This window comes from Balearica regulorum, chromosome 15, assembly GCF_011004875.1.
Source record: "Balearica regulorum gibbericeps isolate bBalReg1 chromosome 15, bBalReg1.pri, whole genome shotgun sequence".
Lineage (NCBI taxonomy): Eukaryota > Metazoa > Chordata > Aves > Gruiformes > Gruidae > Balearica > Balearica regulorum.
The window spans coordinates 1,997,426-2,225,842 of NC_046198.1; the positions used below are offsets into that span (position 1 = coordinate 1,997,426).

Genomic DNA, 228,417 nt, shown 5'->3' on the forward strand with positions numbered 1-228,417 from the left:
GAGGGGAAAAAAAAACCCAACCCCAAACCCCTGTCTGATCAGGCTGGCGATCGGTTCTGCAGAGGGAAAGCTCGTGGCTGCACCCACTGCCCTCCCCGGGCGACATCCGCCCAAACCGTCCCCTCCAAAATCCCCTCGGCATTGTAAATCAATGCCCCAGCTTCCAGACAGCTAAAGCAACTGGGTTTCCTGCCCGCACTCGCTCCAGCCCGGGCTGATAACACGTGCCACGCGCTGCCAAACGCCGGGCGAGCGCAGCGGCAGTCTGGCAGGGCCGGTTTCCGTCAAGGCACGGGCCGGTCCGGGGGCTCGGGCTGTTCAAAGCCATCCCGTGAACCCAGGCCTGGGGAAAAGCTCCTGGGAAAGCTGGAACGCAGCAACAGCCGGCAGAAAGCCGGGCAGAGCTGAAGGGCAGAAAGCACCCGGAGGTGCTGGGGGTGCGGAGTGGCAGGTGGGGACGGTAGGGATGACACGAGGATTTCCGTAACGCACCACCAGCAGACGTAGCAGGAGGTCCTGCGGGGCCACGCGCTCCAAACAAGGGCCACAGCCCGGGGCTTTGCGCCCGGCCATCACGCAGGCTCAGCCCAGAGCGAGGGTTTGGGAACCAGCCCGTCTGGGCGCCCTTCAGGGCACGGAGCGGGGGATTTACCTCCTGGTCACTTTGGATCCTCTTTGGGTCACACTCCCCCGCTGCGAAGCGCCTCCGAGTGCAGAGCCGGAGGGGCGAGCCTGGCATGGTGAGCTGCCGCTCTGCGTCCCTCGATGGGTTTCTGCAGCTCTGGGGCAAGGTGGAGGCTGGGCTCAGAGCTTCCTTCCTTCCTTCCTTCCTTCCTTCCTTCCTTCCTTCCCTCCCTGGCACTGGAAGGGCACGGCCAGGCTGCCACCCTGCAGTGTCCCCCCCCTCCCTCGGTGGCCACGGAGCCAGGACAGCCCCGAGCCCCCGCGCAGGAGCTCTCCCTGCTCGTCACCCCCAGCCTCGCCCACCGCAGAGGTTTCCACGCACCAGCGGGCAACGCAGGCAGCTCTGCCTGGCTCTACCTTCGCCGTATGGGGCGGCACCCGCGCCAGCCACGCCAGGAGCCCGGCTCAGCACCGAGCCCAGAGCAGCACCGGCTCCTACGCCACCTTCCTCTGTGCATCACTTCTTGCCGCGGGCAGGGGGGAGCCTCGGCGTGCTCCCCGCGGGCACAGGGCTCTCCCTCCACCTCTGCCCTGCGTCACCCCAGCCTGAGCTCAGCACGGCACAGAGAGCAGAGGACTGCAGCTGGGCAGCGAGGACCAACAAACATCACACACGTACCTTCTCCAGGAGAAAACACACGTGCTCTTATCTGGAAGGAGGATATCGTGGCCGGAGGGAAATCCTAGGAGAGACCTGGGCAAAGGACGATGCCGGATCCCAGTCCACGCACATCCCCATCCGCTCTGAAGGGGTCGGTGCGTCTCTCCCACCGCGTCCATCAGCGCCTCCCCATCACCGCTGCCGAGGGACCCAACGTCTGCTGGAACTGTCTCCCCGGAGCCGACTGGGGCCCAGGAGGTGGCGGGTCCCCGAGCACCGTGGGTCTGGGCTGCCAAGGACTGGGGCCACACGGCCCGTCCCACTCAGGGGCTGAGGGTGAGGTCAACTTTTTAATTCTCTGCCCAGTAATCAGAGTAACGATGATTACTTTAGAGGTTCAAACTAATCATAAATTTACTTAAAACTCAGTGGAACTACAAAAGATAGAGGCTTGGCAAAAGTCGTAATAATACTCAAAACTTAGCAGAACTATGAAAGGTAAGGGTTTGGCAAAACATGTGACGATACTACCCTATTGTGCTGAAAAGTAAGTTAGAGACAAAGAGAGTGACAGAGAGGAAAAGAGAGAAAGAAAAGAGAGAGGGAGAGAGAAAAGAAAAGATACCACCACCCTCGGATCCAGCGACGTTCTCTGCTCGTAGTTGTAGTCTTCAGGTGGTGGGCACGCACCGAAAACTCGTTTTCCCTTTTTATAACCCGATGTGCCCGCCCCATGGGCGGGGGTCTGTCATCACTGAGCAGGCGGTATGTGCTCAGGAACGTTCAGAAACGTTCCAGAAATGAGTTGGTGGGTTGTGGGGGTCCTGGGGGTCTCATTGCCCCCCCCGTCAGGGCTGACCAAGCCAGTGGTGATCTGTCACAGGCACATGGTGCACAGGGCACAGATGGTCACCGTTTCCGTGTTTCAGGACTAGAGGAGTGGTCTCACCAGACGTTATCCTGCCTCCACAGGCTCCGTCCTTCTTCAACACTCCCTGGTCATCATCAGCCCATCCCTGTCCATGTCAAGACGGGTGTTTGCGACATTCCCTTGTTATCAGGGCCTTACACCACACAAGGCTCTGCTAAAACAGTGGGTTTAGCCCAACTCAGACCAAAGACATGACTTGGTTTCCTAGAGCTCATCACCGCTGGCGCACAAGAGGAAAAGGAGCACAAGCAAACCCTCCCGAGCCCCCAGCAGTCAGAGGCTGCAGGATCAACCCCCTGCACAGAGGAACAGATGAGAAGTGTCGCAGCTCAGGGTGGAAGTTCTTTATTCGTGGCCTGGAGGAAGGAGCAAAACCTGGCAAATCTACAATCAAGTAGGAAATGCAATCACGTAGGAAAACAAGCTTCACGGAATTCAAGATAAGCTTAGAAATTGCCGTCAGCAGCAGGAGGCAGCTGTGTGTGCCCCCGAGGCGCTGGCACCGGGGACGCGTTTGGCTCCAGCAGCCCGAGGCAGAGCTGGTGCGGCCCCCGCAGCTTGTCAGCTCAGCGCCCTGCTCGGAAAGGACTGAATTTCAGCGAGCCCCTGATTTACCCTCAGCTGTAGTGTATGTACGAAGAAAGGAAATGGCATGAGACTGGCATGACAGGCAGATGGGGGAGCGGACAGACAACCGGATGTCTCAGGCTCCCAACAGACACAGTGCTACGGTCCACGGCAGCACAGAGCCAGCTCTGGTGGGCTCTGACCTCTCACCACCTCTGCTCCTGGGAGAGGGACATCCTCCTCACGCCGCAGGGGACTGCTGCCCCATCCGGGAGCTCCTGGAGGGGACAGGGCCACCTCCCCCTGTCAGGGACCAGCTTGGTCCTTGGTTTCCACCCCCCAAGGAGCTGCCAGCTCCCGTTGCCAAGTCAGATCCCAAAGGCTGATCTCAACCCCAGAAGGGCTGAACTACTCCCCCCCTCCTAAAAAGGAGGAGCTGCTGCTGGGGGGCTTGGGCAGCGCTCAGGCTGAGACAGGGGAGAGGGGAGGAAGAGGACGGATATCCGTGGGCGGCACTGCCCGGGACTTGGGAAAAGCCAGGAGAGCAGCTCAGAGGAGACAGGAACAGACAGTGATCACCACAGCCCGCACCGTCCCTGTGCTCTCAGCCGTGTCAGCTCAGAAGAAAGGGTGGGCACGGAAAGAGGGTGGGCTTGCTGCCCACCCAGCACCCCGGTGCTCCCTCCCCCAGGCAGAGGCAGGACGGGCAGGGTCACCACCACCACTCGCTGATCAGAGGCAGCAGCTCTCGGCTCCACCTCTGGGAGACGTCACCCCGAGATGTCCCAGAGCAGCAGCAGCAGCATTCAGTCAACGTTTCTGTCCATCGGTCAATCTCAGGCTGTCCATCATTGATTTTTGTTTGCTCCTGCAGCCCAGAAATCTGCAAGACAGCAGGGAGGTGGGTACACAGTCCTGCCTGGACCTGCCCTGCTCACGGAGGCTGCCAGGCAGGACACAGGCAGGGGGAGAGGGGAGGAAAGGAAACCCCTCTCCCAGAAAGCGCCAGGCCCCAATAACCGGGCACCAGCTCCCTTCCCACCTCTGCAGACGTAGGCAGCCAGAGTGAGTCCTGCGTGCAGTCCAGCTGCAACACAAGACGCGCTGCAGTAACTCACGCAAGGAAGAAAGGGGAGGCAGAGGCTGTCAGGACAATCTGTGCCCAGTCCTGCTGGTGCGGCACAGAAGAGGGGCATACCGTTGCTTCATGGGACACTCAGAGGTGTCCAGCCAAGCATCCTCCAGCAGGAATGACAAGAAATAACCTTGTCAACTGCAGGCGCATAGGAAAAACCCAGCAAGTTCTCCTGCCCTTCCCAAGTCATCCCTAGGACTGCCCACAAGGACTCAGAGCTGTTCCCCACATCGCTCCGTGCCTGCTCTGACGACAGTGCGGTGTACGACCCTGCTCTGCCTTCCCAAAAGTGGAGGAAGGCTTGAAAAAAAACCACTGCCAAGTCAAGACCTGGGCTGGCTGCCTTCACCCAGAGACCCTGCCCCCTCTCCCCCAGCACAGCGTGCGCCCCGCAGCCGCCACAGGAGGGGCAGAGCCTGGCGCTGCTACAAGGAGGTAATGCCATGCCCCTATACCATGGGGTAACAGGGTTTCTCACACGAGCTCTACTCTAATCCCACGGAGGGGGGAAATGCACGTCACCTAGAGTTTAGCAGAGGATGAAGCAATACCCAGCAAGGCGGGGAAATTGTTGGCAGAGGTCAGCCAGCTCCCGCCGTCCACGACCAGGGTGGTGCCCGTCACGTAGGAGGAGAGAGGGCTCGCCAGGTACAGCGTGCTGTGGGCGATCTCTGTCTTGTTTCCTGCGCGGTGGAGGGGGATTGTGTCGAACTGGCTTGCTTCCTCGGCAAATTTCCCACCTAGGAGTGGTAGAAGAGTCAGCTAGGACTGCGGGACCACCTGCCCACGGCCACTGCCTGCCGGACACTGCAGCACCGCTCGCACGGGGCTTGCTGAGAGCCCCAGGGAACCGAGATGAGATCCTGGGGACAGTCCAGGAACAAAGGCCTGAGAAGAGAGTTAAATGAGGGGAGCTCAAGCTCAGCAGCAGGAGAGTTCAAGACAGGACCTCAGAGAGCTTTCCTGGCTTTCAGGGCTGCAAGAGCTACACCATCAGGCAAAGCAACCGGCCAGGCTGAGCTTTGCGGGAGCACGCTACATCACAGCATCAGAGAGCACAAAAAGGAGTCACTTGACAGAAAAATCGGTCCCTGCGAGGTACTGAGGACACAGGAAGGGCTGCTCCCCCAGTGAGACCTGCCAGCCGAGTCACAGGACAGCCGTGCCCAGCAGCAACGGCCCCGGCCGCATCACACCCCCCGCGAGCTGCACGGCACGGGTGGTCCGTCACGGTCCCCTCCCAGATGGACGTGAGCAAGCCACCGCTGAGGCAGACAGGAGCCCCAGGTTGCCTTACCCAACCGCCGGTAGCCCTCGGTGCCTGTAATGGGGCCCGGAGCCAAGCTGTTCACTCGGATGTTGTTGGGTCCCCACTCCACAGCGAGGTGACGGGTCATGGCATCTGGGAAGGGATTACAACAGGACTGAGATATGGAGAGCAGAGCCATTCCAGTAACTTTTGGGAAGGGGGGGAGGAGGGGCAAAAGCCACAGGAGACTCTGGCTAAGAGCAAAGGTCCCTGGGGGAGAGAAAAGCCTCATCCCAGACCCAGGCACATAGTAACCACACTGATTCGTATTCACCTTTCCCATGGACATCTTCCCAGCCCAGTATCTGGGAAGATCCAGCTTCCTTACTGGCCCCACACAGCTTGCAGAGCCCCAGCAAGGAGTGTTAGGTACCTATGGCAGCCTTCGCAGTACCAGCATGCACCTGGAGGGCCTGCCCTCGGTAGCTCAGGGTTGCCGTGATGTTAACGATGACCCCGCCGTGGTCCTGGGGAAGGAAAGGAGACGTGGCATCAGGTGGGGAGCAGAACAGGGGGTCACGTCGGAGAGCGGTGGATAAGAGCTGGGCTAGGAGGGACAGTCACATGTGGACAAAGCCACCTCTGTGCGGATAACCCATTGCAGGGGCAGCACTGCCCACCCGGCCTCACTGAGCCAGGGCAGCCAGCGGGGCCCTTCCAGAGAGGCGGGAGATGCAGGGGACAAGCAAAGGCCAAGGGAAAAGAGAGGAGCTGGAAAAGGAGCAGCAGATCACAGCTTCTTCCCAGGCAGGTGGCAAAGCACGGGAAGGTGCCACGACAAACCCCCAGGGCTAGAGAATATCTCAGGACCAAAGCCAGGTTTGTTTGACACTAACCCCCTGCCTACCAAGAGCCTTTCCAGCAAGTGCCCCAGCTCTGGTTCCACTTACCCGGAAATATTTCTCAAAGAGGACTTTGGAGGTGTTGAAGGTGCCAATGGTGTCGATATCTATCACGGTCTTGAAGGCGTTGAAGGACAAGGCGCTGGCTGGGCACAGAAAGTTTCCTGCAGCACCTGAAGAACAAGCAGCCGGGGGCACAGTCAGGACAAGGCCAGAGATCAGGCAGGTTCAGGGCACTTCTGCGAGAGGGATGGTGAGTGGTTCCCTTTGGGTAGACTGGAGAACACGTGGAAACAGCCCTAATAAGCAATAAACAGGTTGTGGCTCTGGGTGCCCAGCAGCACAGCCAGCCTGAGGGCAGGAAGGTGCTACGCAGTGAGAGCAGGGACGATCGGACAGTCTCACATTAAGAAGAGGACTTTGCTTCCTCTGACACCATCCCCTTTGCGCTCTCGGGGGCTGCCCAGATGCTCCCAGGCCAAAGCGGCATAAGCCAGCCACTAGTCAAGCACAACCTCCACGCAGGAAAATGCCTTTCCCAGCAGTGAGTCTGCACCAAATCTTCCCCTTGCCCGCTCCAGCAGCTCACCGTTCACGAGGATGTCAATCCGCTTGAACTCTTTCAGTGCCTCATCCACCGCTGACACAATGGTTTGGGGCTGCCTGACATCTACGGACAGAGGCAGGCACTGCTGGCCTGTGGCTGCCGCCAGCTTTTTAGAGGCCTACGCACACACAGAAAAAAAACAAACAGAGGGGTGAGATTCTTTCCGAGACTCTCTCCTTCAGCAAGGCTTAGACCTCATGACAGGCGAGCAAGAAGTCAGGCAGGAGCCACATCCCTGTCAGCACACAGCAAACACTGTGGGCAGGAGAGAGACCTGCCCAAACACGGCCACCTTCAGCCCGCAGCACCCTGCGACTAAAGCTCCTGCACCTCGTGTCCCAGCTGAACTGCCAGGCTCGCCCCGAGGCTGCAACTTGCTAAGCCCAGTTACCTCCGAGGCCCGTCACCGACACAGCACATCCCGAGCAACATCTCTGCAGGGCAAGTACAAAGGTTGGACCCCAACAAGGCATGTTTGGCACGAGCTCAGACATAATTAACCTTTGGATCTAAAAACGTCAGTAGGCAAAAGGGCAAATGCAGACCAGCGGTTGCCAGGGTCTCTACCTGCAGCTCTGCGGCTCAGCACCTGCCACAAATCACCCCCTAGGGCGCTCGTTAAGAACATGACTCTCCCCAACAAATTAAGCACAGGGGACGTGCAAACTCAGCAGCAGCCCTGCACAACACCCAGCAACGCTCTGCGTTCTTGCTTGGGCTCGTCGGGCCCTTCCCTCAGCAGCTTTGAGCCCCGACTAGCACACACGTACGCCGAGCATCAAGAGCCTGGGAAAGCAATCTCTGTGTACTCAGAAGACCCCCAGCCCCTGAGGACTAAAAAGCTGCTGAGCTTTGCAACTTGTTTTCTAGCATGTGAGCATGAGGGAACGTGAAATGACAGCACTAACCTCCTCCAGGAGGCAGCCGGGCCGTGCCAGCTCACTCCCAAGCACTGATTTTGATTACATTTCAGTGAACTCCACACGCAGCTACCGCAAAACTCTCTCCCACTTGCTTTCAGCCCGGAGACCACAGCACAAGCCATGGTGAGGAACAGGAACTGTGATCAGCCAACCTCCAGCCTGGGGTCAGACACGCAGGGGCGGGTGTTTGTTCTGCCCAGCCGCCCACAGGGTAGCTACAGTCCAATACAGCTTCTCCAGTCACTGCTTTCCAGACCTGCATCCTCCCCTCCACCTCCAGATGCAATATAACTGAGCTTTTGGGGCTCAGTGCACCCACCTCAACCCACGTAACCCTTGGACAAGGGGGTCTTGCCCTGCTCGAGGCTGAGATTTCAGTTTCACCTTGGGCACTGCCACTTCCCTGCCAACAAACCTTCACCACGGTTTGCTTCTTTCTGTCTCATCAACAAAAAGGCGATGCGATATCTGGAACAGACGCTCCCAAAGCTGGCGTGGGAAGGTAGCGAGTTTCAGGATTAACTGAGCTCTACTGTGAGGTGCGGCGGGTGCAGCCCACCCCAAACGCACGCCTGTCCCGCCCATCACCGCTGCCTGCTGGTGCGGAAGCGCTGAGAGCCGGGAGAAGACAGGGCAGCACTGATAAGCCATTTCTCCCGTTGCACTACTCCCACGGCTCCCAGTTCCACCCAGGGGAGAGGGGGAAAAGGATTTTCAGGCCTTCACAGCTCTCCCCTCTGTCTGTCTGTCCCGCTGGAGCGTACAGACTCACCTCCGACACTCGCTGCAGGTTCCGGCTTGCAATGACCGTCCGGCAGCCGTGCCTGCAAAGAAAGGGCCGGTGAGAAGGACCACGCAGCGCCGGCTCCTCAGGCTCACCTCGGAGCTCTGGGGATCCCCAGTTCGGTCCCTGGACAGACCGCTGCTCCTCCAAGCCCGCGGGACTCAAAACGGGGCAGAGTGACGGGGCACCGGAGACCCACCCGGGCCCTGTGGCAGGGCCAGCCCCCGCCTCCCGCACCCCCACGAGCCTGCAGCAGGCAGGGCTGCCCGCACCTCCTGCCCGCAGCTCTCACGAGCACCCCGCTGCCCCCGGCCCACCTCCTCCAGGCCCCGTTACCAAGGCTGCCTGAAGGGAAGGGGGAAGGGGGAAGGAAAAGGGAAAAGGGGAACGGGAAAAAGGGAGAAAGGGAAAAAGGGAAAAAGGGAAACGGGAAAAGGGAAAAGGGAAAAGGGGAAAAGGGAAAAGGGGAAAAGGGAAAAGGGGAAAAGGGAAAAGGGGAAAAGGGAAAAGGGGAAAAGGGAAAAGGGGAAAGGGGAAAAGGGAAAAGGGGAAAAGGGAAAAGGGGAAAAGGGAAAAGGGGAAAAGGGAAAAGGGGAAGAGGGAAAAAGGGAAAAAGGGAAAAAGGGAAAAAGGGAAAGGGAAAAGGGAAAAAGGGAAAAAGGGAAAAAGGGAAAAAGGGAAAAAGGGAAAAAGGGAGAAAGGGAAAAAGGGAGAAAGGGAAACGGGAAAAGGGAAAAGGGAAAAGGGGAAAAGGGAAAAGGGGAAAAGGGAAAAGGGGAAGAGGGAAAAAGGGAAAAAGGGAAAAAGGGAAAAAGGGAAAAAGGGAAAAAGGGAAAAAGGGAAAAAGAAAAAGGGAAAGGGAAAAAAGGGAAAAAGGGAAAGGGAAAAAGGGAAAGGGAAAAAGGGAAAAAGGGAAAAAGGGAAAAAGGGAAAGGGAAAAAAGGGAAAAAGGGAAAGGGAAAAAGGGAGAAAGGGAAAAAGGGAAAAAGGGAAAAAGGGAAAAAGGGAAAAAGGGAAACGGGAAAAAGGGAAACGGGAAGGGAAGCCTTTCGCTCCCCGGGCACTGCCACCACCCCGCAGTCCCGCACCTCATGAAGATCTCGGCGATGCGGAAGCCGATGCCCGAGCCGCCGCCGGTGATAAACGCCACTTGGCCCCTGGGGGAACAAAGGGACAGTCCGAGCCAAGCGCCAGGCACAGCCCCCGGTCCAGGCGGCCCCGATCGGCGCGCAGGCCGCGGGCGGCACAGGCCACGTTCCCCCAGGCCGCGGCCCTTCGCCCGGCGCCCCGAGCTGAGGCCCCGCGGCGGGGCAGCCCCTGCAGCCCACTCACGCCAGGATGTCGGGGCTGAAGAGGTGGCGGTACTCGCGGAGGCAGTCGTCCGTGTCCAGGTCCGGCGGCGGCCGGGAGGCTGCTGGGGGCTCCGCCATGGCGGCGCCACCTCCGGCCGGCAGCGGGAGGCGCTCGGGGCGCGGCGCGGAGCATGCCGGGAGAGGGAGTCCGCGCAGGGACCGCGCCCGCTCTGCGCATGCGCGGGGCGTCGGCAGGCGTCGCCTAGCAACGGCGCGGGGGCCGCAGCGGCGTCCCACAGTGCCGCCCAGTGTCCCCAGTGAGGCACTGGTGACATCCCGGTGACATCCCGGTGACACCCCCCGTCCCTCCCAGTGATATCCCGGTGTGCCCCCGGAGCATCCCCCTCGCCAGCCCAGGCCCCCTGCAGAGCCTCCTGCTGCGCCCAGGGACATCCCAGTGTCCCCCAGGGACATCCCAGTGCCTCCCAGGGACATCCCAGTGCCTCCCGGGGACATCCCAGTGTCCCCCATAGACATCCCAATGTCCCCCAGGGACATCCCAGTGCCTCCTACGGACATCCCAGTGCCTCCCGGGGACATCCCAGTGTCCCCCAGTGACATCCCAATGTCCCCCAGGGACATCCCAGTGCCTCCCGGGGACATCCCAGTGTCCCCCAGGGACATCCCAGTGCCTCCCAGTGACATCCCAGTGTCCCCCATAGACATCCCAGTGTCCCCCAGGGACATCCCAGTGCCTCCTACAGACATCCCAGTGCCTCCCAGGGACATCCCAGTGTCCCCCAGTGACATCCCAGTGTCCCCCATGGACATCCCAGTGCCTCCCAGGGACATCCCAGTGTCCCCCATAGACATCCCAGTGTCCCCCAGGGACATCCCAGTGCCTCCTACGGACATCCCAGTGTCCCCCATGGACATCCCAGTGCTTCCCGGGGACATCCCAGTGCCTCCCAGAGCTGCCCAGTACCACACCGGTGTCCCCCATGGACATCCCAGCACCTCCCAGAGATTCCCAGTATCACACCAGTGCCCCACAAAGCCACCCCAGCACTTCACAGTGACGTCCCAGCGCTTCCCAGAGCTGCCCAGTAGCATCCCAGTGCTCCCCGGGGACACCCCAGTGCCCTCCCGAGCCCCCCAGCGTTCCCTGGAGGCAGCCGAGGGAGCGGGCCGGAGCCACGGCTGGCGGCGCTGGGGTTTATTGTGGGGCTGGGGGGTCCTGCCGGGGGCCGCCCTAGGGCCCGTAGGTGTAGTCCCGGTCTCCGCTCTCCCAGGCCACCAGCTCGTCCCGCTGGAACCAGAAGCCGATCTCCCTCTGCGCCGTCTCCACCGAGTCACTGGCGTGGACCACGTTCCTGCGCGGGGACGAGGACGGTGCCGTGGCCGTGGGGTCCCGCCGCCGGCCCCGCCGCCCGCCCTGCGCCCCCCTACCTGCTGACGTGCATGCTGAAGTCCCCCCGGATGGTGCCCGCCGCCGCCGCCGCCGAGTCGGTGTCCCCCACCATGGCCCGCGTGGACCTGACCACGTTGTAACCCTCCCACACCTGCGGGACAGGGGACGCCTGAGCCCCCCGCACTCCCCCAGGACCCCCGTCCCGTCCCGTCCCCTCACCATGGCCACCAGCGGCCCTGAGGTCATGTAGGCGAGGAGCGCGGGGTAGAAGGGCTTCTGCCGCAGCTGCTGGTAGTGCTTGTCCAGGAGACCCTGGTCCGCCTGACGGCAGCGTGGGGTGACGGCGGGGACACCCGGCCGGTGCCCCCCGCTGCCCCCCCTCTCCCGGCACCCCCCTGAGCCAGCTGCGGGGCGTGGGGAGCAGGGTGCACCGGGGGGACGGGTGGCAGCTGGGAGGGGATGGGTACCTGCAGCAGCTTCATGGCCACCAGCTTGAAGCCACGCCGCTCGAAGCGCTGGATGACGTTCCCCACCAGCCGCCGCTGCACCGCGTCCGGCTTCACCAGCACCAGCGTCTTCTCCTGCAGCTCTGGGGGGGCTGTGAGGGGACGGAGGGGTCGCCACCAGACATGGGACACGGGCACGGGTTGCGGCAGCAGGACCCCGAGCTGCTCACGGAGCACCACAGGTTGCTTCTCGGTGCCAGCGGGGTGACCCCGTCCCCACCCCAGGCCGTGTCCCCCTGGCCAAGCTGTGCCTTGCAGGCTGGGAGGGTCCCGGCAGGGACCCAAGAAACGCGCTGCAAAGCCCTGACAGCTGCTGGGGACACGTCCATGGCTGGGAAATACCCTTTAACCCAGCGTGGGACGGGCTGGCTCTGGTTTCAGATACTGCCGTGTCCTGGCGGGGGGCTGCAGGTGCCACCCGTGTGCCATCGCTCCTGCCTGGCTTTGGGTGCTTCCCCCTGCCCGGAGGCATCTGGGCACCAGCCCTGGCACAAAGCGGGTGCCCGGTCACAGCCCTCCACTGGTGCAGAGCAAAATCGAGCACTGTGGGACGGCAGGGTCCGGCATCACCGTCACCTGTGGCACCGTGGCACAGCAGGGTCCGGCATCACCGTCACCCGTGGCACCGTGGGACAGCGGGGTCTGGCATCGCTGCCACCCATGGCACGGCAGGGTCCGGCATCGCGGCCACCCCGCTCGGCCCTGCCGCTGGCCCTGCCGGAGCCGTGCTGGCAGGAGGGGACAGAAGTCCCCCAAGGGACAGCGCGTCCCATCCGCTGGAGGAACGGGACAGGAAGGAGAGGGAGGGAGAGGGGGACAGGAGGCCAAGGCGGGGTGCTTTGCTGCCAGCCCCAGGTTTCGGGGTCCTGCCCACGGCTGCGAGGCCGGACCAGCCCCAGTGCCGGTGGGGGCAGACCCCAGGGTTTCCCCCGCTTTTTTGGGTGTTGCTTCGCGTGGCTCCCACCCTGGGGATGGCGCAGGGGTTGTCACATCCCGGCCCTGGGGACACCAGACCCCTCGGGACCCACGGGACGGTGCCGGGGAGCCACCAGCTCCAGCCTCTGCCCCATCCCGACATGTGGGCTGAGCCCCCGGCACTGACCCGCACCACAAAGAAGCGAAGGAGCCCAGGAGCCGGACACCCTGCCTGGGGTGCTGTGCCCGGGGAGGAGGGACGGGGGGCACTGGGAGGGGATGGGGCAGTGGCCACCACGGGGACAGGAGCCCCGAGGGGCAGGATGGGCAGGACGGGATGGGGACAGGGACAGGACGGGATGGGGACAGGATGGGATGGGGACAGGATGGGATGGGGACAGGACGGGATGGGGATGGGGTGCCCAGGAGCAGGACAGGGATCGGGCCTGGGTCCCCAGGGGCAGGGTAAGGAAGGGGCTGGGGGCAGCGGAGGGATGGGGACAGGGTCCCAGGGACAGGACGGGGATGGGGCCGGGGGCGGGACGGAGCCGTGTCTCACCGGAGCCGTAGCAGCGGGGCCCGGGGGGGCGGCTCAGACCCGGCTGCCCCCGCAGCAGGCTCCGGGCCAGGCAGCGCCCCAGGGAGCCCATGGCGGGGCCGGAGGGTCGGACCTGGCCGCGGCGGGGTTCCGCCGGCCCGCGGAGGCTTTAAGGGCCCGGCCGAGCCCGGGGACGGGTCAGGATTCCGTCCCTCCCCTTAAAGCAGCCGCCCGGACCGGGCAGCCGCCGCGCCTGCACGGAGCATCCCGGTACGGGACAGCCCGGGTATGGAGCATCCCGGTACGGGACAGCCCGGTACGGGACAGCCCCGGTATGGAGCATCCCGGTACGGGACAGCCCGGTACGGGACAGCCCGGGTACGGGACAGCCCCGGTATGGAGCATCCCGGTACGGGACAGCCCCCGTATGGAGCATCCCGGTACGGGACACCCCCCGCTATGGAGCGTCCCCCAGGACAGAGTGACACCGTCCCTCGGCAGGGCCGAGCCCAAACCCTGCCCAGGTGGGAGCAGAGCCTGCACCCATCCCACGGGTGGCTCAAAAGCACGGGGGGGAGGGGAGGGGGCAGACCCTGCCAAAACCTAGATCCGCTTCGTGCTTTGCCCCGATGGTACCAGCCCAGGTGAGGAGAGACCCCGGCTGTTCCCATGCCAGCCTGAGCCGGGGTGCAAGGGAGCCCGGTGCTGTGGGGATCCCCCCACCCAGCCCCACACTGGCCCCCCAGCCCCCGGGAAGGGCTGCAGCAGGGAAGCACCCAAGCTGGGCCCTCCCCATGGGGGTGCCCTGGACCCAGAGCCCTTTCCCTGCTGGGAAAGGAAGGGGTGCAAGGCCGGGGGGAGGGGGGGGGGCAGAGGCTGCCCCGGGAAAGGGGGAGCCCCTCTGCATCACCCAAGGTGCCAAAGGAGGCAGAAAAGAGTGGGAGCACGTGGAGCAGCAATGGGGACAGCTCTCTGCGCAGGAGAGGGGGATGCTCCTCTTCACAGCATCGCTCCAGCTCAGCTTCGAGCTTTCCATAGGGTTGAATTAGGTTGAAGGTTGTTGAAATCACTCTTTATTGAGCTTCCCATACATCCCAAAGTCCTGAGACATGGGAGTTAGCCCAGCAGATTGATCACCAGCTTTTCCCAAATGAACTTTTGGTGGCCAGAAGCTGGTGACATCCACCAAAACAGGGGGCTTGAGGTGGCAACAGGCCCCTCGCCACTGTCTGCTGGGCCGGGGGGATGGTACAGAGGAAGGGGCTGCGTTAGGGAAGATTCGTGGGGCCTGAGGAACACAAACCAGCTGCCCTTCACTATGGATGCAGAAGGCCGGGGTGCTGCAGCCAGCCCCACGCTGTGGGTGATGGCTGGCAAAGGAGAAACAGGTTTTAGCAGAAGGGGGGGCAGCGTGCAGCCTGGGCTTTGGCCACTGTCCAGCTGCTGCCCTTGACCAGCTGCTCAGCAAGGGAAAAACATGAAAAACATGCACTTTCACCCCAAATATTTTGCAAGCAACAGGAGCAGCACCAGCCCCCAGAGCCATGCGGGGAGGGGAAGCTGTGCCAGTAGCAGATGAAACCACAGCCCCTGTCCCCCACCACTGTGAGTGAGCAGGGTGGCAGCTCAGGAGGAGGGGGATGTTCTTGGGGACAAGGTTTGGACCCTGCACCGCATTTTCATCTGCCAAATTACCACCATGAAGAACAAGGACTCCAAGTTTTGGAGTAACTCAGTGTTGCCACACTCCAGAGTTGGCTGCTCTGAACCAACACGTTCCTGGTACAGGTTCTGGCTTTGGTGCCAGATCGTCACCCACTTCACGCTGGTCTTCACCCACCCGTGCCCTCCGCAGTGGTTCACAGCCCAGGGTTGCAAGGACTGCGCTTGGTGAGGCACAGCCTCAGCACGCTGGGCGCTGGTTCACATGCAACTTCCAACTGGAGCTGCTCATTGTAGGAAGCCCAAACAAACTGGTCCTGGATGCAAGGCTCTGTCTGTACGTAGGTTATCCAAACAGCATACGTTATCTCCAAACAGCAAGCATGCACATCACAGGATATTGGGTTTTTTACAAAACTGTAACTAAAGGAACCGTGGAGCCAGCGCTCCCTACACTCCATCTCACCCCCAAAACCTCCCGGCTGTCCACATGCAGCCATCGTGCTTCAAATCCAACTCTGAGCGTGTGTGGGAGAACTCACACTACCCCGAACACCTCCTTCAGAGCGACAGGCCCTGCTCCCACCACGCAGCCCTTACTGCAGCTGCCCTTGTAGCCAGAGAAAATTAAAACCGATTTAATACTCTGTATGATGCACAAGGCCCACATCTGGTCGTGTCTGAACGGGGACTGGGATTTTAACCTTATGCTCAGATGCCAGTATCGGGTCTTCAGCTCAGGTCTCTGATGCAACACTGTGAATATCAGGCAGCTCTTGATAAATTCAGGCAGCACAAAATGCCTTTTGATCTAGCGGAATGGCTTGTGACAGACAGGTCTACAAGGAAACTGAAGTTACAAGTTATTTAAAACAACAAAGTAAGCACTTTATTTCCATTAAGCATGTTGTTTTAGTATCACAATGGAATGATGAGAAAAACGTTTAAAAAAACCCAAAAAGTCTCTAATCCCCACGAACAGCAGGGAGGTTTTCAAGGCAATTTAAAATCAAAGGGAGTGACAGAAGTGCCAGAACAGTCCCAACATCACGAGTCTCCTCCTCCAAGAGCTGGGCAGGGGCAGGAAGGTGGAATGACACGAAGGTACGAATGTCTGAAGTAGTCTTTGGCGCTTCTGCCTCATGTTTGATACGTACATGATCTCTCAAGACAACTCCACAGAAAATCTCCGGACGCAACAAAGTGCTACGTTAGTAGGACAAAACCCCAGCGAGAGGACTTTCCGTACAGCCGAGATGCCCTGCCGTCGGGCGTTAAGACACATCCTGCAGACAGTGCCGACTCCAGCTGGAGGCCTTTGGGTTGGGAGAAGAGGGGAAAAAAAAAAAAGGAAGCGTGGTGCGTGAATCCAAGAAGATGTGCCCATGTGCAAGACACCGCGTCCTGCAGTACTGACAAAACCAGGGAGGAGAGAAAGTGGTGGCAAAACGAAACATGGATCCGTTCCCAACAGTGATCAAAACACGAGTCCAGTGCAGTAACTATAGTTTCACAGTTCCAGGGGGCAAACTGTCATTGCAGAGTCTGTAGTAACGCAGGTCATTCACCAGTCTGTGCACATTCTGGGTAAACGATGGCAGATCCTGGAAAAGATCAAACAACACATTGTACCGCAAACAGACCACCACCACAAGCACCGTCTTACAGCCGGGAACAGAAAGGTTCGAATCCCCTCCATCTCCCACGGGAGAGGAAGCTCTTGATGGACAAGCAGGCTTCAGCAGATAGAAACCACGACCTGCTGCACTGCCATGATGTTCCACAGGGAGGTTACAGACCCCTCATTTGCTCCACACTCATACGAGGAGATCGAAAGAACTGAGAGCCATGGCAGCTACTCTGCTGCTGTCTTCAATGTAACCCTCAAACATCTGGCCAGCAGCTGGAGCGAGATTTTGGCAAGGATCTCTGTGTCCCCCTCTAGAAAGCGTCGGTCTACCCCTATGAAAGCTTCCTCCAGGAAGCATATTCCTTAATTCCCACAGCATTCAGCCATCCGAGAGATGAGATGGCAGTTCTACCTACAGCGAAAATCCTTGGTTAGGCACTGCTGAGTACAGGGTACTGCCTCAAAACACTGCCCTGAGCAGCTCAGGGCTGTCTGCCAGCACCTCCTTGGAGGAAAAAACCCCACTGTGTATCCTGAGAACACTTGCACTTTGCTGCAGCGTTTCCCCTCCTTACCCTGTCCATTTTGAAATTCCTTCCCAGCACGTTTTTCTGGTTCGAGTCTACACCATCACAACTGGCCAGGAACTCGGGGAGAAAGGCTGAGTAGAAGCCATCGAAGTCCACCGAGGCCATATTGTAGGTGGCAATGCCGATCTCCTCCTGCAACAGGTCATGCGACTTGTGGACAAGCACCTGAAGTAGGACATTCACAAACTGGAACAGCATGGTTGTCCGGAAGATCTTCTGCAGAGTGAGAGAACACCACAGTTGTTTTAAACATTGGCATTTAAGCAAACGGCATCAAGCCTCATTCAAAGTCCAGCCGGTGTTAGCCCTGCACAGCGCTCCCGAAAGCCAGGGAATCTGGCTAGCTGCCTGAAAGTCTGCAACAGGCAGCTGCTAACATGACGGGCTGTCCTTCAGCTGTGACCACGGATGCGAACCTGAAACCTCGGCTTTCCCAGACTAACCAGAAGGGCAAGACCCTGGATTCCAGCTCTAATCCTTTGTGACAGCAGCTAACGGGTCCAAATTAGAGGGTCTATGAGGGTGGGTCGGTCCTACGTGACAGCAATGGGGACAGCCACCTGGCAGTGACTGACTGAACACCAGATAGCCTGCTGCTGACCCAGATGAGAACGATGGAGGGACTGCCACTCTCCCACTGACAACGATCCCAGTTTCTACTTCCTCAGACAAATCACATCGTCACTGTGTGCTTTCTTTGCTGTCCCTCGTTGTCACAGGGGGGAGCACATCGAAGCTTTGCTTTGACTGACTAGAGCTGGGATCCCTCCTCTATCTGCTGCGGCTCCCACAGTAGGGAGGTGGTAATGCCGCTCTGATCAGCAACGTATCCATCGGGATCACAGCAACCAACGAAGGCTGTGGTATAAAAGCCCCCAAGTCCTGACCTTCAGTTTCTGAGTGGTTTAAAACAAGTCTCAGAATGGCAACCACGTACCACAATGCACAGAGCGTGCACTGCTCAACTAGGACCCACCTTGTGATACAGCTTCTGCTTGGTGTTCAGTGTCTCCAAGTAGAAGAGATTCTGCTTGAACAGGTGAATATCAGGCTGCAGGAAGGACTGGCCAAATGCCTACAAAGCAGAAGTGAAGGAAGGAATGATTCTGATCACAGAACCCCAGACTGGTGGGGGCTGGCAGGGACCTCTGGAGATCATCTAGTCCAAGCCCCTGCCAGAGCAGGATCACCCAGAGCAGGTTGCACAGGATGGTGCCCAGGCGGGTTTGGAATCTCTCCAGAGAAGGAGACTCCACAACCTCTCTGGGCAGCCTGTCCCAGTGCTCGGTCACCCTCAGAGGGAAGAAGTCTTTCCTCATGTTCAGATGCAAGTTCCTCTGTTCCAGTTTGTGCCCGTTGCCCCTTGTCCTGTCACTGGGCACCACTGAGAAGGGTCTGGCCCCTTCCTCTAGACACCCACCCTTTAGATATTGATAAGTGTTGATCAGATCCCCTCTCAGTCTTCTCTTCTCCAGGCCAACCAGCCCCAGCTCTCTCAGCCTTTCCTCATACCAGAGATGCTCCAGTCCCCACATCATCCTCGCAGCCCTCCGCTGGACTCTCCCCAGTAGTTCCCTGTCTGTCTTGAACTGGGGAGCCCAGAACTGGGCACAGCACTCCAGATGTGCCCCTCACCAGGGCAGAGCAGAGGGGGAGGAGAACCTCCCTTGACCTGCTGGCCACATTCTTCTCAATATCCCCCAAGTACCACTGGCCTTCTTGGCCATGAGGGCACACTGCTGGTCATGGAGAGCTTGTTGTCCACCAGGATTCCCAGGTCCTTCTCCACAGTGCTGCTTCCCAGCAGATCAACCCCCAACCTGTACTGGTGTCTGGGGTTGTTCTTCCCCAGGTGCAGGACCCTACACTTGCCCTTGTTGAATTTCATTTGATTCCTCTCCACCCAACTCTCTATTCTGTCCAGGTCTTGCTGAATGGCAGCGCAGTCTTCTGGTGTGTCAGCTGCTCCTCCCAGTTTGGTATCATAAGCAAACTTGCTGACGGTACACTCTGTCCCCTCGTCCAGTTCACTGATGAAGACAACCGGACCAGGCACTGACCCTTGGGGCACACCACTGGCTATAGGCCTCCAACTAGACTCTGCGCCACTTATCCCAACCCTCTGGGCTCTGCCGTTCAGCCAGCTCTCAATCCACCTCACTGTCCACTCATCCAACCCACGCTTCCTAAGCTTGCTAACGAGTATGTCAGGAGAGACGGTGTCAAAAGCCTTGCTGAAGTCAAGGTAGACAACATCCGCTGCTCTCCCATCATCCACCCAGTCATGCCATCACAGAAGGCTATCGGACTGGTCAGGCACAACTTCCCCTTGGTGAGTCCATGTTGACTGCTCACGATAACCTTTTCCTCCACATGCTTATTGATGATTCCCAGAACGAGCTGTTCATATTAAAAAGAGTATCAGACCTGCCACAAGTAGCATATGCTCCTTTGCAGAAAAGGTTCTGGACAACCGCGGGAGTTACCTGCATAATGGCACTGAATTGTGCTTCATTCTCCATCTGTTCTTCCGCTACTCCTCTTTGGACACTAGCCAACACATTAGATTTGAAGAAGTACCGCCAATTATGGTGGAGGACCCGGAAAAGCAGCTCGAACAGCTCTGCTTTCACATCAGGAGATGAGCGCTAGGAGGAGAGGAGGACAAACAACTCAAAAGCTGGCTCCTGTGCCGGAATCCCACCCATCCCCTGGATCCCACTCCAGCAGCACCCTGTCAGGTGGCCACCCAAGGCAGTGCTTGGAGCCAAGGTACCAGAGCATCAAAGTATTTCCTTCTAACGAAGGCACCAAACTCAGCAGCTGTTGGATCATGCTAAGAACACATCATCAAGTTTTGAATTTTACCTCCTGCTTTGGAGCACATCTGTCATTTTAGCCTCTCTTGACAATTCCTGACAAAATCCTCCACCCACGCTGCTTCCAATTCCCACTGCCTAGTCACCTAGTTTTCCCTGCGCAGGGACTGACATTTACAGCTCTTGGAAAACAAAAAAGCTTCCCTGCTCCCACACCCCCAGCAATTCCTTCCCTTCCCGTCTCCCCCTTCCCTCACCTCGTGTGAGAACAGTCCTACCTCTGCAATGATGGGGTAGACCTGATCCATGCACAGTGAGATGACACTGGGTAGAAAAGGCTTGAATACTTGGCCTGGCTCTTGTACCACCACTTGCAGTATTTTCAGAAACTTCTCCACCACCCGACAGCCAGTGCTGCCCTCGTGGAGGATGCTCTCTGCCAACTGCTCTCTAGGAGAGAAAACAAAGTGATTGCATAGGAACACTCCCAGAGATCTACATGTTTAAAGGAAAGCAAGCAGTGCCTCTAAACTTGCTCAACTAATACAGACCAAGTGCATTAAGCCACAGACTGAGACTTGATAGACCCCTCTCCCCAACAAAAGCTTGAGTGGCAGTTGGGGCACCCTCAGATCATGGGTAGGAGCCAAGAGACAACACGAGAGTCCGCTTCAACGTCACACGCTTCCAGAAAGTGCGTTGGAGAGCTGAAATTGTGCAATGGCATGTATGATTGATGTGCATGGGCTGGGTCACTTTAGATTTGGAAGTGTTTTCCTTAAATTTAGTCCTCCGACACGATGAAAATCTGGACACAAAGGGGTTGGAAACACTACACGCTTTAGGGGCAGGGACCTGTTGTGTGAGGAGCTTACTAGGATAAATCATCCCAAGGGATAAGAAAGAAGTGACTGACATGGGACAATACCTGGTGAACATGTTTAGGAAGGTCTGTATGATCTGCTCTGTGAAAGGCACTCCCATCTGCACCCTCAGTCCTTGAAACAGAGTGAGGAAGAAGCTCAGCATCTCATCCGTCACATCTAAGGTAAGAACAGGACAGCAAGAAGAACATGTTAAGGTAACATTCGAGTGTACCAATAAGTCTTTTATGTGAGATTTGCTCCCCCTGTACAGGGAACCCCATTTACTCTTGGAAATTTAGCAGCAGGGTTGTCACTATAAACTGAAACCAGCAGCCAGTACTACAGGACTTAAAGACTGTTCATCCATTTCTGAAAATCGCCAGGGATGACAAGTACAGCCAGCAGCAAACAACTCAGAACAAACACGCTATTATCAGCAAGGCCCTTAGTCTGGTCTGAGAGTTGCTCACTGCTCATGCAGGGTTAACAGGAAATACAAGGAAATCCAAAACAGCTACCCAGAGAGGCTAGGAGACAGAACCCAGCTTCCTTTTTTTTTTTTTTGGCAGGAACTGAAGAGACCCTTCTGACTTCAGAAGTAATTTTCAGCACATGGTTGTGCAGTTAGCCCATCAGCACCGCAGCTAATTCTTCATCAGTCCCAACACATTTTATTGAATAACAACAGTAAGCTGAAGCTGCTCAAGCCCTCCTTCATACAGCCTTTTCCAGCCAAGAAACAGCAATTGCATGAGGCTGCTATAGCCTGTTCTGAAAACAATGGTTCACTGGAGTCACAGCATCAGCTTGCTGTCTTGGATCTTCTCTGCATTTCAACTTTGCTTTGTCTCCCCCACACCTGCTTCACTGAGAAAAATCCCACCTAGCTCCAAAAGTTTTCCTGGAACAACTTGCTCATCACAAGAGAAACTGCTGTAGTCCTGGGCATTCGAGCTACCCTGATGTGACACAGAAGGTAAGTCGCTGGCCACAAGATTGCCAAGCAACAGTCCTGGTTACATCTCAGGAGCCTTTCCTTTACAGGAGAAAACCACCTCACATCATTTGACCTAATCTGATGAGATCTACTCTTCTTTGTCTTCAAGATTCTGGAGTGAATGTAAACGGCAAACATAGCCAGACAGGGTATTTTAAAGCTCTTTTTTGTGTGCTCAGGATCAGCTCCATTCTCATTTCACTGCTGAACACAAGGCATCTCCATCTCCTGGAAGCGTGACAAACCTTCATGCCTGTACCCTAGACGGCAGAGATGATCTCCCTTTCCTGTTCTGATTCAGCCCAGCCCACCCAGAAGTACAGACTCACATCGCACTTCGCAAGCCCACGCACTTCACATGAACACCGTGATTCTATGCTGATGGACTTTAGATGTTATCAGTAGGTCATAAAGTTACTCACAGCATTAAAGCCTGTCCTATGGTTATACCTGACTGATGAATGAAAGCTGGGAAGAGGGCTAGTGAGACCTGCACGGATTCTTGCAGCGACTGATAACAGATCTGTCGAGACTTGGTGGATTCTCCAGAGATACTTTCTACAATATCTTCTAAAACGCCGAGCGTCTGATGGATGATCACTTTGGCTGCAAAATAAGAGAGGTGATTCTTCCTGCATGTGTCAAAACTACTCAGAAGCAAGATATCAAGAGAAGTCAAGTTCACACACAGAGTAACTAAAACAACCTACAAGGCAGCATTACATCAAACATTTGGAGTAAGAGTTCCCAAGTTTGTGTTTTAAACATTTAAACAGGTTCAATTAGGTTGCTGTTGCTACTTGCTTTCTTAAATTATACAGGTTTGCTGCCCTACAGATGCATGCACTGCTCACCTACTAAGGTGCAGAGACTGAGGGGAGCTGTGAACAACATTATCTGCAACACCCTAATGCTAAAGAACCACTAGCCAAGGAAAGAGCAGCACATTACGGCAGCAAAATATACTGCAGATTTCTATTTCTGAAAGTAACAGCTGGAGTGATGCACACCCACTGTCTAAGCTAACCCAAACGTTGGGAGAACTTCACTGGCTCAGTTCCACCCATGTGAGCAGTCTGCTGATATTCTTCTTGTAAGGAGCAAACCACCCTCTCCCATGCTCCCTCCCAGCACCCAGTTGATCAGCATGTCAGGTTTGCCAGAAGCTGTGACACTGTATACTTCTAAACAATTCTTAAAGTGATTCTCAAAAAAACCCCAAACAACTAAAAACCCAAAGCAATCCCAAAACACGTACAGAAACTTCCAAAGCTCCCTGGACCCCATCAGTTCAGGGCTCTCCTCCTACATGTGTACACCTTCTACAGTACTTCCCAAATCTGAAAGAAATTCTTGTTTTCCCCTTAAGTTTTTATAACAATAATCCTCATTAACACTGCCTCCAGTCAGTGATTCCAATATTGTAGCGTGGTAGTCCCAGCATTAGGCTGTTAAGTATTCCTGATGCAATCAGTGCTATTCAAATTTTATAGAATCCCAGACTGGTTTGGATTGGAAGGGACCTCACAGCCCATCCAGTGCCACCCCCTGCCATGGGCAGGGACACCCTCCACTAGCCCAGGTTGCCCAAAGCCCCATCCAACCTGGCCTTGAACACTGCCAGGGAGCCAGGGGCAGCCACAGCTTCTCTGGGCAACCTGTGCCAGGGCCTCACCACCCTCACAGGGAAGGATTTCTGCCTCACATCTCATCTCCATCTCCCCTCCTGCAGCTTCAGGCCATTCCCCTTGGCCTGTCACTCCCTGCCCTTGTCACCAGCCCCTCTCCAGCTTTCCTGGAGCCCCTTTAGGTACCTCCTTTTACCACAAACTTGATCCCACCTCCCCTGCATGACTGAGGAACACAGTACTTTGATGGAAGAGTTTACAGGCAACCTGGGGTGAGGGTGTCCTTTACACACCCACAGAAAGGTTTTTTTTTTTTTTTTTTTTAAAGAAAAACATAAATTGCTCCTTTCCTGTCCTCCCCATACACTAAATACATTTTTCTCAGCCAACATAATTATTAGAAAACCACCTTAACAGCACCTCCCAAAAGTCTGCATTGCAACTGTCAGAAGACAGCACAGACTTACTGTCCTCCAGCTGTACTTTCCTCTGTGGCACGATAGCGTTGGATTTTAATTGGCGGTATTCTCTTGTGAGGGCAGAGATGAGGCTGGCGTGGTTGGTGGAGCGAACTGCCCACTGCTGTTCGCTCTCCGGAAGATTGGGCCAGGGCAGCAACAATACGTTCGACAGCGCTCTGCACACCAGCACCTGGGCCTGGAAACAACGAGACAAAGTTTTACCCCGTTTGCTATTCACTTTATACCAGAGCACAACCCTGGAGGGACATTTTACGGCTGTGCAAGACATCCAGCAGCGCTCCCTGTTTGAGGAAAGAGTTCAATAGCAGAAGTTGAGCCCAGGTGAAAACTAACAGCTCTGAAAGGGAAGAGAGAAGCAAAGCTTCATCACTTAAGGGTTGGAACCAGCTCCCAGCTATGTCAGCCCGTCCCTGCAACAGTAAGTCTCTGTTCTTTGTAAAACAAAGATGATACCGCTTTCATTACACACTAAGCTTTATGCTTGTACAGCATTTTATGCCTCCATGCCAGCACACAATACAACCATATCCCAACCTCCGCTGCAGCTTTTCAGTACTTCTGTAATATCAATACTAAGTTGGAGTGAGGGATGTGGAACACTAATGTTAAGTTTCACAGAAAACTCCTGTAGGCCAGAATCAACATGCCAGCACTATAAAGACAACACAGAGTCAGGCACTGTGTCAGCAAATAAGAAAGGAGTAAGATCTAAGAATTGCAATTGTGGTTTGTTTTTTTTTTTTTTCCTCCCTTATATTGTTCCTTGAAATAGATTACTGACAAACTATCACTGGGATTCCTGGATATCCACAGTACAGAGGTAACTGCTGCCCCACACTCCTTTTTTCTGTCTGAAGTTATACCTCATACAGCAAGAGCCAAAGCACAGCTTCCCGAGCACCTCATCTACATTCTTCGTGTTTCAGACAAATCACCTTATCAGGAAGCCGCTGAGCGGAGGTGTCCGTGATCCTGTTGAACACCTTCTGCACTGCTGGGATGCTGATCAGGAACACTGGTCGCACCGTGGTGGCCAAAGAGACTAGCAGGTGGCACGCAGACAGCAGCAGCTTCTCCTGCACCTGGAACAGAGGAGGCATGGGTCAGGCTGCCCAGCAACACCACCGCACAGAACCACACACTGCAACACCAGTGTCAGGCAGCACAGCAAGCTGCCGCTACCAGGTTTTTGCAAACAAGACAGCTTACAGTATTTATTTGCCAATCAGAGCACAGGTCAGTTCCCTTAATACTGTGGAAGAGAGAAACTTCCCCACTTTCAAGCCATTAGACTGAGTTTACACACCTTTAAGTTGCTTACTCTCATATCACCTTGCCCTACAGTGCTATTATTTAGAACTGCTCTTGGTCTCACCTTACACAAGACGTGCTGTGGCTCTGGAAGACAGAGATCCAGCTCCCACAGACTGGTTCACATCAGGAGCCACAGTGGGACCCAGAGCAGACTGTTAAACACCCCAACACAACAGCAGTCTCCTGCTGTTGGTGGAAGCCCAGCCTCAGCCCCCAGCCCAGCACGGACGAAGGTACCTTAGAGCTGATGAGGGGCGTGATTGCCTCCAGAGCGGTGGAGACGAGAGAGATGAACTGCTCTGGGTTCTGCCGGTGAACTTCGCTGTAGAACTGTGCGAGCCAGTGCGCGTAGGCTTGCAGAGCTGCCAGGGACTGAGCGTGGCTGCGGAGGAGCAGAGCAAGAGTAAGATATATACAGGACAATAGGTACACGAGCAGGATAGCTGCAGAAGGGCACAAGTCCCGAGCACGGTGGGTAGTTTCAACAGCACACTATGAAAGACATTACAGAAGATAGTTTTAAAGTTGTACTACACTAGCTTGGGAGGACTGTTGTGCCAGCGAGCATTAGTTAAAGACTAATGGCATCCTTAGTTCTTTTCAGAACTCTTTGACATCATATTTAAGCACCTGAAGAGGTCTGGGATCTCTGTTTAGACTTGAAGTTTTGGGCTGTTATTAAAGCTCTGCATAGCAGCATTCTGATTCTGCAGACTTCTCAGCTCTCTGCAGAAACAGGCAGAAAAATGGAAAGTAGTCCCAAATTCACACAGTTGGAAAGACTGCAGAATGGCAAGTGCCACAACAATCACTTCTAGTATTCCCTAGTCTTACAGCACAAGATCCATTTCACATGCTCACCTGATTACAGGCAAGGAGGGACAGCAGGCAATTACCTTATAGAAATCTTTTGGCACCTAGTCACACACAATTACAAGGATGCTACGTAACCAATCCCTATCTGCAGATTTTATTGAAAAAAGTAGTCTGTGAACACTCATATTTCCTCCAAAAATAAAGTTTCTCCCACATGCACGTCCCCACCATAGCGACTGCGTTTAAATTCTGTCGTCTACAGCAGGCAATTCCCAGTCTGCATCAATCACCTCCTGAACACCTCTGTTTCTGTCAGCAAGTCCCGTGCCTTTATGCACAGTGGGGAAAAATAAGGAAGTCCGTAAAAAAATAAATCTTACCTTTAACAGCAGGTTGAAGGGTTGGGTTTTTTAATCAACACTTTGCCTTAGCATCTTGTGTTCACCCTTCGTGTATTTATTGCCTAACCTCTATCCCACTCTTCCACTGACTGAGAACAGGTAAACTCCTTGTTATTATGTTAGCTGCATGGCCTAAAACCTTTTTCTTTGTCCTGGACCCTGTACGTTCAAGGCATATTTAAAGGTGGGCTGTAACTGGACTCATCTATTAAGCAACAGTATTAATTCAAAGGTATAAACTGATAAGGTCAATCTTTTAGTCAGCCTACCAGTTGATTACAATGTAATTACAATTTTGGCACAGCTCTCTATCAAGGATATTTTTGGGTCAGGATATTTCTTTGGGATCGCCCAGGCGGACACCCCCCGAAATGTTTGGCAGTGTACCTTTGCTAGGCTAGCATTAGAAAATGGATCACAAGTTTCTTCAGGGACATGGGACACAGAAAAGGATGAAAACGCCTCACTAACATATCATGGAAAAGTCCTGCATTAAGAACACTTCCAGTCTCTAAAAGGTTGTCACAGAGCGGTGTTCTATTACTATCAGCATGAAGATTTCACATTTAATGTCAACTTCTGGATCGAAGGCACTCATTTGTTTCAGAAATGGCTTGCCTAGCTGGAAGGCATACCTTTGTCTTGGAAGCCAAGGACTCAAAACCCTGTACTAGGAAAAACATCTTTTCCCTGAGCCATAGATCTGACTTCGGTAGCAAAAAATCCATAACCTAGAACTACACGCTGATAGCGCATCCATTCCTTAAAATACCACTACTGTAATGCTTATTTTACCATTTAATTACACCGCAAAAGAACTAAGCTTTTTCAGGCATTAGGACAGGGCAGAGTAACAGTTTGCTTTTACAGCTAATACAACTAGCATTTTTGCTTGTCATCACAATTTTATTTTTCTTTAATACCCTCAGTACATGGAAACTGAGGAAATTGAGGAAACAGTGGTCCAAAATGCTGGCAGCAGCCTTAACCTTCAACAGTTAAAAGAAAGTGCTCTCCTGGTTAGCCAGCAATCACTGGAGAGATGTGCTTTTCAGAACATTTGCCAAGTGGTTAGAGCACCAGATCTAGGAGATCGGATGCTTCCACCTCCCCACGCAGGTACGAAATCCCGATACAGCCATTTGCAGGGTTATCTCATACTCACACATCGATAAGGTCAGGTTTCAATACAGACGGTACTGCAGTTTCGATGTTGTACAGTTTAATCTGGGATCCGTATAATGTTACTTTTACCAACCTGGAAATGAATACGTATATGGTAATGTAAAGGGACCGTATGATGGATATACACACGTACAAATCCACTTAACATCTTATCTGAATACAGCTCTTGGCGAGTCTGTGTCAATATTTTGCTAATATGTAGACAAGATTTAGAGCATTTAGTTGAAAATAATTTAGAGCTTATTTTATTGGTTCTGATAAGATGGAACAAGTACCATGTTTCTGCATGGAAATGAAAAAACATAACCAAGGCAGCTGTGCAAAGCCCTGAAATTGCAACTATGTGCTAATTAAGTTTCTTGGAGGTGAAGAATCAAATGACATCTGCCCTTCAGTTTTCACAGAGCTTTTCATTTAAGAAAAGAGATTTTGGTGATTTATCTTTGAGAGCTACAACTCTGAAGTAATCAGACTCTACATCCCACTTCATTGCATCACAAACACAGATGCTGGAAAACAAGTACCTCAATCTTTTCAAGTGACTGATTTTATTTAATCCCTCCTATTAGTTATTTGTTTAGTTAAGGATTTAGAAAGCCATCTGTGAAACTTAGCACTGATGAATGTAACAATTAAGATTCTCTGTATCTCAATTCAATCCTAACGAGGAGAGGCAGAGAGAAACCTCGGTTTTCACGCTCACTGCAGTGGTGACAATTGCTCCTCGAGCTGGTGAAGGGACAGCAAGTCCCCCTCCCACACCTACCTCTCCACCACTGTAAGAGCATCATTGAACCTGGCAGCAAACACATCCCCAATGAAGTATTCTGCTAAACGACCAACGGCCTGCAGCAAGGAGCTCAGGTCCCTCAAGGAGCAGTGCAAACGCCGGCAGTCATTCTCTGCAGTGATGTTCAGCCTGTGACCTGAAATGACATTATGGTTCATTAGTAACGAAGCCAAAAGACCTAAGTGTAAATAACTACTTGTGCTAATAACCACTAAGAGCCTAGCAGTCTGAAAACACATACTTTAAAAACCTCGTGCAAGGAAAAAAACATAGACTTGTGACTAATAAATACAGCTCTTCCGGATGGGAAAATTAATTACATAGCTACAGGAAATGCAAAGTTTATTCTAATTACATTACAAGCATTCTTCTTAAATTAGCTCGGCAGTGGGTCACAGTTCAAATCAGAGCACTGTCCAAGTGACCAAAATACTCAAACTGAGTTAAGACAAGTTCAACTGCTTCAACTGCCACGCTTCAAATTCCTCTTAAAAGGCTGAAACAAGTGTTAACCACCTATTTCAGCCTTTTACACATTGATTTTCTTCTTAATAGGAATACCTGTATAAACAGGAGCCTTTTTGGTTACCCACTGACATCAAAAAGCAATCCCAGATCGCAGAGAGGGTCATTACTCACACTCCCTCTGCTGGCTACAGTGCAAGAAACATTCCAGCAGCGTATTTGAAAGAAGAACGTATTGGCTGCTGATGTGAAGCCTGATTATTTACTTTCATATTTCTCAGACACAAGAAAAAAAACGATAACTAGATTTGCCAGTCTTATTACCTATGCAGTTGTCCTACCACTCAGCTGCGTATACCTGGTCTCCAAACATTCCAGACCTTTTACTAAAAAAGCAAATATGTTCTGCAACATCACATTTCAAAGAAAATCTGTTTTTCTTTTCACTGCCTGTGTTTAATCTTGGATTAAGTTTTCAGCAACAAGCATGGCACTTTACACCAGTTCTGAACCCCAGCTGCATCTGATCCATCAGCTAAACAGCCAGCCCACACAACAGCTTCTAATACAGATTGTTGCTCCAGCACTAAAAACCTACACAGTGCTTATCCTAGGTCTGAAATGATCCCAATAGTGGAAATATTTTTCTCCTGAACTGTCTATATGACAATTGCCGTTCTGCCATATATAACAGTGTTGAAGATGTAACAGATCCCTTGAGTGGTCATACCAGAAAACTTTATATTTTAAGTTACCCTAGCTACAATCTTCTCTCATAACAGACCTCACTGCTACTACTTTCCTCATTTCTCAGGAAGGAGCAACAAAGCTATGCTCATGCTTTTTATTCAGGTGAGAGCACTGGTATCTTTGTAAACTATTTTATGTGTGAAAGCTCCTGAAATGCCAGCTAGATAAGTCTTCAGAAACTACTACTACTACATCCTGAATGCTTCATCTTCTCATTGACTCACAATGCTTTTGATTCAAGCCTAAATAAAAATGCTCCTACGGTTGACAACTTCACACCAAAGCAAACAGGAGCGCAACCTTTAAGTAAGTTTTAGCGGGAGGAAAAAAGTTAACCATTATCCCTCCATGTTACTGTAGTATTTGATGCTGCACACTTGTTCTTAACACATATGGTATCTTCATTTCAAGTACCAGAACAAGGAAAGCACCATATCATTAAATAAATTACATTATTAGATTTTTGTCTGCTCTTGGAGTTTGGCTACTGAGCTATTAGGCACCATACATGTGTTCAGATCCTCAACAGAACATGAGAAAAGTAACACCAAAGCAGGCCTGAAGTGGTTTTGCAATCAGCTGTTCAAAGAGCGAGGAGCGCAGTGCTGGACCTTGGTTATTACCTGTCCCTGAAGTGACCACGAACTGCTGGAGTCCCAGATACACTTCCAAATTATCCTGCAGAACCGGAAACTAGAAGAGACAAGAAATGAGTGTGATTTGGGGGCTTGGCAGACAGTTAACACCCAACTACTCCCAATTACTCTGTTAAGAGCACAGTTTTCTTATTTCTCTCTGATGCCTTCAAAAAGACATTTGGAGAAAAGGCAAGTCGCTAGGTTCTGGGCTGATCCTGCAGCGCCACAGCTTCTCACACTTGGATAGCTGTCATGAAAACAGAGATCACCAGCCTGAAGGCATTTCTCTGTGGAAAGCTCTCCTCTCCCCACAAACACCAGCAATGAGCCTAACAAGATAGCAGTCTGACAAATCTAAGCGACGGCACAGCATGCCACCAGTGTGAATACAAAGATGGATATACAACCCAGATCGAACAGAGCAGGGGAAAGGGAGAGCCTGGAGCAAAGGAAGCTCACCCTTAAGTATCAGCTTCTCAAAATGCAGCTATCAAAATATTATTCAACCAAAGAAGTTGCATTCAGTGCCTCTGTAACAGTACAGAAGCTGCCGGCTGCATCGGGAACAGCTGAAGCCCCACAGGGAAAACGGCCAAGGGAGCAAACACCGCAGTTGTCGTGCATCCTGGTCTGGGAACAGAGCGTTAGCCCAACTCCATCGATCAGGATCGACAGCAAACGTGCCCATCTTGGTGATGTTTCAGCTAAGGGATTACACTACCACAGGGGAGTATGTTACAAAGTGTGACCAGAACGCCTTCGAAACAGCATTTGGCCAGCCAAGGTACTTCGGTGGTATCTATTAGGGGGTTACTTGCCTTGTGCCTTAATGCATTTCTATACCTACAGGACAAAATTGCACGCTGACTTTTTCCTTGCAAATATCCCACATGAAAGAATATTTTCCAACCCTTTCAGTCTGGCATAGTTCTATTTAATTTCTATGGGCAAAGCCACCACATTTGAAGTGGCTAGTTTTATGAAAGTTCCCTCATCCATCAGCACAGGGAACTGCAGCCTCTCATTTTTCCAGCATGGGACAGAGTCGTGGCAGCTGCTGTACATCGTTCTCATTATTTTCTACCGATAGACAAGCCGCTGCGTTCAACAGCGCTGCAGGCTGCTGTGAAAAGCATGTGAAACTGCTTGAGCATCTCCCCGATTATCCAGTGTACAAAACCAAACTAACACAGGGCTCAAGGAAAGCACCCGCTATTAAGTTTCTAACAGGCTGTTCCTAATTAACAGTTGAGCACCTTTGTATAACTGCAGGAGGAGACCTATTCAAAAAACAACAGATAGCCTTCCTCACATTAATGTGTTGCTTTGAGGAAGCCACATGCTCTTCACCATATGACCCATATGCTGCTCCATCCGTCTGCCTCTTGTGACTCGTGCCGTGCCACCACACTGCAGAGGAACTTCTGCCTTTGTAGGACGACTGTTTTGCTCACTACCTCAAAGTTTCTAGTAACATGCTTCTAGCGTTTAGCTCAGCCATAATGTTTCTTAAATAAAAATATCAAAAGGAAGACCCGGGGAACTACAGGCCAGTCAGTCTCACCTCTGTGCCTGGCAAGATCACGGAGCAGATCATAAGGACGTGACTGGTGACAGCCAATGTGGCTTCACTAAGGGCAAATTGTCCCTGACAAATTTGGTGGCCTTCTATGACAAAGTTACAGCGATGGTGTGTAGGGAAGAGTGACTGGCATCATCTACTTGGACTCGTGAAAAGCATTTGACGCTGTCCTGCACAACAACCTTGTCTCTTCATTGGAGAGACACGGATTTGATGGATGGACCACTCAGTGGATAAGGAATTGGCTCAAAGAGTTGTGGTCAACGTCTCAATGTCCAAGTGCAGACCAGTGACGAGTGGTGTTCCTCAGGGTTCGGTACTGGGACCAGCAGTATTTAACATCTTTGTCGGCGACATGGACAGTGATATAGAGTGCACCCTCAGCAAGTTTGCCGACAACACCAAGCTGTGTGGTGTGGTCAACACGCTGGAGGGAAGGGACGCCATCCAGAGGGACCTGGACAGGCTGGAGAGGTGGGTCCATGTGAACCACATGAAGTTCAACAAGGCCAAATGCAAGGTCCTGCGCATGGGTCAGGGCAATCCCAAGCACAACTCCAGGCTGGGCAGAGAATGGATGGAGAGCAGTCCCAACGAGAAGGACTTGGGGGTGTTGGGGGACGAGAAGCTCGACATGACCCGGCAATGTGCGCTGGCAGCCCAGAAAGCCAACCGTGTCCTGGGCTGCGTGTCCAGCAGCATCACCAGCAGGTCGAGGGAGGGGATTCTGCTCCTCTACTCTGCTCTGGTGAGACCCCCCTGCAGTGCTGCATCCAGCTTGGGGGTCCCCAGCACAAGAAGGACATGGAGCTGTTGGAGAGAGTCCAGAGGAGGCCATGGAGGTCATCCAAGGGCTGGAGCACCTCTGCTATGGAGACAGGCTGAGAGAGTTGGGCTTGTTCAGCCTGGAGAAGAGAAGGCTCCGGGGAGACCTTAGAGCCCCTTCCAGTCCCTGCAGGGACTCCAGGAAAGCTGGAGAGGGGCTGGTGACAAGGGCAGGGAGTGACAGGCCAAGGGGAATGGCCTAAAGCTGGAGGAAGGGAGATGGAGATGAGACGTGAGGCAGAAATCCTTCCCTGTGAGAGTGCTGAGGCCCTGGCACAGGTTGCCCAGAGAGGCTGTGGCTGCCCCTGGCTCCCTGGCAGTGTTCAAGGCCAGGTTGGATGGGGCTTTGGGTAACCTGGGCTAGTGGAGGGTGGAACTGGATGGGCTTTGCGGTCCCTTCCAATCCAAACCAGTCTGTGACGTTCTATGATCAATTAAAAAAAGTTCAGGTCAGGCATCTTCTGCCTCTGCAGCAGCTCAATTTTCTTTGTTTCTTGGGCATGTGGTTCAGAGGTCTAGGTATGCAGTATCTCCAGCAGAATTAATAGACTTGCTTTGAGATCCCACTGCTATGCTTGCTGTTCTCACCCAGCAAAAAGTCACTGACTGCTCTGAATTTGGGACTCTACTGGCTCACAGTCTCCTCTTCCGAAATCATCATAAAGCTACACACCCAGACAACTTTTACACCACCGATTCTAGCAACAGCAGTGGCACTACCTGGAGAGAAGCACTAATCTGTGTTTATCAGATATAATTCCCAACTGTCCGAGGCACTCTTCTCAGCATTTGTATCTAGGCCTTCATTTAAGCAAAGATTTCACTCTCCTCAAAACCCTAATAATGACACTCATCTGCCCAATTCGCAGCGCTGCCTCCTAATATAAAGGCCAGGATAAACAGCAGTGAAGGACTGCTGCCAAACATTTATGCCTTGAGAGATGGGCATTTCTGAAGAGCTCAGTGTCCAGCAAGTAGGACTCAGATGCTCACTGAAGTACCTTCTTTAAAACACACCAAGAAATTTGAGAAAGCCAAAAACCCAAGCTGCTCCCTTCAACTTCTGGTCTCCCCCTTGCCAAGCTTTGCATCCAAAACTGTATCTCCCTACTTGTTTGGCACTGCGGCCTCTATCAAACAGCTTGTAACGAACTCCGGCAGTTGGTGCTCATTTCACATTGAACTTTTGGTCTGGATAACTACTTACTAGTGTGGAGAAAGCATGAGTTGGCAAGAGCTCCATGACTTTTGCAACCACTTCCAAGCTCTGGCGCAAGTACCGCTGCCACTCGGTCTGCTGCTATGGGAAGAAACGCCAAGGTAAGCACAGCACTTCCAGAGGGAAACACATGGGGCTTTGGAGACTAATGTATCTTAAGGTGACAGTGATAGGACTATCTAGCTCCTTCCCACTGCTCAGCTTTTGGAGACACACAGGTACTGATGAGATACCACTCTTACAATTCTCATATGGTGCCAGACACTTGATGGAGAATAATTTTGTCAACCCATGCTTTGGGCGTGCACGCAGGTTTCCCTGGAGAGAGAAGCCACAAGCGTTCACTCCTAAAGCACAGCTGACAAGCATCTGTTACGCAGCACAACCTGCCCTTCCAGCGCTCTAGCCTCATCTCTGTTGGCTGCCTACTCCACTTTTACATTTATCAGTATCGAGATGATGTTTATCAATACCGACTCAGGAGAAATAAGCTTAAATGGAAGCACCAACAATGTATACAGCTTAAAGCTTTTGTCTCAGAGATATTTCAGCATTTAAATTCCAAAGCAACCAGACATGGGCACCTAATGCCTCTAATAGAGTAGAAGTATCTGTATTTTTCCCCCCCATAAGAACCAAGTTAAAAACAAAAGGTCATATTCTTTCAGTGTGACTAAGTACATTTTTGTCAGAAGTATTTCATGCTGCTTTAAACCTCAAACCCCATGCAGAATGGAGTGAAGAAGCAGCTGTCCAGCTTGTACTCCAAGTGGGAAGGACATTCCAGGCTTAGTATCTGGACCTGGTCCTGGTTCAACCCTGCTCCTTACATCATCATCCAGCGTCTCATCATCCAGCTCCTCCAGCTGTGCCTGGTTATACCTGAACTGGATTCGATTCAATACCTCTGTCAGCAACAGAACCAAGGCGTCTTCGTACCTGTGACCATGGAGAAGACAGAGCAAGAGTTCGATCAAACAGTTCTGCAGAAATTGCTGCGCCCACGGCCTTTCTAGCAAAGGAGACATGTAAAACAGATGACAGTTTAGAGCGGGCCACTGCAAAGAGGCTGCAGTGTAACTCTACAGGTTTGTTGAAGAAACACCAAGCAGACCCTAGGATTAAGAATATCATGTCATTTCAGGTCACAAGTTACCTGCAAGGAAAGAGCCTTGGTAATATGCGATACCCCGCTAGCGCTGAAAGGAAAACTGTCAGTAACAGAAGCAGCCCAAGAGTTCAAAACAGGAAAGGTAGGAGTGGCTTGGCAGGAGTAACAGCAGATGTACATGAACAGGAGGCACCAGGAGCCTCTTGTTCTTTAAGCTGCTCCTCAGCAGCCTGGCTGGTGCTCAGCTTTTTGGGCAGTGAACAAGGAAGAGACAAAATGGGGCAGAGTTACTGCTGCCTGCCTCAAGAGGGGGCCTCCCCTGAGGCTATTTGTCCTGCCATCCTCTTTCCCTACACTGTTGGCCAAAGAATTCAAAGCCAGCATTTTCTCTATCTGTACTGTAACACTAAAGGCACATCACTGGAAGGTATCTTTTTCATCTCTCAGAGCTACGAGGCTGGTACAGAGCCAGAAGACCCTCCTTCTCGTTAACCACCTAATGCCAAGTTGCAAAATTAGCACAGAGCCACCTGAGCACGCAATCATTCCTGGTGACAGTGCCAAAGTTTGGTTTGTTTTTTAAAGAAACCCTTCTTTCCCAGAACATTTGGTCTGATGCAAGGACCTTTTCTAGGTGAGATCAAGCTAGAAAACTAGGCATTAACATCCACTAACAGAGATTCAGAGTGTGATGCAATCCAAGTGGCAGACTAATCAGCTGTGTCACTAGCTAAGCAGTGAAAGCTCTTGTGCAAGGCGGCGGAATTACCATCTTTTCCGTAATGTAAGAGATGACATAACTCTGGATTTAGCAATTTATCCAGTAGTAAAAGTTGTAATGTGTACCAAATGCAAAGTTTATAAACCACAGAACAGGAAACTTCATCTGTGCTCCTGCGGTGTAACCACTCCCAGACTGTCAAACTGCAGCATTTACACGTCTGACAGCACGCAGGAAGCTCAAGCAGTTGTCACTAAGGACAGGTAGTTCTGAGAAAACAGCAGCACAAGTTTCCACTACTTCTACACCTTTTTTGTTTTATAGTACAACATGTCTCCTAGAGACAGCTACTGTTTCTTTCAATTTTCTCTACAACAAACTATTTGACATGAAGATAACACTCATTACATGCCCATTAGCCAGATGAAGAGGAGCAGAACACCAAGGCAGAGTTCAACAGCACTGGGCAGAGAGCAGCAAATTAGGAACAAATTATAAGTTCAAATGCAAATACCTACTACTTGAGAAGTTAAAAACCCCACAGTTCCCATGCTGAAAGGAAGAGAGCTGTCTGGTGTAAGCTAGTTCCACGTTTGTTCTTTGTGGTTACAATGCCAGGCTGCCTTTCAACACCCACCACTCGTATTTAGTGTGCTTGAGGGAGAGGAGGTTCCTTCTGCACTTAGTGGAACGAATGATGGCACAAGCCATGGCACTTTTAAGCCTCCAAAACTTGAACTAGACACCAGTATATTCAGCAGATTTCTAAGGGACTTTTATCAAGAGAATGCCAAGAGCCACCTATTGCAGCAGACAGCATCTACGAAGGAAGAGCTGCCAACCACGGTTGCAATTAATACACACCACTAGCATCAGACATGAGCAAGGGGAACTTCTTATTTCCAAACACAGTCTCGTCAATATTTCTCAGAAACGCATCCTCACTTAAACAAGAATTTTAAAATCCTAATTAAATAAAAAATTCCTTATTCATTGTTTACTTGTATGAGCTGTGTGAACACTCACTAAGCAACTTAGTGGTCTCCTCCTCTAATATGTGCTAAAATGTGCTCTAAAATGTCTAACAGTTCTGTTTTAGACTGCAAAGCTTTCTTCCTCTGGCTGCTAGGTTCACACGCAACATAAGCGACACTTTTTTCCCCCCCCTAGTTTGCTCAGTTTGAATCCTTTTGAATGAATATGTGTGAAATACTGAAGTTGATACTTTTTAATAGTCTATTATTCTAGAGATTGAAAAGACTCAACTACACATAAAGTTGGAGTAGACAGTAACTTATTTCTCACAGTCCTTCCATGGTGACCATGAAGTTTCTTTGTAGCTGTCGCATCCAGACAGCTTCCCGGCTGCTTACCTATTGAGGACTGCTTCTTTGTCTGCCAGGCGACTTTTAATTTTGCTAGTCAGATAGTCCAAGAAGAGCGTCCAGATGTCCAAACAAGAAAAGTAACCTTCATGGGTAGGCTGTAATACACCAAAATTCACAATGAATATCATGAGCTATGGCAAGATTGATTTCGCACACTGAAAATACGAATTAGCATGCACTTCAATCCATGGGAAGAACTTATTTATTGAAAAATTTCTAGGAGGTCACTGGAGAGATTTGTAGGTGTCAAAAGGTGAGCAAGAGCTTATGTGCAAGGGTGGGAACCCGGGAATTACAAGGGTGGTCTCAGCATTAACCCATCTCATGGCCTGCTGCATTGGCTTCTAGCATTTTATAAATCTGCTTGCCATTATTCACATGGGGGTAAGTAGGGCTGAGATGCATTGTGACAACTTCTACAGCAAGGGAACGTGTACCAAAAGTCACAGGATTGGTTTTTCTGTTGTTACTAAACCTAAAAGTGACAAGGAAAGCCTCAGATACAGTAAAAGCAGCAGATACAGGAGAAAAAAGCATCCCCAAATACAAAACAAGCAAGCTAGAGAATTTTTTCTAGATAACATTCTCCATTCCAAGCACTGAAAAAAATAAAAGCGGGAGCAAAGTTAAACACCAGACAAGTTGTTCTTGCAAGGTAACTACATGTCTCCAACTAAATCCAAGGGCACATTAAGCCATTTATAAGTCCCCAGCACAACTGGGGAAGTGCCAGTAAGACAAGTTAATTACCTTTTTTTTTTTCCTGGGCTAACTTTAGGTATCAACTTCACTGGGGAAAACAAGCTATCCCTGCTGTACAAGACAACAGAACATAGAGAACAGACGGAGCGAAAAATAACGTTGCAGGGCTGTACCTGATGAAAAGTGTATTTGAACAACAGTGCCAGAAATTCAACCACGGGGAACTGGGAGTACGATTCAATTCGTCGTAGGTGGACACTCACAAAGAGCCGGAGAAAATCCGTAAACTTCTCAATGTAGCTACAATGGAAAGAAGAAAACACGACTGAGAAAAACATGAAGGACGCCACAAGGCAAAGCAATTTCATTGAAATAGTGATAAATTCACTCAAAATCCTTTCATTAAAAAGAAAGTTACAATTAATAGCCAGTAGAACAATTAAAATGTAAAGCCCTGCATCAATTACCTACAGGATGGGCAACCCTTCATTCCATTAATACCTGAAACAGCAGAAAAGACAGTCTAGTCAAAAGCAACTTTAATATTCAGATAAATAAAACTGAGTTCAATCAGGCCTGCAAATAAGCACAATCCCCCCACCCTAGAGAAATAAGTATTTAATAGCAAGGGTCATTTTACTAACATAGATAGGATTAGTGAAACAAACTGTACCACTGAGGAATTCAGCTGGAAGCAAGAAGTTAATGCAGGAATTAGCAATACATGTGTTAAATTTACACGTGGGAGAGCCATGGAGTTGGGAACTGGAAGGGATGGCTTCTTCTGCAGTGCAGATCAACTATCCAAAAGTATCTGAACTGAGCCCAGGCTTTTGTGACTGAATTAAAGATGAATCTTCCTCCAAAGTATGCGACTACTCAATGCTTGGGACCGTACAAAGTCCAAGTCCAAAAAGAAGCCTGCTACCAAAATTTCAGGGAGTCCAACAAGAGCACGACCTTGGCACAAACACTCAAGGTTCTTGTGTACGCGGCTGGGGAAAATTAGACCCCGCAGAGGGGTAAGCTGTTCTTGCAGAATATAAATATGCCCTGCACAATACGAGCTTTCAAGGTTAGAAATAGTTTTCACATCTATCTATGCAGAAAAGAGTTAAAATCTCCATCGGTACGCAGAACCAATGCATTGCAACATCGTACATGAACAGCGAGAGCTCTGCCGATCGAGCGTCAAGGCTGCGTGCAGGGAAGCCCACCCTTCCCATACAGCAAGAGCTCCAAAGTGCAGAGTACTTCAAGTTTTTCTTTTAAGTAAAAAGTTAGGCTTAGCAAAGTCTGACACGCTTGAACAGTCTGCTGTTTACCACGCTGCCTTGCTCTCCCCTTCTGCAAACTCTGTGGTGGGGTTTTTTTGGGGGGGAAACCCGCTCTTTCTAATGAGAACTCACTCAAGACCAGCAGCACTGCCAGTGAACAAGAGCTGCAGCACTGTTGGTTATCATGAGCCTACAAAAACACACAATACATTGAATATGCAAAAAGATTACACTTTATTTTTATCTGACACTCCCTTCTTGACAAGACATCACGAAACATATCTGATCACAGGTCAAATACTTCAAAAGCAAAGCTAGCAAAAAATAAAGAGTCCAGATCCAAACACCACCTTCATTCTTTTCGTTTTTTATTTTCTAAAGAGGTTCTGATCTAAAACCGGTGAAATTCTTACTTGGTCCCTAGCTCCACCAGCCCTAAAGTCCCCTCTTGCTTCTATCCTTACTAGCCATTTCCCGTATTTTGGGATCTTCAAGTTAAAGCCAACATAAATAAAGCAAAACAGAGTTTAAGCTTACTCTGTCTGGACTAGTTTGGCAGTACCATTTGAAAACACACCGACTTGGTAACAGAACAAAAATAACCAGCACCACAAAAGGAAAGGAAAGGACAGACCCAGGGCAGGCAGATTCTGAAAATACCAATCTCCTGAAGGTAGGTTCATCAGTGACGATTTTGTTTAGGACTTTGTTAGCCCAAGTCAAGAAGACACTTTCATGCAATAAGTTCTTTAGTTTTGGATGTAAAAGTAATAGCTATATGTCCTTCAGCGACAAAAGAAAAGTCTTCCATCTTTAAGGCAAAGCCATTTCCATGGAGAGAACAGAGTCAGCTCAGAGAAAGCTCCCGCAGAAACCAGCTCAATTTTTCCAGCCGCCAGAATACCTTAAGTCACATCCCCATTTCAGACTTTAGCAATGAATAAAAAGGGGTCTCAATTACAAATGCCAACACTCTCTGTGGATAACACAGCTAAGCAGCAGACCATAACGATACGGCAACACTATCTCTGCGAAGGCCAACGCAGCTACAGACAGACCTTCCCAGTGAAGACTGCTTGCCGATGTCTTCCCCGTAGAAGAAAAAACACGAGTTACACAGGAGTTTGTGGATTCCCAGGAGAGCTTTTGTGAAATCCAGAGTGTAACTCCTGGCTCTCTGTGCACATAGCCTGTACGCAAAGGTGGCAGATTTCTACCATACCAGAACGTGGCTCGGAAGGGAGCGATACTGAAGTTGAAGCAAGTTAGTCAAAAAATGAGCAAGTAGAATTCACTGTTAAACAGAAGTCACAACCCAGATTATCCCAAAGTTACAAGTGTATCTGAAGATACAGAAAAAAGGGAATTTTACAGAAGAAACATGCAAGTCATCTCTGCAAAAGGACACACAGTTTTTTTCCTACATTTGTTTGTCTTATGTGGATATAAAAAACCCACCAAAAAAATCCTCAAAAGCCTTGCTACTGCATCTGGGAATAGAAATATTTTATACAGCAGCACCAGAAATTTGTTTCCATCATCAAGTATCCATAGCAAGGTACTATTTGCCAATGTCGGCACCAGTCTGCCAGCCTTCCCATGGCACACTCGCACAGCGAGCCTGCGACGACAGGCAGCAGCAAGTCGTCACCTCTTCCACCGCCCTGCCAACACATGGCTTCAACCACTCAACACACCAGCAAAACAAATCTCACTTTCTCTCCTACAAGGAGGAATACGCGACATAAGAGTCAAGCTGTTTCAGGCAACAAGGATGGTAGTAACTTTCTGGGAAAAGACAATCGGCAGCCTCCCGAGATGCTGCCACTTCCCCTGCTGCCTCCCGTCAAGCACGCTAGACAGCCTCTGCAGTGGAGCCATTCACCGCTGCTGTGAACGGAGTTCCCCAAGCTGTCTTTCGGTGGTGTTTAAAAATAAAATAAAAAAAAGTAAAAATAAAAAAGCAAATCAGAAATCATCACATCTCAATGAAGGGTAGGAAACTACTTCTATTTTCTTTCAAGTCATGACTCGCAGAATATCTACCCACTCTTTGTACGTTTGAGTTTAGGCAGAGAAGGCAGATACCGACCAGGAAAGTGAATACTGCAATGCCTTTACCTCACTGAGCCTCTTCTGTTTTCTGTTACAACTGAATGAAGGGCAGGTTCAGCTCTTGTGCCACCTCAGACCTGCAGTCAAACAGTAACGAACGGGGGAAAGGGGAGGAAGAGGACAGGAAAGAATACAAACCTGTGCCACCACGGTCCCTTAGCAAACTCAGCCCCTGACCAGAACCTTACCTGTGGGCACCTACCTTTCTGCCCGTCTCCCCCAGCACAGTACTCTGAAAAAAAGGCGATTAGACACACCATGCATGACCACAAAATAATAAAGGCAGTCCTTTAGAAAACACGAGGCCCTAGCACAGCTCCTTGGCTGTTTGATTGCTCTTACCTTTCATCCAGTTCCTCTAGCCGGCTCTTCACCGTATGGGCATTGTTCTCCTTAGTAATCTTCTGCAGGAGGTAGAAAGTCTGCTGGAACATCCGTAGCAAATACTCTTCAAATTCCATAGGCACACAGTTCTTGGACATCAGTTCATTGATGCAAGACATAGCCAAGACGCCAAGTCGGCCACGCTCCTGTCCCAACACCGAGTTCTGGCTGCTGCCGTTGACAGAAGACATCTTCCGAACGCGGGTGTCGCAGCCAAAGCGAGCAAAGTGGAAAATGGTGGTGAGGAGTGACGGGGTGATACTGGTAGACAAAGGGATCCAGCTGAAGAGGTGTGCCAGGCACTCCAGTGCCAGGGAACATATATATTCACTTTCTGTATCAAGGATAGGGATTGGCTGGTTCAACAATTTGGCCGCACTGGGACTCTGCAACAGGCTACTTAAGAGGTCACCTAGGAAACAAAAAAACACACCTGCATTATAAATCAAGGCAACCACTTCCAAATCCTGCAACTGCCAGCCCTAGCTATGCAGCAAAAGCCACCAGAGCCTCTGGCACTCAGGAAGTCGGCATACAAAGATTTGTCCAAGACGAACTAGCAATTTTTGTATTCTGGAATTTTCTAAGTTTTTGTTCACATGATAACAGCAATGCCACAGGGTGTATTTTAGGAATTTATTATAAAATTTGCTCCCCTCGCAAGGTTGAAAATCCTTGATGTAAACTTGCACAAGTTGTCTGGCACATCCATGTTACACTGAACCTTGGCAGAGTTACTTCTGCTTGCAGATGACAGCTTGTAGATGATGTAAGAGCAGATGTACTGAGTCAGACCAGTAAGGCTACCTTTCCTCAGTGACCAAAAGCCCACCGCAGGCACAGATCACATTCCTCAGCCTCCAAAGGCTTCTTGAGCCAAGTGGGGTTTGAAAAAACTCTGTACAGCCTCAGGATTTATCTTTCATGAATTTATCCAGTCTCCAACTAAAGCCACATAAATTTAATATTTGCACCATCCCGTGACAGAATTCCACAGCTTAACTACACATTGCGTAAAGATGGATTTTGTTTGCGGTCTGCCAGCTGCTAGTTTCATTTCCTACCTCCTGTACCCCAAACAGGGAAAAGAAGTTATCTCTTTCCATTCAGCTTTTACGTGTCACTCAATAGCTTTCTATTGCAGCTCCTCGCTCTCAATTTCTTTGAGAGAATGAAGAGTACTACTTTTCTTATTACTGATATGGAAGCCATTCAATGCCCTCAATCATCTTTACTGCCTTTCTACAAAGCTTTCGTCTCGACTCTATGCCTACTGATACAGGCGGACCAGAACTGCAGCCGCTATTCAGGCACAGAGGAACCTTCATTCCATCCAGCACCATAGCAGTTACCTGGTTTTGACTGCTGCCAATCGAAATTATTGTAGCATGATCTGGGCTGACACTCAGAAGTTAATCCTGCACCCGGAAGGCGAGTTTGGAGCCCATGATTTGGCATGAGATGAGAACTGCTCTCCCTGCCCAAATGTAGGTTATACTTACCTGCATTGTGTTTCACCTCCTGTTTGCCCAGAGACATACGAGATCTTCCTGCAAGTCCTCCGTCATACCTCCTTCTCACTATTCGGGCCATCTTGGTGCTGTTGGCAAGCCTCCCTGACTCTTCACTGAGCCCTGTTCCCAGGTCTCTAACAAGTATGGCCATGAGCATGGCACTGCGGAGGTGACCTACACCTCATGGCAAGAGGGGGCCACTTCCACTTCCCTTTTACCGCCTACCTTCTAACCAATTTTTCAACAACGTAGAGACTCCCCTTATCCCTGGATGGCCTTCGCTTTCTCAAAAGCTTTTAGCAAGAAGCCCTCTTGAAAGCTTTACGGAAGTCCAAGCAGACACCGCCAGCTAGGCTGCCCTTCCCTGCATAAGCTGCCCACTGGCTTGCAGGCTTCCACGGACCACATGCTGAAAAACCTATTCACCTTCCCAGGTTATTCAATACACTTGAGTATCAATAATCTCTTTGGCTTTAGAAATTCACAAGTACTTGCTATGTTACAGAATTTGAAGTTCTCCCCAGAAAATCCGACTTTTTTTTTTTTTTTTTTTTGAAGTGAAATGACCCAACACTAGGAGTACGAAAACAACAGATATGATTTACTGAGCTATTTCCAAAGTACGCAGAAGCATGCATGATGAACGGATTCCTCTTAAGTTTCCATTTTTCATCAAGATCGATGTCTTACATCACTAAATTCATAACTCCCCGTCATATCTCAACATTGTTTCTTTCCCCTCCGCTCCAGGAATTTAAGGCACCGTGCTACTTCAGCTGAATTAGATAACCCAGCACTTAGTCTTATATTAAAGCAGCACCCGTGGTAACATTCACAACTATACAGATATATATATGCTGCAGTGCAAGAGCTGTCTGCATTCTGCTTTCACAGAAGAAGATGTGCTTCTTTCAAATGTCCAGTCCAAACTCCACCAAAAAAATAATCATCTTTTAAGCCATCAACACCAGAAATTGTAAATTAAGTCCCCATAACTCACAGCAGTTGGTCTGAGTACTTTGCACTCAGTTAAATTACTGAAGCTCAGACTTAAGGGATTTTAAGTTATATTTGGTGTCTTTGCAAACAGGTGAGAAATTTACAGGATGAACTGCCTTCATGCACAAGGAGAAAACCCTCAGGAGGGGCTGGGATCAGGCTAGCTCTGCAGAAGTTAAGCATCAGCAAACATTTCTGTTACTCATTTGTTTACCACACATGAGTGAGTATGTCTAAAGAAGGGATTCATCAAATAAAGAGCTATCAATCACGCAAAGACAACATTTGGAGACCGAGAGATTATTGCTGAGTAAATTCTATGCTGATGTAATAACTCAAATGTTTCCCAACAGGACATTATCAGAGTTCCTTTGCTTAAGTGGTATGAGAAATGAGTTTAACATTGTCTTCAAGTGCTATTTAAAAACTACGCAAGACTTGCAAGTAACCATTTCACCCTGCTTCCTTGTACAAAAAAAGGAAGCACAGGTTTTCCAAGTTCCTAAAGAGATTTTGGCTCTGATGGATGATATTAAACATTTATAGGGACTCTGAAGCTTATTTTGCCGTGTAGAACATCTTTAGTTTCACCTGAACGTAGAGAGAAAGAGGTGATGGCCTCATCTAAGCAACAAAGAAGTTTGTCACCAGTAAACAGGAAGACTTTGCTGCATGAATGAGACTCAAATATAACCATATGTGGGTAAAAAGATTTGGTCACCTTATGGATTTCATAAATTTTAAGGACAGAGAAACAATTAACACCTCCAGTGCAGAATATAATGGCAGGGTTTCACTAAACCCGTGTTTGTCCCGTAGTTCGCCTTCCAATCATGTGTGCATCTCTGCTTGTAAATAAAGGCCAGACGTGCAATGCCACGACTGCTGCTCACTGCTACCGCCTTTGCATCCGGCTTTAATCCCCATATGTTCTCCGTGTTAGTAACCCCATCAGTGCTCTTACTCCACCCGGTGACTCTTTTGACCAATTGTATCGCCAAATAGTGACCCAAGGGACCTTTGGTTACCAAAGTAAAGCAAAAGAAGAGACTCCTTCACAAATCACAGAAAGTGAGCAAGCCGTGGACAAGAGGGAAGCACTCGGTGCTCTTCCTTTTGGACTTCAAGAACTTGAAGCACAATCAGTTTCAACATGGAGAAAGTAGTTAAGGTAGAGCACAGGGCAAAAAAAAAAAAAAGAGAAAGTTTCAAATCAACAAGTTTGCACAGGCAGGACCCAATGAAATTAAGCCCGAACTTCTAAAGGAAGTGTCAGTGTAGCCTTAATTACTAGCAATATCTTGACAATTTGCTGTGTATGAAGTTTGTTTTCCTGGAAAGGGGGGAAAGGAAAGACCCAGAAGAGAAATGCAGCATACTTCCACTTTGAGAAATAGGATCTAAAGTCACAAGGTGAATGCACAGGTGGATAAAAGCTGCCTCAGCACAAGCACCATCCAGTGATTCACTGAGGAACTGAGAGGACATCTCCAACAGGGCTTCCACCAACAATCAGTCCAGAATTTCTTCTGCTGTGTGGTTTCTTTTTTTTTATTACAACTCCAGACAACAAAACAGATTTTCTGGGTTGCACCAGTTTAAGTTACTAGCACCTCTGGAACATGCTGTTCACGCAGCGGTACCTGCCCCTGCAGGCATGGTCATGGATGTGCCCGCATTAACCAGCATCTCCTAGCACGCACCTGGGCTCATGGAACAATTCAAACTGTTTTGTACAAATCCAGCATCATTATTAAGCCACTGAGGCACTTGCTACCAACAGTCGATACTAATATAAATCAGGTTTTTACCATGGAAGACCCCAATCTTACTCAACATCAAAGTACTGAGGCTCTTGCTGCCAGGGTGGGTGAAGCCAGCACTCCTGCCCTCTCCAAGCAGCACGCTCACTCTTGCCAAGTGACACGACAAGTTTTGTTCTTTTCTGTTAATATTAATTTCTTCAAAAACTTTTGCGAACTGCAGCAAAATTTCCCCCTAGGGAAATATTTCTTCCCATTTAAGTTTAATGTCTATAAACAAAACAGAAAGTGTCTTAAACTCTTCTACAGGAAAGAAGCACTTGAAATTCTGCTCCAAACCAAACTTAAACATGAAAGTTTTAACAAAAAATTAACAAAAACTTATCACAGGCAGCCGTCTCAAGCTGACTCATGCAATCTGGCCACAAGGAAGTGATCTGCAACACTCAATTTACTGTTTAAGGTTCCAAAGATAAGCGAGACAACACAATTATATCATGTACCTTTAACTCACAGAACACACTGAGCACAACTCTGTATCAGTGTGACCCTGGAGAAATAGCTATCAGACCCACGAGGGTTGCGTCTTCTCCCTATGCACAAGCGGTTTTTATACGTTTCCAGACCCTAAGCCCTTCTTTTTTCTTGTTAAAAGCAGACAGAGCTAAGATCAGAGCTTTTAAACAAAATATTGATTACACTGCATCGTGGTATTTCTTCTCACTTTGTTTTCCAAGCAGCAGGAACAAAAACACAACATGCTGCTGGACAACCTTGGGCAAGCTGAACATAACGACCCGTATTACATCAAAGCACAAGGAACACTGGTGGTCAAGGTCAGCTTTGTGTCTGGGAGGGCTCTCCACATCTGTCCCCTATTTAGCCTTAACAGGATAAGCAAAATGTGCTCCAAGTACAAGGACATAGAAATATATCCTCCCATTTGCAGGTTATAAGAAATAAGTATGTAAATGAGTTTAGATGAGATAAACGCCCACACAAAAGACTGACAGGAATAAGCAGAAAACAAACTTTCACTATATATGCACAAAGTCCTAGCCACTTTTTTTTTTTTAGTTAGGGCTTCAGTTTCGCTCCACTCTGGCTTTTGATGGGCTTACAGCTGAAATTCAGAGATGGCAATGCCAACTCACTGATGTCAGAGCATTTTGCATTGACACTTCAGAAAGCTTCTTGCCATCCGAGGACAAGAAGAACCTAAATGTGTACTCTTCAGTGAGGTGGCATTTTCAGCAAGGCATCCACTGCAGTGGAGATTGCTTCTTCATGTAAAGTTTGTCTTTCCAACTAGAAATTTGCTGGCCCATGAAAAGCTCTAGAAAAGGGTTATTACAAGAGGTTAGTGAAGGAAGTAGTCTATGCCTGATATTGCAAGTTTAAATACATGGAAATATCATCTTGTAGCTTTAGCCGCCCTTACCACTTTCTCCTGAAGTTGGGGATGGTGGTGGAGTGGCAGCAGTAACGCTGTGTTTGTCCCAGATGCTCTCCAAAATACCTGGCCAAAGAGATATTTTTCAGAACAGCCTGCTAAAAGACAGACCGATCTAACAAACATACTGGAGCCTGCAAGAGAACATTTTTAGTGCTTTGACAAGGAACATTGTCTTCTCTTAGCGACCCCAAAGAAATTACCAAGCACTTTTACACATGATCCCAATCCTTCTCCATAAAGAGAGGGACATATGTCGCTATACATCTGCTCTGCTACAGAAGCTTGTTTCATAGTAAGCTGATCCAAATGCCTGCGGGTAGAGTTGAGCATTCAAACTCCAGGAGCAGCCACTACATCGCTCACACGTCGCTTCACTGAACCCAGAATGTGCAAGCTCGTTAGCATCTCAAGGATGGTGAAAGCAGACCATTTGTTTCAAGGCTTCAAGTGCTGTAACGCGTACCTGTGAGGAGCCCAAGCACTGTTTGCACCTGGTCTAGGAGCAGCTTGCGTAGCTCTTCTTTCCGGGCTACGCTAAGATCTTCCCGCGGACATGCCAGTTCTTCCGAAGTAGTTTTCAACATGATCAGTCCCAGAGGGGTGGTCACAGGAGACTGAATTAACTGAGAGGAAAACACATGAATGCAACACATGATGACAACATTCTGCAAAGCTTTCGGCTGACAAACAGGGGTGTTAGTAATACCATTAGCAGTTTACAAGCGCTTGAAGACTGAGGGAGGATCAGTTCCCACAGTTTGCAGCGCTGTGCGTTGAGGGAAGAGAACTGCAAATATTCTATTTCCTGACACATTAATCTATGATGTTGCAACAGTTCAAGTACCATGGGAATCTTTGGGGTTTCAAGAGAGCTGTCATAATGTCATTGCACACACTCTCTGTTCCAGCATGTTTACCAGAAACAGTTTGTTCCTTCTGTTTACTGCCTTCTGCTGACATCATCACTTCTCAGAATTGCCTCAGCACCGGCGGTTTCACCACGTAACAGGGCTGCCACTGCAGCCGCGCTCAAGTCGGGAGCCCGCGCCATCAGCTGAGCAGTTTGCCATTAAAAAGCCCATCCCTTCCCATACCAAGAGATGCAGCCAATATCGGACCGCACAGGAACACCACCTCTCCTTGCGTCTGTATCGCATCTCAAATGGAAATCACATTTACCCTAAAAAGAGTGACTTCCACCATGGACAGAACATGCAGGAATAGGACCAGAGAAAGCAAGGATTTTTGCCTCCATTAGCAAAGGAACAGGATTAAAGACACCTTCATAGAGGGACAAAGTTTTATTTTCAGCTGAAATTCAATGCTGCTCTTCTCTGTTGACCTGGAACATCCAACACAATTCATGAGCTACTCCCTCTGGGAGAAAAAGCCTAAAGCCAATCACAATTACTACAAGTAATCCTTGAAGTCAGAAATTCTGTAACACAGGCTGACCTCAGTCCTAATCTCCTTGACACACCAAACCAGAGACACGCTGAGTTAACACTGCTAAGGCTCCACAGTTTGGTGAAATACGTGGGGGGGGGGAAAGCCTGTCTGAAAGCTCTTAGTCTTAATATACGTTAGCTTTCAGAAAGGAAGCATGATGGCACAGGAGCAGGCAGCTAAAAAAGAAAATTAAAATGGCATGCACAACTTGTCAGTAAGTTGCAAAGAGACTTAATGTCTCTTCTCAGAATATTTTCTGACAATACCAGAAGTTTAGCAATACCACGCACCGGCACATCAGTAACCTTAAACAAATTTCATACCTCAAATTAATTGGGTTTGCAGCATAAGGACAATACAATACCCCAAGTTACTTTTCTTCTCAACCCATCCAATGGTTCAGGAAAAGTTTCTGAGACTATTTAAGAGTACTGGGATACAAGTTAATGGTAATTTGAAGCAACTGGTTTGATTCTTTATCTCAGAAGAAAGCCTTGAGAGGACTCATCTGTAACTCAAAGCAAGGCATTCCACTCCTATGCTACTCTTCTTTATTTTGGGGTCCTGAAGTTCAGTATTAGTGTTTTTCTTCCACTTTCTCTGAACATTTTTGGAAGGTATCTGCTCTAGAAATTAATTTATGGAAACATTTCCCTCTGAAGCTGAGTTCATAAGGAGAGGCTTAAGGAAAAATAGATACCCAAAGTGGGCTCTGCAATCACTTAAGATAACCTCCAAAATGCTAGAAAAGCAAGGAGAAACTCAGAAATTCAATTGCAGATGCAGGTGAAATAAAAGCCAAAACTAAGCGTAGACAGTTGTCTCAGAGTACTTATTGTCAAATTGACAATTTGAGAAGAAATTGCAGCGTGTCGCACCACATGATTACAGAAAACTATCTGAAAAAAGGTGACACCAGTTAGTAACAAGCTCTGTATGCCAAGTTAGCATTTTTTCAATTTTGCAATTAATACCAGATCCATTTGTCTTAAATAAACTCCTTACACTCCAGGACTTCAATTTATTGTTTTTTTATTAAATGACTGCCTTGTGGCTTCTCTGTGGGCAGAGCTGCATTCAAATCATGTAATTATGTCAGCAGAACAAGACTGTGCAGCGCTCCAGTTTTACACTCAGCTTCTTTAAGTCAATTATGCACAATTTTAAGAGAGCTGGAAACAAGGTACTTGAACCAGAAGAGGAGGTTTGCACTAGCCCAGTTAGGCTCCAGCCTGGCTCAGGCTTCACTGTGGAGATACTGAATTACAACCAACATTCAAACTGATGGCACTGTCTCAGCCAGGATCCTCAAATACATACCCTAGTCTTCCTGCAAGAGCCCTCTTAAACACCCCAACAGCATTCCATTAGTGACTTTACGTGATATCTTAGGGCATCTTTGGCTTTTAGGTGAAAAATCTCCAACAGCCACATTCAGAAACTTCACTTTTGAGAATCATCCAGTGATACATCCATAGTTCTACAGATATTTTTCTTTAAAGAACAAGCCACAACCCCTACAGTTTCAACAACTACTCCTAAATATTTAAAATTCAAAGTACAGTTGGTATTTGTTGCATAGTATTATTCCTTCGTCAAAAAACCCCTTATATAACACTAGAAAGAAATGTAACATGAAGGGTTATCTGCAAAATTAAAGAGGAAGAGGAATTTAAGAAGCTGCTTTGTTTTTCATGTAATTAATTAATCTTCATCAAGGGAAGCCACTACTCAAGAAAACAAAATAAATGTCTCTCCTTGAATGAAACCAAGTTTTCCCTTTAGAAACTTCTTACCTGCAAGATGTTAGTGAAAAAGTCATGGTAGAACATTGGCCAGTCTTGCCGGCCAATATCCACAATGACTTTGCAGAGTTTGTTCCTGATGAAGTAAGGCAGAGTTTTATGGTGAGCTAGAAGGAGCTTGGGCAGGCAGCTGCGGATCTCCATTTTGTCTTGAGATGGGACCCCAAGCCACATCTTATTGATTAGGTTCTGGAAAAGAAACAGACCTCCCAAATGAGCTCATCTTAAACACAAAATGCAGGGAGAAAGCACCAGGCAGATCTGCTGCAGGCAAGGAAAAGCTTTCAAATCTATCCAGGCTTCTTGCTGACCAAGCCTGGTCAGTTAAAAATTTAAGCACCTATTATTTGACGTAGTTCAACCTTCTCTGCTGCTGTGGGCAGACCTATAGATAAGGAACCAAGCAGGTATGAGCAGGTTAAACAGAAGATGTTTCTCTTTTGTAAGAGCTCTAACAGGCTTGCCGGGCAAAGCGCTGCAGTGTAAGATGCTTTAGCTGCTCAGCAGTCAGGTATCAACCCTGCTATCTTTAACAACACGTAGAGGCAAGTGCATGCAAACTGAGCTAGGCAGAACAAGAGCAGCTTAATAGAGGGCAAACCCTGCACTACTAACTAACCTGGAATAAGCTTGGCTACCTAATGGGTAATCGGGCAACCGAAGACAGTGATGGCTCAAGGAGCTTGTCTCTTACAAGTCACACAGTGTACAGGGATGAGTTCTAACAAAAACCCAAAACCACAAGCAGATCAGATTGTAGAAGGCCTCCAACATCTGAGTTTCAAAAAAGATGGGTTTCAACACCCCAGAAATTGCTACCAATACCTCTCTGAAGATTTCTGTTAACTGTGAAGTGTCAGCAACCAGCACCTTACTATTGTAACCAGTTTTGGGTCAAGCAGAACCAGCTGGCATGCATACAAAGTATTTCCACGATCATTTAACCCTGCACACCTAGATCTTCCCCTTCAAAAGAGGGGAGCATAACCCTGTATGAAGCAGGAAAAAAAGGGGGAAAGCGAGTTTGGCTTTAGCTCACACTGATGCCATCCAGGTCTCCTGGAAGGTTGCCGTCGGAGTGATTGCCTTGCAGTGACAGGGCACCGCTTTAACAGAAAGCTTTTAGTACACTTAAAACCGGACAAAATCCTTAAGAAGGCAGAGTTGCAAAATTGCTTTCCTGCCACGCTACGATCCCTTTTAGGGGCTCTGGAGCATTAGGAGCTGAGCCTCTGAGGACAACTTAGTGAGGAGGCCTGCTACTGAGACAATGTCTGTACCCATCTGCAGGCACACAGCTTGGAGAAGCCAAAAGCAGGAGATAGTGCAAAGGGGGTTGTTGCAGAAAATGGAAAATTATTTATAGTCAAGGCAGATCCAATCCACAGTACAGAGGTACCAGTTCACAGTGTAGAGGTGCAGAGGTAAATTTATACATTAAATTCCTCAAAGTTGCTTTTGGGGTTTTCTCACAGAAAGTATTTCCTAAAAACAACGAAGACCCAACCAAATGAGAGTTCCTTGATGCAAGTCTAGAATGAGAGTTTCAGAAGCCCCAATAAAACTGGAAGATACTTTAGCTATTACATTCATGCTTTAATGCCCACTGAGTTTTGTCCTACTCATTTGACCTGGAAGTGGCAGCTTTCTCCACCTGCAAAGTGTTTTTGGGCAGATACCATCTTTTCCAAAAGCAAGAAGTAAAAACAGTTCATCTTGAAGGAGACCATGAGGATTTTTATTCCGGATCCACTGCTAACTTCTTAGACATTCTAGAAAAGACAACATTCTCGGAAAGTTTTGGGAACAATCCTTGTGTTTATATACACACTCGTACTGACATTCAGCACTCTCAGACAGTTGAGGATTGAAGAAGTCGTAGACTACAGCTATGAGGACCAGTCAGCTGCGCAGCACTACAGTAGTTAACTTTGGAAATTCAAGCTCCGCAATGGAGAGATCCTAATCTCTCAGCTGAGCTGTGGACTCCTGTCCCTCACTTTTCACTTGGACAGTGATTTCTTTGTTCTGCTCACTTCTGGCCACAATTACTTTTTCAGTACTACTTCCCCCCACCCCTCCAGAGAAGCAGAGGCTCAGTAATCAAACACGTTTTCCTCTTCATGAAAGTCAGTTTAATTATTGCAGACTGCTGCTGTGCGATAACCATCCCCAGAGCAGGGAACACCTCCCATACCATTTGTCACAATTATCCCCTTTTTGAGAGGAAGGCAAAGCAGATTCAGTTTGCAGATTGAGTCCAGACTCCCTGTGCAACCCCAGATAAACAGAGTGAACATTTTAAGTGAAGAAGTCAACAACAATAACATGGGTACCTGTCAAAGCAACACAACTTTTAAGAACAGAGTTGTTTGCTCTATCTAAAAAGTGACCCACTGCAAAGGATAGAAAACCCCTCTGATTTAGAAGCACAGCTCAGACTGCCAACCCAGCCATGGACACAATGCAGAGGCCAAAAGTGGACCAGAGTAAGGCATTACATTGACCAAACCCCAGAATATCGTTAGGGAAAGAGACTGCTCTGGTCACTGAGAAAGCAGCTGATAAGCCAAAACTGTTCACAGAATTCTTTTGTTTCTTCCAGCAGATACACAAATCAATATTTAGGCTTTTAACCATAACTTTGTTCTTTTATAACTAGGTAAAGAGTGGGATGTGGTCTTCTAAAGAGACCTTACCTCTACAACTAGCACATAACCTTGCAGGATGTAGTTCAAGAGCATCAACCACGAGTAGGAGATGTCAGAAAAATAAAAGCAACTTTGTCTTCCCTCTCAGCATTAGAGTTTGCTATAGCTAGTATCAGGTAATCGCGCACATATTTCTGACCATAAGAGCAATAATGCTCTTAAAAGCATTGTGCAGAAAACTCAAGCAGCCTCTGAAACTGTAGGTAATTTGTACTTCGAGATGCCAGGAAATTAATTCTTCAATTTGTGTACAAAGATTCATATTCTCCTACTCCTAGCTTGCCATTAAGCAACCTCTCTAGGAGAGAGCAATAAAAGCATCCTTTATCACCGTACTTACTAGGACTGCCATTTCAGACAAACATTTTAAAATAAAATCGATTGCCATATAAAACTGCAGCAGACAGAAAATGCACTAAGCAGGCAACGGTACACATCTTACCTCAAACACAGTCAAACTGTACATCATTACATAGTCGTTTCTTGTACTTGACAGGAAATAGAGGCACAACCTCCAGGCTCCTATCTGCTGGGCAAAGTTATTTAAAAGCTCCTCTGAAAAAATAAAGTATTAAAAAAACACATTACAATTCTTAAGCTGTAAACAAATCCATAACAATGTACTGATGGCACAGTAATACACTGAGCATGGAAGAAACCCTGTGTTCAGAGAATGACTCAAACAACAAGAGTGAAAAAAAATAACAATAATAATAAAAATATCACACTCCAAAGTATTAAAAGTGATCTAATGATAGGCTTTAACGAAAACAAAATAGGTATGCCATTTTAGAACACAGTTTTGACATAAAAACCACACCAGACTAATAGCTGAATACGAAAACAAATCACACCAAAATGGCATTAGGAGCATTACCACTTTATCTATAAACACCAAATGTTGGGATACCGGCTCACTCTGAAAGACTAGGAGTACTTCAGATGACACATGGTGTTATAAAACACCCTTGTTTTAATGCAATTGCTCCAAGAGCCATTGACTTTGATGTAGGTCAGCACATCAAAAACCTCTCTGAACGCTTGGGTACAGGATTTGGTCATCTCACATCAAGTGACTATGTACCAAATGTGGCAAAGGGAAAAGGTGCAAGGGCTGTTTTACAGACTCAAATTTAAGCCTTAATCAATCGGTTTCTTTCCTGCAACTTAAGCAGGAAAATGGAAGATGCTGAAGGCTTTTACCTTTTCCACAGCAGGAAACCTACGCAATAGGGGAAAAAACCTGACTCGCCTAGTTGCTTGTTCTTCATTTTACCAAATTTCTGGGAGAAGTCTTTCGTGCTGATCATACTTTTGGCACTGAAGTTAGAGATGGCAGAAGTTTGAGAATAAAAGCAAACTGCCTATTTACAGCCATTAACCTAGAAGCTAAGCTAGATCTCTCTTGGTTTTCAGAAGGACAAATTTAATAACACCAGCCAAAATGAAACCTCACTCTTTATTTCTACTTGTCATTTCACATTAACTACAACAGTCTTCTGCTTTCCTTTCTTAATGCTAAACAAATCTGAAGTCCATACTCCATCTCTAGATGGCAGAGGTTTTCCAGGACATACAATTCAACAATGTACAGGCAGAGAAAAAGCCTAACATCCTTCTACTCTAACCAACTTACTACCCTTGATAAAAACCTGCATCTCCATGCTCACAGCAGTAGGCAGTTACCACGGTATCAATTATCCATAGGACCTGTCATGGGATCTCCAAAACCCAAACTATGTAAGCCTTTGCTTCAAGTTCATACACAAGCAGGAGAGGCTAAGATGCCAGCTCGGTATCAGACAGAGCCCTAGAAGCAGCATGAACTCACCTATCTCGCGTTTCCGCTCATTCGTTGTGCAATTGTGGAAAAACTCTGTCATTAGACTCTCCAAAGCCCGTAGCGAGGCCTCTTCAGATGCCTGGGAACGACATTTAAAGGAAAGAGTTAAAACCACCTTCCACTCTTATTTGCACTCAGGAGGTCAGTATCATTCATGGCACAGATGCACCCAAAACCCAACAAGAGCACCAAGTCCAGGTGGAGGGCAAAATAATTTGGAATTTAAACTGCTCATTGGTGTCAAGATTTGTCCACCGCAAGTGAAAGCTTTGGACATGAAGGACCATTTGCTCAGCTAATTAACTAATGAAAGCAATACAAGAAGTTTCCTTTTCCGCTTTTGTTATTGGAATTCATCAGTTATAGCTCAGTGTTTAAGTCCCAAAAAAAGATAATGATCAGAATTACTATATAGCCCTTGCAAAATCACTATAGTTTTGCAACTCTCTGGAGTTGGGATGATTTTATTCTAGCAACAGCTCACCACCAAGCTCAGCCTCTCTAGCTCATAATGGATAGCCTTAGAAAACAGTACTGCCATAGCACAGACCAGGCCATTAGTCATTCCTCTAATGTTTTCAACGCATGCTATCAATAATAAATGCATCAAGATTCAAACCCCAACCTTCCTCTGCACAAAGTAAACCATTAAAGAAAACTGAAAGTTCAGCCTCAAAAGAAAAACAAAAAACAGAAACAAAAACCATGACTGGCAGACTTCTGCAAAGAGATGAACAAGCGAGACAACTTGCAGAAACACTACAGGCTTCTGGTAGTTCCCATTTCCACGTACAGCAGTCTCCCCAAGGACCACCACCGGGCCAAGCAGCGGCAGACCCTTCTCAAACAGCCTGGGGTTGGAGTCAGCCCCCGGGAGAACCGACAACTCAACACAACAGCGTGGGAAGACCAATTCAGCTCTGCTCTCCAAATGGAAATGGATGCTCTGTAGGACACCGTGCATTTTCAATTACTTAGCAAAGAAATACTGAATTTCAACCTACCTTTCTTCTTCCTTCCCCCCCCCCCCCCCCGCTTTTTTTTTCTTTTTAAAGACCTGCTCTAGAAAGCAAAGACTATTTTAGCAAGAAACATTATTAGTGGGAAATTGGCTTAAAATAACCTACAATCAAATCAAAGCCACTTTGCCAGCTTAAGCAAGATCAAGTACCCGTTATCACCTCTCTAATCCATTTATACATGAACTCTGCAAACAGTCCCTTGCGCTGTAAACTTCCCCTTGAAGCTGGTCTGTCAGCCACCATTTCCCAGATAACTGCGGATAAGAGCCTCACTTTTAAGGACTCTACTTCATTATTTTTTAATGATATTAGGATATAGCCACACTGCTATTTCTATGAATTTTTCTTGCACGTTGTTGCAAGTTTCTCCATAGCCTACTTGCTCCCAAGTAGATCCAGATATACATATCCAACATTTTAGTAAATCCCTGCAGTTTACTTCTCTGCTGCTCAATAGAGAATATGTCTCACCAGCCATTTCTGATGTCAAATCCCCAAAAAGGAGTTTCCAAACACTGAGCAGATAAATTTGATGCAAATTCCTCTGGTAAGAAGCACTGTTCTCCCACTCCACCCGCCAAGATCAAGATCACCTCAATTCCCAGAGAAGTGTTAGCTCTTCACACAGGAATTGCAGGGCTCATTTTTGGATAGTTAATTCAATCCTTCTTTAGGAAAAGTAGTTGAGGTAAGTCAATTTTTTTCCCCAAGACTCAAGATTTATTTCCTACTTTTGGAAATAAATTACAGAGTTCTCATAAATCTTGAGCATCTGACATGTCCTCCACTGACTTCAAACTGCCTCGGCACTGAAATTTTGAAGATGACAGAGCCTACTCCTAGAAACACGCTTTATCTTTTTTATATAAAAACACCACCATCACAACGTTCAATGTGTCAAAAGCAAACGGAGAGCACGACGCAAGCATTTTATGTAAAAATCCCAGGCTGGCCAGAATCCAAGGCCAACTTGGGCAGAAAGAAACAGCATGACCTCCAAGATTGTTTTCTTCTCCTATTGGACTTCTCCCAGCTGCTCCAGAGGTTTGGCGAAAGGACGGAGCGGAGTACCATAAATTGTCTGAAGTAATCAAAACTGTGCAAACGGGAAAGCCTTCCAGGTCTTTCCCCAAGCGCACCACCTTCTAGCTATTGGCAAGACTTAAAAAAAAAAAAGGTAGACAGAAACGTTCTGCATCTGCTAATGCCTTTGGGTATTCCTCAAGTTAAGCGTTCCTAGAGCATGAGGTAATAACCCACCTTTCAAGCAAAGGCTCTGATAACTAGGTCATTGTGATAAAGAGGACATGCTGTTGGAGAGCTGCAGAGGAAATTTACTGTACCCGGCCACCCCAGAAAGTAGATTATCTACTGAGGCTACAATAGAGCTGTTTGTAGAACCTGTGGCTGCTCCTGTCTGTGATATTTCCAGCTGCACCTCAGTATTATCGCTCATGTTAACATGCAGTTTGCTTTCTTCTAGGGTTTGGTGTTTACTCTGCACTGAAGAAAAGAACGGGAAAGTATCAGCAGAGTCTCTAAAGAGAGATGTCGATGAATCTCATATGAGCAGCAATGCATGGACATCAACGACTGCCTCTGTCCTGCAGAGTCAGGACAAGAGCAAACCCCATGGGTGATCAGGACCAGCAGCACTCGCTTCACTTTGGTCTGAAATTCAGCCACTTTGGTCAACTGCAAATTTCCTTTTTAAAGGTTTTTACAGAAAGTCATGAAGTCTGGACCATCATTAGCAGAATTTACTACAGACTTTCAGGGTAAGGACTGGCAGTTTGCCTCACCTTCTTGAGGCATTACAAAATATTCAACTATTAAACCAGAAATACTTCCCACTCGTTTTCACAAGTTGTAAAATCTGACCCCTCCACCCCTAACATCTCAGGCCACTCAGAGCTGGATCAAATTGCCGGAAAATGCTGTTTGCTCTCTTCTGTCAACCATTTAAGAAAAAAAAAAACCAAAAACTAAAACAAATCAATTCTATGTATCCCATTTGCAGAGCAGGTAACATGAGCTTTTTACCTTGAAAACATTCACAGTTCACTAAAAACAGCTAAGGTAAGATTTAAGATGCCACCATCCACACTAGCTCCACTGTTTCCAAAGGCTGTGGTTGAGCTGAGACCTGCAGGATGCAGCAGGGAGGATCTCGGCTGCCAGATTCAGAGATCCTCCATCCAAAGATGACATTCTCAGTCACGGTTTGGCTAGGTGAACAAGGTCATGATATGTGAAAATAAGCAAGAAGCTCTAAATACCAGTGCACCGACAGTTACAGTTTCCTCTGTTCCAGTAGGATAGCTGTACTTCGACCTAGACATTTTTTTTCCAAGACAGCATCTTGGAGAGATGTGTCATAGCCAATTCTACCCAAAACAGGTGCCGTTAACTACTGCTGTGCTACGCTGGGTCTGTGCCACGTAGACTGGGCAAACGTCAGGTCTGCCCCAAGTCTGTTCCTGGACTTGCCCTGTCTGATCCAGGCATGACTTGATAGGGATCAGGGTGGGAGCAAGCCACTGTCAGTCCATGTTCTTACCATCCTCATTTTTGCCTCATTAAGTTTGCTAAAGGTGTTTCATTAAGTTATCAAACTACAGGGGTGTAGCTGCTTACTCATACCATTTATCTATGAACTCCAACCTTTAATAGCAGTCTCATAAACCAGAAAAATGACAGATTCACAGCTGAGACTACAGCTTCCTATTTTGACAGAAATTAGATTTGCTACCAAGAACTTGCAAGTTCAAAGCCATTCTCCATCCATCAAAGTACCTACAAAAGGATCTGCGAAACTTGGATGTACCAGCTGATATCAGGGCTATCGCCCAATTACACTTTAAGATGTACGAGCCATTAACTGATTTCTGTTGATTAAGGAAAAAGATAATAATAGCTGCTAACTTACTGCATTTTAGGCTGCTCAAACTCCACTGCACCTCAATAAGGCTCTAGAGAAGCAAAACCTTTGTCCCTTGCTGCTTAAGCCAGGACCCCGTGACAAGTTCGGTTTAGCCTGTAGCCTATGACTAAAGCATTCGGGTAGGACGAGTTACTCATCCAACTCTGGCAAATAACAGAGGAATAATTTTTGGATAGCAATTTAGACATTGCACACTTACTTTAATAGAAGATACCACTCTAATCTTAGTTTGCATATAACCAAAGACATCCCACCCACCCCTTAAAAAAGTACCCGATCATTCTGGAAGATATGAAAGTGCTTTATAAAGCTATTTCAATTTTCTCCAGAAGTGCTTTCATTTAGAGTTCACTTCCTATCTTTTTACTTCATTTTAAGTTCTCTAAAGCGATTGTTTCTTTTAGAGGAAAGCTTTTCTCTAATGCTTTGCCATAAAAACACAAGCTGTTAACCTTTTAATATTTGCTATTAACAGCTCAGTAGAGTATCGATCATACAAACAACGCTCTAAATAGGGAGACTCAGGCTGATGAGGACTGTGACAGGAGGGTTATGTCTGTTGATTCCCCCCCCCCAATGTGTTTGGAAATGGATATCACTCCAAGACAAAATTGAGGTAATCCCTCTACAAAGCTTTTTTTAGTAAGACGTTAATTGCAGTTGCAATGTTACAGAGGTGACTTCAACCATCCTTCAAGGCAGCAGCAGAACACCTGCCTCTGAGGTGGTAGAATGGATTTCACACCACACAAGGTAGACCTTAAAAACACCTCCTTCAGTGGCAGGTAGGAAAAACACTTGCACTGCTGAACCCCAGAAGCCCTCACCACAGACCTAAACCCCCTTCAACATCTCTACTCTTTAAATAAAGAGGACGGGATCTCTCCCTGGTAGGGGAGCTGTTACTCACCACCTCTCTGCACCCCATCGTTTTTAATTCAGACGCCCACTCTTGTTCCATCCCTCCTTTCAGTACCTGCACTGCTGAGGCACTTTTCACACTGTACCTAACACCTACCAGCCCATCGAGCCTCCCTGCACCATATATTGATAGCAAACGGAGATCTTTCACCACCGCAGCCCTGCCTTCCTAAATTTTTTAGAGCCTGCTTCTACATCCCCTTCCTTGCCACCATGTCTCCTACCATCACCAGTACAAGACACACAGTGAAGCACAATTCGGCCTCCTCCTGGTTATCGAGGTTTGGATCTTACCCCATTTTACCCAGCTCTGCTAAAATAAGTATCAGCTACATCTACCAGCTTGGGCTTATAATGGGCAACTCTTCCAGGAGAGGAGGGACTGCCTGAGAGCGCACAACACGAAACTCCGTTGTTTGAAGCGTTCCAAGCAGGAATTGCTGTAATGCCACCAACAAGTCAGTGCCTAGGGTTACGAAAAGAGAAAAAAATCATGCACACACTACAATGGCAGCTGCTAGTATAAAATAACTCATCATCACCCTGCCTTTGCTAAATTACACTGTCCCATCCTCCTCCACCTCGGAGCCTTCTGCTTCCAATTTTGTGCAGTTACTTAATAGTACAGTTATACATATACAAACCACCACACTTGAGCTGCTCAATTTTCTTCCCTCTTTTTTATTATTGTTGTAGATAATTTTTAAGAAAACTCAGTCAAGACTAATTTAATAATACACATACCTAACATGCATATGTACTAAGGTAGTAATTTACTCATTTAAGAATTACCAGGGTGTCTTTCCGAGCCCCTCCCTGCCCGAGCCCTAACATAACATGATAATGAACACATAAACAAGTAATTACACTCTTAGAGAGATTGTGGGTCATTTCAAGCCTGCTTGTGTGGGTCACAAAAGCCTGCCTTTTGCAGCTACCGGCAAAGCACAGATATTATCACCACTTCAGTGAACCTCTGGAACAGCCTTGGGTCACTCGATGCAGTGAAGTCGATGAAAGAAGTGTGGTATTATCTTTAGCAACAAAAGTAGAATTGTGAAGTGTTTTGAAAAAAAAAATAAATAATTGTACGACACCCAACACATCCTCTAGAAAGGATGTACGCATGTTACTGAGAGGCAGAGCCGTGCAGCTCAAAGGCAGCATTACTACGTTTCCAAATAACGAGTTTAAGAGTCTGGGGTTTCACACTTATTCCCAGGGTCTCCTTATCGGTAATCACTCACACAGAGGTCTTAAATTCAGAGACAGCACGCAGACCCCAACGTACGTGCTCCCCAGCAGCACACTGCTGATGGTATTGAGACACAGCTCAGTCTTTATTCTCAGCTTCCTTGTTGCATTTCAGAGATGTTTTTTTGTGGTTTGACGAATCGAAACCAGACTCAACTTCACTCTGTGCTTTGAGAGCAGTTCAGGCTCCTGGTGCCATTTCAAGAGATCCCCTGGCTGCAGAAACAACCTGCTTAGCTGGTTCATTTGTTTCTAGGGCTGCAACTTTGGCAGCTCACTAACGAGACCCAGATTTTGCAAACTCATTTCTGTTCCACCACAATTTAAGCAAAAAAAAAAAATCTACTGTAAAAGTCATGAAGTACTGTTCTACCTCAAGGCAATCGATGGAGGAATACAGGCACTACGCTACTCTCCATCTCCCTGCTGTGATGAAGCTGACGTCCAACTCATCACCCCAGACTGCACTTTGGGAATCAGTATGTTTTGTTTAAACACCAGTTAAGGACCAAAAATGACCAGAGGCTGAACACTACTGCGTGGAACAGGCTATGGCCACCCACCAGTGATAATCTGATTTCTCAAACAGGATAAAGAGATCATCTTACCTGTAAACACTGCCTGCTACACAAGTAATCAGGCACCTTTTTGAATACCTACAGGATCTTATTTCTTAAATCTTCTTGCACAGGTGGGTTCAGTTAACCAGGCATCAGGTTTTAAGGTTGAACTTTGACTAACAGACTCAAGTGTCCGAGTCCAACTCCTTCTAAACCAATAATTCTTAACTGACATAATCAAGTCCAGCAGCCAGCGTGTCCTCCACGCATTTTACATTTGCTTTGCTGTTTACAAAAGATGCTCGTTATGTGAAAACACAGCAAGCATGGAACATTAAAACTCAACACCCAGAAATTCTCTTAGAAACCCACCGAAGGAACAAAATAATCATAGCAAGCTAGCATAAGCAAAGTGAGATTTAGACACAGCACTGTTACAAGCTGCAAGGACGAGCACAAGAGCAATTTATGGGGCCCTGCCGCCTGGGAAAAGCGGGCTGGTCATGTGCCACTGACTTGCCAATTGATTTATTGCGGTTTAGTTGCTGGAAAAGACTTAGCAACACATTATTTCCCCAAACAAGTAGTTGCTAAAATAATGATACACAGAAGTGCAGAAAGATGCAAAGCAGACTACTCGAAATCGATATTCTGCATCACACAACTGCATATCACTATGGCACAGGGGTCCCAGGTGGGTACAGATGGCACTAGAGTCACTTTTTGGATTTAAAACTTAAATTTGACAAGTCAGCTATAGTCATTAGACTTTCCTCAGTAGACACTCAGTTCAGACAGTTCTCAGCTGCTGTCCACCACTTTTGAAACCACCACTGATAACAAATTTTCAGTTTGGGCGTTATCAGGAAAAACACCCCCAACAACCACAAGCCATAAAGTCACAGTGTGCAATTCAGATGGACACTGCACAAGGTTGATCATAGAATCAAACCGTTTGAGTTGGAAGGGACCTCACAGCCCATCCAGTGCCACCCCCTGCCATGGGCAGGGACACCCTCCACTAGCCCAGGTTGCCCAAAGCCCCATCCAACCTGGCCTTGAACACTGCCAGGGAGCCAGGGGCAGCCACAGCTTCTCTGGGCAACCTGTGCCAGGGCCTCAGCACCCTCACAGGGAAGGATTGCTGCCTCACATCTCATCTCCATCTCCCCTCCTGCAGCTTCAGGCCATTCCCCTTGGCCTGTCACTCCCTGCCCTTGTCACCAGCCCCTCTCCAGCTTTCCTGGAGCCCCTGCAGGGACTGGAAGGGGCTCTAAGGTCTCCCCGCAGCCTTCTCTTCTCCAGGCTGAACAAGCCCAACTCTCTCAGCCTGTCTCCATAGCAGAGGTGCTCCAGCCCTTGGATGATCTCCGTGGCCTCCTCTGGACTCGCTCCAACAGCTCCATGTCCTTGTGCTGGGGACGAGTACATGATCAAGTACACCCTTGATCATCTGCCAAGGGTGGTCAGCTGGGCAGATACCAAAATACTGCAAGGTGACTCTGATTCTCTCCCAGAATACAGAATTAACTTAAACTCTTCCAATAAAGTCAAGAAACTTGCATGTCTAAAAGGAAGCAGTTTCACCATCTCAGTGTTTGGGTCCATCCTTTCACTCCCTCCCTTTGTTGGGTTTCCCGGAACACGCCACACTTCAAAGGAGCCTGCAACACCTTGGAGGGAGATCCTGTCCTTTCTTGTGAGGCTGCGCTCGTGCAGGAGCTCCAGGACCACGGTCACAGGGTAAATCACTTCCCTTTTCTCTGCATAAGCAAATCTAGGCTTGCACAAACAGGACCACAAGGCTGGCCCAAACAAATGCATGCAACTTAACTCATTTTGAGATAACGCTTCCCCGGCCATTTTAGGTGAAGTAAACTGAGTTTTAAAAAGGCAGGTGGGAAAAAGATTCCAAAGCCATACTATTTTGGACACAAGTATGTTGGGGAAGGAGGGTATTTGTGGAAGGAATAAAAAAATCCTTATAAAAATTATTTATAAAAAGGTGTTAAGAAAAATGCTTGCATCTTCTTACTCAAATGGTCCAGACCAATCAATACATGAGCAGCAGCATGTAAAATGACCTTAGGAAAGGTACAAAGTGTGGTCTTTTTAGTTGAAGTCTGTTTTAAAAAACATACCTATCTTCAAGTTTTAGTCTTCCTACAAAGAACGCTATTCTTGCTCTTACAGATGGATATTTGATACTTAAAAATGCTAAAAAGCTTGCTCCTCACCACTTGTTTGAAAGTAGCAGCTCCTTTGACCAGACAGGAGACTGGAAGATGCATAAGTGATAGGAGTCATAAACCTGGCATGCCTGGTATCAGCACTAAGCCCTCTAAGATGCACTAACAGATTTTTAGAAACATTTCTCAAATACTTTACTGTCTGCAAAACCGCAAATAAGCCCTCATTTATCTCAACTGATAGACAACTCACAATAATACCAAGACAAACGCTCTGAATCGCAGTTGTTTGCAATTCTAACTTAAGGATTCTCTGGAAAGTACGCACATATGCAGAGTTGGAAATGGAAAGCACTAGGACAAGCAAAAAAGAAAGTGAATGTAAGAAAAAAATAATTATTCAGCATATTTCTTAAAGTGGCACTTCTATTCAAATGCAGTTCCATCTACAGAAAGGCAAACCCCCGCTGAGATGTTAACTGCGCTGCATCCCAGCTGCTCATTTTCCAGGTAGCTCTCTGACATCCACGTCTGCCTGGCAGGATTAAGCCCATTACCTTGGGGAAAAACTCTCCCAACACCAGACTACGCAAAGAAACATCAGTGCAAGGCTTATGGTAATACTTGGGAGAAGGATCATACCTTAACCAATATATTGCACCAGCCAGATTCGATTCCCAAGAGGATATGATTACACTACACAAAAATACGGTATTTTACAAGCCCCTCACCCCCTGTCAAAGAAAAAAAAGACTGTGATATTGGCCAGAGCATTAAAACTTGTGTTGGGCACTTAAGAGTGTATAATGAAACTATTATGGGTAACGCTTACCATGGGAATAACCCTGTGAGCTTTTTTTTTTATTTTAAATGTTTCCAAAGGACAGCACATGCAGAAAGAACATCTAGTCCGCTTAAAGAAAAACAGTATGTTGATATCTGCAATGCTGCTTGGCTTTGGGGTATTTCGCAACAGCAGTCTGCTTCTCACCCTTGCATCTCCTGTAGCTCTGGGCAACCATCGCATGCAGAAGGTTGCAGGGGCTATCTGCCCCGGGACCAGGAGGGCTACAATGGGCCAACACACAACTAGACCTTGGTCAACACAACCCCGCACCAGCGGGAAACAAGAAACAGCAGCTGAAATTTTGTTGCTCCTTCACTATTTCCCCCATCACAAATTATTTCTCCTGGTCTCCTGGGTTGCTGGCAGGAGCAGAGGAGCAGCCGGTGCAGCGCTCAGACACGGACAGGAGCAGAATAGCCTTGCTGCTGAGCACCTACCTCACGCTTGCACAACAGAGTTTAGAGTCTACGGATCGCATTGTCCTCCTCTCTTTTTTGTCCTTTATGTTTGCAAAAAGAAAGCCAAGGAATTGTTGAAAATTCTGTCTTCTCTGCATAAGCAAAGGAACTGGGCAAGCAAATCTAACCACTACAAAGTAGCTCTCTACTGTAACCCTTCCAGACCTTGATTTTAAACACACTGTTCTTTGACAACAGCTACTACTCCAGGAAAACAACCACTGAGACAAACTTCAGTGGAAGAAGCCACCCTCGATCCCAAAGAAAAGGAATAGCGGTATTGCAATGTAGAAAAAAATCTGTTCTGGTTTTACTCATTGAAGCAGGAGAGAATCAACTAAGCACAATGCAGATTTTTCATACAAAATTATCTCTTGTAAGGAAAAAAACCTCGCTCTTTCCTCTAGACGGCTGCATCCCCAAATTCAATGCTGACTTTGGCATCCTGACAAACCAGTATATAAAACAGATGAGTACACTCATTTCTCAAAAGAGGGGACAAAAAGGAATCACAACAATCTCTCTCGGGAAGAAATTCATGCAGCAATTAAAGCCGTAATAAAATATTAAGTCAAACTGCTAAAAATACACAGAGACTCGCTGACCCAGCCACAAACTTGGAGATGCTGAAACAAATAAAAGATAATTTGGAGCATGAATGCGAAGTGCTGGGAAATGGTAAAAGAAATGTAATTCTGAGCACGATCACCATAGGAGAGAGATCAGGGAAGATTGGGGGGGGAAATAAATTCAGGATCTTGGAGAAGCTGCACCATTCCCGACCTTCTAGAGGACCCAACTCAGAAAGAAACCCCAGGGGCTGCCTGGATGAGTAAGTAACTTCTTGCACATCATCATCAGTAGCAGAAAAAGCCAATTGCTACACACTTTACCTCTATAAATGATATTCCAAGTATTTTATTTTGACAAAAAGCTGACAAACGCCTCAGGTTTTTTCCTCCAAAAGCAGAAGATTGCCATGTTAACACCTAGGATGCAGCAGTGACCCAAATACAAATATACCAACAGCAAATATCTGCTGACTGATAAAGGATAATGATTTGGAAGGATTTTAGGACACATTATTCTACCAGCCAGGTATCAGACTATACATGTAAAAGCTACTTTTTAAATTTATTTTGCATATATCAACATCCGTTAAGAAATAAAAACAGCAGCTCCTTCTCCTTGATCTAAACGGCAAGACCTAATAACATGCATTAAAATAACCAAACAAAACACAAATTCCTCAGAGCTTTTAGGTATCCACACACTGAGCGATCTCTTTGCAGCCCCAAACCCCACTGCACGAGCTTAGTAGCACATGCCAGGTTTTAATGCTTTTCTACTAAAATCATCCCAACAACCAACACTCATCCATCAACGGATTGCCACGATCATCATCTAGCAGAAAGAGGCTTTTTGAGCTAGTTTAGTAGACCTTGAGGGTCAACAATTTTGCCTTAATACCTTTTAGTCCGTCTAGAGATGGTCCAGCCTACATTTAACTACCAAGGTCTTTGAAATATGGCAAACGTACTGGAGTTATAGATCCTGAAAGGTATTACGTATAACCATTCCACTAAATTAGCTACTTTCTTCAGAGAAAAAGCTTTCACTCTGGGGAAAGCATCCTTAACATCAACACTTCACACCCATTTTCCTGCTACTAACTCAGTTCTGATTCCTCTTTCTTCTACCTCTGCCAAAAGGGACACAGAGGCTCAGCCTTCACCCACGGCCGCCGCAGGCAGACGCTGCTGCCGAAGGTGTTGCAGCAGGCAGAGCTGCCCGCCCGGCCACGCAACACGCTCTGCGGCTACGCAGGCTTTGCTGCGGAACTAGTAACTACGTGAAACGGCTCACTGGCATTGCGTCTCAGCTCCCGTTTCATGATTTATTAAAAGTGGGGATAATAAAGCAGCACAGAAAGTTACGTGGCTTGAAGGTCAAAAAGGGAAGCCAGATGTTGGAGCTGAGGCTAGAACTTCAAAGTTCCTATTCTCTTGTTTCTCTACTCTATAGAGTGAGTCAGAACAATTTTAAAAATAAAAGTAAACTCTTTTTTTAACTAGATACTTTAAGGGGATATACAGAAAGCTGACTGAACTGCCGACTACTACACCACAGCAGTCTAGTTTTGATGCTGCACGTCAGCCGGCAGCATCGGAGCAGGCGCTGCCTGGGGGATGGGACGACATGCTCCAGCTCCCTCTCAGTCTCAAAAACCTCCATCAAACAGAGGCCACCTCGCCGTGCGCGAGGGCTTCCTGCCCGCCCTGCCTGCCCCAGCGCAGGCAGCACGCTCGGTGACAGGGAGCTTCACCGTCTTCTGCATCTCCCGTTATAGGAAGGCATCTCCTGTAGATCACCTGCTTCGGGAGAAGGCGGCAGCAGCCCAAACACGATTTAAACATCTCTAGTGTGCCGGGACAGCCAGGCAGAGCGGTTTTGCAAAAATAAGAAGGCGCTGCTGCCTCCTGCCACAGCAACGTCCTCAGCCACCTGCACGGTAGACATTAGGAGTGGTCCCAAAAACATAGGGCTGGTTCACAGACCTGGTCCAGCCTTAGGGCCACCCGCTCAGCTACGCTGACATACATAACAAACGTGAGCTATTTTGGTAATTCAGCAAACTCCTTGGCAACCAAGAGTGCCAGAATAACCTACGGCTCACCAGCATTACCTGGCTGGATACGCTGCAATCCAGACAATTCCTTTGCAAATGGAACCATCATCAGGTCTCCAAAGGAAGCTCTAAGAAGATGACAGCACTCAGTGCCAGAAGAAAAATAATTGCAAGGTGACAATAGGGGCTATAAAATAAAACCTAGGATGCCACCGTGGAAAGCTCAGAAAGATTCAAGCTACACACGCCCACTCCCGGCTGCCATTTTTGCAAGCTATATTTGCCTCACCCAGAACAGGGACACAAGCTTCTTTGGATCAGCTGCTGCTACTCCTATTGTCTCCTTCCGACTTTGCTACACATTCACAAGGCCTAGCGATAACCCGAAAGAAGCGTAACTTGTTTTGTAACTAAAGCCAACGTGTTTGCACTTCTCTGACTGAAGGGTTGGTTGACTTCACACGACATCTTTAAATCTGCTACCTGACACAATAGCATTTCCTGGAAGAAGTCCCTTTTCCTAAGATGTTTCTTCTAGTTACTGGCAGGATACAAATCCCAGAAAATTGACGAATACGTTTGCTAGGAGGTAATCACTTGATTGCCAACCTCACACAAGAGTTACGAATGCACTTGCCAGGTGACTGGTGTGCTCAGGAGATCATAACTGAGCTCTGATTGCTTCAGAGATGGTTCATCTTTGCTAGCAGAAGCAGAACAAAAGGTGAAAGAATGAGTAATGAGATAAATGCATCTCTTATTTGGATGCAAAACACAAATGTATTCAAGGACTAGTTCCACAAACAATATTTATTTTGAAGCTGTTCACTAAAATCATCTAGAAGGAACCTAAAAGTTGACTGGGAAACCATATTAATACTTTCTGCTCTGTTAAAGAGGAGAAAAGCTTGAAGAGTGCCACCTGAGTGCACAAGTTGGAGCTAGTTACTCTGCGTGTAGAGGTTGACTCCACAGAAATCTGCTTGAGAAGCCTGTAGTTTACGATACTCTGTTCTCTACAAAGACATCACAACATTATCAACATGGACACATCCTCTTCACACAAAGCCATGAACCGTGTGCTGTACAAGACCTATTTAGCAGACACGCAGTGTACACAAATAGTCCGACATGCCACAAGCATGTAATAACCACCACATGGTATGAGGACCAGAAAGCTTGACGCAGCAGGGCTGCTCTTTATGAATACCTCAGAAAGCAAGAGAATGATTCAAGCTTCCTGTGAAACGAAATAGTTTTTTCATGGTGGCGTAAGATTTCTGAGCCATTAATGGCATCTAAGCACCCCAAACTGGCACCCGTCCTACGACACACGTACAGTTTCTGAGCACATTGCGCATCACTGGTTTCCCCTCCTCTTTCTGACTTTACAGTATGTTGTTCTCGTCATTCCTTCCCAGCTAATCAAGGTCTAACTTATTACTGCTCCTGTTGCTTCCACCCTTCAGCATCTACCCAATTCAACTAATCAAATCTGCTTCCACAAGTCTGTATTTTTGACAGCGGAGTTTAATTATGTTTTATTTGTTCCCAGTATGCCTTACAGCATCTCATCTTCACACTTTTCCAACTGTTTCCGGGAAGGAGAGTACACTAGCAGCAGAACATGCCCATCTGTAGGCTCCCAGGAAATCGGAACATAAGGAAAATCTCGCACAGTAGTCACATGAAGAGTTACAACAGTAAATTCTGCAGTATAGCCCGACAACTGCTTCTCAACTTCCAAAGCCAGTACTAGGCTTGTAATTGAACCAAATTTTGGATGTGCAAGGGAAAAAAGAAATCAAGCTGTAATTCAGCAGGCTAAATATGCATCTGTATGAAGGCAAGGGAAGAATTAAGAAGTCCTTTTGCCACCTGCAGTTATTAACGTACAGCCTGAAGCAAAAACTCTATAACCTCTTCCCACATGCAGAGCTACAGTTTGTTATATACGACTGGTCTACCAAATTCTCCAAACTCAATCGCAGTATTTATTCATCTTCATGAACCAGGGGCATTCACTAAAAAAAAAAAAATCTACCTCAAGAATATCACCCTTTGTTCTAGCTTTGGCTGAAGCTAAACTCAGAAAGACCCGTAACATTTGGCAGTCAAGTCAGGAGTAAATCCTGAGCAGGCAGACCCAGTAGTAGCAGGCTACTACTTGTATTTGTCGAGGAGATCATATCCCATCGCAGCAGACACCGTATGGAGCGGCAAAGCCTCTCAGAGGGACTAATGAAATTCAATTTAGATGGGCTACAGAGAGCAAGGTTTTAATAATCCAGCAATAGATGGTTCCAGGAACACAGCAAACAACACGCAGATGTGATTATTTTGGCTGTTGGGTGAAAAGATTCACAACTGCAAACCAAGATTCCAACTTGCCAAAGAAAAGAGGGCGCAAGGCCTGAGCTTACATTCTTTAAGAGAGCTTAAGCTAGAAAGCGGTTGAAAACTAAATCAGTAACTACTGCCTTTGCCCAGTGGGACGCCCTGGGCGAGATGGGACAGGAGGCAGTTTTCCACGAGCAGATCCAGGACTGCCGAACACATCTACTTACTGACCAGCTGCAAAGGACCTGTCTGTGGCTTCCCTTTGCCAACCCAATAAATTTGGGGCTATAAGGTTTCCCTGCAGGTAGAACAAGGGAAAAACAAGAACAGCAGTTGTTACTTAACACTGCACTGCCAGCGCTTGGTATGGCAATAGCGAGCAACATCACGATCCCCCGAAGACAGATTTCCACCTACCAGCCCTGCAAGCCTGACTGTGTCTGCACCCAATGGATTAAAGATGTCTTCTCTCGCTTCTTATCAGGAGAAGAACGCTTGTGCAAATCAAAGCACGCTGTATCTCAGCTCCGTATCTCTCAGGAGGATCGCACACAGCTGCTGGAAGGCGGTTAAAGACCAGAATCTACAGCAGAATTAAATACCGCTTTGCACAGAAAGGAACCCGGGTTGTTTCTGCAGCTTAACCGAGGCCAAACTGGAGGCGAGCAGGGCACGGTCAGGGCTGAAAACCTGTGGTTCTCAACACCGCCTGGCTGAAATGCTCCCAGGAAGAATTTCTCCCTTCGCAGCTATTTAAAATTCCTTACCACGGCGGCTGCGGGGCCGAAGGCCGCCCCTAACGCCCGCAGGCCCCTCAGGGCCCCCCCCGGCCCGCAGCCCCCGGCCGGGACGCTGCCCAGGCGGTTCCCCGCAGCAGGCCCCGGGCCGGGGACAGGCCCCGCGGGCTGGCAGGCCCGGCACAGGCCGCAGGCCCCGCCGAAGGGCAGCCGAGCCACCCCCCGGCCCCGCTCCCCCCCCTGCACTCACCATGGCTGCCGGCGGCTCCCGCGGGGCGGCTCTAGGCAGGGCGCCGCGCTCCGCTCATGTCATGGCCGGTGGCGGCCGGCGGCGGGGCCTCCCCGCCCATGCACCGGCGAGCCCCCCCGCCGGCCGCAGAGCCCCGGGCACCGCGGGCGGCCCTCCCCCCCCGCCCCGGCCTGAAGATCCGGCCGCTGCTGCTGCCGCCTCCCAGCCCCCGGGTCTCCCCCGGCCGGTGGGGACGGGGAGCCCCGGGGCGCTGGGAAGGGCCGCCGGAGGACAGGCCCGAGCGGGCCGGGAGGGCGCGGAGCTCTCCGGCGGAAGGGACGAGACGTGAGGGGAGCGCGGCCCGGCGAGGCGGCTGTCGGTACGGCCGGTGGCTACGCCAGGCGCATCCTGCCGCGCACCGGGGAGGCGGCTCAGCCAGCCCCGCCCCGCCCCGCCCTCTCGCCGGAAGCGGTCGCCGGGCCCCGGCGGCCAATCAAGACCGAAGCGGTAATGGTCCGCGCATGCGCACCGAGCCGCGGCACGTCGCCGGCCGCCATCTTGGAGAAGGGCGCGGTGCCTCGCGGTGCCGTGGGGAGCAGGGAGGGAAGGTGTGAGCCCGGAGGTGCGCCTCGCCCCGCCCCGCCCCGCCCCGCCCCAGCGCGGCTGCGCATGCGCGACGGACGCTTCCCGCCAGGCAGGAAGCGGCTGCCGGGGTGGGGTGTGTGCCCGCCCTTTGCCCGCGCGTGTCAGAGGGGCGGGGAAACCCCCTGGGGGCGGAGCTCAGCCTGGACCCGCCCCCCCGAGGCGGAGCTTGGGCGCGCCCAGTTGCCACGCGCCCGCCCCGGGAAGGGGCACGGGTTGCCAGGCAACGCGGTGGGGCGGCCCTGGGCCTCGGCCTTGGCCTTCACCCTGACCCCCACCCTCAGGGATCCCCCTGCGGCCTCCGAGCTCCTCCGGGCCTCCCAAGGGAATTACAGACGTACCAGGACACTGTGTTCACTGCCTTTCGTGCCTGTGTGACTAATTAAATAATTAAAATGAACTTGAGCGCGGGGGGAAACCCCCAACCCTGCAAGTCCTCGCCAGCAGCAAAGCTCCATGGCGTGGAAACCCATTAATACAGGTCGAAACACTTCTTACGGTTCCCAAATTCTCCCGTAGCGTTCGCCGTTACAAGAGAGCGCTGAAAACGGCGGCTTAACGAGCTTTAGAGGAACGATGTGCGCATGGGGGTATTGTAAATGCTTGCTGTTACGTCAGAGGATTAAACAAAACGGGAGAGGGAGGACAATAAACCTTCCACGGGGGTGTTACCAACCACCAGGCTCAACAAGCAGATTATGGGTGAGCGGTCCCGTGTTTTTTCCACGGCGGATTTTTCCCCCGCATCCAGCAGAGCGCTGAGCCCACGGGCCCCCGTCCCGCTCACCCCGACCAGGCTTTCCGCTGCCCTGGGTGGGAGTGGTGTTCCGGGCCCGCGCGGGCTGGTTAAAACTCACCAAGGAAGAGACGTGGCCGAGCAGACGCTGCCCGGGGAGAACGTCCGTTTGCTGCCACGTGCTGATGGATTACTGCATGCAGCCCCGGGCAGAGCACCATCTCCAAAACCTACCTCTCCAACATCTCCAAACCCTCTCCAACACCTCCAAAACCCTTCCAACACCTCCCAAAACTCTCCAACCTCTCCAAAACCCTTCCAACCTCTCCAAAACTTCCCCAACACCTCCAAAACCCTTCCAACACATCCCAAACCCCTCCAACCTCTCCAAAAACCTCTCCAACCTCTCCAAAACCCTTCCAACACCTCCAAACCCCCACCAACATCTCCAACCCCCCTCTGACACCTCCAGAACCGCTCCAACCCCTCCAAAACGCCAGGCTGAGCCGAGCTCCGTGCCGTGCCTGGCGGTGTGTTTAACAGAGGCTAGAACCGCCTCGAGACACCACCTCAGCCACGCTTACATCAAGATATTGCAGCTGCGCTGGCAGAGGGCAGGTTACCATGGTGACCATTAAAAGGATAATCTTATTATCATCCTTTGTTATTCCGACGGAGCTGTTTGATGACACGTGCTCTGAGGTTCACATCGCCAGCTGGGGAAAAAAAAACAACAAACCAGCTGCAGGACACGGATGTGCTGAGCCGTGCACACCTTGCCTCCGAAGCCGTGGAGATCCGCTTCTTCCCCTGCTGTGGGTTTTTTTTTTTTTTGGTGGTTTTGGGGTTTGGTTTTTTTTTTTGCTTTCCAAACCAGAAGCAGCTCCGGCTCCCTGGACTGGGGTGGGAGCAATCTGCGTTGCAGGCACAGGGCAAGCTGGTAGGAACCAAAAGAATGAAGAGAAACCTTCCACCGAACTGCTGGATCCTTACAGGGAGCTTTTCTCCCCTATTCCTATTTCTCCTGCAAAACCCAAGGGGGTGCAGCCCCTTTTAGCTGGGATTTGGGATTTGGGGCTGACTATGAGCTCCCAGCTTTGCAAGCCTTCACCACTGCTTTAGAAACATCTTCCCCAGGGCAAAGGAAGGCGTCCTTGTGCCTCGCACTGCTGTGGAAAAATGGGTCTCGCACAGCCCCGCCTGGGACCTCGTGTCCTTGTCGATCCAGGAAAAAAAATCTGGGTGCGAGTACCGGCATCACTGGAGCATAAGGAGGAGCGAGTCTGGGAACGCTGCTGTGCCGGATCCCCTCCCTCCTTTATCCCATTCCTGGGGCTCTGCCCATTGCTGGAAGGGCCGTTTGTTAACGATAATGAATAGTCACCCTGACTGCTGGCTGTCTGCAGCCCTTATGTTTTAATTTGGGGGGCTCCTCCATCTCTTTCCAAAGAGGGAGACACCAAGGCTCAGGTTTGCTCTGAGATGGGAAACAGAAGGAAGGGAAATACCATGGAGCTGAACGGCTGTACTGGGCAATCAAGGGAACAGAATTTGCAAAAATAATTCGTTACTGCATGGTTTATCCCTCGATTTCTATTGTAAACATGCACAGCAATGCACTGGAATATGATTTGAAGCCCTTTTATCAAAGGCTCCCGCACAGCTCCAGCCTTGATTCCAGCCTGTTCAATCACACATTTAAATATTCACTGCATTTAATTGCTTTATTCCAGATCTGCAGAGTTTGGGTTTTGCCTCCAGGGTTAGTCTGCGCCTAACGCCAACCCAGCAGCTGGCTACGCTTCGCTTCGCATCCAGCCGCATATCTGTTTCCATCTCCTTTTATTGTTCCTACCACAAATTGAGTTGTAACTCATTCCGAACGTGACGTATAAATGAGCATCTTGCTGCCCTGCCACCTAACATAAAGGAACTTGATGGAAAGGGTTAAACCGTATCTTATAAGTACAAAAAAGCGACTTTGAAATGCGAGGGAAAGTTTTGTGCAGCAAAACCTCAACCACTCCCTGTGTCTCGCAAGTAGCTTGGCAAGAAGTTTGTTTATTTAGCAAGCTATAAAAAACACAGTACAGATACCTGTGGAAAGTACAGATATGCGTAATTAATTTAAAAAAACCCACCACAGCCCACTGCTCCGGGGAAGGGGTGCTCCCCAGACGCCTCTCCCCACAGTGGGTGTCCTTCCTCCTCTGCCTGCCATCGCTTGGTGCCGGGCATGGGCACCCATAGCCTGGTGTCCCAGGGGAGGAGGGTGACCTGCCGGGACCGTCATCCCGCACCACCCAGCATCCCCGTGCTGGGCAGCCCGGTTGGGACCGGGTGGCTGTGGTGGGTAAGGGTCTTTTGTGGCCACCGCGGCTCCTGGCCAGGTCCTCCTGCTCTGCTCTGCTCTGCATCCCGTTGGGATTCATCTGGGACAGACGGGCTTTGCAGGTCCAGCATGAAAGGGAGGTCTGGAAACTCATCCTGGTGTCCAAGTCACCCCTTCCAACAGCCTCAGACCCCGAGGAGCAGGGTGGGAGAGGGGCCACAGGCAGCCACGGCAGCGTGCTCTCGCCGATAAGGGACTCCACTTCTGTTACAGACAAGGGAGAAAGGATTAGTTTCGGGCTGTGGCTTTTTTTCAAACCTACACAAAGTTTGGAGTCTGTCCCTGACATCTTCCTACACCTCAAAAACCCACACAGGCAATGCAACACGATGTCCCGACCTGCCCTTCTGCGCCTCTCCCTATTCCCAGCCTCCCACGTTTTTGGGAGGGGACCGGCAGAAGTGCAGGTGTCGGCAGCGAAGGACGGTGGAGCTCGACCTCCCATGGGCAAGGTCCCACCATGAGGGGTCCGTCACCCACCATGAGCTCCTGTGGGGCACCTACCCAGGAGCCACATGGATTCGTGACTGGCCGCTCGGTCCCACGCTTTGGGGGGCACTGGGAGGCAGCTGATGGGTTTTGATCGAGCTGGGTGTGGGGAGGGGGAGCGGGGTCCCATCAGCCAGGCACCACCGCGGACCGACAAGGTCTCCCCTTCTTCCAGGAAGCGTGGGGTGGAGGGGGCTGCAAGGCCAGAAGCCATTAGGAGCTCCCCGGGGCTGGGTGCGCTCGCTTCTTCCCTTCCGTGGGAGAGCAGCCCTTTTTCTCCATGTTTCTGCTCCTCTCCGCTTGGCCCATTAGCTGAGGCATTAAATTTTAACATTTTTTTGTTGCTCCTTGCAGCATGTTCCCGGTGAGTGGGTGCCTGGGTGGGTGCCAGGGCCCTGGCGCCGCACCCGGGGGGCCTGGGGGACCGTGGGAGTCTGGCTGTGGCGGCCGTACCTGTCTGCACCCCGCGGGCAGGAGAGGGTTCCCCCCCCCCCGGTGCTGGACGCCTGCGGGATGCTAATGCTTCTAGCAGCATGGCAGGAGCATCGCTACGAACGCCCTGCACGGCCCCATCGTCCCGGACAGACATCCCTGCTCGCTCCCCACATTGGCAGGGGGTGACAAGACGGTGCCGAGCCCCCGTCAGCCCCGTCAGCCCCGCCAGCAAGGGCAGCCAGGCCAGCGCCCGCGGCACGGCCAGCCCACGGGTGATGCTGCCTGCAGCCCTGCCTGTTCCCACATCACCTCCGGGACGGGCAGCCACCCTTTTGCACACCCCTACAGCTCCCTGTGCCATGCAGGAGCGGTGCCCGGCCCCGACCGCTCACCCCGTGGCCCTGCCGATGCCCCCCCGCCCTTGAGGAACGCCCGGTGTAGGTAGGAAACGGGTAAACGGCAAGCTCTGCGTGCAGGCACAGCCCATGGCCGCTGCTCTGGAGGGACTCTGCGCTGCTCCACGGCTCCCTTGGTGCAAACCACCCCAAGGAACGTGCGAAGGGGACCCGCTCTCCCCACCCTGCGGCACAAGCCGGCCCCCGGCCCCTCTTTGGCCGTGAGTCTCCAGCGAGCACCCCGCGGGGTGAGCTCCGCTCGCCGTGGGCAGCTCCAAGGAGAACAGGAGTCCCTGAAGGGCCTTGGGGTAACGGACCCCGCGTAACGGCAGGAGAAACGCTCAGGCTTGAAATAGCTGATGGAAGTGGGTCGCTGGAGGACGAATCCTGCTCTGCATCATGAGCCTCCCGCTCCTCGTGGCCTTGGGCAACACGCGCTTGCCCGGCACGGCCGTGCACACGCGTGTACGCGGAGCTCAGCGGTGCACGTGCAAACACGCTGAGCAGAGCTGGGTACGCCGGCACGCACTGAGCGCAGCCACGCGCACGTGTCCGTGTACGACTCCAGCCAGCCCTGCGTGTAAGCGCACCCGCAACCACGGCAAGAGAGCGCGGGCAGGCGGGCTGCCTCCCTGTGCACCCCGGGGGGACGTGTCTGCCCCGTCCCAGCCGGCCGCAGGTGCTGGAAGCAGGTCCGAGGGCTCGGCTGTGGGGCTGGGGTCTCTGCTGAGCCCCGGCCCCCATCCCGGCTCAGGACCGACACGGGTGGCTGAATCCCACTGGCGGGCAGCTCGCAGCTTCACGTCTTGGATCATCTAGCCCAGCATCGTCCAGATGCACGGAAGAAGGTGATGGGAATGGGTTCGGGATAAACCACCCTCCAGGCTGGGTCCCCCTCTCTCCTGGGGCACCTGCGCAGTGAGGACGGGACCCGCGAGCAGCACGGCCGGGAGCTTGCTGGCCATGAGAAATTAAAAAGCCATCGATTTTTGCCATTAGAGGGGATGTGGCTGGAGCAGATGCGCTGCGAGCAGAGCAACGCACTGAATAATTCACGGCGAGCGATGACGAGGCCCGTGGCCAGGCTGGGGAAGCCTCTCCGTGTCCTCCCACGGCTACCGCCCAAGCAGTGGCCTTCGCTTTTGCCCCAGGGCATCGAACACGGGCTACGGTGAGGGAGCGGCACAGCTCTTGGTCTCGGGGACCTGGGGGGCCAGCGCTGCCCCCCCGAGCTGGTCCCAGCAGATGGTCAGACTCCAGAGCTGCTCAGCGAGGGCGTGCGGCCACGTAGGCGAGGGAGCTCCTGACCCAGCACGCTGGCCCCGAGGTGGCCCGGCTTGTCCCCCGGGAGCAATCAGACCTTGCTGGCATGGCTGCCACCCCCTGTGGGACAGGGACACCCATCGTGGGGAAAAGATGCCATTTGTGGGGCAGGGACACCCCTCCCAAAGCACCGTGATGCTCCTGCCGTGCCCCACCGTGCCCAGCCGTGCAGCGGGGAGCAGCTCCCCAGGAATGGCTGCCAGGCCACCTTCTCCACCATCGGCAGGGCGCGGGGCACCCACGGGCACCCAGGCTACGAGAAATCCCCTCCCCAGCTGTCCACGTGCCCCGTGCCAAGGGGCAGAGGGGAAGGACGGGGTGCCAGGGGCCAGAGCACGGGTCTCTCGGTGACACCCGGCGTGCCGGGCGGGCAGGCTGAGTTTGCCAGGTCTCAGCTGCGGCGCTGGCGAGCCCCGAGGCAGCAGCCCGGAGCCGGGAGAGGGCGGCTGGAGCCTGGGCAGGGCCGGTGGCGGCAGCCGAGGAGTTAACTTCCCAGCCTCGCCGCATGAATCCGGAGCTATTAATACTCGCACACTGGTTTAGCTGTCAGAGCGAGCGGCTGCTCTGCCGGTGAGACAAGCCCCGCGGAGCCGCAGCTCGCCGACGACACAACTTTCCTCCGTGAGCGCGTGGTGCTCCCGGCCCGGCTGCCTGCCTGCTGGATCCCGCCGGACCCTGCCGGACCCCACCGGATCCTGCCAGACCCTGCCGGATCCCACCTGCTGCAAGCCCCTGCGCAGGGGACACTTTCCCTGGCAGCACCACGGGCACCGTCCTCTGTGCCTGCCACCGTCTGGTGCCACGTGGGCGCCGGGTGCCGGAGCGGGGCAGCCGCTTCCCCCGGCCTCTGAAGCACCACAGGGCTTGGCCTCATCCTGCCCTGCCGGACTCCTTGGCCCGGGTGATGCCACCCCAGGTCCCTGTCCACACGCGCTGAGGACCGGCGCTGCCTCCGATCACACTGTGCGATGGGTGCCGGGGTGGCGTTGGGTATCGCCAGCCCCGGAGCGAGGGAGACGCGGGACACGGCACAGCCCGGTGCCGCGTCCGTGTGCGGTGAGCGGCCGGCCCCAGTGCTCAGCCTGGCTGCGTGAAGGGCTCCCTGCCACCATGGCCCCAGGCAGGCAAGTGTGAGCCTCCGGCGGCACTGGCCAGGGGGAGGAAGATGCCAACACCCCTCCGGCGCTGCCTGGCCTGCGGTCCCCCTCGCCCGGGCACAGCAGTTGCCGGAACTGAGCAATGGATTCCTTCTGCTTCGTCTGCTTCCAGAAAGAGGAGCTGCAGCCTCTGCACCTGCACAGGTCAGTGCCGCGGTGCCCGGCCGGGTGGCACGCCGCTGGTGGGGACACGTCGTGAGCCCGCGAGGGGCATGGGAGCACGGCACCGAGCCGGGCTGGGGGGACGATGCGGGGCATGGCAGCTGCCTGCCTCGGCTGTGCCGAAATTTCCCTTGGAGCAGGCACATCCTCTCCTGGCCAGAGGAGACGGGGCCTGGTGCTGTGCCGTGCCGTGCCGTGCCGTGCCGTGCCATGCTGGGGAGAGGCTGCGTGCCCAGCACGTGTGCACATCCAGCAGGTGCTTTCCCGGCAGCAGCTCTCCAGGGCACGGGGTGGGCATCCCGTGCCGTGCTGTGCCGTGCCGAATGGTGCCGGTGTGCCCACGGCAGAGGGGCTGTTGGCAGCATCCGGAGCCATCCCGACTGCTCCTGCTCACCGGAACAGGGTCCGTGGCCCGGCTCTGCTCCCAGGGCCTTGCTGCCGCCCTTGGGGCAGGGCCTGGCTGGGGGGCTCAGGGGCCAGGGCGGTTGGGGGGTCCCCAAGGAGGGCCATGAGGTTCCCGAGGTCTGGCCCTCTCGGCACCGGCGCTTGTCTCCCCCCCCTCCCCGAAAGCTCCTCTCCCGTCCGCGCTGCTGAGCGGCAGCCAAGGCAAATGTGCCGGTGCCGGAATTGGCCAGGCAGCCGGCAGGGATGCGAGGTGTGAACGCCGGCACATGTTGTGCCCAACTGCTCCTCCGTGGCACCGAGCCACTGCCGGCTCCTTGTCCCGCGCCACCATTCCCAGAGCAAATCTCCCACCCCGCCGCGGCCGGGAGTCCCACCCCGAGCACCGGCTGCCCACGGTGAGGTCCGGGGGAGCGGCGGTGCCGGGCTGGTGGCCAGGCAGGGCTATCGGCCGGGCTGTGGGCACGTGTCAGTCCAGGCAGTCTGTCCTTCCTCCTGACGTGCAGGAAGCCGTAGGATTTGTTTTGGTGTAAAAATCACGTTTTTTGGAGCCTCGATTCCCGTGAGTCGTTGCCCACGAGCTCAGCGCTGGTTGGGACGGTGCCAGGAGGTTGGGGGAGACTGGGAGACTGGGGGTGGGAGGGGGGCATTAGGTGTGGGTGCTGCTGGCTGGAGAGGGGTGCGGAGCATCCCCGGGGCTCCCATCTCACAGCCCGGCCTGGGGTCGGAGCCGACCAGCAGCACCCAGCTTGTGCGGGGCCACAGGTGGCATGAGTTTGGCGTTCTCAGCCAGGGAGGGGAGCACCCAGAGCGGCAGCGGGGGGTGGTCCAAGGTCCTGCGTGGTGGCCGTGGGGACCACCCCTCCCTGCACGGGGGGGGGGACAGCGCAGGGTGGACACCTGTGGCTTGTCCCGTGTCCTGCCCCGCTTCAATGGGGCTGTGCTGGGGGTAGGGCGGGGCTTCCCATCCCCGAGCATCCCTCCCCAGTTGTCTCCAGCCTGTCCCCAACAGCCTTTCCCTGGGCCTGGCTCCAGCCCCTGGGGACGGAGCTGTCATCGCCTGCCACCACCGGCACAGCAGCTCCCGGGATGGGCCGCCCCCAGGCTCTGGCTGGCGGGGGGTGGGGGGGGGTGTCCGGCAGAGGGACCCACTGGGTGCTCCCTGCTCCGCCACCGCCCCACCGCCCGTCCCTGGCCCTGTCACCCTGATCCGGAGGGAGCGCGTGGGCCCACACGGGTGGGTGCTGGCGGCAGCGTGTCTGTCCCCACAGCCTCGCTAGATGGTGCCAGGAGAACGGGCTGCGAGCGGAGGCGGCCGGACGGCGTGCGGTGCCGGACGGTGCCAGGCTGGCCGGGGTGCCAGGGCAGGCCCCAGCCCGGCACGGCTCTCCCCACGCTCCCGGTCCCGTCCCGTTTGCTGCTTTGGCCCCAGCTGGTGACAGGACGGGAAAGGCACAGCCACGGGCACAGATGTGCCGCAGCCCCAGGCAGCGATTCAGCCGGTGCCTGCGGCTTCCGTCCCGGGGACAGTGCCGGGACCCCCTTACACCCCCAAATCCCACCTCCCCCATGAAGGAACCCGTTCTGCTGCTTTTGGAAGAAACCTACTGAAAAGCAAGCCGTTCTGTTTCTTCTCAACCCAGTAGCTGAACAGTCGTCGTTACGCTCCAGAGTCAACACCGTCTCCAAGCTCCCTGCAAGTGACGGTGCGGCAGGTCCTGACCCATCCTGTGCTGGGGGGCCAGCACCCAGGACGCTGTGCCCCCCGCCCGGCTGGCTTGGGTCCATCCTGTGCCCCCCAGGAGCAGGGCATGGGGCCTGGGGGGCTGCGGGAGGGGAGGCAGCACCCCAGCGGCCACTGGCAGCGGCTTGGCGCGTCCCCACCACGCTGCACCTTGCTCCCCACGGCGCCCGGGCTGCGTCTCCTGCCTGACCTTGAGAGCAGCCGCTGGGAATCTCATCCCGGCAGCCACAGCAGGGGATGGAAGCACGCCGCGTGGGGCGACCACCGAGGTGGGGGGCACTTAACCCCCCCGTACCCCAGCGCTCTGGGAACCCGTTTCCCACTGGCCCCCTTTCCCCTCGAAATCCCCCCGGCTGGGCGCTGTCCCTGGGGACCGAGGGGGCACCTGGCCCCCCCCCAATGTGGGTCGTGCGCCCCGAGATGGCGATGCAGCCCCGGCTGCGCGGGATGGACAGCAGGCAGCGAAGGTCGCGCCGGTGCCTGCACCGAGTGGCGAGGCAGAGCGAAGGGACATGGTGGGAGGTTTTGGGGCTCGGTGGGTGCTGCAGAGGGGGAAAACATCCAAAAGCAGCTGGAAGATGCCACCGGCACCTCCCGGGACTGAGCGCATCCCCGCCGCTGGTGCTGCGGCTCCCGGCGTGCTCCGCTCCCGCGTCACCCTCCCTCCTTCCCTCCCTGCCTGCTCCTTCCCGGCATCCCTGCCAGCATCTTAAGGCAGGTTTCAGCTCACGTCCCCGGAGCGTGACAGGCTGCGGGTGGGCGCAGGCACTCGGCCACGGCACCCCGACCCGTGTGCTATGGGGCCACGGCCCCTTGGCTCCCACTCTGCTGGGGGACACACACCAAGCGACGGTGAAGGGATGAGTGACCTTCTTGCTGAGCTTGGAGGGGACTGGGCTTGCTAGAAATATTTTGGGCTTTTTGGGTCATTTCCCTGCTGGCCGCCCTGTCCTAGCGCATCCCCTGGGCTATTTCCTTTCTGAGCAGAAATCCCAGGGGCGTTCGTGGTCCCTTGGGGAGCTGTGGGTTCATCGCGTGGTTTGGGATTGAGCTAGGTGATAAACATGTTTGATCCGGCTCCTTTCATCTCGCTAATCTTAATTAGTTATTAATATTCTCTAAGTGCTTTGAAGACCATGAGCTCAATGCAAACACTAACGGGTGCTGTTGGTGTTACTATTATTCAATCTGTGCGTGACTCACGCACCGGTGATGTGCCGGTCTGCAGCCTGGCGGACACAAAATGAGCTGCTGAGCCCCACGGAGCCCCACGGAGCCCTGCTGAGCCCCACGGAGCCCCACGGAGCCCTGCTGACCCCCACCGCTGCCCAGCTGGTCCCTCCCCACCAGCTGAACCCCCACGTACCTGGGGTGCGGCACAGCCCAATCCTCCAACACCGGGGCGGTGACGCCGGGAGCCGAGCCGCGTGCGGGGCGTGTGATGCCCGTCCCTGCAGCCCCCTGCGGTCCCCGTGCAGGCTCCCCGGGCACCGGCGCCTGGCTCCTGACCTAGAAACAGCCCTGAGCTATAAATAGGGCGAACCGAAGGAGAGCTCAGAGGCGCAGCTCGAAACGCCGCGAGCGGGAGGCTGCGGGAGCCGGGGAACCGCAGCCGGGGGACGGCACGGCAAGGGCAGGCAGGGGACACGGGGGGACGGGTGCCTTGTGCGGGTGCTGTGGGAAGGGGCGTGCGAGGAAGGCTGCGGTGGGTTTTACCAGCCCGTGTCCTGCTTATGCGGCAGCACGGGGAGCACCTGCAAGGCCCCGGCTCTGTCTCCCACACCGTGCCCATTCCCGGTGCCCCTGAGCTGCTCTGCTGCCCCTTCCCAGCCCCAGGGCAGCTGGTCTGAGCACCCATCCAGCACCCATCCAGCCTGCCTGCCTTGCTGGGTCCCTGGGATCCGGTGACGCAGGGGACGGCATTTCTCCTCTCGTGCCGTGCGGATGCCCCTATCCCGGTGGGGATCGTCCATACTCGGAGCATCCGAGCCAGGGCTGCCGGGAGCTGTGGCAGGGACCGGCGAGCGGAGGGGGCATGGGGGGGACCGGCGAGCGCTCGTGAGCCACAGCCATCTCTCCCGCTGCCCAGACCCGAGGCCGGCCATGCCCCGGGTGGCTGCCGGATGGGAGAAGGGTGGCAATGTCACAGCAGCGCCTGGCACCAAATTAAAGAGAAGTGTCAGAATGTGATTCAGACTCTTGCTTTAAAGTCATTCATAAAAAGGCTAATTACTCTGTGTGCTAAACTGGAAGCGGATTAGAGCCGCCCGTGAGGCAGTGGCGACGGCCCGGCGGTGGGGGGCCTGGGGCGGGCAGCGGGACGGCCACGGTCCCGGCAGAGCGGGCACAGCCGGCTTGCGCGGCCCTGCGGAGCGTGGGAACAACCCCCCGTCACCCCTCAGAGCACGGGGCAGCCCCACGGCTGTGGGTCGGCTCCAAGCGACATCGTGGGAGCGAAGGGACCCAGCGCCCAGCTAAGAGCCAAGGAAGCCCCAAACCACAACGTGACCCGTGTTGAAATGTCCCTGCTCAGCCCTGGCGAGCGCAGAAAGAAATCGGGAAAGACTGGATGTGGCCAGGGAGGCTCTGAGGAGGAGCGCGGTGCCTACCCCTCACCTTCCTCCCGGAGAGCTGCCACCCTGCCCCGGGGCTGGAGGTGCCCGGGAGCTCCCAGTGCAGAACGCGTTGCCAAACTTTAACGAGGCTGAGAAGAAGCCCGTGCGGCGCGTCCGCCTCGGCCGGTTTTCCCCGGCGTGGCTCGGTCCGGAGTCCCGCTGTTCGGGAGTGCACGGGGGAAGCCACGTGTCCTGCACGTGTTTAGGAGTGGCGCTTCGGAGGGGGATCTGGGCAGTGCCCGCACCGCAGTGGGCATCGCCCGCGCTGAAGGAGGACGAACACAAAGTCTTGTATTTTCACGGAGAGCGGGAGACGAGGGACCTGCCGACAGCGGGATGCGGTCCCGTGCGAGGACATTTCCCACGCACGGTGCAGATGGCGGCGGATCCCAGATGCTCCGAGCTTGGGCTATCGGTGTCCTTTATTGCTGCACGCAATGACGAGCGGGGTGGGGAAGGGGCGAGGGGCCCGATCCCTGCGTGGGTCACTGAGGAGGTGCCTGTCGCAGCCTCTGCTCACCGGCACATCCCGCACCACCGCCCGCCCACCCCCGGGTGGGGGGGGGGGGGGGGGGAAGGAGGCTCCTGCCCGGGGACAGACCGGTCCCCCCCCGCACCGAGCGCCACCCGGGGCAAACCCACCCGCAACCCCCGCGTGGCCCTGGGCCCACGGACCCCGGAGGGCTGCAGGGCGGGGAGCGGGAACGGGACCGGCCGAGGGGATGGGGAGCGCCCCGCATCCCCACCAGCGCCCGCGGGAAACGGCGGCTGCAACCCCCCCCCCCGTCCTCCTCCTCCTCCTCCTCCTCCCCGGGGGCTGCGGGGCGGTGCCGGTGCCGGGCGGAGCGCGGGGCGGGGCGGGGGGCGGCGGGCGGCGCTGCCCTGCCGGGGGGCTGCGGGGGGCGCCGCCGCTCCGCTCCGCTCCGCTCCTCCGGCGGCGGCGGCGGGGCCGCGGCATGAGCCCGGCGGTGCGGGAGGCGAGCGGCACGGCGCGGCCCCGCGCGGGGGGCGGGCGGCGGCGGCTCCGGCTCCGGCTCCTCTCCCGCCGAGGACGGGGCGCGGCGGGTCGCCCCACCGGTAAGGCGGCGGCGGCGGCGGCGGTGGCGGTGGGGAGGGGGCGCGGGGGACGCCGCCCGCTCCGGTACCGGCCCGCGCCTTTGTGGCGGGGCCGCCCTTTGTCTGCCCGCACGGCGCCGGGGGGAGCGTGGGACGGCGGCGGGTCCCCGCCAGCCAAAATATCCATGGCGGTACACCCGGGGCTCCGGGATCAACGGGGGGGGGAGCCGGGTGGGGTGCGGGGTGCGGGGGGTGGGGGGCACCGGGCGATGCGGGTGCTGCCCCCGGGGGGGGTCGGTCCCCTCCCCGGAGGAGCGCGGGGTCCCGCCGGGGGCCTCCTCCCGGTCCCGGGTCCCTCGTCCGGCCGCTGCCACCTGCGCCCCGGCCCCGGCCCTGCGGCTGCGGGGACAAACTCGGGGCCGGAGACGGAAGCGGCGTGAGTCACACTTGAAAGGAGTTTGGGCCGGAGCGGGGATGGAGCCGGCGGCGGGGGGGGGGGGGCCGGTGCCTTCCACTTGCTCCGGGGCCGCAGGCGGGGACGGTGTCCGAGGGAGAAAGGGGTCCCGGTGAATTTTGGGGGGGAGGCGGGGGGGGGTGTCTGGAAGGATGCGCGGGGCGCAGCCTCGGGAAAGCGGCTGGAGGCGGGAGAAGGGGAGAGGCGGCCTCGGGGGCAGCTCAGGCCACCTCCCCTCGTCGTGTCCCCTCGTGTCCCCTCGTCGTGTCCCCTCGTGTCCCCTCGCCGCCAGCACGGTGTGGGTGCGGGAGCCGGCCTCCAGCCCGCACCGGCCTCCCGCCGGCTGCAGCTCGGAAAGGGGGAGCGTGACCCACTTTCCTGCAGGTCCGGCCTCGCTGGCGCTACGGCCGCGGGCGGGCGATGCCAGCCGGGAGTCCTGCCGCAGCTCGGGATCGGGCGAGCGGCACGGGGAGCCGGGGCGGTTCGGTCTCGGCACCCCTCTGCGCTGGATCTGGCGTCGGGGTGTCGCCTGCCAAAACCCGGGAGCCCGGGTGCCCGTGTGCGGAGCCCCTGACCCAAGCCGGCTCTCGGCGTGACCGTGAGCGGGGTGTTCCCGTACCCTGCCCGGGACGCTGCCGGGAACAGGCTGCCCCGGGGGGCGAGGGAGCGAAGGCGAGGATGGGAGAGGTGGGAGCATCCCCCTCGGTGGGAGCCAGGGCTGAGGCGGGGGCTGCCGGGGCGATGCCCGGGCTGCGGGGTGACAGCAGCCCCAAAGCGTGTAAAGGCTGCGAAGCCCCTTGGAGCGGGGACGGGGCTGGGTTTTGCAGCAGGGTGACGCGCCCTGCCGTCCCCCGAGAGCGAGAGGGGCCGAGGGGCCGGCTGGCCGTGCCCGCGGGGACCGGGCGGGCGATGGGCAGGTGCCGCTCGGGGCGTTTGTCTTTGCAGATCCCAAACGTGCGATGCTGCCGGCGCTGGTGGAAGAGTTTTGGGAGGGAGATGATGACAGGCTGATGAAACCAATCAAACAATGAAGTAATCATAAATCCCCGGTGCCGGCGGCAAGGCGCGGCGAAGGCGGGAGGAGCCGGAGGCTGGAGTAGCTGAGGTCCTAACGAAGCCATCCCGCTCGTCAGGAAAAATCCTGGGAGGCCGAAGCGCTGAAAGGCGGCCGAGGTCCTGGCGTTGGGGGCCGATGGACGGAGACGATGCAGTGCCAACGAGGGCAGGGAAAATCCTGCTGGCAGCTCCGGGAGAGCAGTGCGGAGGGCACGGAGGACGGCAGCAGGAGGGGAGAGCGGTGACTGCTCGTCCCTCGGGAGGTTGGCGAGGGCTGCTGGAGGAGAGAGCCCGGGCGCTGCTTTATCTGCTCTTCCCAAATTTTTCTTGCGGAGGCTGTCTGTGAAACCTGAATCCTGGGACCAAAGGCTGAAGAAGCTTGTCACGGGCTCATGGCCAGGATGGGAGACGCTTCCCGCTCCGGAGGGGTGTGACGGGGCCTGACCCTGCGCTGGAGCCGAGACGTCCCTGCCAGGAGAGCAGCTCCCACCGGCCGGGAGCCCGCGCGGTTCTGGGTGTTCGTTGGTTTTGCCGAAGCCGATCCTGGTGCTGGGCAGTCTGCTCTGGTCCGGGCAAGGACCTGGTATGAGAAACTCTGGATAAGTGGGAATTCAGTGCCATCGCGTGGAGAAGCGTCCCAAACTGGGGGCGCTGGGAAGTCACGGCTGCTGCGGCGCTTCGGTGGAGGTTTGGTGCTGGTTCAGGCTCGTGGTGCAAGCGGCGCTCGAGCGTTTCCCAGCGCCTTCCCACCGCCACGGAGTCGGCGAGAGGACACGGAGACGTGCCCCATCCATCGCCTCTTTGGGGGGTGGCTGCTCCTCCTGGGTGGGGGGATGCTGGAGGAGGGGCCGTCCCCGAAATGCCGCCCGTCTGCAGCCGCTGGCCGGTTTCCCCGTGCCATGCTTGACCGGCTGCCTCCTGGACGCGCTCGGCTTGTCTTTGGACGGCCCCGGGGCGGCGCGTGGGCCAAGGGACCCTCTCCCCACCCGCGTTTCACTGCTTTTGGTGGGGTGGGAGGCAGCGGCCGGTCCGGGTGGAGGGCAGCGCTGCCTGCAGGCAGCCCCCTTGCCTGGCCGGAGGATGTCCGGGCACGGCGGGTACCCGTGGCTCTGAGCCCCCGTGAGATGCCTGTCCTCCCCCCCCCCGTGCCCGTGGAGACGCCGTCCTTGTTAGGCGAAGGTGCCTTTGCGAGCCCTCCCTGGGCACCGCCGTGCCGCTGCCCCCGGGAACCGCAGCTAATAACGCCTCGCGCCGGCGCGCCGCGGAGGAGATGAGAGGATGTCCCCGGAACGGGGTCAGGCAGGAAGGGAGGCGGCGGAGGCTGGAAATGGAGCGGGGCGCTGGGAGGCAGCGGCTTGGGCGCGGGGCACGACCGAGGCATCGCCCGTCCCCTTCGCACGGGCAGCACCGGGGCGGTGCGGGAGGTGGGGGGAGCGGGAGCGGGGACGGCCCCGGTGGGGCCAAGCGCTCGCCTGCGGATGATTTTGCCGGCTCAGCGGGTGGTTTGGAGAAAATAGGGGAGATTTGGGAGCCGGCTGGGGTGTGGAGGGAGTGACACCCCCCCCCCCCAGCAGGTGCCCTGGGACTGGTGGGACTGGGGAGGAGTTGGTGTTACCCGCTAATAACTAATGCCAATTACAGCATAATTAGCGAGCACACTGCTGGCGTAGGGAGCGTCGCGAGGGTTTGGGGATGGGGACGGGGGGAATCGAAGCTCTGCGAAATACACGTGGTGCGGCCGGGGCGGAGCAGCGTGTGCCTGTGCCCGCCCCGCTGCCGCGTATTTCTCATTTCTCCACTCGCAGCAGAGAAATCTGGGTCTTGTCACCGTGCCCCGCGGGGCTTGTCCCTTCATCTTCCCAATTCCTGGCCCACGGTGCGAGCCCTGGCCCCTCGCCGGACTTCCAGCGTGCCGTAGAGACCCCCGCGTCGGGCTGAGCCCGGAACCCTTTTCCTTTGCCCCCCCCTCAGTAACCGGGTTGTTTTCCTGACTTGTCGGAGACCGGAGGGTTTTGGGGTTTTTTTTCCCCCCTTTTCCCTCTAAATTCCCAAGCAGCCGCTGCTCCAGCAGCTTCCTCTGCCGGGGGCCTGGGGCGGCCTCCGCTCCTCTCAACGAGCTCTTAATGAGTTTGCAATTACTTATTGGCGGAGCGGGCGCAGCCAGGGCCGGGCGCGCAGCGGAGCGGGACGCGGGGCAGGGGAGAGCATCCCCTTGCCAGGGCGGGAGCGGGTTGGCGACGCCGGCCCTGGTGCCCGGTGGGATGCCGGGCTCCGGATACGGGATGCCATCCTGCCGGGAGCTGCTCGGCGCTGTTGGGGATGGAGCCGGGGAGGTTTGGGGAGCGGAGCGGCGGTTGCCGACGGGAGATGAGTGGCTGCCTATAAATACCTGCCAGGGAGCGAGGAAGAGGTGGGTGGATTATCCTCCTCACTCAATGAGATAAATGGTTCTGAAGCTTAAACACTGAACAATTTTAGTCTGAATAGTAGGAGAAACGGTTCAGGGCGCGGAGATGACGGCACAAACCGCCTGTGGTGAGCGGCAGGGTCCCGGTGCCGCTTGGCAGCATCTTTGTTGCCCCTTTGCCGTTGGCCGGGGTCTTGTGCCGCGGTGACCTTCGCCGGGACTCAGCCGGGACGCGCATTGTTCCTCCCCGCTTTGAAAAGCTCGTTCTTCCACAGCACCGGAACAGCCGAGCCAGGGACCGTGCGCTGGCAGGGCGGTTTGGGTTTCCTTTGGGCGCGGCGCTGAGTCCTCTCCCCCGGTGCTTGGGGCTGTGCCGCGGAGGCAGGAGAGAAGCCGGCGTGCCGGGAAAAGGCCCCATTTCTGCTCCGGTTTGACCCGATCTGGCACACGGCTGCACGGGCAGTTGCGTCGGCGTGACGGGCATAGCCCAAGGACGCGGGACCTTGACCCTGGTAAGGCCGGGCTGGCAGCATCTCTTCTCTTGCCGCGCCGGCACCGGCGCCCCGCGTCCCACCGTCCCCATGAGCACGTGGAACCAGCTCCTGCTGCCGCCCCGCTTTGCTGCTTACGTCAAAACCAGCGTGTTTTCAAAAGCATTTCAATTTTTAATGAAAACTTCTGCGTTTATGCTTTTTTTTTTTTCTTTTTTTTGGCCTCGGCACGTTGGTGTTTTGTCCACCGTCACGGTTTGGGTTTCCCTGGGATCACCGTTGCCTCCGCGCACCCGTTAGCCTCGACAGAGCGGGGTGCGTCACGCTGAGCCGGCAGGAACGGAGGCAGCGTGGCAGGATCCCGGCAGCACCCACATCCCCGGCGGCGTCCCCGGCAGCGCGCCCCGCCTAGCCGAGATCCGCACCGCGGCCGGTTTCCTGCTCCGTAAAGCACCGCAAATGCCCCGGGGTGGCCGTGAAAGCCGGGCAGGCAGGCAGGGAGCAGGCAGGGAGCAGGCAGGGAGCAGGCAGCAGACCTTGCGTGGTGGGATGCCCGTTTGCGATGGGGGTTTCTCGGCTGCAGGAGCTGCCTGGAAACCCCCCCAGCTTTAGCCAAAGGCAAAACCAAATAGTCCTTGACTCGGAGAGCTCTTTTAAGCCGCCGTCAGTCCTTCGTCTCCTCTCTCCCATCCCACCGGCAGGTTTGGTTTTGGTGGTTTTGGTTTTTTTTTTTCCTTCCTTCCCCTCAAACCCCAACTTTGCCGACTTGAATAATTGCATTTCAACACCGGTTCATTAAGAGACATTGACGAGCGTGATTGTAAATTCGAGTGTAGACAGAATTCTTCTTGCGGGATGCTGGGAGCTGTTTTTAGTCATGCATCCATCGAGCTGCTGCGCTGATCCACCTCCACCTCCAGCACCCAGACGCTGAAATGATGCTCCTCTTCCAGGAGGCCAATAAAACACTATGGAGATGAGCTGCTTTGGAGATCTTATGAGTCAAGCCGCTACATTTTTGGAACATCATCATGTTGAAGTTCCTTTTCTATTTTTTGCCCAACTTCCCAGGGGAAAAAAAAAAAATTAAAAAAAAAATTAAAATATAATAAATTAAGAAGCTGAGCCCTGCTTTGGGATGAGCAGCGGTGGAAAGAAAGGAGGGAGAGGTTGGACATCAAGCTCAACCTTGTTGGGAAAGGATCCTGAACTTGGGGTGCTGCAGGCTCGTTCCCACAGCAGGGCCGCTCGCCATCGCCGATGTTTGCAGCCGGGGGCTCGCCGCCCCCAAAACACCCAAAGGGTGTTTCGGGGGCGGCGAGCCCCCGGCTGCAAACACCAAGCACCCACGCTGCATCCCTGGCCACCCATCCTCCAACTCCATCCCGGTGCCGATCAGACCCCCCCAGCGCTATCGGTCCCGGAGACAAGCTGGCTTAATTTTGAGTTTTTTGGGGTTTTGGGGGGTGTTTTTTTTAGGTTTTTTTTTTTGTGACGCCGCATTAAAAAAAAAAAAAAATCTAAATATAAACCAGCGCCCGCTCGGCTGCCGTCCCATGATTTTTGTCGATCTGCTACAAAATAAAAAGCAGCCGGATTTAGATGCCGAGGTACCCACCGGTCCCGGGGTCAGGGCTCAGCTCGGCACAGGGCGGTCGTGCCGCGTTCTCGTGCGCGTTTGCAGCGCGGGGCGGCTCGGCGGGGCGGTGGGTTTGTGCTCTCGCAGGATGACGGGGCGGGAGGGGGGGTGATGTGGCACCCTGAAGACATCAGAGGAGATCTCCCGGGGTGGTTCCGATGCCGCCGCGGTGGCGTGGGTGAGTCCGGGCTGGGCTGTCGTTGGCGAGGAAAAAAACCCGCCACCGGTTTGTCGGGCACGAGGAATGTCAGTGCTGTCGTCCGTGTGCCGCCGGCTGGGCTCCACACCGAGGCGTCACACGCCCTGGTAGGGGAAAGCCGGGAGTCGGCGCCGATGGGTGGTCGGAGGCGTATCACGGAGCGATTAGCCGCAGAGCCGTCGTGTCCCGCTCAGCGCGTGCGGCATGGCCCTGGCCCCGCTCCGGAGCATCGCTGGCTCCCGGGCAGGATCAGCTCTGGAGGGGGCTCCCGGTGCGCTGCGAAGGCAGGAGGGGCGGAGGGGACAGGGCCGGCACCCCAGGTCCCCGTGGGGGGCTGCGGCAGCGAGGGGGAGCCCCAAAGGGCCTCGGCTCCCGTCCCGCGCGGTGGCTGTGAGCGCACCAGGGCTGAGGAAACGGGAGGGGGGGTCCCCCCGTGTCCCTGCCCTCCTGGCTCTGCCGTGCCTCGAGCCCTCGCTTTGCCCCCAGACAGCCCCCGCCAGGGCTGGAGCATCCTCTGCAGAGCCGTCGGGTCGGTGGCCCCCGGGGACTGAGGGGTGGCACCCAGTTGGGGCGGCTCAGCACCGCCCCGAGCAGCCCGGTGCCCCTGTACAAGGGACGGGATGGGGCGCGGTGGCTTTGCAGCACCCACCGCAAGCGGTGACGCGCCTCTGCCTTGCAGCGCAGCCATGAGCGCGGGTTCGATTGAGCAAGAGCCGTCGCGCAAGCTGGCCTGCTGCGGGGTGCCCCTCATCACCGAGGACATGCAGTCCCTGGCCATCCGCACCCTCTCGGGCACCGACATCAGCAAGCACTACGACCTCATCCGCGAGCTCGGCAAGGGCACCTACGGCAAGGTGGACCTGGTGTCCCACAAAAGCACAGGTGAGGGGCGAGGGGAGCGTGGGGGACGCGGCCGCGCTGGGAGGGGGGTGCCCGGCGTGTCCCAACCGTGCCCCGGGCTCACCCCCGTCCCCTGCTCACCACAGGCACCAAGATGGCCCTGAAGTTCGTCAACAAGAGCAAGACAAAGCTGAAGAACTTCCTGCGGGAGTTCAGCATCACCAACACGCTCTCCTCCAGCCCCTTCATCATCAAGGTCTTTGACGTGGTCTTCGAGACCGAGGACTGCTACGTCTTCGCTCAGGAGTACGCCCCGGGTGGGGACCTCTTCGACATCATCCCGCCGCAGGTGGGAGCCCCCACCCCTCCCGTGGGAGCCTTTTTGGGGTGGGGGAGGGGGTCCAATATCCCTGTATGGGTCGGTCCCAAATGCAGCAGAACATCTGCAGCACCTACAAGCAGGTGTGGGACCTATCACCTGTCCTCTGGGTGGCCTGGGACCCATCACCCATCCCTAGAGTGGCCTGGGACTCATCATCCATCCCTAGGGTGAGTGACCTGGGACCCATCACCCGTCCCCTGCGTGGCCTGGGCACATCACCTGTCCCTAGAGTGGCCCGGAACCCACCACCCTTCCCCTGGGGAGCCCTGGGACCCATCACCCATTCCTAGGGTGGCCTGGGACCCACCACCCATCTCCCTGACGCAGAAAGCGCCCCAGACAAAACCAGACACGACCGCGTTGGATGTGTAACGACATCATACAGATATGGCGGTCCCCGAGCTGGGGGGGATCACCACGGGGTTTGGCGACGGGTGGCTGACACCGTGTCCCCGCGCCCGCAGGTGGGGCTCCCCGAGGAGCTGGTGAAGCGCTGCGTGCAGCAGCTGGGTCTGGCCCTTGACTACATGCACAGCAAGAGCCTGGTGCACCGGGACATCAAACCGGAGAACGTCCTGCTCTTCGACCGCGACTGCCGCCGCATCAAACTGGCCGACTTCGGCATGACCCGTAAGGTGGGCTGCCGGGTCAAGCGCATCAGCGGCACCATCCCCTACACGGCGCCCGAGGTCTGTCAAGCTGGGCGGGCGGAGGGCTTCGCCGTGGACACCAGCATCGACGTCTGGGCTTTCGGGGTGCTCATCTTCTGCGTCCTCACCGGGAACTTCCCCTGGGAGGCGGCGGCGCCTTCCGACGCCTTCTTCGAGGAGTTTGTGCGGTGGCAGAAGGGGCGGCTGGGGGGGCTGCCCTCGCAGTGGCGACGCTTCACGGACAGCGCCCTCCGCATGTTCCAGCGCCTGCTGGCCCTCGACCCCGAGAAGCGCTGTCCCGTCAAGGAGGTCTTCTACTTCATCAAGTGCGACCTGATGGCCGAGGTGCGCCGACGACCCTCCTACCGCTCCCGCAAGCACGCCGGGGACAAGCTCCCGGCCGGTCCCCATCGCCACGAGGCGACCGGCTCCTGCACCCCCGCCCCGCTCAAGAGGACCGTCCTGACCGAAGGGAGCGGACCCCGCGGCTCCGAGCCGAACGTGGCTCCCCCGGGGACGGCGAGCAGGACAGACGGACGGCAGGACAAAGGCAAAGGGCAAATGGTCCTGGCCACAGCAATAGAGATCTGCGTCTGACGGCGCCGGGGTGACACGCGGCGGCCGCCTGTCCCGTCCCGTCCCCCACCCCCCGCCCTGGGGACAGGGATGGGGGGGGGTCGCTCGTGGCGGTGGCACGAGCTGGGACCAGGCTCCGGGTCTCCCAAAGCAAAAAAAGAAAAGAAACAAAAACGAAGAGGAAAAGGACAAAACTGGTTGCGCTCCATAGCGCTGAGGATGCTGATCCCCCCCCTCCCCGCCCCCCCCCCGGGCAAGGGCACCAGTTGCTGCCGGGGAGGACGTCGGTGTCCCCGGCTCCTGCCACAGCCGTGCTGCCCCCTCCGAGGCTCCCCAGGGGGGCACAAGGAGGGGTCACCCAACATGGGGAGGAAGAGCTGGTGGGGGGGGGGGGCAGGCCCGGGGCAGCCAGCACCCACCGGCTCTCCCCCACCCCGTGCTCGGCCCCCGGCTGGGGCGAGGGAAGGCCGATGACCCCGCACCGTGGAGGAGGCCTTCGGGGAGGTTTGGCTGGACGGTGATGTGCCCCCTTCTGCCAGTCCCTGCCCCGCTGGTGGGGACCGGGAGGGGATGGGGAGGTGGGCGCCGGGCAGGGATGGGGAGCCGGGGGGGGTCACCGGCAGCCCGGTACCCCCGGCTGCCTCCCTGCCGCGGGAGGTGCTGGCAGCCATCGATGTAGCAAGTGTCCCCGTCTGTGTGTCGTCGTGTGTCCCAGCCGCAGCTGCTGGCACCCCTGTCCCCCTGCCCGGCCCCTGAACCCCGGCCGGAGGGACCAGCCCCCCCCCAGCTGGGAGCTGTGCTCCAGGCTTTGGCCGATGATCGCGGTACCGGCTCTCCGGCGGGTTGGATGCTCAGGACCGGGATGCCTGCCGTGGTGGCGTCACCTCGTCCCCTCTGCGGACTTTTTGTACCCAGGGACTGGAAAAGGTGGTGGTGGCAGATCTCCAGGGCAGGACCTGGGGAGCAGGGGGGGCCTCCTGAAGGTCCCCATGGCTCCCTGCGCTGTCCCCATCACCCCTCCTTGCTGTCCCCCCCTTTCCCAAACCCCGGTTCCCCTCCCCTGGGGCTGGCGGGGAGGAGGCAGAGGGGTAAATCCCCCCCGGGCTGGCTGCAGCCGAGCCGGGGGGGGGGGGGGGGGGTGGCAGGAGCCGCTGGTGGCCCAGTGGCAACCTTAGTGACAAGGTCATGGGGTGGCGGGGGGAATCACACCCCCCCCTCCTGGTTTTGGGCACCCAGGGCGGTGCGGGGCTCACCCTGCTGCCGGGGCGGGGAGGCTGGGGGAGCACCCCGGGGCAGCAGCACCCAAGCCCTGGCACAGTTTGGGCTTCCCTCCCATCAGGTGGGTGCCATGGGGACCCCCCCGGCCCCCTCCGGCCCCCCAAATCCCGCACAAAGGGCTATAACGCTATTCAGCAGCAGCAGCAGTTTACACAGCAGGCGGGTGCCCGGCCGGACCCCCCCCGCCGCCGCCGCTGCCCCCCCGTCCCCGCGGCACCCACCCCTGCCCGTCGCCCGCCTGCGGTGCCAGGGCCCAGGGCCGGTTTTAGAAGTAGCATTGCCCCGAAGTAGAGACGCTAGGCGCGGTTTTTTTCTCCTTTTTGCCTTAGGTCCCTCGATGTCCTCGATCTTTCGTGCAATAATGTAGATACGGGATCCCGGCCGCCCCCCGGGAGGGCTCGGCTGTGCCTCCCCAGGTGGTCTGTCCCGTGGGGGGGGGGTGCCCGGGTGTGATTTCTGTCCCCGTCGAGGTCGCTGTGTCGGTAGGTTGTCGGGTTTTTATTTCCAATTCCCTCGGCTGTCGGGTTTCGGACCTTCTTCCCGTAGGAGAGGCTGTAGTGTCACAGACGTTACCTCAGTTTGTCACTGTTGAAAAGGATTAAAAAAAAAAAAAAAACAAACCACAACAAACTAAAACCATAAAAAAATGACAAAATACATAGTTATAAAAGCAAAAAAAAAAAAACCAACTCAATGGCAGTGAAGACTTTTTTTTTTTTAAACAAAACAAACATGATGCTGCTTGTGCAGCCGTGGGGTGGGCGGGGGGCACTGCCTGCCTTCACTCTGCCCTCGGGGCTCACTGTCCCCCCACTTTCACCCTGTCCCCCCCACCATGCCCAGCTGCCACGGGCACCCCAGGGTGGGAGGGAAGGGGTGGCAGCACCCATGGGTGGAGGGGGGGACCCAGCCGCCCTCGGTGCAGCCCCCTCCAAACAGGCAGGGCTGCCTGACGCCAAATGTATTCCAGCCACGTCCGCAGGCTAATTTCAATTTCCTGGTAATTATGCAAATGAATGTGGATTTAATTAAGGGCAGATTTCATTAAAGTCTTCTTGGGGAAATGAGAACTGGGTGGGGGAAGAGCAAGGAGGAGGAGGAGGAGGAGGAGGAGGCAGCAGCAGGGAAGGCGAGATGAAGGCAGCGCCCGCCCTGGAAGGTAAATGGCTGCAGGGGACAGGATGGGATCCCTCGGAAGCGGGGTCCTGCCTGCTCCCGGCCATGGGACCCCCATCACGGGGGGGCGGGGGGTCCAGGTCCCCAGCCCAGAGGCAGGGGGCCGCACGGGGCACGGCCGGGGGGCAGCGCCCGGGATGGACCCCGGGAAGACGCAGCAGCGGCTCTTCCAGCGCATCCCCGGCCCCGCTCCGGGGCCGAGGGCAGGAGGCAGCGAGCCCCCTTGAGCTGCCGACCTCAGCCGCGAAGGCTTTCATCTCCTTTCTCTTCTCATCAGGGCACGGAAAGCATCTCTTTCTTTGACATGTGATTTTTTTTTTTTTTTTTTTTCTTCCCCCCAGCTAAAAATACAGATTTGGCCACGCCAAAAGGTCTAGGAAATCAATGTCATTGTCACCAGGCGCTGGCTGGAAAGACCCTCCCCTCCCCAATCGCAGACAAAAAAGGAAACGCTGCCATTTGACGTCTTTGAAATGAAGCACTCGGGTTGCTTTCAGCTGAACTGTCTTTAATTCAAAGTGAAATGGCTAATTTTATCCCAGCAAGGTCAGGGATGCTGAGAGCCCGTCAGTGCCGGGGGGAGGGGGGGCTGCTTGTCTCCAGGTGAAACCTTCAGACCCAAAAAAACGTGGCAAAAGCGGCGACTCGGCAAAGCCATCGCCTGCCCGTGTCCCCTCTGGGTTTGCTCCCGGCTTTGGCCGGGAAGGCGGCCGCTGACCTTGGGCAGTCCCCAAGTGATGGATGAGCAGCACAGGCACCGCTCCGAAAGAAAATACCAGAGCCGTACAGATCCTCGAGCTGGTGTGGGGGGGAAGATGTGCCTGGATCTGGGACGGGTGCGGCAGGTCCAACCCCACCGGGGTCCCGTTAAGCCAGGTCCTTCCCGAGCTGCGGGGTGGGAAGGCCAGGAGGTCCTGCCCATCGTACTTGACAAAGCCTCCCTGCCTGTAATTTCATCCAGCGCTTGATTTCCAGAGCTGAATTTTGCCCATTTTTGCTTAGAGATGCCAAGTGAGCCACTGCAGCCCCAGCTAAAATACTGGAGGTTGAGAGTAAAAATAACTGAGAATGATCTGCTCGTTTGGAGCACAAACCATGGATGCCAGCATAGCAAAAAAAAAAAAAAAAACCCAAAACAAAACCCCCAACAAACCACCAAACCCCAACCAAGCCCTTTAAAAGGTAATATTTTGCCACCAAGATGTTGCTTCAGCTCCCTGATGACTGAGGAGGGGCCGCGGGCATTCCTGCACATCCCGAGCCAGGAGGGGAGCGCGGGGGTCCGGGCTGCTGGTGGCTTCCCCAGGCACCGTGCGGAGACGTCGGGGGGATGTGAGCCCAGCGTGGCGAGAGTATTCATTAAATGTGCTTCTTAGGGCTGATCCGCTTTCAAGAGTTTCCAAAAATAGCAACGGCACGGAGCTGCGATGGGCGTTGGAAGGAAATGTGACTCATGTGCTACCCGGCGCCTGAGCAAAATCGGACGAGCTCGAGGCCGCCGCACAAAACGAGCCACCCGAGGCGCTGCGCCGACAAGGGGGTCTGCGGGAGGCCGGACGAGCTCATCCCGATGCCCTTTCCGGCAGCTACATGAACTGCCTACGGAGAGGACGCAGCTCGGGCTGGTCCCCTGCCTGTCCTTTCCGCAGGGCCCCTCTGCTGTCTCTGTTTCCAGCTGCCGGGGAGATGACGGACAGATGTCAGTCAAAGCCTGGCAGCTGCCGAGGGCCCCTACGGGGACGAGCTGCCAGAGCCAGGCAGCAAAAGCCGTCCCGAGGTGAGGAAAAAAATCCAGCCCCGTGCCACGTGGGTGGTGGCAGAAGGGAGAGGTGACCTTGCGTGGCAGATCCAGACACCTGCGGACAAAGGGAGAGCGGAGCTGGCTGCATCCCCATCCCCATCCCCACCCAGCCCATCTCCTGGGCAGGTCCCTGCTCGGGGGAAACAGCCCCACGGGTGCCCCACAGCGAAGGGCTCCGGGTCAAACTCTGCCGGGTGCTGATTGCCTTTACTCCAGGCGGGAGGATTTCGGCAGAGGACGGCAGGAAGCTGTCGCCGTCTCCAAATCGGCAGCGTGCTCCCTGCAACGGGTTTGGACACATTTTTTCACCTAAAGGTGTTTCTTCCCATGGAAAACTCAGTGGCTTTTTTGCCAGGGTCTTTTAGCTGAAAAAGGGGTGGGGTTGGCAGCTTTGGGAGAAGGGGGGTTGAGCGCTATTTTGGGGTGTGGTGAGGTGCCAGGGCCCAGAGGAGGTGATGGGGAGCACACCCAACCCTGCACACCCCCCCACCCACCCAAACGGTTGGCTTACAGGCTCCGGCTCCGCAGGCCTCCCGGTTGTCATGACAACTGCAGCATCCCAGCCTCGGCAAGGATGGGAGATCTCCACCATCCATCCCCACCGCCGCCTCGCCCGGACACGGCTCGGGATGCCAGCACAGGCAGCACCCCTGCCCTCAGGCTCCGGGTGCCACAGGCAGCACCCCAAGCCCACGGCTGAGGGTTTTACACTGGCTCCTAAGCGCTGGTCCACGCTCCTCCTAACTTAGCCCGTCCCTCGCACCCCTCAAAGCCACAGGGCGAGCAGGAGAGGCTTTTGCTTCTCACGTGAGGATCTGCCCGTTCAAAACCCCTCTGCAGCCAGGCAGCGTGTGCCGTAACCGAGCCACCGCATGCCTCGCGCCGCTGCGGGCGGATCGCTCCCCCGGCCGCAAAGCGGCAGCTCCTGCCTGCTCCGGCTCCGCTGGGTCCCGGCTGGCAGAGCATCCCTCTGCTAGACAGTGTCCCCAGGCTGTCCCCCAAACCCCTCCTGTCCTCCCTGGGGGGGGACAGGGTGGGCTCTGGGATCGCAGACCCCGCTCCCCCAGTCACCCCAGCTTTTGAGGCGGCGGAGCTGCCGGGGTCCCCGGGACCAGTGTTACCCCACAGTAATCAGAGCATCACCATGGGTGGCTCTCGCTGTCAGTAGCCTCACAAGACCCCGGCTCTGAGCCTGACGAGATCCCGAGCTAAACCCTCGCTGACATCGGTGGCACTGGGCTGGGGAGAAACGAAGCTCCTCTCCCGAGAGACTGCTGTACCTCCAGAAAGGTCTTCTTCAGAAAGCATTAATACAAGATTAATAGAGGCTTTAATAAACAGTGAATCAACCGCTAATGGAGCCCAACTCGTAAGCTGTAACACCTCAGGGGCTTAAAGGCATCCAGAACGTGTCTGGAACATGCTTAAAATGGATGTTAAGCACCTTGTAGCCCCAAAGACACCACACCAGAAAGAACCTGTAGGAGATAAGGCTGCAGATGAGACAGGAGGATTGCCTCATCCCTCCGCTGCTTTAAGGGGGTTGGAGTTACAATCGTCCCCCCCCTCCGCCCCAGCATGAGGGCAGAGGAATTTGGGTCACTTTTGTGCCTCCAGGGCTGGAGCTGGGTCAGGAGCCCATAACAAAGCGAGGCCAGTTTATAATGGACAGGCAGGTCCCACCTGAAGCGTAGTCACCCCCATGAGAAGGTACCTGTCCTGGTCACGGAGCAGGAGGGGCAATGGGACACTGCTTGGAGCGGGGCAACCACTGAGGTGGGCCTCAGGTCCCTCTCCCAGGGCTGCACCACCCTCCTCCTGAGGAGCTTCTCCTTGTGCCCATCAGCACTTCCCTAGCTGAAGCTTCACCGCTTCATCCCTCTGCTTTGCACCTCCCATCTTCTCTGCTCCCAGACGGTGATTTAGACCCCCTCCCTCAATCTCCTCTTCTCCAGAGGAACAAAGGTCCAGCTCCCTCAGCCTCTGCTGGACTTGCTCCAGCTTGTGACACGTCTGCAGTCGCTCAAGGGACTGACCCTTTCCCAGGCTGGTTTGAGGAGCACTGCAACAACCCTTTCCCAAGGGCCAAGGTCTAGTTTCCAAGTCCTGCTTACTTCTGCCAGAGCAGTAGGGTGGCTTGCTCTGCAGAGCTCCTCAGTCATGTTTGCCCTCACAAGCACTGCTCAGAAGCTGGCCAGGATAACCTGCCCGTGGCAGGACCAACCGCCTGACCCACAGGATGCCTGCAACACTTGCTTGGCTTCAAGTCCAGGCGGACTTCAATATTTGGAGGCTGTCAGACATACTAGCCACGAGACTCTGGAGGCCGGGCATCAGAATACAGTACACGGTTGTCTGAGAAGTTCAGCAGCAGATATCCAGAAGACAGTGGTAGGGTCAGTGGTCAGGAGCTTCTTGGTGGTCTTTTAATTTGCTTCATAGCACCACTGTGCAGTAAGTTTTGGTATCTCCCTCTGGGGGAGAGGGGCAGCTCTGCAGGACCCAGGGGCACTCTACTCAGCACCAGCAGCTCTAGCTGGATGAAGCAGAGCAGGATTCTCTGGCTGCTCACAGATCAGGAACTGAACATCCTCTTGGCCGGCTTCCAGACTTCCCGAGGGAGGTTGGATCTTGCGGAAGGACAGGCACAGGGTCAGAGACTGGAACGAGCACAGCAGTCACATTAGTTTTGTAGTGAAGTCCCAGCAGCATGAAGTATCCAGGTCCAAGTCATTACCCAGTTTTAGATTGGGGACAATCCACAGCCATTCTTGCGAGCCACTTGTTCACGGCAAAGCCTCCTCTGCAGGCCAGACCTGCAGATCTGAACAGCTGCTCCACAGCTCTCAGGTGGACATTTGGTGGCCAGGCTGCTTTGGCAGGGTATCAGCACCTCAGTGCACAGCCACGAACAGCTCGGGATCTCCTGTCAGAGCTCTGGAGAGATGAGTCCCACACCCAAAGTCACTGCTCAGAGCATGGAAACGCAGCTCCACAGCCATGTGAGCACCTGCAGCTGTGCTGCACAAGCTACACACGTTCTCCAGGCCCATCAGTGGCTGCCAGCTGAGGCAGAGGGGAGGGAGGGCCAGGCCACCATGCTCCCTCCTTCCCTCCCCAGAGCAGGCAAGAAAATCTCCTAGATTTCAGCCCCAGACAGGTAAGCCAGGCCACCATGGCACCAGCAGTCTAACAGGCTCTGCCAGATGGAGCATCTTCAGTCTGGAGTCAGCAAACACGCAGCATCACCTACAGCAGGGGAAGGTCTTGGGAAAAGCAGTCACGTGCAGGTCTATTGGAGCCACCTGAGGAACCTAATCCGCTGTAGGAACTTGGTGATCTTGCTGGAGACAAGAGTCTTCATCTTTGAAAGCTCACAAAAATCTCAGGAGATTCCTGATGCCTGGAAAACAGCAAACATCACACAGGTCTATCAAGCAGGAGGACTCCAGGGGGTCAGTGCAAGAGGTAGCCCCCAGAGTCACCTGGCAGAGCAGCCAAGCACAGCCCCAAGGCAGGGACAGGAGCTCAGAGCCCACCAAAGCCCCACCAGCACAAGCCCCCAGGCCCTCCCCGAGGGTTTATATACCCCTCCTGGCAGCAACGGCCGCATGCGATTGGCCAGGGCAGGAGCAGGGAAATGCAGGATTGGCCAGAGACAGCAAGGCAGCAGGGGATTGGTCAGAAGGCGCTGCATCCCAGGCCAATCCCAGCCTGCAATGGGTTTGACAGTCAAGGGGCTGGTCTTCTCCTGCAGGACCTGGGTGTGGGATGGAGGGATGGAGGGAGGGATGGATGGAAGGATGGAGGGATGGAGGGATGGAGGGATGGAGGGATGGAGGGATGGAGACACAGAGACACACACTACAGCCCCTCGGCCAAGCTCCCCAGGAGCACTTGCAGTCCCAGCAGCCCCTAGCTTGACCCTGCACCACATGAAACCACCCAGACCTGGCCTCTGCCCTGCTTTAGCGGAGCAAACCCACGGCTCTTCGGGACGAGGAGCAGCGCTGCTGTGGGGCTGTGGCCGCGCCGGGGCCAGGTGAGCCCGCATGAGGTGCCACCAGCGCCGATCTCCTGCGTGACCCAGTTAGAGCAGTTCAATGAGCTCCTCGCGCACCGGGCTGGTATTTCAGCCTGAGCCATCCGCTGTTCCAACCACTTTAATTACCCACATCTGAGTCATCCCCAGCCCCGCTTTATCAAAGCTCACAGCCTTGCAGACAAACCGCCCTTTGTCCTCCTCCAGCCCCTGTCAATGGGGAATTGCCAAGTACCAATTAATCACCGGCTCCTGCTGCGACTGGGCCTGGGAGGTGGTGCCCCGGGAAGATGGAGATGAAGGAACGGAGAAGGGGCCACTGCTCACCTGATGGGACTGAGCTGGGACTAGAGCCTGGGTCCTGATCCCACCCCAGGAAGATGACGGGGAGGCAGACGCTTCCCCCGGCAGGGACCTCATCCTGGACACTGGCCTCACTAATGCCCAAAGCATTTCAGCTCTTCAGGTCTCTTGTGTGGTGGCCCAGCAAGCTCTCTAGATGCAGAGACACCTGGAAATCCAACAGCAGCAGCTCTTGGCCGAGAGAGAGGTGCTTATGGCTACGCCAGCTAGAGCAAGGCAAATATTTGTGAGCATGTGAAGCATGCAGACCAAGATCATCCAGCCTGGTGAAGATGGCTGATCCGGGGACAGCTCCAGCAGGTTCAGCAGCTCCTCCTGCTTCCCAAGCCATCCGTGGGCCTCCGGAGAGGAAAAGCAGTGCCCAATTTCTAGGCCATGCCTATGCAGTTCACCGGGAGGGCAGTAAATCCTGTTTGCTGCGGAGTGATTTTCAGGCTGGCAGGTCTGAGGGGCGGTTTGAGACATCCCCAGTGCTCAGCAGGGCTCGTGTGCACAGGGCTGGAGCAGGAACAATTTTTGGGGGTGAATGTAAATTTTAGGAAAGAAAAAGAGAAAAAGAACTATTCTGGCTCAAAGCAAATCCACATGTTGGTGTTAGGGGGTTGTTTCAATTCCAGGTGTCGCGTGTTTTCAAATCTGCTTAATACAGCAGAAGTAAGGCGGATGGGGGACATCGAAGCGAAATACCCGCAAGTTTTGCTCTGAGGTGATTTATTTTGGGTTTTTCCCTTGTCATTTTAATTCAGGGTGGGTGGAAGAGTCATTTTGGCCAGATTGCAAAACATCTGAACAGGTGCTGAGTCTGCACGGGTGGCTGAAGGAGGGTCAGCAGAGAAATGTCACCCACCTCTCCCGGCAGCGGCTGGACGCCGACCCCGAGCCAGGGCGGCCTGGAGAAGGGCACAGCCGGTGGGAGCTCAGCGGGGACAGGCTGCTCTTGCAGCTCCCTGGCAGAACGGAGCAGGAGAGCGGATCGGCTGCCAGTTCGGCTCCTCCACCTGTGAATCCCACGGTCACGTGCGTGTGCCTTGCTTAGTGCCGATAAGGGAACCGTTCCAGCCCTCCTCTGCTCACCCGGCTCGTTATCAGTGTCCCGCTGCTGCTGGTGGCAGCCAGGTAGCGATTTCTAGGCCTAATTGATAATTAGTTAAATCTGTCCTTGGCATAAAGGGGAACACAGTGAGCTAGAAAGCTATGACGTGAGTGCGGCTCTCCGTTGCCTGTGCCCACGATAGAGAAGAGCACCCAGCACCTCTGCGTCCCTTGGGACACCGATTCGCTCTAAGGTGGAGCGAAGGGCTCACGTGAGAGCTACCGAGCTCTCCGCACGGTGAATAAATACCACGTGTCCGCACCTGACGGTGCTGGGCTGGGGCGCAGCGACGAGCTCTGCTGGGGATGGGGAGCTGCTCTGCACCCCGAGGTGCTTGTCTATGGAAGAGAGGTGACGCTCGGGCCGGAGCACGCTGGGAAGATGGACACCGGGCGCTGTGCACCCGTCTTTCTCATCGCAGGACCCTAAGGAGTTAACACAAAATGCCACCTACTGTATTTTATCTCTCCTCCATTGAGGCAGCTCTGACACTGGCAGCAGAACAATGCTAAATTCTGATTAGCGCTCGTTTTCCAGCAAGAGGGGAGGCACAAGAGGGTGGGGAATTAATACTATTCTGCATAATTTTTAATCTAAATTCCATTTCTTTTCTTTTCTTTCTCTAGGAAGCAAACAATCTAAGGGGTTTTGTACTCAATTTCTTGCTTTCATAATCTAAATGAATTGTTTGCAAGTAGGAGCCAGCTGCAAAGCTGGCAATCTCCGATCTAATCTGCCTTTCTCCTGGTTCTAGCAATCATTAATTTGCTCCTCAGCTCTGATTAGCTAATCCTGGCTGCCTTGTGGCAGTTTGTAGGGAAAAACAGCGTGTGAGCTGCAGCTCCCTTTGACGGAGCTGGAGCTGGCAGCGGGGTGACGGGATTGATTTCTGCAGGGTCCGCGGTGCTCCCGGTTGTCAGCTCTCCGGAGAGGAGTGGGGTGCTCTGGGAGGAAAGGCTGGCGAGGTTATTTATGGAATCCTGGCATTTTGGAAATATCAGAGGATGATTCTTTCCCCTGCTCTGTGCAGGGCATGCTCGTTTGTTACACTGAGACTAATTAGCCGGGCTTTAAAATAGGAATTGAAGACACTGCAGCAGCCTCTCACTCAAAAATATCTGGGTGCTGCCCCATTTTTATGATGTTGTTGGTGTGCCTGGGGGACGTGGCAGAGCCGTTACCTCTGTTTCATGGGAAACTGAGGCACGAGTCTTTGCGTGTTGGTAGACAGAGGCTCACAAAGAACAAGCCTCAGGCACGAGGGTGCCTTTTGTGCCAGGCCCTGGTTTATTACGTGGCGAATTAAGAGTCTCAACTCCTGCTGCGAAGCTTGGAGAGCTCCTGCCTGCTGGCAAGCACGGACCAGGCCAGGGGTGCCCAAAGGGGATGTCACCTCCTGACGCCCGGCTCCCTGTGATCCCATTTCACACAGATCCAAGGGCCCAGGCGAGTTGGATGCGGAGCTGGTGGCCTGCATGCCGCTATGCTGGATGGGTGCAGGGCTGCTGCTGGCCCCGCGTGCCCCCTTCTCGCACGCAGCCCTGCAGCCTTGTGTTTCAGCTGCTATCTGGCTGCATTTTATTCCAACTCGCTCCTTTTTCAGATCAAATTCCCCAAGTGCTGGGGGTGGATCCTTGTAATTTTCATTTGTTTCAAAGCCGTACATGGCTTACGAGCATGACAGAAATGCGCCTGGAGTGCAGGAAATGGCCTACTTAGCTGCAGGAGCAGAGCAGGCTTTGCCATCGCGCTGACTCCTGGGACCCCACCTTCCCGGGGGACCGGGGCAGATGCCCGCTTCCCTCGCTGGCACATGTGTCTGGAGCTTCTCTTTAGGAGATGTCCAACCATAAAGCCCAACAGCCTGTCCAGGCAGAAGGGTGCCGGGGAGTAGAGGTTTGGAGGGTACTTCCGCGTTCTGACACCAAACTGCTGTGTGAGGTTGGGGCAGACCCCCCTGCCCACAACAATCTCTTTTTTCTCTGTTTCAAGGTAGCTTAGAGAAGGGAAGAGACCGTGTTAGGACTATTACCAGCTGAGGAAGCAGAGCTTGCAGGGCCAGACCTCTAACAGCTTTTGGACTTACTGGATGCTTTCAGCCTCATCTGAAAGGGTACAGAGATCTCGGAGGGGAGGAGAAGGACTCGTACGAGGCCCTCATGGAGGGAAAGGCTGTGCACAGAAGGGGTTCACCCTGCCAGCAGCACCCAGAGGCCACTTGGAGAATGCACAAGGACTGTTCTTGCCACGTCCGTGATGTCTGGAACAGGATGTACATGCATGTCTAAGTCTTCGCCTTAGCAGAGCAGACGGGAACATGAGGCCTCCTGGGCTGAGAGGAGTCTTTCCCAAAGGAGCTGAATTTGCCCCGTGGGTCCCAGGAAGACTGAGGACCTTCGTATTAATGCCAGCTTGCTTGCCAGAGAGCTTGTGGGGAAAGGACTGTGCCAAGGAGTAATTGCACTATGATCAGCGGCTGCTGCGGAAGGAGGAACAAGAGGCAGGGCTGTGTGCCCATGGAGAGCAGTCAGCTGGGGCTGGGCAGAGGTTGGTAACAGGGCTGCCGGAGCAGAGGCAAGGGAATATTAAGCTGTCCAGCTTTTAATCAACAGCCCTACCTGGTGTACTGAACTCTCCAGGGATTCATCCTTCCCTCAGACTATTTCCATTTTATTTATTGCAGTTTTGTCTTTGGTTCAAAGAACACAGTAGCAGCAGAAAATGGAGTCTCTCCATAACGTCTTTGGGACCTGGGGAAGATGGAGTCCCCAAGCACCTGAGAGAAAGACAGCAGTGAACCCATGCCCCTGCTTACTTCCTGAGTTTTTCCCAGCCAGGGGAATGCTCCAAACCTTGCTCCATGAACACAAGCAGATTGTCTCTGAACGCATTCTGCTAGAAACCACGGCTACGGTTCAGAAAGATTTGTTCTTGGGAACTTCCTCCCACCATTCTCCTTTATCTTACTGATGCTAATACCATACTTCAGACCTTATGTTTTAATGACAAACAAATGTTAGTGCTCTGAGAGGCCGGGAGTCCCCTGTGTGTCCACCTGCACAGACACCCTCTGTGGCATCCACCTGTGGGCTGCTTGGGGGCCTTGACCATCTTGGTTAGCAATCACAGGATTCAATTTGGTGGATGCTCTCAGATGTCAGGGAGTCAAAAAGGCAACAGAGCAGCTCTTCAGCCTGGGGAGAAAAGAAAGAAATGGTTGGGGGAGAGCTGTGATTTCTCTGCATTTCCAAGAAACTTCTTTCCAGAGGTAGGTTTCTCGTGTGTGCTGCAGGCAGGCAGCAGAGTGAGGATGTTTACCAGGTTGAATTAATCCCAGCACAGAGGTGGCTACGAGTGTCCCACAGCAGGGAAACATCTGCTACTTGTAACCACTGCTTGGCCATTCTCAAGATCCACAGTTTCAAGGAACTGAGGAAAACCAGCCCTGTGCAAAGGCCAAGTGGGAAATCTAACTCGCTCCCCTGGCTGCTCTGCCTCTCCTTTCCAAAGGAAAGGAAGTGAGGAACAACCTCACTCCTGTGCAGCTCTATTGGCGTGGGTGCTCTGGAGATGGGGAGGCCAGCCTAGCACCAAAGGCTTCAGGACCAGTCTGTAATTCTGACCATGCTAATAAACACCACGTTCCCTTAAAGCATTGTACACGCTGTGCTGACAGTCCACCCCACACAGCCCCTGGGGCCCTCCCTCCTCCTGCCAGCACTCTGCTTCTCCTCCTAGGTTTCGGGGTCTCTTTTATAGGAGTCCAGCCGTTCTGCTTGCTGCTGAGGGGCTAAGGATCATGCCAAGAGTGGCTGAGATGCGTTTTCCCTGTGTCGCTCTGCTCCAGCCCCAGGTTTCAGCTGTCTCTGCAGGGAGGGAGATGCTGGAGCAGCCATTGTGGCTGCTGGCAACAGCTTCATGTCTCCAGGATTAGTGCTGCCTGCCAGCGGAGGTTCAATTGCACATCCATGGGCTCTTCCTGAGGAACAGCTGTGCCCAGAGCGTGCCGTCTCCCTGCTCTGACCCGCGAACGGTGGCAGGCCAATGACGTACTGCACCGTCACTGAGGGACGGCCACCCCAGCCTCATGATCGCATCCCAGCCACGGTGCAGAGCTGCACGTGAGGAGAAACTGTTCAGCCACAGGATGATGTCCCAGCCAGAGAGGGTGAGCACACTCTCTTATTGCTGGGGAGGTTCCAGCTTGGGTATGGATCAGGTGCAGGGCCGTCTGGGACAGCCTCATAGAGGTCCACATGGAAGTTCAACAGCCCCTAACGGCAGCACCAACAAAACACAGCTTTGTCACTTCCAGATGTGAGCTGGTCTGTGTGTACCCAAGAGAAGCCCGTGCGGGGAGCAGGCATCTGCAGGGGCACCGCCTGAGAATAGGGAACTTCCAAAGCATGAATTCATCTGCTCCTAAGGCAGATGTTTCAAATAGGGCAGGTGAAAAGTGCTACAGAAATGCTTGCTTCTCTCAGGGACTGTAGAGGGAGGCAAGACAACTAGCCCAGACACAGATGTCAGCACTGAAACAGTCTGCATTTGGAAAGCTGATTTTGCATCCTATTGCCTAGTCCCAAATCACACAGGGAGCAAGTACAAAATTCCTTTTCACTTCCATGGCTCAACTCCATCAGTGAACGCTGCAGCTCTGCGCAAACCATGAGGATTTGCAATACATGTTCATTTAACCCTCCTGAACTTCGCCTGATACCATGTTGTTGCTCATTAGCTTTGACCTGGAAAGCCTGGCTGACATTTCATAAACTCATTAGCAAGAGATCAGAGGATCAAACATCATTTCTAGGGACATCCTTTGAGGTACAGTCATTCCCTGGTGAGCTTGTTCCTCAGATCCTGCTCTGTGATTTCTAAACGTACCCTGAACTTTAGAGCAAAAGGCCCATTTTGAAAATAAACATTACTTGCTGCTGCACTGCTTGTAACCCACCGCTGCCCACTACACTCATGGTTTAAACTCTGAACTGCTGTGATCAGCCTCTGCTTCCACCAGCGCCAGAGGGATTCAATTCGGTGGCCCAGGCTGCCAGGAGCAGGGAGAAGGGCTGAGCATATTTGCTTTTTTCTCTTTATCTATCACAGAAAGTACTATAAGCCTCTTTCTGATAGGCTGATTCCCCAGAGCCGTGAAGCAGAAGGGATTTTATGTCAGCCAGAGAGATGTAACGTCCTTTTCAAGCAAATCAGAAGACAGCCTGGACTTGCTGCCCTGTCACATTACTTGGCAACAGCCTGGCACCCTGGCAGCAGTAAGCGCTGTGCTGTGACAGCCTTGCAGCTATCGCAGAGCTGTGCAGACAGACCTTCCCAAGCACTGCAACGCGTACAATCCCAGCTACGCCCGCGGAGAATTTTACTGCGCCTTAGGGAAAGCTGCTGAAAACAGCAGCTGTGCAACTTTTGGGAAGTTTGGGTCGTTTTGCCTGGGTTAAAAGCAGGAACACAGACTTCAAAGAGGCTCTGTGTTTTTTTAAGGCTCAATCCTTAGAGCACTGCTACTGAAGGCAGCACCTCTTATGCATTATATGATATTACAAACGTATCTCACTCTCCTGCTGTGTTTTCTTGGGGAGCAAAAGGGATCCACAGGAGAGGCTTGTCCACTTGCCATCCATTCTTTTATACTGCCTAGTCCTAACTCTTCAGGCACTGCCTCCTGTATCCAAATCTCTTGTTTGTTTTCTACTAAACTTTGATGATTACAGCCAGAGTTTTAAAGGTATTTATGCTGTTTATTCCCATCAGCTGCCCACATGCCTTTAAAAATCCGAAGTGTAGTGTTCCCTTTCTTGAGACGAGCTACTGAGAAAATATTCAGGTAGCCCATTCCTGGAATGGCTAATGGCTTAATTTCTCATCTTCCACTTGGACTTGGGCTTCTGAAACATAACTTCCCAAACATAGGACATGTGCCAGCTTGGCAGTAGGGCTGAACGAACATTTCCCGTCATTTATTTTTTACAAGTATCACAGATATGTTACTAAGTGTTGATTCTTCACAAAAAGCAACTGACATCTACAGAAAATATTGAGTCTTTGATAAAGACTCAAAATATTTAGATTCAGAGCAGCGCCACTGGTGTAATGTGGAAGTGAGTTTGACAGGGTTTTGGTCCCACCACCTGCCATGTGCTGGGCTCTCGGTTTAAGCCAAGGTTTGGGGCTGTCACGAGGCATCACCTCTGGCTCATACAAATTGAAATTTTCTTCTAAAATTCAAACAATTTTGACAAGTTTCATTCATCGCAGGGGCACAAAGGACACATATCTGTACCATAAACTTCTCTACTTGCCTGTTTCTGATTTTGGGGATAAAGGAGATGCTGTGCAGTGTCCAGGACTGACTGCTTCTGCCAACAGATGCTGGGGGTAAAGAAAAATGGAAACCAGTGTTACTTTGCCATCTAAACTCTCAGAGACTGCAGATGACCTAGCTTTGAAGAGGACTATGCTCTGTGCCAGCAGCTCTGGCCATGTGCATCTGTTACTGAACTTCTTTACACAGATAAATCCCAGGTTTTACAAAGCTTTGTATAAATGGATTTGGATTCTTAAAATATAAGCCTTCGAACAAACAGTAATGACCTGTTGCATAATGGGGTCTCTGGGGCAGTGGGAAATACACACAAATGTAGACAGTTAGCTCTGTGCAGGGGTCTCTTTCTCAACAAAGATAATGTGTTTTGCCCAAAACCCAGGACTTTCTAAGCTGCCTTTAGCAGCACGGTCTGCTTGGCTAGTCCTTGTTTTGCTCTGGTCTGCCTCAGGCCACACGTGAGTTGACCACAAGACAAGAGAAATTCAAAGGCAAGATACAAATTTCAAAACTGCCTTTTAAACTAACTCTGTGCTCAGAGTCTTAGGCTTGAAAACTCTCCAGAGGCTTTGGAAACCACTCCCTGCTCCCTGCCCCCATATCCAGGTATTGTGCTTGGCAACAGTTTTCCCTTCAACAGCTCCAAGATTTTACATCTCGTGCGTTCATTTTTTTTTTTGATTTCTACACCTCCTTTCCCTCCAAAGCTCCCAGAGATGAGCTTCCTATAGGGATAACATCACTCCCCGCTAACAGCAATTAACGCTTGGTAAGAATGTTTCATCAGAGAGAATAACATCCAGCTAAGTTCCTTAACACTTGACTTTTGTTCTGATTGCACTACATTGTCTAAAACCAGGAAGGTGTAAGGCCTAGTCTACACCCCAGTTTTCTTCTGATGCAGCTAGATTTTTGGTGTGCTTTAGTTGAGTTCAGTACGACATTAACTAGGTGAGCTCCTAAAGACCATGCGCAATATAGTTAGGTCCTAACAACCTTATTTGCATTTAAAAGTATTTTTAAAAAGCTCAATAACCATAGAGGACTAATCACTATTAAATCAATATCACCTATTAGGGCAGCTAAATCTAGTTTGTCATGCACAAAAAGCAGAGCATGCCTTTCTTCCAGGAGTTGCTTTGCATCTACTTGTAAATTCTTCCCTCTGCCACCCCGCAGCTAGGAAATCTGGCTGTAAAAACAAGTTATGACAGGGAAAATTCAAATGCTTTATATTGGAGATCCAGGCAGCCGGATACTGACAGAACAAGAAAGGTAAGTCTCACATCATTTTCCCTTGTCTGTGGATAGGATTGTGTCACTTCCTTCTGGGGATTCTCCCCCCGGTCTCCACTGTTCTTAGGCTGCGCTTCAGCTTCCCCTCACCTCTTCCAAGCACTTACTTCACTCTGCCCTATGAGTTGCCCTTGGCACTCTCCCAGATTCTCCTAGATTCCTACTTTGGCTCCATTCTTTGCAATCAATCAATCAAACTCACAGGCTGCTTTTGTGCCCCCCACCTGCGTAAATTTTGTCCCCTTCTCTGTTCTTCCTGCCCTTTGGTGCAGAAATAACCCCTTCATAGATATCCAGAGAACGGGCAGAGCGGGCGCTGCTGCTGAACAATAACCACTACGGGGGTCTGTGCCAGTCTTTAAGGCAACTGCTCTGCACAGCGTATCTTCCAGCGACTGAATGTCTCTCCTTGATGTGCCACTGCTAGAGCTGGCTTAGGAAAGCTTTAATAGGCTCTGAACTACGAGCAGTTATACTAGCAGAGCCTGCATTGTTCCTCTCAACACCTGATTCCTCCTTCTTATCACAGCCCATCTCTGACATCACATCCCAGGCTTCTACACAGATGGCGACGTTTCTCCCCGTGGCACAAAGCCTAAGTAATGTGGCTCAGCTGTGAATCAACTCCCAGGGCTGTAAAATAATCTCTTACACCATGGTGCTTCAGCAATGCAGCTGAAATGCAGGCCAGAACCTGTGCAATCGGAATCCTGGGCCATGGCAGTAAGAGTGAAATAAAAATACAGTGATTTACTCAGTACAAGAAAGGTCACGTGGCTCCTGCTGATGGAGTCATAAGTGTAATTAACCTCAGATGTTATTTTGAAATGTTTATAAACTAGGCAATGAAGATGTCTTAGCATGAAGTGTCCTTATGAGACACTAGTTAAGTCAGGCTGGGTTTTCAAAGATATTTGCAAAGTTGATTTTAAACAGTATGGGGGCTTGTGCTACAAAAAGCCTATGAGGTTACTGTTGGCTGAAGTTGATCTACCTGAGGATGACTGCCTCCCCATCCTTGGGCACACCTTGCTGCCCCTCCCTTCCACAAGTGTCATCGATCATGAAGGCAAACACTTTTTTTTTTTTTTTTTTTTTTTTGGTAGCAGAACTGGTTTTAAATGGTGCACAATCACTAGTTCTGGCACTGGGGTAAGAGGGAAAGTGGATTCTGCCATTTGGGAGTGCCTCCTAACAGCCAGAATTTATGCACGTGTATTTTGCGGTTTGGCAAGGAAGTTTACCCGCTGTAGAGACAGCCATGCTGGCACAGACCAGGATGAGGAGTGAGAGACATAGGTGAGACTGGTGGAGTCCACAACTATTTCTCCTCGCTGGGAATGGCAGTGAGAAGCCACTGCAAGGTTTGCTCTGGGGGTGCTGCCTTGAGACTGGCAATCTTAAAATGTATCAAGCTGAGCCTACTGAAGAGGGAACCACCGGGGTGCAGATCTTGTTACGCAGCACTCATGACTCTGATGAGCAAAAGCCTGGGAAAAATAAAGAGGCTCCGCTGACAGCCACTCTCCCAGAACTCCCTTCAGCAGTGATCGCTGGGGTTTCCAGCAGCTCACTTTCTTCCTCTAAACCAGGGAAAGAGTGGAAGGAAAGTCATCAAAAATGGTCTTGGGTAACTTGCTCTTTGCTTCCCCTTAGTGCTGTACTTTGCTGGGTGAAAGGTTTGAGATGCCATTCCCAAGGGTGTGATTTTAAATGAATGGGAGCAATGTCTAAATGTTGTCATTAGTTTAAAAACATTTTTGAAAAGTTAATGATGAAATTTGTTCTAACTATTCTTCCCAGATGTGACCTTGTGACTGAGCACTGTAAATTTCATCAAAGTATGAGAACTCCAAGGTGTCTACCAGCTTGGACGTTCAGATTTGATCTCCATGATACTTGTAAACTCCAGCATCCTGAATTCCTTATTCCTGTCCCATGAACAGTTTTATTTCTGGAAGTCCTCCAATGGTACAGCCAAAGTCACAACAGCCTTATCGGTGTGGCTGCTGGACTGCTCTATACCAACGTGTCAGGAAAAAGACTCTCTTGGCTTCCTTTCCCAGAGGAAACCATGTGCATGAACTACACATTGCATTGCCAAATACCAGCCCCTGTGCAAGGAAACTTTCCCTCTGGGGAACAGTGGGTTAATTGGCCTGATAATCATTCTATTCCACTAATCGGTCCCTGTAGAAGGGCTCTGTTTGTTTTACCAGGCTTATAAATCCTCTACCGAGCATTTCTGGTGATTTATTTAGGAGGCTGATTTTTGATTTTGCTCTCTGGTGTTTGTTCTAAGTATTTAATTTTTTTTCATAGAAAACATAGAATCTGCTAAGATATTTCTCCCAGGAATTGTATTGATTCAGCAGGTCTATTCCCACTGTGAGCCCTTATTTCAGAGAATTCCCTGTATTCGTGGAACCATGCCACCAAGCCTTGCAGACACTCCAAGTCCTTAACAAACAACACAACTCAGTATTTAAGGTCCTGAATATAGGACACACGACTGGGGAATGCTCTGAGGTATTGACCCACAAAAAACCAACATAACTTAGGAAGAATGAGTTGCCTTTGAGTGACACCTGACCTCCTGGAAGTCTGAACTGGAAGTGAATTACAGAGAAGAAAGTCAGCTGCCCTCCTTCAGATCACAAGCTCCCTAGCAGGGGGTTGAGACAGTGCTGTTACAGCGATATTGTCCTCGCTTACCTGTCCAGCAGGGAGTCGAAGCAAATGACCGCACCGTCTCGCTGTGCCGCTAGCACCAGACACAAACCGTCCATTAAGAGGGAGCACTACAAGAGAGGGAAGAACAGAGCTTTGGTGTTGCTATTCACTTAAATAAGTCTGTAAGCCTCGCTGATGAACCACTGACAGCACAGATAACTGCTTGTGTGCCGAGGGGATGAAAGTCACAAAGCAACAGACCCTTTCAAATTGAAAGAGTATCACGTCTGAACTGTTAGTTATCCCGCTCCTATGGCACACTGTTATTCCTGTTCCCTTCTCTCAGAGTGAAAATAAGCAGGTTACTTAGGTGTGCTATTCAGTCACTGAGACAGCTGGAAGCAGGAATACAGAGATAACTAAATGTTGAGATACTGTAGCAGAAACACTTACTGAAGGAGCCCGTGTCCCTTCTGGCAAGGGAAAGCAAATGCTGTAACGTTCACCTTTGGCTCGGCAGTGCCAGACCCTTCTGGAAATGCGCCAGCTCTGCCCAGAGTAATTCAGCTCTGACAGAAGGAAGTGTTTCCATCACCAGGAGAGCAGTGCCACTGCCATGGCCCTCCTTCCCACACGCTGATTTGCTTTGTACTTCCTAGAGAGCTGTGCACATTCCTGTGTGCAGAGGGATGGCATCCTCAAGGGAACCGCGGGAGAAGAAAGTAGCGCTTAGACTAATTGGATGCTAGATGTAATTGCTATTCTGTACAGATGTACTTCAAAGGGATGCTGTCAGTTTAAAAAATCACAACCTGAAAAGATTTTACCTGTTCTTATTATAGATAGCACCTAAGACTCTTATAACTGAAAGGCTGGAAGCACAAATGTTTGTCTGGATTTTTTCAGAGCGACTGCTGTGCATCTCTGACAGCCTTTTGTTGATTGCTACTTCCAGGATAAGTAGTTTCCCCCCTTGTTTACTCTATCTCTGCTCCAGACAGCACTTTCTTGCACATTCTACCTTACTGCTTCGCCCTAGTAAGGATCCTGAAACGGTGGGCTTCTCCTACCCCAAGTGCAAAGAGAAAAACAGTCTGGGCCAGATACTCTGCTGATGTAAAGCAACATTATCTGCTCACCCCAGAAGCACATCTCATGCTTCAGCCCTGTGAGCACTTGCTCAAACCCCATCCTGCACCGCAGCTTGAGCTGTCAGCACCAACTAAACATGAAGCAAAATGAAATCTCTGCCTAGGACTCCAGGGCACAGTCCAAAAAGCGGAAGGCTTATTTAGCATTGTAGAAGAGGATTAATGGGGTGCAATTAGAGAAAGGGAAATAGAAACTGTATTTATATGGAAAAACAAGATGGGATACAGCAGCAGAACATACATAATAGCAGCAACTGGGCATTGATAGGTGAACGGAATAAAATGTTTAACAGGGACGCGCTACTCGCATTAAGGATCCATTCACACATAATAATGTCAAGGTTACGTGTCAGTGAGCTAGCGGAGATACAGGAACACAAGGTAGGGACTCGTTGGCAAGGTATGCTGCCTGCGTTACTTACCAGTGGTATTAGAGCTCAGATGCAGTGCTGTGCTAATAGTGCTACAAAGCAAGCTTGCTCAGAGCTAGCCTGGAGATCTTAGCACGGCATGGCACTAAAAGGCTTTTCTTTTGTGCAAAGGAAGCAAAGCACAACTCCAGCTGTCTCGTACCTTTGCTGCAACACTGCACTTTGCTCTGCTTAGTGTCTCAGAGATGCAGTGAGCTTGTGGTGCATCCAGGACAGTGAGGCGTACTCCAGTCACTGTGAAATCTTTGCCAATAAGCTGATCGAGCAGTTCGACATAAGGTGGGTGCTCTGAACCCCGAAGGATTATCCCAGGCAATACGAGGCAAGTGGTTTGGCAGAGGTTATCAAGCAATGGCCGATCTGATGGGAAAAGATCAAAACACAACAGATGCTTCTTTTATATCTACCCCGTACGAGTGCTAGCTCTCTAAGTAATTCTCCCCTGCCACAGACAAGTAGCTCAAAGAGCAGAGGCACGCGGGCATTGTTACAGCATTTGGGATGTTTGCAGATGCAGTTGCTCATCCTCAGCTGTCAAACTGCTGTATGCCTACGTGTACATATCTGGAGATCACAAGACAGCAGTAGTGACCCCATTTCAGGAGTCAGACAAGGACAACCGCTGCTTTGCTACAGGAGATACTATTCCATTTAATTTCTTCCAAGCAAAGAAATCTGTTAATCCTGCTGCTTTTATAATCCAAAATGTAATTCTGATCACCACACATAAGACAATGTATTTCATATTTTCCTCATGATAAATCTGTCTGTCCATTAGGCAGCAGCTTGGTGATAATTATTTGCTGAAAGGAGAGGTTTATTTGTGTGCAAGAGCTACCTCTAGTGTTCAAGATGAGACCATAAAGTGAATGATGTGTCTGGCTTGCTGGAGGTGCTTACTATATTGTGCCTGACAATTCAGAGATCACGTGTACTTGCTTTTCCAGGACAGTGACTCTTTGAAAAACATTTTCTGAGACACAAACACATCAGGGCTGTACACTGATTTCCTTTCTACTCTGCTTAGGCATCTTCAAAGCAAAGAGATTCTCACGCAGCAGGAAATTAGGGGCACGCATTTTGAGATTTGCTCCCAACACTGGGCTGTACAAAGCTTGCAGAATACCTGCATTCTTTCCACAACAAGCTATTTTTTTAAATTTTATTTTATTTTCTGCAATCTCTTCTAAAACTGATGCAGAGTTTCAGCCACAGCAGACCTGTGCTACAGGCCTAGTCCTTTCCCATCATGCAGTAAGTTGGTGGGAGAAATACCCCGCCTGTCAGCAGCAGCAACACTTCGAACTGGGAACACTTGCAAGTCTCCTCTCACTGCAGCTTTGTGCTCTGAAGGCAGCTTGAGCTGACATACCCCACCAGAAACACAACGATGTGATCACATCTCTGCAGCTACCTGGACGAGATGGTCAGACAGCTACCTGCACAACAGCGTGGTCACCTCAAAAAAGCTGCTGTTACATGCACAGAGTTGCCAAGGTTTTGTGTCAGGGCTCATACAACAGTTGGGAATGTCAGTAATGTTGTGAGATAGGCCTCACCGCAGGCATAGGTTAAATCTGAAACCTTCACGCAGTCTCTGATGTCTTAGAGTGCAATGTAAGAAAAGGAGCTTGCCTGAGGATTTGTGATTTTTGTAACGATCACGAAGCACGTGTAGGGCACAGCCCAAAGCCAACAGAAGACAGTGAAAAAATTCATTGATAATTACCTCAGGAAAAATCCTCCTCCAGAGACCCCCTACACAAAGTGACTTGGTGCCTACTGAGTATCTATACTGTCATTAAGGCAAAGGCCTTGACTTAGCACCACCCTCCTTGCACTCACGTGTGTTCTCTCGTGCACCTGCTAGTAGGGGGTCAATGCCCAAAAGTCCTTTATCAGTACGGGTTTAGGGTGGGAGGTGGCAGTCTGTAATTCTCTAGCATTTTTATCATACTCTTCTGCCAGTCCACAACAATCTTGTGGTTTTACCACTGGGATTAACAACTGCAGCTATCAGGTCTAGTGCAGGAACGTTTTCTCAGCTGCCCACCCTCCTGCTTGCCAGTCACATCAGAACTGAAGCTACAGGGATGAGACTGACCTGGTTCCAAACACATCTGCTCCCCAGTGAACACCACAGCGATGCTTTACCCTGTCACTGCTTGTTTATAAAGGCTTGGGATCAATCCGCAGTATCCCACATGGAAGCATCCCCATGTGTTGGTTACATCTCCTGACATAAATCGTGCTGCATCACAGCCTGTGTTGTATACACGCCTATCAAGTAAAATCAACAAAAAGGCCCAGAGAAGGTGTAGGCATCTGAGGGAACCGACAGGCTTGCTGAAGCTTTGACTTCAAATCAAATTCAGACCAGCAATAACTGGAAGTCATTTTCAGCTGGCAGCTCCTCAGCAGCTAGTGGGAACTGAATGAGATCTCAGTCCAGTTCCTGAGAGTCAGATGTCCACACTGCTAAAAGCACTCCCTGTATAAATTGTTATTTATCTACTCAGAGAACAAAAGGTCTCACAGTTACCCATCACTACGGTGTCTCAGCCTCTCCTGTGGCAGGCTTTGAATGGACATGCAAACCACCGTGGCCAAGTTAGCGTTGAAAGGCATTGTGAAAGTTCAGCAGAGAAATGTGCACTGTTGCGTACGCCAGCTGTGTTGTCAGCGCTCGTTCTTCTCCTGGTGATAAGGTCAGCGCTTCTGAACAGCCCTATATTTAAACCCATGAAAGCACTGGCAGCGGAAAGGCCTGGCAGGTAAACAGTTAAATGGCTGGACTCCACTGGAGCTGTTTGCAGCTCAGAGTCCTCTCTCCCTTCTGAAAGAACATCAATACCAAATCTTGCTGCCACCAGATGGTTTGTCTTGCTGTCCAATTAATCAATAACAGTCTCAATCTATAACAAGAGTTACGCATTTCCTTACCAAGACTGCATGGTTGCTCAGAGCCCAATAAATTGAGTTGCCCTCCTGCTTCACGTTTTATGATCTTGCGCTGCTTGTTGATTTCTGAACTGACTATGGGGTCACGTTCCAGGTTATAGATCTGCAGGAGGGAAGGGAGGGAGAGAGAGGCAAGTCATGTGAACACCGTTCCCTAATCAGGAAGGATAGCACTTCTGAAGTATTGATTCAGGCAAGCTGTGAAGCTTTTGTTGGTGTTGTGTACTTCTGTAATTGCCAGCCTAGAAAACACCTGCTTGTCTAGAGATACAAGAACATTTTGCATGCCTTTTTTTTTTTTTTTTTTTTTTAATTCAGGCTTAATTCAGTACAGCATCTTGTCATCCTTTTAAAGGTTCTGTATCCAGACATCTTTCTAAGGTCTCTGCTCCCAGCTTTTCAAGGCCAGGAACTCAAGGACTGTAAGTGTCTGACAACTTTATCCAGTGCCACACTGGTGTGGAGCAGCTCCCTTCTGTCTCTGAATGAACTGGCACATCCACGTATCCCAGCACAGCGCAGTCATGATGCTCTGGACTCAGCTGCATCCATATTAGCAAAGCATATTACAGAGGAGGCCGGCTGCTTCCAGTTCCAGAGCTAATCTCCTTGGACTAACACAGCTGGGTCACCTCTGTGCCACGCCATCATAGCAAGGCTCAAAAAATTCCATCCCTTCGTTGGGCATAACCCAATCATTTCAAACCCTGTTTTTGAGAAGAAAATGATCAGAGTGGAAATGACATACAAAACTAGTTGACTGGGAAAGACTTACTGTTTCATTTTAGCTGTTGGCAAATCACAGGAATTTGAATCAGAGACCAGCAGCTACATAGTGTGAAGGGCTGGATGAGCAGAGGCGGGCCACACTCAACTGTGTCTTAGCAATCATCAGTGATGTTGCTATCCCTGCCCATGACCTGCTTCCAAAGCAGTGTTGACTCTCTCTGGGAACTTTGCTTCTAAAGCATGAGCCCTGAGCCCTCCTGAATTTATGGCACAGGTTACTGAACAAATGTAGCTGAAAAAAGCACTTTTCCACCAAGACTGTCTGGGTCAATACAAAGTTAGCGCACGGTGGTAGGAACAACCACAGAAGAGGGGAAAAGTCTGTAGCTGGTGAAATACGGGGGGGGGGGGGGGGGAAAGAAAAGCATTGTCTAAAGCATAATAAGAAAGAAGTCATGAGATAACAGGGACAAAGCCATTGCTCTGACACAGCACGATACTTCTCAGGAAAGGGCAGAATCCTACCTCTTCCTCCTCTAATGTCTGACACTCGGCGCAGCACAGCCCTTCTGGGAAAAACAGCTTCATATCCCGGACAGCTATTTGATAGGATTTGGAGCCTGAGAGATAAATACAATGAGAAGATTCTCTCAGGCCATGAATTAAACATTCTGTAGACTCACACTCATCTTTCTGAGAGATTGATGATGTGCAACTTACTGAAGTAATTGCTTTAAAGGCCAGCTGTTCTGTACAGTGACAGCAAACATTTAAAACCATCATATTTAGAATAGTTCCATTGCCTTCTTGGTATTTTGATTCTGTCCTATTATCACTCAGCTTGTTCTTCATGTAAACAAGACTCCTTCTATTTCCTAACAGTGTAGTCAAGGGAAATTGCCTGTGAAACTCTGCAATACCAGCTCCAATCCCCCATTGTTGTTCCCTTGCTTCTGGATCACATCAGGCTGGTCTTATGGAATGGGAAGGAGCTACTAGTTAGAAAAACTGTGCTTAGTAACTATAACGTAAGTCTTAAATACACTAGGGGCTCTGTTTTACAACAGAAATCAGAATTAGCATGAGACATTGCTGATAGCAGCATATTTTTCTGTTCACCTGCAGTGAAGAAAGGTACATTGAGACTGGAACAGGTACTGAGACACAATGGGAGGATCATGGAAGGAATGGAGAAGCATCTGAAGAGTTAAAATTAAAAGACCTTGGCTTGTTTGATCCAACATGACACAAAGCTGAGAAGGAATCTGATTTCTGATAAATACATCAGCATAGAAAAGGTCAGAGAAGAAAAAAAAAACAAAACTATGTAAAGTTAAAGTATGGGTATTGGCACAAGAACAAATGGATACAAACTGCCAACCATCCAGTTGGGGTGGATGCTTATGAAAGGGAATACATGATGGCGCTGTCAGTGAGAGAATTAACTGAACTCGGTGACTTGAGAGGTCCCTCCAAACTTAGCATCTGAGTATTTCCCTGTAAAGAAAGCAACAGTGTTATAAAGCACTACTCAGAATGTTTTGAGATTTGTGGGTGGAAAATGTTAGAGAAGGAAAAGCTATTTCTATGTAACTGGAGTTCAGATAGATTGTCAATGTGCTGGCACAGATCCATACTCCTGGGATACAAATAAACAAAACGCAAATATCCTCCGAAACATTACGACCTCTGCAGGCTACCCATTCAAAGAATCATGTCTCACTGCTCTTAGAGCACCAGCCCTGTTTGAACTTCGTAATTCTAGGTACTCTATAGCCAGCGTCCTTAACGCAGTAGTTTACGATCCTAAGGTTACGTAAGTCACCAGTGTGTAAGTCGTGGTGTATCCTTTATGTATCTCTATGTCAAATCTTCCTTGTTTAAATCATTCATGCCATTACAGAGGACACAAATGCTCCCACAGCTACCAACATTTTATTCTCACTTTGCTCAAGATATAAGACAGTACAAGATGCACATGCAAGAACTCTTTGGGTTCAAGAAAAAGCACATTACAATGATGTCGTAAGACCCAGGAGAGATGAGAGGAGTGCAAGTTTACCTCTGTAGCTGAACTCAGAGTATTAAAACTGCATTATTTGGCTTGACTGTATCACTGGAACCTGGTCTTCACCTTACTTGAATTTTCCCAGTCACTTTGGAAGGAAACACACAGCCAGAGTTTGCTCCACTTCAGCAAGATGGCCTTAACCAGAAATCTTCCTCAGCTGGAGCAAAACTGAAAAAACCTGGCATTCCCTCCTAGGAAGGGAAGATGGTCTTCCACGGTGCCCTAGATGATTACTCATGCAACGATTAAGCTCTTCCGGCTTAACTTGTAGGTAAATGTTTCTACCCTTATTGGAGGACAAACTCTTGGAGGTGTAAGGGGTTATGAATGCTCCTTTCCTTGCAGACACCCTCCTGGTATAGCAGCTGGATCAGATTTTTGAGTCAGAACTACTGAGTACATTACTTATCCCTGCGTCCATTTTCCTTGGATGTGTTCAAGGATGGCTGTGTGAGCCAACTAGATAGCTCGCTCCAACAATCTGGTCTCAGAGGGCAGGTGGTGGCCAACTAGTTCAGGTCTGTGCTCAGCCCAGCCTCAGAAGGAAGCAGGGATCTGAAGGGAATCCCTAAGTGGACATCTGAGGGTTTCTCTAACACAGGGAGCTCTCTGTGACTTTCAGCAAAAGATAGCATGAGACTCAGCCTCTCTTGCCAGAATAAACCAGTCTTTAACTGAGTTATGCTAGGGATGCTCTAACTGTTGCATGGGTCTCTTAAGTTTTGGGTATATATTACCCATTCTTAGCCATGACTGATGAGTTCTCATTCTCAAAGCAACCTGGATACACAATCCATGAATCTGAAGAGCAAAAGAAGCAGAGGCTGACAGTGGAAAAGCATTGGACTGAACAGCCCTGACCATTTCTTTTGTGTAGGTAGATCCTGCTCTTCAGTCGCTCCCATGAATGAGATCCTGTGAGTAATCGTGATGAGATGCTTCTCTTGGTTTAGTCTTGGTCCTAAGGATTATGATCGTATCTGATAAAAAAAGACTCTACATCAAGGGGTTGATTCTCTTCCCCAAGCTGTACATGGTGGATACTTCATTCCCTACCAGTTCTCCTCAAAAGATCACTTGATATAGATAAAAAGAGGGAGTGATTTGACAGCACAGATTACAATACAAAGAGCCAAATAATCCAATGGATCTTGACAGGAGAGTTCTTCTGGAACTTGAAGGCATACAGTGCCTGCTAGCTCACTTGTGTTTATAGAAATTTCTGCTTTTATTATTTTTATGTTCCCTTAACTACATACAGCACAACCAGTACACACCAAGGAAAAACACTATTCATGGGCAGCAAACCAATACTGCTTAATTCCTCAGGAATTTCTGAATTAACATCCTTCCCTCCCTGTGGCAATAGCCCAGGCTCCCTCCAGCAATACCCTTGGCTCTCTAGAGGCCACTCTCTCCAGCAATACTTCCCATTTTCCCATCCTCCTCACACTCTCGGCCAGCTCCCATCCCACCCACCCAACACACACCCCGCAACATCCTAGTTCCCTCCCCTGCTGGCAGATGAACTGGGACTGGTCCAGCACACTGAGGATGCTGACTAGCTGGTGTGCCTCTACTGATGGGCCAGGTAGCAAGAGCCCTCTCCGAACGGAAAACAGCTGAGTTCAGCTGCTTTCCTCAGCAAGAGTAATTTTTGATCACCTATCTCTATCCAGTCATTATTGTTTTGAGATGTTACAGGAACTCTGTATCTTGGAGTCTTTTATCAGTCTGAAATCTGGTTGCAGTTGGCCAATGGGTTATCAGGAGGGGACTCATAAGCAGATAGAGGACAGATGGGTTCTTGGGGATAATTACAAAATAACCAAGCTAAAAATACAAAATGACCAAGCAGTGAAGAGATCAAAGGAAATCTGTGCTGATGGAAGACAGATCTAAGGCTGTTCTGGGAAGAAATGGGTTTTTTTAATATATCTTCTGGGAGAATATTTCATAGCTTGAGACATACTCGGCTCAGTCACCAAGAAAACAATGAAAGCTTTCTAGGGAATAATGGTCTCTACCGCCTGCCAAGGCTAGATCTGTATTGACAACGCAGGAGGTAACAGTACATAGTATATTTTTTTCCATTGGCATATCTGAACTTTCAGACTTTTCTTTTACAAAAACCTACCATAAAATCCATTTTGGACTGTGCTGATGCCATACTGAGCCCTCCAGAGGAACGGATCTAGTGCTTGGGCTAATTTAGGATCCTCTGGCCCCAGCAAATCTATCAGCTTCTTCACAGCATTTGGCCTCTGAAGACACAGCACGAGAGCAGTGCCTGAAGTAAGGTAGGTACAATGAGCTTCTAAGACAGCAGGATCCTGAAAAGAAATAACAGGGAGGGAACAGGTTATAACGAACAGTGTTAGTGAGCGCTGCGTACGTCCCAGCCTTCCTTTGGCTAGACCCATCTCTGTTTAAAGCAAATAGATCTGCCATTACTCCTTCCTTTCTCTCCTCTTTGTAACATACATACCAGTGGTCCCAGCAGGCAGAGCTTCCAGAGCATGTACCATGGCCACCAAGCCAGTATTTGTTGTGACATCCACCAGGTAACAGGAGGTCTAGTTCCCACCCCATGTCCATACAGAGCTAAAGAAAAAGTTAAGCTCTGGGCTTAAGCCATAGCAGCTCATGGTTTTAGTCCCTGTGGTCATAGATCCGCCAATGGCAGTTTTTACACGTACAAACAACTTTAGCCCTAAAGTCTTTTAGTAAGAAAAGAAACAAAATCCTATTTCTAAAAGCCAGAAAAGCCTTGTGCTGTGACTTGTTCTGCATATCTGTACACGCTAGTTACCGGAGGCGGGGTTAATTTTCAGGGGGTAAGGACAAAAACAAGTCACTACTCTGCAGTTTACTTGTCTGTGGCTGAACTTTTGATTTAATGCAATACCCTTTTCACAGTACCTTCCATGTGACGTATGGATAGGGTGGAACCAACGGACATGAGCAGTATCAACAGGGTCATAAATGCTCTGGGATAAGGAGCCACTTTTAATTCTGCTGCTATAAAATAATGGATTACAAATGCCAGAACTTCTTTTTTTGAATTCACAAAAGGACGGACCCTCACACCCACCCTGCTGCTACAGCCCAGCTTCTCCCAGGGGGTGGTAGAATTTCATACACCAGTTAGGATCAGGACTACAGAAATAATGAGCTTAAACCAAGGAGGCTCAGGACAGGGCACTAGGCAGGGGCTGAAAGATGACAGTTTGTCCTCCTGACTTTGCCACTGCCACATTGTGCTGCTCTGTGACAAATTTCTCTACCTTTGCTTCTTTTCCAAGTGTTGTCAGTTCAGCCTGTGACCACTCCTGAGCAGAGATGTTCCTCCTGTAGCTCTGCAGGTCACAACACCCTGGGATCTTTATTTTAATCAAGGATGAGTAGCAATGACAACTAGCAACCACTGCACCAGTGAGAAGAGTCCGATTTGTAGGCTGGAGTCAGACATAATGACTGAAAAGCACGGGGGAAAGTAGCAAGTGCCTGGGGCAGAAGGCTACCAAGGAGCAACAGAGCACTCACAGCCTTACTGACTGTTTTAACTAAGCAAAACCTTGGAAAGCTAGGCTTGTCTCCACTGAGCAGGAGGTCAGGGTGCCCATGGCAGCTGCAGGCTGCCTCCTTCATCTTAACGAAGTGACAGGAGCACCCAGCTCTGCCTCCCTGTGCTCCACAGCACGGCAACGCCTCTGCCGCAGAGAAGCTCCATGCCAGTGCTGTACATTCTGTACAGCTTACAAACAAAAAAATCGCTGAAAACCAGCGTTTTCAGCTTGCTGGCTGAACCAACCCATGGATATTTACTTTTTTCCAATTTTTGAGGAAGTGAAAACAAGGGGGAAAACCACTGTTTGATTCAGCTGAATCACATTCAGCCCCCTAAAGGTTTTCCTTTCTCTATTTTTCAATCTTCTAAAAACAATAGAGTATGGCAATTCTCTACATAAAACATTTCCAAAAGAAAATCCCATCATTTCATTTAAAAATACAGAGATAAAAAACTTCAAGGCCTCTTTTGCTTTACTATCCTAGGAAACCATTCACTGACTTTGACCCAAATCTTCTCTCGCTCGCATTCCTCCTAAATTGCATTCCTAAGAAGCACTATAAATTGAAACTCATTGCCTCAATCCTGATATTCTCCCCTGTATTTGAAAATGCAAAATGCTGCATGAGAAAACTAAACAAATTAAGAAGGGGAGGGGGCTAAGTAAGAGATTTGATATGAGTTGTGGTATTTGTCAATCCTCCCACCGCATGGAAACACAGGGCAGAGGAAGCCCTGGGATGTCAGTCACTGGCTGCACATGTGAACCGCGCAGGAAAGTTTCCCAGGCTCTCCTGTGATAAGAGAGCTCTGTTTAGATGAGGATGCAGCGTTTCAGCATGTCATAGTATACTGCAAAATTATGACATTAATTCAGTTCTGTATAATACAAAATAAACCCCTTTTGCTTGAAAAATTTTTGTTAGTTGAAAAAAAATATGTATGTAATCCACTTTTCTAAGGGCTTTCTCTTTGGGAGATGAAAAACAGTGATGATGACTTCATGAAAACTTTCAGAAGGAAATGTTCAAAGATATAGTTTCTCTTAAACAGATCACATGTTGTTTTGTTCCAGAGCTGCTAAACCTTGCTTTTAGGTCTACGTAACAAAACTCTTTTGCCTCCATTTCCTGTCGTTCCATTGTTCCCCAGCAAACAGGCAGACTTTGGGTTAAAGAGTTAAAGACGACATTGTTTCTAATTGCTACCGACAGTGTCAGTGAGCCAAGGTGACTTCTCTCCTTCTGATAGATCCTCACATCCGCTCTAGACTCTGCCAGCCAAATGATGCCTTTATTTACATCCTGCCTCCGCACCGTCTTCAAGCCGTGTCCTTGCTGACACCTGAGCAGCTGCGGCGAGGTTGCACATGTGCAGGTGACTTGAATTCAGTGAGCAATTTTGTTGATGCACACGGAGAGGAAGTTCCAGCTGCGTGCTGGCTCTGGAGGACTAACGGGATTAAAAAGCAGCAAAATTGTCCTTCTACCTCTACTGTTAGAATCACAAGATAGGACTGGAGGGAATCTGTCAAGTTATTGAGTCCAGTGACCTGCTACTGCAGGCAATCATATCAGGTAATCCCCAACAGAATGATCAGATCTCACTGTAAAAATCAAGCTTTCTAGCTAGCAGTCAAACCTGAGAATCTCTGCGGGACCGGATCTGCTGGATAAGCACGGAAAGGAGATACAGCCTCCACAGGCAGAGCTCCCTCTGGGAGCTTCTCACAACCTGAACACGATCAGGTCGTGCTAGGAGTTGAGAAGACAATGTCAGCTCTATTTACCTGACCTTTTTTTTTTTTTTTAATTATTATTAAACATCAGACAAAAAGTATTATCATGGCTCCTGTGGTTAGATAACCTCAGCAAACAGCAGACCAATCCATTATTTATCATGTGCCAAAGGCCAAAAGCTACTTAGAAGCTGGATGTTAGTATTTAAGTTGAAAAAGCAATCATGTTTCTGAAATCATGTTGCTGAGGGTATTTGTCAAAGTGCATGTAAATAAACCATTTGAAAGAGGAAGGAGATGCCAGGTAGTCTTGCTACCAATGAATAAACCCCAAATCTACTATCAAGTACTACGTACACAAACCACACTCACACATTGCAGAGCGACGTGAGGTGAGGAGGAGATAAAAAGCCCTGGACAGAACTTCTAGAAGGGTCAGACACACTGGCTCTATGTTCTTCAACAGGAGATGCTAAATTTCAGCAATTTGCCCCCCTATTAAGAGCCTCCTTTTAAAATCAGCACTGTATCCCATTGTCCCCCAAACCGAGAAACAGATCAACAATGAACATCGCTCCGATTCAAATGCTTTATAGGAAATTCAGCTGTGAAAAATAGTTCTGCCCCCACCAGCTGCCATTGTAACACTTACTTTTGAAAATCTACCTACTTATCTTGGGAGCTCAGCCTTTTTCAGCCCTCATGAATGAAAGACTTTCAGATGTGTTCTAAAAATGAGAAGGAGCCCCTGTACAGCAGAAAGCATTTCCTACTGTCCATTCCCCCTTGCCAAAGGCAGTCTATTATCTCTGCTTTCTCACTTTCAAAACCTGCTTTTTTTTTTCCGTGAACAAAAACCCAATAGTCTGTAATTTTTAAACTCATTAGTCACCAGCTCTTCAAGGAAACTAAATCGATGCTCAACAGCTGCTCTAGTGTGCTAGAGAACTCCAAAAAACAAGAGAAAATTTTCATGAACAACCCCTCTTCAAATTTACCCCGCATATATCTACATTACTTTCCGAGGTAAACATTTGGATTTTTTTAAAATGTTTTCTGTTTCAGATGATAGACTAAACATTTTTGTATTTAGCTGCATGATTAAAAACTGCATTGGAAAGCACTTCCCCATCAAGTCTAACAGCCACTATCTCCCTCTTACCAGTGGTCTGTAAATATTTCAAAATCAGATGCTTGTGCTCCATTGCTTTGCTATCATGCAGAAGGTATTAATTGTTCCTGATTGATGGTTATGTTAGAGCACTGTCCTGGCATGTTCCTGTCTTCTTCTGGAAGGCTCTATTAAGAATTTCTATACGACAGTGTTATAAACTCTCCCAACTTAACCCAAGAGCAATATCAATTACAAAGGCTTGTTTTCTGTAAAAGTTAATTGGTGAAATGTCTTCATGAAAGCAATCAAATAACAAGGATTTTGGGTTTTTTTCCCCCAAGGGAAAAAAAAAATAATCTAACTCCTCTAAAATGTTCAGCTTTCAGTTTCCTGGCTTTCACAATATCTTTTCACTCATCTCCTATCCTCTAAGGATATTTCAGGTTGGGAAAAAAATAATTTCTAATGCTATAAAAGAACAGAAACATAAATCTATTTTTAGCTAACAAAAACCTGTAATGCCCCAAGATTTAAGAACCTTCTTTATTGTCTATTAGACATTAGAAATGACAGTAACTCAATTTTCTCTCTTTGCAGGTCATTTTTACAGACTCTTGAACACACGCTCCTGGAACAGAGATTCAGCTGTATATGTAACGTAATATAAAGTAACAGGGCTCAAGAGGTATATATTCTCTGATGGTGCAATGAATGTTTCCCAGCTCCCAGGTTTAAACACCTGGAAGGAAAATCATGCAGAGGGGGTAGTATGCTCCTTCAGTGTGCCCTACCTGGAATGACCTTGGGGAAGAAAGAAAGGACACCTGTTTTGCAGTTCAAGAGTCAGCATTGTAAATTAGCAACTAAACAGATTCCTGGGAGGTCTGTATTGCTCGTATCCTCCAAATTTTTGTTTTAGAGAAAGCAGGTCTGCTTCGTTATGGCATGCGATAAAAGAAACCGTCAGCATGTCAGCTTTCTTTGTGTCTGATACTGGTACAGATCTGATTGTTCTATATAGCTCACTTCTAACAACAACTCAGAAATCCCGGATGGGAATTTTTGTTTTCTTCAGGAATGGATTATTCACTAGCTATCATATTTCCCCACTCTAAACCCAAGCATAGCCACAGAGCTGCCAGTTTCTTAACCAACCTGTTTCACTTCAGAAGAAAGGAGTCCTAAGGCAATGTCTGGTTCCAGGTTTATGTGTTTCATCCCAACCACGCGGAATTTTTCTAGGTCTAGTTTTCGGAGGATCCTTGCAAGACTATGGCTCCAGGCACCAGGTTTGATCAGCAGCACTGTGCAAAGAATCTGGGCTCCTGTAACAAAGCACACTAGTGAAACCCAAAGCCGCTCCTAAAATCGGAGGTAAAACATACAGCAGTATTTGTTTCCTAGCTTTTATCTAAAAGCTGGCATGAAGTTCATAAAAATTTGAACAAAAAAAGTCCATTAAAAAACCCCCTGAGCATATAGGATTGTTTTTTGTTTTGTTTGATTTTTAGTTTAAAAATATATCTAAGAGTCTAGGCTTGTAGATTTTTCCCCCCCGCCAAGAAATCTGCTCTGAGTCCAAAAAGTTTATGGGGCAGATCTGTAGGATAAGACTCGATCCTTTATATATTACATATGAATATTTTAAGTGGGATAAAATATTCCCTTTTACATTTTTCATGTGAACTGTAGTGATTATATGATATAATCCTTAAGACAGCTATTAAATTCTTATTCCTCCCAGTTTATCTCCTAGTGTTCTGTATCTCTGTTAGAGCTATGTTTCAGAGAGGCACTAACAAGTATGACAGGTCCCAATTAATGTTATAAACCTATTATGAATAGAATTGTGTTTACTAAAATTGAAATTTCAGCAAAAGCTTTTTGCTGCTGACAAAGCTCTCCCAGCAGAGCTGCCAGCCAGGTGCAACACTCGGTGTCCTACAAGGAACAGAAAACAAAACAGACCAAGATAGTTTTGCTGTCTGATGACACAAAATGTATTAAAAGGCAGAAAATACCTAAATTTCATTTTTAAATGACAGCATTTTCAAATTATTAGTTTCGCTAAAGCACCTTGTTACTAGGAATATAGTTAAGATTTTATTCTAATAACATCCTTTGAAGATTTATTGGCAACTGTAGTGTCAGAACCAGTCAGGTAGGCCCCATTAACTGCTGGTGCCTAACCATGTCAATCAGCATGAAGCATGAGGTAACAGTACTGCAGGCTGCTAAAATTCATCCATGATTATCTGTTTGCATACATAAAATGTCATTTTACATTTCCTGTACACTCCACTACTAATTATACAGATGTCGATGCAATGAAGCGTCAACAATGCTACATATAATTTAATGCACACCATTGTTTTGAAATGGCAAGTAGCATGTTGCTGATTCATGACGGAGAAATAAGGGTTCAAAAATAAAAAAGCAAGATTACTGCCCCCCAATTTGATATGGAAACTTAACCCTTATTGTGCAGGGAGCCCTCCTATTAAAGATCTGCTATTTTCTTCACATCATTCTTGAACAGAAAGGTTTAAATGCCATAGCAACAGCCCGCAAGTACAGGAGGAAGCTGCTCGGATCCACTCAGCTGCTCGCATGCAGAACGGCAATCTCGACTGTATACTGTTACATAAGCGTTCATTGTCCTCAAGATGTTTTACTCACCATCTGCTATGTTTCTGGGCAAACATTCTCATTCTTGTGGTATGTGAATCACTACATACTGCATATTTATGGACTTTAGACGCTTTAGGAGGGATTTGCCTTATTGCACTTTGCCATCTTGGTTTGGTCAAAGACAAGTGCTGAAAACAGGTGGAACACCTTGCCACCTAGACTTGGTTTTCTCTCCTCGGTGATTATAAGTGACAACGGTTAGAGAAAATGCTGCTATCTATCAATGGAACTGTCTCTATTGATGAGGACTTACCAGAGGCACCCACTTGGCAGCCCTTAAACATTGTCTGATAGTCTGATTTCTATCTTTAGTTCTGACTGCTCAGGGGCTTTTCCAGGTTTGCCCAAGTTGTCTGGCCTTTGTTATGTTTTTCCGCTTTGTAATATTTTTAGATCCCTTCCTCACAGCCAATGATTTTTTTTTTCAAAAAAAAAAATTATTACATAGGTTTTGATTTCATAGTGTAACTGTGAAAAATGCTGTTTATTTTATATACTATTTATATGCAATACTTTAGATATGTGTGTGGCTTAAGTGTAAACTCAAGAGAAGCAACTACCAGATTTCCTGGCATGCTTAAAAAAAGAGAATGTATATCACTGCCTGCATTCAAGCCTAATGAAAAAGCTGGTATAATCCTTTGCTTATTTTTGGCTGGTACATCTAGACAAGTCATTTCCACAAAGTCCTTATCAAACCACATTTTTCCATTTGCTCTTCTCTCACCTGTTTGCAAGAAGGTAAACAGTGATTCTGCATGGCATCTCTGGCTCTGCCCCACTAAATAAGAAAAGCAGACAGGTTTGAGTAAGAGTTATGCATGTTCTGGGACAATAATTTGAGAACACTGCCACCATCTTTACATAATGGAGCCAACATTGCTACATCACACCAGTATTTTAAAATGTTATACTGGGACATGCATGGAGTGATTTCAGGTCTATGGGGACACTCTGGGAGATGTCATATTCACCACTTCTCCGGTAAGCCCATTAGCATATACCAAAAAGGACTGGAAGTACTAAAGTGTGTTGGTTCTTGGTTGCCTTTTCTGTGTATTTCAGGGATTGGCTAATGGTGGTTTTAAGCTACCTTTGTGCTCCCAATATTTCACAGTCAAGTTAGAAGCTGCCTTGTTTTGGGTGTAAGTCCCAGAAGCTCGGGTGTTTTGTTTAATGTCCTCTCTCACGCCCTTGGAAGCGGAGCGCTGCGTATTCTGACTACACACCTACCGAGCCCCGATCTGGGGTTTGGTCCTTTCCTCAGCTCTGCTGATAAAAGCTCACTGACATTCCCCAAGCAGCCAGGAACGGTCGCTTCATAAGAGCAGTGGTTCTTCATAAAAGCAGAGCAGTGTAAAAGGAGTCTGGTATAAGTGAGTCAGCGCTTATGACAAAAGCCTGTTTAAAAATGTTTCCTTCAATCTAATGTAAAACCTGCGGTGACACGGAGAGGGGAGGAAAATTTAAGGTACTTCAAGGCACACCTGAATTGAGAAGTTATCTAGGACTCGGGTGAAATGAAGAGAAGCTTGCATCAGATTGATAAAGGACTTCCTTTGCCAGTAATTGGCAAGTTCAACCAGTGTGACGTGCAAGGTAAACAACAGAAAACTAAAATCTGTTCATCAAAACAAGATCATTACCATTCTTTTCTATTTATTCCTGTCTGAAATCCATGTATTTCTATTTCCCAGAGCAATGTATTGGGAAGGTACCTAGCCGAAGTGTTCTCTTCTTTCAATGAGACCTTTTTCTCTTCCCACATGTCTGTCTTTTATTTTGCTGAAATAGCAAGAGTACATGTAGAAGGTGGAATCAGCTCCAAGGTCCTTGCCTCGTAACTTTTTAGCTCACATCCTTACATTACCAATTTTTTCATTAGTATTGAGGTTATTTGAAAGAACTTCTAGGATCTGAGAAGTGCATGGTGACCTGGGTGGCACTGTAATGCAAAGAACAGAGGCCCTGTCTGAGACTTAGGAAATGTGCATTCTGCTCTGATTTCTGTCACTCAGTTATTGGGCAATAGTAATCAATACGTTTCACCTCTCCAGGCTTCAATTACCCCCTCCGTAAAACATAATGAAACTCAGAGATGGCACTAATTACTCTTCCAGCCTACTTTCCACACCAGCCCTAGATAGGTCATCCAGGCACGCACAGAAGAACTGTGTAGGAGAAGGTAATCTGCCAATACCACCACCTTCCCCCAGTACCAAGCAGACCCATTCGGCCTTTTCTTTGTAATTCCTGGGATGATGATGTCCAACCAAAGGTTTACTAATCCCACTTTGACAGAGGACAGAGTTACAGGGGTTTTTAAATCTATTTTAAGAGTATAAAATTATTTGTTTTTATCCAAGAGGCAACTGATGCGTACTTCTGGTCTTACCTTCAGCCCTGGACTTCTTGCCAGGTGGTGGCAGGTATTTCATAGCAGGGCAGTGTTCTCCATCTGAGAAAAGAAGGAAAAGTATTTTTATGGATTCACAGGGACCTCCACTGCTTGGGGGGGGGGGGGGGGGCGGTAACAAAGACCCCTCTGTTCCTCCTGCAAGAACAAAAACAAGAGGAAAATGTGTATTGACCTCGTAAGAGAGATAGTGTGGGATGCTGAAGTCATGCTTCAGCTATGCACCTCTGGTTCTTGAGAACGGCTTTGGTGGGAAAGGCTGGCATTGTGATTACAACCCACCTCAATAAACTGATCTCACACTTCTGCTTTTCTCTTATCCTGCCTTTTGATCTCAAGATAACTTCAATGAAGGGCAGTAATGCATGAATTCTTATGGCTTTATACACTAATTTGGGATGTCTGATGCTTTCTTTTTTGAAGGCCGTCTCTTCTTGCTCTCCAACCTCACGTAAACCACCCAGGTAGTTCACTGTCAAATCTAACTTTTTGTGAGACTAGAATGAGTATCTTTTTCCTGACACCATCACATTTTCTTCTTTCTATTGAGTAAAGCCAATTTGTTACTCCACACTACATAAGCACTGTGTGTTTGACACAAGCATCTAAGTTTGTGTTGACAACAAAGGACCTTTCTTCCCCACAAAAAGATAGAGGAAGAGCTATAAATTAAAAAGCATGAGTGCACTTCTAGAACTGCGTCACTCCTCCTCAGTTGATACACGGTGTTACCACAATCTTGATTTATCTCTGTTTCTGAATAATCAGAAATTGTCAGGCTCAGAATGGTTTAACTTTAGGTGTGAGGAGTCAGGCTTCCCCAAGGACAGAGGTGATATGCCAATATATTTGACGCTAGAAGAAAACAGTGAGAGCTCATGCTCTGCTGCTCCAAAGCACCCAATATCAATAACACCACAGTCTGCACAGTGATTTAGTTTAAGGAGGCGTGGCTATACATTTCTTGCTACAGGAGGAAACTAGCAGGTTTACTATGCTGAAAGATCAATGCTAGCATATATCACTGAAGCCTGAGAAGCTTTTGACAGCAAAGGTCTCCGTTCCTCATGAGCTGTTCATTCTCTTCCAGGATAAAAAGTAATTCTCAAGAAATCTGCTTTCTTCAGCTCTTGCAGATCTGTAGTACCTTTGTCTCCCTGAGTACAGGGCAAGGCCGGGGCATCTAGCCTCAACAAGTTAGACACCGCAATTAGGTGCCCACATTTAGGTGGGATAGATCTCGACCTCTGTTTCTCAGTTTCTCTTATATGCAGAGACAAAATGCATAGTATTATTTAGTGGTCCTGCCAACTGCTGTAATATCTATTTAGTATTTATGGAGTACCTTGAGATCTTCAGAAAGGGAACCAGGCTGTGTGCAGCCATGTGAAATTAAAAGGTCCATGTGTAGATGACCTCCACTGGCTCCTGCTGACTTAATATCCCTCATTGTTATTCAGCCACGCGTAGACTTTAACCCCAAATTATTAAGTTTTTCTCTGTCTTAGAAAAACCCATAGCAATGGATTCCTTTGTCCAACTTCAATAAATTCCCAAACACTCTATACTCAAGGACATTATAAGCAGTAAAAACATGTCCTACCAGTCACAAAATCTGTCTCTGTGAAGAAAAGGACTGCTTGTCTGAATGTCACCTCTGGGGTCAAGGCCATTACTGTCTGTAGAAGACCATCACTTTTGTTTAGCTTCTCCCTGCATCGTGTTAATCTCTTCAATGCATCTGCAAGAACTTTGAAGGCATTGATCTGCCGTAATGCACACACAAGGACTGGATTTGACATTAGTGTATCAAGGCTTCTTTGCCAGGAAGCCTCTCCAACCTCAAAAGGGGTTATCTCTCTGGCCTGACGTCGAGTGAGATGGGGCAACCACTTGAGTCCTAGGAGCTCAAATCCTGAATCGGGTCCTTCTGCAAGTCAAGAGAAATCTGTTTAGCATCAGTTGACAGCATGTGTTTCATAGAAGCTGCGTTTTCTTTTGGAGACAAGTGTTCTAAATTCACATTGATTTTTTTACTAGACAACAAGTTCCAAAGCTGCTTTGACTTCGCCCCCTGTTGTATCCAAAATGGACTGTAATGTAGATATAGAAATATACTGGGGAAAAACCACAAGATACAAATGCTAGGAAATTACATTACTGTGAAAACAAAAAAATGGGCTATCTGGGAAATCAACAGGGAGCCACAGAGAACAAGTGCCGCGATTTGATTAGAGAACACAGCTAATGGAGAAGAGTTGAAAGGGAAATACTGAGAATACACTGATAACAACGTGGTTTGACACAGTATAATCCATCACCATAGATCCTTTACCACCTCTCACAACATTCCATTTTAAGCTATATTCATTATAGTAATAAGCTACAATTTAATGCTGTCTTATCTCTAAAGTAGCTTAAACGTTGTTTTGTCTGTAAAGTGGTCTTACTTCCAATGTAGCAAGATATTCAGGGACTCAATCCATGAATGCACGTTGCTGGAAGTTTCTGTCAGCTAGAATCTCCTCCTTGCCTACCATGATACAGAACTTACTCCATAGTATTGTTTCAAGAGAGCAGGAAATAACATAGTACAAGTCAGGGTGCCAGACTCCTGTCCTTTGCTAGTACATTTCCTGCATTATTACACTTCGATGCAATCTGTATCATGAAATTATATAAAGTCATCATCCTGCTTAGCACTTGACAGCACTCTTCATGCATTTGTAAGCAGTTAACATGGGGGATAGTGTCATTATTCCTCCCCTGTGCAGGAGGAAACGAAGCATGAAGCGGTGAAGTCTCTTGCTTCTGATCACAAAGGATGTCAGCAGACAGAATATTTTGTGACTTCTTAATTCCTGTTGCTGTGCCCCAAATACACAGCTGCTTTATCTCCCAGTACTCAGGGAGAGACACAATGCTCTGGATTACATAAAAGGCTTAGTAAGCCTAAGCACAGCTTTGAACTAATTTGAAACTCTCTGAGGAAAATTATGCCCACCTGAGCTGTTTGCAATATGAAAAGTGGCCTTGCCCATGACTAACTAGCCATGAGAAACTCCTCTGTTCTTCAGGCAGGTAAGCAAACAAACCTGTCCTCCTTCCTGAGGCCCCTTACACCACATTTTTCATAATGTTACTGCTGTTGTAAAAATAGCTAGACAGGGTAAACTTTCCTGACCCACTTCTGCTGCCTTCCCCAAGAACTGTGATCACCTCCACTCTGATCTTGGTTATTGTCCCCGGGAAGAAGGATCTGGCGAAGGAGCTCTCCAGCACTCTTCATAGCATCCATTCCAACCAGCGTCAGCATGACAACTTGCTCCATTTCAGGATCAGAGGTGTAAGTTTGATTGCGAAAAAGATCCAGAGGAATGTTACGGGGGTCTGGCACTGCACTGAGGTTTCCTCCTACCCAGGGAGATGATCAAAAGCAAATCTCAAATCTTTTTTAGTGTGAAGGAATTGACTAATTCTCATCTAAGCAGATGAAGGCCAGTGCCTCACTGAGATACTGCTCCTCATGCTGCAGCTCAGCATGGCCAGAAAAAGAATCACACATGAAGAGCAGTATCACAGCAAACATTTACTAATTAGTCACACTCCTTAACTGGAATTACTTTTTGTCATGTAAAGCAAATATATTCAATCCTAATTTTGATATCCTTATTCACACCATTAAGCAGAGTTGGTAGATCTATACCAAAATGATTTAAGGCATCAATTTCAGATCGATAACTAATGACTGACTTCACATTAAATTGATACCGCATTTTGCTTTCTGGGAGATTACACAGCATACAAATGAGGGCTAAATAGGCGACTGTTAGAATACCATGCATATACCCACCATCCTACTGGGAACTGTATAGCCTACAGAAGCCCTGGCCCATCAGAAATCTATGTTTGATTCCATGCTGTTTCACTACATGATTATTTAAGCAATGATATAAATTAACATTTACTTAGTTATTCCTACACCTTAACATTTCATACTGCTAGAAAATGGTGAACAACATGCACTTTATTATTATTTTTCCTTATGATTTAGTGTGAATTTGGTTTTGGAGAGCAATACTCTTCAATTAAAAATCCTGATACCCAACATTTAAAATAAATTAAGTAAAACCATATTAATCAGCTGAATACATAAGAAAACGCTACCTGTAGTTAGTAAAATAAACACATGATTACCATGACCTCCAAGTGTACAGAACTAGTAGGTTTAAGACTCTCCTACCCATTTGAGTCATAGATTTATAAGAGAAAGCACGTCTACTTGCTTTTTCAAGTCCTATCAATTTCCCAGCTTTGAATGAATGAGTTACTGAAGTGAATTCAACTGTATAAACCAAAATTAAGAACATTTGAGTAAAGTGAAATGAAAAAGTGCCTTCTCTGCACCTACGGAAGAAATTACAGCTGCCAACATTTATCACTTCAGCAAATTCTGGTTTTACATGCTTAACCACCAATTACTCTCTTTAATATTTTGACTTCTCTTGAAACTATGGTAATAAATACATATTGATTGGATATTAATCTTTTAATTATGGTAGGTTTAAGGCTTAATTCGTTGTTATCACATCACATTTAAATAATTTATTTTTCCATATATTTTTTAATTTACTTTAAAGAAAAGGTATTTCCATTTCATTTTTCTATTAGTTCTTCCATTCATTACCCGACAACAGAAGCCATCCAACGTGAGTTACTATGACTGATGGACAGCAGAACACTAAATGAGTCGTTACAGACAAGAAGCATATTCCTAATGTTCTTATTCAGGAAAATCCCCTAATGAGGTTGTCAGACTTTATAAAAGGCAGAGCAATACATTTCTTTGACCTACCCAGTGTCTGCAGCAAGGTCTCGGTGTAAGGAGCCATGTGAAAACACTCGGAGGGGTCCAGCCCAGCAGCAGCAGACAGGCAGCTCTGCCTGTTGCCAAGGAGGCCTTGCTTTGCCAGTTCATCCATCAGCCCTATGCACGCAAAAAAAGAACACATGAGGAATACAGAGCTCCGTGATGCAGCCTGAGATGAAAACACTCCTCTTATCAAATGTTTTGATTCATTTGACCACAGTTCCGTTAGAGACATTAATGCTGGTCATGCTGAGCTTACCTAAGAGACATGAAATGCACCTCAATCATTCCTTTGCCCCCAAATCATATTCAGTTCCAGTGGGGCAAGCGGCTGCTGAAAATCGAGGCTTGGCTACAGCTTTCTCTGAAGACACCTCTGCTTTGTGACCAGCACCCCTGCTGTTTCTATTACCTTCTAACTCCTGCTGTGAAGTGAAACGTGGAACGTATGCATAGAGGATGCTACACAGCTCTACGATTATAAGTGTCCTAAATAAGTTGGCGTCCACAAGGAAGAGAACTCACAAATCCTGAGTCCAGTGCTTGATGCAGGCCCTCAAAGCGAGCAGCAAGGCCAGCGTCCTGCATCCTACACAGCACTATGTGGCCACAGAGGCATTGCCAGGATTACAGACCTGAACGGAAACATCATGTTCTGCTCCTGTAACTCCCAGTCTGGAAAACAGTCGATTCCATGCCACTTTTACAGATACTAAGTGCTTGAAACTACCAATCTCTCAGTTCCCGTCCTTCCTCCAAAAGGCTGGGCTATGCACAGGTGATGCATGAAGGTACACAGTACAGTACACTTTCACAACAATCAGTTCAGCCTTCTGTGATAATACTTCAGACCACACTTTTAAAGGCTTGTTATTTTTTAAATTACTTTGTATACATTTGATTGCTTTCTACCATACAAGCCTGTCAAAAATTTACTGTAGTGTAGCACGGGAAATGGATTATTAGTGCTAGAGGCTGATGGCAAACCTCAGATGTCAAATGTGGCACTGACAAGAGATCTGAGCTTGTACCACTGACAATCACCTATTTGCTTTTCAAAATTCAGGTGGCATGGGTAACTAAAAACCGTGCCATCACTGCCACAGCAGCATTACCTGCTGTTTATTCAAACTCAACGCATGACAAAAAGTAAACGTGGACAAAAACGTATGGCGTTTGATCCTCAAGATGGATGCTCATTATCCAAAGACACCTATCTATCTGCTCTGTTTCAGGAATGATTGATGAATTTTTCCTTGCTTTGAAAATTGAACAGTGTTCAAGACCTTGAAGGGGTAACTGCTTTTCAGGGGTATTGATTACAAACACAAAATTTCTTAGTGCGGTATTTACCCTACTCAAATCCTTGTGCTATTCTATACCTCCCAGAGGCCACACCAAAGCTTATGTGGCAAGAATGGCAGCTTCCCCTCTCCAGGGCTCCAGCATACGGAATAAGGATTCTCTCTGGATCAATTCTGAAGCAACCACAGAACACATGGAAAGAGGCATTTGCAAAATCTGTCTACAAACAATGGGAAAAAACCCTTGGAGTTCTCTACGATGAGGGGAAACATTTTACCCTTCCGGAACAGCCTTTGTTCTGGTGCCCACCTATATATTTCTAGTGGAAACTTCCCTGTGCAAAACAAGAACACTGTAAACATAATCCGTGGCACTCTGTGAGAAAAGCAGCAGAAACTGTAGTTCTTTAATGAGCAACTTTCCTTGGGTCTACAGGCAGCAGGTGACACAGTGCTGTAATTAGTCTGCCATGATTAATCCACTGTGTCTGTACATGTTTTCAGAACATTCTGTGATAGTCTTGGGAGAAAAAGCAGAGGACTTTTTGAATTGTCTTTTTTTTTTTTCCCCCCAAAACTCTAAATGTTCTTTTCTATTGTGGATAGATTAAAGGAAGCAATCGGGCAGTGGATGAATGTCTCCATCACGAGCTATTTGCGGTGGTGTTAATGGAGGGGTCAGCAACAGTGATCCTCTTCTCTCGGCAGTAGTGTCTGAAGTGGAGATTGCAGGAAAACAAATGCAGGAACGGACTGTCCTGATGCAGTCAACATGCCCACTGCTAGATCAGGAAGAAGCAGGCAGGGCAGGTTCTTTGTTCCCTACTGATCACTGCTGTGGCCTGTCATCTTCCTCACTTGAGACCAATGTCAGCTCATCATTAAGAAAACCAAACAACACTTTTCCTGAACCAGAGCCTCCGAATAGAGTCTGACACAAGTAAGAAGATTTGGGGCAGCAACTTGCCTGGTTTTTGGCAGTCCCTACATATAAAATGAGATACAGTTCAGATGCTTGGAAGACACAAGCATGCAGAACTCTGGGCCAAGGTTAATAGGATCAGACGCTATCCTATCCAGATGATATCCATACATATTTTTTGCTACCCTACCTCCCTGTGCAAGAAGAATACCTAAGATGAGGTTACTGAGATGATGAAGCCAGGCCCATTATGGAGGTGTACAGTCGAAAGCCAAGAGATAAGGCTCACAAATTCAAACAAAGGAGGTTCCAACCTGACATAAAGGAAAAACATTTCCTCATAAGGATGGTCAAGCATTGGAACAAAGGCCCAGAGAAGTGAGGGAATCTCTGTCCTTGCAGCTTTTTGAGACCTGACTGAAAAAAGCCCTGAGCATCCTGATCTGAATTCGTCACGGATGCTGCATTGAGCAGGACGTTGGATAAGAGATCTTCTGAGGTCTCTTCCAACATGAATTACTCTGTGATTCTAAGTTCGAGAGGACTCCAGTGCTAAAGATCAAACAACTGACACAGATCAATCTGCTCTGTTGGATATGTAGTAGTGACTGATTTACACGTTGGTCTGGAGATACGTAGAGCAAAACTATCAGGCCCTGATGTAAATATTCCCTGCAATGTAACAGCTGTGGTTAGACTGTTAATGTTTAGCTCACACGCACTGAAATGCAAACCTTCTTTTCTGAGATTGTTGAGCAGTGAAAGCATTACCATTTACCAACGCAGGAACATGATGACTAGCATTCTCCTTTCTCAGCAACAAAATGAGACTGTGCATACGTGGTTCAGCAGAGAGCTCCCCTCTTACAGAACTAGTATCAGGTGAACTTGCAATCTTGCTAGGGCAAAATACAGCAATCTGAAATAAAGAGGGCTAGATTAGACTACTAAATCCAGATGTAATCACAATAGGGCTCAAGCAAATAGTTAAGTTACGATGGCATAACAAGATACAGCACACCAGCTGAGCCATAGTAACTTCCTACAATTGGGCATTCATGTGTCATCTATTCATGAGGCAGAGAATCTCAATTTAAACCTCAGGGAAGAGGCTTAACAATAATGTTCTGCCCTGCAACTGGGCTGGACCAAAAGCACAACAATTATAACTCAGCTGATATGTAGTACCATCCTAAGTCACTCATGCAAAAATGATCTTGAGGCCCAAACAAAGGGATGATTTTTCAGAAATGTTTAGCTCCAAACAGCACATTGAAGCAATAGCTGTTAACTGCTTAAATGGCCATTTAGGAGCGTGCTCCAAACATTTGGCTATTTGGGCTGTAGCATTGCATAAATAAGTTATGCTGCTTCTACAAAATTTTATGGGCAGGGAAAGTATTATTCCTCAAGCTTGATCACAGAACAAGCAGAAAAGAGGGACTTTGTACACAGTTTAATTTGCAAAATGATGTATTTCCTGATGGACATAGCGAACAACCCTAAGCATGATAATTTAAAGTAAGGAGTCCACTCCTTTTTAAGAGAAAGTGTCATATGATTCCTGGGTGATTTATCGAGTAAGAAGTGCAGAACTGGACTTCTTGCATATGTTAAGTTTGACTGAAATCTTGCATTTATGATTATTGCTGTTTCCTTAGGCTGACTTGTCAAAATGCCAACGGCACTCTAACTCAAATCTAGCATCATGACAGGGCTTCAGAGAAAAAGAAAAACAGTTATTTTTGACAATAGGAAAGCTCTTTTTGCAACCCTCTGGAATGCATTAAACTAGAGGACTTCATGCTGAAAGGCCGTAAGCAATCCCAGAGGGACTGCAAAGTACGTAATCAAACATCAGTCTGTTAGATGAAGACTATTCTCCTGAATACACGTTTGCAGATCAGAAATTGTTATTTTGGTTTATTGGGGCTACTGCCTGCTCTGGCTTATTTTGAAATCAATGGTTGAATTCATGTTTGCCTTAGTAGAAGGAGGCCCAATTATGAATTTATACTTCTGTTCTCAGTGAGAGGCTGAGGCCTGGTGGAATTTTCCTCCTAAAGAAGAAAACAGTATTGAAAGCAACCAGAGTACCACTCACAGGAATACAGAGAACACGAGTGCTGGCTAGCTAGTAAAGAGAGAACAAATGTCCTTGAGAACACTTACTAGAGGAGTGTTGGCTCACACCTCCATAAGCTCACAGCATAATGTTTCAGAACAACGGGTAACCCAAGGTATACAACTGAGCTGTGCATTCTGTCCAGTACCTGACTTGTTGTCATGCTCAGCACAATGCCTTGCTTGGGTGAAAGCTGCAGCTGTCTGATTCCTTGAAGAACAAATCCCCGATGAGTACAGACCGAAATCACATTACCATATGCACGAGGAGATACCACAGGTGACACCATCAAAATTATGTCCCCTAGATCAAAAAGAGGGTAAGAAAAGCAGCATATTATTTTCACGGAAGCAGTGCTATCAATGCAAGGCAACTTTCACAGTGGCTAGTTCCAACTTGAAGCACACCCCAAATAGTGCCACAGTATTTTACAGATTATTTGCTCTATCCAGCTCACAATGACTGCATTCGGAGGCCCGCCTAGAAAAAAAAAAGCTTATGGCATCATCAGTAATATCTTTATGAATCATCTGCCCTAGACAGTCTGTCTCATCAGGCCTATCTAGCTATCTATGAGCCGTTCATCTATCTTTGACGTATCTGTACTCTCAGTTCAGGTGCTAGCTGTGCGTCAGCTCCCATCAGGCTGTGTTTGAGCTGCTACCCTTACAGCTGGCAATCCAACAGCCATTCGCTCCCTCAGGGGCTAAGGACCTGATAAATCTGGCCACATCGATGGGTAATTAAATAAGGCCAACAAGACCAACTGGCAATTTGTCCACTGTAAAGTGCATGAAGCAACCCCAGCCATTCCTCTCTGCTATTTTTGGTGGTCCTAGCTTATAGCTAGCTTCTACAATCTCATTCAGCACTACCTTCTGCTTCCTTTTGTCCCTTCTTTAGTCCTGTCTTTAACCTTCATCCCAGAGCTTGCCTTGTGGCACTGGCTCCTGAATCTTTGTACCAGCCTGTGAGCATGACCTCACCTCATTCTTTGGTTTGGTACCATCTGTGGCTTCACAGGTTCCTGTCCTTGGTCTTCATGATAATGGTACCAGCCTGCTCCCTCCTACCTGATCCTCATCCACTAGGTTTGGCTGCTTGTGCTCTCCTTGTATCCCTCATCGCAGTAGATAAGGTTGTAGAAGCAACTGGAATTTACAGTGGGTTAGAACCTCAGGTTTTTAGATTCCTGTTTTCTAAAGTTGAAACCCAAGCTCACTGCCAACAGGGTGGCAACACATGCTATGAGCAAGCTCAGGAGAAAAAGCCTACAAGATCTCCTGAGCAATGTCTAAGCCCTAGCTTAGATACAACAGGACAAGCCATCCAGAGAGACTTGGACAGGCTTGAGAGGTGGGCCTGCGCGAACCACATGAAGTTCAACAAGGCCAAGTGCAAGGTCCTGCGCGTGGGTCAGCACAATCCCAAGCACAACTACAGGCTGCACAGAGAATGGATGGAGAGCAGTCCCAACGAGAAGGACTTGGGGGTGTTGGAGGATAAAAAGGCTGGACATGAGCCAGCAATGTGCGCTTGCAGCCCAGAAAGCCAACCGCGTCCTGGGCTGCATCACCAGCAGTGTGACCAGCAGGTCGAGGGAGGGGATTCTGCTCCTCTACTCTGCTCTGGTGAGACCCCCCTGCAGTGCTGCGTCCAGCTCGGGGGTCCCCAGCACAAGAAGGACATGGAGCTGTTGGAGAGAGTCCAGAGGAGGCCATGGAGATCATCCAAGGGCTGGAGCACCTCTGCTATGGAGACAGGCTGAGAGAGTTGGGCTTGTTCAGCCTGGAGAAGAGAAGGCTGCGGGGAGACCTTAGAGCCCCTTCCAGTCCCTAAAGGGGCTCCAGGAAAGCTGGAGAGGGGCTGGTGACAAGGGCAGGGAGTGATGGGCCAAGGGGAATGGCCTGAAGCTGGAGAAGGGGAGATGGAGATGGGATGTGAGGCAGAAATCCTTCCCTGTGAGGGTGCTGAGGCCCTGGCACAGGTTGCCCAGAGAAGCTGTGGCTGCCCCTGGCTCCCTGGCAGTGTTCAAGGCCAGGTTGGATGGGGCTTTGGGCAACCTGGGCTAGTGGAGGGTGTCCCTGCCCATGGCAGGGGGTGGCACTGGATGGGCTGTGAGGTCCCTTCCAACCCAAACCATTCTATGATTCTATGAAGCTCAAGACCTTTCCCTGAAGCCTCTGACCTACCTGAGGTCTTTGCTTTTTTCTAATCTTATCTTGGGTCTCTGCTTTTACCATCACCTTCATTATTATACTGTCCTAGTCCTAACCTAGTCCTAACATCACTTCATTCTGTACACAACGTACATGCAGATCTCTATAACCTGCCAAGAAAGAGCTCTGAACACAAATCCTTAGTATCACTTCTACATGGGTTTCCTCTACACTGCCCCGTTAATTTCTCCTAGCTCTAACTGAATGATATAATGGGGTTGGAAGTATTTTAGTCTCTGTGTCCCAATTACACTTGTTTTGGGGGGTAGGACTATTAGCAGGGAATGTTTCTTTTGGTTCTAGACTTTGTGATACGGATATCTGTCCCCCCAAGAATCTGACCAAGGCTCAGCCTGGTAGTTCAAAGCAATGGCAACAAAACAAGGGAAAGCCTTTTTTTATTACTAAGGATGGGACAGGCAGCGTGTTTCTTTACCTAACTTTCTATTTGGCTTTATTGATTTAATTTTGCAGGCTTTGAGCCAGACTGACGATAGTGCCACATTCATTTTATGTGAAGTGTCAAAATTTAGGGTTGCAGCTGGTAAGATGTTGGTTCCTCTCTAGCTGATTTTTCACATACACATATCCCAAATCAACAAGAATACCTCCTAGGGTCAGTAAAACTTTGATTACTGAGAGGGGGCAGATATAGCTGGTGGGAGCAGCAGTATGTTTGTTCTGCGTGCTCTGTGTGGATCTATCTTCCTGTCTCCAAGAGAAGCTGCTGGAGACCTGAGGGAAGGAGTCGGTGAATGTTTCCTTTCCCTAAAACCCCATAGGGTGTCTGCTCCGAGACCAAATTTTCAGCTTCTCTTCTAAGAGTCATGGTACAGTTATCTATCTGAGGAGCAAAGCTTGAAAGTGACTTCCTGAGCCCAAATACAGATGGAACGTGGTGTGGTGTAACTCAGCAGCCCACATCAAATGTGAATCATTAATGGCCATAAAAGGAAGGAGAGGCAGAAAATGTGACTCATTCCATCAGCAGCAACCAGCTGCCATCAATACCAATCCCAAGTAACACAGAGCCAATGGCTGTCTGCCAAGGTACTTGAGTTACATGCCCAGTTATACAAAAGAGTGTATCTCAAAGGTGAGACTTTCTTTTTTTCCCTTTTCCCTTCTCCATTTTCTTTCTGTCACCCTCTCTGTCACTTTCCCCTCCTTTCATCTTCTTGGCTTATGCTTTCATCCTTTTCTCATACCTTCTTTCCATTGGCAATATAATTTTCTGTGCCTTCTTTCTATGTCTGTACAACTCTGCTTTCCTTCTGCCACCTTCTCCCAAACAGCTGCTGAGTTTCCACACCCCTCAGTTTGTTTTTTTTTTCCCCTGGGAAACTCCTCAATTGTGGGAGCAGAAACTAATGCTCTAATAGCATGGTCTAAAATTCACTTGTGCCTGAGATCTGCTGTGCCAAGCCCCACTACAGAAGATTGTCAGCACGTGGGCCTGCTACAGCAGACACCCCTATACCACACAGATCCTTCTTTGCCAGTTAGAAAGCTGCACGCCTTGGCAGCTTTCCCTTGAACATAGTCAGCTTGCTGCTAGGTCTGAGTTCAGGAGCTGGAAGACTACTCCTACAAAGGGAAAAGAGGGATTTGGGTGGGACCAGGTGATAGCCAGTTAATATTAGCCCCATGAAGTGCTTTCCTTTCTGATTGCACGGACAGTCCTGCCCTGAATGAAGTCTTAACCATGTCATACCCACAATGATTCTATTCAACTCTTCACCAGTAGAGGTAGATGATCTCTAATCAGATAAACATGCAGTTTAAGGACACTGTCAGGTCTTCACATGACTATTTCTTTGATGAAAGAAATATGTGCACCCCTATGTGCAGAGACTTCCTGTGGAGTGTTTTTTTTCTTTTTTTACCCTTCAGTGAAATCTAGGCAGCCTACAGGACTCTAGCAGCTACTCCCATGAGGAGGATGAGGTGATAACAACTCTCCTCTCACTTCATTTTAGGCAACAGTGTTTCACTAGAAATTCATTCCTGGCTCTAGAACTGGCCAGGTCACAGCACTGAGCAATCCAGGGAGGCAAAATTTCCTGAAACAGGTGGGCTGGAGTAAGGTAACATGTGAAATAACGTAATTAGTGAAGGAGAAGCATAAAATCTCAAGATTCATTTCCTAGCACTGACCTTTGGTAGTTGAGACAAGCATCGCTGGAGGTCGAGGCAGCACCATGCCCTGGAGATCAAGCTTTTCTTCATCTGCTTCTGCCCCAGTTGATGAAGGACTCTGAGAGCTAAAGAAAAACAACAAATATTAAAAACTGTTATGCCAGGTTCTGACTCAAATCTGCTTTCTACAAGAAAGCCAGGGCCACAGAAGCTTCTCTGGTAAAACAGCCTTACTGGAAAAGCCATTTCAATCCCTTGTATATGACATGAGCTGCATCAAGGTCTCTCTGACTGAGCATTTTCTTATATTACTCCTCCCAAGGCTCTCTGTGTACAATCAAAAGTAGCTAACACAAAGTAGCCAACTTGGCAAGGAAATCTGGGAGTCAAGAAGCATGTCAGTCTGTATTACCACAGCTTTTCCTACCCACAGATACATCATAGTTGCTACTCGCTTTTGGTTCTTTAGCCAGAGTTTAACCAGTTTTAAAGGTTCATGTTGGGCAACAAGCACAATCAAATCTGGCAGAGAGGTTCATGGCAGTGAAACCTCTACAACATTCCTGCATACCCAAAAGGACAAAAATCACAGGCACAGTGAACATAAGGTGTGGTTCTGACAGCAACACAAAAGCTGCAGCCTGTGAAACAGTTTGGCTAGGTCTGTGAAGTGCATGCTGCACAGGCAAACCTGCCTGCCCCATCCCCTGCTACCACTGAGTTGGCTAGAATACATCCTGCTCCTTCGCTCCCAGGAGACCACGGCATTTGCAAGCATAATCTGAAAACTGCAATCTGAGTTGCAGTTTGTATTCTTGTTTCCCAATGGACCAAATTACCAGCCTTAGGAGAAAGACAAGTGCATTATTTAGAATGTAGCGCTGCTCTGGACTGGCTAAAGTATACCAGAGGAGCAGAATTTGTCATCTTTGTAAGAAGGAAAAAAGCATCTCTGAGGAAAATAAACAAATAAATAAAGAGAATTAGACTTTGCAAAACTGATTTTTTTTCAAATCTTAAAAGTAAAAACGAGGAGAGTCACTGTTCATGGCAAAGCAGAACATGAACTCTGACATACAGTCCCTCCAAGAGCATCAGATTAATTCTACATGGGTGCACTTTGCCATGCTGCAGAAAGCATCAACTGAGATTCTCTCACCCCCAGCCTGCTGTCACCGATAGTGTCCGCCCAGCACCCAGGATCAGAAGGGATCTTTAAAAATCTGTCCCGAACTCGCAGGTGCAGGCTCCTGTCTGAGCCTTCTGCAGGGGAGTTTCACCACAGCATCGTTTATTCAGTTCAGTAATATTAAGCAGAGATGCCCAGGGCCTGAAAACCCCAGCGTAGAGGCTGGCATCCTATGTGATTACACAGGCCTGTGTGACAAGCATGACAGCCAGGGAAAGGAGATAAGTAGTTTGATATTCTCCCAGTTGGTGGAAATTCCTTGAAGCCCTAAGCCAAATTTTTTGATAAAGCATTGTAAACCAAACGCTTCAAGGCACAGATCTACTTATGCTTGGAACAACTACAGGGGCGCCTTTCAGCAGCCAAAAGACAAGTGCCTCTTTTTTTTGCCTCTGCAGGCCAGTCTACTCCAATCCTCCAGAGGAAAGCAACCTCTGAGTGCAGCAGAGCCCTTCGTTTACACACACAGGATTAAAAGTGCTTCCTACATCCTTAGGTTTGAGTCTCTGCCCAGGAAGTTGCAAGGTTGTCAGGAAGGGAAGTGATTGTTTTGTGCTGTAGAAAGTACTCATCTTCATCAAGGAAAAGCTGCAGAGAAGTTTGGGAACAGAGTGCTGGGAAGGAGTGCAAGAGAGTCCAGGCTACTGATCCAGCCTTCCCTCTTTCTCTCTGCAGGTGCAGATGGTGTCCAGGGGCTGCTCAGCACCGACTTCCACAGAGCTGCTGAAGCTCTGCTCCCCGCTCCCCATCCCTTTCCCTCATGCGCCTCTACTACTGAGTGAGGCCAATAGCAGGCATTCTGGCAGTCTGACATCAGTGTTATAAACCAAGCAACTTTAAGATTAAAAAACATCAGGTAAATCCATTTCTGTCCAAGATAGTCTAAGTGAGTCTTTGGGTGCTGTAGTCCCCCTCCCCACAGAGTACAGATGCTCTAGGTTGTGTGATGGATTAAAAGCCCAGTTCCCTCTGCAGCAATATCCAGACCCATCTGAGAGCAGAATTCCAGACCCCTGAACGTCACTTGTTCCCAGCACTTTTTGGCACCCTATTGCTATGCCATCAGTTCCTAAATTGCATTTCTCATGCCGTTTGCTAGAGTTAAAAGTTGATAAGCCACCCTTCATTTTCATAAACTTCTGTCACAATTCTCCAAAGAGCCTTTTCCATCTGAAGCCCCTTCGCTGAAATCAGTTGATATGGAAGGGACGTAAGGCAAAGCTGGACCAGGCTTTCTAGCCAAGGGCCACTCAGCAGCACGCAACCTTGCAGCCCTTCTCCAGCACCAGGCACAGCTAGAAGAGGTCTCAAATCAGTCTGATCAGATGTTTCAGGCACAGTGGGCCCAAGAGCAGATGCTGCAAGTGTATGAATTACAGGCCTAGTCACAACACATCTATTACGTGCTGCAGAGGAGACAGTCCTGTGAAAGAGGGACTTTTGTAGACTCTAGTAACTAGTTTGGAAACTAGACAGATTGCTCCCACCCTGCACTCTTGTTCACTGAGACCTTTAGTGGAAGACTGATACGTAAAGACAAAGCTCCACGTCACACTTTGCCTGTGAGAGCAACCATAGCTCCAAAACATCCAGGGCCATCACCTTGCTCCGTTGTCACATAGGGAAGCGGGCTGCAGGACACCAGCATGCACTGCTGCATCAGCAGCCCTCCCTCCAAACCAGAGGCACAGCTCCCTGTGCACACGGCTGTCCAGGTGGGGCAGGTAGACGAGAGGCTCCGCTTGGCTCCTGCAGTAGATGGCATTGATGGAAGTGCAGTCTGTCACGCTCGCCAGCTGCGGGTCAGACGGCCCAGTGATATTCTGCAAGGTGCTATGTGCTTTCGGCCCTCTCACACCTAATGCCAGCACTGGTGGCACCTCACCAGTCTTCGAAGTATAGGAAGAAGGCAGCTTTTCTGTGAAGGACAAACATAGGTGTGACTAAAATGTGGAACAACCCACCCCAAGGTCATTCATTCCACTCAAGTGCTCTTTTCAGATCTGGCATAGCCAGACATAGACAAAGTAACCTACTGGTTGCCTGTCCTGTGGGCGATACGCTGGCAACCAGCTTGAGTTTTACCCAGTAGTAAATCTGAGGTTATTCAAGGTAGTCTGTTAAAGAAAGAGGAGTTGGTTGCCTCCTATTTGCTGTCGAAAGGAGCGTGCACAGGGTTAGTTACTAGGGAGCATGTGCTGCACTAGAAGTCAGCACTTCAACTTCTTGTGCAGTCTGTTGTTTGTGCCCACATGGAAGGCTGGGGGATTGAAGGGGAGACAGGACGAGCATGTGGGCCTGAGGAGAGGGATGTTTTCTGTAATTTTCACCAGATAGGGGAAAACTGGGAAGGGGATCACAAACTGGAAATCCTTGGACTTCTTTTCTAGATTATTTCCTTCTGCATTAAATGCAGATTTTGTCCTATTTTGTAAGATGACACATCCAGGGAAATATTTGATTAGCCACTATTATTTCCCTGTCCTGACTTGAACTGTGGCATCCTTTCTTCCTTGCAACAACTCTTCCCTGTGTCTCTGGCAAACCTTTCTCCACGTCTACTGTCAGCATAGCTGGGGTTCAGTAAGTAACCCCAGAAAAAGAGCAAATTTGGCTCCTCTGCAGTTCTTTCTGCAGATGTTAGAAAAAGAAGCAAAGTGTGTCATTTTCTTCCCTGAGGTTTAAAAACATATTCAATTACATCATTTGTTGCATAAGAATCAGAAGCCAGAAAGTAAGTTTCCAGAGCAGGTAGATAATGGAGAAACTGGCTGTAAATATTTAAAATAATAATTTTAAAGTTTTCAAGCTAAGGGTGAAAATCTAATTTACAAACTCGCATAGCAGCTTTCATCTCAAATGAATTGTCTCTTCATACGAAATGTTCCTAAATAATGGTGCATGGCACAGAGCACTGAAGCAGATCTGCTGCCTGTCATCTCCTAATGACTGGTGATTTTATGGTTTTCTTATTCATTTCTGGAGTCCTCCTTCATTTCTCCAGCTATCAGTATGAATGTACTACGTGCACAGCGCTGAGACAACTGCAACCGCAATCCCATTTCTAAGCAGTCTGCTCCTATTGTTTTCAAATGTAAAAACGGGGCAGAGAGGCTGGAGAGTTTTTCTCCGATTAAGCTGGTCTTCAGTCACCTCCTGCCTGAGGAAAAGGAAACCCATTTCTCTCACTCTCAGCCTGCCTATACCTTTCCCCAAGAGAAATGGATTACCTGTATTTGTGATGGTGGCACATACAAACCATCCGGGAGAACTTCTCAGTTTAAAAGAAAGTACAAGCCATACTATACTGCAGAGGCAATCATTATACTTTGTGGCTAATGTAACGCCTGTTCCTCTAGGGTTATATTGCATTAGCAACTCATAATATTCCATACACACTTTAAGACAGGCTTCATTATCTCTACTTCACAAATGGAAAAAAATAAAAACTTGAGTGGTACAGGCCAATGTTTGAAAACATTGGCATCTAATGTTAAAGACTTAGTGATTCGAGTTCAGAGACCCATATAATTTTTGTTTGCCTTGTCTTCTCGGTCTCTCATCTCAGACCATCTTCTACTGGCAAACAGGACATTTTGGCAATGGCTTATCAGGCAATGCAACTACAAGATGGCTAGATAAGTACTTTCCTTTTACTCATGCTTCTGAAGTCCCATAGGCAATGGGATGAGGGAATTGAGAAAGAGGGAGGCTTGATTTTCTACAGCTAAACCTTCAGGAAAATCAGTGGGAATTAATTTAGTGTACTTAACTCACATGAGTCTAACCCTGGAACTTAGAGCACTACAATCTGGGAAAGATTGCTGCAAAGGAACAACAACTAAAGCAGTTTGAGACACAAAAATATATCAAGGGTTAAAATTCAACTCATGAATATTCAACACTGTGAATAGAAGGAAAGAAACAGCCCAAGATCATTTTACCATTTCTTTCGGGAAAGATATAGGAACTGACAAAGCAACTCTGACGTAAATTGGATACCCTTTCCCCTATGCCCACAGCACCACATCACTCTTCATCTTAGTACATTTACAGATCTTTGCCTTCACCTCAGTATCACCACACAACGGAATTTCTGAAGGAAAACTAGAGCTCACCTGAGCTAGAGAGCAGCATGTCCTGCTGAGGATAGAGCAGGCGGAGTCCACAGATATCCAGACCAGAACTGAGTACCAGCTGCAACATGTGATGGGTAGCTAGGGGACTTTGAAAGAGAGTTTCAAACAGCAACACCATGGCAACCTGAACAGCAAGAGCACATTGGAGAAATGAGCCAAATGCTTCCTGGCCCTCAGTGACCACACAGCTGTATCTCTTCTGCTCACCTTGAGTTCCCATTCTTATCTACACTGTAAGAGCTACAAAGAGGCTTTCTTTTATTTTATGTTTACGTGCAGTTCAGCACAGTAGGCTCTTCGCCTCAGATTGAATCATAACTATCGATGATAATTATGATTGAATCTATTTCTGCCAACATAATTGTGCCTTTTGTCACATAAATCTACTAGTAAAAAACTGCAAGTTCTCTGGGGCAGAGACTGAAGAGTATCACTCCTGCTGCCTAACTTCACATACTACAGAAGGATGGTTAAATAATAATAGACCAACTGGTTGTTTCTTTATACTTACAAAAGTGCCAAAATTGACATTTAAAAAAAAATACCAAAAGGCAGACCTATCACTAGTACTGTCCCAAATTTACATTCTGAAATCTTCTTTACCAGATTAATCCAATTCAGCCCATCCTGGCACGTGGGAAGACATACACGAACACATACTGAATGTCTATACCCAAAAGAGAAGCAAATTATTATTACCTTCCCATCAGAAGAAACATATTGTTTCAAAAACCAAGTGCTTTATGACAGGAAGTTGTGTGGAGCTGCAGGTAATAAATTGTCTAGCTGTAGACCAGACAAGTGTGATTGTTCTGGCCTCAAATTTGTGCATGGTTCTCCTGGATGTAAAGCAACACAACACTATGCCCAGCAGCAAGCTTTATGGCTGCAGTGAACGCCAAATGAATTCATCACTATTGGACACTGTAAATGAAATGCTACTCCCCCATAAACACATTATGAGGCTTATACCATCATGATAAATGGAGATATAAATTTACTCAAATCATAAAAAAGTGCTCTAATTAGAAATAAAAGCTCTATTTCTTTATGTTCATCTAGCTCAAGCTCTCCTGATATTAACCCAATATTCACAGCAGCCAGTAAGGCAGTATTTTTCTGTGGCTGCTACGAGTGTCCCTGGGGCTTGGCTGCCTGGGCTCAGGGCCAGCTTTGATAACGCAACCGTCCAGCACTGAGAGACCTCACTCACTGCCTGTCTTCCCTTTGCTTAGGAGCCAGGCGCTTGGCTTTGCTCTCCGTCTGAGCTTCGTTGCAGGTATGCCTTGGCCCAGTCTCCTACAGCACTGAATCCAGCCGCTATCCTAAGGTGCTGACTTGACTTTCTAGCTTGGCCTTGTCACTACGGACTCTTGGCTGACCCGGGTTACTGCTGCTGGACCTACTCTGCTCTTCTTGCTTGGTTTCTGTGGGAACGCACCCTGCCCGTGAGGTCACTCGCCCTGCCTTGTTGTTAGTCTCAGGTCCTGGCTTGCCTTCCCTCAGAGTGTCCTGCCCTTGCTGCCAGAAGGTCCGAACGGACCCACGAACAGCACTCCTGAGGCAAGTCGAGGACCTGTAATGAAGACACAAGGCGTCTCCCGACTGTTCCAAGTGCCAGGTATCTTCAGCTCCTAATTGTGGACTTCAAGCATCTTCCAGGAGCAAGCCTGGTACACTCTCAGCTACTGGTCAGGCTCGCTGCATGTTCAGGAAGAACTTAATACAGTTGCATCTCCCTGAATCAATACTAACAGGGAACTGAATTCTGCGAGGTCAAACATGCTATGTTTTGTGTTGCACAAGAGCTAAGGAAGGTGAGTTACTGTAGTTAACAAGTTATCATACATGGGTGGAGGTCCAGTACATTTTGATATGCACTCTTAAATAAATATCAGCTAATTTAAGTTACCTTAACCTTCTCTTCTTCTGGGGTAAATTAAATAATTACTTCTTACTTGTTCTGTTACAGTTACAGTATCAGGCAGATACTATCAGAAGCTTCTGAAATTTTTTTGAATGTTTCTGAGCACAAGTTTAAAAAAAAAACCAAACAACCCAGTTGTGCTGTATACTGGCTTGCAGTCAACTTTTGGGTTATCAAAATTTTGTCTACTGTTACTGATTTGCACCTGGTTGGTAGCAATTTCTTCAACCCACACATTTCATAGTTTAATCTTCCATGGCTCAGAGCAATCAGCACATCAATACTGATGACACAAAATACACAGCTGATCTATTTAGGTCTGAGTGAGAAATACTTCATGACCAGTATTTGTACCCAACCTCAAGATTGAAATATTTCAGGTCACTTAATTGTCTCACAACTTCCCACATCATCACACAAATCAGAAAGGAGTGGTTGGTTTGGGTTTTTTACCTCAGTGTCTATATCTCTGCAAGCCTCGATGTTGCTGCTATTAGGGAAGTATTTTTCATCACTTTCAACTGTCTGCCAGTAAAATCCATTTGGTACCGCAAACACCTTTTCCACTGCCTGAAATGCACAAAGGACATCTCTTACCTGTATGTTATCTTGATCCCTCCAAATAAAGAGCAAGGAAAAAATAGTTTATGGCTAGACAGCACATAAGGATGCACATTAATGGATTAAACTCATTAGTCCAGTGTTGTTAATCTATCATTTGCATTCTTACAACCGTACCACTAGCTCCAATTACGTGATATCCCAAGAATATGAATCTGCAACTGCTTCTTGAGAGACCAAACATTTCCAGGGTCCAACCCAGTGACTCTCACAAACACGAATCGCACGCAAAAGGCACTGCAGGATCAGGCTGAGCAGCTTGAGACCTTGAGTCTCCACGATAGTGCTGAGTATCCAGCAGAAAAGGGCTTTGTTAAAGGAACGCTCTAATTAACTAATCAAACGGAAGGGTAGGGAAAGAATTGCATGAACTTCTACATGCCTGTAACCAAAATAGGACATTTCTCCTGTGCTCATGTCACCAAAAGTGACACATATCTGTAAGTCTTACTGTGCCACATACTCATGGATAGGCAAAAAGACTCTGGCATTTAGGTCACAGCTTTACAGAAGTGTAGCATTTCCCAATCTCAGCACCTTATTTTGTTTCTCATACATTTTCTGGGCAGCCAAGCAAGCAACTTGCACAAGTGCAAGTTTAAGGATGTGTCACTCATCAGAATTTGCTGTGATTGCACACTCAGTAAGCAAGGCCATAGTCCAGGAACAAGTGCAGCTTTTAAGTCATGTTTGTCAAGTTCTGGTTTGGGAAGAAGTGATGTTCATAGCTATGCCACAACTGAGCATTCCAGAAATATGGATGCATTTAGGCCGCGTTCACGTTAGGCAGGATTCATTCCAAGATTGGGAAAAAAAAATCCCAAACCCAAAAAAAACCCCAACTGTCACTTTTGGGATATAGGCTCAGGTGGTGTAAATCAGAGAGGCTTCACTATTTTTAAAGACTCTACTTTGATTCACAGCAGTCATTAATTTGTCCTCATCTCATGTGGACAGACCTTTTAAAAAAAAAGAAAAAAAGGAATTAAATTTCAACATGGTCTCATCAGGACTTTTATTATAGATAGAAAATGAACTAACACTGCATGAAGAAGCATCCATTCCGGATTATGAGGTACATATAATGCTCTTTAATTGTGTAATCACCTGAGAGAATTTTTTTGCACTGCTTGGCAAATGATAGGCACTTCATATCATTCTACAAATGTTTAAAAACAACAACCAGAACAGGAAATTAATTTGAATAACATTAAAAACCCTCTGACATCTGCCTTTCTGCTTCAACAACCTTTCGTGTTTTCTCCTTCCTCTATTTCCTGTGTTTCATGAGATATTTGCCTAAAAGCAGAACTAGGGATTTCACTTTTCACCTGGTTTCAGTCAACACAACTACACCAAACCGAGAGCTTTGACATCTCTCTATGGATTTGTCCATTTTGTCCTGCATTTCATCCCTCACCAGCCTCCACTTGTGATAATACACTTGGTTGCTGTGGAAAATATCATCAGAAGAAAAGCAAGAACTCATTGATTTAAGGAAACAGAAGATCTCTTCTGTTTCCAATGTTTGCTGCCATCTCCTGCATGCAACACTGGCACGATGCAGGGAGCACAGATAAGCCCTATGAAACGGGAATGCAGCCAGACCCCAGACTTCTGGGGTTCAGGCTGTTCCTTGAACAATCCTCAAGTCTATGAGCTTTCAAGAAGAAGGAAGAGAGAAGGGACAAATGTGACCAAACCAACTCCAGCCTACATTTCCATAGAAATCTTCATTATAATCATCCAGCCCCAGTTAGGACACAGAGGACACAAGTTGGGAAATACAAGGTGAAAAGCTGACCTTTAGGAAGTACCATGGTGTAAGCTGTGGATCAGGTGTGATCCCAGGCACGCTGCCGCATGGTCGGCCTCCGTCCCCACCAGAGTAGAGATCTCACTACACCTATCAGGGAATCAAGGCCTGTGGAAAATTGTTACTATGATCTGTCAGATTCTGGTTTTTAGCAGCCAAACAATGTGATTTCACAAAGCAACAGAAAAATGAAGCTTGAAAAGTCTTAGTTCTCCTAGAAAATCCTTCTCCTCATGGGTAAGAAAATACACATAGATGGCTTCAGCACAACAGCTTCTGCTTTTTCCAGCATAGCTAGAATGTGCCAGTGCAGAACTCCTGACACTGCTTTCCTATGCAATGCACATGACAAATAGAAAGAATGCAACTTTCCCATGAATGTAGGAGAGAATTGCATCAAGTCAGTTGTTGTAATATTGAGATGAGCCCTATCTGACATACAATGCAGAGTGACCCTCCACAGGCAGTTGCATGACCCCAGTCTTACTGAAATAATTTTGGCGATTTTGACATTATTCACCTTTATGCTACTTTGGTGCTTCTTTAAATGTTCCACAACAAAAGAGCAGGTAGGTGTGAGAATTGTATTAGTTTCACCTCAGGTCTGGTTCCTCTCTTACGCCTCCAACAACATTACAGTAGTTGTAAAGCTTCTGTGCAAACACAGCAGTTCAGAAAGTCTCTCCCAGGATAGCTGATACATCATCTCTGAATGCTGACCTGTCTCTTGGCAGGGAGAAGAGGAGACTCCCCCACCATGCACTGCGCAGGATGGTGAAGAGGCAGTTCAGCCTTCGATACTTATCTTAAAATTCTTCTCTAAGGTTCTGCAGACTCAGAGCACTGTAATAATCTCACGTCTCATGGTAAGGACATTATACCAGGGAGGAACGGTACCCTAAGTCAGCCAATGACAGCTACTGCAGCCCCAGGAATACTTTGACTTATGCTGTGATAAGCTTCAAAACCCAGAATCATTTAAGCATAACCATTTCCATGACTGCCTCTCCCCCACCCCTCACTTTAAGAAAGCAGGGTTTCTTACACCATTGATATCCTCTTCATCCACACTGCCACTGGCAGAAAGAGTGGGAAGCGAGGGAAACCTCCCATTTGTAGTTTTTTTTTTTTGTCAATCATCCTTTTTCTTATTTGTTTTTGGAGACAAATTCTGATTTCTGCTACCTTAAGACACTGGAAAAGACCAATTTTTACCATAGCTAGGACTGAATGTGCACCGTCTTTTCAGAAAGTGTTGAAAAGAAATCCAGAGCTACCCTCTGTTTCATACGATATTACCGACATGAAGCCAGACAGTTACAGGAAGGAAATTCACAGCAGAACAGAAACGTGTTGTAAAATACTGAGCAGAAACAAGAATAAGCACAGTTTAGAGAAGACTGGAGGTGCGTGCAGCAAACCCATGAATCTTTAACTGTCACACAGAAACACGACCGAATCCACTCTCTCTTCTTCTTGCTTACAGTGTATTCTGTTCTCATTTCTGACAACAAAGAAATAGCTTTTGCTGTCAGATGATCTAAGAGAGTCTTTTAAGTTGCAACGAGTCTTCTAGACTGCTTCCCAGCCACAGCAGGAAAACAGAAACTGCAGGAACAATTTCTATGTATTCCACAATTTCATCTCCTCAGATGCAAAGTACTTTCCAATGCAAAGATCTGCTCAGCCATTATCACTCTGAGGCAACACCCAAATCCCTTGGGGAAAGATGCTGCATCCTCCACTACCTCCAGAAACAGATTGTAAATGCTGCATGTATATAACCTCTCCCTTTCAACTCCACTGGCCACATCAGTGGCAGCAGAAGCAGCACTATTCTCGGTCTAGCAAAGGCCTTGATGCCAACATACATCACTGAATCATGCTCCTGAATTAGGCAGTATTATTCTCAAACTTGCTCCTCTCCCCGCTGTCATGAATCCCAAGGCACTAGCACAGTTTTCCTCACGGAATCGAGATTAACACAAATTTGAATTCGTTTTCTGCGCACCTCCCCTCCTCATTGTGCATGCTCACTTCAGATGGCTACAGAATTTAGTATAGTAAAACATGGAAGCACAGTAGGAAGATCCCAGGCAGCAAAAAGGCTGGGGATAGAGTGGTCTAATTAAGAGCTTTGCCACCGAAGATGTACAATTCTGGTGACCGTATTTCAGGCAGTTTGAAGATGCATCTCACTTTCCTTTGCCCTCCGTTCAGGATAGGGGAGGGGATAGCTTAAAACACAGAAGAGAAAGGATGAGACAATAACTTCTACCCTTTCTGCCCATCATGCACAATGCTAATGGCTAAGCACATTAGCTTGATAGTTCTTTTAAGCTGCGCTTTTCTGGAATACTTAGCAACGGCCACAATTTAAATGTGAGCTATCAAATTTTAGGAACAATGAAAAACTTTATTCCTCCCAAAGTGATGCCCTCATCTTTGTGCCAGCTCTAGTAGACATCATTGCAGTCCTTTCTCTGTACTTAGGGGGTTTTAGTTACAAATACCAATGACAGTCTGAACTCCTGGCTCCACTAAAATCAATGATAAACTCCAATGGGACTCAGCTAGGGCCAAGATGTCACCTTCTCCCTTCTGCCTCATGAAGATACAGCCATCCAGCTATTTTGTGTCTGCAGCTATGGATTAATTTCTATAAATGCATATAGATGAGGCTCCAGGACAAATGTCTCACCCACAAACAAGTCATATCCATGTGGAATCATTGGTCAGATGATGTGCTCTTGCCAAAGCTATTGACACAAGTTTATTGGGCTGCACAGCAGACTCAGGGTGCCAGACAGGTGAGACCTGGCCCTTAGCACCACCTCAGATAAAGACAAGATATGAGCAAGATTTGGAAAGCAAAGGGCAGGATGAACCTGTCCTTTCGAACATCCTGTTTTACAACTTTATAGCCTGGATTTCAAACCATCAAGCTGCTGGTCTTAGGGGCCAGCACCTGCCATGCTGCAAGTCTCAACATCCTGCTGGCTCAGGTTTGGGGAAGCAGATGTGGAGGTGCTGTTCTGGGTGTTTTATCCCACCATAATGTCCATTTCAGCTGCTCAGCTATCAAGTCTTTGGCATAGGGCTCAGCAGAAGTCAGAGGAGGAAAGCCCAGCCCTGAGCCATACACTAAATCTGAGAGCTTACAGCAACACGTGGATCAGGTCTAACAGCTGGCCAAATTGTGTTGCACTCCAGGTAGCTTGGTCTGGGCTCTCCACCCACAAAACGTTACATGGCCTAGCTTAGGTATCGCTTAAAGCTGCTAGTTTGCTTCTTCACACACTGCATGAAAGAAGAGAGAACACATGGGGCAAAAACCCAAAAATCAAACCAGCAAAATTGCCAACACCACGAGGCACTGAACCACAGCATACCACCAGTTATTACAATTTGAGATGTGTGAAAGGCGATGCCCACACAGCCAAGGGCCTGAAGAGAGTTGGGTGAAAAGCTGATAGGTACTAAGCAGCAGTTCTCTGAGCAAGCCTCGCATTAACTGACATTAAAAGAAGTTATAGTAAAAGTCAGTGGAAGATGCTGAAGCTGCTCAGCAGGGCTAAGGCCATGATGCTTGTCAACGAAATAATGAAACGCTGAAGCTCACAGTGTTGTTGTCGAGCCCATGCTAAAACACAGAGTCACAGATCCTCTGGAAATGCCTCTCGCTCCCTCTTCAGAGACTGTACAGAGAGTTAGGAAAATTACATACCTAAATTAGGTGCCCTAAGTGCACAAAGTAACAAGTGATGCATCCCAGCTGCTTTTCCAGAGCATGAAATGGTCATTTTAATTTCATCAGCAATGCATAACTCTTCTGCTACATGGGTACTTCAGTCTTTGAAAAAAGTTTGCAACTTTCAAACCTTGTGTGTATGCGTGTAGGCGTAGAGCACTTCTGGTAACACAGTTGCCATCAACTCTGTAGCAGGGAAATCCCAAAAGTCTGCAATACCGCATAAAAGAACTGCTGTACTTCATGCCAGTCCACTCCCATACAGCAAACTTCCTGTTAGTTCAGTCTGTGCTGTTTGAAGTTTTTGGCAGCATTGAGTTACAACATCAGGGCAAATTTAGCTCCCTGGATCCAGTTCTGGAATTCTTACCTACGCTTAGGCAAAACTGTGTTAAAAAAAAAAAAGCAGCTTTGCTTAAAGGAAAAGCAAAGAGAGAACTTACTGTAGACCTGCCCTTAATCAGTACTACTGTCTCAAAACAAAACCCTTGTGCAGGAAGTCAGCAGGGAAACTAACTAAAGGAGCAGCAAGTAGGGAACTGATCACCAGAAGGTGCAACAAAAATCAAGTTTCTGAAACTAAAAGGAAAAAAGTCTCATTCACCTTGACTTAGGGATGGAGGTTGCCCTTCTTCCTTGAAACCTCACTGACACGATCACCCACACAATACTGCTATGCCCTGATTCCTCTGTCACAGCAGGTGCCTGTATAGGTTGGGAGTTCAAGGAAATGCTCTGAAAGGTGACCAAAAAGATGGTGAGCGTTAGGGGTTGCACCCTTTGGGTAAATGTCCCAGTGTCTAGAACAACAGGGACAGAGCAAGAGAAATCCAGTGTGCCTTAATGGAACAAACAGGCAGAGGAAAAGAAGCATCAACACTGATGACGTATGTTGTCTGTATCCCTACGGTTAATGCTTGCAACCTAAGGCTTAACAGGAGAAAGTACTTTTATGTTAAAATGAAGCAATCCTCTTTTTGCTGACAAGGGACATTGCAGTTGATAACTTCCACAGGGATTATGTCACTCCTAACCTAACCTGGGGTTTTAATGACGGCATTGAGAGTTTACTCGTCATATCAAAAGTGAATTAACTGCAGGTTAATAGGCTGCATGCATAGCATTAATAAGAAAGCCTCAAAGACAAATAGCAAGAGAAAAGCAATCAGTTTGGGGTCCAGAACAGACTGAAAAAAACACTAGACCAATTGACTGAAAACAAGACATTGGCTCATGCACTAACAAACAATGTGCTTAGAGGTTATTACAATTACTGCTAACAATTGCTCATAAAATCATACACAGAGCCAGTCAGTACACAAGCAGATAGCAATTTTACCTGATGTTCCCTCTCCCTCTACTCCTACTCATTTGTTTCATCAACCCATCAGGACTTTTGTCTCAGACTGTAAGCCACCAGGAACAAAAATAGGTATTCACTGCATACTTTTCCAACACGTAGTAGCAGGCTCTTTGGTCTACTTAGTTTTGTGTACACTACCTCAAAATAAATATAAGTATATAAAAAGCAAGCATGGATCACTGGCCTTGTACAAAACCTTCAAACCAATGTAGTTAAAAGAATATGATAGCGTATTTTCTATGCAGCACTTTTTGGTTGTATTTTAATAACACTTGGGAACATTCTCAGTTGGTACCACTTTGTAAAGCTTCAGGGCAGACAACAGGGTTAGCTGCTGCCTGCTGAGAGTCTGGCTCATTGAGCCTTGCTTTGAGAAATCACCCTTTCTGTTTAACTGCAAGATACATCTATCAAAAAGCCATGATACATAGTGGTCTCGGTGTAATTCAGGCCTGGGAACCTGGGTGGCACAGAGCATTTGAACTTCTGAAGAGAATGTGGTCTTTAAATTGACTTCAGTTTTTCTATGGCATCAAGGCAAAGATCCACCCCCAGAAAGCGCCTGCTATCTTGCTGTTCAATTTCTAACAATTTATAATTCCCCTAATAAGGGATTTGCATAAAAGCCCTGACTGTTTTAAATGATGCCTTATTTTATGCCTTAAAAGCGTACAGCAGATTTATCTTTTACAAGTACGTCAGACTGCTTTATAGCACTTGCTTCTACTTGAAAGCTACAGTGACTGCAAATCAACAACATTAAGCCTCCTTTTCCTCCATAGAAGTAGGATAAACCTTTAGGCAAATTGCTAAGTGCACTGCTAAGCCCCTGAGCTTTCATGGCATTGATTCTCATAGAGTAAGAGTAATCCCCAGATCTGGTTGAAATTGCAGAAAAGTTCTCATGCTACATTACTTTCAGAACTAAATTTCACTGTGAACCAGAATTGCAGTCTTCACCATTCCCTGGAATTCTGTCTCAAGGTGGTTGTTGATGTAGAAGTATTGGGAAAAGACCATGATTGTCCAAAGGCTGGTGATGTCATGGGAAAGAAATAAGAAAATTCCCTCAAAAGGTATGGAAATCAGGTCATATTCAGTGCTTCTATGAAAACCTGGTCTAAATATTTACACTAAGGTAGGATAGGCTGTTAAAGGCCTAAAAATAATGTTGGATGCCCTCACGGAATAAACTCCCCCAATAAGTATAATGAATTCTTGTAACACTTCATTCACGTGAATATTTGTTATGGAGCACTTGCTAACCTGACAGAAGCAAAAAAGTTAATTATCATTCTACTTATAGACAACATGAGGTGAATGTTCTTGTAGACATCTCTAGGCAGGCAAGTGACTTTAAGCACTTGATTTTAAGAGGTGCTATGTCCTTGTAGTCTCATACACTTCAGTGCTTAGAAGCATTTGTTTTCAAACCCCATTTAAATCCTTGGCTAAAGCAAATGCAAATACCTGTTAACACTGGAAGAACAACTTTTACTGAACATAATGAGAAAAAAAATTTACCGCAAGTCCAAGCATTTCTGTACAGTACCTGAGGATCAGAACTAACAGCAGTGATGTAACTCAGCAGGACAGAAGGAATTTCAAGAAGTGGACACAGCTGGTTTTGGAAGTGATTAGCCAGTTCTGCCCTCCACCAGATAACATCTGGAAGCCATGTACAGGCTAGAAATGCAGAAATCTTCTGGTAAAAAATGGATGTTCCTCCTAGCTCTTCGTTAGTCTGCAAAGAGTCAATGGTTAAAAAGCGTTGGTGATGGCCTCAGGAACTTTCTGTTCTGTACCATGCACCTGTAGCAGCTCTTTCTCTGTCTGCAACCATCCCAGCCTCGTGTTTCATGCATCTGCCATACAGCTGCACTTCAGATTCTCCCAACCAAACCCCTAAGGTAACACCCTCAGCCTCCCAAGGCATCACACCCTGCATCCCTGCAACCAGAGCTCTAACCCTGTCCCCTCACCCACAGAAAGCACACTCCTCCCACGATCCTGGTATCACCCCACAAAGCCTCTGCTCCCAGGTTCAAAGGCAGAATTGAAGGTCTTGATAGCGTCAGGGTTCCCGACCCAGGAGATGGGATTTGAGAGTAGATGCGTAACAGCCAGTTGCGCCCATCAGCTGCGTGGAAGGACTCCACATAGACTTGACTTAAACAAAGTGCCCCTTGGTGAAGGCACTGGAGAGACGAGCAGCATTGCCCTTCTGCCAGAGCTCTCAACACACTCAAGACCGCTCAGCTATAAAACTCCACCATGGATGACGACTGGCGAGTTAATAGCAATCTTCAGTTGGTTGCAAGACACTGGTATAAAATAATTGGCTCATGACATCCATCAGCAGCAGATTACATACCACAGTTAAAGAGGGAGAAAATGCCATATACAGGACCATAAAACAGCCCAATACAATGTAACATTAATTTGCAAAGGGCTTCATAGGGATATAAATGAAAAGATTAATTTCATGATTTTTTAAGATGGAGACTAATATTAATATTGATACATTAATATTGAATACTGCACTGCTAAATCACAGTTTTCCACCATTTAACCTCCTCTTTAAGCCCCTTTGTTCTTCCAGGTTGATTCTTAATTAGCAGGACTTTCAGAGAACAAAATTGGTGACCTCAATGAGACCCAATTAGAAATGAACAGAATCAACAATTATGCAAAACATCTTCTCTACACCAGTTATTATTGCATCTAGAAATTAGAGCTCAAGCAGGAAAGGTCTGCAAAAAAGCCCCAAATCTAATAACAGAGATTGCGAGCTCTTCTGAGCCACCACAGAATTGTTAAGTGATTGAAGCATACAGACAAAAAACACGGTGCTCTGCACAGTGCTAGCGTGCCTAATTGGGAATGCTTAGTAGATTCTTAGAAAGCATACGCTGTACAAATCTAATTCCCATAAGACATGCTTGTAACTGCAGCTTGTCTATCAGCATGCAAGAATTACAAGAGGTGAGTGTAAGCATTTGTTCTGACAACAAGTCAAGAAACCAAAACCATGCAGGGATGTTCAAATTTGCCTCACTTCTATCAGTTGTTTTGGATGAGGATAGAAATAAAAAAACCCTAAACCCCCCAAAAAATGACAAAAATGGGAGGAAACATAGCAGAACCACTTGATATAGGAATAAATGCCATCCTAGTTGAATAAGCCAAAAGGCTTATTGATCTACCAGGAACAGGAGCTTTTGCCTTGAGAAACCACTATTATATTTGTATTCATAACCATTAGACCTTGGGACCGAGAAATAAAATGTGACAAACAATAAAAGACACACAAATGACACTGAAGTGGCCAGTAAATAAAATGTTGATGGCTTAGAGGTCTGGAATGTAGCTCAGCTCCAGTTATTAGTAATTGAGAAAAGAAACCCTCAACAAACTAAACCAACAAAAAGCCCCAGCAACAACCTATAGTAACATGAAACTAGCAGGCTGCTTTGGTCCAGTTCTCGGTGATGAACTGTACCCCATCATTAGAGCTGTGAACCTAGAGCAGGCAACAAGATCAAATAACATCAAAGGCAATGAGACTGATAAACGCACTCAGCATGTTCAATCACACCAGGGCTATGAATTAACAGCGGGGCAAAGCTGTTAAGGGGGAAAGTGAAACCTTGCCTTGTTGATACAGACAAATCCTTAGGCTCTTAGACTAGCAATCTGATGTCTGCTGCAAAAATATTCATATTACAATCTGAAGAAAATCCATGGATAACTGTCATTTTGCTGTTATTATGAGATATGAGTACAGATACACAGAGAAAGACAGGCATTTCCCTCCTAGCATCAAGCAGGCACAAATCTGTACCTAACATGTTGTGTAATCTTGTACATACCCATCTTTGGCACTGAAAATGGACTCTGGACTCTACATGTTAAGATCAATTTGTCATAATGCTTCTGGTTAACATTTACACTACTTGGTATGTCTTTTTTTACATAATCCAAAAGAAGTAACTAAGATTTCCCCACATTCTTATAGCAAATAGATGCAACAAAAATGTCCGGAAACCCAGTCAAATTTTGAAGGTAAGCCCTGCTAAGTGGATCTCTTTGTGCCCATAGGAGACAACTGAAACAATAACCAGTAAGTGCCACAACAGAATTCTGTTATTTGATTCAACCATTTAAGAACTGTACATTAACACTACAGCAAGAGATTGAAGACTTAAGTGTGAAGAGTAAAATCTACCATGCTTCTCTCCAACAATAGTTGAAGCTGCTCAAGGGAAGGAATGGGGAGGTAGGACTAGTCGCTGCTGTTTTCCTTGTCTGTGCTGCAGCTGACATTTCAGAAAGACTTTTGTTGTTCCTGTCAGCTTAGATCTGTGCAGCAGCTTTACAAATGCCTCAGGAAAGCAAAATTGACAAAAGTCATTGTTACCACAAAGACATACAGTAGCACCTCTAACGAGACATACGGTAGAACCTCTAATGAGACACGTAGTCTTGCTTGAGGAACACTGTCCAAATGCCTTGTGTGTTCACTGCTGTGCATACTAGCTGAACACGACAGCAGTGTCAGTAACTGTAAACGGGGCAGCAGGATAGCATTTACAATTTCTGGAAACTCTGTATGGCTCGTTCCACTAACCTGTGGCACAACCCTTCCCAGCCCCAACCAAATGTTCAGAGCAGCCTGAGCCCACAACCTCAAAAGTTCATTCAATTACATAACACTGGGTACATATTTCGAGCATACTCAGTGCTCAATAATTTTGATGCTTTGACCGATTCCTCACCCAAAATCAGCAGAGAGCAGCAAGGCAAGTGGACAGAAGGCAGGTCAGACTTGGTTCCTCCATTTTCTTCACTCCATACTTGCCTTAGGCAAAAATCAACATTAAGCCAGTCTAGCAGCCTGCTTAGTCTCATTAACCTTGCTGCTTCTGCCAACAGGTGCTCAAACGCTAACGGAAGGGTTGCTTATTGTTTTGGGGTTAGGTTTTTTTTGGTAGTGTTTTAATCATGACATTTGTTGCCAGCATCAATCATTTACTTGCAGGAGCACTGGAGCCACAGCTGTCATACTCCAGGCTTTATGATACATCATGGGAAATTTAATCTTTAGTGCTCACAGGCAGGCAGCTGCAAGTGAAGAATGCTTACTGCAGCTGAGTAGGGGAAGCTTAAGCATGTTTTTAAAACATGTTTACACCTCCTCTTCCATTTAAACTTCACATGAAGTGTCCAGCAAGTGTGACTCAGAGGCCGCCCTAAGACCACCTGCTGTTGCATCCTATGGGGTCTTTTCAGCACAGAGGAAGCGTCAGGAATGAGCGCATATATCATCACATTCCTGTTAACATTATCAGGGGTGAGGCTGGCAAAAATAGAGCAGAAAATCCACTACCAGCTCGCTAAAGCCACAAGTGTGGCTTTGAGTCAGCTGAGAGAAACATGCCATTCTCAACAGAACACAGGGCCAGCATCTCAAGGGCTATTCAGTAACAGGACAGTTACTCGAGCGAGTGACCCACAGGAGATCTCGAGTACACAGGCATTGCTGTTCCCCAGATATACCTGGGTACATTTTCCAGCAAGTCAACTATACTGCATAGGTAGGATAGGTATTTACACCAGACAAAAGTAGCAATAACACCTAACAAGCTGTCTCCAAAAATGAAAACAGAACAAGATGCTCAGAGTACCAATCTGCATTGTATTAGCTCTGTGAAGAGACAGAGCCAAGAAACTAGGGCCCAGAGCTGCTATTTCATTGCTCTGCTGTTTTCAGGACACAAGCTCATATCATGCCCTACATTATACCGTGCCATCTACATGTGTTAGATTTACAGCTTGCATGCTAGACCTTTCAGCTTGGCATTTTATTACACAGCACAGACTCTGTAGTTTACCAGAGTTGAGGGAATGGAGTCTCAGGTCCTGCCTCTGGGCCCTGACTCCTGGGAACCCAATAGCAAGACAACATTCCCTCTCATGGACCACCCTCTTCACTGTAATACATGCCAAAGATACGTCTCCTCTGAATGCAGTCAAATTTCTGCACTGTGGGGTTACAGCCACTGAAAATATATTAACAGCTAATGAGCAGCAGAGACAAAAGACTACGCCATAGAGAGTTGGTTTCTCATCTGCACATAATCTAAATTCAGCATAACTGAGGACAGCTTGAGATGACAATTAGCTGTAAGCAATCTTTCAGTTCCCACAGTACTGGGCTGTTCCCCCATTCTACTTTAGAGCAGCACTTATGCTGCTGTAGCCTGGCTCGCTGAAATTTGAGCTTGAATTGGCATATCCAAGCCTGCTCCTTAGTAAAAAACAGTGGTAACTGCCTATGGACGACTAGCAAGTGTAAATGCTGCTACTCACTTTTATCTTCTGGATCTTGGTGCTGTTCTGGGCTGAAGACTCATCTGCTGGCATGAGACAAGCATATAGGGCCAAGCCATCCTCTCGCCAGGCCTGCTGCAGCCCTACCACCTGAAACGGAGCTTTGGGTCCGCCTTTCATTTTCACAGGAGGCACCTGTAAATCCATTTGAACATAATTTCATTTTTAGATGGCTGTATTTAGATACTGAAAATAACCCTTTATCTTGCTCTGTTGCTTTTGAGTAGAGCACCACAACGTACAATAATCCAGGGAGCACTCTTGCTTGATTAGTGGATTAGCTGTGGTTTAGCTACTAGAAAAATCAATAAAGACCAAATTAAATAGGAATAACATGTAGGTTTTGATAAGTCATAGGATTTATTTTCTCAATGAGGACTCACAAGCTCTGACTTCCACCAGTTTCACTATGTGAAAGCAAGAACTTGCATTAGTTCCCTCGTCTAGCAAGAAATGAGGACAGGGTCCCTGTCAACACTGCACTGCATGTTATTGTCACAGTGGCACCGTGTGCTGCCTTTATTAATGATAATGAGATCAATCTCAGTTCAAAAAAATCAATGCTAAGTGATTATGCCATTCTGAGGAGCTAGTGCAGGCTTCCTTAATAAACCTTCGTCTTCCCTATCGGTGATCACTAATAGCCAAACCCCTGTCAATCCCTATACGCTGAATACATCTCTTAGTTAAACTGAGTTAAACTGAGTTTAATTTAGTTAAACTTCTTTTTGATGATTTTTTTGGTGTGCACATGTGTGCGGTAGGGAAATATTCTATTTTCCAATATACGTATCTGATTCAAAACAAGGAAGGTAAAAAGCGACTTCTGCCAGGCCCAAGATGAACACTGGACATCTTTCATCGTGAATATCAGTTTAGTTCCAGAGAGGATAGACCACTTGTTGACTCATAAGGCTGCTCAAAGGCAGGCTGAAACATGATGCGCTTTATCCTACAGAATACATGAGAAACTTTATTACAGGGTGGAAAACAAACCGGGAAGGCACTGTAGCGCTGCAAAGCGTCCTGAAACCTGGGTAGCAAGTGAAAGAGGGTGGAAGGCGATGGGAAAGTCAGAAACGGGCAACCAGCAAAGCCATGAGAAAGGAATAGCAGCCATATGAGGCAGAGGTACCCAAACCAGATCACACACTAGATGAAGAGACAGGCAAGTTTGAATTACAGGACTGTAATTCCTTCCCAGGATTCTGGTGAATACAGAAACCGCTAAGCCTTGTTCTTATGGTTTATACCATCACCATGATCTCTAGATGGATTAACAGCTCTGTTAATTACTGCATATATAAACCAAAACTATTTACAGTGAGATAAACACCTTAAGAAATATGTTCTGAACGCAGGGCCTGAGCGGATTTTCAAACTGTTGCATAGGTCAGCTGTACCACTCCCAAGTCCTTGACTGCTTTGAACACTGGTTTCACATGGGAAATTCTGTAGCACTCTGCCACTGGGGAATGCTCGCATTGGGAGGATCGTGTTCTCAACTAGTAGAAATCAGCATTTCTCCAATGAAATCAATAACGATATGCTGATTTACACAAGCCAGGAAGCCAGCGTATCAGTGGAATTACGTAGATTATGACCAGATAAGAATTTGGTCTAAAAATGCCTCAATCTTTCTACTTTTTTAAATTAAAGAAATGTTGACTTTTTCATTGCTATCTAACAGCTGTTTGAGAACCCGTGTGAAATAAACTGGTGGATTTTACCCCAGTTTCTATTGGGCACAAAGTCCATCACAACATTCGACCCTACAGTATCGGTAGGGTGACACTGAGCCCTGGAAGCTGAGATACCCTTTCAGGCTTGGAGGTAGCTGCTACAAGTCAGAGGTCTTTTTTTTTTTTTTTTTTTTTTTTTTTTTTTAAATGGGAATAACACAAGGGAATAAAGTTCACACTGCAGCTGGTCATGAGCTAGCTAGTTTCTGAATGGAAGATTCAGACTCTGGGGCTGTTCAAGTGGCAATTTTCATTAGCATTGAACTAACATTAAAGAATGGTAGCAATGTTTTAATGGAGTGTGAACATCATTAACAATTAATACTGTTTAAGTGGAGTTTAAGTGATTTAAAAGCCTTGTGCAGGCTGGCCACGCAGGGCGAAATCTACCTTGAGTGCATGGATTGGTATTGGTATGCCAATGTCTTTAACCAGGGAAAAGAATGAAGCCAATGTGGAGGGTGGGGAGGAAAGATACACATTGCCTGTTTTCCCTAGAGGGAAAGGCTAATACTGGATGAATGAGAAGAGTGAGGAAAAGGTGGTTTCTTTAGAGGAGAAAAATATGCAATCCAAAGGGCAATTAAGATGAAGCAGACCACCACTTGTTTATAGTCCTCTCAACTATCAGAAAGGATCTATTCATAATTAGAACAAGTGGTAAGAAATAGGAACCCGTGTCCGTTTGCTTCTTTTGCCAAGAACAAAGTCTAATACTTAACCCACTACTTCCAGGAGTCACTTTTGACTACTAGAGTCTGGCTCAAAAATTTTTTACTTTCTGTGCCCTGTTCTTTGTAAACTACAGGCACAATCCAGCTCTCACTGACTTCAGCAAGATTTCTATTCACCGACTTTAAGGTGAGTTAGAATATATTTCCCCTTTGTTCAGCCACTGTTTTTTGTTTGGTGGGGTTTTTTTTTGTAGCTGTTGGAAGAAGGAGATTTCAAGAATGATTATATATTCACTGGAGGGCAAAACACAGCCTTAATCATGCAGAACCTTCTTTTGTGCACTGTCACGGCACGTACTCACCAGAGAGAGAAGCCACGTCACGAGGGCCTGGTAGATATTGGCTGCTCTCAGCACCTGCCCCCCGCACCGATCTGTAGCTACTTGGCCACAACTTGACAGACAAATGGTCATAAGCAGCGCTTCATTTTTCACACTGTGTGGTCTAGGCAATGTCTCAATATCTGGCAAATAAGAGGCTTCCTGTTGGAAAAAAAGTATGGAAATGGAAGTCATGTGGATTACTGGAACTGTATTCATCATCGTGAATGAATTACGTTCATTGCCATCACAGGAGGGGCAATTAATATCTAGCGAGCATTTATCAAGGAGGAAGCATGAGCCATAAAAGCTAGGTCATTATATCAGTGACACCTTCTGGAGCACTTCAGCTTTTCTTGGAGAGATGTCACCTGGGTCTTCATTTAGTCAAATACTGCTTGGTGAATGGAAGATTACATGGTCCCAGCTGGAAACAGCGTGATCAAATTTACTCCATATTCTTTAAGAGTCAGTGTTGTTGTTATTTTTTTAAAAATCAGTGAAATGTCTCAAAACCAGCCTGACAGAAGTGTCAAAACTTTCATTATTTTCTGCTTTGTCTAACATACGTCATTTATAGATGATGCTACATTTAAGCGAACTCATCCCCTTTCTTCACTTTAGTACTGAAGCTTGATTATTTAGGATGCAAATTCCCTCTCCTTTAACAGACGTGTTCTTTAAGAAACAGCCTCAAGCTTGAACTGTGAGATTATAGTTTATGGGATCTCTTTTGTTGTTCCGAAGATGCAGTAGCTGCAGCTGTAATTATTAACCAGCTTGTCATTCCTATCTATACTCAATTTGCTGCCCCGACATTTCTTTTGTAAATTAAGAAGCTGGTCCCTAAAATTGCAAAGATTCTCCAGTATACGTAAACATATATATATATTTTTATATATAAATAAATAGGAGTACAGCTCCTCAACAGTTATGAGCCTTTAATAAGGACCTGCAGGGCCCCTCCCCAAGAAATCCTGAGTGCATATATTCTACAGGCCTGGACACACATTCATTTTGGAAATAGCTGGAGCTGTTTATGGAGTTAAGGTTTCCAAGCTACTTGATAGAGCATCAACTCCCCACTGCAGAGTCAGCACAGTGCAACATGGCTGCATTTCCTGTACATGTCAATGCAATCAGCTGACAGACTAAACTGCTAATTAAGGTGAGCAGAATTAATCTGAAATTACCTACCGTAGTATGAGAGAGCACCCCATTCTGCAAGCTGAGCTGTGGAACACCATAGGAACTCAATAGGAACAGGAGGGTGGTGAGGAACAGCTGAGCAGTTATGTTTTCATTTGCTCCAGGTAGCCCTTAACAAGGATGTCTGCCCATGCCTTTACACTGAATTAACCTTAATTTGATTTACCTGAATTTACTTTGGAAGCAAAGTAAGCTTAAATCCAATTAAAGCCTCTTTAATTCTGAATTAAAATGTCCACAAAGGTGTTTAATGACTAATCCACTTGACAAGTTAATGTAGCTTGACTTCTGTGTCTGTCCTCAAAATAGACAATTCCTTAAAACGGTTTTCAAAAAAATATACTAATAAAAAGCCCCAAGCAGCTCTATCGCATCATCCAGTGTTTTGGTGCCAAAATATTTGCCACAGACACAGCACTGTCTACAAGTACCAAATAAAAATTGCAATTCGTAGTAAAGGGAAAAATAGTCATGCAAAAGTCTCTGATGCTGCAGATCTGCATTACTGATGTTACTGTAGTCCTGGGGAGCTAACAGAATTGATAAGGGCTTTGACCCTACCACTGTAATTCTTCAAGGAAGAGGCCTTAAAAGAAACCTGGAGACTTCCAGGAAAAGATGACCTCCTTCTATATCCTATATTGGAGAAGTGATTCTTTCTTTCTCTTTCAACAAGGGTGTGGGGATCAATGACAGGAGGGAACTCAAGCGATAAAGATTAAACCAGCATCTACTAATGCTTCAGCAGGAAATTTCCAACTATTCCAAATTTGCTTGGCCCAGCAGCAGGAGAGGGCTCGATAGGTTTTCTGACCAAGATCAGCTAAGAATTTTACTTATTAAAGTTCTTTCTGAGAATGAGTGAGGTTTTGACCAATGTTGGTCCTTCCCTCTTCTCCCTCTACCAGCCTCCTTAGCCCAACAAGAATATAGACATAGAACAACTTAACTAATTTCAGAAATATTAAGGCTAATAAAAAAAAAGGAGCTAATCCTATTTAATTTGGGGCAAGAATTGCTGAAGAAAGATACATTCAGTGCTTTCTTAGTATGCCTTCCCACAGCATTGCCCAATTTACCCTTGTCTACCTATGTAGAGAGTTCAATTTGCCTACATGTTACACTGGCTTTTATTTGTGACAGTATTAGATTATAAAAAGACTAAAATTACTCAAATGCTGTGCTATTTTTGGTTGCTCTGGCTAGAATTGTGCTGTCAATCACAGACAGGCTTAGAGCTGATTGTAGTCAAGTGCCAACAATTACCATAGAGTAAATAAGATAAAATTTCCTATTTCCAAAGTGCTTGCTATTTTATTTTGCAATTACAGTTTACAATATTGCAACTTACAGCCCTTCAAGCTCAATTTTCTATCCACCCCTCGTTTTGACCATCTTTCTAACACAACAGCGCAAGTAGAAGCACTAACCACACTAAGCAGCTAAGGAATAACTTCACCTCAAATCCACACCAAAAAAGAAATTAGGAAACAGGAATCACAAGACAACTTAAGGATACCCATATATTCTAGCCTTCAGCTACAGCGGCATTGAAGTTACGCTCAGTGTAAATTTGTCAGCCAAGATTACCATCATTTTGTTTCTAATAAAACAGCTCTAATTGGTTAAATGATGCTTTTGCTGATAGTTTTTTAAAAGACTAGTTGGCATTGCTTTTACTATACCTGCATACTAGATTGGACAAACAGTTCCATTGTCCTAAAACTGGGAAACATTATCAAACCTGTTAGAGGCTGGAACAACCGAGTAGCACCTCAGGAGCCAAGAGGACCAGGCAATAATTCTGCTGCTGGTTTCCACCTAGGTACAAGGCTGATGGCAAGTGAGAGCAGTTGCTGTCAACTGCTGTTTGGGAAGCACACCACATGACATGTTTGGAAAGTTCATTTCATCACATCAACCCAAGAAAGCAGTTAGTATTTCCCAGCATAATCAGCTCACTCAGTCTGAGGGTTTCTCCCAGGGGAAGGATAGGTCAGGGAGAATCACTTTTTTGTTATAGATATGGTCTGTCTTTTGCAGGTAAATAAGACTTCGATATTTCCCTTCTAGCACCTTTTCCAATCCTAACTAAACAGATGCAAGGTATCATATGCAATCAAAACCCACTATCCACTATGTTAAGCAGGCTCTACAACAGCAAGAGCTAAATCAAAACATCCACTGCATGTAAAATGGAGGTAAGTTATACTCACACAGTCTTCTCCTCTACTGGAGGGGGTGAGCGGGAAGGGGAGGAACAGGAGGAATCTTACTCTCATTGGCTGGAGGCTTAATCAAAATAACTGTTTTCAGCCACATCTAAATTTATCCTTCTATGTCATCTGCACCCTAGCTTGGATCACAGATTTAAGAGGCAATCCCTGATGAATGGCAAGTTACTGACTGCAGAAATCTTTTGCCAAATGATGCATCTGCTTTACGTTTGTAAATGTGAGCTGATTTCTAGGTACTTTAGCAGCCCTAGCTAATTTCTCTAATGAAAATTCTACACTCTTATGCTGAAATAGTTCTTGCATTGCACATTCATGCTTCATTATAGACAGAGTTCACAGTACAAAATGCAAGCATGTTGATTATGCGGTTGTATATCTATTTTCCATGCAGTCATGTTGCTAATGTAGGAGAGGAGATAGTTAGGGCACATTTAGCAATTCTGTCCATCTAAGGCAAAGCAGATAACACTCTTTCATGGCTTCTAAAAATTCTTGCATTAGATGAAGACATATTGGAAATGTCAAGTGTTTGTTCATTTTCTTTCTGTGGGGAAGGAAAAATGATGACAATGCCATCTGTTAGATTATTTGAAATTCCACATTAAATCGTGGAATAAACCCTGAAACCATCCAAAGAACTGCTTTATCATTCCAAAGTGGGAGCAATGGATAAGGACAAGGAAAGTAGCTGCATTTCCTGTATGCAACTGGCAGAACATACTGTAATTAGGAAGGCAACATTTAGTAACAAAGGAGAGTACAATTGATGTTAATGGTCTGAATGGTTTTTCTGTTAATGCATTTTTGTAGTAGATTCACTCCCTACAGCACCAATGGCTTTCTGAGTACCAAACACACTGAGGTTATGGATCTGAGAAATATGACGGTGGCAAGATGTTAGTGAAATTTTCCGATCTGAGCTGAGCTTCAGATTGCTAAAATGGAGGAGTTATGATCCTCCAAAGCAGATAACTCTGCCAAAGCAAGACTGCAGGAATTCAGAGAGCTGTGTAATGGAAGCATTATTTGCTATGAACTCTGTAGTTCTCTGTTTCAGTTAGGGCATTACATATCATGAGAAGTTAAGTTAAAAAAAAAAACACAACACAATTTCTTTGCTGAAAGTTATCTTCTTGTTCTGGACAGTTATTCTTAAACTTGGGCATGAAGGATATAACCCCTCCTGATTCAGAAGAAACCATTTTTCCCTCTCTGGCAGCACAAGTGTGTTAAATTGGACAGCTGGAGCTTAAAGAGGGCAAGTGTCAAAGAGAAACGTCAGCTCATCACCAGAAATTACTGAATATAGGAGTGCAGTTCAGCTGTGACGCACAGAAAGGAACTGAGCTCTGCTCAGCACAGGAACCAAGGACAGCAAAATTCACTTTTATACCTTTTCATGTTGCTGCCAGTCAAGCATGGTCAACCCCGAGTGCAATTTAAAGTAGGCACAACAACATGGCAGACAGTTAAGGATAGCTAGGATCAGTTACATTTCTGGTTCAGAACAGTCAGTGTTCTACAAAAATCCCTCTTCATCCTATCCCTAATCCCTCTCAACACAAATGAAGATAACAGAGAGATGTGATGTAGTGTGAATTACACTGTTCTATGCCACTTCTGCTTTAGCCTGCATTAAGGGAATTCTTAGCTGCCTCACTAGAGTTAATGGCTCATCTGTGCTATCAAAGATAAGCATAACCCCTCTGCCATGAGTCAATGATCTGGCCCACAGAACACTTTAGCAGATCACTCAGGTTCACAGGCAGGAAGTATTTTTGGCCCAAAATTTAACATACATTTATTCTGCTATCTGCAGTGAAAAGGACAACTCCACAGCATCAAACATTTTGCTCCCTGTCCTAACCTGCTCACTTCTGCTTCTCCTGCTGGTACTCCTGATGTGAGCACGTAGCACTGCCCCTGCCACGCTGTCTCTCTTGCATACGCTAGTGTGTCCTTGCTTTGTCCTGTCCTGGAATGTTATTATTATTAGAAAGTCTTACACAACCAGCTAATGTTCTTTTTTGGACAATATCTTTCTAGTCAGTCTGAGTTCACTAGACCAGAATACTATGAATGAAACAAGAATATCTATCAGTCAGCACTGGTAGGCAAGCACGGTTAAAGCAACGATGACTTCCTTGATAAAATTGCTCTGAAATTACTTCATTAGGACATTGAATGTTCTAATTAGTATTTAAAGCCAGCTAGGAGCATGTGTCAAATTCCAGCCTAGCCTTCAGATGACTAAGGATCAATTCCAACATAATTCTACAGAATGTTCATGTGGTTGTGAAGCATGTTAACTAACTAAAAGCATTTGAAAATTAGTATTTTCACCCAAATATGTTCAGGAAAACCTGTGTAAATTGAGGCCATTTAACAAGTCTGAGTGCAGCTAAAAACCATTCAAATAACAGGTAACAAGCAGCTGGTTTACATATAATTTCTTCTTTATTTTTTAGAAGTGGGAAAATTTTCTGACAAAGGCTCAACTCCTCAGGTAAACAAAGAACTTCTCTGAAAACTGCACTAAAATTTAAACCAAAGTAACATTGAATCCTATTTGATTTTGTTTGCTTTCTGAGACATAATCATTAAAAATGAGAAGTGCCTTTTCCATGATTGGTGTTTACACTACAGTAACACTTAGAGAGGCTTAGAAGGATTCATACCCTCATTGTGCTGGTGTTCTGAGCACACGTAACAAAAAGTTCCTCCTCTAATGAGTTTATACTCCTCGTTAATGAGAAGCAGCTGAAAGAAGTAAAAGAAGTTTAATTACTTACACATTTCATGTGAGCACAAGACTGGGAATCAGGAACTTGTGCCTCAGTCCTGGCTCTAGAATAGAGTATTTCTCTGTGAAACTGTGAAGTGAGGATAATATTTCCTTATCCTAGTCCCTGTTTAGCTGGATTAATTATCAAAAGCCTGTAAAACACTCTGAAGAGTGTAAGATTATCAAGAAACTTTCAAAATTCATCTCTGTTCCCTTTCTTTACACTCCTGAAACAGTATTGAGGCCTCTAAAACCCAAACAGTAGCATCTCTATCTTCCATAGCATTGTTCTTCAAATGATTTCAAAGTGCCTCACAAATAAAACGTGCCACGATTTCCAGACGCGCAGCACGGAATGCAATTGTACACAGTCACTTTGAAATGCTGCGCAGAGCATGGAATTGGTCCTCAGCCATCTGAAATCTCGGCTGGTATTTGGCACATGCTCCTAGCTGGCTTTAAATACTTATTGAACTGGCTCTAGTTTGATACTCCAGGAGATTCACCATATACTTATCAACTTGGGTAAAGCCTTATTTTTTCTAGTCTTTATTTATCTTTTCATGTATTTCCCCTGATACTCTATGGAAATCCCCCAAGAAAAAAATAGTGTGGGGGAGAAAAGTATGCTCAGCTGCTTTATCAGGAAGTTTTACCAGAGCTCCAGTGGCTTGCTTTTCAAACTATCAGCTTCCAGTTTAGGAGTGGATTCTGTCCAGTTTGTCATACAGTCTCTGTGATCTTGTCACCAACTGCAAAATACTATGCAGATAACCCTTCAGACCCGTGAATTCTCCAAGGCAGTAAATATAGGGGTTTTTTTGATTCTGAGAACTGCAAAGTGCTTACAATGTCCACTGAAGCTTGTGGGAAGTCCAGGTGCTTGGCACAGAGCTGGACAGAGCTCTACGTTTTTAAAATAAAAATAACTGCGTGATACTTCTACTCCATAATCTCAGCTAAAACATTGAATTCCATTCCCTGCCACTAAGAATAATGCTTCCATAATTATTATTTGTGTAATAATGCGTTTACAAGTTGTGCGTGTTAAGAATTGGAACTGTAGTCCAACCTAAGTCAATGCTAAACAAGAAGGCATGAGAAAAACTAGAAATACAGTTTAAATTACACAGCTCTTTTAACGGTAGTGTGGCTGTGTCAGACAAGCCTCTACAGCCCCTTCTAAAAACAGAGGGATAGATTCAGCCTCCTTTCATCTACAAATAGCATCACTGATCACAGCCCTGAGGTAAGGCCAAGAGTTGTGAAGTCAATTCTGATTCCAAGGAAGAGATGCATGGCAGAAAGTATTTCTCTATACAATTAAACATGACTGGCACTTGTTCATACGCATTGCAAACTTATGGTAGCTATGCCTTCTGACAACAAACGCAGGACCTGTCAAAGAGCAAGACCCAAAGAGACAAAAGGTACAGAAATGGTTTTCTGTCCCCTCACCCTCTTCTAAATGAGAAATAGAATTTAGCCCATGGACATTTTACATTATTGTCTTCTCTTCAAGTTTAATCTGAACCATCCTGCTCATGTGAATGGAGGAGTATTTAGGACCTCTACTGGCAGCAAGTTCATGCATGTAATTCTGGAAACTATAGTCTTTTTACTTATATTAACCTTTCCCTTGAGCAACAGCAACGAATGTTCCCATCTGTCAAGATCATGCATAAGTATATTCAAGAATAAGCCTAAACTCATTTTAATCACTTCCAAGATATGCCAAGGAATATAAAGGATTAAATATTTCACATTTTCCTGGGGCCATTTCAAACTCCAATCAGAGAAACAGCACTGAAAGCAGCCATTTCTTTGTAAAGACCTGACTGTTCAATTCGTTCCATAGCTGGGAAGTGCAATGGACAAAGGTAGGAGCCCCTGTGAAACTGTCAGACTGGGTCTCCACCCAGAAGTTTAAATGGAAGGTTCTCTAGGGCTTTTGGTGGTCCTGTTGCATTCAGCACAGAAGGTGAGTTTCCTGGTTCTGAGCATAAAGGCAGCAATTTGGCTGAGAAACTTACTGAAGCAGACAATAGGTTTTTAAAGCAGGATTACTATATGTCATTTTTGTAACTGCTCTGGTTGTACGAGCAGAACTACTGAGAACAGTCATCAGGCTGTAAAGTTCCTGACTTACTTTAATCTGTGCCCTACGAGTACCAAAGCACATACTTCCATAACATCTCTTACTCGGAGAACACAGAGAGCAAGCAAGCAGACTCTGCCTGTGTAAAGAAAGTTGTTTATAACAGAGACATTTAAGGCCTAGGATTCTCTGCTTTGCCTATTAAGGCAATTCCTTAGGATAGATCTGTGCCATCCTGGGCCATGGCAGAAGGAGGAGCAGCCTCAGCTCTTCCTGCTTGCTGACTACAGCCCAGGAGACCATAAAACCAGCTAAACTCAACATAAGCAAGTAGTACCGTGCCAACAAATCCCCCCCTCCATTTGCTTTCGCTGGTACCAAGTAGGAAGATGAAGAGGAGGCCAGAAACACAGGCTGTCTGCCAGCTAAGTCGCCTATGCTAGAAAAACATTTTCTTGGGAACTTCCATGCTATTCTGAATCCTGTGTGCTGGCCTGGTGGTACAAATAGGAATCTTGGCCTTCTGTTTCTGCATGCTAAATTTAACTGCATCTCTAATTGCCTTAGTTTATTTTTAAGCCTTTCTTGAGTTGAGGCAGCAGGTTCATTAAGTACAAGAGATTTTAATGTTGTTTCAGGAACTCATTAAATACCTCACAGTAAAAAAAAAAAAAAAAAAAGGAGGAATTCAGGGGCCATCTGCTGGCTGTTTGGCACATCACTGCTGGCCACGACCCGGCAGAGTCAATCCAAGAGAGTGTGAAGACCTATGGTGAAGCCAAATTCAGCTCTGATGCCAGAAAAAGATCTAGTATAGGAAGTATTTTGCAATTTTTACAATTAATTTTTTTTTTAGCTATAGTAAAATAATAGTAAGAGCTAAGTGCTGGGTTCAGTTACATTCACACAGGTGCAAATGTAGTGGTTGCTTTGGTTTGGTGAAACCAAGACATTTGGTCACGGGGTGATTTATGCTTATGGGATCAGTTTTAGAGTAATACAGATATAGAAAAATTCAGTTACTGTGTCACAAGATCATTATAACTGAAATAAGACTGAACAGTTTTCCTCAACTTCTCCAAATATGTATATTGCACCACTTTGTTGCAGATAAATTGCCATTTCTATGCAGAACTAGCACAAAACCTATTCTTTTCATAACTGGCGGATCAGGCCCTTGTATGTTCTTTCTACTGAGACATGAATTTCACTTTCTTACAGTTCTTTTCCTTTACACATTTTCCACACAGCAATAAAAATGGAGAGTTTTTAAATACTGTTTAGGACATCACCCAAGTGCATTCATGTAAGCAGCTTTACAACAGAGTTGGTGAGACACCCAAGATCCTGGGATCCACAGGCAATGTCCTTGAACAACCCTTTGTGCTCAGGTAAGATGCAAGAAAAAGGCAATTTCCAATGCTGATGCCAGCTCTGCTGCCTTAAAAAGATCCAGACACCCATGCAATAGTAATGGAAATCACAGACACCTATTTTAGTAAGACAGGTAAACAATCAAAAGCATTTCACTGACAACTCTGCAGATCAAGGCATCTACTACATAAAAAAAATATAGGACCAGTAATTGAACTAAAAATATTTCTACAAATTTTGGAAATCAATCTCTACTTTCAGTCACACTGTGCTAATACAGGGTGGCTGTCAGTAACTGAACGGACAATGCTTCAGCACTACTCTTCATGGTAAGTACAACCCAGGAATTTTGTCAGGGATTTTCCTATAGAATTGGTATCAGATCAAAGAGATAATAAGGCCATAAAAGGGCAAGGAAGATTTTGACCACAGTATATTGCTAATTTTAGCTTTGTGGGAATGCAAGCAGAAAGTATTTTTATTGAGATTTTTACCTGACATCACTAAGCTGAGTCAATGGTATATTGATATAAAAAACCTACCAATTCTCACAGAAAGGTTATAGAGTCTATGTTTTCAAGATAGAAAAGAAAGTATCTGCATTATATATTTGTTAAGCTAGAATGACTCTGTTGCATGCCTGAATATTTTTGTTTTGTAAGCCAGCTGAAAGGCTAAGCTGCAATGAGATGATGGTCATGGTAATATAATTACTAATACAAGGTTAGCCAAAGTGATTGTGTAGCCAAGAAAAATTAGATGCCTCAGTATGAGTCAACACATTCATCTTCCAAACAGTTTGGCTGTACAAGGTAGATAAAATAGTGTTTATAAGGTACAGGTAACAAGGTGGTTCCTAATAGCTTTCAAACTACATTATCTTGTTCTGCCATATCACAATAAAGGTAAAGAGAGAATCAAGCTGAAGCCTGTCAAAAACACCTATTTTGTTCCAATCATAGAGTTTAATAAAAGCTAAATGCTATTTACTGTTAAATTAATTCCATAGCTGGATGTAAAGTATCAGGGCCATGAGCACCACCTCCTGCAGTAGTTCAGCTGTCTGTGTTCAAGGCCAGTTCTGACACAAGCTCAGGTGTGTCATTTCAGATGAGAGTACTGTGGAAAGGCCTGTGTGCAGCCTCTCCTGGGCCCTTCCCCCTCCACTTGGGAGCTGCATCTAAGCCAAGACACTTGCCCTTGCTCCTTGACTGAGCTACACTGCAGCTCTACCTTTGCCTGACCACATACCTTATTCATCTGAACCCTGCCCTTATCTAACTGATTTGACTTTGTGGCTTGATCTGAGACCTGCTTCATCACTACAGACTTCCTGGGTGATCACCAGGGTGCTGGCTGACCCTGTGTACTGTCACTGAACCCAGTCCTGGCCCTGACTTGACTTTCTGGCCTTGATCTTGGTCCTACCTCATTACCACAGCCTTGCCAACCGGATACCTTCACTGGACCTGCTCTGCTTTTCTTGTTTGGGTCCTGTGGGACTGCACTCCTTGCTGGTGAGGTCTCTGCCTCTGTCTGCCTTGCTGTCACCTGCAGCTCCTGGCTTGTCTTCCCTTACAGAGTAAGCTGTTTGTGCTGCTCCCTGACATAAAACTCAGATACAAGCCTGGCAAAAGTAACAACTATTATCTGGGTCCCATCTAATGGGAGTGTAATATGGAAATCAACATCAGTACTAAGTTACTCTATCATAATACACAAGATGAATGACAGAACAAACCCATTTCGTTTAACATCCTCCACTTAAGTTTTACACACTGCACAGCATTCCGTCTCTGTCTCCCTTGTCAATAACACTTACTCTGCTCAAGTACTGAAACAAATGCTACACGTGTTACTCTAAACTATTAATTCAGCCTGACCTTACAGAAGGGAACACATCACCGCTCTGCTGGCTTTCAGAAGAACTGTAGATGCTTAAATCTGTTCTGAATTAGATCCAAAGGTTAAAATGTGGTTAAGGGGCCCATTTTCAGAGGAGATCAGTTCATGCCAGTCTTAAGTTTCACTGAATGTTTGGGTGGTAGAGGGGAGCAGAAATATTTTTTTTAAATCACATTCTTCCATGGATTTTTGAAAAGAAGATGTGGGCCAGATTGCAAAAATGTTCAGATAACTAAAGACAGACTCAACAGGCAAAATTCTTAGAATAAACCCACTGATTTCCAGGGGAACTTCGTACTAGCATGCTTGAAAATACCACCGGATATCAGCCTCTTCTTTAGAGGCTCAGGTACCTCTGAAAGTTAGTTCTTAGTCTCCTAAGTCACATGCACTGTTTTGAAAGAGTTCTTCCCAAACCTGATTCTCATTTATATTAAGCTTCACTCTGTAGGAAGCACAAGTACAGAGTTTGACTGAACTAGGCTAAGGAAAAAAAAAGAAAAAAGAAAAAAGACAGCAGCATTAAATCTGAATTTCACTGCGTTTAAATTTTAGACAAGAACTCTAATGTAACCCTAATGCAGCTTTTTAAATTTCTTTTGCGTTTCTTTCCCAGCACCTCAGCTACGGTAATTGCAGAGTTTCTAAACTTTCCCTCCAATTATTATTCAATTATTTATGTACATTATAAATGGTCAGAGAAATTCTGGAAACTATGACAAGTGTTCCAGCTCTGAACATCTATCATTGCCAAAACAGAGGACTTTAAAAACAAATTTGAAAGTGTGCTATTCTGTCAAACACTGTGCCTTGTTCTTTGAATATACATGTTTATATATAGATATTAGATATTTTCACTGAGAGACACAGCTGCCAAATTACAGCTTCTTTAGTTTTAAATGTCAAAACATCCAAGTTTTTCTGCCTTCCTATGTGCAGCAAATAAAAAAAGAAAGAAAAACCTGTTCTAATTCAAAGAAAAAATGCTGCTGTCAAGTTGAATTTCAAGTAATCTTATAAATGACTGTTGTGTTTGATAGATGATGCTGATACATTTTTCACTCTTAATTTTAATAATGACTATTTCCAAAGAAGAACTATGGGCAAAGTTTCACACAGAACACAGTATGGGTTGTGGTGATTTTGTTTCTACCAACAGCACCTCATAAGTTCTGGCAGGTTTCCCTCAAACAGGCTGTCAGTTTAGGTATCAGTTAGCTGTTTCTACAAGCATCAGAAGCAGAGTAAGTCCTGGGCTGGTTGGCTTATGCCAACGTCCATGCTGCCATGACTAGTAATACCATTAAGACTATCGCATATTTACACTGTGATTCAGTTACAGCAAGGCTACAGTGTAGATATACCCTGAGCTGTACTCAAGACAAACCACATTACCAAGCCGTTATCTTTGATTTTATTGGCTTCAGCACAGCAAATATGGGAAATTACCAAGATACAGAACAATTCAGCAATCACTTGGTGCACTGTCAGGAATGAGTTAGCAAGCTCATCTATTTCTGATGAGCGAGTCAGTGCCTGCATCTTAATAAGGGCTAACTGGAATTTGGTGGTACCTCCCAGCAGACTGAGAAAAATCTGAAGACTAGATTCACAGCCTTTGCAACCTTCAGAACAGAGCTCTGGGCAGTTTGCTGTGCTCGCCAGAGCAGGCTGATAGAGGGGAATTCAGCTGTCAGTTTGTTAGTCCTGTATTTCTCAGCAGTTATTAATCCAACATTAAAAAGAGCTTTTAATCTGCAGAAGTACACTAGTCAATTGCTTACAAACCAATCTGAACAGTCCATCCCCCAGGTTAGGGCCGTAAGGTCTTTCAACTTTTGTTGACAGCTCTTCTTCTGACAGAAGAGCTTTATTATTGCTATTAGCACAAATAAATCATTATGGTGGACTCATGGACAAATTCTGGAGTTTCTCATCTCCTCTTACCTTCTCAGCTGGCCTCGTGTTCAGTGAAACCAGTGCAAGGACAAATTAGAACTACATATACTAATCTTCCCAGAAGGAAAACCAGCCCTGTCCTCTGAGCCATATTTTAGGCTCTAGGAAAAAAATAGAATAATTTCATACTCCCTTAATCAGGACACGAGCCAAAAGCAAAACCTATTACTAAACCCACAATCCTCCAAATCTATGCACAAAACAGATATAAAGCTGCTAGGGGCAGACAACCAGACAGGACTCAGCATAGGCTTTGCCTTAGAAGTATGTCAGTAAAAATACTTTACTTTTTCGAAAAAGTTATGAAAAATCATGTGTGAAAGTCTGGCTCCTATGAAGTAGATGACACTGAGCCCTCTGAGTTCAGCAAGCCAGGACTCCTGCCATACCCCAACATGTCAAGCCTGGTAGGCAGCACCCCCATACAGGAAAGATGAGAAAAGTATTATTAGCACAAGACAAGAGCTGTAGGATTGCTCATCTCATCAGGTAATGGTGCTCCGTAATAAACAGATTTTAAATAATGCAATGAAAATTACTTCTTGGTTCTAGGATCACACTTGCACTTGGGCAGGAAACCATTCCTAAAGGGACAGTCCTACGCTGAACTACTAACCATGTGGAACAAAACGGGGGTTTTCTCTGCCATGGGCTGCTTTCCAGTTACTGACTGCTGAGGCTGCAATCTCTCCAGCTGCTCCTGGAATCTGTGTCTCCTGTGTGTCTCTTTCATCTGTTCTTCCTTTTGGGATAGCTCCCTCTTACTTTCTTCTGTCCTGAAAAATATACAGATTCTGCTTCGCTTAAGCTTTTCACTTGGGAGAAAAAGCACTCTTGTTCATCTGTTTGTGTTTCTTTTTTCTTATATTTATACCACACACTTGAGGGTGAATCATGACACGAAAGGCTAAAATAGATTTAGAAAGCACTTGTGGTGTTTGTGGGGGGACACAAGAACTTGTCATTGGATGAAATCATCTCTCAAAAATAATGAAGAAAAGGAGCAGACCTTGAACCTCTGCTAAGTGGTGACAATCTATTTGGAGACCGGAACTCCATTAAGCAGAGGCGTGTTTGTGATGTTTCACTCCCCATCTCCACACCAAAACTCTTAGTCTAACTCTGTTTCCTTTCCCATCTGCTATAATACAGTGACAATTTTCCCCCCGAACCAAGACCTTCCATCTTTCTATATTTTGATGTCTGCAGAAAGATTTAATCTGCCATTTCCGTGGCAGATATTAAGTTCTATTTCATCTGAACTCTTCAAGCCTCAGGCACCCCAACAATAATTAGAATAGCAAGAAAGAAACCTGAAATTCATTAAAATCATTGTGAGCTATTACTCAGCAACAATAAATAACCTAGATTCTTGTCGAGCCATGGTCTGCCATCTATCTGCAAGCTAACAGGTAGACAAAATGGACTTTTATAGAACTGATGGAAGCAACTGATGGAAGCTTTAATGTCAGGAATCCCATAGAGAAAACCTGCAACCAACCATCTGCCATTTAAACCAAGTACATAGTAGCTGAAGTGTCGAAGTGGCAGGGTAGGCAACTGTTTAACACTGAAAAAGTAATAGTCTCTGGAGCAGGCAGATTCTAATTCTTTAAAGGGCTCATATGTCAAAGTCAAAATGTTAAATTTCACTCTGAAAATAGCAGGCAGAATATAACCTTTGAAAAGTCAGGATAATGGGACTCTCCCAAATAGCTGGGCAGGTGCATAAGGCAACCACCCGATTTCACTTTAAAATTAGACCTTATGCAGAACACATTACATTAAACTAAGCCCAACAAGGCAGAGCCCCAAATAACTCTGCTATTTCCTCAGCTGATACCATTTTTACTTTTTTTTTTAGCTTTCCAAGAGATTCCTGTTGTATAAGCTGTTCTCATATAAGGTATACTTCGTCCCTCTAAGCTCTTGCACTTTTCTTTATGTCAGAAGTGTTTACTTTGGGGGAAAAAAGCTACAAGAGTAGACATGATCATCTTCCAGTTCATAAAAGGCTTTTTATGCTGAGAAATGGAATAAACCATTTTCCATACCTCCTGGGAACACAAGAAATAATAAGCTTAAACTGGAGCTAGAATAATTTAAATTAGACTTAAGGAAAAGCTTTACAACTGTAAGGATAATTAAGTAGCAAAATGTACTACCTGGGGAGTCAAGGAATCCTCACCATTGATATAAAGATCTGCCAGGAAAGGATTAGATTTCACCTCACTCTCTATTGGTACAGGGAGACAGACCCTTCCAGACCTATCTTCTACGATGCTGTGTTTAGTAAATCTCAGTACTGTTCTTCATGAAGGAGATCAATACCATGTTATCCTCCTCTTACACAGAATAAAACCTAAAGAAAATGGCTAAATTTACTATGTTAGAAGTACCACAGCATGTCTAATCTCAGGCCAGTTCTCTGATCTGAGACTAAGTCTGGCTGCCTCAAACTTTAAGCAGTAGTGGCCAGGCTTGGCTGTCTTCCTAGGTAACAAAACCAGACACATCCTTTTGCTCCAACTTACAGACAGGATAAGTAATGTTCTTTAATCTTAGACAATTAGATAAGCCATAATCAAAACCACTGGCTTTCTTGTGTGATACCTTGGCAATTCTGTTGTAGTTAGAGAAGACTCTGGAGCATTTTCTGAATGTTGAACCTTCTCAGCTTCCATTTTGTTTTCTTTTTCTATGCCTCCATGGCTTGACAAGGGGGTATTTCTTTTCTCTGGTTTCAATCTCATCAGTGTCCTGGGAATCACCTTATTTGTCTCTTGCCTCACCTTAAAATATTGGTTTTGACTGATTTTAGAGGAACCTATCTCTTCCAGACTTTCTGGATCCTGTTTTACATCTTCAAGTTTTTCAGCCTGGGTAGATGTTTTACAAAGAAGCTCTGAGGCTTCTTTTCGGGCTGTATGGAGTTGTTGCAGTAGCAGGCTTTTTCCTGAGCAATTCCTCCTGCAAATAAAATAAAACTGATTTAATCAAGATAAAGCATTATATGAATAAATTCAAACTCTAAGGAACTTCTGATACAAGCAACAGCTGAAAACAAGGACTGGGCATCTACACAAACAATAGCTATTTATAGTAGCAGCACCAGCATACAGGCAATGCATAAAACACTACAGTGACAGAACATGACACCAATCTTACTGACAATTTACTTACCTCTTCTGCATTTCAGGTACAATGAACACCTACTAGAAGAGCCCTGAACAAATGTAACATCACAGAAATTAGAGTCTACAGATCTGTGTCCCCTTTGGATACAGGGGTTGGGATTCAAATACATACAGAAGAAAAGTTCTTCTAATAATTCTTAGGATTTTTGAGTGTTTGACTTCATTTCATCCATGTCTCCTCCAAGTTAATGAGGCTGATGAACTGTCAGCAACCACAATATTGTGATAGTATTCTGTTGTGAAGTGTCCCATCATGACATAAGGGGCAGATACAGTTATTCTGTCTTGCAGTTCTGTTCAATGATGAGTCTCCCAAATCATCTGGTACAGGAAGATTACTATCAATTTGTAGCTCACCTGGAGATTATGAGCAAATTACTTCATTTTAGTAGTAGCTGAAAAGTACATGGACTGAGTAACAGATTGAGTTGGATATTAATGATATTGTTAGGTTGTATGTATGAGTACACAGCATCATACTACTGTACTTATCTAAACCTATGCTTCTCAGAACAAAGAAAAATCCAATGGAGAGTATTCTATATCCTTAAGGATCTCACTTCACCTGCCATCATATCCAGAACCATCAAATCAATATTGATGGCTAGACTACTGAGGAGTATGCCTAAGTAGTGGTAATTTTAGGAGAGCTCCATGTATTGGAGAGCAGCCTTGTGGTACAGTGCCAGAGACGGCACCAACTACCTAAGCACTCCAGGGATTAACCAACAACCTATTTTCTAGGCTAAGTGCCTGGAGATCAAGACAACTAATCCTCCAAGGCCCTAATATGTAGGTATCTTGTACTACAGAATATGTAGCCCTGATTAATAATCTCATTCAGATAAGAGTTAAATTGGCATTGACCCCTCATGAATGAGATCAGAATCTTGCCCTGCTGAGACCATGAGTCTTTCTTATTTAGAAAGAGAACTGAATAACATTTCCCAGGCATTTCACTTGCGCATGTTCTTTAGCAACATTAAAATAAATCAAAATCTAATCAGCTAAGCTCTGCTCTCCATCACTCCAAATTTACACTGATGCAATTTCTGCATTTGCATCAGTGCCAGTGAGAGTTCCCCAAGCAGCATCCTGCCCCTGCTTTAGGCTGCCTTTGTATTAGAGGTTTTAAATTATGTTGAGTGTTCAGGCTCCATTCCTTGTCAAACCATGTATTCTTTCAAACTATTCAAAAAAGAGTAAGAGTAATTGGCTGACAACACTTCTAGTGTTCTGCTTGTCCTCTGCACTGCTGAAACGTGAACTTACATGCATCAGACATCTAAATGTAATCCAGAGCATAAATGCAGGAAGATGTTTAAAGCTTGACATATCTGTTTCACATTAAACAGGTGTCTAACAACCTATGAGTATGAATCAAGCCCTGAGTTTAGCAACAGGAAGAGGCTGGCATCTGTGCCTATTGACAAATTTACAGTTCAGGATTGCATTCATCACACTCTCTCCCATTTCCCCCCTTCCTTCCTCCCTCCCCAATTAAGGAGAATTGAGAGCATCCCTGCCCACACAATGTATTCAATATTCTCTTTAAATCAACATCCATTCTAGCCTATTTTATTATTTCTAAAAATAAAGGTTTGTCTGAGTCAACTCCCTACAACGTTTTCAGAGTTTGGTTCTGAGTCATTTAAAAACAGTTTTCATGTCACTCAAACACATCTGGAGAAAAAGTCAGGTTTCCCAGCCACCTGGGTGTACTCCATTTGTCTTTTGAGCCTTTTCCATGCAGCTGTACAGGAGCAAGATGCTATAGTGCCTCAAACACCAACAACTATTTTCTAGCTTCCATACCTTCACTGTGCAACAGGAAGTGATCTCCTGGTGCCAGACTGAAGCACTTTCATTATTGGGCTTTTTTTTTTTCTGTGAAGACCAGGAATGAAGATATCTCAGTACATGAGCTCTCACTCTAATCACTGTTAGGGCAATTATTCTAGTTTCAGAAAAAAAATCAACATTGTATCATCTGAACTAGGGTCCTTACATTCTAGGACTCTTACATTCTCTTTTCTGCTTGGTCCTTAGTTGTCATAGCCTCTTCTTCAGCGGAGCTGTCGCTTGTGCTATGAAGCAAATTAGACCATATTAGTTAACTCTGTCCCAACTGGGTGTTGGCTTTTCATCATTTCTCTAGGATGCAAATTTAGAACCATTACAAAAAGGGAGATACTTTCAGGGAAGATCTCCAGGTGTTATGGATAGTTCTTAACACTATTATTCTAGCAAAAAAAATTTAAGCAACTACATCAAGATATGTTAGTCATTTATTAACTATTAGCTGTTTATTAACTACAAGGTTTCTTCTGGTGACTTTTCTTCAATCCCTTGCTGCAGCAAATGTACATCCTGAGAAAGGGAGCAAACAGCTACCTCAGACACCATTAGCTCTAGGAGAAAGGACATGTTTGCCAGAATCTGCTGCAGATTCAGAAGAATTTGGCCTCCTGTAACTGACTATATAAGGCCTTCCTATCACACAGGAGACAGAAATCAGCACCTACAGTTTCTTGCCAGGAGTGTAGTCAAGGATGACCGTTTTGTACACAGTGCTGTCAAAATGCTAGCCCAATTCAGACAGCTCCAAGCATTGATTTGCAGTCACTTCCCACTCCTTTATACATGGAAACTTTCTAAATGTTATTTTCCTGGATGATTTGCACATCCTTTCTCTGCTGCCTGCATCCCCACACATTTACTTGTTCTGAGATAAGTTATTCTTTCCTGAGAATATGCCTATGCTCTGATAGGGGCTATGCCTTCCTGCTATGGTCACAAAGATGTGCAGGAAGAAAACACTTCTAAATTTGTATTTCAGAAATGTGAGATGTAGAGAGAAGGTTTCAGTTTCCTACTTTTTGTTACTTACTTCTCACTAACAATAAAGCCAGAATTTACCTTTGTTTCTCATCAGGGGATGTCACTGGCTTCTGTGGTTTAGCATCTCTTAAATCTATGTACACAGTTACAGGCTCTGGCAGGGACTGTAATTTCATCGTGTCCATCCTTAGAGAACTTCGTGAAGATGTTAGGGAGGCAACATCCCTAAGTATAGAAAACACTGTTTCAGCATGTCCTCCGCCTTATCCAGACAAGGACTCCTGCAGGATGTGGATTATGATCAAAATTGGACTGCGAGAAGAGCTTTGTCCTTGGCTACTGTACAGATTCAAACTCTGCTTCTGCCTACTATCCACCACCTTACAAAGCCACACTCAAAAGATTCAGCTTCCCCCAAGGAATACAGATCACAAGCAGCATGATGAGGGATATTTAGCTCTTAAAAACTGACAATGTCAAATTGTTCTACAGAACAAAGGCAGGCAGTTATGGTACCAAAGAGCTTACAAGTTTTAAGAGCCCAGTGTCAATCAGTAAAAACAGGTACCCTTTTCTTCTCTGCCTCCTTTGGCAATTCTATTTTATCTTCCAAAGCATACAAAGTGCAAGTTACCTTCATGGCTCTCCCTGCTCTGGAAAAGTATCCTCATTGCCCCTTCCCCTTTACAGACTTGTTTCACTATTGTTTCCTCTGTGCTGCCACTATTGATGTTGTTCCCTCCAAAAAGTGGATTTCCACACTGCCTTCACACAGAACCCTCCAACACGCACCAACATCTCCACTGATACCTACATAAAAATCATCCTATATCCTTTAGCTAAATTAAGGTACCAGTAAGAGAAACTGGTACCCTAGATGACAAAAAATGTGGCCAGGATATTTTCCTTAGCCTTGTTTTCCTGCCTTTCCCATTTGTCCAAGTGTCTTGTAAAGTCTAGACAAAGGTGGTGGTTGATGGAGAATGCTAAGGTGGCAGGATACTGACTGCTTATCAAATGTACATGAATGACCGAGTCTTAGTTTTTCCCTTTAACATCTCTGTAGTGTATTCCAACCATGGTATCAGCTTTCTGCAGAGGCTACAGAGAAAAGCACCTCTAGAACATCATGAGTTTCCAGATATCCCTACTGGCAGTCAAGATTACCTAGTGTATATTACAGAAAAGGACCTACTTATTCTCTTGCTGTTGTTGAGAGGAAGAGAGCTTGGCTGGTGGCCACCTGCAGTGTGTAAACACTGTCCTGGACTGCCTGGCACACAGCTCTTCTAGCTTTTCCATGAGTTGATTTTCAGACCTACTCCTGAAGGTCTCTATGGAAGAGGAACAAAAAGAGTCACCAGTTGTGGTCTTCTGCTATTGGATCACTCAATATACCCTTTCCCCATTTTCACATTGTCCCTTTCTCTACAGCCTGTTGGAAGGGGAAGGATAAAGATACTCCTGTTATGTGGCTCTAACTCACTTCAAACCTCCATCCATCTTCTCTGATTCACTCTTAAGCCATGACAGACCACAAAGCACTGGTTTCAAGCTACAAAAGCAAGCTGAAATCTTGAGGGAAGATAATTAAATCTGTTGTACAAAGGCATTAATAAATCCACTATGATTTCAACATTCAAGATGATGCTGCAGGGAAGGACTTAAACACAGGAACCTGAGATTTATTTATTTTTATATACTTTCAGTAAAGTTAGTATTAATTTAGCAATGTTACCATGATCTGCTGAGAAGAAAGCAACTTCTGCATGAGTGTTATCTTTCTGCTGCTCCAGCTCCTCAAGAATCTTGTGTTGATCCCATTTCTCAAGGTTCTGAAAGAAGACACCTGAAATGTAGCAGTCTTTCGGGAGTGAATTTTCCATCACAAAAATGAAAGTATTTGACTCACATTCTTTGTAGCAACTCCATCAGATTCTTCTGGCACATATAAACACACAAATGGCATGGAAGTTCACCTTACTTATCTCCAGTACTATGCCACTATCACCTGCCAGTAGATGAACCAGTGTGTCACTCTGGACACAGCTGCTTCAGCATGAGCCTCAACAACTGGCATTACTAACAAAAGGATATTTGCTGTTTGAACACTGCCTCACATCATTGCCAAGGCTCTGCACATCTGGCATAGGCAAGTGCAGTATAATTAAGAGAAACCAGTGAAGGATTGAATGATGTTCATTGAAATATAACAAAGGTAGAGCACCTTCTCCTTCCCCACTTAAAAAAAGCAAAGTCTGGAAGATATTTCTAGAATGGATTAAACTGACAGCTCCTTAAAGGAGAAATGTAAACCCATCCTAAATATCCACCTGACCCTTCTCTCCATAAGCTGGGACCTAACTCATATTACGTTCTTCACATGCATTCACATGGTGGAATCCTTCCAACAGGAAGTAGTCCCCTTCATTTTGCAAGCCCACTAACAGTACAAGATCCCCACACTTTATTTCCCTCTGTCTGTCCCTCCAAGTACCTTTCCTCACCCTTCCACTGTCTCCAAAAGATGATGCCCCTAACTACACTGCCAGCTTGCTTTAAGCAGTTCTACAAGGAAGTGCTGTAATGAAAGGAATGCATTTACTCATCTATCCAGCTGCTTCATCCAAAGAGCTGAGGCTTTTGTCTGATAGTGATGAACCCTTTTGATACAGGCTACAGAAAACCACTGAAATAGTAAAACAGATTAAAAGATGGCCTGATACAAGGCCAAACATACATATTCCAGTCCCATATAATGCCGAGAACTTCTTACTGCCACTAACATGAGAAGGACTTTTGGCTTTTCACTTCTTTGAGGTGAGGACCACAGCCTTTTTTTCCCCCCCCTTCAACTTCTGACCAGGGCACATTCCTATTCCTCTAGGTACGGTCAGCATCAGATGCTGTCTCACAGCTGCTCATCACACACTGAAGATAGGATCATCAATTTTGTTGCTATGAATCACACATACAGCGGCTGAGGGATGCTCACACTGCTAACTTGGGTATGAGAACCAGTTTGTGATGACAAGAGTTCACATGCATTTAAAACACTGATTGCTTTCCCCTCTGAATATTATTTCAAATTAAAGTTTTAATTAAAAACACTCACATCCATCTGAAATAATTTACCAGAACTTAAAAGTGCTCATGATTTTTTTTAAAAGGTGACTGTTAATTATGTCACAACTACAGCTAACATGCATTTCATATCACCACTCAAGAGCTTTAGAAAAGCAGAAGCAACCTCCAAAACACACAGTTTAATTTGTAAAAGCCTGCCATCTGCTCCTCCCATTTAAGAGAAGATTCTCACTCTTCCCAGAGCATTAAACCTTCACACATACCCGAACCATGATTAGATCTGTTCCAATATTATAAGCTGCAGCTGATGAAAGGTAAAAGTCTGATAAGAGTCACAAGCTGAAGTGTTTCACACCAACACAAAGCTAATACTGGTTTAGCAATGTCATTGAGGTGTATTGGTCTGGAAGAGTGAAGAACGACTGACAACTGAGCTTACTACAGTGAGAACTATGTCACAGGTCAGTACAGGTACTGTTTTATCAAACAGCCTGAAGGGAAAGACAACATATGCATTTGCTTTAATTATGATGCAGTTAGTACTAAGCTTCTTTTTCAATAATAGTACTTAAATACAAATCATTATAATAAAAAGATCAAACTACATATAACCTGCTGTACTAAGGCTCTTTCCTCCTAACCCTGAGCAGGAACAGCACTATTGTAAGGTACTATACAGGGTCCAGAAGAAAAAGAAACAAAGATTTGCACAATTCCATTTTTAACACAGAAAGGGCCTTAAATATACTTGAAGAAAAAGTGATTTCCAAATGAACTGATACAATTTAGAATCAAGAAGAATCTGTATATTATTTTTAGCAACTTCCCATAAACGGAGCTACCTTACTGAGCTGGGAAGTAACAATCAGCCCAAGTCTAAACACATACACCACACACACAAAGGATACAGCTTTGCCCTTTCTTTATGAAAGGGAGAATATACTAAGCCTGGCCTCAGTACTCACCCAAAAGCATCAGACTTCAGTTGTCTACGATATCACTTGTCAGTGATATCAAACAGGTTCTAAAAGGATAATCATGCCTCCTGTACTAAGAGCAACTGATTTATGCAAAGTGAGATGGGAATTAAACCTAGAACCACTTGAAAAAGATCCCCTCCAATAATGGCATGATTAAATGATGCAGCACAATTTAAAAGACACCTGCATTCTTTGCCTATACTAGAACCTCTCTAACACCAAAGAGTTTATTTTTGTGAGTATAGACAAGAGGGGAAGTGAAACATCTGTACTCTGATTCTATAGAAGGCTTTGAACAGAAATATCATGTTCATGTTCTCTGCTAATTAAGTCCTAATGACCTTAAAAATCAATACAGGAAGTAGAGATCTGCAATTACGGTATCAAAGTGAACCACCTCTCCATGCTGGGGCCACATACCAGCTAAGCACACACAAGCCAGTCATCCCACAGACCTAAGCACCTGCCTTAGGTGGAAGGGTTTCAAGATTTCAGGAACAACCCTAACCACCTTATCTTCTCACCTCCAGCATTACCATTAGTGCTACAGAACACACAAGATGCTGGAAGGCTCACTGTTTTAATGCAAAGTCTGGCATTTTGGTTCTTTAGTAGGATTCTGCAAGCAATGCACTGTGCCCTCTACCACACAAGCAGCACTCCCCAAAACCATTTATTTGGACCATTTACCTGCAACGACAAATGGTTTAGTTCTTGAAGACGATCATCTGGGAAGGTTTCTTCCTTAGCAATTCTTTCCAGACTGTCACTAATGCCATGAGAGGAAGGCTTGACATCTAGCTCTGGGTGCCCTGGTGATGGCTCCAGAATTATCTTGGAGAGTATTTTCGTCTCTATCAGCTTCCTTCTCTCCTTTTGACTGCCCAGGTCTTCCACAGACAGTGCTGTATTAAGCCAAGAGTTCCCTCTTTCCCCAGCCTGCTTCCCACCTAGTTCTTTCACTTCAAGGTTTTCTGTGGAATCTGCAAGAGACTCTTCAAGAATAGTTCCCTTTTGGATTGGAATGTCTTCAGTATGGCTGGCAAAAGTGGAAGTCACATCTTTAATCATTTGTACATCTGCATTTGCAATGACTTGGGCTTCATTTGTTTTTTTCTGAATGCCAGAAGTTTCCAGATCTTCATTCCAGGTCTCCCATGAGTCTCTTTCTGTTTCTTGGGTTTGCTACAGGTAGAGAAGATACACACATGCAAAGAGTCACATCTCTCAGCTTTAGAAGCTGACAGTAGACCAAAATGAAGTGATTGGCAGATAGCAGCTCCAACTCAGAAACCATCTGGTAACAGCACACACCATATCCATCATGGTAAAGAGTAAGACTGTTTACTTTTCAAAGTCTAACTTCAGGAAGTATTAAACATCCTTGAAATTAATTTGCCTTACATCTGCTCATAATATGACATTTCTTACACAGAGATAAGCAAAGGGAAAAGAAGCATAGTAAGTTAGTCTTCCCATGATGAAATCACAGGGTTATCTAGCTTCTCTGCCAGCTTTCTATGATGGCTAATCTTCATCACTGCAGACACAACATAATAATTTTATCTCAGAAAAGCTGTACAAGGGATAAACTTCATACTTGTCCTCCTTACTACACTGTGCTAACTCTATGTTTTCTAAATGCATAAAATGGTGGCTGAAATTATTTCAAACCCTGAAAAAAATTTAGGAGTCATTGCACAGTATTACTTTTAGTGCAGAAGAAAAAACCTTATAAAAGGACAATAATAAAAACTGCAAGTAGATAGGACCAAAAAAAGTCAGAGAAAGCTTAAAAGGGTCATTGTATAAAGACAAAGAAAGATCTAGTCTCTGGTGGGAAAAAGTACTGGGGACTCTGCTCTTCTATCACACAATTCAGTCAAATAGGTCAAATAACAGCAGCTACCCACACTGGAGACAACCAGAAGAGTGGGGTTACAGTAGTATGGCCTGCACACAAGACTCAACAACCTGCACGTCTGAGTCTTCCAGGGAAAACTCCATCAGTTCTTCTGACAGGTCAGGAATTAAGTTTGGCTGTTCCCGCTGGAAGATGAAAAGCTCCCCATCACTCTCACAATCAGACTGCAAACAAAAAAGAGAAAGTAAATGAAAGACTGTAATAGTCACCTAAATAGCTATTTTGTGGTGACAGTTTCTATGTTATCACCACTTGACTGAAGTTCAGAGACAAGAATTTTCTCTGTAGTCACTTCTTCACTAGAAGATCTGATAGCCCAACACTCAGCAACCTAGGCCATCTTACAGTGGCCTAACATTTGAACAAGCTACAATTGTAAAAAAATCACATAAAACATTAAATTACCATTGAGGTTGATGACAAACATCCCTCTGTGCAAATCAATGACAAGAGCAAGCAAATTCTCTAACTCTCAGGTGATTCTTTGCACTACCTCATTCCCCATCACAGAGCAGCAAGAGCATAGCTACTCCCTAAGGAAAGGGAAGCTGGGCAGGGGAGCAAGTAATGGGAAAAGGCAAGGGGCTCACCAGGCAAACCAGTTCCACAGTACCTAAGAGGAGTAACCAGTACAGACTGGAAATAGCGACCAGGTTGATTCAAGAATCCAGATCATAAGGCAATATCATGGTGATGAGGCAGGTCAGAGATCAAGCCTGAAAGTCAATTCACCAGTGAAAGCCTGGATCAAGCAGGAGTGTAGCTAGAAATCAATACTCCTCCAACACAGCTCAGACAAAGACTGAAGGCCCAGAGCTGGGCTTAAATAGAGCTGCTGGGCACGTGGGTGGGAGCCCCAGGTGAGACTGGTCAGGGCCATGAAGGCTTATTACTACAATCAGAACCCTGACATTCCCTATTCAGAATGCAAAGCAGTATCTATATTTGGTTGGACAGAGTTTAAATAGCTTTGAAAATCTCTTTTCTGAACATAAGATAAGCATTTGAGATGAATCCTTATGCACAGACACCAAAGTAAGATTAAGCAACTCCTCGGCAATCAGGATGCAGATTTCCTGCTTGTCCCTTTGTTTTGCATTTTCAGTAACTCACACTTAGGAGAATTCTGTCTGGTATAGAGAATATATATATATATTAACATGAAGTAAACTGCAACAGAACTTCTCTCCTCTCAATAAATTGCACATCAGGGTAATGAACGTACTTCAGGGCATAAAACACACTTGTTAGTGCCCTTTTTTGAATGCAAGAGCACAGCCCATTGAGGTTATGGATCTCAGATGCATAAATGTATTTTCCCACAAGTTGAAACTGCTCGGACAAAGGTGCAGCACTGAAACTGCAGGCTCAGCAGGCTACTGTTTCACATTAAGCAGGAGAGGGATTATACAACCAGATCTTTTGGATGCAAAGTAAGGGTAGCATGCAAGTGCCAAATAGATTGCCTCAGTTGCTTCAGCAGAAAAATTTTTCCACATGTAATAGAAAAAGAGAATTTGGAGATTGTTTATAAGTAAAAAAATGTTCAACATGATTTAGTTATAGAATGGTATTTGGCACCAAAGTACAAATTGTCTTAACCTTATTGTACACTTCTACAGCAAGAATGCCTAAAAATAACTTCTGAGCGTTGGGCCTTAATCTATACTATGTAGACACATATTAAAATGCAATGGTTGTTTTAAATAACTAAACCAGAATGTGGGTAGAGGGAAAATTGAGAAACAGTGAGGCAATATAACTTGTCCAACATGTTAGTGGTATAGCCAGGTGCAGAAAACAAGTAATGGAATCTGTACCAACATTTTATCCACTAGATCACACTGCTTCTGATGATTGATTAACAATAAGTAATAAATACTCCACGGAGGCATTTCTGGCTCCTTCACTGCTCACAAGACTCCCTTTGTATCATTAAGGGCCACACTAAGAATAAAAAGTATCCTTTAAGTGTTCAAAAATATTTTTTCAAGTTTACGCATGTTTGAAAATTAGCAAAATATTCTGATTAGGCCACTAATAATCGAGTCTTGAGACACATTATCACCGTGGAAAAGCCAATGCCAGAGCTAGCATCTTGGACTAGAGAAGACAAGACTTTTAGTATTTCCTCCAGATTGTTGCTGTCCTGTGAACAGAGATCTTCAGCAGCCAAGAGGCAGCCTGTCCCAAGACACTAAGACCCAGCAAGTAAAAAACCTGTAATGGTGAAGAATACTGCACAATATGTGTCAATATTATGCTTTATTTTAAAAGGTTACTGGCATTATGCTTCTTTGCAGGTAGAATTGAAGCACAAAAACGCAACATAGCTTGTGAGGAATTACAGGCAGGGAAAAGAGCAGAATCCAGGATTGAAATATCTGCCAAATGCTTTTTCCAATGGACCACAAAGTCTTCAGGAATATCACTTTCCTGTGATCCTTGTACATAGAAAAACATACTAACAGGCCTACTGTCTGGTGAGTACATTATTGGAATGAATAGCATAATGCTCTCAAGCATAAAACCTTACAATTTCATTTTAAATCAGCAGCATGCTACTTTTGTACTGTATTTTTGAGTGAACAAACTAAGAGGAAATGCAGGCTCATTATGCAAGATGCCCACTACCCTCCTCTTCCAAACCCATAAATACTTATTGTCTGGAGAAGTCAGTCCCATTTTCAAGTTCCAAAGAATACAGTGAGAGGAGATGGCAATTACATTTCAATAATTTGAGACAATCCAGAAGGCTGTGGATTAATGCACAGTGTTAGAACAGTCAGAACAGGTAGCCCATCAAGGATACCATACCAGCTACTCAGAAATGCCTGGCTAAGGTGACCTTGTCTTGCTGTTGAGAGATTTTTCTAAAATACAGTGAGGAAGAAAGGCTCGTTCCAGTGCTTACTGTGGAGGTGTCAGAGTCCAGAGATGGGAGCTGATCTTTCACTGCAGCGAGTATGGCTCCCCATTGAAATGTTCTGGTACTCCAAAGAGGAGCTGCAGGAGGCTCAGATGGATGCTCTGGATCCTTACTTTGCCCTTCTGAGGCCATTTGAACAGCTTCCCTTCAATCAAATGAAAGATGAGCTTAAGTACACCTCAGGAAAGAACATAAGGGATAACATCAGTACAAAGCAGGAACAAAGCATGTGCGTTCAGGGTCAGCATAATTCTCAGCACTCCCTGGGTTTTCACTCTCAGGAGTGAATGATAAAATCTGCATTTTTGGAGTCATCCCTTTCCAGCTGAGTTCAGAGGGCTGAGAGCTTTCTGCCCTGCTCACCATATCCACCCAGTATTGGGGCCAGGCAATGGGCAGTTTAGCCCCTCATTTATAAAGTATTTTTCAGGATTCTGAGCCAGACTAACTTGTAACTGTGTTCTCAGAAAAGCATGTCCACACTGCCTGCAGGGAGAGGGGAGAAACTCAGCAAAGGCAAGGCTGACACCTCTGCTCTCAGCTGGGGTTTACTCCTCTTCCCTATCCCACCTCACTGCTCAAATGATAGTTTGTTTTTTTTTCTTCACTGGATTTGTATAAAAATAGTTGAGAGTAGGCACACTCTGGGATTTTGACCTCTCAAAGTAGTTTTCTTATAAACTGTAGTGTTCCTTGATGTGCATGGGGAGTCGAGACAAAACAGCAGGGACTGATGGATGAACAGGTTAGACAATGAAACCTCAAGGAAAAATTTTGCTTTTTAAATTTGACGCTACAATTGCATAGTTTCCTGGGGAATCAAATGTGGGACTAAAGAATTTCTGTTTGGCAGGAAAAGTTAAGAGGTTTGTGACTCTATGTTGTTCAGGACTGAATTAACTGTTTATATGATTACACTATCACTATTATTTGCAGCGGCATGGACCAACAACATTCTTCTAAACATAAAGTGAAACTCATCTTATACCCTAGGAGTTTACAACTTGAAAAGTGCCTTTAAACACACTTTATATGCCATATCCATACAGTGGTGGCTTTGTTCATGTGAGAAACCCCCTGAATCTTATTTAGGTAAAGAGGAAGGCAATCCCCAAGGCTGAAGCACTACTCTTTGACAGTAAGCAAAGGTTCCTAAGGGGAAGAGGAGTCCCACAGGGATAAAAACAAAGTGCCTACTGTGGCTCCCTCTGTCAACTTGAGAGAAGGTCAGTCTCCAAAGGTTAAGGATGTTATATACTGGATCTGACTTATCAGTCATCTAATCCAGCATCTTCTCTGGGAGCAAGCGGTATTCTACGTTTAAAACACAGTGCAGACTCGTTAGACGGCTGTAACACAACAGGCGTTTTCTGGAGAAAACGGGCCAACTGAGACGTGAAATCCTGAGCTGCTCCATGTCGCTAGATCTGACATTTCCTGTCACACCCATCCCGGGAGCCTCACGGGGCGCAATGGCAACAAAGGAGAAGCCAAGAAGACGAAGGCAACGGCGGGAAACAAACCTTCGCTTCGGGGCGGTACTGAAGGGCACACAGCCCGCCGCAGACGCTGCCCGCAGCACCACTGGCGCCACACGGGCGGGTTTCGGGACCCGGCAGTGCCAGACACCCTGAGAGAACCGCTGACAGACCTGCCTCAGCCACCAAAATGGCGGCCCGGGCGGCGCATGCGCAGCTGCGCCACCCCGTCACCACAGCAACGCGGCCAGCAGCTGCCCGCACTCCCGGCTCGGTGCCGTTCCCCGCCGCGAGGCCTCCCAACCTCCCAACTCCCCTTGAGCAGCCCCTTCCCCTCCTCACTCACAGCACCCACCCGGGCGCCTCAGAGTCCCCTCGCCTCAGCCCCGCTTTGGGGTCCTATCAGCGGGGTAATGCGAACCGATGGGACTTATAAGATGAAGAAAAAAAACCAGGAGGGACCAGTCAGCAACAATGCAGCTCTGAGACCTCCGCGATCGTCACTCCGCCCGCCCGTGTCACTTCTGGTACTTTTTATTTTCCCCCGTACCTCAGCCACCGGTTCGGGTGAGCCCCGCCTGCTACAACCGCCCGCCCTCCCGCGGAGCCCGAATGCGATTGGCTAATCTTCGCTCCGCCTCCTCACAGAGGAACCTTCTATTGGCTTGGCGCCTCGAAGGGCGGAGCTTCCTTTTTTCCGCCGCGGAGGCTTTTGGGTTTTGTAGTCTGGAGGCTCGGCCGGGCGGAGATTTCCCAGCATTCCTTGCGTGGGCGGGGCGACTTCCGGTAGCGGAGCTTACCGGGTGTGCAGGTGAGGGGCGGCGGGGCCTGTGGCGGCTTGGGCTGGTGTTTGTGGAGAGGGACGGCTTTGGGCGGTCGGCTCATGGCCAAAGCGGTTCTAGTCCGTTAGCTGAGGTACCGGGCCTGCGGCGGGGTAGGCCGGGGCACCCCGGCGGCGCGAAACTCGCGCCGCCGGGGTGCCCCGGCCTACCCCGCCGCGGAGCTGAGACTAAGTTCTTAGAAAAGACCTCGGAGGAACTGTTGCCCGGTGAGGTGCAGGCATAATATTTTGCATTGAGACTTCTGGTAACAGCCGTGTAGCTACCGGTTTGACCAGTTACAACCGGGCTTGCTCCGCTTCAGGTGCATCGTTCTGTGACTGGAGTCTGCCCGATACCGAGCCCCGGGGGCTGTGGTGTCCGGCTGCTGTGCCTTGTCTGGCATAGCCTCTATCCTGGGAAATGCGCTCTCTAATGTGGCTGCTGAAGTGCTTTTGTGCCTCAAATATTGTCTTTTGGAGAGTGTATTATGTACTTGAATGTGCCTGAGAGCGCCAGGCTTGTGGTAGAGATGAAGAGCTTGGTGTCTTTTCCACAGGCAAGGTTGAGCCTAGGGGTTGTGGTTCCTACAGCTGTAATGTGTGTGCCTGTCTCTGGTCAGTCAGCAGACAACAGTCCCATGCAGACAAGATGTTCTGGGAGCGCTTGTTGTGGCTGAGCTGGTAACAACTATTTGTACTTATACAAGGATGTAACAAGGCTGCTTATTTCCCTCAATAGGTTGTTGCTGAGTTTAGTGGAGATAGAACCAAGTCAGGAGCATGTTATCAGCTCGATGGCTCAGTTGAAGCTCCAGCAACCTCCACACTTGTGCTGTCTTGGGTGTCTTCTGTCCTTTGGGACAGAAGGACCCGTGTGGGTGTTACCTGCGTTTATGGAAGAGGTGGTGAGAGACTGAATGTAGCAGAGCCAGTGCAGCTTAGTGGTGCCTGATGAGTGGTGATTAATGAGCAGTGTTGGATTTGTTCTGTGTTGGGGACTAGTTGTCTGAGTTGCTTCTCAAATTGCCTCCCATTTATTTTAGTATGACTCTTCTGCCACTCCTTCATCTGCTGTTGCTTGTTCCTTAAGCTTAGCCTCCAAAAACATACACTAAGGTGCTTTTTGCTGCAGATTGTATACTAATTTTTTTATAGCATATTTCTTTTTTCCTGCCTTCTGGTTTTCTCAACTGCTCAGACAGTAAACTCTCCAAATCCAGGACAGTGTGGTGTTTGCTACCTGCTCTGAGTCCCAGCACAGTAGAGTTCTGATTCTGATAATTATCTTTAATCCATCAACACCTAGCTGTTTGATAGTAACAGTTTTGTGGGGCTGAGGAAGCTCTCTAACAAATGTCAACTTAATTGCTCTGCTGCAAAGCATGAGCATGTCAATGTGCCGGGGATGTTTGTCCAGCTTATTGTTAGCAACCAAACCTCTGCTGGTAATCCATCCTAGTACACTTGGTTTTCCTCTTACAAGGATTTTTGTGGTCTTTAAGCAAAATCTTCTGTGCTACACCTTAAGCCTGTTATGTTCTGTCATATTCACCATGGCCACAAGGAACAGATTATTTCTGTCCTCCTCTCTGCAGCAACCATTTATGTATTTGAAGGCTGTTATCGCATGTCCCCTCCAGGCATCTCCTCTTTAGTCCAGACAACCCTGATTTCATTTCACCCAGTCTTTTCATTTCGATCCTTAGGGCTCTGATCGCTTTTATTGCTCTCCTGTAGATTCTATTCAGCTGTCCTCTGTATTTTTCTCAGGTGCTTGCACAGCTGACATCATGCTCCAGTTCAGGCTGGGGTGAAATCTCAGAGTTTAAAAAAACCCAAACCACATCTGAGTGTGCTTCTACAAACTGTCCTGGATTTTACCCCCTTTAATTGTGAATGTGCCTTTTTGCCTTCCAGGGGCAGCTTTAATCTGTTGTAGTGAGAAACACTCCTCCTTCATCCCCCTATGATCCACACAAATCCAATTATATCTCTTTGCATTTCGATTGTGAGTTGTTCAGTTCTTTCATTTGTGTTCTGCCCTTCATATTCTTGCCTGGGGCCTCTGGGTTGCCAGTGTAATACAAATTGCTACTATTAGGTAAAATAGGTGCTTTTTGCAAATATCTTAAGAAAGGAATAATCTACTACCAGCGCACGCTGATTAGGTAGAATGGATGGTGCTTTTGTAGTCTTAACAAACTGAAGGAGGAGGAGTAGAATAAAAGCAAGGTGTGGGAGAAAGGATCCAGATAGGGAGTGAAGAGGTAGGAATTAAAGGTGTTTTGCTTATGCTATAAGAAAAGGGGCTGCTGCTTGCAAGACAAAGACTCCCAATTATTTAGAAAATACAAGGGTGGTTTGAAATGTTACAACTGAGGCAATCTAAAGAGCAACTGCTGCTGAAAAGCATGTTCCTGCTCTCTTTTATGCTTCACCAATGCCAAATTTGGCATTTGCATGACCCCAGAATGAATCAGTCTAAGGAATTAATCTAGCCAGAAATTATCAGGAAAAAGAAAGAAGACTTTCTGCTGGCTTAGCTGCCTCACATAATACATAGTGGGACTAGGCAAACCTCAGAAGCCCTGCATGGTGGGCGATGAGACTACGGGGAGGGGAACACGCTTCCCATTGGATTGGCTTGGATGTAGCCTGAAACTGCAGCTGAAGACCTCAGATGATAGATGCAGCTGTGTCGAACAGCTTTTTATGAAGTGCCAAACAAGAACAGTCTCCTGTGAGTGGTTAAAATGATTAATATGCAATTGCTCCCTAAGGCTAGGGATAGGAAATAAACCTTTCAGACAATCATGAAAGTGTACTAGCTTTGTAATTAAGTTAGTGTCTGCAGGATGGCGGACATGCTCAGATAATGAATGGACAGGTGCACTGCTGCTCAAAGTGTTTCAGCAATTTCCAAGATTCACAGAGACAGGACTGGGCTGCTTCTGAAGTGCTGAAACAATAAATGGTAGAAACAATCTACTTACAACGTGATGACGTGATGAAGTGTGCACCCTATTCAGGTGATGTTAACTCCTTTTGAGAGCAGTGGACAGTTGTCATTATTAATGACCACGTCTTAATTTAAGCAGGGCCATCCTGTAATACAAGACAAATGAAGAAAGACTAGGAACATCTAACACATGAATTCTTAATTCTCTCTCTGAATTATAAAACATGCAGACCAAGAATTAGATCCTTTTTGTATAATACTAAGTATGCTGTCAGCACTTCAATAGGCATTTAATCTTCTCTTGATGAGGGTATCCAAAGCTGCCTTAGGCATATTTTGATTAGAAGGGGGGAAATAAAGCCAGTGCTTCTGAAGTCTTAACATGAGATTTCAAAGGTGGTTTTTTTAGCATTATTGGCTTTTATTTTTCCAGTGAATTCAAATCCCAGAGTCCGCTGCAGCAAGAAAGAACTGCCAGCAAAAACTCTTCAGCAAGTCTTATTGCTTCAGGCTAAAGAGGCGATCAAAGTAGAGGTAAGAATTTGAAACACTAACTCGGAGATGACCTCACCTTCCAAGCCCATGGCACTGTGGAGCTGTAGCACCGATGGGTGATGCCATGTGCTATAGAAAATGGAGATCTGCAGCTAAAAGTTCTGCTTTGGTTACTCAGGGCAGGATGTCGGAGCTGAGTGATGAAGCCAGTGAGTCGGAGCTGCTGAGCCGCAGTCTTTCCATGTGGCACGGGGTCGGTCAGATGATCTGTCGGGAAGAGCTGGACGTTCCCCTGGACTTGCATACGGCCTCCTCTGTCGGGCAGTATGAGGTGGTGCAGGAATGTATTCAGCGGTAAGGAGGGGCTGGGGAAGGGCACGGGTCTATGGTTACTTACTGCCAGTTATGGTTTTTCACAGGCTGCTCTACATGTTGGTCTAACATTGCAACGGGGGCACATCACTGGAACTCCCAAAATGTTCTTAAGCACAAAGTTTCAAGGGAAAAGTCTGCTGATAATTTTTATCTCCTTATTGATTCGATGGAAGTTTTCTTGAGCTGGTAGGAATTCCCATGCAGGCTTCAGTGCTAGAATTTTTTTCAGCCTTTCAATACAGTGATGGTAGTAAGGAACCTACTGTGATCTACAGCTCCAGGACAGTAGTTCAGCTGAAATTCTTTTCTCTGTTATTTAGTGGAGATCTGGATTTAAATAAGAGGAATTGTGGTGGCTGGACTCCACTGATGTACGCCTCCTACATTGGCCACGACACCATTGTGCACCTGCTGCTGGAAGCAGGAGTGAACGTGAACATCCCCACACCAGAAGGGCAGACACCGCTCATGCTGGCCTCCAGCTGTGGAAATGAAAGTGTTGCTTACTTTCTTCTACAGGTGTGTATCGCATAATAAATAGGTAAAGCCACACTACATGGTTTAAATTCTCCGCTGGTTACAAACAAAGCATGCAATTTTACATTCTTGCAAGTTCAGCTTCCTGACAGGGATTTAAACTCTTGGTATCGCAGCACAGAGGGGCAGTGGCTAAGAGACCCAGCAGAGAGGGTGCAGTAAAGAACATTCTCTGTTCTCTTGAAGCAAGGCGCAGAGCTGGAGATGAAGGACATTCATGGTTGGACCGCCTTATTTCACTGCACCAGCGCCGGACATCAGCAGATGGTCAAGTTCTTACTGGACAATGGTGCAAATGCCAACTGCAAGTAAGGAGGAATCTGTCATTTCATTTCTCGAAAGAAATTTCTTATTTTAGTTGTGGAGCAGAAATTAATTGGCTTATGAATGTGTTCAAACATGGACAGGGAGAAGATGCCTGCTTTTGTCTTTCCTCCTGTATCTTAGGAATCATGGCATGTTTTATTAGCTAACACAAGGACAGGTTACCTGCGAACTGAACACTGAAGTCTGCCTATGTTGTCACTGTTTATTTAAGATCAAGAGAAAGTAGATTTACTATTTGTTTAATTATGGGCTAAACTCTGAAAGTAAGCAGGTGCAACGCCTTCTGAACTCAAGTGCACTTTGCAAGTCTTTCTACTGAATTTTCTGTGTACTTGGAGTTCAGTTTGGGGTTTGGTTTTTGTTTTTTTTTTTGAAGTGTGCAGTGCATTCCCGTGCCTTGGGAACTGCCTGTATGTTTGTGTATTGAATTGCCGGAGGTCAATGAGAGGTTCTTGCTTTGTTAGGTCCTGCAAAACTGATTTTGCTACTGAAAGGCACAACTGGAAGAGTAATCTGTTGCTGTGCAGCCAATAGAGTAACACTTACTGAATCTCCACTGGGAGTTTTACTGAGATAGACCGGAGTGCAGTAGAGCAGCCAATACACGATACAGTTTGTGATCAGCTGAGGGCAGGTAGGGTATGGCAAAGACTGCAGCATATTTCAGCTTTGATTATTCTAGTCTATGTGTGCGTGTTTGTTCTCTCTCCAGGGAGCCTGTGTATGGATATACGCCTCTGATGGAAGCAGCTGCTTCTGGCCATGAGATAATTGTTCAGTACCTTCTCAATCATGTAAGTGTCTAGACAGTTCTCTGTAAAGCTGAAAATCTGTGGTTCCTGCTCTTGGAGGGGAAGAACCACAAGTCTGACACCAGACTTCTTACAGTGTTACATTTGATTCTTGATGACAGTCACCTCCGAAGTCCCAGACTTCCCGGACTGTTCTCAAAGTGTCTGCTTTCCGAAGTCTAGTACTCTGATTTTACACTGGCCTTGCATGAATAGGAGTGACATCTAACTGTCCAGGTGTAACTGAATGATGACTGACTTAGAAAACAGATAATACAGTAATTTCCATATTGTTTACAGGCTTGCATGCTTGGGCTAGTGGGCATCTTCTACCTCCAGCTTACTTCCAGGAGGAGACAGCAATGTAAAACATTTTTCAGATAAAACAAACTAGTTCCCCATGGCAATGCACAAGAGCCACATACCTGGGCTACTTGGCATTTGGGGATTGGAGAGACTGTGGATAACTAGAAAGGCAACAAGGTATTAGCGGAGCTTGAACTGTCTGTCAAAGGTTAGCTTGTATTTCTGATGGGCTTGGAGGAACTAAGATAATTCTTTGGCTCCTTTGAATTTTTGTATATAGTGCCTTCTGCTATGTACATTTTAAACATGGTTTTGTGGGTGTTTTTTTCTCTAGGGAGTGAAGGTAGATGTCAGAGATAACACTGGAGCCACAGCACGGACACTGGCCATGAAGTATGGACATACAAAGATTGTGGGGCTGATAGATTTGCACGCAGCCCCAGTTCCCAAGGTCTTCTGCAGGGGTCCAGGTAACAGAGGTGTTTTACCTTCTTAATTTTAAGATAGAACCTGAAGAGAGGTCCTTGATATTTTGCAAGTATGTTATTATGTGTATGGGGTAGTACTAGCTGCTCTGTCCTGGAAATTACGGCATTTCTGAGCGCAGAAGAGGCACAGATCCGGTTCTTTTGTCTGTTGGCCCTTTTCTGTCCTAGTTAAACTGTTTTGCCCTCCTCTTAACATTTCCTTTTTATTTTCCACCGCATTTATAGGACTAATAGCAAATAAAGTTGGTAAATGAATTACTGTGATGCTAACAATCTTTGTTTGAACTACAGGGAAATATGAAGAGCTGAGTTCCTCAGATGAATCATGTTCTGCTCCCCAGAGACAGAGACCTGTTCGTAGGACCAAGGGTCCCAGCATCCATGATGGGCCCCAGGCGCTGGCTAAGATAACAGCAGTTGGAATCGGGGGAAAGAAGCAGTCTCACTATGGTGAGAATAGTTAGAAGCCTAATTGAGAGTCCTTTGAGGTCTCTCAGATGCTTTGCAGCTATTTCTGTGCCAATATTTTCCTCTTTTGACTTGGGATTCACGCGCAGCTTGTACAGAAACAAAGATAGCGAACACCTTCATACAACGCTATCCAATCAAAATGAGATTATAAACCCCTTGCAATAGGCCAAGAGAAAGATCATCCCAGTGGTATGAGTTTTCTTGTGCGTGTCATAGCTGTAGATGTTTCTCAGGCTGATGACCTCATTGTCTAGAATAGCCAAGAATACGGACTTAAAAGCACGTTCAAAGTTCGGTTCATTCTCTTCGTACAGACACATACTATCCCGCAGGCAGTGGCTGTATTGAAATGGTACACTCAGCTTCTGAAACAGTAGTGGGATGCTACTGGAGTTTTAATGCAGATGCAGAGGGGTTGGCTCTGCAGGGTGTGCTTGGCTGGGGATGGATGGGACACAGCTGACACCTTGCTCTCTTAAGCAGGTGTTTTTCCTTCTTTGATAATTTGGGTATGAAGAGGAGAGTAAATGCTGAAAGCTGCTGCTTAAGGTGCATCTCTGCTATGAGGCTGTTTCCTCTGACTTTTTTTTCAATGCAACCATCTAAATCCAGTACAGCTGGTGTGTGTTGGTATGAGGGAGGCTGCAGGCATATGTGTTTCTCAGTTTTTCTGTGTGCTTTTTAGAATGGAACGTGCTAGTTGACAGGACAGTCTCTTTGATTGTTTTCAAATCCCTGAGTGGTGCTTTTTCCTGCTGGAGCCTCCCTGGTAACTTGCATCCTAATCTTTACTGGTTCTCCCTTTTGCACACAGAGCAGGTTCCTCCTCAGGGCTACGTTACCTTCAATGATGATGGCAGCTGTGAAGCAGACAATATCCGGAACAGGGATGTTACCTCTCCAATTAACGAGCAGGATGTGGAGAGCAGCAGCAGCAGGGGTAAGTCACTGTCTCAGAAAATAGCCTGGCTTGCAGTGCACACCTGGATGTGAGATTGACCCCTGGGCTTGCATGTTCCTTTCCCACTAAGATGTTGAGGATTGGAGTACCTCTCATGAGGAAAGGCTGATGGGATGGTTTAGCCTACAGCAGAGAAAGCTCAGTGGGGACCTCGTCAATTTGTACAAAGGGAGGGTGTAAAGAAGATGGAGCAAGGCTGTTTACAGTGGTGTGCAGTGACAGGACAAGAGGTAACGGGCACAAACTGAGAGACAAGAAGTTCCTTCTGAACATAAGGAAATGGTTTATGTTTTATTTTTTACTGAGGGTGACTGCACACTGGGGCAGGGTGTCAGAGGTTGCGGGGTCTCCATCCTTGGAGATGTTTCTGGACGTGGGCCTGGGCAGCCTGCTGTAGGTGACGCACTTTTCCGCCCCGTAACCAAGAACCTCACAGAAACACACTCAGCCTTCCTGTTCTCTGTGGTACTAAACAGACTTGGCTAAAGATTAGTGCCTGGGATCAGACTGGGATATTTCTGTATCTTGTGTCATGAGTGCTGCATATGAAGCCTTGCTCTGGGTTTCTCCTTCCTTTATACCTCCAGCAGGTTTTGCTGGTTATTGTGTAGCAAAACCAGCACTGAGAGTAAGGAAGTTGAACCTCAAACTTTTTTTTTCGTATTCCTTTCCAGAGGATAACGTTTTCTTCACCAACAACTTGGCAACCGTCAGGAGCAGCAGCAGCAGCAGTGAATGCCTGACCAAAGCCCTGGGGGTCAGCAGTGAAGGCTCCTTGGAAAGCAATGAGGTGGGGTTTTCAATTTTCTTTTCTCTGTCTTTAGCTTGGCCAGTGCTGTCACCCTTCCACAGCCTGCTATGACTCTACCTCCGCAGGAGGCTGTAGTACCAGACTGGAGGAGGAAAGGTGGTATTACAGGGACAAGAAAACAGATTTCCGTATCTGAAGAACATGGATTGGCTTGTTTGATCTCTGGCTAGTAGCCAGTTCTCAGTGTACATTCACTTTAGAACAGGTTGTTGATGGCTAGTCAGTAATTTTTAAGTTCTCCACCGCTTCTGAACTCTTTGTGGACTTCTAGCTAGGTGGTGGTCAAGAAAGGATGGGAGTTGCTAGAGCTGGGTCAGTCCTCGAGCTTTGTGAGATAGCAGGCAGCATGGTAAGATTCAGAGAAGCGCAGCAGTGCTGTATTGGCATTTCTGAGGTGTACAGATAAGGGGGAGAAGTTGGTGGTTACTCGGTGGTTCAGGTTGCAGCTCGCATGGTTCAAGACATAGCTCTGGGGCTGATGTATGGAAGGGTGATATAGCTGAACATGAGCAAAAGTCCTCTCTCTTGAGGAGCTTCTCAGGTGGGATCTCAGTATTGGCTCAGGGAGGATTCAGCGTTGGTCTTTGCTCTGGCATGTTGCTTCCTAAGCTGGGATTGCAAGAGCCTGATACTGTTCCATGGAACCAAGCTGCTGTCCTGGGAGGGCCTTGACGCAGCTCTTCCTAATAAGGGCTTTGCTAGTCTTTGTCTGTGTTTGTGGACCGCTACTTGGGTTTAGAGCTTGGGACTTGTAGGAGACAGCACTTGTTAGCTGTGGTGATCCTGGCATCTTTGCATGATCATCTTTGACCTTTACTTTTTGTGGGTTTTCTCTTTCTTTGTCAGGATTCTGACCATGCAAACAGTCCCCCTAGTCGGAAACAAGCCAAGAGCTTTAAGATCAAGAATCGCTACAGCAACAGTGATAGCCAGTGGACCCACTGCCCAGGGAAAGCTGGTGGATCTAGCCAGCACCTAATCCTTCCTGAGCCCCCTGCCTACACAGGGCCCCAGGTAACTGCGCACAGAAAGTTGTCTCTGAAGTAATGCAGCTCATGTCACTGTATCAAGCTTGGGAGGCTGTTCCAAGGTTACCTAAGCTGCTTTCTTGGCCTTCTCAGATAAAAGGGAAGTTGTCACCAAAACACCTTTGATTCCAAACCTCCTGCCCAAACTTACATGCTTGTGAAACAGCCATTTCTTGTACAAAGAACTGTCTGCTTAGGTGTTGCTGTTGCTCAGAGGGGTATTCCAGGCCCTCAGGCCTGTGGGTGTGCTATCAAACATGTCTGTGGTGGGGGCTAGGGTAGATGTTGGTGTGTCTGTCTTCTCTGCATTTGTTACAAGGGGCAATGCCTGCAGCAGACAGGCCAGTCCTGTTGTGTGGTTACGGAGAAGGGACAGTTAACCAGGGGAAGTCGTGATTGCTGCTAGAACCCAGGAAGGCATAACAGCAACATGAGGAAGCAGATGCTTATGATGAAGAGGCATGGCAATGCTTTTGTTTGGGAGGGTATAAATAAGTTTGGGTTTGGGGTTTGTGTTTTTTTGGGGTTTTTTTTGGTGGTTTTTTTTTTTGATGGGCTGCAGGACCTGGCAACATTCCTTGAGCAGATTGGATGCCTGAAATATCTCCAAGTGTTTGAGGAGCAAGATGTCGACCTCCGGATCTTCCTGACCCTCACAGAGAGTGACCTGAAGGAGATAGGCATCACGTGAGTGTCTGTAATGTAGTTCTTATCTTTCCCCTTACAAACCATGCGCACAACCTGGTCAGGAAAGTTTAGCTTAAGTGAGTGCTTTTCTGTTCTGGCTGTCTCCCACACAATTTTGATGTCCCCTAGTTCTTGGCTGCAACAGGCTTCTGTTTTTGGAGCTGCCTTGGAGGAATCAGGAGACTGCAGAGGTCCTCATGAGGGCCTAGGGACGGGTGGTGCAGTGTTTGGTTCCTGATAGTTTCCCCTTTTCCAACCAGTCTCTTTGGACCCAAGAGGAAGATGACTTCTGCCATTGCCCGATGGCACAGCAACGCTCGGCCGCCCAGTGATGCCCTGGAGCTGGCCTATGCCGATCGGCTGGAGGCTGAGATGCAGGAGTTGGCCATTCAGCTGCACAAGGTAAGAAGTCAGCTGTGAGCTGCTCAATGCCTTATCACACTGCAACAAGTGATCAGAAGCATATTTTTGTGTTGTGCCTCTAATAGCCTGGGGTGAAGGAAAAGTCATAACTTTCAGTGGACACACTTGATCTCAGGTAGATGAGGTAACACCATAAGTGTGGCTTATCCACTCCTCATCATCTGTGCTCCATGCTTGTGAAGCCTTTATGTCTCTGTTTCCCATCCACCTGAGAACTAAAAGGGTGAGAAGGAGGAATTGAATACCTACATTTTCAGCAGTGTCATTTTTGTGGTGAAGTTGTGCAGCCATTAGTGAACGGACTTCTGTTGATTTGGGAAACTGGGCCTACTGAGTATCTTTGCAATAACGAAGAAGGGGGAATTGTAACTGTGGGGCTGGTCTTGGTTTGGTGTGGAGAGAAACATGCCTGCATGTATGAGAGTGATATACAGCTTTCCCAGCCTAATACTCTGTTCTGCTCTGCTGTAGAGGTGTGAAGAGGTGGAGGTGATGAAGGGCCAGGTGTGCCAGGAGCAGAAGCTGCGTGCAGTGGCTGAGAGCTGTTTGATGGAGCGGGATGAGACCTGGAATGCTATCCAGTGCCAGCTCAGAGAGGCGCAGGCCATCACCAAGGATGCTGGAGTCCTACTGGATCAGATCAAGTAAGTCATTCCCAGGAAATAGCACTGAGGCTGCTGGGAAACGGGATTTGGAGAGTACAGAGATCAGAGGTCATATTGGCAGCCTTACAGGTGATGCTTAGGTAAGGCAGGAGAGCTCACCAGGCATCTGAACCCGTTTTGGATCCTGCCTGAGTTTCTGTAGTGGCAAGCCACAGCCACGTGAGCAGCTGTGAACCCTTAATCAGATACATGAGCTATAAATGGCCTGACTTTCAGAGGTGCTGAGTGCTCCTGTTTCAACTACAAGGAGAAGGCTCTTGTCTCCTTTGGAACCAAAAGGTGAAGTGCTTTGTGCTTACCTGAGGCCCAGTGACCAGGGTATAACCTGGTGATGGGGTGAATGCAGGAAAGAGTTTCTAACTTCTAAATCAAAGGACTTGCAATATCTTGCCCTGACTAGTGAAGAATACTTTTCTTGCAACTCGGACACCTAACAGAAAAACCTGCCCTGTTCATTCACACCACTGCTTTTGAGTTCTGTCTTCCCCACATCCTAATATATCTTCTGTTGCCTTTGTGGTGCTTTTCTCCCAGCCCCAGTTGGACTCCTGTCATGGGTTCTGTTCTGTCCACTGACAGAACAGACACCTCCTTGAAGGTGGTGTTAATCCTACTGCTGCAGTTCCTGGCCCAACAGGGAACAGACCCTGCTCACTACTAAGCCAGGGTGAGCTGGGGTTGGCTTCCAGAGGACAGCAGAGCAATGCTCCCAGCTGTGAGGGGCAGAGCGCTTGCATTTTCCCCCTGGCTGAGAGCTGAGTCTTCTGGTAGAAGGGCCCTGCTATGTTCTGAGGATACATTGTTTGAACCAATGGTGTGATGATGTTAGCCAGAGAACTTTGTGTGCCTCTCTTGCTTTAACCTGATGCCTGTCCCGAGGTAGCTTCGTTTGCTCATTAGAAACCTTGGATAAGGCTTGATTCTCGGATAAACCAGGCGCAGCCCCTGGCTTGGGCTTTCTCCTGCTTATGCCGCCCCCTCCTTCTCTTCTCCCCCCGCAGCTCCTCTGTGGACAGGGGCAGAGATTGCTGTGGAGATGGGGCACAGTGGAGAGCGCCCTGAGCTTTGTCTGGGGCACGTCTTCCTCTTCCTGGGAAGGAACAAGGAGCAGTTTGTAACCCAGGGCGTTAGATGCGGTCCCTCGGCACCCCAAGCAGGTACTTGCAGGATGTAGGAGTGCACAGACCGGCGTGTTGTTCCAAGAAGTGTCCCTGTGCACTTCTGACGGGCTTTCTCTTGTTTGGCAGATCCTGTCAAGCAGAGCTGTCCTCCCGGCTAACCCAAGAGCAGGCAGTCGGCAGAGTGCTGGACACAAAGGTGCAGCTGGGAACTGGTGAGAGCAGGCAGCCTGGTGAGCATCTGGGTGAGGAAGAGCTTATCAAACTACAGAAATGGGTGCGAGGGGTGGGTAAACAGCAGGACACCCCAGAGCAAGCCACGTGCTTGTCCTTCATTGCTGGAAGGGTGAAGTTAAAGTGATTTGGAAATGGATGAGCAGCCAAACCCTTAATTTTCGTGTAAAAATTCTTGCACTCGGGGTATTTGTACTTTTAACTGCAGCAGAGTTTCTCAGCAACTTTTGATTCTTAGCAAGTGGGAAGTTTTGGGGTCTGGCAGGCGTTTGTGGCTAAAAAAGCAAAGCTGTAGCAGAGGCACCCAGTAGCGGTCCTGCTTCACAGGCCTGTGGCTGCCTTGTCCTGCACTGCAGCATGTGGGCACCTCGTGTGTTACCCCACTGTGCGCTACAGCAAGATCCGAATCGAAGCCGTGGTTGGTTCCCCAACCCAGTCTGGGGGATTGTGCTGTTCCGTCCATGGGGCAAACTGCTCTATGTGGCTGGGCAGGCTTGGCCCACCAGCTCCTTATCACAAGGAGTTAGCAAGTGGTCCTGCTGCCCGTGACGTGCTTCCAGAGTCATGCTCTTTGCTGCTTGTGTTTTAAAAGTTGAGGCGAGTAGAGATCCTGTTGATTTCTGTCCACTGTACTTAATCTCTCTGAGATTCTCCCAATATACGACCCAGCCAGTACAAAAAATAATAAATTCCTAAGTGGTAGAATTGCCAGAAAAACCCCTCAGTTTGTCACAAGCAGTTCCAGCTCTCTTCCCATGTGACTGAGAACCCCAAACTGGAGTAGGCTTTGGGTATGGACACTTCACAGCAACGTCAAACCCTTGTCTCTGCTCTCTCACAGAGAGCATGCAGATTGATTAAATGTGTGGTTCCTCTTTCTTGCAGTGCTGCAAGGATGGCCACCTTCTTTGAAGTCTCTGAGCTTGCCTGAGCTGTCAGCTGTCCTAGAGGAGCGTGTGGGAGAAATGGGTAAGGTGGGGGAGGCCTCTGGCCATGTGAAGTGACGGTTGTGCTGGAGGGGAGGCATGGCTGGGCAGGTTTTTGATGATTTCGCAGGACCTAACAATCCCCCCTCATTCAGGGAAATCTCCAGGCTCTGAAGTTGGTGCTACCGTTTTCTTGCACTTAATTTCACTGCATATCGTGGGCTCTGCCTCATCCTCTGCTGACAGGTTGAGGCTGAGAGAAAGGGGGTACGTGCCTCCCCTGCATCTCTCCTGCTCAGAGATCAGAGCTGCTCGTGAAGTGGTTCCCAAAGCCTGTGTCCTGTTCTGCCGACGACAGGAACTTATCCCGGCAACAGGCAGGCAGAGTAGGCACGCTCCTGTTCTCAGGGGAGAAGGCAGCATGGAGGCAGGAAAACAGTGGTGGAATGCAGACTGCAGCCTGGTCTTTGCTGCTTGCTGGCCTATTGCTAACGATTGATTGATTGATTTTTATTTTTTTTTCCTTTTGGTTTGTCCTCAGGAAAAGCTCTGCAGACTGTGACTCAAAACCTCCAAAGGCTCCAAGCCCCAGGGCAGAGCGGGCAGAGCTGGCTAGAGCCGTAACAAAGCAGGAGGGTGAGTGGGGACTGGTGACGGCCACAGAGGGCTGTGGCATTGAGGGGAAATCATTCCTCGCAGCGAGTAAGAACCATCTGCTGCGTGTTCCCAGAGCTCGCTCGTAGCCTGCACACTGCGGCTCTGCTCTAACTAGTCCTTGTGTGCCCTCTGATTGGTTTTCCCTTTGGGAAATCCCTAGTCCCCTTGTCCCTCTGCCCCACTGAAAGGGTGACTGTGCTGTTGGTTTTTTTCTTTCCTGGTGGCTGCAGGAATACTGACGTCGGGTGACTGTTCCACCCGGAAGCTGAGTGTGCCTGGGAGAATGAGCGCAAGGGCCGTGCTGGCAGCACTGCAGCTCTGCTGAGTGTCGCGGCAGCTGGTGGATGCGCAGAAGAAGGTCTGAGCCATCAGAGAATGTGCCTGGGAGAACAAGGGACAGCAGAAGACAACAACCCAGTGGCTCTTTGGCCCTGACTGTTGACTGGGTTCCCAGGATCATTGTTGTTCATATCAAAAGGTTAGGTTAAGAGAAGCACTGAGCCCAAAAGATTTATCTGCCTTAAGCTTCCTGCAGCCCTTGTCATTCAGGGCTGTGTGGTTGTTAGAAAGCTGCCAGTTACCCACAGCAATCAATTATCCATTTCCATGTCCTGTCCTCCCCAAGACCTCTGACGCTTGCCCTGGCCCATCTATGCCATGTGGATTCGTAGTTGCTCAGGAGCTGACCCAGAAAATGTATCTGAGGCAATAAGGCAGGCAGGTTTGTTGTGGGTGGGTACAGTGAGCGGAGTTTGTAATGTTTGGCTCATTGAGCTGCAGCGAAGCTCGTACAGCCCTAGTCTGTAGCTGGAACGTCTGCCCTTCTGCTGTCCCAGATCTGTGGGACCTTCAGAACCTCTCCTCCAACCAGCCCACCCTGGTTCAGGTCAGATTCTTGCTCCTGTCAGGAGTTGTTCGTGATCGTATTATTCAGTCCCAAAGAATTCATTTTTTGTGGTAAATACTTTATGGCAGAGACTCTGGTTTGTCAGTGCCGAGATCCCAACGCTGACAGTGGTTGCAAGGCAGATGTTCCCCTGGAAGGACATGAGAGAGAAGGAAGAGCTTGAGACTAAGTCTCCCTGCCTCCGGCAGGCAGCAGAGGGCCGAGGCAGGCAGAACAAGAACTGAGGGATGGATCTGTCCCACATGGGAGATGGGCAAAAGCAATCGCATCCCAGATGTAGCTGTGGTGCAAAGCTTTGGTCCTCAGTCGCTGCCTGCCTTTGGTTTCTGGGCTTTAGTGTTTGGAAATAGTTCTGCCGAGGCATTCTTGTGTTGGTGGGCGCTTTCAAAGGGCAGACAAGTGGTGCAGGAAGAGGCTGCCTCCCCGGTGAGACTGCTCCCGTCTCTTGGAGCTGGGCAAGCAGCCCTAAGGGCTCTGGTGACGGTTACATTGAGGTAAAATGGTTTCCAGCGACTGTTTCTGTGTGTTGTTGAGTCCTGGAGGTGGGGGAAAAGCAAAACCTGAAGTCTGTGAGTGGCCTTGACGAGTCTGGAAAAGTGTTCACAGAAGCAAAAAAAACCCACCCCAAAACAACCCAAAAACCCAAACGAAAGGGCCTGGGAGCATCTGGAGAGCAAGGGAAGCCCTGGCTCAGCAACGCCTTCAGAGCTGGGTAGGCTGTGTGGGAGAGTGGGTGGCTGCAAGGAGATACTACTCAGACTTGGGTCTGGCTTTGCTGGATCATAGAGTGGAAGAAAAATTTTTTTGGGGGGTAAGATGGTAAATCCAATAGATTCTAATGCTTGGGGGGCCTGGGAAAAGGGGTGGATGAGAGAGGCAGCAGGGTATGTATGAAGAAAAGAGAGACCCGCAGAAAAGGTGCTGCAGGAGCCCAGATGTAAAGCCTTAAAGGGGTGCTAGAGTAGCCCAAAAGGACATCGGGAAGAGGATTTTATCGAGTAGTGTTTCCTTGAGGAGGCAATCCCTTAAATGGAGGACTTCAAACAGCAGGCGCTGCTGAAAGGGTGGCTGTGTGGGCAGCAGGGAGTCTGGTGCTACCCTAAGGCGAGCTGTCCGGATAAAATAGTATTTACTGACTTGGATAAAACAATAAAAACTGAAAACCTGTTTCTGGTGCGTGGATTTCTCTGGAGGGAGCTGGGGTTGTAGAATCACAAATAACCTCCCTGATTTATTTCAGGACAATCGGGAATACATCCAGTGCTTTCCCAGCTTCCTCTCCCAGGGGCTGGCATCGCTGAGGGGTCTGGGGCTGCCTTACCCACAGCTTCGCAGCCCTGCCCGGCTCCCCTCGGAGGTGATGTCCTTGCAGCGCTAGCTGGGTAGATGATGTGGGAATTCAGGTGGTCGGGCAGTGCCAGAACTGCGGAGGAAGAGCGTATGTGAGTAACTGAGTGTGTGCTCCGCTCGGGGTTTGGCTTTTTTCCTGCCTGGCTGGACACTTTAGCCCCCAAAAGGTCATAGCTGTGTGACAAAAGTTATCTCTGTGCTAATTTAGGAATGAGTGTAGGCTTTTTTGAGTAGCTTGCTGGGATTTTTGCTGTCAGGATGGAGTAGTGATGTGCCCGGCTCTGGTGGTGTGAGCAGACCCTCAGCCAGCCTCGGGTCTGTCACTAGACAGGTGGCCAGGGGACAGCGTTCAGCAGCTATCACAATTTTTTAAATAGGACAACATAAAAAAATCTTTTTCTGGTCAACACTAAAGCTCTTGGGTGTATTTCAATACAAATTAAGCTGAGTTGGGGTGTGGACTGGTGGGAGTGGAGCAGAGTCCCTCTCGGATCTCTGCCATCTCTGTCGAGCAGAGGAGAATCCAGACAGCAACCCCACTCCTGTCCAGGAGAACTACCTCTGCCTTCTGTGTGTGTGACAGCTCTGCTGGCCTGTGATTTGGGTCACTTTGTATTAGTTATCACCATCATAAGTGTTTTATTTTGCAACTTTCCTCCCTGTGTAAGCTGTAATGTAATCTGAGGCTGGGAACGTGGTGCTACATCGAGCCAGGGGCTCTGGGTACCTGTTCAGTACCCCTGTAACCGGCAGCGCGCGCGCTCCAGTGCAAACCAGTGCCCTCACGTACGCAGCCTGGGAGCTGTTTTCCTCCCTGAGAGCAGACAGAAGCAGCGTGCTCTGCTTGCTGAAAAATAAATGTTTATTTACATCTGAAAAGAGAGTTAATGTGTAAAATGGTCTCACAGGGGTTACATCAATCCAGGAAAACTCCTGCATGACTCTCCAGCCTTGAACCCAGCTGCAGCTGAGCCTTTCTGTGCTCAAGCCAACCCTCCTCGAGACGCTGCATCTGCCGGAGGCTGTCCTCCCCCAGCCCGCAGGCAAAGGGAGCTGGGGCTGGAGAACCTCCTGTGTCCACTTGCATGTAGTGGGGAGGAAAAAGCTGCTTTCTCCCTCCCGGAGTGGCCTTTTCTGCAACGTGAAGCATTGTGCGGTCGGGACAACAGACTCAGCGGCGTGTCTGTCCTGCTAGTGAAGGTACGAGCAAGGGGAACGGGGTGGGGGGTGGCATCTGCTGCTCTCGGCTCTCACTGGGGAGCGCCAGGACCAGTCCCAGGGTGGGAGCAGTAAGTCAGGTGCACGCAGCCGTGCTTGAACCGCGCAGCCTCGGGTGCTTTGCTGGCGGAGGCGTGTGGATGTTCCTGGGTGTCCTAGGGTTCACCAGACTGCTTGGCCAGCTACTTTGGCACCCTACTGCAAAGCAAACGTCTTGAACCCCAGAAATGCTCAGCCGTTGGTCAGCAAAACGCTTCCTGAGCCAAGGGTGCTTCCCGCCCGGGATTTCACGGCTCTCCCTGCTGCGAAGAGGGAGGTGGCTGGGCTCTACGCTGGGCCTGGAACGTGGGAGGTCGGGCTCAGCCCCCAGCTCGGCTGTAGGCTGGCTGATGCTCTCAAGTCCTTCATCTCCCTCATGATTTATTTTTATTTTCCCTTGCCACCAAAGGAAAAGCAATGCTGCCCTTAACGCGTAGGGCAAATACAAGAGTCAAAGTGCTCGAGCGCTGCGGGGAAACTACACGCGTGCCTGCTGCCTCGGCTCTGCCGGCTGTGACGAGGGCTCTGGGGGGATCTGCTGCAGGAGGAGCTCAGAGAGGAGGAGAGCTGGTGTCTCGTGCAGCTGGAGAGCAGCGAGGAGGGAGGCGGGTGCTGATGCCTTGTTCTGTATCGGTGATGAGGGTGGTGAGAAGGTGCAGAAACAGCACCTCGCTATGCAGAGGAGCTTTGCGGGATGGCTCTGGGATGGATGTCTCGGAGCTCTCAGGGTGTTGGTGAGATGGCCCTTGCTTGGGGAGGGTTTGCAGGCGATGTCCTGGATCGGAGCGGTGCTGGCATGGCCCAGGGCGCAGCAGGAGGTGCTTGTTCATCTGTGCAGCAGTGCCGGGCTGAGCAGCGTCTCCCGTTCCCCGCTGCTTGCCCTCTGCTGACGGGGATGGCCAGGCTCCCTCTCCAGCCACCGTGATGCCCTCCTGCAGAGCCCAGGTTGGTGCGGATGAGAAGTGGGTTTCCCACGAGCACGGCTGGTGGATGCCAACAGAGGTAGCTGACGGTGTACAGGCAGCAGTAGAAAGCAGCAGGCGCGTCTCTCCATGCAGCTCACCAAGCCTGAGCAGGGTGAGGCTCTTCTGAGGGGGCAGCGATGTCCGGTATGAGCCAAGGGTGCCTGCCTCCCCTCGGCCCGCAGCCCAGGGATGTCCCCTCCAGCAGTTCCAGTGCTCTCAGGTGCAGCACAGCTGAGACGCTGGTCCCAGCTCAGCTGTCCCGTGTGGGTGCTGCCCCAGCACGGCTTCCCCACGGCCCCCTGCCCCTCCAGCCGGGCCCCTGCGCCCGTCGTGGCCAGCAGCTCCTCTCCTCTGGCTCTGCAGGGCCGGTCACCGCATCACTGGGCGCAGCAGAGCACCGGGTGGTCGAGCTTCCAGAGCTGCCACTTCTTCTTCATCTCTGACTTCACCTGCCATGGCAGGGGAGAGAGTGGGGGCTTTTCCCTGGCTGTGCCCCCCCCCCCCGCCAGGCCTTGGGATGGCAAAGCCACCGGCCGAGGCAGGGCTGAGCCCCAGCGCCGGGCAGGAGGAGCTGCAGCGGGTACGTACCTCCTTATTGGCAAAGCAGTACAGCACGGCCACCAGGAAGCCCTGGAGGGAGAGCAGGGGAGTGAGCCCCCACTGCCACCCCCCTCCCAGGGCTGGGATGGGCCCTGGCCATTTCTCGGTGCTTTTGGGGCTGAGGTCCCCCTGCCACCACTGCCTGAGAGGGCACAGGAGGGACCATCGCACACCCAACGGGGCTGGGGCACTGCGGGGAGAGCGAGCTGGAAGAGGGACCCCTTAGTTCTTGCTCCATGGTGTGCCCGGGGCAGAGCAAGGACGTGTCACGCTCCCACCTCACCTGGAAGGAGTTGAGGAAGAGGGTGAAGAACACCTTGACGTAGCGCAGGATGCCCGTGGTTTGCTCATCGGTGGCAAAGATGAAGACGACCTCATGGATCCCGAAGAGGGGGATGAGGGTGAGCGTGGCTTTGGCCAGGCTGAAAGAGTATAAGGGGACCCCTCCGGCAGCGAGTACTGAAGGGCTGGGGCACGGGTGCCGGCAGAGACGAACCAGCTCTTAGTTCATCTCAGGGTGGTTTAATGGTGGGGAGGGGGAACTGGGGGAGCCCCAGGACTGAGGAGGACCCACAACCGGCCGCCCCCTCCCTCCCGGCTCACCGCAGCTTGTAGTCTGCGTAGCCCTTCTGGTTGGCACGGAGCTTGGCCAGGATCACCTTGAGGATCCGCATGAAGATCAGCAGGTTGATCTGGTGGGGGGGGGGGGAGACAGTGCAGGGGCACACACAGCCCAGCACCCCACCCCGGCCACGATACGTGCCCTCGGGGGCCACAGGAGATGACACCCCCCTGTACTGCCAAGGCTGCTGCCGCCCAGCGATGCTGCGTCCCCAGAGCTGCCACAATCCCCAGACCGTGGCCAGGGAAGCAGCAGGGCCACCCCCAGCCCCCTTCTCTGGGGCTCAGCACAGCTCCCCACCCCGCACGGACCTCCGGAGCCTGGGGGTTAGTGAGCTGGTGCAACACCCCCCCAGCCCCCCATATCCCCCCCATGTGCATTCAGCCTGCTGCCTGGGAAGGCAGCCCTCCTCCCTCCGGGCTCTGCGGGGGGCTGCCCTGGGGGGTTGCTGCCCCCACCCCAGGGCTGGGACCCAGGGGCCAAGCTACCGTTGTCCGAAAAGGTGTGGGGCTGGCGGGTGCCCCCCTACCAGGGAGGCGAGCAGGATGGGGATGCGGATGATCCACCAGTAAGCCATGTTCTCATTCAGCGCCCAGCACCTGCCCAGGGAGACACGGAGAGCAGCACCATCATGCCGTGCCAGGGGGCGCAGGATGAGGCCGAGAGCGTGCCAGCCCTGGCGAGGTGGGTCAGGGACCCACAGCAGTCTCTGTCCCGCCCCCCCCAGCCGAGGCTGAACCCCAGCCTGGGGTTGGGCATCCCCATGGGACCCCCCCATCCCTCCCCACTCACTCTGCGTTCTCCTTCAGGTACTTGGCGGCCATCCAGGGCACCACGAACACCACGGGGGTCCCTGCAAGTCACACAGCAAACCCTGTAAAACCAAGCGCCCACCTGAGCTGAGAAACCGGCCCCAGGGCGGGGGGACAGCGTGGGGACGCCGCGGGGTAGCAGCTTGCCCTGGGGTCAGCAGAGCCCCCATCCCGCACCCTCCCAGGGCCGGTTTGGGCCACGGCGCTTGCCGACACCGAGTGCCGTCCCCAGCCCCGCCGCGTGCCCGGGTGGCCCCTACCCCAGCCCAGGTAGAGGTAGAGCCTGTAGTAATTCTTCTCGGAGAAGACGGCCCCAATCAGCAGCTTGTAGAGGTAGACGGCTTCCACCAGGAACCAGTAGTGGTTGGCCAGGATGCAGTACTGCATCAGCACCTGCGCCGCCCGGCAGCCCAGCGCCGCCTGCGAGAGGAGACCTGCCGTGGGGCCGGCAGCGCGCTCGCGGGGGCACGGGTGCCCCGAGAGCTCACCCAGAGGCAGCCCAGGTACCCCAAGAGCTTGTCCACTGGGTGCATGGTGCTGCACAGGCACCCCAAGAGCTCTCCCATGGGGGCACAGGCACCCTGAGAGCTTGCCCAGAGGGTGCGCAGGCACCTTAAGCACCCCGAGACCTCGTCCATCAGGGGCGTGGGCAGCATGGGTACCCCAAGAGCTCATCCCTCAGGTGCGTGGCACTGCACAGGTACCCCAAGAGCTCTCCCACTGGGTGCCTGGGGCTGCATGGGCACCAGCACCTGGCTGCACACCCCTCCCTGGGGCGATGGTCCCCACCCCGATTCCAGCCCAGCATCGAGCAGGGCCCCCCCCCGCCCCGGGCGGCGCTTGCCTCGTGGCTCAGCAGAGCCTCCCAGTCGGCCACCTGCACCACCTCCATGCCCCAGCGCTTCTCCAGCAGCGCGTCCTTCACCATCACCGAGGTCGCCCGCAGCCCGAAGGAGGCGAAGAGGTTGGCGTGGATGTAATTCCTGGTGCAGCGGAGCTTCCTGCCGAGAGCGAGGGTGTCAGGGGGCAGTGGGGGAACCCCTCGGCTTGGCCATCACCGGCTGGGAAGGACGAGGGGCAGGACCGCATCCCCCCAGTTCTCCTACCTGAAGACGGTGAGGATGAGCAGGGCAGAGACAAGGGTGAGGAGCGACAGTGAGTACCCCACGGTGTAGAGCACCTTGAAGCTCACCATCAGCCGGCGGGCGCCCTCCTGCAGGCGAGCACGGCGCTGGTGAGCCTGGGCGAGCAACACCCTCCGGCACGGCCGGGTGCCCCTGCCCGTCCCTGCCCAATCGCTGGACCGGGGCATCCCACCTCCTCAGCAGTGGACTCCATCTCCTCCTCGCACTGCGAGTAGTCCCGCCAGGGCTGGCTGCCGTTCACCGTCACCCACTGCCCGTCGGTGCCGCACCTGCGGCTCACCAGCCCGTGTTTCACTGCGGGTACAAAGCACCGGCACGTTCCCCTCGGGCTCCCCCAAACCCCTCTCCCGGGAGGATGGGCAAACTCTGCTCAGCCCCAAAGACCCTCTTCCAGGGCAGGTGTGAGCAGGGCACGAGCTGGCTCTGCTCCCTGCCCCTTGTGTCCCCTCAGCCCCAGGTCCGCTTGTGGGTCCCTCTCCCACAGCAACGGGCAGGAGGGGAAACCCCGAGAGCCTCTTCCCCCCCGCCCTCCCCCAGCAGGGCTCAGCCCTGGCTCCCAGCTCTGGGCTGCAGAGAGTGACCATCACCTTTCTCAAACCAGGGCAGGTAGAAGGGGCAGGAGACGTTGACGGTGGTGCCAGGGCTCCCGTCGGGCCAGCAGGCATACATGTCGAACGTCCGGTTGCAGAAGAGCCCTTCCAACGGCAGCGAGGGGGGAGAAAGCCGATGGTCAGACGCTGGAGGCACGGCCGTGTCCAGCCCTGCCGTCCCAGCCCGCTGCCAGCACCTCCGCGGGGGCTGACATCACCCTGATCGGGGCCCTGGTACCTCGGCCCCCCCCAGGGCATTCCAGCCCTGGGCGTCCCGTCTGAGGTGTGGAGACACTCATCAGTCCCTGGCTCATCCCTCCACGGGTGACCAGCATAGAGGATGCTGGAGGAGGGATAAAACCCAGCCCCAGCCATCGCCTGGCTCTGCGTGCCTCCACGTCTGACCCCGAGCCGGGGCACGGCCGGGTACCTGTCGGGTAGGGTTCGCTCGCCATCCTCCTCAAGCACTCGTCACGGTACCTCATCCACTCCTCAAAGGTCTTCTCCAGCACCTTGGCCCCGCCGTTCTGCAAGCCGAGAGCTGGGTCAGAGCCTCCGGCCACGCTGGCCTGCCCGCCCCACCGCAGCGCCCGCCGGCTCTCCAAGACGGCTGCCTGCATCCCCTCGACAAACTCGGCTGCCTGCATCCCCTCGCCTGCTGCAGCATCCTCGAGAGGGGCAGGAACACGCGATGAAGCCAGGACCGAGCCCGTTCGCGAGAGGTCAAAGCCCGGCAACGCCAACCCCGCTGCCCCGTGGGCCGGCCCCAGCTTGCCCCTTACCGGCACGGAGGAGAACAGGCACATCCAGGCAAAATGGACGAGGCTCCGCCGGTACCCGGGCACATCCCTCATGGCTGTCCCCGCTGGCCCGTGGCCAGTGCTCCCAGTACCGGGGTGCGTCTTGGACTGAGATGGGGACCCGGATCCTGGGTGAGAAGCGGAGGGCTGAGGGCGACACGGCTCCGCCAGCCCGCGCTGGTGCGGACGATGCTCTCCCCGAGGCAGCGGAGAACCTGGGTGTGAGTGCCAGCCGCAGGCACGTCCTGGGCTGCTGCAGCCCTGGGTCGCTTCCCTGCCGGAGCCAAAACCTCGGGGAGCATCAGGCAGAGCAGCCAGGGCACAACTGGGTCACATCTCTTGGCCGAGCCTTGCCAGCTTCCACGCCACCGCTGCCAGCCCCCGGGGCAGCTGGCAGGCGAAGGGGTCGTGACGCTGAAGTCGGAGGGGAGCAGAAGCCATCCCGGTGACTGATGTGACAGCCCCTGTGCCACCGCTGCCCACCCTGGCAGGCGGCCGGCACCCCATGGGTGACCTGTTGCCACCGAGCCCCGGGAAGGGGCCGGGGCTGCAGGGACAGCCCTCTCCGGGGGCTCCTCTGGGACCCGCCGGGCCACCCCCAGCCCGCTGCCTGCCAGCCAGGATGGGACACCCCCCCCCCCCAAATCAGCTGCACCCCGTCGCCTCCCGGCCCCGCTCACGCTCACAGAGCCTCTGCAGTCCCTCGCCCGGCCGGGGGGCTCCGGAGGGACAAGCAGCTCCGGCCCCCCCCGACCTCCCCGGCCAACACGGGCGGCCCCAGGCCGGGACCCCCCGTTCCAGCACGGACACCCCCCGCTCTGTGCCCACCCGTGTCCCCGGCCGGCACGGATGCTCCCCGGTTCCTGCCTCCCCCGGGGCTTCCCGGCCAGTCCCGCTCCCTCCGCCCGCTTACCCTGCGCTCCGCAGCCCCGGCAGCCCCGGCAGCCCCGGCAGCCCCGGCTCCGCGACGGGAGCGCGGCGGCGAGTGAGCGGGGTGTGCGGGGGGGTGTGCGGGGGGGTGTGCGGGGGGTGTGTGGGTGTGTGTGTCTGTGTGTGTGTGTGCGGGGTGCGCGGGGTGTGGGGGTGTGTGTGTGTGTGTGCGGGGGGTGTGTGGGTGTGTGTGTGTGCGGGGGGTGTGTGTGGGTGTGTGTGTGTGTGTGCGGGGTGTGTGTGGGGGTGTGTGTGTGTGTGTGTGTGTGTGTGCGGGGTGTGTGTGGGTGTGTGTGTGTGCGGGGGGTGCCGTGCGGCCGCCTCCCGCCAGCGCCGTGCCCCGACGGAGGGGGGGGGGGGTTGGGGGGCGGCACCGCCTCCCGGGGCTCGGGCCGCCCCGACGGGCTCCGGAGGGGAGGGGGGGGGGATCCGCCCCCGCGAAGCTCCGGCACGGCCCCCCACGGAGACCCCCGTTGCATCCCACAGGGACGGGGATGAGGGTCCAGGGCCAGCCCTGCCCGGGGTCCCCAAATGAAATGGGGACAAGGATGGGGGTCCGGCCCTGCCCGGGGTCTCTGGTCCAGCCCTCAAACCGTGGGTCACAGGGATGGGAACGTGGGGCACACCCCCTCGGTGTCCCCCCCGGAGCACCCCCCCGGCCCCACGCAGCCCCCGGGAGAGTGGCGGGGGTCCTTCACCTTCCGGGTTTGGCATCCCGATGGCTGTCCCCTGGGCTGGGTGCTGTGGGGCGCCGGCACGGTGGCAGCCCCTCGCCGTGCAGGGTGGGCTGCTGGGGGCCACCCTCCCCTGGGGACGATGCCGGATCCGGCACAGGGACACAGCCCGTGACTCGGGTCCCATCGTCTGGCCCCAACAACGGGGACATCACGAGGGCAGGGACGCGCCATGGGACAAGCCCGGTGGCCCAGGTCACGCTGCCTCCCCGGCTGTCCCTGCCCCGCAGCGGGACGTCCCATTTACATCCCAACGCTGCCGCTGGCTGAACGCATCAGAAAAAAACATTTATTTTGCAAAACTGGGATGTTTACCCCGAAACCGTGCCGGTGGGCTCAGAGCAGACAGAGCGCTCGAGATGGACGAGGAGCGGCGTCTGCTGCTCTCGCAAAGGGAGTGGTGTCTGGTTATTGCAAGTGAAAAATAACCCGTTAGCGGAGCGGCCCGTGGTCGTGTTTCGCCGGTCTGGGGGAAGCCGAGCCCTCTGGTGTCTTTCTCAGCACGAGCTGACACCGGGCTCTTTCCGGGGCCTCTCCGCCCCGTGCGTTTGCTTATAAGCAGATTATAGCGCTTTTGTGAGTCTGCTCGGTGCGTAGAGATGGAAAGCTAAAAATAATGTGCTCGAGATTTAAAGAGTGGAGCCTGGGTGGGTTTTGGCCAGATGTGCTTGCTCTGATGCTGGAGGGTCCCCGGGCAAGGTGTGGGTCCGTCTGCAGGGTCCCAGCACCCCGTTAAGGATGAGGAGGTGAGTGGGGCGAAGGTGTTTGAGGGCGAGTTGGGCCCTTGCAACCCTCTGAGCATCCCAGCGGTGTGAGGGCCGTGCACGGGGAGCCGGTCCTTCCACCCCTGCAGATCCTCCTGCTTGGGAAGCTGAGCCGGAGAGCAGCCCTGAGCCTGCGAGGGCTCTCCCGGGTGCACCAGAGAGGTGCGGGTGTTTGCACCCCATCCGGTGTGGTCACAGCGCCACTGGTTCATACTGGGAAGCAGGTGCTGGGGCGATGCCGTGCTGTGACGGGCTGCATCTCCCCTGCAAACCTGCCATCGGGCTCGGCACCGGCTGCCCTCCCGTGGCTCCAGGACCACGGAGGGTCCCCATCGCCGGCAGCAGGGCAAGGGGCCAGCACCGGGGAGCTGCCCAGTGGGTGCAGGCAGGGAATGTGCCTCCTGGGTGTTTCCAAGGGGACTGGGAGAATAAATCAGTTTTCTGGCAGGATTCGAGCAGCCTCTGCACGAGGAAGCACATAGCGCAGAAGTGCCAGGAGCTGGGGACCCCTCTCGCGTCCTCCCAGGGCGGGCAGGGCTCATGCCGGGGGGTCCAGGAGCTGTGAGCGATGAACTCGCAGGCTGTGCAGGTGCAGACCCTCGTGTCCCCCCTCTTTCAGGGCCATCTGCCCCCAGGTACCGCGTTCCCCAGGGCTGCGTGGATTTGTACCCAGGCAGAAGGCAACCTCCTCCTGCCAAAACGCACCGGGAGCCTGAGACAGCAGCGACGGGGGTGAGAAATCGGTCCGGGAAGGAGTGCTTTGGAAACGGGTGGGTGCCAGAGAGATACCAAGGGTGGCAATGTTTCCATCAGCACCTATTGACAGAGTTCCTATAGGGGAGTCACAACGCCGGTGTGACCCGTCAGGTTATGGAAATGCCTAGGCAGAAGGTAGCACAGTCCTCGGACACAGCCACCAGCTCCTGCTGAGGGACCTGGGCTGATGAATGCTCCAGAACCAGTAACTCCTCATGAAAAGCCCCAGGCACCTGTATTAACCCTCTGCAGGACATTTCTAGGTGGCCCCTGCCCAGGGGATGGAGGAAAGGCAGGCCGGTGGGCAGAGGGGACGGGGGGCCCATCCAGGTACCGGGGATGAGGAGGGAGCTTGTGCGTGGCACCAAAGATGGCCACACACAAAGATGGGTGAGGTCTGGCTGAGGGACGGGGGCCGTGGGAAGGTCTGGCTGGCCCAAACCTCACTGGAAGGTGGGCAAACAGCGGCGGGAGGCAGCTGGTGATGCCACCGAGATTGGGACAGAGCAACACCACTGGAGGTGGGGATGATGGGATTGTAGGATAATCCCGGCTAGGAGGGACCTTGGGAGGTCTCTAGTCTGGCTCTGGTCACAGCAGGGCCAGCTCTGAGGTCAGACCTGGCTCAGGGCTCTACCCAGTCTGGTCTTGACAACCCCCAAGGATGGAGACGGAAGATGGACCATGATTGAAATCTCTAAAGCCTCCAGCCAGCAGATAACCCAACAGAAGAGTGTTTCCCACAGGGTTTCTCTGCATCACCAAGCGCAGGGGCTGGCCACCAAGGAAACCTGTAAGCCACCGAGGGTGGTGAGGAATAAGCGTGTGTGCCTGCGGGCAGCTTTACCCGATGCACGCAGAGATGCTCTTCCCCCCCGTAACAGCCTTGCTGGCAGAAGACATGACTATTAGCATGGAGAACGGCTGGCATCACTCAGTACCCCTCGCAGCGGCCGAGGAGCAGAGACAGATGGGGATGAGGAGGAGGCACGTGGCCTTGGCGATGTCGCCCCAGCCACGCCGCTGACGCAGTTTTGCTGGGGGTTTTGCCCCTTTCCTCCTCGGTGGACAGTTAACTTTTTCTCAGGGTGACAAGCGCTTGCTGGGGAAGGGTATAATTCCCAAACGGGGGCTGAAAAGCAACTTTGCTGGAAGGCTTTGAATCCCCTGCAGCACCTGTGGAAGCGAAGCAGGATGAGGACCTGAGCCCGGCCTGATCCCACCCGCACCGGCTGGTCGGGGCTGCCCCTTGCAGATGGTGGCATTTAAACTTTGCT

The 228,417-nt window shown here is 49.0% G+C and overlaps 7 protein-coding genes and 1 long non-coding RNA gene across 25 annotated transcripts; 3 read left to right on the forward strand and 5 right to left on the reverse strand.

Annotated features, from left to right (window-relative positions):
* Positions 1 to 2,545: 2,545 nt before the first annotated feature.
* Positions 2,546 to 10,140, reverse strand: DECR2 (2,4-dienoyl-CoA reductase 2). Of its 5 annotated transcripts, none has more exons than XM_075767146.1 (10): positions 9,716 to 10,140; positions 9,472 to 9,540; positions 8,372 to 8,423; positions 6,659 to 6,794; positions 6,118 to 6,242; positions 5,601 to 5,694; positions 5,216 to 5,320; positions 4,470 to 4,658; positions 3,826 to 3,954; positions 2,546 to 3,666 (listed from the first exon to the last, which is right to left on the reverse strand). In XM_075767146.1, exons 1-10 carry the CDS (start codon positions 10,126 to 10,128, stop codon positions 3,632 to 3,634), a joined length of 1,347 nt encoding a protein of 448 aa, XP_075623261.1. In that variant the 5' UTR covers positions 10,129 to 10,140; the 3' UTR covers positions 2,546 to 3,631. The 5 variants fall into 5 exon arrangements, with proteins under 5 accessions (XP_075623261.1, XP_075623256.1, XP_075623258.1 ...); XM_075767141.1 differs by having other exon boundaries at positions 3,826 to 3,951; positions 9,716 to 10,134; XM_075767143.1 differs by having other exon boundaries at positions 3,826 to 3,870; positions 9,716 to 10,132.
* A 736-nt stretch (positions 10,141 to 10,876) lies between these two features.
* On the reverse strand, positions 10,877 to 13,230 carry NME4 (NME/NM23 nucleoside diphosphate kinase 4). Of its 2 annotated transcripts, XM_075767151.1 has the most exons (5): positions 13,067 to 13,230; positions 11,554 to 11,684; positions 11,306 to 11,407; positions 11,125 to 11,237; positions 10,877 to 11,048 (listed from the first exon to the last, which is right to left on the reverse strand). In XM_075767151.1, the coding sequence occupies exons 1-5, from the start codon at positions 13,155 to 13,157 to the stop codon at positions 10,928 to 10,930; spliced, it is 558 nt and encodes a 185-aa protein (XP_075623266.1). In that variant the 5' UTR covers positions 13,158 to 13,230; the 3' UTR covers positions 10,877 to 10,927. The 2 variants fall into 2 exon arrangements, with proteins under 2 accessions (XP_075623266.1, XP_075623268.1); XM_075767153.1 differs by lacking the exons at positions 11,125 to 11,237; positions 13,067 to 13,230 and adding an exon at positions 12,188 to 12,781 and having other exon boundaries at positions 11,554 to 11,702.
* Positions 13,231 to 15,570: 2,340 nt separating this feature from the next.
* Positions 15,571 to 71,531, reverse strand: XPO6 (exportin 6). 2 transcript variants are annotated; one of them, XM_075767130.1, is made up of 24 exons: positions 71,094 to 71,531; positions 54,931 to 55,021; positions 53,542 to 53,654; positions 50,380 to 50,577; positions 47,598 to 47,757; positions 47,120 to 47,197; positions 41,361 to 41,814; positions 37,800 to 37,926; positions 36,910 to 37,019; positions 34,535 to 34,643; positions 33,693 to 33,782; positions 30,064 to 30,133; positions 28,202 to 28,361; positions 27,416 to 27,508; positions 25,271 to 25,415; positions 24,655 to 24,801; positions 23,705 to 23,894; positions 22,060 to 22,215; positions 20,675 to 20,789; positions 20,025 to 20,196; positions 19,414 to 19,575; positions 17,904 to 18,002; positions 16,913 to 17,143; positions 15,571 to 16,311 (listed from the first exon to the last, which is right to left on the reverse strand). In XM_075767130.1, the coding sequence occupies exons 1-24, from the start codon at positions 71,094 to 71,096 to the stop codon at positions 16,210 to 16,212; spliced, it is 3,375 nt and encodes a 1,124-aa protein (XP_075623245.1). In that variant the 5' UTR covers positions 71,097 to 71,531; the 3' UTR covers positions 15,571 to 16,209. The 2 variants fall into 2 exon arrangements, with proteins under 2 accessions (XP_075623245.1, XP_075623244.1); XM_075767129.1 differs by having other exon boundaries at positions 33,693 to 33,785.
* Positions 71,532 to 78,035: 6,504 nt separating this feature from the next.
* On the forward strand, positions 78,036 to 93,478 carry SBK1 (SH3 domain binding kinase 1). 5 transcript variants are annotated; one of them, XM_075767567.1, is made up of 4 exons: positions 78,036 to 78,785; positions 91,546 to 91,748; positions 91,853 to 92,055; positions 92,553 to 93,478. In XM_075767567.1, the coding sequence occupies exons 1-4, from the start codon at positions 78,724 to 78,726 to the stop codon at positions 93,333 to 93,335; spliced, it is 1,251 nt and encodes a 416-aa protein (XP_075623682.1). In that variant the 5' UTR covers positions 78,036 to 78,723; the 3' UTR covers positions 93,336 to 93,478. The 5 variants fall into 5 exon arrangements, with proteins under 5 accessions (XP_075623682.1, XP_075623680.1, XP_075623684.1 ...); XM_075767565.1 differs by having other exon boundaries at positions 91,551 to 91,748; XM_075767569.1 differs by lacking the exon at positions 78,036 to 78,785 and adding an exon at positions 84,431 to 84,641.
* A 12,573-nt stretch (positions 93,479 to 106,051) lies between these two features.
* On the reverse strand, positions 106,052 to 200,424 carry DNAAF8 (dynein axonemal assembly factor 8). Its single transcript, XM_075767451.1, has 32 exons — positions 200,380 to 200,424; positions 198,337 to 198,496; positions 195,473 to 195,586; positions 194,189 to 194,683; positions 191,170 to 191,266; positions 190,627 to 190,765; positions 189,510 to 189,656; positions 188,615 to 188,677; positions 186,007 to 186,363; positions 184,010 to 184,169; positions 169,809 to 169,988; positions 167,010 to 167,165; positions 162,190 to 162,381; positions 153,540 to 153,656; positions 151,139 to 151,283; positions 148,623 to 148,938; positions 145,850 to 145,956; positions 141,622 to 141,776; positions 140,120 to 140,267; positions 137,108 to 137,239; positions 135,472 to 135,666; positions 133,856 to 134,182; positions 132,232 to 132,294; positions 130,564 to 130,617; positions 128,301 to 128,470; positions 122,860 to 123,055; positions 119,177 to 119,271; positions 117,905 to 118,025; positions 115,104 to 115,321; positions 113,422 to 113,507; positions 109,388 to 109,457; positions 106,052 to 106,261 (listed from the first exon to the last, which is right to left on the reverse strand). The coding sequence occupies exons 2-32, from the start codon at positions 198,481 to 198,483 to the stop codon at positions 106,184 to 106,186; spliced, it is 5,040 nt and encodes a 1,679-aa protein (XP_075623566.1). The 5' UTR covers positions 198,484 to 198,496; positions 200,380 to 200,424; the 3' UTR covers positions 106,052 to 106,183.
* LOC142603966 (uncharacterized) lies at positions 112,141 to 127,952 on the forward strand. The gene is made up of 3 exons (XR_012837858.1): positions 112,141 to 112,677; positions 125,446 to 125,670; positions 127,743 to 127,952. It is a non-coding gene; the product is annotated as an uncharacterized LOC142603966 (long non-coding RNA).
* Positions 200,425 to 200,593: 169 nt separating the features above from the next.
* Positions 200,594 to 216,982, forward strand: ANKS3 (ankyrin repeat and sterile alpha motif domain containing 3). Of its 7 annotated transcripts, none has more exons than XM_075767176.1 (18): positions 200,594 to 200,640; positions 204,042 to 204,142; positions 204,282 to 204,457; positions 204,799 to 204,997; positions 205,202 to 205,323; positions 206,055 to 206,136; positions 206,774 to 206,909; positions 207,219 to 207,377; positions 208,213 to 208,338; positions 209,034 to 209,149; positions 210,017 to 210,184; positions 210,761 to 210,885; positions 211,146 to 211,287; positions 211,780 to 211,952; positions 213,221 to 213,324; positions 214,211 to 214,294; positions 214,793 to 214,887; positions 215,139 to 216,982. In XM_075767176.1, the coding sequence occupies exons 3-17, from the start codon at positions 204,288 to 204,290 to the stop codon at positions 214,873 to 214,875; spliced, it is 1,989 nt and encodes a 662-aa protein (XP_075623291.1). In that variant the 5' UTR covers positions 200,594 to 200,640; positions 204,042 to 204,142; positions 204,282 to 204,287; the 3' UTR covers positions 214,876 to 214,887; positions 215,139 to 216,982. The 7 variants fall into 7 exon arrangements, 6 of the variants coding, with proteins under 6 accessions (XP_075623291.1, XP_075623290.1, XP_075623289.1 ...); XM_075767175.1 differs by having other exon boundaries at positions 200,605 to 200,640; positions 213,221 to 213,336; XM_075767174.1 differs by lacking the exon at positions 200,594 to 200,640 and adding an exon at positions 203,180 to 203,389 and having other exon boundaries at positions 210,785 to 210,885; positions 213,221 to 213,336.
* A 1,027-nt stretch (positions 216,983 to 218,009) lies between these two features.
* LOC142603938 (glucagon receptor-like) lies at positions 218,010 to 225,232 on the reverse strand. 2 transcript variants are annotated; one of them, XM_075767178.1, is made up of 14 exons: positions 224,870 to 225,232; positions 223,939 to 224,084; positions 223,587 to 223,683; positions 223,154 to 223,261; positions 222,739 to 222,860; positions 222,528 to 222,634; positions 222,266 to 222,422; positions 221,682 to 221,841; positions 221,402 to 221,462; positions 221,139 to 221,208; positions 220,591 to 220,679; positions 220,271 to 220,409; positions 219,976 to 220,017; positions 218,010 to 219,836 (listed from the first exon to the last, which is right to left on the reverse strand). In XM_075767178.1, the coding sequence occupies exons 2-14, from the start codon at positions 224,008 to 224,010 to the stop codon at positions 219,765 to 219,767; spliced, it is 1,296 nt and encodes a 431-aa protein (XP_075623293.1). In that variant the 5' UTR covers positions 224,011 to 224,084; positions 224,870 to 225,232; the 3' UTR covers positions 218,010 to 219,764. The 2 variants fall into 2 exon arrangements, with proteins under 2 accessions (XP_075623293.1, XP_075623294.1); XM_075767179.1 differs by having other exon boundaries at positions 218,787 to 219,836; positions 223,939 to 224,064; positions 224,870 to 224,936.
* Positions 225,233 to 228,417: the final 3,185 nt, after the last annotated feature.

Excerpts from the sequence above, each read along its gene's own strand:
- DECR2 (XM_075767146.1), bottom strand. The coding sequence starts at position 10,128 with ATGTCCCTGGGCGCAGCAGGAGGCTCTGCAGGGGGCCTGGGCTGGCGA. Across the intron at positions 4,659-5,215 it reads CGAGGGCTACCGGCGGTTGG|GTGGGAAATTTGCCGAGGAA; the intron begins GTAAGGCAACCT and ends TACCACTCCTAG. Across the intron at positions 3,667-3,825 it reads GGCTGCCTACGTCTGCAGAG|ATTTCTGGGCTGCAGGAGCA; the intron begins GTGGGAAGGGAG and ends GCTGTCTTGCAG.
- NME4 (XM_075767151.1), bottom strand. The coding sequence starts at position 13,157 with ATGGGCTCCCTGGGGCGCTGCCTGGCCCGGAGCCTGCTGCGGGGGCAG. Across the intron at positions 11,408-11,553 it reads TGGCCATGAAGCTGCTGCAG|GCGGACCAGGGTCTCCTGGA; the intron begins GTACCCATCCCC and ends CGCTGCCGTCAG. Across the intron at positions 11,049-11,124 it reads TTCAGCATGCACGTCAGCAG|GAACGTGGTCCACGCCAGTG; the intron begins GTAGGGGGGCGC and ends GTCCCCGCGCAG.
- XPO6 (XM_075767129.1), bottom strand. Across the intron at positions 19,576-20,024 it reads TCTACCCCATCATTGCAGAG|CGCTCATCTCCTGATGTGAA; the intron begins GTAGGACTGTTC and ends CTCTCCTCCTAG. Across the intron at positions 16,312-16,912 it reads GGAATTTCAAAATGGACAGG|GATCTGCCATCGTTTACCCA; the intron begins GTAAGGAGGGGA and ends GATCTTTTCCAG.
- SBK1 (XM_075767565.1), top strand. The coding sequence starts at position 78,650 with ATGCCAACACCCCTCCGGCGCTGCCTGGCCTGCGGTCCCCCTCGCCCG. Across the intron at positions 78,786-91,550 it reads CAGCCTCTGCACCTGCACAG|CCATGAGCGCGGGTTCGATT; the intron begins GTCAGTGCCGCG and ends CTTGCAGCGCAG. Across the intron at positions 91,749-91,852 it reads GGTGTCCCACAAAAGCACAG|GCACCAAGATGGCCCTGAAG; the intron begins GTGAGGGGCGAG and ends TGCTCACCACAG.
- DNAAF8 (XM_075767451.1), bottom strand. The coding sequence starts at position 198,483 with ATGGCCTCAGAAGGGCAAAGTAAGGATCCAGAGCATCCATCTGAGCCT. Across the intron at positions 162,382-167,009 it reads CCAAGATCCAGAAGATAAAA|ACTAACGAAGAGCTAGGAGG; the intron begins GTGAGTAGCAGC and ends GACTCTTTGCAG. Across the intron at positions 137,240-140,119 it reads TGTTCCTGCGTTGGTAAATG|GGCTGATGGATGAACTGGCA; the intron begins GTAATGCTTTCA and ends TTGCGTGCATAG.
- ANKS3 (XM_075767172.1), top strand. The coding sequence starts at position 203,242 with ATGGTGGGCGATGAGACTACGGGGAGGGGAACACGCTTCCCATTGGAT. Across the intron at positions 208,339-209,033 it reads GGAGAGCAGCAGCAGCAGGG|AGGATAACGTTTTCTTCACC; the intron begins GTAAGTCACTGT and ends ATTCCTTTCCAG. Across the intron at positions 214,295-214,792 it reads GGAGCGTGTGGGAGAAATGG|GAAAAGCTCTGCAGACTGTG; the intron begins GTAAGGTGGGGG and ends GTTTGTCCTCAG.
- LOC142603938 (XM_075767178.1), bottom strand. The coding sequence starts at position 224,010 with ATGAGGGATGTGCCCGGGTACCGGCGGAGCCTCGTCCATTTTGCCTGG. Across the intron at positions 222,635-222,738 it reads TGGAGTCCACTGCTGAGGAG|GAGGGCGCCCGCCGGCTGAT; the intron begins GTGGGATGCCCC and ends GCTCGCCTGCAG. Across the intron at positions 220,410-220,590 it reads TACGCAGACTACAAGCTGCG|CCTGGCCAAAGCCACGCTCA; the intron begins GTGAGCCGGGAG and ends ATACTCTTTCAG.